Source organism: Stegodyphus dumicola, chromosome 8, assembly GCF_044657685.1.
Source record: "Stegodyphus dumicola isolate Sdum_Otavi_A_Nest chromosome 8, ASM4465768v1".
Classification (NCBI taxonomy): Eukaryota; Metazoa; Arthropoda; class Arachnida; order Araneae; family Eresidae; genus Stegodyphus; species Stegodyphus dumicola.
The window spans coordinates 155,515,780-155,794,791 of record NC_140775.1 but is presented as its reverse complement, the minus strand read 5'-3'; the positions used below and the strand labels follow the sequence as shown (position 1 = coordinate 155,794,791).

The following is a 279,012-nucleotide window of genomic DNA, read 5'->3' as shown; positions in this document are numbered from 1 at the left end:
TTGAATTTTTGAAAAGGGGGGGATGGAATGACCATCATCTGACAATGATGAATGGGCAAAAAAGATGAGAACCTTCATTCTACTATTTGAATAGTGATATATGTTGCATTCTGTTTACTAAAAATAAAAGATAACTTCTTTTATGTATAATAAAAATAAAAAGACTGTCTATTTGTTTTTAGAATCGACATAAATTTTAAAAAATAATGTTTTTGTTCCATTTTTGTTGAGAAAGAAATGTTTGGTGTATTTGGTAAGCAACTTCATTGTTACTATGCCTTAAATGATATTTTTAAAAATTTCAGTGACATGATTAATGCTAAAACGTAATCAAATATTTTATTGAAAAAAATTCCTTCTTAAAGAATGATTTGAAAAATTAACAGGCGAAATGTAGGATACTATTTAGCTTTAAAAGCAGACATATCAAATTTACGAAAATCAGTAATTGAAAGGAAAATATAAGTAATAATTCCTGCTACTAGATGGCACCACGTGACATTTCTAATGACGTCACAGATCTAACGCGTTTGCGTTCCTTTGATGATTTTTTAATATTTCCATATGATAATAAATATTACATTATTTCCAGATTTTGCTCTATGCTTTAGGGGGTTCTTATAGATGAAATTATTGTGAAAAATGACGGTGTTTGCATAGTTTGAGTGTTGTCTTTCTGTCACATGTTATTTCGTCTAATATGCTAGCTGCTCTCATTTTTCGATAGTGGAGCATGGACGCCATTTTGTTGTGACGCAGCTCAATCCTAATATGGGTGGGTGGGTAGTCGAGCATGGACGCCATTTTGATGCAATGCAGCTCATGTGGGTTGGCTCCAGCTACACAAATGAAAATTCCCCTCCCCCGTCCTGCTGTAGTCCATCTGCGCGAATCCAAATTTCTTTCCAACGTTGCCTACAGGGTTACAATTTAACTTTTCGAAGCCCATTGTAGCCAAGAGGAAAATAAAAAGAAAGGAAGAAATATAATTAAATATAATTGCATATCGATAATCAAAACAAGTAAATATCTAACAAGCGGGCTAATTACTTGAATAACAGTAATAAATGCGAGAGCTAATTAGCATTATAAACATCTTTCATTAATTAAAATATTAGAGCAAAGAGTATTGTAATAATATTATAAATTAAATAATTATAAGACATACCAATTATATTTTTTAAAAATTGCATCAATAATAGTCAAGATGTCTGAACTAGATTTGAAAATTTAATACAGTTTACTGGCGTGTAAAAGATTTAATTCCGAATCAAAGTGTGCTAGAAATATTTTTCGTTAATTAAAGTAATCATGTAAATGTTTGCAGAAATTAATAGTTAAATTAAAAAAAAGCTTAGCATGAAATCTATTATAACATTACTATGCGTTTGGAACACTGACATATAAATTTAAATTCTAAGGCGTTTTTTCTAAAATTTATCAAGAAGAAGAGAGTTAGATAAACAGTATTGCAAATTAATGTAATCAATCAGGCCTCCCAATAAATTAAAGCTTATTTTTTTAACCATAAACTAAAAATTGGGATGCAAAAGTTTGTGTAATAAACTTGGAAATATCTGAACATATAATTAATTAGAAACGTACAATTAAATTAATAACAAGCTAATTAACAGTAACATTGAGCTTAATTTCATTCAATCTAAAAGAAGCAATCGATCAGGAGCTCCGCATAACTGAAGTTTTATTTCTATTTTACGTAGATTTGCGTACAAAATAAATATTTGCTCTTGTGAAACACGTGAATAATTGTATACTGATAGTCAACAGGAATTAAAATACAGTGGTTAAAAATATAACCACTTGTCAGATGGTATGCAAAGTTACAGAAAACTCATAAAGTTAAGCACAATAGTGTGAAAAGAAAATTCTCGAGTAAACATGTTAAGAAAATTAGAGAGAAATAAACCTTAATTTATTAATATTCATATAAACTATATTCTTTTGGAAAAGGTTACGAATAATTTGAACCGAAATATCAATCATCGAATCCGAGTTAATTTCTTTCCTTATTTTTTCTTATTAAAGGGATTTGTAAAAAGATATACTAAGGTGAAAATTTTTGCAATATTTTTAAAGAATAAATTTAAAAAATATTTTTGCTTCATGAACTGAAATTTTTACGATACATTTTTACACAGTAAATAAATAAGTACAAAAAAGAAAGAGCTGAGGGATCTCTCGGATTAGAAACTCAGGTCGAACTACGAATGTTTAGTGATTTTTCCGCTTGATCAGAAGACCTTTTGAAATTAGGCTGAACAATATATTAAAGAAAATAGAAGATACAGCGCACGTAAAAACAAAAGTGGGCTGAATTAGAGATTTACATGTTTGTTCAATGAGTTAAACTTATCTCTACGCCATTATGAAATATTAGGAATGTACCATAAAAGCATCAGTGAAGAAGGCAATGGCAATCTAAATGTATAACATTATCAATATCTACTATTAATTTCAATACTGCAGAAAAAATTATAAATGAATTCTATTTTAAATCACATGAACTTGTTACATTATAAATTACAAACAGTTAGAAATATTATTAGCGTGATTTAGCGACCATCTTTGTTAACAAATAATTTCAAATAATTAATTTTACAAATAATTCAGCCTGAAACTAGGTTAAAAAATAAGCTGCATGATATGATACAAGAATTTGTAAAAATTATATTTAAATATAAATTGGCATAAATACAATATAAAATATATATATTCTACGTAGTACATGAAAATTGAAATGCAGTGCAACTATATGTGAAAAAGGAATGGATAAAAAGGCAACTCAAAATCCCAAGATATGAATATAAGAAAGTTCGAAATTTTTTTTTTTTTTTTTTTTGTTAATTATGAAAATTGTGTAGACGCTCATAATTATCAATTTTGAAATTAAATGTATGCCAAAGTACGTCAGGTAGAGTAACTGGAAAATAGAATAAATATTTAAACGTTTCTAGTATTAAAATATGGACTTTGTAAGGAAGTTAAATAACTTCAATGACTAAAAATGAAAAGCTTAATACGGCAATATATTGCAATAATAGTGTGAATTTAGAACCACTTAAGAAATCCAATTTTTAGATTTAATAAAGAGAATTGTTTAAATTAAATTAGAACCGTTTACCTAAAATGGTAAATTTGAAAGTTAAAACCAATCTGCTATCTAAGATCTGTTAATATTTATCTAGACAAGAAACGTATTTAAGATGTGCTACAAATCCGATATTTGATAGGTTGATTATGTATCAGTTTTGTTTGTCATTAATCTATCAATTTTATTATTCAAAACTTATATATATATATATATATATAGTCGCTGATATATATATATATCAGCGACTAAAATCTACAACTTGGCAAGTTTTTAATTCGTACAGAGAATAAAAATGATCTGGCTCATCATTCTTTGAAGCATTATAAAACTTTAAAATGAGTGTAAAAGAAATTCATTTTTACTTTAGCACACGCCATACTTTAAATTAATATTTGTTTTGTATGCGCAATTTTTTACAATATTGACAAACGAAAATAGAGGCTTGCAGTCTCAATAAAATACCCCATTAATGACGATAAATGATTTTTTGTAGCACCCAATCTTCTTGGGAATTCAAGTTCTTAGAAAAGAGGGGACAGGAAAAAGTCGGGCAGTTCGTCTATTGGATAAGAGGGGGAGGAGGATCTTCGATCAAATTTCGCGCAGTTCGTACCTTACCCCTAATATGGGTCAGAGTCACCGAAGAGCTCAGCTCATTTTGGGGGCATATATATAGAGAGAGATAGATAGATAAACGGTAAATGTCAAGAAAAGTTTAAAATCATCATAAAATGATGGGATATTGGTTTAACAGACTTCACTTCTTAAACAAAATTAAAATTCAACTCGAATTTCAATTTTTAAAAGCTACGCATTAGCTTTTAAAGCTTTTATTGTCGCATTTCATTTTTGAATGTAAAATGATATAAATTAAAAAAATACGGAATATTTTAATAAATAAAAAAAATATTTTGGCCCGAATAAAATTTAAAAAATAGACAAAGAATTGTAGTCTCTATATTATTGCAAAATTTCATTATCGCCATTCGGTTTTCTTTTAACAGTGTGCAGAAGAAGTATGATTAAAAATTTTACAGTCGATATACTATAGAATAAAAGAAATGTATTTTACTTATCGCATTTATGATATAAAATAATATTTTTTGCGAAGTGTCTAAGAAACAAAATAACTGAAATCATTACCCCTCATATGTTGATGAGTAACGCTATTTTATAACAGGGCTTAAATTAGAGTTGTGGTTAAAATTGTGGAAAACTCGCAGGAAAAAAGATCAAAAACTAAATAGTAAAATTAATAGTTAAAATAATTCATAACTAAACTAATTCAATAAGATGTAAAAAAATCAGCAAAAATGTAATAAATGATTAATTTAATAATAAATACACTGCTGGCCATTACAATTGCAACACCAGGAAGGAATGATCTAACGAATGTCAAAATCACAAGAAAGGAAGAAGAGGTTGGGATATGCAAATGATTAGTATTTCAGCCCATTTAGACGACGCAGGACGGAGAAGCGACATCTGAAGCACTGCATAAAAGAAAAGTTGTGTAACGGATTTCTGATTTGGAAAGCGCTTTGTAAGGTCGGCGTTTGCTTAGAATATTGTGTTATGCCTCAAATAATAAGAAGAAATGCTTAACAGCAATTACTGGAATTCGACAAAAGGCAGGATCATTGTCTATCCAGAGTGTGGATTATCGTTCCGTGATATCGCCCGTCGCACTGGTCAACATTTAATCTCTGTCATGCGAATATGGAATCAATGGGTGTTGAGGGTCATATTGAACGGCGTGCAGGATCTCAACGCCCTTCCATGATTCACGTTTGAGAGGACAGATATATTGTGAGGTCAGCCTTACAAAACCGTACAACCACATCACGGATCATTAGTCAGAAAATGGGCATGCTTGCAGCACGCCCAGCATCCGCGCGTACGGTGCGTCGACTTTTGCAGCAGTGTGGACTATCAGCACGGCTACCATTACTTCGGTTTTTCTTGACAATGCAGCATAGAGAGAGACGGCAACTCTGGTGCGTCAAACGACAACCCTAGATACAGGTGTGGCGCAATGTCGTCTGCATGCAGTCTTCTGATGGCCGTATACGTGCCTGGAATGTCCGAGGACACCGCACGTCGCCTCCTTGCAACCGATATCGGCATATGGGGCCCTTCACCTGGCGTGATGGTTTGGGAAGCGACATACACATCTCTAGTGCGTATCGACGGTAATTTGAACGCAGATCGGTACATTTCTGGCCTCTTACGTCCTGTGGTTGTACCCTGTCTTCGAAGCCTGCCAAACGCCACCTTCCAACAAGATAATGCAAGACAACATGTTGCATGTCGTGTTCTGACCTTCCTCGATACATAGGGTATTCGAATGCTGCCCTGGCCTGCACGGTCTCCAGATCTGTCACCCACTGAAAATATTTGGTCATGGTTTGGTGAGAGACTGACCCGCCACCCCTTTCCAGCTAATACGGTTGATAAAGTGTGGCATATACTTGAAGCAGCATGGAATGAGTTGCCCGTTTCTGTCATCCAAGCCCAGTTCGACTCCATGCCTAACAGGGTACGAGTCGTTTTAGTTGCCAGGGGTGGCAGCTGTTTCTACTAATATCGCAGCACTGTAGACCCCCAAACCACTTAAAAATTTAGTCATTTTGTCTTCATGCCATGATGATTACGTACAATAAATATCTTTTTTACATTTGCTTTACTTTTTGGTGTTGCAATTTTAGTGACCAGCTGTGTAGTTAAATAAAGAAATCCCGCATCTCTTTTTAGTCGGCGTTCTGCCCCATATTACAGTTTCACTCAAAAACTAAGAAATAATTCAATGGGTGATAGAAACAAATACCGTTCTTCTCCTGCACACCAGAGAAAAAAAGGGTAAAACGGTTTAATAAAGCGTCCTTACTGAGAATAAAATGCTATAAACAGTAATAGGAAAATTTAACGAAGAGTGTGTAGGTATGAAAATAGAGAACAGTGCAACACTTTCTGACCACAGTCCTTTGTCGTTCTGATTTCCAACTACGAGCTTTTTAACCGCAATAACTTTAATATGCGCTATTGGAGTTGGAATTACCGCGGCTGCTGGGACCAGACTTGCACTCCAATTGATCCTCGTTAAAGGATTTAGAGTATGCTCATTCCAATTACGGGGTCCCAAAAGAGTTCCGTATTGTTATTTTTCGTCACTACCTCCCCGTTCTGGGAGTGGGTAATTTACGCGCTGCTGCCTTCCTTGGATATTGTAGCCGTTTCTCAGGCTCCCTCTCCGGAATCGAATCCTGATTATCCGTAGGCGCGTAAACTACCATTGACAGTTGATAAGCCAGACACTTGAAAGATACGTCGCCAGGACGAGCCTGTGTGATCAGCCCAAAGTTATACAGAGTCACCCGTCACATTCTGTTAAGCAGAATATCACGTGGAAGGGAAATTTTCACGGAGTCCGAGGATTAATTGTGAACAAACGTATGGTTCATGCATGGGTGATATATATCGTCCGCCGTAATTGGTTACTTGTTCCAAAATCCAACTTTTCCTCGGAGTCTCTAGCGTTGGACGTTACTCGCTGTCATAAATTCACATTAATTCCTGAAGAATGAGGCTTTACTGTTCTTAAAAGTCTTGCCTCTGACCAAGTATTTTTTCTACCGAAAAATAAATAAGGCATTTATACATTTATATTGAAGTTAGAATCAATTTCTAAGAGTTACTTATTATTAAAATAAAATTTTTAAGATCAAAAGAATTTTCTGCTGAAATTATGGTTTAATTACGTAAAGAAAAATATATATATATATATATACTGGAGCCCTCTTCCCGGAGCTAGGCTATGGTGCAGTTTAAGCCTTGTTTTATAACATAGAAGACAAATAAGAGGTCTTACTTATCTTGGACTGACAATAAATGCTGTCGTCTGTTTCTGTTTTTTATTTGTACCATAAATGTTCGCTCTATCCGAAAAAAAAAAAAAAAAAAAAAAAAATTACGTTTTCAAGTTCTTTTTTAGTTACATAAAATAGTGAACTTAAAATAATTCTTCAGAAAATGCATCAAAAGCTATTTTAATACTAATTTAGAAGGTAACTAAGTGAAGTAACTTTAAGCAACAAATTTTGATTTTCCTACATACCAGTATATATAGCAATGGAAGTCAATGCTTTATATAGTAAAAGAAAAATCGACGTTTTGCTGTTATGATATAGTTTGTTTCATTAATATGCGTATAATATACTCAGTTTTCACAAAATGGAAACTTGAAAAGAATGCGCCTAATATACAACACTTATGACTGCAGTCCGTTGATTTATTCATCTAGATCAGCGCATTGTCATGAAAAATTTTAATGTTTATAGGTTATGATTGGTTGGCTGGGTATAAAAAGACGGGAAAAAATTTAGGCTTTTACTAGCAATGCTTTTAAATTCGAAACGGAATGGAAAATGCGAAGCCGACACTGGGCTTTTTGCCGGCCTGCGCAAACTCTGCGGGTCCGAAATTCTGCCGTCCGGTACCATTACCAGTTTTAAAAGTTTTCGCGCCTATAAATTCTGCTGCCTGTCGCGGTTGCAATGGTTACGCCAGCCATGGAAGAATGCATGATAAATATGGCTGTATGACAAAAATTAGCTGGGCCACCCCCCTAATTCTACTTAAACCAGATATTTTGTAGAGACATTAGTGTTTTTTTTTTTTTTTTTTTTTTTTTTTTTTTGGAGCAAGAGAGATGAAGAATTAACAAACGCCTTCGCCGGGAATTGAACCACGGCCCTCTGGAATACCGGCCCAGTGTGCAGAACCACGAAGGCACGCTAGGAAGGCGGGAGAAATATCTTATAATTTGAACTTTGTTTAGTATTTAATTATTTTTATTTTTTGTGATATCCTTTTATTTTTTATCTTAATATATTTTTAAAATATAAAGAAATCCTTAATTATTAAAAATAATAAAAGCATAAGCTGATAACTTGATTTTTTTTTGTTAAAAATTAAAATATTAAGCAAATATTTGTATTCATCATTAAAAGAGGCAAGATATTACATATCCACTAAATCAGATTGAAATTGCTCGTTTAAGCCTCCTACAATGACTCTGTTCCTGGGAAACTTGTGCCTCAAATGCTTATGCAAAGTATAAGAATCCTTGGTTTGCAACCATTTCTGGATGTCTTTTGATTTTACGTGATCTTTTAAAGCATGATGCAAAGTAGCAACACTCCCGAAACTTGTGGAGACCTGTGGATCCCGATAGGTCTGAGACATAGTTGTATTCATTACAACAGTTGTTATGATCTAAGCGTACACTGATATTCATTTATATATATTTAACTAGAACAGGGAAATAATGCCAGAGTTTCTAATAACTTGCTTATATAAAGATTCTAGAAAATAGGTCTAACACATGTACAAGAGAGAAAATGAATGCTACTTAACATCTCAAATGTTGAACAAGTAATGATATATATGTTTAAGAACAACAATATTTATACTCTATAAAAATCAATAGGTTTGTACTAAATAGGTATTTTTAAAATTTATGTAAGTGTTAATTACAGATTAATTCTTTTAAATAATGTCTGAACCTGGAGACAGTCATGAGATCGTTGTAAAATAAAATAACATTTTATCATAATTATTTTACAAATATTCATAGTATTCAATACCTAAGACACCATTCGTAGTACAAAATGTGTTTCTTTCTTCATCGAGTACATAGTTTAAACACACAGATTTTAAACAGTCCTTGGTAATGTAGTGAATACGTTTCAGTAACATTAAATAGGATTCTTCAGCCCAAATATTTCCGTAAAAATTGTCTGGCGATGTCAACAGCATTGAACCTCAGAGCAATGGCATTCACAGTTTCTGTTTTATGAATGAGTTTTTAAGAATTAGTTCTTCTTATGAACAAGTTCTGTTTTATGAAAGAGCTTGGGATATTTTAGTTCTTCTTGTTGGTTAAGAAGCTCTTCAAGCTACGTCTTTAGAATAATTTGGAAACGTGTTCTTCCCATAGAAATTTCGAAGGATTGGGGCAGATTTTCCCTCTTAACAGGTTCGTCGGATATGCTTTCGTAGGCTTCACAAAAGTTCATGTTTTTATAAACAAGGTTGGTGACAATGTCGCTGATACGGCTAAAGTTGGTCATCAGTTCTTCCCACTGCGTAGTTGTAATGCTGAGGTTACTTTTTTCATTCTCCTTGAGCTCCTTGCTTCAGAGTGAAGGTGGGAATCCTTATACGTGACTACAAAGTTCTTGGGCAACTCCAGATTGAGTACCAGCAGGTCTTGTTCGTCCACTGTCATGTTGGTTGCGAGAACATTCAAACACCATGGCTCAAAGTTCACACCTCGTCTTGTCGGATAGTAAGCTTTACCATATTTGGCATACTCTCGGATGTGCACAGTAACTTTTCCCTTGTAAATGCTGGGTCCCACAAAGACATTGTTTCCCATGTGAGTAAGCTCCTCTGGAAAAGCGTCTTCAGTGAAAAGTCCTCTGCGCTGAAAGAAAAAATTTAGTATATAATACCTTAAAAAAATGGGGTCACATACAATATAAACTTTTCGCAAATACATACTTTTTTCTTGAAATGGGTTGTTTCTTCTGCTTTTCTTTTGGCATAATGAACTAGCTGATTCTCTTGGAACATCATGGCTGCGAACAAGGTTTTCATGACTCAGCATTTTATCATTCAAAGCCATAGGTTCTTTCTCAAATAGGTTTTCCATCTGAAAAAAGTAAAGGCAGATTAAGCACACATTAAAAATTCCAGCTACTTTTTTAAAAAGATTAAAAATTAAAAACAGTATATTTTCAAAAAGTTACTTACTTCTGGTGCATTGTGGTTTCGTGACTGATTCATTCAGAGCAGTGGAGAATCATAGATGGTGGTCGAAGCAAAAGCAGGTACGTACACTCAGGGCGACAGCAAGGAAAGAAATGCGGAACGTTTTTCGGGATAGCCTTATATTGGGTAAGAACTCTTTATTTCATCTGAACGGTGATTGGTTAAGAGACGGTGAGGTCATGTTTCAAAGAATCCGATTGGTCCACAGAAAAGTATCCATACACCTGAGCGGAGACATACAAAGGTGTGATACGGCAGACGCCATTTTGTAAGATAACATAATATTTTTTTTCCACAAAAAATAAAAACTTTCAAAAATAGGATCGTAGCCGCACAATAAAAACAAAACTATTCGTGACGTCATTCCGTCAACGTCACCAATCTATCTACGTCACTTCCGGTTGTCACGTGATTCAGGATTACTACTCACGTGTCAAAGGCTTATTCTCTTGGAAGTGCCCAAAGGCTTTACCTGCTCTCATAGATTTAATAATTTATGAGAGCAGGTTAATTTTTCTTTCCCAGAATACTCTGCTCGTGCACGTCCAACACTATAATCTTTTTTTTTTCTAATAGGGTCTTCAAGGCTGTGGGCACCCTCCCATTTGCGATAGTATCGCATGCCATACTTGTTTTAACAGTTGTTTTCTCCACCTCATTTGATTTTCTTCACCTCCACGGATAATAACACTTGTTTTCTCTATCTCATTTGATTTTCTCCACCTCCACGGATAGTAACACTTGTTTTTTCTACCTCATTTGAAAATACAGTTAAAGTCAGCCTTCGTTCACTAGTTTTTCATACGCTAAACGGAAATGGAATGGAGGTAAACAGTTAGCCGATGCGAATCGTCTGCTGCAGCTATCGTTCCCATGTCGACGAGAAAAATAGGGCGGTAGAAAATGACCTTGAAGTTTCTGTTTTAAAGTAGCAGATTATATAACTTCCCACTAGAGAACCCGTGCAGGCATAACCAAATACGGAGCGAAAACTGTCATTTATACAGATATTTACTTTCTTTCTCACTTGTTATTGGATCAAATTTAGGAGAAATTTTTTCCTATCACATTCTGCTTGATAGCTAGAATTATATCGGCAAGGTATTGCGATCAGAAAGTGTTGGATTTTTCTCTTTGTTTTCGAAGTTACACTTATTCTTATCCGTTAATATTACTTCCATATTCTCATACTATTTAGTGACGTTATAATCGTTTTAACTTTTTTCAATAACTTGCTGGAAGGAAAAAAAAAATGATAGTCTTATATGGAGCTCTAGCTGGAATTATTATTATTTCCAGCTAGAGCTGGAATTTTATTTTATTTTATTATTGAACTATTTATAATTTTATTTTATTATTGAACTATTTATCATTTTATTTTATTATTAAACTATTTATCATTAATTTAATAATTTTTTAAATTTTTATTTATCTTTTTACATTTTATTGAATTTGAATTTATTTGTTTTATTATTTTAATTATTAGTTATTTTATTTATCTGTTTTTTCACTCCTTTCTGACAGCATTTGACAGGGTTCCGGCAGTTCTAATTTTAGAAAGTAAGCTTTGTCCTCCCAAATATGTGCACTCACCTCAAAATATGAAATGAAAGTATGCATTCATTTCATATTTTGGGCAAATTTAATGAGTCTTTGATGAATAAATTCAATGAAATAATAAAATAAATACAATGATTTATTCATTGAATTTAATGATTTAATCTTTCAAATTTGATCTCTGTCTTCTGCTTAAGCTGTTTCAGTCAGTTCGGTAACTGATATTCAAACTATACCTACCTGTGTTTGCATAAGTGCACTTAAAAGCTACCGTATTTCGCCTAGTATAAGACGCACCTTGATTTTGGGACCCGAAAATTGAAAAAACATGAAGAATTATTTATTTGACGGATTGGTTTTTATTACCCTGCTAGATTACTATTTAATAGGAGAAAAATATTGCATAAAGTTTTTGTGTGTATGTGTATTTAATTATGGCAAAGCACACTAGAGCTATCTGCCTAAGAGGGGATGCCTTCGTGGAGGACTTTCTAAGGGAAACTGGCTCGTATACACGTTACACATGGGGAAAACCACGAAAACACCCATGCAGCCAGCCCGTTCGCGGGATTCGAACCTCAGACCGAACTACCAGTCATAAAGTTTTTGAAATCAAAGATTATTCAGTATACAATTCGTCATCACTGCCAGATTTCGTATCATTAGTCGGACCTCATCTGTGTTCCCCCTAAATTATGGGGGAAAAAAAGTAAGTAATAAAAAAAATCTTAAAAGTTTCAGATTTTAAATTAGTCCAAAGCGGCGTGTTTTTAACGTCTTGTGTTCTGCTTTTCTTTTGGCATAACCTTTATTTATTAAATATCACGTTCCTTGCACTTAAACCATAAAATTCAGTTCAATATCAAAGTCGAAAAATAATTTTAAAATGAGCATATCTTTGGAATTTCGGATACATAGTTCCTCGGAATAAAGATAAAAAGTTTTTTTTTTTTTTTTTTTTTTTTTTCCCACCCCCGCTAGAGTGTTTCCAGCGCTCGCTTTTAAATCGTTGAGTTTGTTTCTCAAAAATTCGTTAAAGGTTTGAAAAATATGAAATCGATAATAAAACAAATTCCAAATTTCAAATTTGGTTTTCCACATGCCCATATTCGTAGGAGGATTACGTCATTCAAAATTCGATGGCTGTATGTACCGTTGTTTTATCACAATGCGAGAAATAGACATACATTTATGCAGATTTTTCATTATTTAATTTCTTCAAATATAATGCAGGACTTTAACATTTGGTGGCAACACTTTGAAAAGTGATTCGCCGTTTATAGAGATTCCACGCAAAATCGCAAAACGAAAAGAATAGTCCTTCAGGAACAAAGCCCCTTTGGACTAAAAAGAAAGAAAAAGGGGGAAAAAAAATCTGAAAAGTTTCAGATTTTAAGTTATGTCCAAAGGAGCATTTTTTTTTAACATTTTGTGTGTTACCTTTATTTATTAAATATCATGTTCTTCGCACTTAAACCATAAAATTCTGTTCAAGAGCAAAATCGCAAAATAATTTTAAATTTGAGCCTATCTTTAGAATTTCCGATACACAGTCTCGCGCCCTAGAGATAAAAGTGTATATATATATATATATATATATATATTTTCTACAACGTTGCCATTGTTTGCTTTGGAGTCCTTGAGTTTGTTAGCGAAAAATTCGTTAAGTTTTACAAAATATGAAATTGGTAATGAAACAAATTCAAATTTGGGCTTCCAGATACCCATATTCGCAGCAGGATTACTTCATTCAAAATTGGATTTCTCTAGGTACCGTTCTTTTATCACGATGCGAGAAACAGCCATACATTTATGAAGATTCTTCATTATTTAATTTCTTCAAATATTTTGTAGCAACAGGGCGATAATATTTTGTAGCAACAGTCTGAAAAGTGAAACGGACAATCAGAGTAATTCGAAGCAAAATTGGAAAACGAAAACAGTAGTACCTCAGGGACAAAGCCCCTTTGGACTAATAATCCAAGGTTCAGTTTCCCCAAATACATTGTATTATATCAATTCATCTTTGCTGCAAACAGGTTTACCCTAAAGGGATTCTTTTGTAGTTCCTTATCTGTAGATTAAAGGTGATTTAGTATGAAGTCGGGGAGGGAGAACTTGTTTGCTAGAAATGATATCTTTTGAAACCTTCGCACCACTTTGATCCTTAATGAAAGAGAGGGGATTGTTTTGAATCTCAAATGAGATAGACGTTTCGGCTTTTTAAAAAATAGGTTAGCGAAGGCCTTGACATTCTAAGAACTTGAGATTCTAAGGGTTAAGACGCACTTCTCATACGCGTCGTCGACAATCTTTCGGGTTAAGACGCACCTCCCGTATGCGTCATCGACAATCTTTCACCCTTGTCTTCATTCGCCGCAACGCCGCCGCTGGCATTTCCATTGCGCCGCTGCCATAGTTGTATAGACACGCCCAGTTTTTAGACACGAAAAGTTTAAAGAAAATTGTGTCTTATACACGGAGAAATACCGTATGTTTTGAATGGACGAGCTCGAGACCTCTACTGCAGCCCAGGTTCATGATGTGTCGGTTTCCGATATTCTTCAACGGATGATCATCAAGATCCGAATGTTGTACATAACCCTAGGGTGTACACCGACGACCATAGAAAAAATGGTTACTGAGCGATTGCTAAGACCTAATCATTAAAATTATTCATGAGCGACAGATGCTAAATTCGACATGAGTGAGTTTGTTCGAGAAGTGAAATATCCTGAATTACCCCTACCGTGCTGAAGTATTCATGAAGTTCATGCTACCTCACAGGTTCTGAAGGTTATGAAACATAAGTGCAACCTTTTCAATGCCTGAAACTCAATACCAATGATTTAATTACCTTGTAGAGTCATTAGGGCGGGAGAAGTACATTATATACTCTCCCTTTTGAGGGGCTGTCATATCAAGCGACGCACGCGGACATTTCCGAGAAAAGAGATTCTAGTAGCACTGGTTGAAACGGGAGGTTTCTGAGAAATGTACCGTTTAGCCGAGGAAGTTATGTCTCGGCTATGAGGAACATTTGAAATCTTTCCGAAAATGTTTCCTTAGCAGCTGTGTTCCACGTAGAGATCAACTAATCAGACGAAAGTCCTGCTTCTGAAGGATCACGGGTAATTTTGAATATGGCGATAGCTGCAACTGTGAGATCCTGAACGGTAGAAATAGATCCCGATTTAATTGAAGAAATACGGGAAAATCCGTATGTGTATTGCTGTTTTGTTGTAGTATAAGTGTCTAAGTCATTTTTAAATGTTTATTGACCCGGCCAATTCAATGTGTTTTGTAACTCTTAATTAAACTGCTAGTTAACAAACTATAATATCTCATTATCTTTATTTTACACATTTGTTGAAGACACTCAGGCAACCAGATTCACTCTGCTTCGCCATTTAAGCAATTCAAAATTTAATTAATTAAAAATTAATTTAAGCATTCTTTTGTAAATAGTAACGATGACAGCGCCATTTGGCTTCAAAGGGATTTAACACTTCACCGGATTGAAATTGCAAAATTTCAAGAAATTATACAAAACCAGTTCAGTTTTCTATAAGAAGCACGGCGTTCTTTGTGATCGCTCTTTTTAATTCTCCTGATTTTGTTTTGATTTTAACAGTTCTTACATTATTGTCAGATCCATAATAGACTTTAATAACCCAACCTAAAATCTATTTGCAAATTGGCAAATAATCCTCCTTGACGAGTACCATAGTACTAACAGTAATATTCTGTTAGTACTATGGTACTCGTTAGTACTTTATCCTTTTCTACCATCCACTTGTTTCTCTGCTGCAGAGTTCCTAACTAGTCATTCGACCATTTTTTCCAAATAATCTGAACTACTTTCGTTGTTCTCTGCCACCGGTTTTATTGATTTTCATGTACGTTTATTATCACTGCGTATCGATCTCCCTATCAAGAAATGAACTGGGGTCAGAACTTCATAGCAATCAGAATCATTGGAAATGGGTGTAAGACGTCTCGAATTTAGTATTCCCTCTACCTGCACAATTCTTGTTTCAAACTCATCATACGAAAACCGCAAATTTCCTATCGTTCTCTTTAAGTGATGTTTTACGGACTTTACACCGGCTTCCCATAGCCCTCCAAAATGAAGGGACTTGATGGGGGGGGGGGGATAAAGTTCTATTCTTTCGGACGTGAAGTATGAGGCCAAAGTTTTGTCAGGAAAATTAATTACATTGTAAAATTTCTTCAGTAGAGAATTAGCTCCTACAAAATTAGGGGCATTTTTGGTGAATATTTTCACACACCTGCCCCGTCTTGTCATGAAACGCTTAACCCCTTAAGGACCAGCGCCAGAAGAACGAAGAGCAGTCATGGGACCGAACCTGCTGAAATTGATCGTCGCCACCGGTCCGCGCATTTTCAGCAGTTAAGCCTAATTTTACCAAAAAATCGTATAAAATCAACATTTTGATATTATGACTTCAATTTTTGAAGCTGCGTATTTAATGTACTTGTTTTTAATGTGTATTAATACAAAGAATATCACATTAATAGAAATAAATTAAACAGGCAAAATACTAAAATCATAACTATACACGCAGAAACAAATAATATAAACATGAAAAAAAAGTTACAAATACGAAAAATATATATATATATATATAAATAAATAAATAAATAAATAAATATATATATATATATATATGTATATAATATATATATATATATATATAAACCAAGAATTACCTGTACATAACTAAATTCCAATTTAAAAATTCTGCTCTGTGTGAAATAAAACAAGGATCGACACACAGTCCTACATTGCATATTTCGCACTCAAAATACGTTGTTTGCTTTTCCTTGGTTTTAGCGCACACAACGCATCTTCTCCTACATTTATTATCTTCTCCGTCAACGTAAATTTTCAGAAACTGTCTTCCAATTAGACGGAAAGTTGGAGTGTCCGGTGGTTTTGGACAAATTTTTAAGTTTTTAAGTAAGGTCTCTTAGCCATGGCTAATGGAAGGTAATTGAATATAACCCCCAACACATATCACAAAACTGCTTCAAAAGGCACTCAGAAATATTTCATGCTCAAACCCTGTGTGACATCAGGTTCATATTAGAAAACTTCTTGTTTTTCTAAATCGAAAACAGCGTCCACGATGACCTGAAAGTGATCAAGGAAAGACCCCCACTGGCGGGGTATCCGTTACTGATTACGTCAGTGTATACATTATATGTAATTACATTATATGTAAAGTAAGTACATTATATACCAAAATATAACGCCTGTTCATTATATATAATGACCATTAAAGGCATTATGTATAATGACCTATTAAATTGAGTAAGAAAAACAAAAACGCTGGCTCTTTCCTGAGAAATACGAGCAGGACGCATTACGCGTCGAGAAAGCTGATAGTCTTTCCCCTTCTGTAATAATGTTTTAATGTTACTTTTTAATTAACCATCAAAGCTTATGTTAAGTTTCAAAATAAATAGAAAAAAAAAAAAAAATCCTAACGAAATAAACAAAAACGCGTGTGCCCCTTTAATTCGCAGGCGCAGTAATAAAGAGCCGTGATTTCCAGTTTGTTTATTTCAATAAATCTCTCAAAACCAGAAGCACAAAAGAAACTAATGCCAGTACATGAAGGTCAAATGCCGTATGAATCAACCCATGTGAAAACAATCACCACTTAGCTCCATTTACTGGCTTTTAAAAATTCAAATAAATCGTTCCCTTTTAATGTCACGTATATGCGACGCTGGGCTCGTAGGAGCAGAATCGTTGCGTCGCGTATGCGGGATGCTGGTCCTGAACGAGTTAAGAATGGAAATAAAAGCACTAAGCGTCAAATCTGACAAAGGCTCAAGATGGATAGCTCGTGTCACAAAGCATATATATATACACACAAATGTAAATTTTATTTAGCACGCCCTTTCTCTGATGCTTGTAAGTTACATAAAAGGGACCACATAGATACAAACCTGAAACACTAATTATTATTTTATTAACTCTCTTATATGGTAAATTATTCATAATTTGTGACGACAAAATTGGTTTGCATTAAAGCATATTACACAAAGATGTACTGTATTTCGCGCGAAATCTCTATCGTTAGGTGGTAATTTAAACGTACTGCATTCAGTAATCCCTGAGGGCCAACATGCAATAATCCTCTGTGCACACTAGAAAAATAAATCTTACTTAACTTAGAGTTTCTTGGGAGGATCGCAGGATACTTCTGAAAAAATGGTAAAGACGCTTTTTGAAGACGGCCACCAACACGAATTATTCCTTTACGATCAACAAAGGGATGTAAATTTTTGAACTTCCTGTTATGCCCTTTTTACAAAATAGAGCCCTCTGCTAATGCTTAATAAGCGTTTCCTCAGCTATTCTTACCTCTTCTAGTTGAAAAGGGCCTACCTTTCTTGATATATTCCTGCCATTATAAATAAACCTAAAAATATAAGACATTAATAATTTTATAATAATTGTTATGTTGTTAGAGTTCATCTCAATTAACATAGTTCTCTTAGAAATGTCATTAATGCCAATAGAACTTTTGCTTTCTCGACCAAAGGATTCCTTTTCACTTGGTGTTAGGTGCTCAAGCTCTGGAACTATTGGCCGTAAGCACTTGTAGGGAAGGCATGGCCTTGTCAAAAATTTTGCCTAAGTCCACACTTAGAATTGTTCACTAAAGAAGAGGCACTAACTCCACGCGTTAGAAGATCGGCTGGATTGTTCTTGTTTGAACAATAAAACCATGAATCTGGAATAGTCAACTTCTGAATCTCGTCAACGCGATTTTGATCCAAAGATTTCCATCTTCTGCTGGATTCTTTGGTCCAGTACAATGCGACCTTAGAATCACCCCAAAAAAGATATTAGATGAACCTTTAAGATCCATAACCTTTTTTATTTCTGTTCCCAGTCTTGCAGCAATCAATGCACCCAACAATTCCAATCGAAGCAAAGAAACCTTTTTGACAGATAAAACTCTGCTCTTGGAGGTCAGCAAATTTACAGAAATTTGTTCTCGATTCTGTACCTTTGCGTAAACGGCTGCACAATACGACTTTTGGCTTGCGTCAGAAAAAGCATGGATCTCCATACCTTCATTACGTGAGCCCAAAACAAAACTTGGAATACTAATGTTACTAAGTTCTGAAAGCTCGCTGCACCATTGAGACCACTCGTCATTCAAATCAGAAGGAAGCCTCAGCATCCCATGGCAGTTTACGTAGCGGTAGCTTTTGTAGTAAAAGTTTTATTCTAACAGCGAATGATGATCCGAGGGGATCATATATTTTTCCAGATGTTTGCAGGATGAAGCGTTTGGTACTTTTCTTTCTTCTCGAAATTTCAATCAAACAAGAAGTCTCCATACTCAAACTATCTTCCTGAATGCCCCATTGAATTCCTAATACTTTGAGTATCTTTTCATTTGAGCTCAGTGGATGAATGTTAAAATTGTCTTCTTCCCATTTCTTAACTAATTGATTATCATTTGTCACTCATTTGCTTAGCTTCATCCCAGCTCCACGCATAATTTCCTTTGCTTCCCTTGAAATTTTTAAGGCTTCTGTTATGTCGCGAATTTTAATTGTATTAATATTTGTTTTAAGTATCTTTTTTTTTCCTAGTTGTTCAAGAAAGTGGGGTTTGTACTCATGTATATTTTAGTCTGGTAAAAAAAGGATTTTTAAGTTATTAGGACTTTACTTGGCTCGTTATTCTTGAAACTGAATGTTATGTCGCGAATTTTAATTATATTAATATTTGTTTTAAGTATCTTTTTTCTAGTATTTTTACTTGTACTCCTATATATTTTTATCTTGTAAAAAGAGTATTCTTAAGTTGTTAGGGCTTTATTTGGCTCGTTATTCTTGAAACTGATGGGTATGGGAGAATTTGTCCCAAACTGGTTGGCATTAAGTTTATGGAATCTTTTCATCTATACGTACACTTTCTTTGCAGAAGATTTGTTCTTGGATATACTTGGACAACAAATTTTTGCTAATTGTGATCATTGTATTCTTTATATTCTCATCCTTTTTCTGTGGAATGCGAAAGGCTAAAAATACATTTGCATCAATTGTTAATCATCTTATTTTATAATATCGAATAAGATTTTATTGTCAGTAAAAAATTACTTTTATTATTAAACGAAAAACTTTAAATTTGCTGTGCATGAATTAGAAGAATTAGAAACTAACCAGATATTATACATAATTTATGGGAGGGAAAAAAGCTCCCATTTGCAAAAGATTGTGATGGCAAGATATAGGAATTTTAAATTGACAGAATCCGAGAAATGAGATTTTTAGTCCAAAGGGGCTTTGTCTCTGAAGGACTATTGTTTTCGTTTTGCGATTTTGCGTTGAATCACTATAAATCTCCGTTTCACTTTTCAAACTGTTGCCACCAAATGTTAGAGTCCTGCATTATATTTGAAGAAATTAAATAATGAAAAATCTGCATAAATGTATGTATACTTATCGCATTGTGATAAAATAGCGGTACACAGAGCCATCGAATTTTGAATGGCGTAATCCTCCTACGAATATGGACATGTGGAAGACCAAATTTGAAATTTGGAATCTGTGTATCGGAAATTCTAAAGATATGCTCATTTTAAAATTATTTTGCGACATTGCTATTGAACTGAATTTTATCGTTTAATAAATAAAGGTAACACACAAAACGTTAAAAAATCGCCCCTTTGGACATACTGAAACCTTTCAGATTTTTTTTATTTACTTATTTTTAAAATTTTGTTCTGCATTAAACCATTATCATGAAATCTACGTAAATCAATTATCTAAGAAAGCTTTGTAGTCAACAATGTCTAGGCGCACTGGAAAGGTAACTTAATCTTTTCCTTATTTCCGAGAAAATTTTATATGAGGCAATAATACAACTCATTTCTTAAAAATAGTTCTATCAGGTTTTAGTAAAAAATCAAGTTTTTTAAATACAGGGACTTCTTCCCCCATACCTTCTTTCCATGGGAATAAATTTCCTTCCTCCTTGCTTCATTCCTATCGCTCTTTCACCACGCCAACCGGAAGAATTGGACTGGAACTCTTATTCACGAAGGTCCACGCTTTCACACGCTTGCCTCGAGAATTTGTTCTCTAAAGCCTGAGTGCCAGTTTGTCACCATTTATTACTAATAAGGCTCATAATAAATGGCTTGAAAGCGTTCGTCCGGCAAAAGGTCAAAACAAAAGTATTCAACTTCTTTCGCTTTTTCTGCGAACTTACAAGTTTTGATGTACATAATATGATGGTAGAACATTTTTTTTTTTTTTTTTTCAATTTCTTTTACATTACACATGCATATGTAATGAAAAAGACTTGGATATGCATGTGGATGGCGTAGAATGTTGAATCCGTAAAGAACAAGAGGGTTGGCAGCCGAGGCAGTTTATATATTCATCTTTACTTCAATTCACATTTGAGGCCACAATTCACTTGGCACTCTAATCACTTCTATTCAAGAACTTATACATTTTTGATATTGTTGCAATAAGAAGAAAGCAGCTAGCAGCATCTTAGCGAGAACAGAGATTGAAGCAAAAGTGCGCAGTTATCCAAAATGGAAGCTCACCCAGAGAAAGTTTCCGTTTAGGTTCCGAATTAGTTACGTCATCAGCGTTATTAAGTCATATGTATGGATTGATCTAGAAATGACGCAGTCGAGAGAAATTTTGATGCATTCCAGATGCTAGGAGAAGGGACATATAAAAATCTAAAGAAGAACCAGCACAACTGAGATATCCAAATTCACAGTATTCCACCTTAAATTATCATCAGATTCAATGTTCATGTTAGGAGCAATAACTCTCCTGCTATTATTGATACTGATAAGCAGGTTAATGTAATTTCTGAAAATATTTTAAGTTGAATTGATAATTTTGAAATTATTGAAAATGAAAACTTCACAAAAGTTCTTGTCTCTATCTGGAGGTCTTTCTGTCACTAAATTAGTTAAGTTGCATGCAAAGTTAGAAGAATAAGCAGAAATGTGATATTTTATGTTGTTAATTCTCATTTGGGTTATTTATTGTTGTCTTCATCTTGAGTTCCCTTGTTTAAATTACAATTGAACTTTAGTGACTATGATGTGTAGCAGTTTAAAAGAAATATAAGCAAAGATTTATTTATATTTTTAAGTATAGCTATATCTTAAGTAATCTAGACCTATTATTTAAAAAATGTAAAAAAAAATCATAGATAAATCCTACAGTGATTATTCGCCGCCGTAATGTAGTGATGTAGAAAAAATATCTTTTAAGAATGTTCAGAAATAAATTATGCGTTTACTCATCATTCATCCTTCTCCTACGCAACTATGCCATCACCACTGGTCATCGGTCAAAGGTTCCTTCCATCGTCACTAATTATACTTATTTTCATTATGCACACACACATATATGCTTTTAATTACTTTTATTTAGAATATTTATATATATGTGTATGTGTGTAAAGCAGAACAAAATACGATAGCTGCTTTAAAAATAATTGGTGACCTTAAAATTAACATTCTAGATTTGGTGCTCTACCCCTAAATACATCTGTTCTCCCAAATTCGAGATTTTTCTCTGTTATGTAACGCTACTGGAAAAAGGGCAACTAAAACTAATCTTAACCAATCATGGCTTGTCTCTAGTTGTTATTATTCTGCTTGCTTCTACATTGCTAATATCTTCCCGCTTCGCTTCTTTAAAGTGCCTGCGTCTTAATTTTAAGAAACCAATGTACATAGCAATTTATCATATTTCATTATGATTGAATTAAAGAAATGTATCTGATTTTATTACGATTGGATAAATATCTACTGAAATGATTTTATATGCGTGGATATAAAGACTGGAAATTCTTCAAGCAATCAAGTTCATGTTTTGTTATCTTCATCTGTAAGCTACAATGACTGCAAGCTAATTCCCCTTCTATGCTTCAAAAATATTACACACACATATATATAAAGAAGCTATTTTTTAAAAATTTAAACGTATGTAGTTCAGGGGCCCCTATGCATAAGCAAATCTTGCATACCCCTATTTACGCCATTGAATTCTGTTAAGGATTTTAAGATTAAGAAATCTTTCTGGAATATATCAGGCATTTTTATTTATTTATTTATTTATTTATTTGTACATTATGAAGTCTGAGCTTCGAAGAACCTACTTACAATCAATGCACGTATTCACATAACTGCCAGGCTCTGCCCCCATTTTTACCTAGAAATTCCTCATGGGTATTTCATCCGATGTCCTAGTCTCCCGCTAGATAACCTAATTTCCCGGTTTTTAGTTTAATTTCTACTAAGGAAAATATTGTTCAGCTGTCAATGAAATTTGTTGAATTAATGAAACTTAAATTGTGCAAATTCCATTCCCTCATACCTAATAATTTTCAGGCCTGATGACTATTTCGTAAAAACCATTGACTAAGTGGAAGATTAAATGCAAATTTTACTGTTTTACTTCAATATATAACGAATTTCCGAATATCGTTGTTAATGAATGCAAGGATAATAGGGGAAAGAAGTAATCCTGCTTTCGCAATGATGTTGTTTCTTTCTACTCATTTAATATTCTTCCAATTTTGTAATATCAGTATAAATTCTTTTCCACGCATAAATTAGCACTTAACTGTTAACGTATTCTAGTCTTTAGCAATGAAATTCACTGTATCAAAAATCACAAGTTTTTAAAAGGAAAGGGTGGGAACTGCAAGTTTTTTCCATTTTTGTAATCAGTTTCATGACATTTTAAGGGTAGGGTGTTAGGACAGTCTATAAAACACACAAAATTAGCAAATATTTGCACACAAATGATCAGGAATTTAGTATACTAGAACATAATTTTTATATTTGAACTACTTGAACTAGAAGGAATATCTTAAACCTAGGAAGGAATATCTTAAATAGAATACCTTATCTAGAAGGAATATCTTAAATAGAATAAAAGGAAAAATATCTTAAACCAGAACATATCTAAGAGATTTTAAAGTCTGTATAATATTATGTTGCTCCAGTTCCTAAATGCAATTTTTGATAACAAAGATGCAATCGAATTTTCGTGTAAAATACTAATAATCTTCTTTTTATCTATAACAGGATTATATGTACGGAATTAAAAAGAAACCATTATAAAAATGCATTAAAAGTCAAATTTCTATAACAGGAATTTTTTACTTGAAGTCTATTAGCATTTATGTTTATCTCAATTTAAATTAGAATAGAATAAGATAAATTTTTAAGCTAAGATAAATACACAGTTGGCTAATAATTTGCGTTACAGGAATTAATTGAAAGATCTTTCGTTGGGAAGCCGCCATCTTTCACTGTATCCAAGGGCAGAAGAAATATTTTAGCAAAAGTGGAAGGACAGATCAATATTTCCTCAGAAGCTTGTGTTTATCAAACTAGTTCTTTTTTCCTTTCCCCCTCTTTTTTTTTTTTTTTTTTTTTTTTTTTTTTTGTTTTTTGTTTTGTTTTGTTTTGTTTTGTTTTGTTGTTGTTATTGATTCTGATATCACTCTGCAATTTACTGCTAGAAGTTATCTGATAAGAATTCCAGATTGTGTCACATTGGTTAGATTGCATTAGTCGGTATCATCGAGTTCCAAGGCTAACTGTACCATTATTGTTATATTAGTATTTTTTTTTATAGTTTAACTAAGAATAACAGGTGCGTACGTGTACAAAATTTGAACTTGAAAAACATCTATTAGAAATGCCACGTTCTGAAAATGAAACAGAGAGATTTTTGCTTACGATCTACAGAAGTGGCTGCTTTTCATTGTTTAAAAAAAAATGCATGCATATAGTGTGTTTATGCAGCTTTAAACGGAGCTTTAAGAGTAAGTCGTACAAAACTGAAAGTTGAAGAAAACAACATTTTTATTTCTTAACCTATATACAACGTTTGGCATATTCCTATTTCTGCTTGATTCCTTCCTAGAATTCATCTTTGGGAACAGTGTTTAAGGATCTGGTGTTACGGTTTTCTGTATTTCTTCAGTGCTGTTGAAATAGCAATTTCTTGTCATAAAATTAGGCCATCTTGGAGGGCCGTCACTTAAGTACGAGGGCAAGGCCGTATTTCAGCGCCTCCTGAAAATATAGTAATTTTTGAATTAAAATTAAATTAATTCCAAGAAACTTCTATTTATTTAGCTTATTAAATACAAAGTGTATTGTGTATTGAAAAAAATTATCTAAAAAAGTAATTTAAAAAACGAATTTTATTTACGAAATATTTTGGACTAGTTTATTATAATGTACTATTAACTGCATTTTTATTCTCCTAGCTCTAACTGTTACAAAATTCTTAATCAGATCTTTTGCAAAGTCCTTGCATGTCTGAAATGCTCATTTTCATTTTCTGTTGATATCATTGAGAAATTGCAGGGGCTTTTCGAGCATTTTTTAGACGATTTTACTTAAAAAATCCTCTTTATATCGATTTAAAAAAATCGTCTGCTTGGAAATTTTTGTTTTAACCACAACTGTATTTTTGAAAGTATAAATTATCGTCTGCTATTTCACAATTTTGTTTTCATGCAAAATGGCGCTTTTAAAGAAACAATGTAGGGAAAGCTATGTTTCTGTTCTTTCCGAAGAAAATTATTCGCATCTGATTATTCAGAAACTCTGTGAAAGCCATGGTTTTTCCTTATCTAAAGCTACGATAGGTAGTAGTGTCAACAAGAAAGAGGGGGGGGATCAAAGTTTGGCTTCAAGTGGAAAAATTATTCCAAATACATACTATCAAAGGAAAAATGGAATATTTCGAATGTTGCAAAGTGAAGATCTTTATCGTTAAAAGAAAATCAGTAAAGTCAAAGGCCACCTGCAAAATCATTAAAATGCTCCGTGTCAACTATAAACAAGGTGAAATGCTGATGTGAATCTTAAATTCGGGGGAGGGGGGACATAATATGCATCATCGTCTTTCACTGTGACTTATCGCGAACGCAGAACGCGCTGCAGAATTCTTTATGAGAAGCATTTATCTGGAGGGGGGAGAAATATTGTCGCAATAGATGAATCTTGGGTGCATTTAAATGACTGCGATAAAAGAGATCCATTCTTTATCATCAAAGAGAACAAAATGATCTCAGAGCATGGTTCAAAGTATCTAGAGAAGTTTTTAAAAGGGATTCATGATTGCTACTGTTTTTTAATATAATAGCAAATTAAAAATAAAGACAGTGGAGAAAAATGTTAAGATCAACTCCATGTATTATTATAAAAAAATGTTTTTACCCAATTTTCAAATATAAAATAATTTCTCTTTACCCATAGTATCATCAATCAGTGGAACTGCATCAAGACAAAGCAAGCAGCCGCGCGTCAAAATCCACTGTTAATTTCGTAGGGAAAAATGGAATAAGAAACGGGTATCTAGGCTATACCCTTCACTCATGTCCCTGCGAAATTTCCTGATGTACCAACCATCGATTTTTGCGCTTTTGGACTTTTAAAAAGTGGATTGTCCAAATGTCAACCTACAATCTTCCTTGGGCTTGAGAAAGCTGTTCAAGAGGAAAGAATAAAGAATATCTTCCAATACTACAAAAGGCTTTATTGTTTTGGAAATTACGGTAGAATAAGATAGTGAAGAATAAGGATTATGAAATAGAACATTTGAAACACAAAAATTTAGGTAAAATATTTGTTTAAATATTACGAAAATCGTTTAAAGTATGTGTGAACAGCCCATAAAATATGTGTCAGATTAACAATGTAAGAAGGACGTGTAAGACGTCCTTCTTACATTGTTAATCTCAAACTATTTTTTACTGATTTTAGCTTTGGAAAACTCCTTTTCGGGTTAGCAACCAATACAGCTAAGGTAAAGCTAGTACTATAACAACATTTGGAAACGTACTGATTTATTTATTTTCATATATAGAATTTAAAAAAAAAATGTGAGGAAATCTCCTTTTACAAAAATTAGCAGGGTCTCTAATTCCTAATTAATTTAGTCATAAAATTAATATTCCGAAAGTTAGGATTATATCGCCGTTCTGCTTTAGCTGTGAACCTTCTTTTAAATTTGTTTATGCCGCAGATAAGTTTAAAATCTTTGTGTTGTGTTAACTGTGTGCAAATTTTTCTGTAAATATTGATATGGTAATGTTTGAAGAGTATAAAATAGATTTGGAAATTTAGGATAGTATCTTTTACAGATTTATTTTATATTTCATAGGGAAACATTTCCTTTTTCTCTTGCGAAATGCTGGAAAAACAGGATCGATATTGAAGTCATTTAATCTTTTCTTAGCAGAATCAATAATGTTTCCAAAATGTTGATCGATATACAGATATTTTGCAACAGTTTTCATATTGATTATCGGGTTTCACATAATTTGCTGACAACTTTTATAACGCTTAAGATGTCGTACCAAATGTTAATTGAGAAAAAGAATTTCACTAAAATTTTTTTTTGGAAATGGGTCGGCTTGAGAATCTTCAGTCGATAACTTTAGAATCATCTACCGCAATATCTAAAAGAACACGGTATATTTTCTCGATATTAAATGGTGATATCAATTCTGCTTTCTCAACTAGAGCAAAATTCCATTTTAAATTTAAATTCTAGATTTTTTTTTATGTTGCTCTGTGTTTCAGATAATGCCATATTTCTCCAAAATATTAAGTGTTCCAAATGAATTTTTAGAATTTTCATTAATTACCAAACTCGGTAGATAAAGCGCGAAAAAAGTTCTTGATTTTATCTCAATGATAATTTTGCTGAAACATATTATTTATATTAGCCACATTAATTTCAAGTATGACTACATAAAACGTAAAATTTTATTTTGAGATTGTAAAACAAGTCATATAGATGTATCTGAATTTCATGAAGATTTTGCTATCTGACTTTGAATTAGGAAACTGTTTTGGAGAGAAATTCATGTTTTGAATGACCTTTAGAAGATCGATTGATTTTCTGTATATATGCAGAAAATTATTGAATTTATTTTTTCCAAAAATTTATTATAAGATCTGTATTGCACATACAAGTACTACAAAAATTTAACGCATTTTGAACTGTTAGAATTAAATTTTATTCATAAATTTATATTTCAAACATACTTAGCTTTATGGCACATTTACGTCATCTAGTACCAGTAAATGTATTGTTTTTACGTGCGTATGGGTTCGTAATGGACTCAATGCCCACAGAGCGGATAATAACTTGATAAAATTTATTTGATCAAAACACTTTACAGTTATAGAACTTTCCACAAAAATACTCGTACAGCTCTTATCCGTGTAATAGAGCACAATCAGTAGTTATAGGTTCAAGCTACTAAGCGTTACACACAATGCAATGCAAAGCAGTTTCATAGAGCGAAGCTCACACGGAGATCTCTCAATATTCGTAAGTCAGCTGTGAACTAAAACTGAGAAATCATGATCTCTCTGGGCTTATATACTTTCCTTAAGCCGCCGAGAAATCTCTAGTACTTTCCATTTCTTGAAATTACTGGAAGGCATACACAGTTAAAGTTACATACAAAGGCCGGATACGGTTTTAGTTACATATAGGAATCAATTACAGTACCAACGATTGTTGTACAGGGACCGGGCCAGATGGTTTTGGCGACTAACCAAAAGTTTGGCACCTTTCGGCGACAGAAATTAGTCACCAAATCCATCACCAGCTTGGCGATATCTCGCCAATTTAGCGAGACAGCCATTTAACATAATGTTAAATAGACTTGCCCCTATAATCTTATTTTTCCTGCAGAGCTTCGCTATTTTTAGATTTTTCATGTTTCATTATACAAAAGATATTACAGTTTTAAACGCAACTTCACTAAAATTATTTACATATATGTATAATTCATAACAGTATGCATGTATTTCTTCTATCATATTCCCATGAAAAACAACCTCAGTTCTGTGTTTTTTACCTCTACGTACATTTATACGTCTACGTAATAAAAGTCTACGTACATTTTTTATATAAAATTTCTTATACACATGAAGCTTCCCATTTCTTTTGCGATTAGATAAGATTATTTGAATTGCATAGATTCGTCAACTGCTCTGTCAATAAGAAATTTTATTTGCAAATTTTAAGCAATTCGTATACAATATTGTATGAATATTTACTGTCTTAAATTTTTTCCTTACAATTGCAGAAGCTACATATAATTTTGATCGATTTAATGCCATAAGTATGACCATCTGATATGGATGATTACAATCAGTGTGCCAAATTTTAGTTGCAGTTTGACCAAGAATGCCTACATATAAATAACCTTTATAATTCTTTGCGGTGAAGCAAAACTGCTCCCCTTATTTGACCTCCAATCCATCCTTCTCGAAAAGGTCATTCGCATCATAAATATTGCATTTCCAATATGTCAAAGGATTCTTTCATTTCTCAAATGCTGAACGCTTTCCGAGCCCTTGCTGTCGAAAATGAGATATGCATTCAGAGCTAATATCGATATCCAAGTCCTACTAAGGTATGAAGAGTTAAATGAAATATCACAAGAATAATTAAACTTTCCTTTCATTACTTTGATTCAAAATAAAGCAAAGTTACGGTGCAGCTTGTCTCATTCCGGCTTCTGAGCATCTTAGTTGTTATGGCATTTTCTGTTAAGAGTTAAAAAGCACGAAGCCGGGTCACTCCGGAATTTAAATATTGATGTAATGTGAGAAATATTGAAGTAATGTAATATTATTACTACGGATATACGCATGCCACGGCACTGAATCATTGCTATTATTATTTTAAAATATTGAAGGATAGTAGAGAATTCTGACAATCATCTTTCTACAAATAATGAAATAAAAAAAAAATCTGGTGTGGACACCACACGACTCACTTGTGCGGCCCACTAAATTACATACATTTTTGCTGCACTTCATTTAAACTTATTTTCTAGAATTATTCTAATTTAATAAACCGATTCTTCACGGCAAGTTGAAAATGACATGAAAAATTGCGAATTCTGAAATTAAATATACCGGTCAAATTTTGTCGTACGGAAGTCAAACTTCTTGTAATTTTATTTTTTCATAACACGTACAAAACTTTCCCAAATATAAGTATAGGACCCTCATTAAAAGTTTGTAGAGACATTTATGTTAAGTGGAAAAGCCGGAGAGATGAAAAATGATCAACCGCCTTCGCCGGGAACCGAACCATGGACCTCTGAAATACCGGCCCAGTATGCAGACCACCACACCACGAAGGCACGCTCGGAAGGCAAGAGAAATACATTATATACTCCCCCTTTTAAAGATCGACTGAGGTTTTTAGGGGACCCAATCACCAAATCCTGGGTGCGGAGAATCTTCATCCAACACCCTTTTAGTTCGCGCGGCCACTGTAAAGGCATTAGATATTTTTTGGAAGCAGGAAAGATGAAAAATATGCAATGCATTCGCCGGGACTCGTAACACGGACCTCTGGAATACCGACCAAGTGTGCAGACCACCACACCACGAAGGTACGCTAGGAAGGCGGGAGAAATACCTTATAAGTTAGATAGCTATTTGTCCAGTATTAGCTTTTTTTTTTACTCCAAAGGGGCAATATGCACAGAAGGACTATTAATTTCGTTTTGGCATTTTGCGTCAATTCACGATAAGCCTTGTTTTACTTTTCCGATTGTTGCCACCAAATGTTATGGCTCTGCATTATATTTAACCCTTTGCGGCACAGTGTGTCTGCTTTGAACACACCTAAAATTTTCTTCTGTACGCACAGAAAAATTGAATGAAAAATGATTTATAGGTTACTGTAGGTTACTCTGAACCTTCTTTATTTATAAGAGATGGCAGCTCGACACAAACCAGTTCATATATTTTAGCCATGTTTAGTTTTTTAAGACCCTAATTTTTTAAAGAAATATTCCAGATTTTTTTAAGGGTATAAAAGGACTTGTTTGAAAAGAAATTTCTATGTTATTTTTTTGGCTGTATGCTAATCTCCTTATTCTATATTAGTTTTAAATTTTTACCTTGAAATCTTGCTAAAATCAAACGGCGAACCCTAGGTGGGCCCAGACCGGGCTCACCGACAATCTAGGACAACTGAGAGTCTGTATTCTTTGTTTCTAAGCATTCCATCGGTCAGTTCGTTGACAACAATGCTCGTTTCAGCAATCTTTTCGAAGCTCTATTCAATCAGTGTGCACACTTTGGGCACACCCACAGAGTTAAACGATAAGTGCTATCTTCAAAAAATTTTACTTGTGTAGTCCTCTAGGCCTAATTAGACTGCCTACCTTTTTTTTTAAAATCAAAACTCCAACTTTAAAAGGTAGCGTGCCGGAAAGGGTTAAAGAAATTAAATCAGGAAGAATCTGCGCATGAATGTATGTATGTTTCTCGCATTGTGATAAAACAACGGTATCTAGAGATATCAACATTTGAATAACGTAATCTTCCATAGAATATGGGCATGTGGAAATCCTAATTTGAATTCGAAATTTGTTTTATTATCGATTTCATAATTTGTAACTCTTCAATGAATTTTTGATTAACAAACGCAACGATTTCGAAGCTAGCAGTAGCAACACTGTACGGAAGAAAAAACATTTTTATTCCAGCGCGCCAGACTGTGTATCGGAAATTCTAAAGATATGCTCATTTTAAATTTATTTTCCGATATGTATAATAATAATATTAGATATTTCATTATTTAAATGAATTTTTATTTAAATCAATCAGATTAAAAAGTCGAAAAAAATATTTTTAATAACCGCATTTATTGCTTTTTAGTCACTTAGTTTGTTATTTAGTAACAAAATGATTAACTTGAACGTTAAATATCTTGCGATTTACTGAATGGCAACAGGATGGTGTATGGAAATAAGCATTTTATTTGAAAATGTGGCAACACATTGTTTTCAAATAGCCGAATATGTGAATTAAAACTGAAAGCTATTTATTTTACATTTTGCCGAAGAGCAACAATTTGGCAGGTTGGAGATAAAAATATTTTATTTCGAACAGTGTTTTTGCTCCTCTCTTTCAAATTGCTGAATTTATTGAAAAAAATTCGTTAAATCTGTAAATTTTCAATAAATCAAAAACGAATTCAAAATTCAAAGTTCAAGCTTCCAGGTGCGTATGTTCGGATGGTTGAGTATGTGTTGGCTATAAGTGCCATCGTTTTTCCATAGTGCGAGAAACATACATACATACATTCAGATTCTTCAATATTTCATTAAAAAAAATAATGCATATCAGCGACATTTGGTGGCAACAATTTTAGAAGCAATTTGAACAAAAATGTGATATGAACAAAAAATGAGTTTCGAGACTAATACTATCTCTTGTGCTAAAAAGAAGAAACAAAAGAAAGCTTCTGGCGCCCTTCAACATGGTATTGACATTAGGAAAACAAATAGCTAATTTTAATTAATTTTTCACATGTTTGGCGTCTTATGGAGACAAACGAAATTCGCTCTTTAATCGAGCAATGATCGTACAGATTCAGTAGTTAAATTATTCTTCTTACTTAATAACGTGGAAAACAATTTTATTCCTCATACATTTTTTGTAATGTTGACCATTCTGATCAGGTGCGCATGGGCGGAGCTCAACCTGAACACCCGCAGGAGACGGCCCTGCACCTCGGAGCCAAAATGAAGATATAAGACATGATAACACATTTATTCATGGAAGTTATACACACTACTACAAAAGTAATCATTCTGTTACTACATCTTTCGCATAATCTATCAAGCTGAATTTCAAATCCGAGCATGTGACCCACAGCAAGTGTCAAAATTCTGTTGGTGTATCACAATTAGTTATAACATATTTCATGACTCACAGCAGGTGAAAACAGTCTGTTATACACTTCAAGCTGTATAAAACTGCCTCGACAAAAACTTTGCTCGTTTGGTAACTGTTTTCTAGTAGCCACATCACGTACACCAGCTTTCGAGGTTTTTGATTGTTTTCTTGGAGACTTTGACCATCGTGGCTAGCCAGGAGTTTTGGTTGGTCATGGCTGGTCAGGAGCTGATCTCTTCTTCGGGTCTGTAGTATAATCTATAGTAACAATCATCCATGACGTATGATTGTTTCCGAATAAGATGGCCTAATGAGGCTTAAGGTCTTTGTTCATCCTTTCCAGGAAACAAACTTGCATTCTAGCTCAAACAAATCGTGTTCCATTGTCATTAATAAGACATCTAGGTAGATTATCCCAGAAAGACTTCTGTCAGTTTAACTGCACGTTCTTTAGCTCTTGCAGTGGTTAATGCAATTAGTTCTTGCCACTTGGTGACAGTCTTCTACAATGAAGACCCAACTATTTTCATTACTCTTCATTAAATAGTTATATTGAAAGATATTCAGATCGCTAGTTATATAATAGATTGGTGCTTGCAGTAGTCCAGATGGCTTCTAGTTACTAGGTTGGTAAAAAATACAATCATGGCAGTTCGATATATCTGTGCATAACAGTCCGGTAGCACCATATTGTAATTCTATACGTTCCTTCGATTTCGTAATATAGAGTTGATGGAGCATTATGGTGCTGTTTTAATATTTTTCCTCATTCATGAGACGGTACCACTAACTAGCTTACTCTACATCTATCCCGGATGAATACATGAATAAAACACATTAGTTCAGAGGTAATCTTGATCATTCCAACTGGTGTCATCTTTAGTCGAACTTTCCAAAGATTCGATAAACTTTTTAACATTTTCATCTTTTAATTGCATTTGTCGAATTTCCCTTGCTCTCCGTGTAGTTATATCGATAATAACAGTGCATATCTTGCATAGTTCTTCGTAATATTGACAGAACAGTCAGGACAACATATCTGCAACAACGTAACTTCTGCTCAGTCACGGAAAATATGGCCTATTTGACCAAATTTATGATCATGTTATTTATAGTCTCCTAAATATGTACCCATTTTCCGCATATGTATCTTTTCTCTTGTTTTCTGCAGTCTCGAGCAATGTAACCAATTCTTCCACAGTTATAACATTCATTGGAATTTATGATATTTCTTAATACTTTTTTCCTTTGGTGGAAATATATGATACAGCGTCACTGTGACAGGGTTTACTACCTGTGTTAACGCAGCGTTAGATTTTGGAGCAAGTTCTTTCCTTGGTTGAAAATTATCTAGATAATGAGCATCAATTTATTTAATTCTGATTTTTATTCATTGGACTGATGTTTCCCTTCACTTTCTCTTAACAGAAAAGCATTCAGTTTCACATTACATTCTGAACGCTCCGATGTCTGATAACTTCATCACTAAAGTTAGATTTCTGTTTAGGTTTGTTGTGGTAGTACCACCTATGATATGGAATGTGTAACACAACTCCAGCGCTAAGTAAAAATTCAATTCTTAACAGCCTGCTGTTATCTTTTGCTGTAGGTAACTCAAATAACGTTATTCGAACCAATCGTCCTTTAACTGCAGTTTCTACTGGGATCAGGTAAACTCCTTTTTTCTCTCTGGAGATCGACTGGGAGAGTAGCATTTATACTTGTTTTCACTGATTCTATTCCCCGTTCTGTCAAAAGGCGATATAACATTCCCCGGCTACAGTGTCTGGTTATTCCGTTCATTTTTAGTCTCAAAGGAGTCGTCTGGGGTTCCTTGACAAAGAATGTGTAAAGCCAAATAATACGTATTAGATCAGGGAGATTAGAATTCTTAACTTCTTTTCCTTAGTTCCGATTTTATTTAGATAAAAATCACTAAAAGATAAAAATTACTTTCCTTAACTTACGTATCCATGGGTTGGTTTCTTTACACCTGGATTCAAGTATCCATACCTGTTTCGAATATTCTTTCACCAAGTTCAGGTATTCGAATTCTATGTTGGACGCTAAATAATACTTTTTATCATAAAATTACGAGAAAGGACATCTCAATGCCATAATAAGATATAAGGCATGCATTACATTTGATAAATTCCGTTTGTTTTGAATTGTAAACTTATATAAAGTACTTTCCTGAGCAATCACATGGGATTCGGAAACGAATTAACTTATTTTACATTACTTCCTATAAGAAAATTGTTCGGTTTACGATATTTCCAGTGACGAGCTATTTTCACGAACAAATTAAGTTCATGAACCAAGGTTTCAATGTCATCATTTCGCTGCTTTCGCGTAATCTATCAAACTGAATTTTACATCCGATCACGTTACCAACAAGAGGTACTAAAATTCTGTTGGCAAGTCACCATTATTTATTACATATTACATAACGCAGAGCATTTGAAAACAGTCTATTATAAAATGAGGTGAAATTTCGCTTTAGGGAAAAAAATCTAAAGATGTCAAATTTGATGAATAAGGAGAATAACTACGAGTCTCAAAGGATACGTAGCATTCTGTATAAATTGCATGGGTTTTATTTTTAGAATAAATATAAATTTTTTCGTCATCGTATAAAAAGAGGCATCGTATAAAAGTTAGATTTCATAAGATCTATGAAATTATTATTTTTATTTTAAAATCACAAAACTTGGATATTTGCTTCATTTAAAGCTTACGACTGGAAGTATTATCAGGTTCAATGTTCCGTCTTACTTTCTTTGGGAACATGCAAGGACCTGACTCGGAACAGGGAGCTTACTAAAGCTATGTTCAATAACTGTGGGAAGTAGGATACACAAGAAGGGTATACAAAACCCTTTTCTCTATTTACAATAATTTCCGTACTTCGGAATACAAAGACCCACTACTTGTGGTCTAAACGTAAGAATATAAAAATATAACTAAACGCTAACTTAACTTTGAAATAATAAACGTGGAAGATTGGCCTTATATTAACAGGAAGCCGTATGTGGTACAGAGAACTGTTAACACTACAATACGTTTAAAATTATCAAGAGGATTAAACCTCTGGCCTGGAAGGCAACCAGCAACTGAGTAAAACTTCTAAGGTAAGCGGCCTGCTTCGACTAATTCCTTCCTCTCTCTTGCTTGGCAAAAAGCCACAACTTAAGTACTTAGCGTTCGCCAGACAAATTTTGCATAAATAAGTTAACGCTTTTAATTCTGGCCGGAAGTAGAAAATAAGAAGTGATAGTAAAGATTTAAAATAAAATAAACGTTAGTAAAACTTAAGATCCTTACAGTATCTGTTACGAAAAATAGTAAAAGAAAAAAATCGCAGATGACAAGATGTATATTTATTTATCTCTTGAGCGAAAATCTTTGTTGGCACTCTTTAAAAATTCGTGTCGCTTGCCGTTTACACTTTGAAGCAGCCATGAGAAATGTAACCAATATGTTTATTAGACATTTATATCCTTACAGTTGCAGAGGGTTAATTACATTTCAGCAATACCTGCCTTGCAAAGTCGATGCATAGTTCAACGAACTTGTTTAATAGGTCATGTCTCACAACAATTCTGACAGTGAGGTCAGTATCATGGACTAATTAACTTCTAAATTTAGAATTTCCAGAAGTCCGTCAGACTCTACGAAATTCTGAAAGAAATAAAAATAATAATAAAATATAAAAAGCTGAAAGGTTTCAGATTTTAAATTACGTCGAAAGGGGCGTTTTTTTAACATTTTGTCTGTTATTTATTAAATAATCACGTTTTTCGCACTTAAACCATAAAATTCAGTTCAAGAGCAATATCGCAAAATAGTTTTACATTGAGCATATCTTTAGAATTTCCGATACAGTGTCTCGCGCGCTGGAGATAAAAATGTTTTCTTGGGGAGTAGGTTTCCCCGTACAGTTTTGTTATTGCTTTGAAATCGTTGAGTTTGTTAATAAAAAATTCGTTGAAGTGTTACAAAATATGAAATCAATAGTAAAACAAATTTCAAATTCCAAATTATGGCTTCCAGATGCCCACATTCGTTTGAAGATTACGACATTCAAAATTAGATGGCTCTAGGTACCGTTGTTTTATCACAATGCGAAAAACATATATACATTTATGTAGATTCTTCATTATTTAATTTGTTTCAATATAACACAGGTCGATAATATTTGGTCACAACAATTTGAAAAGTGAACCGACATTTTAAAGTTTTCAACGCAAAATGCCAAAACGAAATTTAATAGTCCTATTGGGTGAACGCCGTTTAGACTAATAATAATGAATTAATTACTAAATTAATAATTAAAATGTAAAGAAGTAAATAAAAAATTTAATTAATAATAAGTAGTTAAATAATAAATTAAGTTTTCTGAAGATGATTACAAATTCCCTTTTATTTGCTAATGTCCGAAAGATATGAATTGAATCACTTTATTATTTTTATAATACTGCATTTTTAATATTGCATTTTATTATTTTATTATTCATTACTCTACATTTTATTAGTTTATTTTTCAGTTTAAATTGAATTTGAATTTAATTTAAATCGTAATAATGGTCTAAAGTCTAAAGGATCTGTTTTCAGATTATAGAAGATGATAGAATAGTAGGACTGTAGAATGACTTTAGTAGCTCCGCATCTTCAGCAATGATTTATTTTCTCAACTTCCATCACTATTCTAAAACCGCGAATGTTCAACATGTTTGCTTGCTATTGTTTATTGAGCTGTCATATACCTGTACACTTTACATCATGTCTACATTATTGTGTTTGCACAGTATTTAACACAGTGTAAAAGCAAAACAGTTTAGTATTTGTTATAGCGTATTATTTACAAAATGATAAATAAAATTTTCAATAAAAAATATGCCAGAAAAACATCATGAGAGAAAAGCTCTATATCAGGGATGGCCAACCTGCAGCTCGCGAGCCACATGCGGATCTTTTAAGGATTATTTGTAGCTCTCGATAAATGTACCCGAGTTCCCTTTTCATTTTGTGTTATTATATTTTAAAAAATTAGTATCGTTCCGTTTTTGTTTCAGAATGTCTTTTAAATTACTGACAACAAATATGAAAGACTGAGTGCAACGTTGTAACAAATTTCATTTCTGTCCAAGTTAAGAATGATATGACTCATCGAAAACTGCGCGAACGAACATCAACAGTGGGGTAACAGTTTTCGTTCGTCGGATTTTCTTTCCCTTCGACTGCTTCGTGAATTATGAGAAACATATGGAAGTTAAGGCCAAAAAACGTGTATGTACAATACACGTTCTGTCCGCCCGATTGCTTCTCGATGAATGACGATCTATGTAATCGACCGATTTTGAATTTGTAAACTTTCATTGCAACGGGCAGTTGACATTGTGTTCTGGAGGAAACAATTTGCATCACTCTTGCTACGGATATGATTTGTAATCTGGAATTTTTGGTAACTTAACTATAATTTGTTTCGTAGTATGCAACACGTGCTGTTATTGTTTTAATAACACAAAACTTGTATTTTCTAAATTTCTTTATTTATTTCCAGTTCTTTTAAAAATATGACGACAGAGAAAGGAAATAAGAAAAGAAAATACGAGCAAGAAAATAGAAGATTTAATAATGAGTGGGAGGAGAATTCCTTTTTCATTGACAATAACGGAAAATCATTATGTGTTATTTACAATTCTACAGTCAAAAATTATAAAGCTAGCAATTTACGCCGACATTATGAAACCAATCATCCTCAGTTTTCTAATCAGTATCCACCTAATTCCAAATTAAGATCAGATAAACTTGCTTCTTTAAAGTCAAATTTAAATACACAACAGTCAATTTTGATGACCTTTTGCAATCAAGCTAATAATGTGGCTGAAGCCAGTTTTGTTATTGCCTGGAATATTGCTCGTACAAAACGCCCGTATAGAGAGGGAGAGTTTATTAAAAAAAAACTTGGAAGACGTACTTAAATGTTTAATTCCAAATAATGCATCATTGCACAAAGTTGTTTCGCAAATTCCCATCTCAAGATACACAACCGAACGACGCATAACTACAATTAATACATCTCCTGAGTATTATTTAAAAATGATTTGTAAAACTGTATTGCATTCAGCTTAATCCTTGGCGAATTGACATAATCGCAGATCTTCCGGCAATTGCCAGTTTTCATACGTTTTTGTTTCACCTGATTTCGTTGTTAAAGAAGAATTATTACATTTAGTAGCACTTCAGGAGTCAACCCGCAGTGTCGATATTAAAAAATGCATTAGATTCCATAATGAAAACTTTTGATGTGCCTCTTAATAAACTTGCAAACATTCTGCTGCAATGCTGGGTGAAAAAAATCGGTCTTCATTAAGCTTTTAAGAGATGATTCTTAAATTCCACAATTCATACTGATTCACTGCATAATTCACCGAGAACATCTCGTTAGAAAATATTTAAAATATCCTGATGTTATGAAAACAGTGTTATACATTGTAAATTACATTGTAAGATGGTTATCTAGCTACAACGTATTAAATCAATTTGTAGATTTTGTTTGATCCGATAACAGCATTTCTAAAAGAAAAGGAAATAGCTTATTCAGAATTACACGATGACGAGTGGTTACAAGACTTAATAATTTTGACTGATGTCATGGAACATTTGCAAACACTGAATTTACAATTGCAGGAAAAAGATAAAATAATATCTGATCTCTCACAGTGTATATTTAGTTTTCAAACTAAATTACAGCTTTTTCAAAAGAACATTAAAAATAAAACATTTTGTCATTTTCCTCGAACTAAAAAAAGTTGTTCCAATAGTATACAAGAAAAACTCAACGAGTATACGAAAAAGCTAGAAGGAATTTTGACGGAATTCCAAAATAGATTTCAAGACTTGAAATATTTTAAATCGTCTCTTGATTTTTTTCAGAATCCATTTGAAGTTAACATAATTCAATGTGAGTTTTCCATTTCCAATATAATTATGACGCAGAAAGCATCTGGAGAATTAGAATTAATAGAGATGCTAGAAGATCAAGCTCTACAATTAAAATATAAGTCGACGCCGATTACTGAATTTCGGAAATTTGTACTAGAATAAAAGTATCCTGAATTAAAAAAGGCTCCTTGTCGAATTACTTCAACATTCGGAACAACGTACTTACGTGAATCATTTTGTTTCACTTTAAAATTCGTTAAATCCAAACACCAATCAGTATTATCTAACCAACATCTAAAAGGATTGCTCAGAAGTGCTGTCACCAATTATTCACCAAATTTTAAAGAATTATCAAGAGAAGTAAAATAAATGAGTTTAATTTTTTATATTTAATTTCAATACACAAATTTTGTACTTTTATTTATATGTTTTCAACAAATATAATTTCTGTAAAAAAATTTTTTTAATACCTTTTTCATACCTTTTAAATACGTATTTAATTGCGTCTCGTGAAAAATTTTAAATTTTGAAAAGTAGCTGGGACTATCAAGGAGCTTGGCCACTCCTGCAGTGAGTCTACAAAGCAAGATTCTTTCTTCTTATTATTTGCGTTCGTTCAAGCAGAACATTAGTTTCCTTGAAAAAATTTTTTCCTTTGTTACCCCAGCTTTTTCTATAAGTGTTTGAAACTAAAAACAAAGACCTGTTTTTCGACCTGTTTCAGAATTCCATTTCTCTCTTATTCTTTATGATGAACCATTTGCAGCTTTTAATTTAATTTGGGAAAAAAGCAAGTTCTATAATTTTGAATAAAAAGCTAGAAATGATCTTCCTTTCACTTGAAGCGACTTTGTGATAACCAAGATTCTTAATTTCAATACGATATTAGAGGAAATTTAGATAAATTGCGAGATTAAAAACCTATTGATTAGATGTGAAATTTATAGAAATACTACTTTAAGGTGGATAATTTTAACAACAGATAAGAATAAATAATTGTCATAGTAGTAGTGAAAGAACACTTTAAGGCCATTTTTACAGCTGCTGTTTGGCTTAAATTAAATTTTTGGACACGTATTTTTGCCCCAAAATTGCATTTATACTTTAACATCAAGTTATTTAATATAATCGATTAAATTTTCTGCCCATTCAGTTTTAATCGATTTGAAGCAATATATGGAGCTGAACTCAGCTCTGAACTGAGAAAATGTATTTTAAATGCAATCAGAAATTTGAAAATGAACCTCCCTATTTGATATAGATTTTAGGCAGATTGGACAGCGTGGGATTTGACTCTGCTTTCGACTTGACTTGACTTGACTGTTCTCCTATTTGACGATATAATCATGCCATTAAATTCGCAAAGAAATTCGTAACCTCAAGCTGTGAATAAGATTTTCCCTTTAGATGATTTAGAAGTAACATTAACGAAATAATTTGAAGCGTCGCTTTCGAATGCATATGGAGATCACTGGAGTATATTTCTATCATTTTCAATGAAAGAAACTACAGCACAGTACAGTACGATACGATGTTATAAATCAATATATCCTGTTTCGTATCACAGCGTGCTGAAAATTGTGATTGGTTCTTTGGAGCTATTATTTAGTGATCTAGTAAATTTACTGTGTCTATTATTAGATATTTTGTAAGACTTATTGTACACAAGAATGTTGAGTTAATTTTCGTTTTTTAAAAAACCTTTATAGGGTTATTATCATTTTAATTAATCAATTATTTTGATTTAAACCTTTACGATAACTTCTCCTTTTCCGTTTCCTCACCAAAAACGTAAATCAATTAGAGAATATTTAAGCTGAGGTTTTTATATTGTAAAATAGAGCGTGTTTTCGCCTCTGGAGGCCACGTTACTAGGTTTCGCCAGCTCTGATACGATTGTAATTATTCAGCTTAGCGTTATGGCTGCCATCATTTAATTGCTACTCCTGTGAGACGTTATGAGCCAAATTAGAAACTAAATTAAATTTGTTTTAAATTTAAATTTAAATTAAGTTTTAATTTTGAATTCGATAAAGTTTCATCGTCACAAGTGGTAGCTGATCTTGTCAAGCACGAGAAGTGTGTCTATGTTCAAGTTCTGTTTTTAATGAAAAGGTAATTTTAATCTTTCCAAGGCTATGAAGTTCATTTCAAATAGAGCGATAGTTCGTTTAAAGTCTGTTAAGAGTTTGTTACTAATTTATACTACCAAAGTCAGTACAAACGTTTAATCAGCTAAGAAACTTATAAGGTATTTTCTCACTCCTCTCCACATGATTTCGTGGTGTAATCGGAAGCATACTCGTCGCGTCCAGGGTTTGAATCCCGGCGAGAGCATCGCACATTTTTTACGTCTCTGCTTCAAAGTAAACTTAACAACTGGCGCAACTAAAAGGTGGTGGACTATAATTCGTCACCACTACATCACCAGGATTTGGCTATTGGGCCCCCTAATCCACAGTCACCCTTTACAAGGAGGTGTGTATTAGGTATTTTCTCTCTCCATCCAACATGCCTTCGTGGTGTAAAGGTAGCACACTCGGCATGTATTCGAGAGATCCAGGTTCGAATCCCGGCGAGGGCATTGCACATTTTTCACCTCTCATGCTTTAAAAAAAACTTAATGACCCTACAAACTGAAAATATTTTAGGATAACAAACTTATGGGTTGTCTGCTTACATTAACTATGTTTGGTGGTGTTTCGCTATAAAATGCTAGATTTCAGAAGTTTCAAGCGGAAGCAGAAATCACAGCGCTCTTTTGAAGTATGTGTAATTAATTGCACCACTTGAATTATAGATCTATGCATTGTATATTATGCATTGAAAATAATCACTTGTATTATAGATTGCACCTCTTTTAATTTTCATTGAGGATATTAAGTAGTTTGAATACATTATTCGAATTTAGACCAAAAATCAGTTTTCTGGTTTTTCAAATAGTTGACTTTATGTTTCGCATAATAGCTGGTAACTAAGACCGATTTGCACAAAATACCTTCATTTTGATGGTGTTTGATGAAAAGAATAAAACATTTTTAAAAAACTTTTACTTCCTTGTACGAAGTAAAGGATGTATTGTAATCACGAAAAATTCCGGGTATCATATTTCAACGAAAATATCCATTTTGACCGCTATCGTATGCCATTTAACGATGTTTTTGGGTGACATCTGTACGTAAGGACAGATTAAAGGACTCTTTTTCTCCAAACGAATTATAAAACTGATTTAAAAGGGATTCAGAAGAGAATTTTTCGTGGCCTCTGTACGTAAGTCTGTATGTATGTATCTCGCATAACTCAAAAACGAGTAGCCTCAGAACGTTGAAATTTTGTATATAGGACTGCTACTATATGTAGTTTATGTAGTTCTGCACCTCCTCTTTTTTGGTTGCAATCGGCCTATTTTTCTTTATTCTTATATGTTGGTAAATTGCTCATTTTTTGCTTTAAAAATGTTTGAATGGTGTTGTTCTTATCTTTCGGTTAAGGTTTTATGCCTTTATTTAATCTGCATGCAATATTTGTAGTATTATAAAATTTAAAAGTTGTTTAAGTGCGGCTAAGCCTTATTTTTGTTTACTATAGCAGCCATATATGTTTACATTTGAGACTTAGCAGAATAGTGAATTCAGTTTCTGTACCTTCAGTGTCTACTTCACGAGTGGGACCAAAATTAAACTTTCATTTTTCTGCACCGAAAAATTTTCGTTGTAGCCTGCTGGCCGAATTGCTTGTTTTTGCGCAGAAATTCTAATTTTAACTGTAAAAATTGTTTTTTTTTTATTTGCTTTAACTGCATTTATTGTTTTTTTTTTTTTTTTTCTACATTTTTCAATTTTTAATGAATATATTTTGAGGTTCGATGTATTTTTGCCTTGCCGCGACCTGAGAACAGAATTAATTGAATGATAAATATAACTCTAATGAAATTCGAGAAAATAAGTTTCAATGAAATGCAGAAAAAAGTGCGTATAGTTTAATATTCCGTATAAGGAAGTCATGTGGTGTCACATCGATATTTTTTTTATTTTACATTGTTTAAGTAAATGGAGTAATTTACAATTGCCTAGAAAACGCCTGATTTCGAAACATGTCCTCTTCATCTATGGCAGTGATGGGCAAACTCTTTCGGGAGTGGGTCAAAAACAAAATAAAAAAAAAAGAACGAAACCATATAATTTATTCTAAAATTTTACAAAAATATATAGATATTAAATGGAAGCATTAATGTGATGAATGAGACTACAACTGCATTATTAAAAGCTTTTTAAATTTTAAATAGTTCAAATTTCGACCACCAGGTGAGAAAGAAGCGCACGAGGAAGATAAAACACAAACTGGAAGCACAAAACTTTTTTTAATCTCAGTATTCGTTTTTTATGCATTACGTTTGCGTCAATCACACGCCCAAAGCATGTTCAACAGTGGGGCAGAGGGTTTCTCAATCAACTCCAGCAACATGATGTGTTATTCTTACTTTCAATTCAGGCATAGTCCGTATGCTTGCTCAACCAACACCGATCTTTCAGAAATTCCTTCCTCCACCGATCTTTCAAAAATAACCACCACCAGAAATCCCAGGAATGCAAGCCTGGAGAACGGGGAAGTCAGGCAGTCAAAAGACTTCTTGAAAATATCCGATTAGCTCTAAAGTGGACTCGAAGCAGCACCTTCACTTGCCTGGCAATGCGAGGCGGTTCACCATCTTGCATAAAGATAGTAGTCTGTAAATATTTTCTTTCTTGTATGGAGGGAATGACTTGCTACTAAAGAAGTTCTCAGTAACGGGCACCTGTGGTAGAATACCTTTGAAGGCTTTGAGGACTGTTCTTCTCAAAGAAAAAGGGACCGAGAATGAAAACAGCTGTAAAATGAAATTCGAAAAAGAAAAATTTACTTAAAATAATAACAATTATAATTAAAAATATAATGCAAAGAACATTATTTGAAAGAAGTAATAACGAATGTGACTTTTTTCCCTTTCACGCACGATGTAAAAAGGGAAATGAAAATAGGTTGCCACAATTAAGAAGTTCGCCAAGTGAAATATTCTTGGCGCAAACTGAAAAAAAGCGCCAACATAAATTGTTGAATTTCTCCGTAAATTTCGCACCACATTTTACAAAATTTAATATTTAGGCATAATTTGAGTCATAGAATCAAAATATGTAAAAAACTGGTATGTTATTTCAGAAAAAAACCGATTTTGTGTCAAAATACGTATGTTAGAAAAGTGCTATATATAAATCTAATATATATCCTAAGTCGCGCTTTCGAGATATGAAGAACGCAATTTGAATTTCGTCAATTGCCCCTGTAGAAGAGGAGATATATAACTGTCCCAATTTTTTTTTTTTTTTTTTTCCTTTTTTTTTTCATCCCCACCTCCAAAGTGTACATTGGATTTATATACAGCACTATTCTAACACAAAATCGCGCCTTTTCCGATTGACATGCCTATTTTTTCCCATATTTCAGTTCTATGACTCAGATTATAACAAAGTGTTAAGTTTTTTAGTCCACGAGTAGTTTTTAAAAAATTAGCTCTCAAAATATTAGCTCCTCAGTGTTAATTGAATTTGGTATACGGTTATTAATAAATCTTTTTTTATTACACTTACTTGATTCCTTCTTTCACAATTCAAAATTTAGATTCAATCCAAATCAAATTTGCAGATATTTTCCGCTTTATTTTTAATATTTTTTTAGTAGTTTTTCGGAAATATTAAATTGTAACCTATCAAATTTTTACTTTCATCTTAAAGTAGATGTATTTCTACGTTAATATGATGGCATATGAATTTTGGATTACCTGGGGGAAAGAATTCTCAAATTTCCAAATTAAAAAGATACACGTGAATTTATATATTGGCATGTTTTAAAATTTGGCATCATTGTTGTAAGCGATAATAGCGCCAAATGTGCTTTACCCATATTGTTGAGTTTATTTGAAAGCATGAACGACGCCCGTTTTTCTTTCCGCTCGTGTACAAGGAAAAACGAGAAAGAAAAATATGTTACTATAAGTTAAGAATTTCGCTAAGTGAATTATTGTTGCCGCAAACTGAAAAAAGTGCGCCGAGATAATTTTTTTATTTTCTCACCAAATTTTACAAAATTTAATATTTGGGTATAATTTGGTTGTAGAATCGAAATATGGAAAAACATCGGTATGCCATTTCAGAAAAAGTCCAATTTTGTGTCAAAATACCTATGTTTTTATAAATGCTGCATATAAATCTGATATATATCCTAAGTCGGGCTTTTGAGACATGAAAATCACAAATTTCGTCAATCGCCCCAATAGAACATGAGATGTTGAATTGTCTGATTTTTTTTTATGCATAATTTACTTTGAATGTCTTCTTTTTTTAGCAAAAACTTTAAACTCGGGTTTTTTTTAATCAATTAATAACTGACATTAATATCTTCGGTTGTCGAGTTTGAATGATAGAAATCTCCGGTTTCGGGAAAGAAGCTTCCATTTAACCAATTACACGACCTGTTTACATTTTTGGGGGCCCTTTTCCCAAACTTTCAATACTGCCAATATGTCTGAGCCCTTTATAAGCTTTGAAATTTAATAATATTGATATTTGACTATTTTTAGAGCTTTTAAACATTTAACGTTTATCCTAAGTTTTTAACAGTTAATGTTTAGTTTAAGGCACTTTCCTCTCGCTTCTTAATTTCAGCTTACAATTTCCGGCTAGAACGTGTTTTCAGAATCGCGGTTAAATGCAAATGAAGAAAGTGCAAGCATTTAAAGTTGAAGTTCTACTGACTTCGTTAGATTGCTTCTTCGAGATAGTGGAGGACGTGGGACATATGCCTGTTTACCTATGTTATACGTCAGGCGTCCCCGTCCTCCGTCACCTGTCACCTGACTTCGTTAGAGAGACAAAGATTCTGAACAGCGCGCGTTCGCCTTTTCGGCTGCTCTTTCTCTAACCTATTTTTACTTTATAGCTTCGCCGTTAGTTCAAGTCTCAAGTGCGTTTATTCGCGACTGAATTACGGAGAAGAAAATGTAATATTGCTATATGTTCAACATTCACCATTAGTACATGGTGAATGTCGACATTGACCGGTGTAAGTCAGAAATTTATTTGGAAAATATTTCGGACATACACCAAGAGACTATGTGAATGTTGACATTCACCGGTGAAAGTCGACATTCTCCAGATTTCGGTCTTTCACCGTAACATATATATATATATATATATATATATATATATATATATTTCCTAAAATCGCAAAAAATAATAATAAGTAAATAAAATAAATGCCGCAACCGTATTTCCTAAATCATGCTATTTTAAAAAATTCAGTGTACTACGCGTTTGCTTCGAGCAGATGTACAGAACGAGATTTAAATCTTAAGCAGTAATTAAACCTTTATCTTTTCCTGGAATTCGGGGGCACTTAAATGCAAGAAAGGTCAAAGAAGTGGCGTCGGAAAGTCAAAGCACCATCCCGCATATAAATTTGAGAACTTTGTAGGAAACGTGTCAGTACTAAATAAGCTTCAATTTCATTCTTTCCTTTAAACTTTGTCTTTTTGTTTTGTTTTGTGTCCTTGCAAATGCGGGCTACATATCTTGAATGCAATAAATGTCGTCTTATCTCACAGCCAAAAGCACAAGAAATGCTCATTATTGTCATTAGGTACTTTTCCTTTATTCTCATATTTTTCCTTAAGATGTGTGATGTACTATAATTAGTTGTAACCGATTAAAAAGCTACTCAGGGGGTACTTTCTAAGCTATCCATTTCTCACTTTTTTCAACATTTATTGCTGCATCGTAAGGAAAATATTTCCAAAAAGGCGAAGTGTTAGAAGACTGGAAGACCTTGAAGGCTGAATAGAATTTTCTTTCAAATACATATCACACGAATTTTCAAATTTCTGTAAATTTACTTGCGTTTTTTGCAACTGTCATATATATTCCGTAATCAATATACCAGGATTTTTTTAACAAATTGGGATCAATATATTGATTATCAGTTTCAATGAGAAAACGATTTTACAAGAGTTACTTTCCAAAACTGGTGTAAATAAATGGCTGTTACAATAAAGGTAAAACTTATAGCGCTCAAGAACATAACATATATGAAAAAGTATAATAGAGCTTTGTTTGATATCCGAGTGGTTTTAAAACCGTTATTTCAAAGAAAATCATTCTGCATAGCACGCTTTTCTTACAAGTGCGTTAGTATCATTATTAGTTTTATTCTAGATTAACTGTTCCGAGATTTTAATTTAATTTAAGCATTCAATATTTATTAGAAAGCTCGGGTTTTTCTAATCGAGTCTTCTACAAGAAATGCATCTGTAGTGGTGCAGATTTTAGAAAAGCGTCCATGTTTTCCCAGGGAATTCAAAGGATCGTGGTTTCGATATGGAATTTTTTTTCTTTGTGCGGAATTATATATTTATTTTTAACTAATAGTTAATTTTTAGTGTTCTCCTGTCTCCCTCTTTTCACTGATACTTTTCATGCCAGAATGTAAATGAGATAGCGAGCGTTTATTCAGATTGAAGGAGGAAAGAAGTGTTATTTAAACGAAGGTTACGCAAGTTAAATTTAGAGCGTGTTCTGCTTACTTCAGGCCATGGTGTACCGAGACTATTAGCGATCTGATTCTGGGGCGTTGAGTGCTTGTAGCCATTTAGCTTGTCTCGCCGGTTTTCTATAAACCAGAGCATTTCCTGTTCTTTTAAATTATCCTGTGAGCCATTACGCTAATCTATTACCTTTGAATTAGTTCAACATTACATATTTAAGCCACAAGTGTTTGGCTTGTGTAAACCCAAACTGGGTCATTGTTATTTCTTTTGTTCAATTAAAAGGGCTATTTACACCCTTCTTCTGATTTTGTCCAGTTTAAGAGAAGCTGATTATTCCTCTTGCCTTAAACCGGATATCCTAGTCCTCTTGTCCTAAAACTTGTCTAAACTCTTCTCTTGTCTAAACCCTTGCCTCTTGTCCTCTTGTTCTAACCTAGATTCCTCTTGTCCTAAACTAGTCTTAAACTAGACAAACTAAACAGACAAGCGTATTGCCTCAAATTCCTATCTAAGGCAATACGGCTGTAGTCTTTCTACAGCTCACTAATTTATGCTACTAAAGAAAACGAGACTCTACATCTTCAGCGTGGAGCTTACGGGCATAATCTACTAAAGAAAATGTTTCGATGAACTCTGTTACGCAAGAATCTTACAGCTCAATAGATGCAGACTAATTAAAAAATAATGGCATTTATTAACACGCAAACAATAATCATAAGAAATTATTTTGGCACCAAAGCTTTAGACATCGACTGTTGAACAATGAAAATCCAAAAGGAGCTAAATTTTATTCCGAATCTATAAAAGAAACTGCTAAAGAAAAAAATGCACAGTTGACATACAAATTGTAGATGGCCAACCGGATGAGGTAGTAAAACCACCAAGTTATCTAAGATGGACGTAAAGCAAACTGGCTAGTAAACAGAACTTCACAATCATTGAAGCAAATACTCAACAACTCATATGATGTGAAGATGTTATATGTACGGATGTATATGCTACGTTAAATAAACCAAAGATGATATGCAGGAAAATAAAGAAGATGCGCATCTGCCTCAAAAATATCTTCATAAATAGTTGCATCCGAAGCGGATATCAGATGGGAATATTAACAGAAATTATATCCATTTCCAACTTAATCTCAGAGCATCTTTTTGTAAAATTTGCACTTTATGGTGCTCAGCAATTTTTCACGGCGCTAATATAAATTATGAAATGGAGTAATTCATAGAGCAGTTAGTCAGTATTAATGCAAACGTTGCTTTTGCAAGTAATCAAAAATCTGAATTTGCTGTTGATAAGTTTGAAAGGAAAGACTCAAACTGCAGTAAAATTTTCTACATAACCTATGCTTAGAAATAAAAAAAATTAATTCTTGCTTTCACTGTAAAAATTCAAAGACAGATTCTTAAATATGGTAGACAGTTCTGATCCAAGGATTAAAAAAGAAATTTATTTCATTAAAGAAATTTTAAGACGAAGATTTTGAAAGAGTTATTATCCACAAAACTTGTAGAACAGGAAGCGATGAAGTCATTTCTATTTTGGGACAAAGCTATACATAAAATATTTTCTAACTTTTACATATAATTTCATATATTCAGACGGCAGTGTCAAAATAATTAAAGGCAGTGTCAAAATGTCACGTAATGTCAAAACTGCAGTGTCATATTATCGGATCTATTAAGAAAATCGTCTCTTCGTAGATTTGAAACTGTTAATCATTATTTTTTTTTGGGGGGGGGGTGGAGGAGGAGTTTAAAAAAAATTTCAATTAAATTTTATAAGTTTGCAAGCTGATCCATTTTTTTTATCCGATAGAACATAATGGACCCCTGGAAATAGCAAATCACATATTTTGATCTCTTGAAGTTCCATTATAGCGGGATTTGAAAGTAGTAAAATAACCAAAGAAATACATTAAAATATAGAAAGAATTTAACAATTACAGGAAGAAACCATAAAAAATATTTTAAAAATATTCGAGAAAGTCAAAATACACAAAAAATTCTAAATTACATATAGTTGAAAGATTATATTAAGGAAAAAAACAAAAATTAGAAAATGAAGTAAAACAGTAGCAAAAGAATTCTGAAAGGACCGAGTTTTTAAATGATCTACCAAAAGGGTTCTTTTAAAGTTTAAAATGGTTTATCAGTAGATATTACCGATAGAGATAGCTCAGGTGAACAGCGAAACATTTTATAATGTATCATATGAATATGCATCTTGCTTCTTGAACGAAATGTTTGGCTTCAGGGCATTTCAATTTAAGATGTTAGCGATCAAATTTTCGCATCGAAATGATCGATGAGATAGAGAACAGGACGAAAGTTGTCCCAGTATTAGTATTAGTATGGATTTGAAAAGGATAGTTTGAGATGCAAGATCGAAGAAACATTTAACTTAAGGGAACCTATTACCAAAAGCAAAGTTTTATCAACTACTCAGAAAATTTTTGATCCTATTGGATCCTAACTGTAATTAGTCTGTGTCTGTAACCCTATGCACAGATAACGGTAATTCCTGAGCTGATTTTACAAGAAACCCGGAACCAGAAGATTAAGTGGGATGAAGATCTTCCTCTTGAGTGAGCAGTTTGGGACTTGGTTGAACCAATTACCTCTGCTACCTCAGATCGAAATTCCTCGATGGTTAAATATTGATTACAAAAATGAAGATACCGTAGTTCTCCACGTTTTTCGAATGCTAGTAAAAGAGCCTATGCCACACATACATTTTTAAGAGCTGAAACGATCTAAGGTGTAAAGGTTTAGTTAGTAAGCGCGAGAAGCCGAATAGCCCCAATTAAAGAACTTACGATTCCCCGTCTTGAACTTCTCTCTTGTCTGATAGGTGCCAGGCTCGCCAAAACAATTCTATCAGATTTGAAACTTAAGAATTGTAGAAGAGTGTTCTGGAGTGATTTTTCTACAGCTTTGGAGTGGATAAGAAGAGATCAAACATAGGATACGTTTGTTCACAATCAAGTACAAGAAATAAGATCGCTTACCGGAATATCTGACTTGGAAGTTTAAATTCAGCGGATATCCCATCGAGAGGAAGTACTATTGAGCAATTACAGAAATCGACATGGTGAGAGGGTCCATCGTGGCTTTACCTACCAGAAGACAAGTGGCCCCATGTAGAAGAAAAGCCTGATGAAGAACTTATGAACAAAGAAAAAAGGAAAACTATTTCGACTCTTCTAGACCATGGAGACAATTTGGACTGGTACTATAAATATTTATCTTCATACAGAAAAACAGTGAGAATGATCGTTTGGATTTTCAGGTTAAAGAACGAAGAGAAAAACCTAACCCCTGATGTCATAGTTGATGAATTTGAGAATAATGAAAAGACACTTTGTAGATTGGTACAGAAAGAATCATTTAAAGGCATAAAAGATCCCACTGTTCGTACGTTGAGACAAATCGTAGACCGAAATAGAATTTTCAGAGCCAAAACTAACGTGCTATAGCGTCAAGATGATGAAAATTTCCGATATCCTATTATTTTACCTTCAAAACACCTTCTTGTTCAGAGACTAATTTACGAGAAACATATAGAACTCCAGCATGCTGGTGTCATCACTTTAATGAGAAAGAAAAAAATTTTGGGTATTAAAATACAGGAATATTATCAGAAAATGTGTAAGATGTAAAAGATTTGTTACACAAAGAGTAGAAGTCAAGCCAGGATTTCTACCCGAAGACCGAGTTAGAGAAGGGGCTATTTTTGAAGTCGTCGGAGTAGATCTAGCGGATCCTCTCTATCTCCGTGAGGGTCTAAAGCTTGGACAGTCTTGTATACGTGTGCCATTTATACAGCCATTCACCTCGAGCTAGTTACTTCCCTATCTACAGAAACTTTCATCCAATCTTTACGTAGACCCAAAATTTCACTAATTGCAAGTGGGCGATATCCTTCTGTTGGAAGACAGCCAGAGACGACGCATTCATTGGCATTTAACCAAGATAGTGGAGCTTTTTCCCAGTAAAGACGGGATAGTTAGACTACAGATGGTCAAGACAAGAAATGGAACTCTGCTTCGTGCAGTGCCTCGGCTTTTCCAGTTGGAGATCTCTACTTCCGAATCTGCTGGTGCTTCTATCTCCAGGTGCTCGAAGAGCACCTGGAGATAGAAACAACCCTGTAACTGGTCAGGTTGATCAGGCTGCTAGTGTTCCAGACCTGCTTCAAGTCCTCGAGTGACGACCAGAGCTGGACGAGTTGTTCGGCTTTATTATTATTTTTATTTATTTATTTATTTATTTTTTTTACCTTTTAGAATTCTAACCACAAAAAATTTTGTATCTCTCAAATAGAATTCTAAAAGGTAAAAAGAAATTTCTTACTTTTTCTGCCGCCCGGGAGCCGAGCTCGTTCCATTCGGGTCGATGACATATCTAAACTACAAAGATTCCGCAGAAAAACTGACACTTCTGTATAATATAAACAGATTGTATTTAGATACATTTTGTTTACAATTATTAGGTTACATAAAGATTACGCGCTCTCCTTCTAACAGTCATTTGAGTTCAGGTTCAAAGTTCTAACTACGGTTATCAGTTAGGATTATTCTAGAGTTTAGATCTAATGGCGCTGATAGTCCAGAGTTTAGATGTAACATGCATTTAGACTAACATGGGAACGTTATGCATCTTCTGTATATTTAAAAGGTGAAAATTATTCGACGTAACTCTATAAAAATATTTAATGTTCTTTAATTAGATATATCAGGGCTTCTTAAACTTTTTTCAGTCGCGACCCCTTTTTATCACTGAGCTTTGTTTTGCGATCCCAGGGCCCCATAATATTTACGAAAATTTTGTGGGACCCCATAAGCATTGTGCAAATCTGAAACACGACTGAGTGAAACTGTCAATTTTTTCACTTGTACTGTAATGTACCATTTCAGTTTTAGGTCATTAACTTTAATTTCTAATTTTAAGACATAGAACAACGTGAAAATTTTAAATAACAGACGAAATGACAGCGTCACGTGCAAAGCAAGTAAAATGAACGTTTATATTATAAAAAGAATGCGCCAAAACTTCATTTTATTTTTTTCTTTGTCTGTATTTCTGATCTATTTATCTTATCTTTAACTATTTTCAGATACATTGTGTAAAAATAGTTGGTAATTTTAAAATTAATATAATGAGTTAAAGAAATATCGAAACTGCTGAAAGTTTTGGCGATCCCCATGGGGTTCGGGATCCACAGTTTTAAGAAAATCTGAAATATATCATGAATTAAGTGCATTTTTATTTAAATCAGTCAGAAAAATTAAAATAATGATTTTATTAAGAACTGCGTCTATTGCTTTTAAATGGTTTAGTTTGTTAATTAACAACAGATAGATTAAATATAAAAGAATATATAACGTTGTACCGAATGGTAACAGATTCGAAGGAAAAATGAAACAACACACTATCTTGCTTCGAAACTAATAACCCTTTTACGTTAGTAAGTCAGAAAATAGAATAAAATGTTATATGAAATGGATAATTATAGGATGAAAATATAAGAGCTTAATTGAAAATTATAAATTAAAACGGGGCAAAACCTGTAAGGCTGATTCAGATAAAGATTAAGGATATTAATGGGAATTAAAAGTTAATGAATAATAATTGCATGGAACAATGCAAAATCAATTTTATTTACGAATTAAATTATAAGAAAATACGTCCAAAATTATGACATCAAGGATTTTGCATGAAATTAAAATCCGCCAACAAAATTAAGCAAGATACCAGAAGAAAATGAAATGAAAAACTGTAGTTAAAAATGTATGGTAGAATTAAAGACAAAGACATCAGCTCGAATTGTCTAAAGCCATGACCTAATTTCTTATCTCTGCAGTGTTGCCTGTCTTCTCCTGATCAATTATCAGCCCCTGGTTGCTCTTGTTATCAATTTGTAATTGGCAAACCGTTCTCCAGAGCCACATTCGGCATTCTGCTGGAATCTTTTAAGGTCACTGCTATAGCCCGTTTTCTAATGCTACATTTTTTTGCTATAATATCCTAGATCTTTATCACGTGTACTTTCAAATATTGCTGAAAGCTCAAAAAACAACATTTCAACGCCAAGCTTGAAATAGTATAAGTATAAATAATATTTTATCTTACCACCAGACGAAACTATGACCGCATTAGAGCAAAGACTTGCATCAAAATAAAGTCACAGTCGTAAAATAGAAAATTTGGGCTATCGCATTTAGAACAAAGAGTAGAACCAAAATAAAGTTGCAATCATATACTAGAAATCTTTTGGCGGAAACATCTGTAATAAGTCTCTGATACCGATTTCTGCATCATAAGCATATATTAAAAAATATGATCTGACTCGTAATCAAGTTTCAACCTAACATGCAAAATTAGGCGCAGGCTTATAAAATTAGGTGTGATAAGTAGATTGAACATTTTCATTTTTAATAAAGGAGAATATTAATTCATACACCTCTACGTAAATATATGTAACATAAAAATCCAAAATCGATTTTTTTTATAATGAGAAATATTTATTTGTGAATGCTTGTGATATTAAGCTAAAATTAAAACGTAAAGTTTGTCGATTCATTAGGCTGAACTTTGCTGAAATGCAGACCAAAAATAATACAAGTATTTAATTTTTTCACTATATTAAACTATTTACTTATTACTGTCATTTGATTTAAAAAGAAAAACATTAAATAAAATTAAGACTTAAGAAATTCTGTTTTAAAACCTGGAGCTTTTGCTTCTAGATTTCTAGAATATTTAAGAAATTAAAAAGTTATGCAATAAATATGGAATTTTTATTGTTAAAACAAAATAATAATATATGCAAATATAAAAGTGCCAAAATATTAGTAAAAGGTATTCCACCGTTTGAAAAATATTAAAAAATGAAAGCGATAGTATAATAGATAATTATCTCTGCAAAATTTTATTACTATAGTTAGGTTTTATTTTGCAAGCAACGTATAGTGTACAAAGGACAATTTTATAAAAAAAATCGAGATACATATTACGTAACAACAAAACCGTCTTTTATTGTAGTCTGTTATTTTAAATTAGGTACTTAAAGGCTTTTCACCTTCAATTACGACACCACAACGCGTATTGTTATGACCGCACATTACCTATTTTCTCAACATCATTTGAGACTATAGTTCCAATAAGCTTTCATTCTTGTGTATGAAGCGAATTACACTAAACGGAAATAAAGTTAAAACACACACACACACACAATTAGAGAACTCGATCGTCTGCCGCAATTGTCAGTACCTTGGTTACCAGGAAGAAAAGACAGAAAAAAAAATTACCCTGAAGTACTTATTCTAAAGTAACAGACTATAGTTATAATATTAATTCTTAACAGTATTTATTTGCAAAACGTTATTAAAACCGCATAATTGTTTTAAATGATTTACTTCATTACGCTGAGGCGCAACACGTTTCTTTTTTACGGGAGATAATGAAAATTTTATGTTGTTGACTGGCAACAACTTTTTACTTTGTTGGATAGAATTTTTTTCATTTCGGTAGTTTGATTTCACGAGTTAAAATCAATAACACCTAATTCCAAAATTACAAAGTAAAACAAAAACTCAAACATTATTTGAAAACATAAAGGCTATAACTTAACATTTCCTCATCAATAACAGATAGTTTCCTTTATAATATCTTCAAGGAAGATATATCTTACACGAAAAGGATTTACGAATGCTTGGTCTATAATAAATTACTGACCTTTCTGCTCTTGGAATAAATTTTCACTACCAGATTTCCAGAGTAAACATCCATATTTTAAGCTTACAAGTAAGTTTATAAAAGATATAACGTGATTAACAGGCATAACAGTTTGGTTAGTTGAATTCCTTAATACATTGCTATTCTGTGAAATTGCTACACCAACAGGTATTTATGGAAGTGGTGGAGTATGATGTAAGATAAAAAAAAAGACTGAAATGACAAATCTGCATGTCAAAAGAACATTCTAAATTCAATATTTTTGTGCTTATCTCTAGCAGTTATGGCGAATTATACATGATATGCGTCTGACTGTTAAAAATTCTGGATAGCTATTTATGGAATATCATTCCAAGCAGATCCAAAATGCTTCTGGCATAATGGCTGGTGTTGACATACTAGCCACCCTTCGAGCAATCATATCCCACCCTTTTATTCGATAAGGAACAAATAAGGCAAGTCAAGAAAGAGTTGGCTTCTGAGGACTACAGAGAAAATGTTTCATATAACACATTTTCCTATACAGAAGTAGCTCCTAGAAATTTTCATAGAAACAGTAGGACTTCTGGCTCCGAGACCTCACTGGTATACTTCTCACTGTTCACAGCGTTTACAATACCAAGAAACTGAGAGCGTAAATGAAATGTGATAACGCTAGGGCACGATCAAAACTTTTAGAGAACCTACGCATTTAAAAGTTTTTCATGCTCTCCAACATAAGTTTAGAGAATAACAACAGCTTTTAGTCTTGTTTCAGCTACTCCACACATCCATCCACGGTAAAGTCGTCAATCAGAAACTTTTATGTGAACACTTTTTGAGTTCCAAACATCGTTTTGTAGTGTCTTTGATGCTTTAAGAACGTGTTATTTTGCTAACTGCAAACCATGAAGCTCATACTTAAACTATATTGTAACAACAACAACAACAACATTATGATGCTCTACATTTTCCACATGCCCTTGCTTACTGAAGAGGCCCGATGGCGCAATGGCTAGCGCGTCCCGCAGCAGCATAACAGGTCCGGTATTCGATCCCCGGGCTGAGCAAGGTGGACTCGACTTTCATTCCTTGAATGGGTCGATAAAATGAGTACCAAGTTCGCTTGGGGAGTAAACACCGCAGGGTTCTGCAACAAACTGACTACTTGTCCAAGCTAAAATGCACATGCACCCAGGAGTCCACGGTCTAGAAAGCATATATCAGGGCACTGGCTGGCCATGGCTTTTCTACGGGCTGTTTGTACGCCCGAGTTTAGTTTAATTTCTTACTGAAGAGGTAAATAAAAGTCCGGCCATCAAGGGTCTAGAGCTAGTACGAAACTCACAAGGAAAGAACATTTGCGCCCATTTATTATTCCACTTTACGCTGTTTGAATCATTTAAATCTATGACACTTATGGCAGGATGTCAATGCAAATTGCAGCAACGCTATGAACTACGAGCTGTTGCTACAGCAATCGTAAGTAAACAAATTTGGCAGACGTCGCCTAATGCAGTGATCTCAAACTGGCAACTCGGAGTCTCAAAGTAACTTTATGCAGACCACGAATACATTTTAATTACGTATTTGTTGTAAATACGATGCCAAAAATTTGCAGATGTATAAGATTGTTAAAACTGTAATTAAAACAGTAAACTTCTGCGGACGATGTGTGACTCGTCGAGTTGGTTGCACTGCTCGAAGAAATTTAAAGTGAGCACTTAGAAATGATTTATTATGAGGTGAAGTACTCATGTCGAGGAGATATATTAAAACATTTTTCCATTCAGTGTATAAAATTAAAATTTTTATAGTACAAAAATACATAAATAAATAAACAAAACCATTGATGAAATATCTAATGATACACGGATAACAGATTTAGCATTTCTTGATGACTTAACCAGACATTTAAACATTCTCAATAAAAAAAAAACTGCAAGGGAACATTACATTTACCATTGACATTGTATGCTTGTATTAAACTCTTTAAATTGCAGTTTCGGGAAGCACAGCTTCAATGAAAATATTTCGTAAATTTCCTACAACTTAAATTTTTCCTATTATTTCAAATGAAAAATCTCAGAAATATGCAAGAAAAATAGCGTTATTACGGCATATATCATTATAGGTCACACTATTTTTTTTTATTTCACACTTAATATTTATTTTATATTTTTATTTATTAAACTCACTTTCCTTTTTCTTGCTACAAAGAAGTATTAGCAAAGAAGCCAGGCTTACTTTGAAAGTATTCTAGCATTTTATATGTGATTCCTCTTTTTCAGGATACATTTTGCATTTAGTCTTCATTTCATTTTATTAATCTCATTTTTTCCTTATAAGGTTTGAGGGAAACTTTCTAACTCACTCAATTACCTGTACCAAAAGCTCATCCTCAACTGTTATTTTAGCTGCGATGCGAGTTGTCGCCCTTAGCCTCACTGAGTGTGAAAGCAACAAACACCCAAGAATTGTAAAATATTATTTCTTTATTTTCCTCACTGCTAATGAGTTTAAATTAAAACTACACAAACATAAATATCTGAATCTCTTCAGTTTTCAGGTACTGGCTCGAAAGCATTAAAATTCAAATGACTTCAATACCAGTATTCCTGCTCAAAGGTACAAATAACTCTTGGATCGGAAAAGCCACTTTTAAATTAAAATTATGCTTAATAAGCCGTGCCTAATGCCTGGCGATTGTTCTTAATATAACAACAGTTTATGCAAAGCAAGATCGACAGTCATAACAACAGCTAAAAGTCTCTACGCCACTTGCCAATAAAATAAAAGCCAATAAAAACCTTTTAGACTGAATGAGTAAGTGACGAAAAATGAGGCATAAAAGAAAGGTCGAAACTAAAATCTTAGTTAATTAAGCTTAAATGAAAAATCATAACCTTGCTGAATATTTTATTTGCAATCTAGAGGATAAATTAATACAGCTTTAAGAATCGACTAAAAAATGGCATCCTGTTTATAATTTTTCAACCTTCATTTTTTCTAGATTATTTTTTCAGAATTCATTTGAAATGTTGGTTTTCTTAATTTTATCGGTATACGGAATATTTTTAGCGCCAAAAGGCGTTGGCCCGAATGGGCTGTTAGTCTCTAAACGGGATTTGGCAGCGTATCACTTTAAATGTCTGAATCACTTTTCAAATTGTTGCCGCGAAACACTATCACCCTGTATTATCTTTAAAGAAATTAAATAATGAAGAATCTACATGTATGTATGTATGTTCCTCGCATTTTGAAAAATGACTGTACCTAGAACCATTTAACTTTTGAATAATATTTTCCTCCTCCCCAACATGTGCACCTGAAATCCCGAATTGTGCATTTCGAATTTCCTATTTCGTAAAACTTTAATGAATTTTTCATTAACAAACTTAACGATTTGAAGCAGTAGTAACACTGTACGAATAAAATGCTGTTATTGTTGTTGCTAATCCTCGAGTCCAGCTTCTCCTAGACGAGATACACGAGTTTATTCACCTTCAAAAAATCATAGACCAGCACAGAAAACTTTAATAGGTCATCGTAGGACAAACCCAGACACCTAAGAATATGTGCCGGAGAAGCCTGCTCATTATTGCATTTTAGACAAATCAAGTGGTTCTTTTTTTTACAACCCTGGAAGGCAAGGCTTCTTAGATGGCCACTAAGAAAGTGGGAGAGTGCTGTCTGGGTGCATTTGTCACAGTTCATACCCACCAGGAGATTCAACACGGTGCCAAGAATGTGCCGGAGGAACAAGCCAAATCATTTTATCAGTATGTTTCCTGGCAGAATACAGCTCAAGGGACAATTAGATGTAGCCAGAGCCTCTTCGGCACCCTTCTTCGCCAGGACATCCGCTTCTTCATTTCCCCAACTGTCCACATGTGAGGGGATCCACTGAATGTGCACATCACAACGAGGACGAGGTTTGTTTTAATTTAGTAAAATTTGAAGTACCAATTTTGTCACCAATGTTACACCAGTTTGACAAATGTTGGATGGCAATACGACTATCATTTATAATTCAGATGGCATTAGGGTCTAAAAACGACATTATATAGCTCATTCCCTCATCGATAGCAACGATTTCATTTTTAAAAACTGAGCTAAAGTCAGGAATTCTTTTCTTTATGTTGATGATTTCATTGGAATCTCTGATAAGTACCCCACTACCAGCGTAAGAATCCTCATTTTTGTTACCATCAATACACATAAGTGTAGTGCCATTTGGGATGTTATTTATAATTTCAAAGGCAAATTGTCAAAGGCAAAGCGGCGCGTCATTTCTCCTTGTGATTCTTGACAGTAGCTCAGCATGGAAACTGACCCTTGAAAGCCCTTCTAGTCCTGTAGGTTGCCTCATCTTGGCGAGGGGGTGTCCCTGGGTAGAACGGGTGAAGTACGTCTGAAGAGTATTCTCTTGGGTGGGTCACCCAAGGCGTGAAGGCCATTCCACTATACCCAGCTAAACACCTTCAGGCAAACGAACTGAGTCAGTCCTCTACCTCTGGTCTTTGGACTAACAAAGGCTGCCTTTTGTCCTCCGTCTATGAGTTATGTCTTTACTGTAACCGACATGTGGAGCTTTTCCAAAGATCATAAGCTGACTTTTAATCCATCTAAATCTATTGTCAGCTTTTTTACTACTAATAAGGGGCTGTATAATTATCAACCAAAAATTTTTATGGCTGATATGCCTCTCAAATTTGAGAAGCATCCTAAATATCTTGGTTTTACTCTAGACCTTGAAGTTACTAGCAACAAGCATGTGGAGGCATTAGTGCTGAAGAGTATGAAACGGCCTAATATACCGAAATACATCTCGGGACGAGATTGGGGTGCTGACGCAGGAACTTTAAAAGCTACCTATTGGGCTATCATCCGTCCCATCTTGGAATGCGGCCTTCCTATGCTGTGCGTCTCCAACTGTGCGTCTACAACTAACCTAGAGAAACTAGAGAGAGTGCAGCTTAGTGCCTGTCGTGTTATAACTGACTTACGTAACAGCTGCCCAAATGAAACTGTGTTGTTTGAGGCGCACCTTCAGTCTCAGTCTGAGAAGGAACTCGAGCCTAGTGAAATATTACAACAAACTTTACAGCTACGGTTCCCAGAATCGTACCTCGGATTTGTTGCGGCATTGGCATAATAACGAAAAACTTAAGAAACATAAAATACTTTTATCTCCAGCGCGCAAGACTCTCTACCAAAAATTCTAAAGATATGCTGTTTTTGAATATTTTCTGATTTTACTGTTGAATTGAAGTTTCTGTAAGTGCGAAGAACGTGATATCTAATAAAAAAAACTAACACACAAAACGTTAATAATAAGAAGGCACAAAAAAGTTTTGTAAGCCACCTTACTAAGAAAACTTAACATTAATATGATAAACTGAGAAAAGATTGAAAAATATAGAAAAACATATGCCGACACTTATTCAACTGCATCCGGAATTCTAAACGTATACTGCTATGCTACTTTTAAAATTTTCGTAATTTTGCTTTTGAACCGTGTATGGTATAAGTGCGAAGAAAATGGTGCTTAATAATAAAGCTAGCAGGAGTGCAACAGCAGTGGTAGACTGCGAGTTCAGCGAGAGCGTAAGAAACCTTAACAAATCCTTTTGGGCTATCGTTAAAATCTGAACTCTTTCAGATTTTCTTTTTATTATTAACGTTTTGTGCGTTAACTTTATTATTTGCTTAATTTGTGTTTTCAAGAGATTGATTTAGAGTTTATTTCCTCTAGTGAATATCCTTTTTCTTGACAGATTTTTTTACTTCTCGTTTAGCACAAATAGCAATAGAATATTATATCGAAAGCAGGGTAAATTTGCATTAAGAATTGTTAGTTATGAAATTTTCCATGATTACATTTTGACATTATTGCGCACACATTTTATTAAATAGCGATGACAATCGTGTTCGAAAAAGTTACTACAGAAGTTGTGATTAGGTTTCAAAATAGCATTAAAATTTTATGTCATTTTTAATTAATTAATAGTACTGTCAAAGATAGGAATTTTCATAATTACTTTCAGGTTTAATTTTTTTAGTGATACACTCTTAGACAAAAAAAAAAAAAAAAACTACTCACCGAGAAGATATAAAGCCAATTGGACACAAATTGATATGCATGCAGATTTCGACAGAAAATGCAAAATTTCACATTTTGCCTGCCAATGAATGAACGGTTGTCGCTACAGCGCATTTGATCTGCGCAACTGGCAGGATATTTAAGAGGAGAAATTACTTTTCCAGGTAAATTCTTCACGAATTTCATTCCGTGTACTCTGGTAGACAGTAACTATGCCTCGCCTACAGGTGCGCGAACGATATGCGCAGATGTCAGAATTTGAGAGAGATCGTGTAGTTGGGCTCAAAGAAGCCGGTTAGTCTTATCGGCGAATAGCTCGACATTTGAGCAGGAGCGATGCCACTATTAGACGATGTTGGCAGGAATGGGTGAACCATGGCAAAACACAGCGTCAAGAAGGAAGCGGTAAGCCTAGAGAAACGACAGAACGTGAAGACCAAGCAATTGTCAGAGCGGCACTCACAGCCCCACATGCATCATTATTATCGATTGTACCTGCAACTAAGGCTTCAATGTCTGTGAGGACCATTCATAGACGGCTTACAGAAAGGGGGCTGAGGTCACGGTGCCCCTTGCGCCGACTACCATTGATCTAGGTTTGACGTTGTACAGAGCTCTGTACAACGTCAAGCCCGTTTGTAGTGGTATCGGGCTCATTCGCACTGGAATGTCACTGACTGGAGTAGAATAGTATTCAGTGATGAGTCCCGCTTTGACCTGAGCCCCGATGACCAGCGAAGGCGAGTCTGGAGACGCTCCGGTCAGCGGTGGGATACCAACCTGACTGTCTTCCGGCAGACAGACCGACAACCAGGAGTGATGGTCTGGAGTGCCATTTCATTTCATTGTAGGACTCCTATGGTTGTTATCTATCGCAACCTTACAGCACAGCGGTACGTCGACGAAGTTCTAAGGCCCTTCATGTCATCCCCCTGGGCTTACATTTCAGCAAGATAATGCCCGCACCCACTCTCTACATGTTTCTACTGCTTGCCTTAGTGCTTGCCGAACAATACCTTGGCAGCAAGGTCGCCGGATCTGTCTCCTATTGAGCACGTTTGGAGCATTATGGGAAGAACCCTCCAACCGGCTCGGGATGTTGACGATCTAGCGCGCCAGTTGGACAGAATTTGACACGATATCTCTCAGGAGGACATCCGCAACCTCTATTAATAGATGCCAAGCCGAATAACTGTTTGCATAAGGGCCAGAGGTGGACAAATGCGTTACTGACTTTTTCACTTTGTGAAGCTCTATCACTTCAATAAATCATCCAGTTTTTCTCAAACTGTAATAATTTGTTTTTCTGTACATGTACATCACATCTACCGATTTTCGTGTCATTCGGATAATTCCTTCTTGGTACGTCGTTTTTTTGTCTAAGAGTGTATTTTAATGATAATTAACAATCTATGATGCATTCAGAAAGCATTTGTTTTGCATACGGCATAATGCCAGTTTTTTTTCTTGTTAAGCAAAGTGTTTTTAAACGATTATTAGATTAATTTTATTGTTTATTTGTTTGTTAGAGTGAAATCTTGAATTCTCCCCTTCCCCCCTCGATCTTTTACAGTGTGAATTTTCTGGAAATTTTGCATTTAAAAATACTTAAGATTTTAGTTTGAAACTTCAGAATTTGTTTCCAAAATTAGATGTAAACTTCGGGGGGGGGAGGGAATAACATTTCTCCTTGTATCTTGTCTTAACAATCATACTAATTATAGCCAAATTTTTATCTTTGTGCCATCTGATGGATAGAAAATTAATCGGTACACTTCTGTTATCAGGATCGGATTCAAAAATGCATAAATGTGTTCATGTATGCAATGCATATATGTTCGTACGTATGTATGTGTGTGTGTGTACACCCGTATATATATATGCACACATATACATACACATTTCTAAATCCGGTTCCGATACAGAAGAGTACCAAATAATCTCCTAATTGACGCTTTTTTCGGAATCTAAAGTGATTTACCGAATTTCAGCAATTTTCAAAAGCGTTCTTTTTTTTATAGCCAAAAAACTAACACGCTAACAATTTAATCATAATAACTGCATATTTGGTATAGTGATGTTCGGTGTCGGTGTAAAGGCATCTAATCAGAAGAAACATTTTATTACAAAATTCACAAACCTTTATCTGAAGATGATCACGAACGGGAATCATTTACATGTCTTCAGACAAATATTTCTCAAAACTTTTATCAAATTATATTATTCTCTAGTATTTTTCTAGTATACTTTCTCTACGGTGCATCTAAAAAATTATTATAAAAAAAACTCTTTTGTTCTTCATAAAATAATCACACAACACTTAACCAAACAACAAAAGTTATCATCCTAATTCTACTTTTTATGAGCGAACGGGAAAAGAATTCGACCTGTTGCCACTAAAACGCAAGTGAAATATAGTTAAAACTACAAGATAATGTTTATACTTCCGCTGACATATTAGATGGGAAATGTAAAGACGTACTTTTCAACAAGTAACGTGCAATACTGTAGCTTATACATTTGTAGCATATTTACACACGACTGAGTCATCCAGAAGACCTAATTTGCATTCTGGTGAGGAATACCGAAGAAAGACATTATAATCATGATCAAAATCATAATAACTGGTTAATTAACGTGAGATACGTTACAAATTAATCAGAAAGGTGCGTTCTCTCGGTGGCCAGCTACAGGAAACTGCAACATGAGATACAAGTAAAATTACAAGGAGAAAAAGTGCTTGATCTGTCAATTCCTCTCAAGGAAAAAACACTTGTTGCAAATCTTCAGTATAATATTCCAGAGAAGCAAATACAAAAGGTCATAAATATTTCTTATTTTTATTAAAGAAATACCTGCTCTGCAGTAAACCGCCTAAAATAGTATTACAACAACAACAAAAAAAAATAGTGATTTTAATTAGTCCAACTAATGTAATTTCATAAAAATATTTGACGTTTTTAATCAGATGTATCATGAGTTAATTGCATGTTTATTTTAGGCAATCAAATCCAAATAAATGGGAAAAGTATTAAGAATTTTTTGCTTTTAAAAATTCTTTAGTTTGTTAATCAGTAACACACAGATTAAATTTAAAAGAAAATTATATGTCTTACGCTTTGCGAAATGGCAACGTGATAGTGCGTAGAATATAGTATATATTTTAATTTAGATAGTGAGTGAGTGAATGCATCGCTATGATGGCTTTCGACCACAGACATGAACCAAACGGAATTATATATCATCACAGCGGGGAAAACTTCAAAGTAACAAGGTTGAATATTACATACTGTGAAAAGGTGGCATAAAGGTTCTTTGTCTAGATAAGTGATTTCGGAGTGCAACAGTTTTCATATCACTGGTGCAATTCTGGGCCTTTGTTAATGATTCCGGTTGCAGCCTCTAGGGTCACTCCAGTGGGCAAAGAGGTAAAAGAAGTTTTTTTCATCAGAGCCAGGAGATAGACACTTTGTTATGTTTGAGTGAAAGAATCATTTCCCACCTGGGAGTTGAGAGCAAGTAAACACAAGGAGATATATAAGGTAGTTTCCTGAGAAGAAAAACTTTCCTGTTTTAGAGCTATGGGCATGTTGGCCAGCTAAGAACGATCATTCCTCGTGTATATGCGTTAGAGCATTTTTCCTGTAACAAAATTCTGAAATTACGGGACTAAATATATCCAAGTCTCATACTGTCAAGATATGCAACTGTTATGGTTTTCATCTTATTAAAATTCATGTTATTGTTAAAACTTGAGTTTGAAGTTTCAACCCTGTGTCACAACCCAGGGTTTGCGTAGCGGTTTCGGCCACTACATCACAATACTAATACAAGTCTCTATACTTTGATAACTTCAGGCAAAAAGCGTTATTCTGGTTATCTGCTTTAAATTCTGAACATTTGAAACATAATATTAACGTGTAATGTTATTCACTGTTGTTTCTGCTTACGCATTGTCTTGAGATTTTCTCTATTTTACCAAGGGCTACTCTGTTTCTGAGTGTGTCAAACGTCTATATTGCCCAGGCACAAGGTCGCTGGTTTCTTCAAGTGCCAGGTTCTTGTATGTACTACATAGTGAAAATAAAATAATGGTCCGTGTCGCCTTCCTCTCCGCATTCGCAAAAAGGAGTATACCTAAGTCAGAATCTCTAGAGGTATACTGGGAATGGTCCATAACCTGTCAAGAACTGTGTTAGGCTAGCACAGTGGGTCTTCATTTCCATCTTAACTTTTGGCAGTAAGCGATATGTCCTTAGTCCTACCCTCTGCCTCTGTCCATCTATTTTGCCAATTTTGTAACAGATTTGTTAAAGTTTTTCGCTTAATCTGAGACCAAGGAAGTTGAGTTGGTCGTTCTATTATACTCGTGTTTAAAATCGCTGAGTCTGTTGAACAAAAATTCATTTAATTCCCACACACACAAAGAAAAGGAAATAAATTTTTTAAAAATCTGAAAGCTTTCAGATTTTATATTACGCCCAAAGGAGAGTTTTTTCAACATTTTTGTGTGTTACCTTTATTTATTAAATATCATGTTCTTCGCACTTTAACCATAAAATTGAATTCAACAGCAATATCACAAAATAATTTAAAAAGAGCGTATCTTTAGAACTTCCGATACGCAGTCTCGCGCGTCGGGGATAACTTTTTTTTTCCATACAGTGTTGCCATTGCTCGCTTTGAAATCGTGGAGTTTGTTAATCAAAAATTGATTAAACACATTCAAATTCATTAAAGTTTTCCAAAATATGAAATATACAATAAAACAAATTCGAAATTCAAACTTCGCGCTTCCAAGTGCCCATGTTCGGGTGGAGCACTACGTTATTCAAAATATGATGATTCTAAGTACCGTTGTTTTTTCACAATGCGAGTAGCTCCAGGCAGGGAAGCTTAAAAAATTTTTTTGCATAATTGTTTAATTTTTTACACGATTACTTCCCTTGTTTACCCTCTTATTCCAATCAATGTTTTAGCATCTTAGTTTTAATTTCTTCTTTCACATCAGTGTGGTTGGGGAGTTGAAGATGATATCCTAAAGTAAATAACACGTCAACACGTCTTCCACACCACAGACATTTAATGAAAATCACAGAAAAGGTACAGATGGAATCGAATTACAGTGCCGTTATGTCTCCTTGCGCTTGTTGGATACAAACAAAATTCTGCACCACTCTTATATAGTTTAAATAGCTGCCTTGGTGCCTACTCAGGCTCGCTATCAATTACAGTTCTTGAGTTACCACCTTCGCTTGGAAATCAACATCTTACCACCTTTGCGCGGAATCTACATCTTACCACCTTCACGTGGAAGCGACATCTTTTTATATTGAGTGACATCCTCCTCTTTCCTCTCGCTGCAGGCACATAGGTGATGCTCTCTGGTTGCTGTGCAGAACTGTTACCACATCAATGTCTTAATTTCTTAGATTTTTGCTTTTATGTAGTTCATGTATTAATTTACTTGGTAAAATTTGGGTCTTATTACTGATAGTTGGATCTAACAATTTTTAAACTTAATTTATAATTTAGCAGCATTTTGCGCTAATTTATTCTTTTAGTACTAGCATGCTTTATTCTTTAATCGTTGACTACTTCTTTTCTATTTCTTTAAATATAATACACAGTCATAATATTTGGTGGCAACAGTTTAAAAAGTGATAAGCAGTTTATCCAACGCAAAATGAGAAAACGAAATTAATAACCCTTTCGGGTTAATAAAATAAAAATTCGGGTTACGAGATGCACATGTTCGGGTGAAGGACTGTATGTGTTTAAAATCTGGTGGCTTCAGGAACCGTTGTTTTCTCACAATGCTATATATATATATCTTACAGATCTTCATTTTTACTATCTTGCGTGAAGTAAAGGAAGTATTGTAACTGCGAAAATATTCGGGTGTCATATTTCAACAAAAATGTCCATTTTGATCGCTATTGAATGCAATTTAATTATGTTTTTGCGTGACATCTGTACGTAAGGACAGAATAAAGGACTCTTTTTCCCCCAAACGAAATATAAAACGATTTAAAAGGGATTCAGAAGAGATATTTTTCGTGACGTCTGTACGTACATACGTACGTACGTATGTATCTTGCATAACTAAAAAACGAACGAGTAGCCTCAGAACGTTGAAATTTTGTATGTAGGACTGCTATAATAAGCAGTTGTGCACCTCCCTTTTTGGTTGAAATCCGCCGCATGTTCCCTGAATATTATATATATAGATATATATATACCCACTTTGTTACACGGCTCCGTAAGCTCAGTTTTTTTATTATTATTATTCTTATATGTTGGTAAAATGTGCATTTTTTTGCTTTAAAAAAGATTGAATTGTGTTGTACTTTTTTTTCCTGTTAAGGTTTTTATACCTTTAGTTAATCTGCATGTAAAAGCTTTAGAACTATCAGCAATTTAAAAGTTGTTCAAGTGCGGCTAAGCCTAATTTTTTATCATAGCAGCCATATTTGTTTACATTTGAAACTTAGCAGAATACTGAATTCAGTTTCTGCACCTGCAGTGCCTTTTTGCCGAGTGGGACCAAAAGAAAACTCAGTTTTGTGCACCGAAAAATCTACCTTCTTGCCCGCTGGCTGAAGTGATTGTTTTTGAGTAGACAGTCTAATCTGAATTGCAAAAATTGTTTTTTAATTACATCTTTCAATTTTTAATGAAAATATTTTGAGTTTTTATATATTTTTGCCTTATTGTGAAGTGAAAACTGAAGTAATTGAATGATAAATATATCTCTAATGAAATTCGAAAAATAGGTTTAAATGAAATGCAAGGAAAACTGCGTATAATTTAATATTCCGTACTAGGAAGTCATGTGGTGTACACATCATATTTTTTAATAATAAAATTCCGCAAGATTTCCCCGTAGTATTAATTTATGGCGAAATAATATAGCAAAATTTGTTTTCTACCGTTTGGCAATACCATTCTGAACAGCTCATTTTAAATACAAAATCTTATGTTCTCTTTTTACTGAACTATTGCTTAAAAATTCACTTTAAAGTAAAATAAAAATCTATCTCAAAAATAGATTTTAAAATTAACTTATACAACACCATCAGTACACCAGGTTAAGGTACATGAGGTCATATCTTAAGATATCTCACAGTTTATAAGACACGTATAATTAAAGTAAGTGTTTTGGTAACTTCATTATTTATTAGAGCAACTAAGTGCATTAAAGTAATTTTACCTAAGCGTATTTCGATATTTAATTTAATCATTCCCAAGGCACTTTTAAAAGACAAAAAACATTTATTAGAAGATAACGTGTTCGTAACTTATTAGTCCAACACGTAATTTATTGTTAAATGTATATCTCATAACCGACTTTTCGTACTGCACGGAATATCTTGAAATATCATGAATCTATCTTGAAAAATGTAAATAGGGCGACAATTAGAACTAGCTTTTGCCATTTCTCAGGAGACATTCTGTCTAATGACAATAAATAATTTACATTCCTCTTTACATAAGGAATAAGACCCAATAATCAAGAGAGGACTTATTAATAATATTAATGGCGTCTTTAAAAAGGTATGGTTGTCTTATAATCGTTCCAATATGGTACTTCCAAAAAGAATTCATTACTTCATACATTAATCTAGGCGATGGGAATCGCAAAATCTCGAGCGTTTCATTGCACAGATATTTTTCAGTTTGAAAGACTAATAAATTGTGTCTGAAATAACGAAAATTTCAATCTGTTCTTCAGTAATCTTCTTCGAAGCAGAATGTTTGATTTAGCAAGAGCCATTTCTTAGTTTTGCAAGAGCCTCTATTGACAGTATCTGGGCTCTGAGAACAAAACCCGGTCCCCGCCACGCTACACCAGGCTAAAAGTATCGATCGAAGCTCTAGAATTGCAAAATACCTCTCGGCAAACAGCGTAGGCGTTCCCGGGACCTTTCTGTCGTAGCTATATGACGTCAATCTCAGTTCAAAGTAATTTTGCAAGTTCTGAGCATAACATCCCGGGAAAGCGCCCGGGCTAAGAAAGGTGCATTATCATCTCAGTTGCTTGATAACCAATAGGAGCTAATTTTATTTTTGGTATCATTGCGTGGGTGGAAGTTATTGACCTAAGGAACTGTAGCTTCAGCTAAGGTGGCCCGGTTCATCAACAAGATGTGCAAACAGTGAGGAATCTTCTTATGTGTAAATCAAAATGGTGGAATGATAAAATCTGAAAGAGAGAATTCAGCCTCACTGACAGCACACTGTACATAATCACATACTGGTTAGACATTAAAAGCATTCTGCACGGTAGTTCATACATTTTTCACACTTCATTACATTACACTACCTGGACATTTAAATTTCATGTAGAATGACAAATTTAGACGTTCCAAAAAGCATGAAATCTTTTACTTTAGTATCCATGCAGTTTGGCAGTTTGCCAATTCTAAAAGGTGTTGCCATCTGAGGTGGTAAAAATTTCAGTTTATATCAGGAATTAAAAATATACTTACATTTATAAATTACATTTTAATGTTACAATAAATCACTTAACTAACTGTGTGATTTACAAGCAATACAGCATACAATTTTTCACTTCTTAATAATGAATTTCGTTTAATATCCCAAATTAATGTAATTAATTTTAGATCTCATTCTTGTGATTTATGTTAGAGCTAGCATAATGACTTTTATAAAAACTTAGCCATTACTGTACTAATTTATTAAATTCAATGTTTCTATATCACATATTCAATGGCGGATAATTTATAGGATAGAAAATTTCCCAATCGCGAGGGCTCCCGTGTTCCAACGGAAACCTCAAATAGGTAATTAACTTCTTTTAGCGGCAAACATATGAGTCTTAAGGTGAGGGGTTGTAAAAGTTCTGGCAAGATGGGCTCTTTTCTTCACTAATCTACGACTGCATGTATTACGTACTTCTGTACAGAATAATATCTTCCCATCTCTTAATAACGAGTTTATCTGAATGCTGTTTGTTTCCGAAATATGTTGAGTGTAATTAATATGTAATTATTCATATAATGTGCTTCCAAAAAATATTGGATAATTGATGAAATATTAAGAAAACTACGTTTAAAAATGGGCTTTTAATAATACAGTATGCTCCCAAAAATGCTAAGTTATATGTATAATGCTTATAATATTGAATAACTATTGTAATTTGTATATTCTGTTTCAAAAATAATGTTGAAATACTCATACGTTGAGATGAAATTTCTCCAAAAAATTACTTTAAATGAACAGGAGGAAATTGGAAATTTATTGCAATAATTAAATTACACAGCAAAACTAACTAATATACATGAAGGAGAATATACATTAATAGACAAATTCTCCTAAACACACAAGAAATATTGCAGATTACCGTTATCACCCAGAGAGTAAACTTTAAAACGCCATTCACTTATTAACTCATTGAACGGCAGTTTCTATGAAATCACTCAGAACTAAAATTGGCTCAAATATTTACAGAAATTTACAACATGTTAAAAAAAAAATAATAAATAAATAAATAAAAGCCTATAATATGCTTTAGCATAACATTGAATAATTTATATCAACAATAGATAAATAGTTTGGAAAGCAGTGAGTGTTTTTGAAATTAGTAAACATAATTCATATAAAGCTAGGTTTTGTAATTATTTTCTTCTTTATGCATAATATTTTTATTATTAAATTCCTACTATTAGCTCACACTCTCCCTATATCTTGTTCAAATTTTAAATCGTTAATAAGATACTTTTTATTCATCAACTCAAGCTCAAATACATTTTTTTAAACTAGTAGTGGATAACACTTAATGTTAATACAGTCTTTTCACATATTAAATTCAATTCCTACTTATTTATTCCTGTTTATCGGAATTAAAGGTATGTTTTTTTATATATATTTTCAAATAATGACCGTTTATTAGGAATTCTTACGTGCTGTAAAAATTAATTTTATAACAACTTTTAAATAATAGAACATGACTATGATAAATGGGATTGTAATATTTAACAAAAATAAATGGCAACAAAAGATATTCTGTTTTTTTTTTTTTTTTTTTTTTTTATATATATTTGCAAATAATGACCGTTAATTAGGAATTCTCACGTGCTGTAAAAATTAATTTTATAACAACTTTTAAATAATAGAACATGACTGTGATGAATAGGATTGTAATATTTAACAAAAATAAGTGGCAACAGTAAGACAGAGTTCTAAAGATTTCTAAAGTGTATGGAATTAAAGAAGTATAGTTTTATAGAGCTGGATGAAGAGGATGTCATGTCCCATTATGTAGCGGAAATTCTCCCTATATTTCTGAGTTGACGTGATAATAATATATGTTTAAAATATAACCCTTTAAAATGTCCCTTGCTTATTAAAATAAATAAATAGCACCTTAGATTATGCAGTAGTATATCTAGGACGAAAGCCTTGGCAGTAGGTCAAGTATTTATCGCCTTGAGTCGTGTGAAATCATTAGATGGAATATTAATTGAAGAATTGGACTCCTCGAAACTCACTGGAAAGGTTCCTTGCAATAATGCAGCATTACAAGACATGGATAGAATGAGAAATTATAGACCACCATCAGCTTCATAAATTAGAAACAAAAAAATGCTAATAATGTTGATAAAAAGTAACTAAAATAAATTTTTTCTTTGTTGACCTAAATAGGATTTTTTTTTTTTTTTTTTTTATGTATATTATTTGTTTTCCATACAGTAAAGTCTTACCGAATACGAATAAACGGAACGTTTCCATTTAATTTATCCAGCGCTAGAATTTCATCTATGTGAGGTTCAACGTTTATTCACCAACACTGAATGTTTGCTGACAGAAGATATCAATATTTTTTAAAGGATTCCATTTATTGAAAATAAAGCAAAGAAATCGTTTAAATTGCAAAAACAGTCTCCCAGTGGAATGGTGCTTCTGAACACCTGGGTACCTGTGCCAAGGCACTACCCCATGTAGAATAATTAAGACTTTGCGAATTACATTGAGGTTAACCAAAAAAACTCAAGTATTGAGTATATATATATTTATGTGTAAGGTTTTTTTTTTATTTTTTTAATAAGAAATTTAAAGTGAATGGAAAGACTGTATAAGATCAAAGATTAATCTTTGAATTTTGTTTATCAGCAGGTCAGAAAGCAGTCGAGCTGGTGAGTGTGCCCTGAAAGTAAAACATGTCAATACATAGAAAGAAAAGTGTGAGTATCTTGGTGCCAAGTAATGCAATATAGGGAGCAAAATTAAAAAGAATGGGAACACAGATGGTAAGTATAAAAAATATGTGTTAAATAGCATATGAAGATGAATATATACAGTAATACAATATATAAAGACACATGGGTAACATATTACAATTACATAATCCAGATGTTTAAAATGGCCAATGGCCTGTCTTTGTTATCAAGTTTATTGTAATCATATGTAGCTATTTTAATAGCTGGTTAATAGCTAAGGTACTTTGTTTTACATGAAACTTTTTCGCTATTTTATAATAGAAGGATCTTAGCATATATACTCGAAGTTCCTCATGAATGCACTTATTCCTAATATACCAAGGAGCATTTGCAATTTGTTTGAGCATAATATTCTGGCCAATTTGAAGTTTTCCTCTATATTTATTGCAAGCATAAGCCCAAACAGGGCATGCATAACAGAGTAATGGAAGCAGAATGGATTTATAAATGAGCAATTCGTTATCTATGGATAAAACACTGTTTCGAGCAATTAAGGGGATGCAAACACAGTTGGCGGCGATATAGCAGATCGCCGCTATATCGCATGGCCATATCACATGGCGGTGCTACTTTGGTAGACGGTTGCACGGATTTTTGGCGATTTACATTGGGGCAATTGTTGGCGCGGTTTTTACAGTCGTCAGCCATCTTGAAAAATGCTGTTTTTACGTATTTTACGCATATAGTAAAGTATTCGAAACTTAAAAAAAAATAAATATCGTTAAAAATAATGGATTAATTTTTGGTTGAAAACGTTGTTTTTTAAGATGGCTGGCAAATGTAAATAAATACATTTACTAAGACTATAAAATGCTAAAGTAAGGTTAAATTATTACTTTCATATAATAGAATAAAAACACCGCTATAAAAACATTGCGCAACATTTAATTGGATTAAAATATTACTTAAATTGAATATCGAATTGAAAACATTATACCAACGTTTAAAAGAATTAAAATACTACTTAAATACTTTAAAATAAGTTTTATAGGATTTGATTATTTAACATTAAAACATATGCGGCAATAAATATCTCAGGAATTTTTTTAAATTAAATATCTCAGGAATTTAAAATTTTAAAATTGTATTAATTTTTTAATAAAAATTGAAGCATACAATTAAAGTAAAAGAAAATTATGTACTTATATTTTTTAACCTGTCTTATATTGTTAAGTACCACAAAAAAAAAAAAAAAAAAAAAAAAAAAAACCGTTCCGCTAACGATCTTCATCTGTATGATCCACGTCTCTTACACTTCATTGAAGAAGCAATTAGCCATGTTTTCTCCAAAAATTTAAAATAAATTTTCTCTGACGCTATTAACAATTTATAAATAAATCTTTGATTAGGAAAGCCATGTTGACTAAAATAAGGCCTCAAACGGCAATTTTTTATTCCGATACCAATAATTCTTGGTAATTACCAATAACAACATTTATATTCGAAACGGACACATGCATTCGCTTTGAAATCTGAGGAATTCGAAGAGATGAATAATAAAATTTTAAAATGGAGCGGTAATGCACAAATATTCAGTAATCAATCAGGGAGCTGATTACATCACGCATAGAATTAAAATTATTTAAATAATCATTCATAATAAAATCACATTTTAAAAAAATGCAAAATTAAATTGTATTTTAATATTTAACAGCCATAAATAATGTTTAAAACATTAGATTAAATTTATAGATATTAATAAAACCAATTACTTTTAAAATAATGTGACGTCATTCTTTACATCATTCACAACATAAAATTCCATAAAATATCATAAACAATAAAATTTTTATTTCAAATAAAAATGCAAAATTAAATTCATTTTTATTACTTTGAAATCATAAATAATATTTAAAACACGGAATTTATGCATAATAAAACGCATTATTTTATAAATAAAATGACAACAAAGTATCGGTTACCATAAACAACTTGTCTAGCAACGGGTTTACCATAAGTCGTATCGCTTGCCAAAAAAAATCGCCAAAATCCGTGCAACCGTCTACCAAAGTAGCACCCACATGGCTGATGGAGAAATCAAAGAATTACTGGAGAAATGACGAATGAAGAATTGGATGATCTTAATCACACCGGCGGATAGTGAAAGTAGTAGTAGCGACAGTGGCATGCACTCCATGCAAGCTGTGGAACTTGACTTGTATTTTCTAAAATATAAATAATAAATACATATTCCGTGATTATCTTTTTCAGAATATTTATATTGTTTTTGTGGACAAAACGTAATGCATTACACATGCAAATAGTTTATTTGAAGAGAAAAAAAACAAAGAAAAGGTATAAATTAGATGCAAAGAATGTAGGTAGGACGTTCACCCTATGATAACATGCAGATTTTCGCAGTGATTGGCTAATTCATATATGCATATCCCCTATGGAAGCACTGATAATTTCCACGGTAAGAATATTTTCGTGGTGTAAAGTAGCCAGATTATACGCATTTGGGCATGCGTACCGACTCCTCCATGGTTTATCTCGTGGATGCTGCACACCTTAATATCGTATAATGCAGTGGTTCTCAAACGTTTTTACCTCATGCACCCTTTTCACCATTGCTAAATGATCATTCCCCTCCCTCTCCTTTCAAAATTTGAAATATACATATACATTTACTTAAATTACATTACTGTTTTTATGTATTTTATGAATTAAACTAGAAACAAATCTAGGAGATGTTGATAAATACCAGAATGAGAATATTTTATATTCATTAACTGAAATTAAATTTTTAACAGGTAAATAAAAGCCTGACCGCATTCCCCCCGGTATAACGCTTCCCCTGATTATATTCGCTAACTCTCGCAGTAAGTTGTTTGAGTAACTGAATTGTTTTAAGATTTAAATCAGATTATAATTAATGACAATCTAAATAAAGATGTACTAAAAGAATTATATAATTTAATATTTTTAATTTTTACCGTTTCGTCTATCAGTGTATCTGCTGAGCACATTTTTTCAACACTGTAGCGAATTCGTACATTCGCAAGGAGCGCTCAGTCAGAGGAAAGACTGTCATCACTAGCATTGCTTTCAATTCAAATAATTTGATGGAATAAACGAAAAGCGATTTTTTTTTTTGGTAAAGTAATTAACGATTTGCGGAGAAAAAATCCCCGTATCGAGTTAGTTTATAAAAAATAATAAAAGCAAGTTTTTATATCTTTGTTTCATGTCAATATATATGTTTTAGAATGAAAATAAATAAACTGTTTATTTTTGTCATTTTTAGAATTTGTTTATAAATTTTATGGAAACACAGACATATTTCTTAATCCGAATTATACCTAACCCATTCAGTTAGCTTTGCGGAATGCGATTTTTCCGCAAACGGAATATGCTAACAACATAAGGGTACTGTGTTTAAAATATTATATTTACAGCATTCCATAAAATCAAGTACAGGATTCATTTCTGTTAAATTTCCCTTCCCTACATTATTCGATATGTAATTTTGTTGATATGGCTGTATTAATAAACGAATATACCGTACTTTTACTTAGCATTTATCCTTAATAAACTTCAAAATCCCTGATCCATTATGCAAATCAACATACCTACAGGCCTACAGGCATATTCTTAAAGACGACCATTTCCACAGATGACAAAAATCGTCCGGAATTAGGTAATTTAAAACGACAGAGAGAAAGAGAGAGCTCACTGTTATTTTTTAGGTTATGTCCTATTTAACGTTTTGTTTTGATGAGAATTTTTTTTTAAATCCTTACATTTCAGCTTCTTACTATGTGGTAGGTGAGAAAAGTTCCCATTTCGTCATTCAGGATCAACACTAATTCCGAGTATATGATAGGAGTTCACGTAAATGCGAATAAATACGAAATGATGTTACAATGACTCTCCGTTCCTTAAACGTCGTATTCAGACAAAGTTCAGATACAGCATTTATGTAACATACTGGTGATGTACAATATATTAAAAAAAAAAAAAAAAAAAAATCTGAAATGTTTCAGATTTTAAATTACGTCCAAAGGGGCGTTTTTTAACATTTTGTGTGTTACCTTTCTTTATTAAATATCATGTTCCTCGCACTTAAACCATAAGATCCAGGGCAACAGCAATATCGCAAAATAGTTTTAAAACGAGCATATCTTTAGAATTTCCGATACAGAGACTCACGCGCTGGAGATAAAAATGTTTTTTCTGCACAACGTTGCCATTGCTCGCTTTGAAATCCTTGAGTTTGTTAATCAAAAATTCGTCAAAGTTTTAAAAAATAGGAAATCGATCATAAAACAAATTTCAAATTTCAAATTTGGTCTTCCACATGCTCATATTCGTTGGAGGATTACGTTATTCAAAATTCGATGACTCTATGTACCGTTGTTTTATCACAATACGAGAAATATACATACATTTATGCAGATTTTTCATTATTTAATTTCTTCAAATATAATGCAGGACTCTAACATTTTGTGGCAACAGTTTGAAAAGTGAACCGACATTTATGAGTCCGACGCCCTCACGGACTGGAGGAAACGGCGTTCGTCAAAGTCCTCACCTCCTTTCTTCTTGCTCAAAAGCAAGATTGCTACAGATTGCTACAGAGTCCGACGCAAAATGCCAAAACGAAACTAATAGTCCTTCGGGATTCAAATCCCTTTGGACTAAAAATATTTTTATTTGATTGTAATTCGGTGTTGTTATCTTGAAATAGGACTACTTCGATTCTTAAAGAATAATCGCGACTAAATTATTTTTAAATTTTGCATCTTAAATGAAAGCAAAAAGCGAGAACTTTTCAGAGTTGAACTAGCATTAAATCTATTTAAAAAATATAATACTCCAGAACCTCATGCAATTCGCTAAGTGATTCTGCTTCCACAGTTTGTAATAAAATACATTCATTATTATGTTGATTAATTCTTAAAAGTTTGTGTTTCATCGTGAGCGTACTTCGTTGAGCTATTAAGGGCAAACTAATTTTTCATGACCATTTGATCCAAATAGAATTATTGAAAGGTATCCGAATAGAAAATTTCCAGTTGAAATAAGGATTATTTATCCACCTAAAAAAGCCTTCTTTTTCGTTTTCCATTGTTTCGCACACAATTAATGTCAAATTACTTAAAATATATGATTTAAAGCAAATAATGAGAGGGTTTTCTTGCTAGTAAATAATCATAATATAGTAAATAAAATAATAAGTCCATTTTAACTTTGCATTATATACAGTTGCAATAAAACGTAAAGCAATCACAATAAAGAATTTATTGAAAACACAACACGTAAAACTTTAGAGGAAACTCATGTTATCTAAAAACCATTAACTTGCGTTACATAAAAGGCTTACACGTATTATGAGGTTCATTCAGATTCATATCATCATTAAATGGAATATAATACAAGAGAAATGCCTTGGTGAAATAAACAGCAAGAAAAAGAATATGTTGAAAATTGGAACACGCACATCATATTAATGATATAGACATCCTCGAAACGTTTTTATGATTAATAACTACACGATGAAAACAAATATTTTCAGAAAAACAACTCAGAATTCTATAGCTGACTGCAAATGAACCTTGACGTTTCCCACATTGGGCTTACATGGGCGGAATTTCTCGCTAACTCTGTTACGTTACGTCTACATCAGAAATCGAGCTTGACTATAAATCACGTAATAATATGTTTTCGAACTTCTGTTATCAAGAACCGAAACTCCAGCTATCAGAATCTTTTTTTTTTAAACCTAGACCAAGAAAAACTAAACTTTCAATTCATGTGTTTCTACATTTTTTCGACGATTTAATCCATGTTTTCGTAAAAATTATATACAGTGGTTCACACTTGTTTCCGCACACTGTATTTTTCAGTTTTATTTGCGACCATCAGTTACTAAATATTAGAAAAATGACTATTTCTCTTTTACATACACTATGAATCATTTTTAAAACCTGCTTGTTTTGGGAAAAAAAAAAATTCTAAATGTTTTTTTTAAATAAAATAATTTATTTGGAAAGTTCTGAAATTGAACCCCCATAAATATTCGGACACTTCAATTTATATTGAATTAAAACATGAAAATAAAGAGACATTGAATATTTCATTGGATATCTTTTAGCTAAAACTGCACTTTTCATACGCTTTGGGCTTGGGTTAATTTGAGTTTCTCGTTAATATTCCATTCCACTGTAAGAATTGCTTTTAAGAGAGCTTTCGAAGAAATATCCTGTTCATTATTCTTTTCTTTAACTAACTCCTTGCATACTCGAAGGATTTAAGTCCTCAAAATATGGAAAAGGTTTGGTAATTTCAGGACAAATGTATAATAATAATAAGCGAACATTAAAGGCGGTATGTTTAGGATCGCTATCCTGAGGAAGCTTGAATCTACATTGAATTCCGACTGTCCTTGCGGATGCGTTCAGGTTTTCATTAAAAATATTTATATGAGTGATTCATAATACTTTCTATAAAAACCAAATTTCTCATCCCAGAAGCAGCGAAATATCCCCATATTATTACGCCTTTATCCCCGCGTTTAGCAGCAGGCGATAGGGTTTTGGGATTCAATACTTCACTAGACTTTCGCTAAACAATAATTTGTACACTGGATCCAAATATATTAAATTTCGACTTGTCTGAAAACATAAAATTATTCTGTTTGATAAATCTCTGCTAGCCATGGGTTCTGTGAAAGCCAGGCGTATTTTCTTCGTTTTCTTGTGAACGAAAAATTATCTTCTAGCTAATCGCCCAGTATCAATATGCCGTAATGCATTTTTTGGTAGTTTCAGGATTTCTACGTGTTACCTGAATATGATCTTCACTTTAATATATTTTCAACACTTCCAAGCAATTTCTGTAATTTCATATCATTAAAGATAGTTGAACGCTTTATATCAAATACTTTTGGGGATATTTCGAATACTTTTACAATTTTTTCCACGATAAATAATCAAATTTCTTACAGAACTTGTTCATTTGCGATGTTCAGTTCAGATATGGAAACGATTTTGCTAAACAAGGAATAATTTCCGAATGCTGATGGTAATTCTTGTGATTTATTTTCATTTAAAACAAAAGTCTCATGTGATGACTGTCTTGAACGAAATATTAAATTATACGCATTTTTTCCTGCCTTTCCTTTCAACTTATTTCCTCGAATTTTTCATTAGAGATATATTTCTCATTCAATTAATTAAGTTCTCACTTCGAGACAAGGCAAAAATACATAAAAACTCAAAATATCTATATTAAAAATTGAAAGATATAGAAAAACATAAAACACGAAATACAGTTAAAACAATTTTAAATTTTTTTTTTTTACAATTAAAATTAGAGTTTCTGCGCAAAAACAAGCAATTCGGTCAGGGGCAAGAGGGCAGATTTTTCGGAGCACAAAACTGAAAGTTTACTTTTGATCTCACTCGGCAAAAAGATACGTAGAAACTGATTTAATTTGTTGTGGACGCTATACTGAGTCAATATATGAGATAATTTAATAATTTAAATATTAACTTCAGAATGGATTAAGCATAACTTAATTCGCAATAATAAAAGAAGACGTTATTTTGTTGTTGCGAAGCTTAATTTCTCTAGAATGGTAACAAATCCACTATTCTGCTAAGTTTCAAATGTAAACAAATATGACAAATATGTAAAAAAAAGATAGGCTTAGTCTGCACTTAAACAATTTTTAAATTGTTGATAATTCTACAACTATAACATGCAGGTTAACTAAAGGCATAAAAACCTTAACCGGAAGATTAGAAAAATATAATTCAATCAATTTAAAAGCAAAAAATGAAGAATTTACAGACACATAAAAATAAAGAAACTGAGCTCACTGAGAGTAACAGAGTGTATATATATCTAATATATACATATCAAATGTTGTATGGTCTTAAATTCACTTAGTGCGAAATTGAGTTCTTTTGGTGCAGCCTATTGCAACCAAAATAGGAGATGCACATCTATTTGTTATAGCAGTTCTACATACAAAATTTTAACCTTCTGAAGCAACTCGTTTTTGAGTTATGCGAGATACATTCACACGTACATACATACGGACGGACGTACAAACGCCACGAAAAAAGTCTCTTCTGAATCCATTTTAAATCAATTTTGTAATTCGTTTAGGGAAAACGAGTCCTTTATGCTGTCCGTACTTACAGATGTCACACAAAAACATCGCTAAATTGCATTCGATAGCTGCCAAAATGGATATTTCGTTTATTTCCCGTCAAAATGGCCCGAAATTTTTCGCGATTACAATACTTCCTCTTTACTTCCTACAACAGTCCGAATTACTATGTGAGTTACTGTTTAACACTTTTTGAACAAATAATTTTATATCAAGGAATATTTTGATGATATTTGTTTTGCAACAAGCAAGACTTTAAATAGACCAAAAAATAAGGTATCAGAAAATCTCTGACATCTATACTTCGATCTCTAGAACAAGATAATGTGAAAATAAAATTCAGCAATGCAAGCGTCCAAAAACAAATGTAATCAATCCACTGTAAACATTACAACCTGTATTTAATTTTTTAAATTACTTTCATAAAAACGAAACTTCTTTGCAGAATTTTACTTGAATAAGAATACTTTATCATTTTTGTTTCACGCTAAAAACATATGATTTTTTGCTTAGTTTTAGAACAATAAATATAAAAGTAAGAATTTCGTATTTAATTTTAGTAAATAAAAATTAATCTCGTTGTTTTATTTTACTTGCAAAAGAAATGGTTTTGTGAAAAATTATGTCAGTATTTACCTTTAGCAGAAGGATGTTTTGAGCTTTGTTTTACAGAAAATAAAAATATTTATTCCTTTAAAGTGTAATTTTAGATAAATTATGCTAAACGGGGAGGGAGAAAGAAAAGACAAGGCAAAGAAAAATCGGATAAGGTTCATCTTTTAATGGTTGCCAAATGAGGTCTTTTAAAGTTTAATATGGTTTATCAATCGAGCTTATTAATAGAGGTAGATGGCCTAGGTAAAATAGCGGAACATTTTAAAGGATGTTAGATGAATATACTGTAATGAAGTTTTAAAGAAATCTCGCCATTTTTGAACGAACAACCAACTTTATTAGTCAAAACTTAAAGGAAAACTGAAAATCATTTTTTAAGCGCTTTCATCGTCTGCGGATGTTCTTTGCGGATAATCGACTGCGGTAATTTATATTTCTTAGCGGAATTATGTTGGTAGTGTAGCAACGCAAATACGTTACAGTCTTAAATTCCTTCCCTCACGGGGAACTTTTCGAAGAAAAGTTTTTTTCTTTTAAATTGATGGAACTTTCAAGAAAAATTTTCAGTTTAAATACATTATTATTATTTTTTCACAAGAGAATGATGTTCAATTTAAATAAACACATAAAATGTAATATTCTAATATTACAAAAATTAAACAGTGAAGTTTTAAACTTCCTAGAATGTATATTTTTAGTTGTAAGATGTTTGGATACAACGACTTAAACTGTCAGCATTTTGATGATGCTTTCCCTTTCTATACGCAACTTCATAGTTAAAAGGTTGTAAGATCAAAGCCCATCGTAATAATCTAGGATTAGTCCCAGTGTTTTTATCCAACCATACTAGAGGATTATGATCAGTCTGAATAATGAGCTTATGTGGTATATACATCTAGGTAGAATTTTAACTTTTATACTGCAAAGACAATGGCAGCACATTCCCTTTCGATTGTACTGTACTTCAGTAGGTGAAAATTTTTGCTAAGAATTATTATTGGATGTTCTTCGTCTTTAGCATTTATCTGTGATAATACAATGCCAATATTAATATTCGAAGCGTCGCACTGAATGATAAAAGGTTGAGAAAAGTTCGGACTGTGTAAGACTGGATTTTGTGTTTCCTGAGTTCATCAAAAGCGCTTTGGCAGTCATCAGTCCAATTGATGTTTGATTTGCAACATTTTCCTTTTAACAAATCTGTCAGTTGTACAGAAATCACAGAAAATTCAGAAATATACCTTCGATAATACCCCGCAAGTCCTAAAAATGACTAGACTTGTCTTTTCGTCGTAGGTTTAGGGAAGTCCTTTATGGCTTGGATTTTTATTTCTGCTGGTCTTCTTTGACCTTGTCCTACTACATAACATATATAGTATTTGACGGTCATATGAGAAAACTGACATTTCGAAGGCTTAATATGCAGTTTAGCAATTTTCATTTTCCCCAAAATAATTTCGAAGTGCTTCAAATGTTCTTCCCAAGTTTGCGAGAATACTGCAACATCGTCAATATAAGATACAGCAAATTCTTCACAGTTTCTTAATAATTTCTGCGATCCAGCAGCTAAAATCATATGGTGTATTTTTTAGCCCGAAAGGTAACCTTAAGGGATTTAAATGTTCCAAAATTTGTCACAAAAGCAGCGTAACGCTGGGCTCGTTTAGTTAGTGGGATCTCCCAGTAACCTCGAGTAAGATCTAGAACAATTGTATATGTGGCAGATGACACTTTTTCCACTAAATGTTTAATGATTGGCAAGGGGAAATATTGTGTCGTAGTTAGTTGCCTTGTTCAACCGACGGTAATCAATGCATAGTCTTGCCTCTTTTCCAGGAACTTCAACCAGTATGAGTGGAGAGGTAAAATCCGATTCACCTGGTTCTATTACTTTCAGTTTTATCATATTTTATACTTTAGTTTTTAAAACCTCGGTTTGTCTGGCAGACATCTGATAAGGTTTTGCGCATATAGGTCTTTCTGCTTCTAATTCTATATCATATTCGGTAAGGTCAATACATCCTGGTTCATTAGAGATACTAATACAGGAATATTTGCATATCAACTTCTTTAAATCTCTTCGTTGGTCTTCAGATAATACTGAATTCAACTGAATGCCTTGCAAAACTTCAGACATTTCAGTATCTGCGTTATAATTTAGACTCGGTATTTCATCTTCATAGCCGTTTATCCTGTCTTCTAAATATAGCAAGTTTATATTTTCTGCTCGTTGAAAATACGGTTTTAGCATATTAATGTGGTACACCTGAGTTTTATTTTTCTTGGGAAACTCAACTACATAATTTGTCTCTGATAATTGAACTATTTTCCAGGACCTACCAGTTTAATTGATAGTTTGTTTGGCTTCGATGGAGCTACAACTAGAACTAAGTCTCCTTCTTGAAATTTACGTTCTACGGTCTTGCGATCATACAAGAGTTTTTGCCTTTCTTTGGCTTCTTCCATATGCTGGACAGCGAGTTCTTGACATTTCCTCATTCGATTCATTAATTCAAATATATATATATATAGTCCACTACTGTATTTTCTTCCTCTTCATTACCAGATAATTTTTCGTACAATTGCATAATTGGAGTTCTTAAGTTTCTGCGATGAACTAATTCTGCGGGCGAAAAACCGGTACTGTCGTTCGAAGAGCAAATAAAGCCTGGGGTAAGATTTTATCCCAGTCCGAACCAGATTCTAGACATAGGACTGGAAGAATTCTTTTTAAAGTTCTATGCATCCTCTCTACAGGATTGCTTTGTGAGTGATAAACAGAACTTCTTACAACTTTAATTCCGAATTTTTCTAGGAAATTCGATTTCAGCACACTCGTAAAAGATATAGCTTGGTCGGTTTGGATCTCCTTTGGAAATTCCATTCGACTAAATATTTGAAGGATAACATCAACAACCATGGTTGAACAAAGATTTGCGACAGGAACTGCATCCGGCTATTTTGGAGACATGCAGATTGCAGTTATAAGATACCTATTTCCTGAAGGTGTCACGGGCAGAGACCCACAAGCGTCAACATTTATTTTTGAAAATATTTCTGTGATAACAGGGACAATTTTCAAAGGTGCTTTCTTTTTATCTTGCGGCTTTCCAATTCTTTGACATTTGTCACAAGTTTTAACAAAATGCTGGACATATTTGTAACAATTCGGCCAATAAAATTTTTTAAATAATGCATCTTTGGTCTTTATTGCACCGAGATGAGCTGAATTTTCTTCATGACAAACATTCATCAACTGCTTCCGATATTTTTCAGGAACAACAATCAATAGTCCTTTGTGTTCCATAGCGATCTTCTTTTTTGAAAAAGAGCATTTGTCCTTTCAACATATACCTCATACTTTGAGAAGATTTTGTTTTAGCTTCTTCATAAATCGGCTTCAATTCGAGGCTCTTCTTCTGTTCTTGTATAAATATTTCTGGAGAGGCCTTTATCAGATCTAATTCTGAGCGTTCATATTTCACAGGAGGCAAACTTTCATTTTCAGTCAATGTGTCTTTGTCGTTAAGTTCAATTTCAGAATTTAATTCATATGTTGAGACCAGATTTTCCGTTTCTTTTAATCGTCGCTGTTGAGCACGAGTTCATATGGCGTTCACCATATGAATTTGAACTTCTTCATCTAGTTTTGCTTCTTCAAATAATGCAGCAGATTTGTTACCTAGAAGATACCTTCCTTGATCTAATGAATCTCTTAAGACTGCAGCCTTTGTTATTATATGACCCAGATCGCATCCAAGCCCTACCTCAGCCAAAGGTGAACACATTAGATGTTCAGTCACAGGTGATCGTATCCACAAGGTCTCACCCGTATACATGGAAGGCTGTACATACTTTTGGCAAATTAAATGCAAAGTTGCACTGGTTTCTCTAAGTATGGGCATTTTAGAGCCATTTACTTTATCTAGGCTGGTATATGGAGCCATAATAATTTGAGGGTACAGTTTTATTGGATGCTGCAGTTTCTAGATTTTTCTTGAGTTTATTACACTGAGATCGAAGTTGCGAGTAGGATCCGCATTCCTAACAACGAAGTTGTCTCCGTTTCTCAAATTCCCTTTCATGAATTTTATTAGTACGTTCTGTCCTAATTATAGGTTTAGGATTAAAATCTTTCCAGATTTCTTTAGGATTATGTCTATTATGAGAACCACTTTGCCTTTTGTTCACATTTTGTCGACTTTCTTGAAGTTTTAAATCTTGTTTTCTAGAATTTTCCTTCTTAAAAGCTCTGTTTAATACCCTCATACTCGTCTAATTTTTCTGCTAGCTCATATGGAATTTTTAATTTCATCCACTGGTCGAGAAAATGATCCTTTACTTCCATGAGAACCCTATATTTAATTTGCTCAAGAACTATTAAATCTGTCAGATTTTCAAGTGTCTTAATTTCTAAATCCGCAATTCACTCCAAAAAATAACTATAAAGTTCATGAGCATAATTTCTCCAAGATTTTTCAGGAGTTTCTTGATGTCGATAAAAGCACTGTTTCAGCTTTTCACTGTTAAGTTTATATCTTCTTAAGATTAGATTTTTCACATATTTGTACTTAGCCGCATCTTCAGATGGTTCTCTGGCTAAAATATTGGAGATTTCCGGGGGGGAGGGGATGAAACACCCAAAAGATAGGCCACCCAATCTTTCTTAGGAACCTGAGCCATTTCAGCTTTTCTCTCAAAATTTATCAAACATAGTCCCATTTCATCCCTTTTTTCGTCAAACTTTGGAATAATTTGTGATAACTGGATTTTTTTGCTTGATTCTACTATATTCCCTGTTGATTGTCTAGCTCGTATTACTTGATTTTCAATTTCAAGCCGCTTTATTTCCAATTCATATGCCCTTGCTTCTCGAGCAAGACGTTCTGCAATTATTCGGTCTAGAATTAAATTTAACTTCTTGCTCATCGTAAAACTGACTTTCAGTGATTATATTTTTTAATTTCTGGAGCCTTACTAGTTAGCGGCACTTCCTCACCTAATTCTTCGGCTACTTCTATTAAATCTCGTTTTCTACCCTTGGCAAGAAATGACATGTTTAGAAATAGAAAAACTCTTCGACAGCAATTTCAAAACTAATTTTAAAAGGCTTTTAGTCAATACTGAAAAATTCAAATCAACGTGCTCAATCAAGCCTTTTTTTATTAGAAATTCAAGTATGACACAACACTTTTTTTTTCCTCCCTAAAACACCTAATGCAATAAAACTTATGTGCTTTCCGATAAACAAAAATCTGCAAAGTTTGCTCTTAATAAATTATACTAAAGTAAATAAAAAAGAATTCAAGCCTCTAACTTGATTCACCCAACAAATTTCTTGATTTGCGACTCTAATACAAGAGCTCAAATTTCATAATGGAAATATTCTAATATCAACATAATAAATTTGCCACTCTAATACAAGAGCTCAAATTTTAAAAGAACATTAAATATTTTGACGCTTTAACCCAAAAGCTTAAACATAGAATATCGTTTTATTAGTTAAATTCAATAATAAGATGCAACATTTTCATACAAAATGGCACAATATTCATTAAAACTTACACTCACAAGTACTGTATTTTCTTTTCTCTTAAAGAAACACTGGTTTCTCCTTTCGATCCCAGCGACTACCACAGATATTTATTCTTGTATACGTTTGTAATGAAGTTTTAAAGAAATCTCGCCATTTTTCTACGAACAACAAACTTTATTAGTCAGAAACTTACAGAAAAACTGAAAAAACATTTTTTTAAGCGCGCGCATCGTCTGCGGATATTCTTTGCGGTTAATCGTCTGCGGTAATTTATATTTCTTAGTGGAATTACGTTAGTAGCGTAGCAACGCAAATACGTTATAATACATTTACCTTTACCTTTACCTTCCCTCAGGGGAAGTTATTGGCTATATTTAGTGCTCGATTGCGAAAATTGAAAAAGTATTGTATTTTTGATAAAAGTTTATTTTGGAAAGCCAATAAGAAAAACTTCCCAGGAGTTTGGTACCTTGTCGTGATCTGAGGGCTCCTCCTCCTAAGGGGGGAGGTCGAAATCCAAACTCCAAAAAAATTCAATTGGGGAAACCCCAGGGTACCAATTGATATAGATCAAAAATGGATAAATATGTACAGACAGTGACTGTTCCTCAAAATGAACTGATAGAGGAAGCTAGATCACTAATTAGTGACATTGAAACTTGTTTGGAAGAGGCAACTAGAGTAACAGTTCCTCTAAGAAAGAAAGTTTTTAAAGCGCAAGAAGCGCTATTTAATTTTATAGTTTCCCAAGCGTTGGAAATTGAAAATTTAAAGGGAAGATTGGATGCAGTTCAAAAACCACAGATAGAGAAAAAGTCATTTGCAGATATTATCAAAGAACAGAAGATGGAGAAAAAAGTTGTATCAAAGAAAGATAAAATTAAGAGGAACGATGAACATGTGGCTCTTATTTATCCTAAAGTGAGAGGAGTGTCTTCAGAGGAAGTGAAGATGAAAGTTGTTGAAGCTATTGATCCTGTAAAGTTAAAAATAGGGATTAGAAATGTCAGAAAAATAAATAATGGTGGAATTGTTATTGAGTGTTTAAATCATGAAGAAATTGATAAATTAGAAGAGGAAATTAAAACAAATGAATTGTTAAAAGAAGATCTTGAAGTTAGAGCTCCGATTAAGAAAAATCCGAAAATTATGTTATATAATATTGATTTGGAAGTTGGAAAAGAGGAATTACAGGAAGCTGTTATTAAACAAAATCCTATATTTGAAGATGGTGGTTTTATAACACTTTTTCGGATAAAAGGAAAGAATAATAAGGCTCATTGGGTGGTAGAAATCCAACCTAATAAATTTAGAAATATTATTAATCAAGGAAAGATTAATTTTAATTGGTTTCGTATAAATGTTAAAGAATATTTGAATGTAGTGAGATGCTACAAATGTCAGGAATTTGGGAATTTTCACAAAAGATGTACTAAAGATTCAATATGTGCTAATTGTGCACAGAAAGGACATAATCACTGGGACTGTAAAAACAGTCCAGTATGTATAAATTGTACTAATGCGAATAACAAGTATAAAATGGGGTTAGACGTGCGGCATTCTAGTTTGGATAAAGATTGTTCATGTTTAAAGAGACAATATGATTTATTAATCAGAAGGACAAATTATGGCTTTTAGTTCTTCTTTAAAAATCAGAGGAGTTCAAATTAATCTTCACCATGCTCGTGCCGCTGTGTCTCAACTCCAACAAAGAACATCTGAACAAAATTATTCATTTGCTATGGTACAAGAGCCTTATCATATTAATAAGGTTAAAGGATTTTCATCTCAATATAGACAGTATTTTGCTGACAATGATACTCCGTTAGCAGGAATAGTCATATTTGATAAGACAATTTCTGTGATTGAAATCTTAATTTCCAATGTTCTAGTTGTTCTGAAAATTAATTTTGGAGATCAGGATTTGTTGTTGATTTCTGCTTATTGTCCTCCTAAAGCTGATTTGATTTCCTGCTTGAATGAAATATCAAGAGTTTTGAATAAAGATCTATGTAATGATTTTGTTATTGGTGCAGATTTCAATGCTAAAAGTGATGTCTGGGGTGATCAAGAGGAAGATATTAGAGGAAAACAAGTACTAGAATTTATTAATACACATGGGATTTGTATTTTGAATAATCCAGATTCTCCTCCTACATTCGAAGGAGCAAGAGGTTCCTCTTGGATTGATCTCACTCTTGTGCATACTTCTATAAATATTGATTGGAAAGTTATTACAGATATTTCTTGCAGTGATCATAATTATATAGAAATTGATCTTGGTGATAAGGATTTTTCTCCTGTGAAGAGAAAGAGATTTTCATTAAAAAATTTAAATTGGATTGATTTTAAAAGAGATGTTTCTGCTCTTTTGTTACAATATAACAAAATAAAAATTGATGGAAATAATTTGGAAGTAATAGTTGAAGGGTTCACTGATGAAATTCTAAATATTTGTGAAAAGAATAGAATTAAAAAGAAGTTTAAAACAAAAGGGTCCTCTGTTTGGTGGACTAAGAAATTGGATCTTTTGAGGTCTAAAGTCAGGATAGCAAGAAGAAAATTTCTTAATGCTTTAAATTTGGAAGATAAAATGATCTTAGAGGATAAATATAAGAAAATAAGAAGAATCTACAAGAAAGAAATTAACATTGCTAAAAATCAATCGTGGGATGACTTATGTATGAAAACTAACTTAGATCAACCATATGGTATTCCTTATAAAATTACTATGGGTAAGTGTAAATCTGCACTTAGTTTAAGTCGGTTAAAAAGAGATGATGGTTTTGAAACAAATTCAATAAAAGATACATTGGAATATTTGGTTAAGTTCCATTTTCCGGATGATTTGTTTGAAGATGACCTGGAATGGCATAAAGAAATAAGACAAAATTTTCAGACTTATGAAAATGAATTTAATGATTTAGAATTTACAGAAGATGAAATTTTGAATGTGGTAGGGTCTATGAATAAAGGAAAAGCTCCAGGTTATGATGGACTATGTTTAGACATAATAGAAGAAATAATAAAAATTGATTCTCGTTTTATTTGTAAAATTTATAATATCTGTTTGAAATTTGGTATTTTTCCTAAGATTTGGAAAAATGCTTCCTTGGTTTTATTTAATAAAGAGGGAAAAGATAAAATGGATCCCTCTTCATATAGACCTATATGTTTATTACCAGTATTTGGCAAAATCTTAGATAAACTAATGACGAATAGACTTTGGTTCTATTTGAATAGAAATAAATTATTGAACCAATCTCAATATGGATTTATAGAAGGAAAAAGTACTACTTTGGCTATTTGTGACTTATTGGATAAAATAAAAGAAAACAGAAGATTGAAATTGCATACTGCACTTGTTACATTGGATGTCAAGAGTGCATTCAATAGTGTTTGGTGGCCTTTCGTTTTGTTCCAGTTAAAGAAGTTTAAATGTCCTTTTAATCTTTTTAAGTTATTTGAAAATTATCTTTGTGATCGTTCTGTTTCTTTTCAAGATGGTAATTTATGTTCTAAAAGATATTATGGTAGAGGTTGTCCTCAAGGTTCTAATTCAGGACCTCTTCTGTGGAATATTTTATGTGATTCAATGCTTGTTTTACCTTTTAAGGACAATGTAAAGGTGCAAGCTTATGCGGATGATATAATTATTATTGTTTCTGCAAGCGGAAGGCATACTATTGGTGCTGATATTGATCATACATTGGATCTGATTAGTAATTGGTCAAAACAAGTTAAATTGAAATTCGATTATAAAAAATGTGCTATTATGGGAATAGCTAAAAGAGGAAAAATGATTACTCTCCCGAGAGGACATATTGATGGGTTTTCTTTAAAGAGTGTTCGAGAATTAAATTATCTCGGCATTTTAATAGATGATCAACTAACTTTCATTCCTCATTTGAAAAAGATTAAGTTACAGTGCTCTATTATTTTGAATAAATTATATGCAATAAAAGGTCTTAATAGTGACATAAAGAAAATTTATTATAAGAGAGGGATTGAAAGAAAAATTTTATATTCGTGTGCTGCATGGTACAAAAATAATGTTAGAGTTAACAATTTGTTAACTCAAATTCAAAGACTTGCCTTGTTAAGTATCACTAAGTGTTTCAGGACAGTTTCTAATGCTAGTCTGTTTATTTTAAGTGGATGTGAGCCAATCTATTTGATTGCTCAAAGAGATTGTATTTTATTTCATTTAAAGCATGGCAGAAGTTCTGATCAAAGTTTTGATTTACAAGTGGATTTTTCAAATATTGAGATTTGTAAAATAGTTAATGATGTTCATCCTGCCTTACTTACTGATTATTATTGGGACAAGAAGTTCCCTACTCGTGAAGGACACGAAATTTTTACTGACGGTTCAAAGATAGGTGAAAAAGTTGGCTGCTCTTTTGTAGCGTATTCAAATGGTGAAATTGGATGTATTAAAAAGTTTAGATTAAGTGATAATTCTACAGTGTTTCAGGCAGAAGTCTTTGCCATTTTTAAATCTCTGGAATGGATATTGGGGACAGATATTAAAAACGATGTTAATTTATATTCGGATAGTCAAAGTGCATTACTTGCCATAGTTTCTGGTAAATCTTCTATTAAATTGGTTTACGATACTCATGTTCTTTTGATTGAAAATTTAAAGGAAAGAAAAGTCAATCTTCATTGGATTAAAGGTCATATTGGGCATGAAGGAAATGAATTTGCTGATACTTGTGCTAAACAGGCTACGTTGAAGAACTCAATTGACATTTTTCTTCCTACTTCTTTAGAATTTTTATGTTTATCTTATAAATATTAATTTAAGTAAGTTCAAGATGAATTGTTTTGTTTGAAATTTCTTTGTATTTGTTTTATTTTGTAAAGAGAAAGATTGTAAATGAAATAATTTATTTTGTCTTGTAAAATGTGTTTGTTTAAATAAAGGTATTTGCTGGTGAGGTCAGCAAATCTTGCCTTAGAGTACGAGTACGGTATGGTGGTTTTATAAAGTTTGAAAGGTTCCAATAATCCCTGCTTTTGCCGCAAGGTAGCAGGTTTAAACATCGGTCTTACCTTTACCTTCACTTTAGCTGGTGACAAATTTAGGATCTTTTCCCGGTTTTGCGATGGTGATAATTATACTATGTTTCCATTGTTGCAGAAAATATCTCAGTTTTATGCAAGCATTAAAAATTTTTGTGAGCAGAACTATGCATTTTCTAGGAAGAGCTTTGAGAGCATCGTTACTAATTTCATCAAAGCCTTTTGCTTTTCGGACTTTAAGTTGTTTAATAATTTGCTTTAATTCTCTGGGAGAGGTGAGTCCAACAAAATTAGAAAGGGTGCTGCCTTTCAGAGATTGAACCGAGTACTGAATTTCTTCTTCAGGGTGTGACTTGAAAACTTTTCCTAACTCTTCAGCAATTAGGTTTGCAATCTCAGCTTCTGAGTGGTGTCTGACACCCATGTGATTAATAGGAGAGACGGATTGGTCCTGCTTGTTCTTAGAGACCGGGCAATCCTCCAGACTGAGTTCGGTTGTAAGTCCATATTTTCAAGTAAGAAATCCCATTTATCAGAGCGGAATTCTTGGATATCGTTTTTAATTTTCCTATTTAGGTAATTTAAGTGTCTTCTATCTTGAGGATTTCGGGATAATTGCCATTGTTTTCTGGCTCGACTTCTTTTAATTAACTCTTTTATTCTAGTCGGGAGTGCAAGATGATTCACAGAATTTCTAGGAGAAGAGGCATTCTTAATAGCAATTTGCATTTTATGCGTTAAGTAAGTAAACTTGATTTTCAATATCACCACAGTGATTAAAACTACAATTACAGTAATAGTCTTTAAGCTGGTCAGTGAATTACAATACATTTGACTTATGACTTACTTTTTCTGGTCATTAACTACTAAAGAGTTTTCGCCAGTAGATCGCATTAAAGTGCACTAGGCAAAGATATTTTCAAATAAATGGTACTAGAGAAGTACCAACACCCGTGGGCTAAGAAAATTCAGCTGCGTGAGCAGGCATATCTCAATACTTACGAAAGTAGGCATTCATCATAAAAATTGTGCAGTGATAAGCAATGGCATTAAATTGAAGCATGCAGGCAGGTGCAGCAGATGGTGAGTGCAATATAGCTAGTAAGAGTGCAGGATAAGCAGTAGTGAGACATCATGAAAATGGCGCGAAGACAGTTTGAAGCTGTGAATGGCATAAGAGTTCAAAGTCCTTTAGAAGTATGCAGTAGCTAGATAGGCCGTAAAAAGTTCAAAAGTTCATAGAATCATACGATAAAGTAAAAATTCATACAAAATAATTAAAAAATGAAATAGTAACATAAAAATCTTGAATAAAAAAAATTTCTTTCTTAACATAAGTATAAGATGCAACACAAATAATAGGATAGAGTACAATACATTTAAACTAACACACGAATGTTATGTGTCTTCTATATATTTGAAAAGTTGTAAAAAAAATAAAATGTAATTCTGTAAAAATATTTAATGTTTTTAGTTAAATACATCATGAATTAAATGCAATTTTAATTTCTTGCATTGAAAAATGGATTAAAAATGGATTCAGAAAGGAACTTTTTGTGACGTCTGTACGTACGTACGTATACACACTGAAGTGACAAAAGTCATGGGATACCTCCTAATATTTTGTCGGTCTTCCTTTTGGCCGGCGAAGTGCAGCAACTCGACGTGGCATGGACTCAACAATTCGTTGGAAGTCCCCTGCAGGAATATTGAGCCATGCTAATTGTGAAAGTGTTGACGGTGCAGGGTTTTGGGCACGAACTGACCTCTCGATGATGTCCCATAAATGTTCGATGGGATTCATGTCGGGCGATCTAGGTGGCTAGATCATTCGCTGGAATTGTCCAGAATGTTCTTCTAACTAATCGCGAACAATTGTGGCCCGGTGACATGGCGCATTGTCATCCATAAAAATCCCATCGTTGTGTGAGTACGTGAAGTCCATGAATGGCTGTAAGTGATCTCCAAGTAGCTGAAGGTATCCATTTCCAATCAATGACCGGTTTAGTTGCACCAGAGGACCGAGTCCATGCCATGTAAAACAGCCCAGACCATTATGGAACCACCACCAGCTTGAACAGTGCCTTGTTTACAACTTGGGTCCATGGCTTCGTGGGGTCTGCGCCACACTCGAACCCTACCATCAGCTCTTACCAGCTGAAATCGTGACTCATCTGACCAAGCCACGGCTTTTTCCATTCGTTTAGGGACCAACCGATATGCTCACGAGCCCACGAGAGTCGCTGCAGGCGATGTGGTGCTGTCAGTAAAGGCACTCGAGTCGGTCTTCTGCTGGCATAGCCCAAGGAAGACAAATTTTGCCACACTGTCCTATCGAACACGTCCCTCGTACGTCCCACATTGATTTCTGCGGTTATTTGACGCAGTGTTGCTTGTCTGTGAACATTGACAACTCTACGCAGACGTCGCTGGTCTCGGTCATTAAGTGCAGGTGGTTGGCCACTGCGCTGTCCATGGTGGGATGTTATGCCTGAAATTAGATACTCTCGGCACACTCTTGACACTGTGGATCTCGGAATGTTGAATTCCCTAACGATATTCGAAATGGAATGACCCATGCTACCATTCCGCGTTCAAAGTCTGTTAATTCTCGTTGTCGTGAGGCCATAATCACGTCAAAGCCTCTTCACATGAATAACTTGAACACAAATGAAAGACCTGCCAAAGCACTTCGCATTTATACATTTTCTACGCGATACTACTGCCATCTGTATATTTGCATGTTACTATCCCATGACTTTTGTCACTTCAGTGTATATATATCTCATGTAACTCAAAAAACGAGTAGTCTCAAAAACGTTGGAAATATTGCATATGGGACTGCTATAATATGTAGCTGTGCACCTCTCTTTTTGGTTGCAATCGGCCGCACCAGAAGTATATATTACAATTGAAATTTTGTTATTCATGATTTAATTCAAGTCCCCGTTAAACATTTTTAACAATTTACATTCAAGTTACTTTAAAACAATTTTCGAATTTGAACTTACTAACTATGGATTCACTCTTTTAAGCTGACTCATACACCTTAAAATTCATAAGTTCTTTGAATATGTGACTATTGCAAGAATCGGGATAACTTATTTATTTTAAAAGATATTACTTCTAACTTTTTACAGCTGACTACATAATATAGCTGCTTTCTGAAATAGTAATCAGAAAGTTTGTGTTGCCACAAATATTTTTATAATTTAATCCGCTTTGTGACAACATTTTTCGTCAAGTTTCCACCTTGCGCGCTCAGTTTAAAACATTCTGTTGCATAATTTAATTCCATATTTAATATATAGCTTTTATAACGTTTGGAAACTACTGTGAACCTAAAATTCTAAGAATGTCGTGTTAAATTTTTATTTTATTTGGAGTTGAGTTTATAAAATGTATTTTGTTAAAAAAATCTGTAATGTTTTCGCGCATAAATTTTTTTAATACTAAAATATTCATCAAATTTTTGGTTCACTTAGAAAATAGTGCCTATCTAAAGAATTTCATGAAATTTCAAGTACGTACCATTAGCCATTTTTAAAATATCATGCGCGCAAGGTGGAAACATGACGAAATATTTTGTCACAAAGCGGATTAAATTACAAAAATATTTGTGGCAACACAAACTATCTAGTTACTAGTTTCTAAAGCAGCTATATTATGTAGTCAGCTGTAAAAATGTAGAAGTGATTGCTTTTAAAATAAATAAAATATCCCAATTCTTGCAACAGTCACATATTCGAAGATCATAAGGGGTTTAAGGTGTATGAGCCCCCTTAAGATAATTCTACTAAAATTAATCTTAGGAGATAATATAATCAATATTTCTTTAGTACATATATAACTAATTAAAGTAAAAAGAACAAACGATAATAGACCTATGTGGTCAAAGACTTTGCGCATTGAGCTGCAAAATTTAGAAAAAAGTTAAAAGAAAATTCCTAGTTCGTATGCTAAAAAGTTGCTTAGATACTGTGGTTCCGTGAAAATATTAACATAAGTAAAATAAGGTGGAATGAAATGTGTAATAAAGATAAAATAAACAATACAAACACTTGAATATTTACAAATAAAATTCAGTACTAATTGTAAGCAATATGCTAATCAAAGTAAGGCAAATTTTAAACATTAGAATTAAAGTGCAACAAATGATTTAAGCAAAAATATAGAAACAAAGAAGCGGTAAATGGTAGATTAGCCTAATTCGAATCTCATTATGGCTCTTCAGGGGAAATTATTTTTAATGATTTTCGAATCAAGCTAACTCCATATCGCGTTTCGCCGAAACAGACAATTGAAACTGTATACGAAACACTTTTTAAAAATTAATTGAAAAAGCTTTGCCAAAAACTTTAGTCTCAATTCTCTGTTCCAATTTCCCGACGCGTTCGCTTGAAGAAACACATTAAGGTGTAATAAAAACTATTGATAATGGATTGGTAATGCCCATGTACAAAATAGAATAAATAGCGATTTGCTATTAGTCAAAATATATAAGATTTTATGGGAGGACCTACTAGTTATAGAGTTTAAACTTTGTGAAAGTACCAAAAATTAAATTTAAAATAATAATAATAAAACAAATGAATTTTAAGTAAGGGTCTTACTAAGACCAAAAATCAACACAAAAGAAAGAAATATTATTTTAAAAAACCAGACATGGATTGCTGATGTCTTCATAGCTGTAATGATCAAACTCAAAAGGGGGTGTAAGCCTCGAGCAAGTAAGCTGCTAACCAACAAGGCATTATGATGTAAAAAGGGGGAGAAACGTCATGAGGAAAGAGCCAATGAAAAGTGACTGACCGTTGGCAAAAACTTGACTCAGTGTAAGGAAGGGGCAATGTGTTGAAGTATGCAAAAACTGTTCAAGCAACTGTTCTTGCTCTACGAGTTTGAAGAAATTTGGGCACGGGTGAAAGAAAAAATGGCTAATTCAACAAAATGTTATAACATGGCCATAAAAGTAAGAAGAAATAATGAAAAATAGCAAATTGTTAATTAAAGTCAAAATTCTTCAAGCTAGAGGGCGATCAAGCTTCCAGAAACGAAATGGCCCGTAAGTAAATAACAGGAAAGGAATGGCCAGCTAATGCTTAAAATCTATTTATGAATAGAATTAAAAGTATACTGTGTCAAATTTTAAGGGTAAAAACTGAAGCTGTGAGAGGAACTAATTACACATTTATACATTAGATCTGAATCAGCCATCCACTTTACATCGTCCCATAGGGCTTTAAGCATAAAATTTCATTATCTAATTAAAAAAAATCTAAAAGATAAAGTTAATGGCAGCTTTTTTGACGCATTTTTAATTACTTTTTTAGGAATTAGGTTATTCTTCAAAATTGTTACAAAGTATAGTATTTCTTCTCATATATATAAGTAAACAAGATAATTATTTGTAATAAATTGCCTAATACTTGCGCTAAAGCTGCAGTGTAATAAAATAATAATTTATTTTCTAGTAGATTATTTTATATATTACCTCCTTTATATGTACCCACTCTGTTACCCGCCTCTGTAAGCTCAGTTCTTTGATTATTATATGTTCGTAAATTGTGCATTATTTGCTTTTAAATGATTTAGTTATGTTATTCTTATGTGCCGGTTTAGGTTTTTATGCCTTTAGTTAATCTGTATGCAATAGTTGTAGAATTATCAGCAATTTAAAAGTAGTTTAAGTGCCACTAAGCCTAAAGAAACCGCCATTTGTTTACATTTGAAAACTTCTAGTAGAATAGTGAATTAAGTCAGTTTATGCACCTTCAGTAAAAAAAATTTTTTTTTAACTGTACCTTGTGTTTTATGTTTTAATTTTTAATGAACAGCAATTTACAATTTTTAATAAAGATGTTTTGAGTTTTACGTATTTTTGCCTTGCCGTAAAGTGAGAACTGTATTAATTGAAAGAGAAATACATCTATAATGAACTGGAGGAAATAAGTTTTAATGAAATGCACCAAAAATGTGCATAATTTAATAGGCCGTAGAAGAAAGTCACGGGTGTCCAAATCAGATTTTTATTTAAATCAATTAGATTAAAAATTAAAAGACGTAATATTCTTAAGTACTGCATCTGTTGCTTTTAAATAGCTTAGTTTGTTAATCAGTCACAGAGAGATTAAATTTGAAAGATAAATATCTTGCATTTTGCCGAATGGCAACAGACTGGAATGAGTGGTCAAGAACGCAGAATGGCGTTTCGAGACTGAAGTTCTTTTGGGCTAATAAAAAAATTCTTATACTTGTATATATGCGTTTAATATAGAGAGAGTTAGAAGACATTCGGGACTAGCCCGGATATTGGAATTTTCATGTGAGACTGATTGTGCGTCTAGTTAATCAATTTCGCCACTAAATGCGTCAGCTCTAGCACAAAAGATTTTTTTTTTTTTTTTTTTAAAGCTAAGAACAACATTCAACCTTTAAAAAAAAAAAAAATCGATTGCAAGTTCAACACTAAAATGAATATTTAAACTTGAAAGTAAATTTCCAATATTCCTGTAAGGACTTTTATGTACATATGAAATCTAACAAAGGGTTTCTAAGAAAAATATTAGGTAATGAAAAGTAAGCAAGAATGAAACAGGAACAAAATTTTCAGCCATCCTCATCATTTTCAGAGTAGAAATGCTGCAAAAAGAATGCCGTTTGTTTTTCAGTAACTTGAATATTTTATTTGTTCGGTGCTGTAAATTTCCTTTTTACTAAAATTTATCTGTAATAAAGGCATGTATAATGTAAATATGTTATTCTTTCTAATCACTGAAATTAAATTTTTATAAAGTGTCCTGGACATAGGTATTCGCAGAAAATTTTCAGGGGTGAAATAGAGACAAATAATTTCCTCAATAAATTTTCATTTAATTTTTTAACTGGAGTTCAGAAGCAAATTCTAAAGTTAAGTATTAGGTCAATAAACCACATGTATTATACATGTAATTTACGTGCATTAAGATGAAACGCATTTTCGACGAAAATGTATGTTCCTTCGCCCCCCTGCCGTGAATGCGCATCGTCCAGGGCTCTCATTCTTAAAATATGGTAACCCTAGAAATACCAAGACAGCGAATTCCACCTATCCAGAATTTACGAATATCCGGATGAGCTCTGATTCCAGTAAGCGGAATATTTAAAGTTCCATATTTAGATGTTAATAATAAGTTTCTTCCTCTCTGAAGATTTTGTTTAAACTGTAAATGTTTCATAAATGATAACATTATGACATTTTATTTAAAAAACGTGCGAATGGTTTGTATAATCTTTTATTACCTTATATTATAACAAAGTTCTGCATATAAAAATTAGTATCTTCTCAATTCCTATTTAATGAATCCATTATAGTAGATACGTACGAGTAAATATTTACCACTGTAAAAAAAAAAAAAAAAAAAAAAAAAAAAAAATTCTTTGCAATAGTATCGTTTCATAGCACGTTAAAGAATGTGAAGAATCAGATTAGAAGTTTTTTTATTATTATTTATTTAATTGTTGTCTTTTGCCGTTAGGTATAACGCGAACCACTGCAATGCGGATACAGATGCTTTGCGATATGTGCATTGCGCGGTCGCCTATAGTTTCTCTTGGAAGGACTAGGATTCTACGGAGGAATGTCGTTTTCCCACTTTTTGTCTCCTTTAGCGTTTTCGCGCTAAAACCAGAAGATGCGCCTTCTTTTTTGTTTAATCTCTCTACTGAAGGAACATCTTGGGACGTTAGCCTAATTTTTTTTTTTTTTTTTCATTTATTTCGTATTAAACGTTGTTTAACTTATGATCGACATATATGTATATATATATATATATATATATATTTATATTTGGAGCAAACTAAAAAAAAAAAAAAAAAAAAAAAGACAATGTAACTTTGATAAGCTGTTAAAAGGCAGGAGAAAATATTTCAAAAATTGAAAATTCAGTTTATCGAGAAAAGTTAATACTAATTTCGAATAATGCCTGTCGAGGTTCACTAAAGCGATCCTCAGAATCATCTTATTTTCATCTTCTGTCTATGATAGAAGAGAATTTAGAAGAAATGAAACAATATTTTAAACAATTAAAAATGTATTTTAATTAAAAACATATAGTTTAAAAATTAATTAAACATTTATGCATAAAAAATTATTTCATTAATTAATTAATTTTTTTAACATCAGAATTTTTATTTTTCTACATGTTAAATGAATGAAAGTAGAAAGAACTTTATATCTAATTAGGCACAAAAAAATTATCTACTTAAATTTAAGGAATCATTCTTGTGACATACTCGTACGTACATAAGCCTTAATTAATTTTAATGTTGAAAATTATCTTTCACCGTTAGTAAAAGCATCAGGCAAAGTGAATAATATTTTAAATGAAATGAACAAGTTAGAAAAGATAAATCGCTAGATGTAATTAACTGCAGAATGTCAAAAGGATTTTGAGTTTTAATTTACCTTTGTAAATATCTTTAGAAGCACATAGCTTTAGATTTTTTTTTCCCTGTATTTGTTATAGTTTTCCCGCAGATCTTTATCATTTTTTGATAATTTTTTAGGAAACTAAAATTACCATTCTATAATTTTCTGTAGTAAAAACGTTCTTTTAAGGATGTCTATGAAATGTCAAAAACTTATAAAATACATATTTATAAATCTAACTTAAGGCGTTTGTAGTGATTCTTCTTGGTTGGACGAGTCGTCGGATTTTAACTGCAGATTTAAATTAAAATTCCGCATTTACATGTTTGTTAAATTTTTTGGGGCAGTTCTAAGCATATTGCTATTATTAGAATTCTATCTAATAAAAATGTTTATTTCCCTTCAATGGATTGTAAGCAGGCTTAATATTTATAGTTTTATTTTGAAGCTGTGTGCTGATAAGATGATTTCTGATATATTGTGACAAATTATCATACCTGAAATAAATTTGAAACTTTTAAAATTTTAACACATAAATTTTGTGCTTCATGCTATATTGCTATACAAAAAATGTTGTTCGTTCATTATTTCGTAAAATGCGTCATGAATTTCTCACAACTGTTCTCTTCGAATTTGCTTTTCCATCAGATGTTTGATAGCTACACATTAAAATTAGATCAAAAGACCTTCTCAGTATAGAACAGCACATACCTAAATTCCTCTTTATTAATATAAATCAGGTCTGTAACCTAGTATTAGATTGTTAAAATGCTTTTAATTTCCTGAAAGAAATTTAATCTAGCTCAAACTGAGTTGTCAAACTGAGTTGTTAATAGAGAACCTTAATAAAACGGAAAATGTCCATGATGAGTCATAATAAGACGGAAAATGTCCATGATGAATCAAAGCCCGATTCAGATACTTGACACTTATACATCTTGTTTCGCTTATTGTTGAGAGTAAATTATATGTGAAGCTTCCTTTAGAATCAAGATCATTCCACCTTGCCTGCGAAGAAGTAACGCTTTTTTCTTTTTTTTTTTTTTCAGCGGGGATTTCGAACGATCAAATGAAGTTTTTTAATCAAAATCTATTACTTGACGTTAACAGGTTTTGCTACTGAACGTCAAGCTTTATCGTCTAACACGTTACCGATAGTTTCAGTGTGGTACTTCGTCCAGAATAAGAAAAATAAGTGTATCTTTTATCTGCTTCATTAGACTATTACTAGCGCAAAAATCCGTGACGGAATAACAGCGCTCTGAGAATCACAATAAATTAAAATAAATAACTAAATCACAATAAATATTATTAAATTAAAATGCATAAAATAAAATAAAATACTGCTGTCGTAAGCTCCCTTATGCCCAAATACTCTTTTCTTTCCTTACTTTTAATCTTTTTTAAGTGTTACACGTAATAAAAGATATATAACATGCAATATCAAAAGTATAAATTTGAAGGTTCATATTGAATAAAATATTTAACTATTATATTTATAATTTTTGCATTGTTAACTCTTCCTCCTATACTTTTACCTATTAAATGCCTCGCACACACACGCACATATATATCTTAAAAGCTCGCCTCTAAAGCCAAAAGTTTTCGGCAATTAAGTTAGTTTGAAATATGCTTGTTTTTATCTCTCGTAAAATTAACAAAATAAAAATCACTTTAAGGCGAAAATAAAATAGCTAGAGTCTCTAATAAATTCTGATTTACGAGTAAAGTGCCAACATACGGCTCATTAACCGAAGCATTCGAAGTCACATAAGTCTGTCATAGTGGTTCTTTGAAATATTTTAGCTTAACAAAATTTACGCCTTTGAGTTATGCATCTCTTTTATTTTTTAAAAAGTCTTTAGAGCAGTGGTTCTCAGTGGGAGGTAAGGCTTCTGCCTCACGGACGGCTGCTGGTGCATTCTAAAGGGGTGACTGAAGCTCACTGTGACACTGAGGTGCGCCATATACAAACAATAATATATAGTGGCAGCAATCTAGAAAGTGATTTATTTTAAGCCATTTATAGTGAACCGATGTAAAATGCCGTTTCGAGACTAATAGCCCTTCTGGGCTGACGCTCCTTTGGGCTAAAAAATTGTAACAAAAATATTTGTTTTCTGAGTTAAATATATTTAATTTTAAACAATACAATCGCGCTTAGGAAATAATACATATTGTTACGAACTGTACGGGCGCGGTAAGATGGCTTCCCCGCAAAGCAGTTCTAGGGTTACCATAAAATGGCAAATGAAGCCAGGGTTGCCACATTTGGCGACAAAATTGGCGATATACCATGTACGGTTGGAGAACCTTCTGGAACGAATTCTTACCGGTTTAGCCCAGAATGTTTCCTAACACAAGCCGAAAGCTATATAAACCTTGCTGGTTCGCAGTCAGTTAGTGAGTGTGTCTCAGAGAGTGTGCCTCGTTTAGCGAGCCGTGCAGAGTCGATCGAGTTGACAGCCGAGCAGCGAGTGCCGAGTGGGTCGTCGAGTGCACCGAAGGAGTCTGTTAATGTAGCGCGATTAGTGCATCGTCGAGAGAGCGTGTTGAGCTCCGGGAACGACTGAACCGAAGAGTCGGGAGCTGTGCTCGTGTGTCGTCGAGTGCATCGCGAGTTGTAGCGTGGAGAGTCTCGAGAGTACGTGGAGTTCCGAGAACGACCAAGCAGAGTCGGGTGCTTTGCAGGAAGCTGTCTCCACCGTGATAGCCTGATAACCTGAAGTCTGTGTCGCTGATCGTGTCAGAGTGTTTTTAGTAGTTCATCGACGACTGTAAAACGTGTTTTGGAGCTGTCTTGACAATACTGGCAAATAAAGTGTGTTTCGATACTTCATAAAGTGTCGTCGTTATTCACTCCAAATCCACAGAAACCCCGTACAAACGTGAAGGAAGAAAATAACGTAACAACTGGTGTCAGAAGCAGAGAAAAACGCAACAATATAATGTTATTCGGTAAGTTCTGATGGAGCTGTCCTATCTGGGGTTTAATGATGTGCAAACCACTATTATTATTTGCATGCATTCTCTCTGTTTGAAATAAATCATCCTAATTCTTTATCCTAATAATATTTCAGTCAGAGCTCACAGATAGCCTTCGTGTGCTTTGCCGTAATCTAGTAACCAAACTTAACGCATTTCTGTTAGTGATCTTTTACTTTAAGACTTCAAAAAGCGTCTGACAAAGGACTATTATTGATTTTGCTAGCTTTCGGAATTAATCACACAAAGAATGAGTTATCCTCTGGTAGATAGCAAGGTAATCGTATCTCCTGTTAAAAGAAATACATTAATTTTGCGCAATGTTCATAAAATTAATGCAATATTTTCATAATATACTACATTTAATACGTATAAAGTCAACAGGTCTGCACTGTATTTATATCTACAGATACCTTATGATGAAGATATACTGATCTCGTATCTTTATGCTTCCATGAAAATTCCAATTGCAAAAGCGGAAGTTTGAATAATTGCTTAATATTATAACACATTTTGCGTATTATTGAGCTTATAATCTGTGTTATGTTAAATGCTAAAAAATACGTACATGAAATTTATGTGAATCATTTCCACTGTAAAGTATCACATTTCAGTTAGCACCTTTTCGGAAAATCATCATAATATGCTGATTATTATCCAACACAACTTATTGTCTAAGAAACCAAACTTATTTGTTAGTTGTCTTTTTAATAAATATAGTCACTAGTTGATACATGGCAAAGGCTACGGCGTCAGCGGAACAATTTCTGATACCATTTGCATCAAGTTGCATCTAACCTCGCTTAATGCAGTAAGTGATTTATATTTTTCAGTGTAATTTTATTTTTCAGACTCAAAGTAATTTTATTTTTCAGAGTAGTTTTATTTTAAGAGTAATTTATATTTTTCATACTTTTAGAAATAAAACACAGAAAATTATCTTAGTAGTTTCTTATAGTGTACTTGAAAGTTCATTTGATTTTTAATGCTTCTCATTCGAAAACTTAAATAATCTATAATAAATGTTGAATATCATAACTTGACATTAAGAAAAAAAAAAGGTTCTAATTTCAAGCGATTAAAGCATAATAGAAGCCAATTACTACAAACAAGAGCCGGCTTAAGTAATTTGGGGATTTGGGCTTAAGTAATTTGGAACTCGCAAATTGGATTTGTAGGGCACCAACGGGACCCTTCAAAATTTTATTTTCTTGAGAAGGTTTCTCTAGTCTATTATATAATTTATTACCACGCAATATTATAGTATAAATTAATATAGTATTATAAAAGGAAATAATTCTTTTATTTCGACAACAAATATGTTAAGCACTCAACTCTAATTTGACTTGCTACCACTCACATTGTAGATTCATTAGGTTTTTTTCATTAGGTTTTAGAATTATTTCCTTTTATAATACTATATTAATTTATACTATAATATTGCGTGGTAATAAATTATATAATAGACTAGAGAAACCTTCTCAAGAAAATAAAATTTTGAAGGGTCCCGTTGGTGCCCTACAAATCCAATTTGCGAGTTCCAAATTACTTAAGCCCAAATCCCCAAATTACTTAAGCCGGCTCTTGTTTGTAGTAATTGGCTTCTATTATGCTTTAATCGCTTGAAATTAGAACCTTTTTTTTTTCTTAATGTCAAGTTATGATATTCAACATTTATTATAGATTATTTAAGTTTTCGAATGAGAAGCATTAAAAATCAAATGAACTTTCAAGTACACTATAAGAAACTACTAAGATAATTTTCTGTGTTTTATTTCTAAAAGTATGAAAAATATAAATGGAGACGTCAAAATTATGCAGTGCCTTCACCGGGACTTGAACCCCGGACCTCTCGAATACACGTCGAGTGTGCTTTGAGTTACACCATGAAAGCATGCGAAAAAGGCGGAGGAAAATGCCTTGTATACTTCCCTTTCTAAGGGGCGGCTTGAAATGAGGGGCCTCAATCGCCAAATCCTAGTGGTGACGAATTATCGTCCACCAAATTTTTAGTTCAGGCGCCACTGTAGTCGTTAGTTTTTTTTTTTTTTTTTTCAAAGCAGAAGACGTAAAATGTAGTGCGCAATGACGCTATATGCAGTGCCCTCGCCGGGACGCGAACCCTGGACTTCTCCAATACGCATTGAGTATGCTTCCAATTACATCGCGAAGGCCTAAGGAAAGTAGGAGAAGATAACTTACAGTGGAACCTCGAGATAAGAGAAAATCGAGATACGAGGAAAGTATTAGCAAAAAATTTGTCTCTAAATAACGAGCGTTGACTCGAGTAACGAGCCAGACTGTTGGTATGCGTGGCGCCATTTGCTTATCCGGCTGGACTCGGGGAATACCCTCATCAGATCATTTAGTGTCGTTTGATCTATGTGTTTGTGCATTAGTAAGTCAATTGCTTACTGCATTTAACGTGAAAATAATTATTTCACTATGCCTCCCAAGAAGACTGTTGCCTCAGATAGTGCTGCGAAGAAAAATAAGGAAGCCATTGCCGTTGAAATTAAGATAGAAATCATAGATAAAGATAAGCATGGTATAAGATTGACGGAATTGTCAAAGACTTAACGGACTTTTCGACATCGACGGTCTGCACAATTCTGAAGAAGCAGGAAAAGAAATTAAGAAACTGGATGTAGCCAAAGGAGCTACCGTTACTTCCAAGCAGTGTTATTTATTAGAAACATTGATTTTTATGTTGATATTTTTGGATGTGCGGAACGGATTAACTGGATTTTCCATTATTTTCAACGGGGAAGTTTGTTTCTAGATACGAGATATTCGCTATACGAGCTCAATTCTGGAACTAATGAAACTTGTATATCGAGGTTCCACTGTATAGTGTAAAATATAGGATTAAGAGGAAATGTGTAAAATATAAAACAAAGAAAAGTAGCTCTAGATTGGTGGAGAATATATAAAAAATGTGTTTTAGTACTGGCTAACAATCAGACGAAAAAAAAATTAATAAAATTTTATTTAATTTTAATAAAATTTTTAATAATTTTAATAATTTGATAAACATACAAAAAAACTTTACTAATGCACTATGATTTACTGAAATAAAAAATATGAATTATTCAACATTTGTAAGAAATAATTACAAATCCTTTTTATGATATGCATTTATAATCTTAAAACGTACATCAAAGTGGGAACCTTAAAACATAACTTTAAAATGATACATTTAAAGTTATGTTTTAATGTAACTTCATAAGCAAAAGTCTTTAAATATACAATTGTTATAAAAGATTATCACATGCTAAAATTTTTCCTCTTCTTCTTTTTATTTCTTTCGATTTCTACTTCTCTATTATTTCCCCCCTATGTTCTTAAATTTTTTGGTAATTAAGGTAGTAATATAGGCCAGTGGTCTCAAACTGTATGGCGGTCGTACACACAAAAAGAAAACGGCTGATAGCCAGAATTTTTTTAAAGCAAAATGAAAATTTTAAATATTTTTAAAAGAATAAAACATATTTTAATTTATTAAAAGAATAATAAAATATTTTAAATACATTTAAAATTTCTCTATAAAATATTTATCAACACATACATAAACAATAATATCGCAAACGAAAAAAAATTCTTATTTATATTTAATTTCTATCTAAAGCTTGTAATTGCAAAACATTTTTGTTGGTTACGCTTTGTAATTCAAATATATTAACAGCTAAATATTAAATTTTCAAACTGACATTTACTTCAAATAATTCTAGTATTTTGAATCAATCATTAAATAACGTACTTAAAATTAAAAATAAACAAATTCTGAAAAATTCATAAGATTTCAGAGAAAATTTTCCAAATGTCAGAAAACATGAAAATAAATAATTACAGCCTATTCTCTTTCTCTTGTTTATTATTTTTTTTCAACGCGTAAATAAAAATATATGTGTTATTATGTAAATAACTGTAAGCTTCTCTATTTCTTACTACAGCGTGACATTCGATAGCGTTTCGGTTCTGTTAAAGTTTGTAACATTATTGCAATTAAATTTCTAGAAAATTACTATTAAAATTACTAGTTACTTTATCACAGATTGTAGATGCTCATCGATCAATCAAGTTATTTCTATATTAGTTTTCACCTTTGATGGGGAAAAAAAAACGCTTTTTATATATTAATGTATTCCCAAACAAAACGATTATTATTAGTGAAACAAATCGTAACTGACATTATTTATTTTTTTAACGTACAAATAAAAGTAAATAAAATCTATATCTTCAAATCTTTGAATGAGATTTATATCATTGTGTAAATAAATTTACTCCGTTTATAGATTTTTTTGCTCTGTTATTCATGTTCATTTTTAATGGTAAAGAAAATAATGTAAACTCACACTTCAAATAACTAAAATATTGAAATTTTTTCAATCCCGTATTTACAACAAATGTTTAATGGATTAGTAAATTTGTGATTCGCATAAAATTGCTTCGGGGTTTCCAGTTTGAAATCACTACTGTAGATTACTAATGTGGTTAACATTAATAGCTAAAAGCAACGATAAATAATTATAGAAAATCCTCATTTATTGAAATTTGAGTTTTCTTATTTTCTCCAGAATTATTTGTAACGCCTAGACATCCATTTTTTTTTTTTCGGCCATATGAACTTCAATGCTTAATAGTGATAAGATAGAATAAAATTAAATGCAGAAAATTAAAGTAATAATAATAATAATAATAATAAAGAAAATAAGAAATTAGTAGATACAAAACCCTGGTTCGGGGCCACAGGGATCAGGGATTCCAGGGGGCGGAGCTTACTGAGGAGTACGTGGGGGTTGCTACGTCATCAACCACGTGGCTCAAGCAGGGAAGCGCTGTTTCTTGTTCGTGGCATCAGCACGCATTATCCATGGACCTTATAAGACATAGACTAACCACGTGGGCGGGGCGCACGTCACCGACATGTTCGCAAGAAAGAGTAGGGACGATCTGGTTTACTTTAACACTGAAACCTATGGTGTTTGTACCACATAAATGCTTTTAATTACTCAATGTGATACGTTGTATAGTGATGAGATTATGAAAGTCACAGTTTTTTTTTTTTTTTTTTTTTTTCAAATAGGATTTAATATATCTCATTAAAGCACTTTTTACTGCATTTCGCGCACTTTTTTTTCACGCGTAATTTATGTACGAACATCTTGACTTTGGTAAAATGGTAAAAGCTCTAAGCACAAAATTTATGAACTTAATTTTGCGTACAAATAAAGTAAAATTAAATAAGATTGATAGTACGTGTTGCTTTGAAATAAATAAGGTAAAATTAAACAAGATCTGATAATTTTTTTTTTTTTTAATTTAATGAACATTTTCAGGCAGTGGTTTTCCAAACTATAATAACATTACAAAACGATCATTTATTTGATTATATAATCATTAAATTGTTAACATTAAAGTGGATTATTTATTTTAATAATTCATAAAATTTTTTGAGTGTAATGAAGGGGGAAAAAATAAATAAAATCTAGAAGCACTCATTTTATATTATGCCCAAAAGGGACCTTTTTTAACGTTTTGTGTGTTACCTATATTTATTGAATATCATGTTCTTTCCCCGTAAACCACATAAAATTCAATTCAACAGCAATATCACAAAATATTTGAAAACAGCATATCTTTAGAATTTCCGCTCTGGAGATAAAAATGTTTTTTTCCGTACAGCGTTACCATTGCTTGCTTTGAACTCGTTGAGTTTGTTAATCAAAAATTCGTTAAAGTTTTACAAAATATGAAATGGATTAAAACAAATTCGAAATTCGGCCGTTCAGATGCCCATGTTCGGGTGGAGGATTACGTTATTCACAATTTGATGGCTCTAGATACCGTCGCTTTTGTAACAGTGCGAGAAACATACATGTATTCATGCAGATTCTTCATTATTTAATTACTTTAAATATAATACAGGGCGATAATATTTGGTAGTAACAATTTGCAAAGAGACACAGACATTTATAGTGAAACAGCGCAAAATGCCGCTTCGAAACTAATAGCCTTTCTAGGCTACCGCCCCTTTGGGCTAATAAATTAAATTAACGGGAAAAAAAAAAAAAAAAATCTTATGCAGAACTAAAATCTAAAAAATAATCACTATAAAATACAAGCAAAATTACTTATTACGGTTAAATACAATTTTAATATTAGAATTAAATATATAAAAATTATTAAGGAGATAAAAGTGTTGTTGTATCATAAATTATAATACGACGTTTAGCTTAAGAGAGCTTCTCCTGACGCATGCGCCGTTCGCGTTTATCCGCGCGGTGATGACGTAACTGTTTATTACGTATGTATGTATATGTATACCATTCTTACTTCTTCGCCCTTTTTCTCTGCTGTACGCAACTATGTTTAAGTTAATCTCTGTCTTAAAAATGTTCATTGATATTACAATCTATTTAGGCCCATTTATTTCTTCAATGGTTATGGGGCAGGGACGTCTCAACTGTGCCTAATTAGCAAAATACTTATTTTAAAATGAACATTTTGAAGTTTTCGAGCATTGAACTCTTAAGCCTAATTCAGTGCAAGAACTGTTACGTCTAATCAACGGTAAGTACTGATCAGCGTTCACTTAAGCCTATTTTTATAGCGCTCAATCTTGTTTTTTTGGCTGTGAGAGACTGTTTTACATTATGTCGCATTTGACTACTATAGAAAAGCTCGGAAAAGATAATTTTGACAGTTGGAAATTACAAATAGAAGCAGTATTGATTAAAAACGACCATTGGGATTATGTAATCGGTAAAGAGCTAAAAACTGCTGAAGGAACCGAGGACGAAAAGAAATGGCCCCAAGCTGATCAAAAAGCTCGCGCAGATATAATTCTTGCTATTAATCCTAGTGAACTGTGTCATATAAAGCATTGTGTGACATCAAATGCTGTGTGGAATAAAGTCAAATCCGTATATGAATCGAAAGGACCTGCGAAGAAGGCTACATTATTAAAACAGCTTTTATTTAGAAAAATGGTGGAAAGCGAAACGATGTCTGAACATTTGAATAATTTCTTCGAAATAGTTGATAAGCTTAAACAAATGGAAATTCACAAAGCTGATGATTTATTATCGATTCTTCTGCTCTATAGTATAGTATTCCAGAAAATTTTGAAAATTTTAGATGCGCCATCGAATCAAGAGATCAGTTACCTAGTCCCGAATCTTTGAAAATCAAAATGTTAGAAGAATGGGAAGCAAGAAAAGGGAAATCATCTCAAGATTCACAGAATGCATACTATACTGATTATAAAAGACGAAACCAAGAATAGAAGAAAAATGAAAAATGGAAGGTAAATTCAAACAAAAATTTTCTTGCAAGAAATTTTCGAAATTTGAAGTGTAATTACTGTTCGAAAATTGGGCACAAGGCATCTGAATGCAGAAAGAAAATAGCTGATAGAAAATATGCGCAATCAAATAAGGGAAATCAAGGTTCTATGATGGCTTCTAATTATGAAGAGCAGATTAGTTTAGCAGTAAACAATGCTTATCAGAAGACCTCCTCATGGTGCTTAGATAGTGGCTGTACATCTCACATGTGCAATGACAGAAGGTTATTTTTAGAATTTTTCCCTCGATCGAATTCAACCATAAAGTTAGCAGCTGACAAAACAGCAAAAATTATAGGAATTGGAACTGTACTTATAACAGTACCTAACGGAAATAAGACAATTAAACTTACGCTCAAAAATGTGTTATGTGTTCCGGAATTAAAATGTAATTTGCTGTGAACATCTAAAGCTACTGCAAATAATCGTTCAGTGATTTTTACAGAACGACATGCTAGAATAATAGAACCAAATGGATCTATACTAGGGCAGGCTATTCGTCATGGTGATCTTTATTATATACATCCAAGCACTGAAACAGCTGCAATAGCACAGTTCAAGGCTTCAGCCCAAAAGGATTGGGGAAGATTATTTGTAGTAACAAACATCTGGCCATTTCAGTTAAAGTGCGGTTCATGCGTTCAGCTCTCGAATTCTGTTGAGGAGTCATTGGTGCAGAGAATTCTCGTTTAATCCTGCATTCTTGAATATATTTATTAAATTCTTCTCCGCGATATTCGAGACCGTTATCAGTCCGAAGGATTTTTATTTTCTTTCCTAGACGATTTTCGACCGCAGCTTTGTATTTAATGAATGCATTTTTCACTTCATCTTTAGTTTTAAGAAAACTGACTTCGACATAACGCGATTTACGTCTGATAACATGGTTAGAAATTTAAATTTTAATAACACTGAATCTCTAAAAGACTGCAAAGTCTGTATCCGAGGTAAACAAACTGTGCAACCTTTTCAAAAAGAATCAAAATTTCAAAGTGATGAATTACTGAACTTGATTCACTCAGATTTGTGTGGACCTATGAGAGTCTCATCCCATGCTGGTTCGCGTTATTTTGTTACTTTCATATACGACAAATCGCGTTATGTCGAAGTCAGTTTTCTTAAAACTAAAGATGAAGTGAAAAATGCATTCATTAAATACAAAGCTGCGGTCGAAAATCGTCTAGGAAAGAAAATAAAAATCCTTCGGACTGATAACGATCTCGAATATCGCGGAGAAGAATTTAATAAATATATTCAAGAATGCAGGATTAAACGAGAATTCTCTGCACCAATGACTCCTCAACAGAATTCGAGAGCTGAACGCATGAACCGCACTTTAACTGAAATGGCCAGATGTTTGTTACTACAAAGTAATCTTCCCCCACTTCAAAGTATTCGGACAGAAATGTTTTGTACTTAATAAAAGGTCTAAAGGGAAATTCGATCCTCCATCAGAAGAACATATATTTGTAGGATACTCAAATGAATCGAAAGCATACAGGCTGTGGAATAAAAATTCCAGAAAAATCGTTATAAGCCGAGATGTTAGATTCATTGATGAATTTGAAAATTAATTATGATAAAGATTTAGAAGTTTTATTTCTCGAAAATATTCCTGATAAAAAGAAGGAAGAACCTCTGAATGTAAAGCAAATATCGGCTGATGAAATAACAGAAGACCCCTCAAATATGGCAGAAGCATCTGCTGAATCATCTGATAATGAAGATTCTGATTCCGAAGCACTACCTGAAATGCAGATTAAAAGGGGGCCAGGTCGTCCAAAGAAAGTCAAGACTGGGAAGCCAGGAAGACCAAAAAAGGAGTACCACAATATAAACATAGAAAAGGAAGAAGCACAAATTGCTGAAGAAGATACAAATCCGACATTAGAAGAAGCATTAAATGGAAGTTATGCTGAAGAATGGCATAAGGCTATGCAAAGTGAGTATGAAGCACTTGTTAAAAATGGTGCATGGAAATTAGTAAAGCGACCACAGAACAAAAAGGTAATAGGATGTCGCTGGGTTCTTAGAACGAAATATAATGCAGATGGAACAGTTCAAAAGAGAAAAGCTCGATTGGTTGCTATAGGATTTGCACAGGAACCTGGAATTGATTTTAATGAAACCTTTGCTCCACTAGCCAGAGCAAGTTCTATAAGAACTGTGATTGCATATAGTGCTGAACAAGATCTTATGTTATATCAACTAGATTTTGTTATGGCTTATGTTAACGGAGATTTAAAAGAAGAAATTTTCATGGAACAAGCTAAAGGTTTTGAAGACCAAAATAATCCTGATTATGTTTATGCTTTGCAAAAGTCTCTTTATGGTTTGAAACAAAGTGGACGACAGTGGTATGAAAAATTAGATAAAAAACTCAAAAACTTTGGATTACAACCATTACAATCAGATAAGTGTGTATACAGGATGAAAACATCTCAAGGTGAGTTAATTCTAATTTTATATGTGGATGACTTAATAATAGCAACAAATAGCTGTGATTTATATGCTGAACTTAAAGGTTATCTTTCTAAAGAATTTCATGTTAAAGATTTAGGCAAACTTCATTATTGTCTTGGAATAGAATTTAATCAAGATGTAAATAATAATTCTATTAGTTTATCTCAGCAGAAATATGTTGATAATATTCTAGGAAGGTTTAATATGCAAGATGCAAAACCAGTAGCAACTCCTTTAGATCCCAGTGTAAAATTAAGTAAAGAAATGTGTCCTTCTGAAACTGAAAAGGAAGAAATGAACAATGCACCTTATCGCCGTCTAATTGGTCCGCTTATGTATCTTTCTGTGTTTACTAGGCCGGATTAGTGATGGGCAACTTCGGTACATTCTTTTACCCGGTACGAGAGTAACGGGTACAGACAAGTACCCGGTACAAAATACCTGTTACTCAAGTAACCGTTACTTTGAAAAGTACCGAAAACCGATTTCAAGTACCGAATACCCAAGTAACGATTTGGAGTACCGGAGTAACGAAATACCGGAGTAACGGTTTGCTGTACCGGAGTACCCTAGTAACGGTTTACTGTACCGGAGTACCCGAGTAATGATTTGGAGTACCGAAGTACCCTAGTAACGATTTGGAGTACTGAAGTGCCCTAGTAACGATTTGGAGTACCAAAATACGCAGCTAACGATTTTGCGCACAGAAGGAACTCTGCCACGTCACTGTGTGTGTGTTTTTATCTGTACGGAGTAAGATTTTGAATATCAGAAAACATGTCAACTACGGAAGTGTCTGAGGAGCAGACCATTCATGGACACAAGGAGTGCATATCACCATTTCGCAAATACAACCAGACACTACTGTCCTCGTAAAAAACCGAAGTGAGCTGAACCCTCATCGATCCTCCAGTAACGAATACCGAAATACCGAGAAGAGACGCATATTTTCGTTACAAAGTAACGAATACGGAAAAGCACCCGTTTCGGTACAGAAGTAACGAATACCGAAAAGTACCCGTTTCGGTACAGAAGTAACCAATACCGAAAAAGTACCCGTTTCGGTACAGAAGTACCGAAAAGTACCCGTTTCGGTACAGAACGAATACCGAAAAGTATCCGTTTCGGTACAGAAGTAAGGAATACCGAAAAGTGCCCGTTTCGGTACAGAAGTAACGAATGCCGAAAAGTACCGATTTCGGTACTGAAGTAACGGGTACTTGGATGTACCTAACGGACATTTTCAGTACCCATTACAAAATACCCGGTTCGGTAGTACCGACTCATCACTAGGCCGGATATTACATATGCCGTCAGTCACCTGAGCCAATTTAATAACAATCCTGGAAAATTACACTGGTTGGCTGCAAAGCGCGTTCTTCGATACTTATAAGGAACTAAAAATTATTGTTTAAAATTTCGAAAGACTGGAAAAGCACTTATTGGATATACCGATGCCGACTGGGCGTCTGATGTTAATAATAGAAAATCGTATACAGGTTACCTATTCAAGCTAGCTGGAAATCCGATAACATGGGAATCACGAAAGCAACAAACTGTTGCATTATCAAGTACTGAAGCAGAGTACGTCAGTCTTTCAGAAAGTGCCAAAGAAGCAGTTTATTTACGTCGCTTCCTTAAAGAATTAAATTTTACTGCTGATTATCCAACCATTATATTTTGTGATAATCAAGGTGCACAAAAGCTTATGAAAAATGCTGTTTATCACTTACGCACTAAACACATAGATATTAGACATCATTTCATTCGTGAAATTTATGAAAGAAATGAAATAGACGTTAAATATGTGCCAAGAGAGAAAATGCCTGCTGATGTACTGACAAAAGCATTGACTGCTTCGAAACATTCTAAGTGCTGTAACTGAACATGATTAATGTTTATTTTTTTTTCAGCCGCCAAACGTCGAAAGGGGGATTGTTGTATCATAAATTATAAGACGACGTTTAGCTTAAGAAAGCTTCTCCTGACGCACGCGCCGTTCGCGTTTATCCGCGCGGTAATGACGTAACTGTTTATTACGTATGTATGTATATGTATACCATTCTTACTTCTTCGCCCTTTTTCTCTGCTGTACGCAACTATAAGTTAATCTCTGTCATTAAAACTGTTCATTGATATTACAATCTATTTAGGCCCATTTATTTCTTCAAGTGTTTATCACTATGATGTATTATGACATATAATTGACATAAAATTCCTTTATAGAAATTATGCTACAATACTCATCTATAATTTAAAAAAGCAGCACAATTTAGAATTTTAAACAAAAAACTGTCAAAAATTCGTTTTTAAATATTTTAAATTTTTTACATATTTATACCAATAAAAAGCATAAAAACTGCTTGTTTGAAATTTTCTATTAGTTCAGATTTAAAATATTATATTCTAAAAGAAGTAGTTATAAATTTCCTTACAGCATAGGAAAAGCTAAAAAAAATATCTGGCCTTGAAAGCATGCAATAGCTTTATAATTATTTGGAACATTAATTATGCTTGATAAATATGCTAAATTTTTTAAATCAATCTCAGTTTCAAAAATAAAAATATGTAGAAATTCTAATTTGTGAAATGAGGCGCTACAACCAACTTTTTCTTGACAATTATACACACTGGAATAGCCAATCATTGTAAGTTTCTGCAAGTCGTCCCTACTCCTCCAGATGTGATCAAAGTGACAGCCGGGAATGCGTCAGAAGAGGGAGAAAGCCATTTGGGTTAGTCTATTTCTTATAAAGTCCATGGCATTATCACCTCCGATTAGCTTACTATTGCTACATCAGCCACATGTTTCATCCTGTTTCTGTTGTAATCTTCTTTCGTGTCCGCGCTTATCTACTGACACAAATCCGCCACGTGTTTGCAACATGCTAGAAATTTCTAGTTCATTCTTTTTAGTTCAGCAACGACCGCTAGAGGGCAGTAGTCTCACCCAAAGCACTTTCTGATTGGTTCTGGTGGATCCTGGTCAAATTATTAACCATTATTTTTAATTGATTATACTATTTGACTTAATATAGTAGTATTTAATGAAAACGGTTCATGTATTTATATGTAAATTTCATGTATTTGTCCATCTATGGCATGGGAAACGTGGACAGTAACACAAACCCATGCTTTTATCTCTTGAATCCTATTATTTCACCCTGTCTATCCTCTTTGTGCATCTGACTTTGTACAGCGGAAACGAGCATGAGGCTGATGGATTGAGCATACCCCAATTCTGTTCCAAATTCTCCTCAAACCTTCGTACATCTCCGATGATGAACGAACTCATAACTTTAAATTTATTTTGTTTCTGTGTTAGGTTAAGATTATTATTATTATTATTATTTTTTTTAATTTCTCTTTTCTTTATGTTACAAACATAATTTACGCAATTACCTTTTCTTCTCGACGTTAAATTAAATGTACTAATTCTCACTCGATATTTTTTATATACAAACATAAGATTTTTTATTTCCACATTTTTAAGTTTTACATTCTTTTCTCCTACGTTTAAATTCCAAAAGTAATACATTTCATAAAATTTATACCTTTTCACAATTTAAATTTTTCCCTTTTAAATAATTTATTTTAAAAAAAGTTATATTTATTTTTATACAAATAAATTTTTTTGGCTTTTTTCTTTTTTTTTCTTTTTTTTTTCTTCCTCCCAAACTTGGTCTTTTTCCTATATTTTACTTCAAAAAATAATTTTCAATTTTTCTTTTATATAACAGTATTTCTTTTTAAAATTCTTTGAAGAATTTTTCTTCTCTTATTTATTTTATTTATTTTTTCTCTTAACGTTTTCCTTGTTTTAAATACTTATGGATGTTACACCTCCATTTCTGTAAGCGCAAAGCTAAATATATATTTCTCTGTGTATGAAATTGAAGCTGGAATTTACACGGATATAATTTCCCTCTAGGGGCTTTCACGAATAATATTTTCTATAAATTTAAACCAATAAGTATGATGGTCATTCTATGTAGTTTTAATTGGTATATTACATTTCTTACTTTTTTTTTTTTTTACACTACTAATACTTAATATATTAAAATTTCTCTTCTAGTCTGTTACATTATGCTACTAACACTTGACAGGTGATACTCCGAACTTTCTCTTCTAATGTAATATACTAACTTTTTGAAACACTATACAAAACATCGCGGATTTTCTTTTACACATTCTTACTTTTATTTAAAGGATTCACGAAACGTGTCAAAAAACGTATTTTGCCTTACATTTAACTTTTATCATGTTTTAAAACGTATCCCTGTTAATATTTCTGATTCCTTTTCCCCTAGAAAAAATACAGATAGGATTTTTTAAAGATCTATTGACTGTGAATTAAATCTTAGAATTCAGAAATAATAAACTTTCATGACATAAAATCTACTTGAACTAATTATATGGACATCTCTAACCAGTTTCCTTCAAATACATACGAGAAAAATTCGAAATTTCATGTTACCCCAGTCTAATACGTACCAACAGCATTTCATTTCTTATTATTTTACACTACAGACATTTACGTGAATATATTCAGAACACTCCTTTTTATTGAGCAGGAGGATTCATTTATATCTAACACAGATTTACTCTTTCAAATATTTTAAAAAAATATCTTGTATTTTCTTGTATACATCGTATTTAAATCACCAACATACGCTAAACATTGATTTACGTCATGTGGAAATGTCACTCGGATTCTAAATATGATCCCCTCATTTACCGCAGACATTCATAAACGCTGCTAGATTTTTACTTAACACAGCCTTAATTTTTTAACAAGCTACAGAATTTTTAACTGCAGAGAAGAATATCCACATTGTAATGTAATAATTTTAAATTCAAAATATAACCATATTTGTGTAAAACATCTAAAAAAGAATGGATGTCTATAATACTCATGGAAATAATATTCCTCACGGAAGTGAAACTTTGTCATCTTTTTCCCAACCTAGAATATAAAAATTTCTCAGCAAGGAATATTTTTTTTTTTTTTTTCAAGAGTATGATCAATATTTTTACAAGTCTAAAAGCCTTTTAATATATTCCTTCTAACTTAAGATATATATTTCAAATTGACAAACACTGAACTGTTACAGCTTTTTGAGAAGTATTTTTAAGTTATGAGACATAGCAAATAAAATCCTGCACAACAGGAAATATTGACATGAATTCCAAATAATAATCCAACTTTAATATATTCAATTTAACTGAAGATATGCATTTCAAACTGACATTAGTTTACTTTACTTAGAGTTCTTACAGATCTTTGAGTACATCTAATAATTAATATTTTATAGATATCAAAAACATTTTGCATAAATACCATACAAGACATACAATGGTGGCCAAAATTGTGGACACTTTTGGAAATTTTTATGGTTTTGAACTTTGTATGCTTATAGAAAACGTTATGTTTCACAAAATACAAACTTGTATATATCATTTTAAAGAGAATTTATTACTGAATTCAATACAAAACACAAAATTCAATTATTTGCGATACAAAAAAGTTAAACGATAATGGTTATCGATAAACATTAGATAGTGATGATTGCAGTGAGTTATCAGTACTTAGTAGGGTACCCTTTATTTTTGATTACATCTTCACATCGACGCTTCATTAAGCTGACAAGAGTTTTAAACTCTTCTTTCGTTATTACATGATGCCTGGAAACAATTATAGCCTCAATTAGTTCCCTTTTATTTGATGGGCGCCTCATTCGGACATTTCAAACGGTACCAGAAATTTTCGATAGGATTGAGGTCAGGACTGTTTCCTGGCCATGACAACAATTTAATGCTCTTTGTACGAAACCACTCTTTCGATATTTTGGCAGTGTGACAAGAAGCAGAATCCTGCTAAAAAATAAACGAAGCATTGTTGGGAAAGAGATCTCTGATGGAAGGTAGAAGTTTTGGTTCTAGAATAGTGTCAATGTATTTTCTGGCATTCAGTGTCCCATCGAAGACATGAAGGCGACCAATACCATCTGCTGACAAGCATGACCAAATCATAACACTAACTGGGTTTATCAGGTTCAGTGTTCCGACTTACTTGCTTTGGGAACATGCAAAGACCTGACTCGGAACAGGGAGCTTACTAAAGCTATGTTCAATAAATGTGGGAAGTAGACAAGATACACAGGAAGGGTATACGGAACCCTTTATTTTTCACTCTTTACAATAATTTCCGGACTTCGGAATACAGAGACCAACCACTTGTGGTCTGAACGTAAGAATATAAAAATATTAACTAAACTCTAACTTAACTTTAAAATAATAAACAAGGGCCTACGTGGAAGATTGGCCGTATATTAATAGGAAGCCGTATGCAGTACAGAGAACTGTTAACACTACAATACGTTTAAAATTATCAAGAGAATTAAACCTCTGGCCTGGAAGGCAACCAGCAACCGAGTAAAACTGCTAAGGCAAGCGGCCTGCTTCTACTAACTCCTTCCTCTCTCTGGCTTGGCAAAATGCCACAACTTAAGTACCTGGCGTTCGCCAGACAAATTTGCATAAATAAGTTAAAGCTTTTAGTTCTGGCTGGAAGTAGAAAATAAGAAGTAATAGTAAAGATTTAAAATAAAATAAACGTTAGTAAAACTTAAGATCCTTACAGGTTCTTCACAGTTGCTTGAATGCAGTCCGGATGTAGCTCTTCTCCTATTCTACGTCTTATATATTTTCGCCCATCACTACCGAATAACGATATCTTAGTTTCATCACTCCATATAGCTTGTGACCACTGATCATCTGTCCAATTAATGTGTTCCTTTGCCCACTGTAGTCTTTTTTTTTTTTTTTCGTTGATGAAAATTAAGATAAGGCTTTTTTCGTGTAATTCTACCTCTCAGTCCAACATCTGTTAATCTTCTCCTGATTGTTCTTGAACTGACAGGAACACCAGCATCATTCAGATCACTTTTGATGGCCGTTGATGACATTTTTCTATCTTGGAGACATAGTCCTTTTATTATTCTGTCATCAATAGATGTGGTGCACCTTTTTCAGCCTTTTCCTTCTTTGTTTTTTATTGAATTTGTCTCTTGATACTGTAAACAAAACTTTCGGACTCCAGATGTAGTCAATGAACCACCCACCTGTCTTGCAATTTCAGCATAGGAAAGACCACTTTCTCGTAACACGTTTCTAGGTGTCCAATGTACTCTTTTATTGTATGTCTTTGCTTCTTGACTAAATATTAAAATTTTATACAAAAATTCCTAATTGTAATTGCAGTGTATAAGAAACAGGTCCCCCTTCTACAGAACAAAGCAAAATAATGAATTGTTTCAAGTGTAAACATGATGTCAGCTTCTACTGGCAATTACTAACATTTGATTGGTTCTGAGAACAAGAACAGTGATTGGCCAGGAAAGCTAGACATTACAAACCACTTCATAACTGTGTTTTTTATTTATATTAAAATACATATAACTTTTTTTTGTATTGCAAATAATTGAATTTTGTGTTTTGTATTGAATTCAGTAATAAATTCTCTTTAAAATGATATATACAAGTTTGAATTTCGCGAAACGTAACATTTTCTATAAGCATACAAAGTTCAAAAACATAAAAATTTCCAAAAGTGTCCACAATTTGGGCCACCACTATATAATATTGACATAAACTCCATATCATCGTCTAACATCGGTAACTTAAAAGAACTTTTAATACATTTTAGTATGAGTTAATTTAAAAAAGAAAAATTCCAATGCAAGTATTCAAACAGAAATGCTTCACAAATTTCAGATAAAATAGGAACGGAATGAACCTAATTGATAATAACGGAAAAGCATGCAAAGGACTATGAAAAGATGCATTTGTGCAAGACATTCTAAAGCCCTATTTAGCACATGGGCTGCATTTTTCCTTTTTCAGATTAAGCAAACATTCAAGATCATACCTATATATCTATAGACATCATTTACACTAATTCGTAATGTAAATTAGAACAGTCGCAGACGTATAGGAGAGGTGTGCAATATCCATGAAAAAAAAACTTCCTCCCAAGCCAAAGAGCAATAGTGAAATATAGCATGTAAGAAGGGAAAAAAAAAATGTCAGAATTCCAACAAAATTAGTATCTGAGTATGAAAAACATGAACAAGAAATAAATATTTTTTCTGAAAATGTTCGGAATGGGATAAGTCAGGGGTAAGAACCTTAACCAGTTTAAGGAATAAGGTATGAAAAATATTGAAGTGTATTTAATCTTTATTTTTATCTATAATGCATTTACTTATACTAAAATATTATGTTTTACGACTGTAGTCTACACTTAGAAGGAATTTGATAAATCAGAGAGTGATTTCGTTTTCTGAAAATTCAAGTTCAGAAATAGTACAACTCAAAAAGGTTAGAACGATAACGAAGTATACCGTAACCAGTAAAAAATGTTTTTCTTCCTAAAAAAAATAGAAAACTTTTCGAACTAAAAAAAGCTAAATGAATCTTTTTCGGCTTTTTCAAATCAAAGTGTTTGAATTTGCACCCTTACATTTTGAATTTAACATGAGTTTTCTGATAGACAAAATAACAGAGCAGATTTTTCTCCCTAAAAAAAATTAAATGAAAATTTTTCGACCTAAAAAAACCTAAATCAATTTTTTCGACTTTTTCAAATCAAAGTGTAACTTTTTCCCCTAACATTTTGAATTTAACATGAGTTTTCTCATAGACAAAACAAAAGTGGAGATTTTTCTCCCTAAAAAAATTAACGTAAAACTTTTGCAACCTAAAACAAATCTAAACGTATTCTTTGTTTTTTGACTTTGTAAACTTTAAAGTGTAATTTTTCTAATTACATTTTAAAATTAAAATGTGTTTTCCCAGAGACTAAACAAAAGTGGCGATTTTTCGTCTTGAAAAATTAAAGTGAAATTTTTTCCAACTCAAAAATGCAGACTGTTTCATTTGAGTCCTAACGGAAACTGTAGTGAACATTTTTCACCTTAATGAAACAAACACATTCAAAAGTTATGTTGAAAATATTCCACTCAGATATAGTTTTCTACTTTTCATGCCATTACATTTCCAATGAAATTTGAGTCGTTGCCAGATAGTTAAATGTTTGTTATTTTTCTCGCACACGAATGCATTTCGTGTCTTACATATGCTCATTATATATGATTTAATAAAATTACAAACAAGTTAGCAGTTAGTGAATATTTCCTGAAATACCATTTCGGAAAGTTACATGAGTATTTTCATTTTGAATCCTTTAACGTTTCTTTTCCTACATCCAAAGTAAATTTTGACTATAAAATTTTCAGTTTTGACGGAAATTATTTGCGGATGGCTGTGATGTGTTCGTGTTTTCATAAACCGTTTTTTCTTTAACACTTTGAATGTTACCATTTTTTACATTACTCCCCCTGCAAATCATTGAATTTTCAAATATTTTACTATTTATTGTTTACAATGCCTCGTAAAGTCTTGGGAACAAATTTTTACAAAATAGTTATATTATTTTATTTAGTAATTTTATTACACGTTTGGAAGATTTAACTTCAACACTACCACGCTGAAGCAGAAATTAAGAAAAGAAATGGAATTTTTATCTTAGTATTCTATAGGGATAGATTAATTTTTTCTGACATTGACGTATTCGTATGTAGATAAGAGATACTTTTAACCCAGCTCATACAGACTAGGAATATTTTCTCTAAGTCACCACGATAACTTACTTGCATTGTCACAAATTTTCTCGTGAAGTCTATTTCTTTCTTAAAAGAAGTTTATATAGTAATTTCACTAGAAGCATGCCCAAGAAAATATCTTATCTTCATAAGAAACATCAGCGCTTTGATTTAAATTAGTATAAAAATAAGAATCATTGTTTTGTAAATATGTTTCTTTGTGACTCAAAAGTTTCTCTTTATCATATTCGAAATGGATAATTAAACGTGCATAACTAATATAGTGTATTCATTAACAAATTTATACTTTCTGACTTCATTCTCCTGAAATGAAAACATTAGAAACGTTAAAGGATTCAAATGTAGATACTCATGTAATTTTCCGAAATGAAATGTACGATATTTCAGGAAATATTCACTTAACTTCTAACTTATTTGTAATTTTATTAAATCATATAATAATGAGCGTATGTAAGATACGAAATGTATTCCTGTTCGAGAAAAATAACAAACATTTAACTATCTGGCAACGACTCAAATTTCATTGGAAATGTAATAAGCATGAAAAGTAAAAAACTATATTTGAGTGGAATATTTTGATGATAACTTCTGAATGTGTTAGTTTTATTAAGGTGAAAAATGTTCACTACAGTTTCAGTTAGGACTCAAACGAAACAGTTTGCTTTTTTGAGTTGGAAAAAATTTCACATTAATTTTTCAAGACGAAAAGTCGCCACTTTTGTTTAGTCTCTGGAAAAACACATTTTAATTTAAAAATGTAATTAGAAAAATTACACTTTAAAGTTTACAAAGTAAAAAAACAAAGAATACATTTAAATTTGTTTTAAGTTGAAAAAGTTTTACTTTAATTTTTTTAGGGAGAAAAATCTCCACTTTTATTTTGTCTATGAGAAAACTCATGTTAAATTCAAAATGTTAGGGGAAAAAGTTACACTTTGATTTGAAAAAGTCGAAAAAATTGATTTAGGTTTTTTTAGGTCGACAAATTTTCACTTTAATTTTTTTAAGGAAAAAATCTCCACTTTTATTTTGTCTATGGAAAAACTCATGTTAAATTCAAAATGTAAGGGGAAAAAGTTACACTTTGATTTGAAAAAGCGAAAAAAATTCATTTAGATTTTTTTAGGTCGAAAAATTTTCACTTTAATTTTTTTTTAGCGAGAAAAATCTCCACTTTTATTTTGTCTATGGAAAAACCCATGTTAAATTCAAAATTTAAGGGGAAAAAGTTACACTTTGATTTGAAAAAATCGAAAAAGATTCATTTAGATTTTTTTAGGTCGAAAAATTTTCACTTTAATTTTTTAGGCAGAAAAATCTGCACTTTTATTTTTTCTATGAGAAAACCAATGTTAAATTCAAAATGTAAGGGTGAAAAATACACATTGATTTTAAAAAATCAAAAAAAATTAATTTAGACTTTTTTTAGGTCGAAAATGTTTCACTTTATTTTTTTTTTAGTAGAAAAACATTTTTTATTGATTACGATATACTTCGTTATCGTACTAACCATTTTGAGTTGTAATATTTCTGAACTTGAATCTTCAGAAGACGAAATCATTTTGATTTATCAAATTCCTTCTAAGTGTAGTATGCAGTCTTCAAAGAGAATATTTTAGTATAAATAAATGCATTATAGACAAAAATAAGATTAAAAACATTTCATTATTTTTCATGAACTATTCCTGAAACTGGTTAAGATTCTTACCCTTGACTTATGCCGCTCGGAAAATTTTCAGAAAAAAATATTCATTTCTTGTTCATGTTTTCCATACTTAGATACTAATTTTGTTGGAAAACTGACATTCCCCCCCCCTTCATACATGCATCTTACATGAATCTTTTTCGATTTTTTCAAATCAAAGTGTAACTTTTTCCCCTTAAATTTTTAATTTAACATGGGTTTTCCATAGACAAAATAAAAGCGGAGATTTTTTAAAATTTTACTATTGCACTTTGGGTTGGGAGGAGGTTTTTTTCTCATGGATATTGCACACCTCTCCTATACGTCTGCGACTGTTCTAATAAATTAGTGTAAATCATGTCTATAGATATATAGGTATAATCTTGAATGTTTGCTTAATCTGAAAAAGGAAAAATGCAGCCCATGTGCTAATAGGGCCTTAGAATGTCTTGCACGAATGCATCTTTTCATAGTCCTTTGCATGCTTTTCCGGTATTATCAATTAGGTTCATTCGTTCCTATTTTATCTGAAATTTGTGAAGCATTTCTGTTTGAATACTTGCATTGGAATTTTTCTTTTTAAAATTAACTCATACTAAAATGTATTAAAAGGTCATTTAAGTTACCGATGTTAGACCATAATATGGAGTTCATGTCAATATTATATGTCTTGCATGGTATTTATGCAAAATGTTTTTGATATCTATAAAAAATTAATTATTAGATGTACTCAAAGATCTGTAAGAACTCTAAGTAAAGTAAACTAATGTCAGTTTGAAATGCATATCTTCAGTTAAATTGAATATATTAAAGTTGGATTATTATTTGGAATTCATGTCAATATTTCCTGTTGTGCAGGATTTTATTTGCTATGTCTCATAACTTAAAAATACTTCTCAAAAAGCTGTAACAGTTCAGTGTTTGTCAATTTGAAATATATATCTTAAGTTAGAAGGAATATATTAAAAGGCTTTTAGACTTGTAAAAATATTGATCATACTCTTGAAAAAAAAAAAAATATTCCTTGCTGAGAAATTTTTATATTCTAGGTTGGGAAAAAGATGACAAAGTTTCACTTCCGTGAGGAATATTATTTCCATGAGTATTATAGACATCCATTCTTTTTTAGATGTTTTACACAAATATGGTTATATTTTGAATTTAAAATTATTACATTACAATGTGGATATTCTTCTCTGCAGTTAAAAATTCTGTAGCTTGTTAAAAAATTAAGGCTGTGTTAAGTAAAAATCTAGCAGCGTTTATGAATGTCTGCGGTAAATGAGGGGATCATATTTAGAATCCGAGTGACATTTCCACATGACGTAAATCAATGTTTAGCGTATGTTGGTGATTTAAATACGATGTATACAAGAAAATACAAGATATTTTTTTAAAATATTTGAAAGAGTAAATCTGTGTTAGATATAAATGAATCCTCCTGCTCAATAAAAAGGAGTGTTCTGAATATATTCACGTAAATGTCTGTAGTGTAAAATAATAAGAAATGAAATGCTGTTGGTACGTATTAGACTGGGGTAACATGAAATTTCGAATTTTTCTCGTATGTATTTGAAGGAAACTGGTTAGAGATGTCCATATAATTAGTTCAAGTAGATTTTATGTCATGAAAGTTTATTATTTCTGAATTCTAAGATTTAATTCACAGTCAATAGATCTTTAAAAAATCCTATCTGTATTTTTTCTAGGGGAAAAGGAATCAGAAATATTAACAGGGATACGTTTTAAAACATGATAAAAGTTAAATGTAAGGCAAAATACGTTTTTTGACACGTTTCGTGAATCCTTTAAATAAAAGTAAGAATGTGTAAAAGAAAATCCGCGATGTTTTGTATAGTGTTTCAAAAAGTTAGTATATTACATTAGAAGAGAAAGTTCGGAGTATCACCTGTCAAGTGTTAGTAGCATAATGTAACAGACTAGAAGAGAAATTTTAATATATTAAGTATTAGTAGTGTAAAAAAAAAAAAAAAGTAAGAAATGTAATATACCAATTAAAACTACATAGAATGACCATCATACTTATTGGTTTAAATTTATAGAAAATATTATTCGTGAAAGCCCCTAGAGGGAAATTATATCCGTGTAAATTCCAGCTTCAGTTTCATACACAGAGAAATAGTATATATTTAGCTTTGCGCTTACAGAAATGGAGGTGTAACATCCATAAGTATTTAAAACAAGGAAAACGTTAAGAGAAAAAATAAATAAAATAAATAAGAGAAGAAAAATTCTTCAAAGAATTTTAAAAAGAAATACTGTTATATAAAAGAAAAATTGAAAATTATTTTTTCAAGTAAAATATAGGAAAAAGACCAAGTTTGGGAGGAAGAAAAAAAGGAAAAAAAGAAAAAAGCCAAAAAAATTTAAATTGTGAAAAAGTATAAATTTTATGGTGTATTTAATTATGGCAAAGCACACTAGGGCTATCTGCCTAAGGGGAGGGATGCCTTCATGGAGGACTTTCTAAGGGAAACTGGGTCGTGTACACGTTACACATGGGGAAAGCACGAAAACACCCATGCAGCCAGCCCGTTCGCGGGATTCGAATGGAACTACCAGTGTTCAGCGACTTTACCGCTCGGCCGCTGGTGGGCCTTATAAATTTTATGAAATATATTACTTTTGCAATTTAAACGTAGGAGAAAAGAATGTAAAACTTAAAAATGTGGAAATAAAAAATCTTATGTTTGTATATAAAAATTATCGAGTGAGAATTAGTACATTTAATTTAACGTCGAGAAGAAAAGGAAATTGCGTAAATTAAAAAAAAATCTTAACACAAAACAAAATAAATTTAATGTTATGATTTCATTCATCATCGGGGATGTAAATCGGGGGGTCTTGAAATTCCATTACTGTATATAACAAGCACGCCACTATAGGATTTAACATCTGCGTATATTCTTGAAGCTCTTTTAATTTTTACGTGATGATTTCTGATTCAGCAACTGCAGTGGGTACTAAAGATTCATTCAATTTAGAAGTTGCATTGTAACATGAAAAGAAAATGGAAAAAATAAACAGAAGAGAGATTTTGAAATGGAAGTTTTAACTCTGAAACAACAGAGGCGCAGCTGAGGGCACAGAGCAACAATCCTAAAATATGATCACAAAAGCAGAAGTATTTTTAAATCATGATATGTGCAAGTTATCTTAGATTCTAAAACTAAATACGTAATATATGCTTCTATAAAACAGCAAAGAATATTTGTTTGAAGATGTTTTTATGCAAAATTGAATATTTTACAATATACTACCAAAAATTAAAAAAGAAATCTCGTATCCGATCTTTTGAAAATATTTATTCAACAATTATGTGCCAAGAATGGGAAATATATATATATATATATTTGACTTATGCTCAAACCAATTCGTTTAAATAAAGATAAGGTCTTAATTGGAAATTTTTAGTTCCTTCAAAAGCACTGGAATATACAATAAGAATTACCTTTGTTAGAGCACGCCAACTTTGTACTAACGCCATGCAATTTCCTTTTATTTAGTCAAGAATACTTAGTTTAGTTTAGTCAGGAGTGTTTAAATAACTCGACACTAGAGGGCGACCATTTTTTTTGTAAAAAATCATCTACCCTGCTGTTTAAGTACATTCTTTATGTTGAAGCATTCTTTTTAAATCTCTGGTTCCAGTTCCACTATTGTCATCATTCACTTCTGGACCATATGGTAAAAAAAAAAAAAAAAAAAAAAAAAAAAAAAAAAAAAAAAGAATGTTCAGAGATGCAATTTTTAAGCTTTTATTTTAGGCATGCTTTAATTTTTATAGAGAGCTTAAGTACATAGAATATTTAGTGGTGAATTTTAATTTTTTAGTATCTTTACTTAAATATTGCATCTTTTTCTTTTAGGGTTCAAAATATTATTTCTGCGGTCTGGTGCAGTGAACATAGTAAGAGCTTTCTGATCGGTTGTTAATTCCGGTTAAATGGTATGTTGTTCTGAATGAGAGAAGACAAACCATTTTATTTGCTCTTAAAGGCTTTTTCAAACAAATGGGGTCATATTAACCATTGGATCTATTAACGGAAGCCAACTATACTAGGTAAATTCAATGAACCCTACGTTGGTATTTTAGGGAACATTTAGTCATACGTATTTTTTTTTTTTTTTTTTTTTTTTAGGCATTTAGGTTATGTAGTCCTGCTGTAAACGTGTTTTTACTTTCCAACTTAATTCCTACTTTTAATTCTTTTTAACTGAAAACTATGTTTCTGAATTTACAACCGACGAAAACTAAAAAAATTCAAGTTGAGGCGGTGGGAATTTAAATACAACGAGTGAATGCTTTTATAGAAAAGTGTAAATTAAGGAATGAAATCTTGTCACTTTCTTGCAATTTACCACAGCTAAAGAAAGCAGTATATGTTCTTTGAGTCAAAGCTTCTGTTCTGATCCTATTGATACTTAAGCTTGTGAAATGATACCGCCCTCATAGTATTGATGCGCCATCTATGTTAAAGAAATTCGAACTGTAGTTCTGGAGAAGCTTCATTCGGTCAAGTAGTGTTGGATTGCAAACAGGTTGCGTTGTCGTGTAGTGCAATTTACGTACGGTTTTAGGTTAGTAATTGTTTCTTCGCGTTTGCGTGTGTGTGAAATTGATAAAAGTTTTTGTATAAATCGTAAATCAAAATATTTTTTTAAAATAATTGTGTTGCACTTAAATATATAAGTAAATATTGCTCGTTTTATGTGAGAGAGTAGTTTAAAAAATATATATTTTTTAGGGGGTAATGTATTATGCAAGTATGTATACCTATGTATTGTTAAATCTTTGGGAAAGGAAGCTTATTATGTGTTTAAAGAATTTTAAATAGCAAATGTGAAAAAATTCTGTTGCTTAAAGTATTTTGATCGCTGAATAAGTATGTCTGAAAATGAGGGCCAAGTAGCCAAATGAAGGAACTGTTAGACTGTCTTTTAGCATATAAAAAATGTAGGTTATCATATTCAGTGCACATTGTTGCGTTTATAGTGGGATTTCAGATTCTTGTACTGTGCACTTAGCTGGTGTGTAAAGAAATGTGATTGTGTATGCAAAAATTTTATTTAGAATGTGTTTATATAATTTAAAACCCTCTATAAAATCATGGTATGAGAAATGTAGTGTAATAAGTTTTAGTCTTCCATCATCCTGCAGAATATTAGTAAGATTTTGGATGTATACATGGCTATAATTTTTCTCAATAATTGTTTTTCATGTATAATTTTGATAATAGACCCATTATCTACCAGGACTGATATTTTTCCTGTAGAAAGCATGATATGCTTTGATTTAATGAGCAATCTTGTATTTTATAACTTATTAATTTTATTTGCTATGGCTTGAATTAGATCATAATAATCATACATTTTTTAAATTATGAAAATAAGGCACTAACCTAAACTACTTATATGTGCTAATATTAAAAATTCTTCCCATGCAAACTGTGACTAAGATTTAGCTGGCAAGAGCTAGACAATGAACCTCATACTTATCTCCTGCTAACTGGGGAGACTGGTTGCTTGAAGTTTTCTCATGTGGGATCTAAATTTGAATTGACTTTTATGTAATTTTTCTACAAAATCATTGGCTAATCTTTGGAATATGGTAACAGGTAGTTTGGCGACATTTTGGTAAGGCGATAAATAAGTGAAAATAGGTCGAGGTGTACATGGATGATACCGTGTATGTGCAATTCTTAAAAATGCGGCAAGCAGTGGGCGATTCTGCACTTTCTCCCAATTTCGCACCTAATCTTCGTCATGGTTAAGCACTTTTGTTCCATAAAAGTTCTAGCATAAGTGTAATTCGGCTAGCAAATTGTTGAAAAAAAAAAGTCTTTACTTCATGAAAACAAAATGGAGTCCAAACAAAAACTAGCAGGTTGCCGTAGCAGTGTTGGTTGCCAAAAAATCGCCAAGTTACCATAATCCAAAGATTAACCAAATCATTTCCTTTAAAGTAATTTGCCTTTGAATGCTCTGGCATAATAAAGTATACTTAGTCTCAGATACCGATTTCAAAACCCAGTTATAAATTAATATTCCTGATACTAAAAACTCAAATAATGTGCAAAGTATTGACTCAACACTCTTTTTTATTCTTTGTAACATTAATAATTACAATGCTTGTGTTTTAGAACATCTAACTCGGAATATGAAGATAGTTTTCTTGTTAAATTCAAAACGTAAGAATACGCTTTCCAGTTGCCAGACTCAGAATTACAAAGTTACAAATATTAAACACGAGGAGTTATACAGACAACTTTATGCATATATAAATTTAAAACTGAGCTTTCTACACTTAAAAAGCTTATTCAGAAGGTGTCGTAAAAATATTTTAAGCTACATTAAAGTTTAAATGATTACCCGTTGCTAAAATAAAGAATTATAAGTTTCTGTTTTTATTAAGAAAATTCAAAACATTTTATTACAAATGAATGCTTTCTGTTCTATATTTATATTAAATGTACTGTGTATAATTCTAGTTGCACCTTGTAAGATTTGAAATTATTGATGTAAGCTAAAGGTGTTTCTAGGTATATAGAAAATATCTAAAATGGAGAGAGCTATTAAGAATTGGCTTGCTAATCCTATTAAATTAAACTAAATTGGTACTGTGGTTATATGAAATCTAAACTTTAGTACTAATAAGCTTGTAATATAGTTTTAAACAACTGTGCATCCTAAAGTTTGATAATATAGTGAACTGTCTTTAAGATTATTGCCCATGGTTCCAGATGAATTCTTCTGTAGAGGTAGTCGTTTTAGCGAAGACGATCATTGATGGCAATTATTAATTTGTGCAAAAATGTGTTCTATTGAAAGCTCTTGAATGAAAAATAAAGAAAATTATGAAGTGTGATATAATGTAGATTATAAATCAAGTTATAATATAATAAAATTACAAATGAATTGGAAAGAATGATGTAGCAGTACAAAATATCTTACAGAATTACTTATTCAAATACTGCTCTGAACACTTAACATTATTACAGTGAAAGTGTCTCATAACTTAAACTACCCAGTTGGTAACTTTTGAAAGTTACTTCTACTTTTTACCAAATTTTTTAAGGTTAATTTATTTTGTTGAATACTTGATTTGAAACTGTGCACAAAAAATAGGCATACTGTGTATGGAATTTTCACCTTTATGGTAAAAAGTGAAGAATCAATGCAAGAGTTTTTCAATAAGCAAAAACTAAAAGGACACACTCCTAAAAAAGTGTTGAAAATTTAACTTTGAATTAATATCAGTTTCAAATGCTGTGTTTTGATATATACTTACCTTTGAATTCGTAGTTTGGGAATACCATTCCATCGAAAATTTCAACTTAACTGAAGTTCAAGTAATCAAAGTTTTAGTGTATATGTGCAGAGCGGGAATTATGTAATCATAGTATATATTTAAGAAATAGAAAAGATGTAGTTCATACACTAATGCAACTTGTCACAGTGCATATGCGACAGGTATTTAAAGAGAAATCTTGTAAAGGTCTCTTTTTGGCAAAGCTCTAAAAGTAGGTATATTTCTTTTATCTCTTTCATGTCACAAAAATTTTTTCTTCGAGAGACAATTTTAGTTTGGGAAAAGCAAAAGTAATTCTAAGGAGAAAAATCTGGAGAATGTGACTAATTATAAAAATTTAATTTCAGACAGAAGCAGCTCCACGAAACTGTTTATGACAGGTTGGAAGCTACATTATCATACAATACAACACTTAGTAGTTTCTGATTCAGTAGGCTAAAATTAAAAATCTTCTGTGTAATTCTCAGGTATTTAAATCAGCTATTCAGCCAAGCATTTAAAACTGCAGAATTTTTTTTACACCTAATATCACCAATCGAAGAATCTAACTCCTGTTTAATCTTCCCAGTACAGAGGGAAATTATCTTGTCTTTGGCTTAGATTCCAAGAATATTAAGGGAGTACATATAATAATAGCAAATGAACTTTGGTTTGCACTACGATTTGATAGTTTACAAAGTAATGCATTAATAAAACGGGAAAAGTGAAGAATCAACCATTGCTTGGCGCATTTTCAAGAATTGCATAAACTTGGTATCCATGTACACATCGAACTATTTTCACTTAAAAAAAATAAGAGAATTGCACAAACTCGGGATTGCTCGCTCCCTTGACTTTTTCGATGTACACAGCGATCTATTTTCACTTTAAAAAGTCAAAGAAAATTTACAAAAATGCATAAGTGGGCGATTCTGCACTTCACCCAAACTTATGTGCTTGAAAATATAGTTTTCTAAATACTTACGAATGAAGTAGTAAATTACAGATTAATAACCTGCCTCCTCATTAAAGTGGGCCCCACCGCTGGCCTGCAAGTTAAAGACCACTGAATATTGATAGTTCTTCCTGGACTTGAACCTGGGCAAATAGGTGCTGGGTGCATTTTAATAGTTTACCCTTGTTTAATGTGAATGCAAAACAATACTTCGCACATTATTTGAGTCTTAGAAAGTCTTATAGAAGCATCTATCCCCTTGGGTAGATGGCTCTTGTAATTCAGATAGCACAACCTAACCTAAGGTAATGCAATGAGATTGTGAAAGAGAAGATAGAATTGTAAATTTAATTTAAAAACGTCAGATTTTTTAACAAAGAACAAACATGGATTTCTAAAATATTGCAAATTTGAATATTGTTAATGTATTTACTAAATGCATATACAAATGTAATAGTATTAGTTTTTGGAATAATCATAGTGCTATATTTGTTTGGATCTAGTAATAAAAAAATATTCAGGTTTTTGGCTTTTATTTGCACTTGCATGTGGTGCTTTAATCTGTATTCATATTTTGACACTGAATCCAGAGTATTTGTTTATTTAGGAGCTCATGCCAGTATTGAAGTTACATATTTCAAAGTATCTGCAGTTATGTGTTCTTCCATATGTAATGTTTTAAGATAGTGAAAGTAATTTACTACAGTCAAAAGTCGTTAATTCGGACACCCATAATCCGAAATGATCTATAATCCGTACCTCAAAGCTAAAAACTTTCTGCACATGAGCTGCGTTGACACATGCGCATAGGCGTTTACGCGTGCCTGTAAGACGTTTACAACTGCGCATATGCATGTGCGCAACCGCAGAATACGTTTTCGCGTGCGCGTTTTATGTAGAACAGACGGTATAAGCTAAAATTATCTAATTATCTATTTCAGTTAATGTTGATGATTGCATTGTTGCTTAATCTTCGAATTGGATCCAGCTTATTATTTTTTGCAGACTGTAAGAGCAATTTTATAAAAGTAAACTTGAACTTTCGATTATGTCAAATAGAATTTCCGGTGCTGGAGCTACCAAAGGCTACAAAACGAAAGTATGTTTCGATGTCCATCAAACAAAAAGTGGAATTGCTGCAAAAAATGGATAAAGACATGAAGAAGGTGACAGAGAGGTTACTGTGCCGAGAATACGAAAAAATTTCGTATTCTCGGCACAGCAATTACGGGACTTGAACAGCGGAACTTTGTAACTGAACAAGAAATTATGTCTGTTTATAGAATTAAAGAGAAAGTATTATCACATAAAACGAAGCAACTTAAACAACTCACATTGAAAGAAAGAAATGTTTAATAAAGTAAACAAATAAATATTAAGCTTTTTTTTTTTTTGTAAATTTTGATACCCTTTAGATCATAATTGTTCTTTATTTCATAAATTACGTTTCATATTTTTAATTTTAGAATTTCTGCATGCCATCTTACGAGATTTAAACTGATGATCTATAATCCGGAATCGCCGAAGTCCCGACGAGTCCGGATTAACGACTTTTGACTGTATTTAAAATTTTATTTTGATTATATAATATAGCTGTTAAATTAATTTCATAGTAAAGGAAGTTTAGTTCCCTTATCATTAATTTGTATAATTTTAGTTCATAAAATATTAACCTATTAACTGTCATGCCCGAAATAACCTCGGGCACAGCACTGGTATTCCAAAATGTCAAACCCGAACATTACTCAGCCTAATTTTTTTTGAGTGCATCGTATTGTTCTATCGGAATGTATATCGTGAGAAGTTTATTTCGGCTTCAGTTCAACAGATGGCAGGACTTTATTGAAGGTTTCAAAGGATAGAGGTTAAAGTTCAAAGTGTACAGTTTTTTTTTTTAATTGCGAGGCAAACTTCTATTTTTGGAATTTAAAAAAAATTGAAAATTTATACACCCACATCATCAAAATAACTTGACAGTTAAAAGGTTAAGATTTTATTTACATTCGGTATCGCAAGTTAAGGATTTTGAAAAACAATTATTTTAATTAAATAATTGCTTTTTAAAATTTTGTCATCAAACAAACTTTCTCAGTTTTAGAAAGTTCGATTTAAATGTAGTAAAAGTAGCAGATGATAATATGGCAAAAGTAAAAAATTACTTTTACAGATACAAAAAAGAAAAGAATGCCTTTAAATTTGATTAATATTCCTTATAACTTAAAATAATCACTTTTCAAGTATTGTCAATAAATATTTATTATGCATCATATCATCATGATAATCATCATTTAGTAAAAATGAGAATAAATTCCATCTGAATAATTCTTAGTAAAAATTTAATCAGAAATTTAAGGTTAAAAATAATTGTGGCAATTCACTCAATATTGTAACAATGTGCATGAACAGCATCTTCCAGTATTATCTCTTACAACAAAATTTCATAGCCCAATAATATATCAATTTAGGTGTATCTTTGGATTTTTTAAATAAATATCTCTTAATTTTTTGCATATTATGCCTAGAAATATATCTACTTGCTGAAATTGTATAGGTTATAAAGCAAAATTTTGTTCAAAAAATTTATAAAATTTTATAAATACAAATTTTTAAAGTTGATTGAAACAAAAGTGGGAATTTAATTTGGATTGAACCTAAATTTTGAATTATGAAAGGAGAAATCAAGTAAATATAATTAAAAAAATATACATTATTAAATGTGTAAAAAATCGAGTTAACGTTACGGAGCTAAAATTTTGAGTATTCATTTAAAAAAAAAAAACAGATTTTTTGCAAAATTTTGGAACTTCAGCATAATATGTAAAATCAAAATATGGAAAAAAAATTGGCATGCCATTTCAGAAAATAGGTACTTTTCCGTTTTGCCAGCGCAAACGATAAAGTCGCCAATAATGGTACAACTGATGCCAAACAGAATACCTTCGTTGGTAACCTTTTACACCTCATTTTCAAAACAAGTCGCAGCCATTTCTTACCAGATTGATTGTTTCTTTCATTACTGGCATACAATTACATAGAATATTTACAAAGATAATTAAATTTTATGCATTAAGTTTTATATGGTAATTAAGTCAATTAGGATGAAATCACACCGCTCACCCGAAGCCAAAAATCAAGGGTTTAATTCATCAGCTCTAATGAGAATGCACTAACGAAGTAAAGCACTGTGGTTTTACATAATTTCTGAATAAGCTGTTCGTACGAACTGAAGTAATTCTTGCACTTAAACATGTATTCCAAATTAAGATTTGACTTGAAATTAATGTAGATAATTACTGAGAGAATTATATTTTTGTAGCGTAGTTTACATGAGATGAGATCATTTGGGGTCACATGATATGAACAGGTGAATCAGGATGTTGAACCATGATAGCATAGTAAATTCTCAATATCTTTTTTTTACTTTATTTGTTGGCTTTTTACAAAATATTAAACCATATTAAAATATTTATGCCTTCAAAATAAACAATTCTTAGAACTAACATTTGTTAACATTTTTTATGTGTATACTGTATGCACGGTTTAATTTCTAAAAATAGAAGTGTCGGAGCCCAGTGTAAGACAGTCAGCAAAGAGGAACGAGTAAATAAATAAATAAAATGACTATTAAACTCATTAATAATTTTAAAATTAAATAGTTAATTATTATTAAATTAATTAATAGCTATTTAATTAATGTTTATAAATTGCTGTTTAATCAATAATTATCATAAATTAATTTATTATAATTTAATTAATAATTATTAAATCATTAACTATTATTTATTGAAATAATTAAAGATTGAATTAATTAAATAATTAAAATTAAGTAAAATGTAAAGAGATAAATTGAAATTTAATAAGCAATTTTTAATATAATTTTTATTGTAAAGTAAAATTTCTACTGAAATTGTTTATTCAGTTACATAAAAGAAGTATCGCAGCCTTCTTATTCAGGGTTCCGGTGCGTTCCGGCTCAAGGAGGTTAGAATAGAAGGAGGGAGGGTTTGCAATTTCCTCCACTATTAGGGAATGAAGCTCCATGGAACAAGCGGCGTCCATGTTTGTAACTTCAAAACATTTGCCATACGGTAGTGAAACGTACGTGTTTCTCAGCTGTTAAATGCAGGGATTTTCCAGTAAAAATATCTTAAATTTATAATGAAATGCTTCTCTATTGTTAGTTTTTTGTTTTTAAAGTTATAAAGATGATATCCGTTATTTACTAAGTACAGAAAATCATTAAGAAATAGTTCGAAATCTAAATGATGTTTCTGCATAACTTCAAGAATTTGTATAGGTTTTATTATCAACTTTCCAATTGTTTCTTTAAGAAGTGATATTTCTGATTTATTCGCAATATTATTACAATTTATTAAAGAATCACTTAGAATAATTTTTACCTGAAATTAATAGCAGATAATTATCTAAAAAAAATGGTAACATGTTGCTTTTTTTTTTTTAAATGAATGTTTTAAATAGATTTTTTTCACAACGAACAACCTTATATCAACAAGCAAATAAATATTAATAAAATAAACCAGATTTATGTGAATTCAATGATTTCAGTTTATGCGCATTTCATATTTATAAATCTCAAAGAAATTACCTTGAATTAAGCTGAATTACAGAAATGTACCTATATAAATTTTTGGATATATCTTTTCACATGTTCAATTGTGTAAATATTTTACTTACGTTTATCGCAATACTGCCCAGAAATTTGTAAGCTTATGCAAAAACATTTTAACAACTGAACAGTTTATCTCGATCAAATGCACAAATTATATTTGTAACAGTTCACAAAACTTAAAAGTGAATAATAATTAATGCATAAAGAAAGCATTGCTTTATTTAACACTTCTACAATTCATAAAAATAGTAACAATTGATTTCTTACTTTTCATGAAAATTATAAAACTATTTACCTAAGTGTTCAAATCATTCAGTTTAATTACTAGCACATATCATTGTATGTTAAGGAACAAAGATACCAGCTGTAAGCAAAAACATTAAAATGTATTTAACATGTTTCGATTATTATTAAGTCTTTTTTTTTTCACATCTGGAAAGAAAACAACATGACATTGTGATATTTTTTAACATATTTATGAAATTACACACACACACGCACACAAAGAAAATCAATACTTACGAGTGAACAGTAATCCCAGGAATATTTTTTGAAAATCTATTTGTGCATCCATATGCAATATAAGCTGACATGCGTCAAAAAGAAAAGGGGAAAAAATGTTACAATTACAGACTTCCTTGCACAAGTCACAGTGATAACAGTAACATGGCTGCCAAGCTTCACCGTTTGAGTTGAACCTTCCCTCCTTCTATTCTAACCTCCTTGTTCCGGCTAGAGTTATGATTTACAGTCAAAAGTCGTTAATCCGGACACCCATAATCCGGAATGATCTATAATCCGGACCTCAAAGCTACAAACTTTCTGCGCATGCGTCGCGTTCACGCATGCGCACAGGCGTTTACGAGAGCGCGTAAGACCCTTATGGCTGCGAATGTTTGTGCGCATGCGCGTTTAATGTGTAACGGAGTTATACGCTAAGCTAAAGTTATCTAATTCAGTTAATGTTGCAGATTGCGTTGTTCCTTAATCTTCGAATTGGATCCGGCTTATTATTTTTTGCAGACTGTTAGAGCAATTTTATAAAAGTAAGCTTGAACTTTCGATTATGTCAAATAGAATTTCCGATATATATTTACTACAAAGCGAAAGTATGTTTTGAAATCCGAAATCTGTTTATCAATTTCATGCTGCTCTGCGGCAGATGGGGGGGGGCAGAAACGTCATTATTAGATTATGATAGATTAGAAAGATTATGTCAAATAGAATTTCCAATATATATTTACTAATATGTAATTTGTATCTACAAAGCGAAAGTATGTTTTGAAATCCGAAATCTGTTTATCAATTTCACGCCCCGGATTGGAAGTTGATCTGTCAACACTATCCTTATCTTCAGAGCAGATGTTTTTATTTTATTTGGATTATAATTCTGTACTAAGTTTAGTATTTCATCTCGATGTACTCCGTCTTTGATGTGATTTAAATCAAGTTCCTCGTCATTATAATTCGCTTCGGACAGTCAAGAAAGTGACCCAGAGGTTATTGAAAACATTTTGATTGACAAATTAGTCGGTATTCTCAACACAGCAATTATAGGACTTGAACAGCAGAACTATGTAACTAAACAAGAAATTATGTCTGTTTAATAGAATTAAAGAGAAAGTATTATCACATGAAACGAAGCAACTTACATTGAAGGAAATGTTTAATAAAGTAAACAAATAAATATTAAGTTTTTTCTTTTTGTAAATTTTGATACACTTTAGATCATAATTGTTCTTTATTTCATAAATTACGGTTTCATATTTTTAATTTTGTAATTTTTGCATGCCATCTTACCAGATTTAAACTGATGATCTATAATCCGGAAAAATCGATAATCTGGAATCGCCGAAGTCCCTACGAGTCCGGATTAACGACTTTTGACTGTATTACAAAAACTTCCGATGAGCTCTGGCCCAATCAATACAAGCTCTGATCGTAGGGGGGAGTTCTTTTATCATCACAAAAATTAAATATACTTAAAGCATAGCTGATGAAAATTCCAGGATGAAACAGAATGAGGGTATGAGTGGGGTGTGTGTGGAAGTTATTTTGATTAATTGATAGATGGCGCTAGTGTTGCATGTTAATGCGATGCAACGTGCCTTCTGAATTTCCATAGACTCTCCACCGGCAGCTCGATAGATGGATGTCTGATGGTTCGCACACTATTTGATTAGGGACACTTTGGTTCCTATTTGATTTCGATTTTCGATTATGAAAGCATGTAGATTTGTTTGTCAACTGAACCACCATATTTTGATCAATGATCTGTAAATATTGTACATATTAAAAGTTACATTTTGAAAGTGATTGATGTCGATTTATAGATCTTAGAATATTTTGAAACAGCTGGTGCATCGGCCGGGAAGAATTGGATTTAGCACCTTGCAAGTGTGCAAAGTCAACAAAAGGTAAGACTAAATTTTCTAATTTGTAGAGTAACAATGGCAGAAAAGTCTGTTGTTAAATTAAAATCGAAACGCAAAGTTATCAGAACCGTGTCCAAGATTCTAAAGAAAATCGAATCGGAGTTGAATAAAAAAGAAATTGATACAAGTACATTAGAAGAAAATTTAGATCAGTTAATCACGAAATCGAAAGCTCTGAGTGAGTTAGATGCTCAGATAGAGCGTGTCTTGAAATCAGAGGCGGAAGAGTTTGAAACAGAAATTCTATCTTGTATCGAATACGAAGAGAAAATTCAGTTATGGCAATTCAGAGCAAATAAAAAATTGAAAGAATTAAATAAAGTAACAAATTCGGATAATGAAAACTCTCTTAACGAAACTAATTCTAAAATCGAAAGCAATAAATGTACGCGTCTGCCAAAGTTAACCATCGCTAAATTCTATGGAGATTATACCCAGTGGACAAGTTTTTGGAACTCTTTCAAGGTAGCAATCCACGATAATATATCTTTAACAAAGATCGAAAAATTTAATTATTTAAAATCGTACTTATGCGGCAACACCGCAAACGCGATAGAAGGTTTTTGCATTTCGGAACAAAATTACGATGAAGTTGTCGAAATACTTAAAAACAGGTTTTGCAGAAATGATATAATTATAATCTCACACATGCAAAAACTCCTGAATCTTACCCCAGTAACCAAATCCAGTGACACTGTAAAACTTCGCAAACTTTGTGACACTATAGAAACTCAAATACGCAGCTTGAAATCATTAGAAGTCACACCGGATAAATACAGTTATATGTTGATTCCAGCCATAATGAAAACTCTGCCGTCTGATATAACCTTAGAATTCAATCGTAAAACAGATTCGTCATCCTTTTTTAATGTTGACGACTTATTGCAGTTTGTTCGTTTAGAATTGGAAAGTCGCGAGAGAAGCCATCTTTTGCTCTCCACTCATAAATCAGAAAGCACTTCCTGTGTTTATAAAGAGAAGGGAGGGAAGGGGAGTATTGTCCATTCCACTCAGCAGCTGCTGGCGCGGTTAAAGGAAACAAAACTGCTAATTGCTGTCTGTTTTGTAATACATCCAAACATGTTACTGAAGACTGTGAATCACTGACAGTTGATGAGAAGAGAAATTTATTACGTAAACATGCCAGATGTTACCTTTGCCTGAAATCAAACCACCGCATAAAGCACTGTCCAAGGGATCTCATCTGCTCCAAGTGCAAAGGTCGACATAACAGCTCAATATGTTTTCGCGCTGAGAAAGAACGAAATGAAAAAAAATAAAAGTATAGAAGATTCGCATGTTCTTTCAGCATTCTCAGGCAGCAAAATTAAAACTATTTCGCTTCAAACGTGTTGCGTAACACTTCGAACGAATACGCAGTCGGTTTTAATTCGAGCTCTACTGGATTCAGGTAATATGCGTTCCTTCCTGAGCAAAGAAATCGCGGATAAATTGAAGCTTCCTGTTATTCGAACAGAGACTCTTTCGGTATTTACGTTTTTAAATAAAACACCCATTAGAAAAACATTTGACGTTGTTAAAATAAAATTACAGAACAAGGAAACACCGAATTTGAAAATAGAAGTTGAAGCTCTCGTGACTGAACAAATTTCAAGTTCTGATTTACCACCTCCTAATCTTGATAGACACATTTTAGGGAAACAGTTAGAAGGTTTACAACTCGCAGATTCTTGGGATTGCAAAGAAAAAATTACTCTTTTGATAGGAGCTGATCATTATTATGATGTAGTAACTGGGAAACTTAAGCATTTAAACAAACATTTAGTAGCTGCTGAAACGTTATTCGGTTGGTCTCTGCTAGGTTACACTAAAGGTACAACGCACACGTCCACAGCCTTTAATATCATAGTTGAGAAAGATATAATATCTGATCAGATAAAGAAATTTTGAGAGCTTGAAAGTTTAGGTATAAAACCTGAAACTGAAACATCCAACCCATTAGACAATACCATAATGGAAAAATTGGAATCAGAAATTTTATACAGAAATTCTCGTTATAAGGTTAGGCTGCCATGGAAGTCTGATAGAAAATATGAGTTACATGACAATAAAGCGATTGCACTGAAACGATTTGAGAAACTTGTAAAACGATTTCAGAATAACCCTGAACTCTTTTATTCGTACCAAACAGTTCTACAAGATTATTTAGAACAAAACATCATTGAACAGTTCCAGACACTGTTGATAGTGAATCTCAAATCACATTTTATTTGCCTCACAGAGAAATAGTTCGTAGTGATCAAACTACTAGTAAACTACGTATCGTGTTCGACACATCTTCACATGGACCTAATGAAATCTCGTTAAATTATTCTCGAACCAATATGCAATTGCTTGCATATTGGTTCAAATTTGTATCCTGACATTCTTGAACTTCTGTTGGCCTTCAGGCTTCATCCTGTAGCATTTACAAGTGACATAAAGCAGGCTTTCCTTCAGATAGCAGTAGATGAGAAGGACAGAGATGTAACGCGATTTCTGTTTACTAAAACCCCATTTGATGATCCACAAAATGTTATAACTTATCGGTTCACACGTGTGTTATTTGGCGCAAATAGCAGTCCGTTTTTACTGGCTGCAACCATTAAACACCATTTGAAACAATATGAGAAAACCTACCCTGCCACTTGCGAATTTCTAAATGATCACATTTATGTAGATGACATCATTGGAGGACAGCAAAACGTCAAACTTGCTTTCAATACCAGTTTAGAATGCGTTAACATTTTTAGAGATGCTAGTATGATTCTACATAAAAGGCACACCAATTCTCAAGAACTGCGCGAATTATGGATTAAAGAAGGCATTGAATCCAAGGAATCTCCTCATGTTTTGGAAGCTAGAAATCCTCCATTGAAAGTGTTAGGAGTCGCTTGGGACAACCAAATTGACATAATTTACTTGATGTAAAAAATTTGATAACATTTTTATCAAAACAAGTTAATACTAAACGTTTTGTCCTACAAGCAATAGGACGAATTTTTGATCCTATAGGTGTATTATCACCGTTCGTACTTAGAGTCAAAATTTTATTGCAGCAAATTTGGACACTTGCTTTAGATTGGGATGATGAAATACCAGAAAATTTATGTTCTGTATGGAAAACATTGTGCAAAGAAGTTTCCAATTTAGACGAAATCGGTATTCCACGATATTATTTTTCTGCAATCGGTTATAGTGATGTGGAAAGGATTGAACTGCACTGTTTTTCTGACGCTAGCAAAAAGGCATATGGTACAGTAGCGTATCTGCATATAATTTCTAGCAATGAATAAATATTTACAGCTTTTGTTGCTTCAAAGACTAGAGTAGCGCCTTTAAAACCGCTCACCTTACCTAGGTTGGAACTAATGGGAGCTTTTTTATCCGCTAAACTGGGCACTAGCATCACTAAAATTTTGAAGTTACAACTTTCTTGTTTTTTCTAGACTGATTCGAAAATCACACTTTTCTGGATAAAAGACTGCGCAAAGAAATTTAAGCTTTTCGTTAAAAATCGTATTCAGGAAATACAAAATTTAACATTCCCAGAAAATCGGCATTATTGCCGCGGTAAATGTAATCCCGCTGATTTGGCTTCGAGAGGAGCTAATCTTCATGAGTTGAAAATAATCCTATCTGGTTTCAAGGACCAGAATGGCTTAGAATGTCATCTGAATTGTGGCCTCGACAGAATGAAGAGAAACCTGTCACTGAAGAAGAATTAGAATACTGCAAGAACATTAATGATATTTATGAATTTGTGTGCACTGCAGTTGAAGAAAGGGTAATAGACAACTCAAAATATAGTAGTTTAAAAAAATTGTTGAGAATAACTCGTTGGATAAAGAGATTCATCGGTAAAATTAGGAAAACAAACCATTTGACAGGTCCATTAACGACTGAAGAAATAGTAGATGCCGAAAATTATTGGATTCGATCTGAACAAGAACGTTTTTATCCCAAAGAAATCGAGTCTCTGAAGAGAGCGAATAAAGTCGAAAAGATATCATCTTTATATCTTTTTAACCCATTTTTAGACCAGAACGGGATACTGAGAACAGGGGAAAGATTAGAACATTCTAGTTTGTCACATGATGAAAAACATCCGGCAATTCTTTCAAGAGACTCCTGGCTAACGAATTTAATAGTAGAAAGTGCACACGTTAAAATGATGCATGGAGGAGTAGCAACGACCTTGGCTGAAATTCGAAGTCTCTTTTGGATCCCAAAAGAACGTCAATTTATCAAGAAAATAATAAACAAGAGTCTTATTTGTAAAATTTATTCATTGAAATCTGCTGACCAGACCACTTGTCAACTTCCAGAGGACAGAATCAATGAGACACCACCGTTCCACGTGTCTGGCATCGATTTTGCTGTACCGATTTACGTAAAAAACATCGAAGTCAAAAAGCTTATATAACATTATTTACTTGTGCTATCACTAGAGCCATACATCTGGAACTTGTACTGAATCTCTATCCAGATTCTTTCTTGATGGCATTCAAAAGATTCACATCTAGGAGAGGCAATTGTCGAGTAATTTATTTGGACAACGCGAAAACTTTTAAAAAGGAAAAAAAGGAACTCGAACATTTCTCTAAACTATTGTCGAATGAGAAATTCCAAGATTTTCTGTCGAATGAAAGAATCAGTTGGAAGTTAATAATAGAACGAGGGGCTTGGAGGGGAGGCTTCTACGAGAGATAAGTAAAATCAGTGAAAGAGTGCTTAAGAAAAATTCTAGATAAAGCTTTACTAATGTTTGAAGAATTGTCAACAGTTTTAGCACAAGTGGAAGCTGTTTTGAATTCTCGTCCTTTGACATATGTGTACAATGACCACAAGAAACCGTCGCCACTGAAGCCAGTCAATTTTTTTATTTTTGGAAACAAGGATTCTACATTACCTATTAACTTTAATTCCATTGTGAAAGATTTCTCTACCAAGTCCTCTCTGACCAAAAGAAAGATTTATCAAGATTTATTGGTTAGGCAATTGTGGACTAAGTGGAAAAAACGATATTTGATGGATCTTCGGACAGCTCATCAATTAAAAAATCCTAACGTTTATGATGATCTTAAAGTTGATGATCTTGTTTTAATTGAAGGCAACAATAAGTGCAAACTTTTGTGGAACTGTGGCAGAGTGATAAACGTTTTTCGTGGTCGTGACAACAAAGTTCGTTCTTGTGAACTAAAAACTGCTTATGGAACAATAATTATACGACCAGTTCAATTATTATATCCTTTAGAACTTTAAAAACATTTATTGTTTAATAATATGAATAAGATTGAATATGTTTTATGCAATTGTTTATTTTGCTAATTTAGTTTCATATGATTAGATTAAGAATAGTTTAGAATCTAAACTTTAGATTTACTGAAGTAGTGTCAAATTGTATTTCATTATAACATACCTTTTTTAGAATTTAGTATAGTGATTATAATTTGAATATATTTTCTATTCATTTAATATACTTATCAATTGTTTTATAATTATATGTTAAAATACTTATTGATATAAATTTGATTGTTGTTAGATTAATGTGAACTCTTGACAGAGTTCAGGTGGGGAGTGTGTGGAAATTATTTTGATTAATTGATAGATGGCGCTAGCGTTGCATGTTAACGCGACGCGCCTTCTGAATTTCCATAAACTCTCCACCGGCAGCTCGATAGATGGATGTCTGATGGTTGGCACACTATTTCATTAGGAACACTTCGGTTCCTGTTTGATTTCGATTTTCGATTATGAAAGCATGTAGATTTGTGTTTCAACTCAACCACCATATTTTGATCGATGATCTGTAAATATTGTACTTATTAAAAGTTACATTTTAAAAGTGATTGATGTCGATTTATAGATCTTAGAATATTTTGAAACAGGGGGAAACAAAAAATAAGGGGAATCTTGGTGAGAGAGAACGTTCTCTTTGTCCGCGGCTCTCTGCTGATATAATTATAGTCATCAAGCAGATCTGTGTCGGGTAAAATGAGTCCTGAATCTGACTCCTAAGGATGAATGTAAAGTTGCGGTTTACACTTTCCCCCACATTAGTGGATACTGTTTGAAGACGATGTATAGGACGTGCTTGAGCAGTTTATTTCAGTATTTCACTCTTATTGTACTTGCTGTCACTTAATGCACATTTAAGAACACAAATTTTTCTTCCTGCAAGGATAACTAACTAAGCAATGATAACTATACACTAGATACAATGGCATGGCGAGAAATTTACGCGTTCGTAAACAAACTTCCCCAAAATATATTGCATTTCTGAAAGGAAATGATTTTTGCATATGAGTGAGGGGACTTTACTTGAACGTCTCATGTTCTCATGAGTTCGTATTTCTAGGGAAATAGTGTATTGCAAAGTCTGCTTATTGTTAAACTAAAACATTAGAAATTCTTAATTTTTTTCCCTTTTAATTGTGGTTCAGATTTATAAAAAGAAGTACCGGAGCTCATCTTATTTAGGGTTCCGGTGCGCTGCAGCTAAAATTGTATTTTATCTTAAAAAGTGATTGAGAAGTAAAGGAGCCGGGCTCTGGTGGGCTTTGGTGCAATTTAAGCACTGACTGTATGTTGTCGCCAACAAAGTCTGCTTGGCGAGATTTGCGCAGGCGAAACGGAAAAGTACCAGAAAAAGTTTGGTTTTTGGTCAGAATATGTAAATTAGAACGAAAGTTCCACCTATTCGTATACCAAAGCATGAAAAAAAGTACAGTACAAGGTCCAAAATATGGACCTCAAAACCACCAACAAAATGTTTCTTGTAGCCTTTTTTTTCCCTCATAGGCGCATTTGATTTCCTCCTCTGCGCATAATAAAACATCTGGAGAATACCGATTCTTAATTTCACTTTGACACTAAATAAAATACCTTGTTACTGAAGAAACGATCATTTTAGCATAAATTTGTACGATCAGTAATTTGGCTCCATTGCTGCACATTTGCTTGGCACACATCCTCAAACCGAAACATTCCTCATAGATACATCGTTGATCTGATGCCAACCTGGCGAATCATTATTTATTTATACTTTTCCTTTCATTGCCGCATGTTTATCAAAACATGACAACTTGAGTAATGACTCATGTAGCGATGCCTAAACATTTTTTCATGTTAGCATTTGAATAATAAAGGAGTGTGGTAACCTTTTATGTTGATAGTACACTTGGCAATGATTACAGATTTCAGTTATTAAATGCACTAAAAAATGTTGACGAGCAAAAATTTACAAAAATTTCTTTCCATATGCTAAAAATAGATTTTGTTGATGATACTCATAGACCCAAAGATTACATTTAGGGCTAATTATTAGCTTAAGAATTAAGAATAACTGATTTGTTATTTGCATAAACCCAGAACCAGTGCCAGGGCTCATATGGCCATCCCAAGTCACAGACTTTAGGACCCACAAAGACTGCATCAGGCGGTAAGATATCTAGCGCCGGCCCTCAATACAGCTTAAGTATATGTGGGAATTTATTTAGTTAGAACTCAAGCCTTAAGCATGTGCAAGGAATAGACATAAGTATAATAAATAACTAATGTAATACAATTCAGGCTTAATTGTCTCAGTGTGCGATAGAAGCAAGATAAAATTTAACGAAACAACTTGTCGTTAGTCGCCAAGCTCATGATGCATAGCCATGTACGTATAGCGAAGGATAGCTAAATTTGACGATGACAGCCGCTAATTTTAAATGTTTTCTAATATCGCATAACAAAGGTGCAATTTTCCAGTTAGCGGATTTAGTACAGAAATGTGGAGAAGCGGTAATAAATGAAGATGATATAAAAGAAGTTTTTCATTGTGATGACAATGCTTCTCAATCACCAATCAATTAAATGATTGGAGAAATCTGTAGTATGGTTCTAGATCCAGAAATTATCGCTACCGATAGCGACAAAGGTGACAGAGAAGTTACTGAAAACGAGAAAATTTTGATTGACAAGTTAGTCGGAATCCTTGAAACAGCAGTTAAAGGACTTAAACAATGTAACTGAACAAGAAATTACACTGGTTATCATAAATTAAGGAAAAATCACGATAACTGAAAAAGTTACCTGTAGAGTTTTATGAAACTTACCCACAATATACAACACATAGTAAGGTATAAAATAACATATAAAGAAATTACCAAACAATTATGGTAGTATAGAAATTAGCACGTGCATAAAATGAACAAATGGAAGATGTCAGTTTGCTATAGTAAAAGTACCCTCAATATGGAATATAATCACCTCTAGAAGCAATACAGCACATTCAGCGTTGTGTGATGCTTTCAATTATGCGGTCTATCAGTTCCATAGGAAGCAAAAGCCATTCCTCTTACAAAGCAGTTGCAAGGGTCTAAGGGGGCGGATTGAAAGCAGCTAGACGTTTCCCTGAAGCATCTCAAACGTGCTCGATAGGATTCAAGTCTGGGGATCGAGCTGGCCACTCCATGCGCATAATTGTTTCCTGTTGAAGATAATCATATATGATGCGAGCCCTGTGTGGTCTTGCATTGTTGTCCTGTAGCAGGAAAGCATCACGTATTGCCCTGGGTATATTGGCACACATAAGCATCGAGGATGTCATCTCTATAAACATGAGCATTCACGGTTCCCCTTAGAAAAACATGGAGGTCTGTGCGTCCACCCAAAGCGATGCCACCTCAAACACAGACACTGCCTCTTCCGTATTCATCTCTTTCACGGATGTTTGACGGATGATAACTGGTTCCAGGTTCTCTCCGTATCAAATAACGGCTACTACAGTCAAAAGTCGTTAATTTGGACACCCATAATCCGGAATGATCTATAATCCGGACCTCAAAGCTACAAACTTTCTGCGCATGCGTCGCGTTCACGCATGCGCACAGGCGTTTACGAGAGTGCGTAAGACCCTTACGGCTGCGAATATGTTTGCGCGCATGCGCGTTTAATGTGTAACGGAGTTATACGCTAAGCTAAAGTTATCTAATTCAGTTAATGTTGCAGATTGCGTTGTTCCTTAATCTTCGAATTGGATCCGGCTTATTATTTTTTGCAGACTGTTAGAGCAATTTTATAAAAGTAAGCTTGAACTTTCGATTATGTCAAATAGAATTTCCGATATATATTTACTACAAAGCGAAAGTATGTTTTGAAATCCGAAATCTGTTTATCAATTTCACGCTGCTCAGCGGCAGAGGGGAGGGGGGGGCAGAAACGTCATTATTAGATTATGATAGATTAGAAAGATTATGTCAAATAGAATTTCCGATATATATTTACTAATATGTAATTTGTATCTACAAAGCGAAAGTATGTTTTGAAATCCGAAATCTGTTTATCAATTTCACGCGGCGGATTGGAAGTTAATCTGTCAGCACTATCCTTATCTTCAGGGCAGATGTTTTTATTTTATTTGGTTTATAATTCCGTACTAAGTGTAGTATTTCATCTCGATGTACTCCGTCTTTGATATGATTTAAATCAAGTTCCTCGTCATTATAATTCGCTTCCGATAGTGAAGAAAGTGACCCAGAGGTTATTGAAAACGAAAACATTTCGATTGACAAATTAGTCGGTATTCTTAACACAGCAATTATAGGACTTGAACAGCGGAACTTTGTAACTAAACAAGAAATTATGTCTGTTTAATAGAATTATAGAGAAAGTATTATCACATGAAACGAAGCAACTTACATTGAAGGAAATGTTTAATAAAGTAAACAAATAAATATTAAGCTTTTTCTGTTTGTAAATTTTGATACCCTTTAGATCATAATTGTTCTTTATTTCATAAATTACGGTTTCATATTTTTAATTTTGTAATTTCTGCATGCCATCTTACCAGATTTAAACTGATGATCTATAATCCGGAAAAATCGATAATCCGGAATCGCCGAAGTCCCGAGGAGTCCGGATTAACGACTTTTGACTGTATCACTTTCTAGACTAAACCTGGACTCATCCTTAAAGAGAACCCCCCTCCATTGATCAGGCGTCCAGTGGACAGGTTGTCGTGCCCACTGAAAACGGTCCCTCCTATGGCGTGACGTGAGCGGCAGACAAATGGCTGGTCGCCTCGTATACAGACCACCTTCGTGAAGCCTTCTACGTACAGTTGATGTTGACACCAACCTTCTGGTGGCTGCAGCAAGAAAGGATCTAAGAAGAGTCGGAGTAGCGGTTTTATTCCTGCGTGCACATAATGTCAAATATCGGTCATCGGCGCTCGTCGTAGCTGTTGGCCATCCTTGGCTGAACCTCCTAGGTGCCTAATCTAATCTGTGATTTGTAATTGCCTCCAAAGTCTATGAACCCCAGAATTACTCACATTTAGCCATCTGTTTGACTTTGTCCTGCCTCTAGTCTCCCAGTGGCTTTCTATAGTAGTTCTGCAGGCAAATGATGCCTGGAGATTATTGTTACGAATTGGCTATCTCAGATTTTTGATGTCACTATCACAGTGAAATATGTGGGCTTGCTCTCAAACATGGAGTTTTATGCTCCTCGCAGATGATGTATTCCGAGTGCAGCACCACTAATCTGCATACTGGAGTTTTATTCAGCTACTCTTACTTGTCAACATATTGAAATTTTACACGGTTTGGCTTATTTTTGAGGGAGTTATCACTATTTTTGTGATTTTTCCTTAATTTATGATAACCAGTGTATCTCTGTCAACAGAATTAAAGCGAAAGTATTAGCACAAAAGAACGAAGTAACATAAAACAACTTACATTGAAAGAAATGTTTAATAAGGTAAACAAATAAGTATTAAGCTTTTATTTTATAAATTTTGATACTCTTTAGATCATAAATACGTCATTATTTCATAGATTGCAATTTCATATTTTTAATTTTATAATTTCTACATGCCATCTTACTAGATTTAAACAGATGGTCTATTATCCGGAATCGCCGAAGTCCCTTCGGACTATGTACTGTATTACTCTGATCGACAAATTGGTTAACGTAATCGAAATATTGCAGAACATAATTTTAAGCTGAAGTAAAATTGACAAAGTTAAAATAGGGTAAAGAAATGTGCAGATGGAAGACATGTTACCAGTTAAGGGTTTAAATCACTAAGTAGCATGGTTTTGGTTTAAGACTGCCATGTGTGAATGACTGAATTAATCAGAATTGCTGAATAATGAATTGGAATTCTATGCAAGTTTGCTTTTTTGTGCCAGAATATCTAAAAAATATTTTTCATGTCAAAATATTTGAAAACAAATTCAAGTTGAAGCATCAATGACAGAAGAAACCTGCTTGTCATTTTCTGAAACAAATCCGAGAACATATGTGATAAACTTTCTGAAAAAGAAACTGGTGATTTTCCTACAGATGCTGAGATAAGGGATGACCTATGAATATTAGTTATATTTGTACAGTCAAAAGTTGTTAATCCGGACTCGTCGGGACTTCGGTGATTCCGGATTATCGATTTTTCCGGATTATATATCATCAGTTTAAATCTGGTAAGATGGCATGCAGAAATTACAAAATTAAAAATATGAAACCGTAATTTATGAAATAAAGAACAATTATGATCTAAAGGGTATCAAAATTTACAAACAGAAAAAGCTTAATATTTATTTGTTTACTTTATTAAACATTTCTTTCAATGTAAGTTGCTTTGTTTCATGTGATAATACTTTCTCAATTCTATTAAACAGACATAATTTCTTGTTTAGTTACAAAGTTCCGCTGTTCAAGTCCTATAATTGCTGTGTTGAGAATACCGACTAATTTGTCAATTGAAATGTTTTCGTTTTCAATAACTTCTGGGTAACTTTCTTCACTATCGGAAGCGAATTATAATGACGAGGAACTTGATTTAAATCATATCAAAGACCGAGACATCCACATGAAATATTACACTTAGTAAGGAATTATAAGCCAAAGAAAATAAAAACATCTGTCCTGAAGATAAGGATAGTGCTGACAGATCAACTTCCAATCTGCTGTGTGAAATTGATAAACAGATTTCGGATTTCAAAACATACTTTCGCTTTGTAGATACAAATTACATATTAGTAAATATATATCGGAAATTCTATTTGACATAATCGAAAGTTCAAGCTTACTTTTATGAAATTGCTCTAACAGTCTGCAAAAAATAATAAGCCGGATCCAATTCGAAGATTAAGGAACAACGCAATCTGCAACATTAACTGAATTAGATAATTTTAGCTTAGCTTATACCTCCGTTACACATTAAACGCGCATGCGCACAAACATATTCGCAGCCGTAAAGGTCTTACGCGCACTCTTAAACGCCTGTGCAGAAAGTTTGTAGCTTTGAGGTTCGTATTATAGATCATTCTGGATTATGGGTGTCCGAATTAATGACTTTTGACTGTATTATATATAAGTTAAGTTCTGTTGATATATTATGTTTTTCTGATATTTTACAATTTATGTTTCTCATTGCTTAATGTTATTTGGTTAATATTATCAAAAAAATGTTGGACAAATGTGATCACTTTTAGCGGTACCTACAGTTTCCGTTCATATTCATTCTGATCAAGGAACAAATTTCATATTTGCTGTAAAGGATTGTGTAGAATTTTTTATAAAGAAAAGACTGAAACCACTTCTTTAAAATCCACAGTCTGAATGGCATGGTGGAAAAATGTAATTGATCAATACTGGACCAGGTCTCTATTAGTATTCTTTAGACAGGAAAACTGAGACTGCCATTATTCCTGCAAGTGTATAGGAGTGCCATTCATGATAGCACTGGATTTCGCCATCGATAATTATTTTTGGGTGTGTTTGCCGTGTGACCTGCTCTTTGGACGATGGCTGCACTTTATCTGTGCAGTACCTGAGAGATCTGCAAGTGTTTCTGAAGATGTTCATCAGTTTGCCAGAGAAAGTGTCAGTAGAGCAGCTGAGAAGATATAGACAAGATATAATGCTAAGTTGACATAAAGGGAATTCAAAAAAAGGAGATCAGGGCTGGTTGTACAACTTTAAGTGTCACTGAAGGATCTCTCTAGCTGCAGACATCCTGGGAGGAATCTTCTCACATGATCAAGAAAAATGAATAACTTAGTGGTGCATATTGAGAGAAAAATTTAGCCTAAACACAAAGAAAAGCAGGGTAAACTTGCATGTTAGTTTGGCTATAAATGTTAATTTTCCTTGGTTGGGAGACGATCATATTGCCATTGATGTGCAGTTGTTAAGGGGGTGGCAATGTTGTAAATATTTAAATCTTATTTAGGGTGACAGTTTTAGGCTTTTTATTTGTTGCCATGTTTTGAATTTAAGTCTTTATTTTTAGTGTAGAATTATAGATCTTTCAATTTTTAATAATATTTAAATTGAAATACAGATTCATAGAGAAGTATACACTTTCTCGGTGCTGTAAAACAGTAACAGTCAAAGACATGCACCCCCTGAGCAAACCATTAAGTAGATGTACTCTTAAAGTTTGTGTCTCATTCCTGACAGAAGTGATGTAGGCAATAGCATGCATGCCATGTGACTAGTCATTCAAAATTGCAGCATCTGTAGTGGAGAAGGCATTTTGTGTTCTTGAATTTAGCTGAACAGAATCCGCCACTGCTGTGCAGCAGCATTTTCAGTCATGACTCAGAAAAGAACCTCCAGCTGGAAAATCTGTCTATCAATGTCATGAAAAAATTTAAAACTGCGCTGTTTGTGCAAAAGTAAAAGTTCTGGATGACCGACTATAACATGTTTGCGTGTGGTAACGTAAGATCATCCGAGATGGATAAATAAACAGACCAGCGGTCTTTTAACTCTTTGAAATGCAGACCCTTTGCTAACTTGTACCCTCAAAATACCGAACCACCCGGAATAGTTTTCCAGTTTCGCAGCAATTTCCTCCCCTCTCTGTCCATTAACTCGGAAAATAGGTGTGAAGATTTCGATTGACATCCTTTGTACTTTCTAACAAAGACTCCATTAGCCTTTGAGTCCGTTCTTTATAAAGTTATTCTGAAGGTCAGACCAACAAGCCTTTCTGGCTTTGTTTATGATCACGACTGAGATTTTGTTTATTTCCGTTATTTTTATGGGAAGGAATAAATTGTTTAAAATAAATATAATTCTTAAATTTTTAAACTGCTCTTTTATTGCTGTTTAAAGCTTAAAAGCACACTATACCACAAAAGAATCAACAACGAAATGTCACGATCAATCAAAAGATAAGAAACATCTTAGGACAAGCTGTCTGCAGTAAACTGATACAATGCATTTGCGAAAACTGCACCTGCTACTGCATATCTTGGGGGCAGAGAAGAAAACAAGATTACAATCTCGGTCGTTTTCGGGTGGTTCTGGTTGTTTCAATGTAGGGCCGTGTGGGGCGGATTGGATGTGAAGGAGTTAAATATTTATTTTAAAATTTAACCAAAAATTTCTTGATTAATTGAAGGTAAACAGTTACAGCCATAATACAAGAACCAGCCACTGGTTGCTGCTTTTTGTCGCTGTCGCGACGACTCAGTTCCTTTCTCAGCATCAGAGAAGGGAAACTTCTAATTTGTAAACATTTTCCGGAGAGGTACTTTTGTCATCTAATGCGGCTAGGTCAAAAAAGAGTTTTTCAACTTTTTTCCTTTGCAAGTGAGATAACCGAGTCTTGTGTATTGAAGGAATTGGCTGTTCTTCTGCCGCTGCGCCAGGCTGTAGCAATTTGGCCTTCCTCAGTTCTTTTGTTCGGGAAAAATGGTTGCTTTCTTCGATACCACTTTCTTGTAGATGTCTAAAATTGTTGCATTCAGTCTGGGCTTTGTATACTGCTGCAGTTTCATGAAAAGATAATTCATCCAGTTGATTTTTCTCCAATATTTTTGGCCATCCGATTTCCTAGGAGATAATGCCCTTCGTCAACCTCGTTATGAATGACCACTGCCTTCATTATTATTTGTCCAAATTCCATTTCTATTTTGACTTGTGCTAAAGGTAAGCAAATTGGAGCGCATCAGACGGTTGTTTCACGCAGACAGTTTCGCCCGTCAACATCGAAGGAGTTATGTATTTGTTGTAAATCACATCTATAGATGCTCCCGAATCCCACAATACTAGAAGATCGAATCTGTTCACTTTAGCCATCGTTGTGTACGGAGCTAAATAATCTTCATAATCCTGCACCCTATTTACTATAATAAATGGTGATTAAGCTGGTGATTTGAAATGTTTTTGAACTTTCATGCTTTGAGGCCTTAAGCCACAGGTATAAAACCTAAGTGGTTTACATATATCCAATTGAAATAAGTGGTTTGAGTGTCTTTCTGTGATTGCACAAATTTGATGCGAAATTTTTTTCTAGACTAAGTTTAAACCTTTTAAGCAGTATGCCCTTTACGTAAGTGTAGCCATAAGCCTGCTGCTCTTGCATAATCAGTTGAACTATGTCAGTTGGCAAAACTGTCAATAAAACAGAAACCCATTCTGATTGGTGAAGATTCACGCGCTTTGCTTGGCGCTCAAACATGACTAGATACAAACTAATATCGTTTTCTTGAGGATCAAATTTTGGAATCATTTTCTGCAGATCGTAACAGCTTTTCTTAAGCCCATTTTTTTCATTCCCACCAATTGAAAAGTCATTTCTGTTACGGCTAGTAATTTTAATTTCGAAAATTCAAACTCCATTTCTTCTCTCCTAATTCTATCCTGCCTCTCTGCTTCTCTCCTAATTCTTTAATGCCTCGTTGAAGTGATATTTTCTAACAGGCCTTGTTTAAGTTCCTCCTCGTAGGATTCATTTTCCATAATCAGCTATCTTAAATTCAATATCCTAAGTTCAGGGCTGGGCTGAATTTTTCCCCTAAATCTTCAGCCAAGGTTTTAAGGTCCTCTTTCCTAACTTTTGCTAAGAATGCCATGATATAAGCCCAAATTATGATAACAACCTAACAAATTTAACTCCCTCTCGCTACATATACATAAGATAGTATTAAACAAATATCATTTTCACAAAGGAAGAAGTAAAACTGAACCCTTAATTTTTTCACAACATATTCTATAGATTTAAACACAAATGCAAAACAATTTACATTATAATATGCACATTATGAGTTCAAATATAATTTGTTTACTTGAGAGCTTATGACTACAAATACTATAAACATTTTACAAACTTTAAATTCAGTTGCGTTAACTCAAAGACTTGATAAAACCATATACTTTCATCAGAATTTGAGATATGTTAAAATACGTATTCAAAGGTAAAATAAACAACATATATCTACATGCTCAAGATTAAATGTTGATTTTTCACACACAGTTAAAGTAAGATACTGGAGGTTTCTAGCCTTCCTTTTTTACTAGTTCAACAGAAAAGAAAAATGTTTCAGTTCTTACACTTACACAAATAATGTTTTACACACCTTAACTGAAAATTCTAACCTTTAAAACATTCAAGACGTCTTAGAAAGGATTTGTCAAAATACCAGCTAACCTTAGAGTCTTCAGAATTATCATAATTCTTCTCTTTTATACATTCAATTATATAAGCTTAATTTTAGCACAACATTTAACATTTCATTTATTACACAGATTTAAAATCTAAGATTTATGCTTTCTTATTATAAACATGAAACCAAATCGACACATTTTTTAAAGTTTTACAGAAAACAATGTCGACTTATAACAGTTATAGGAACATGTATAAATTAAATTACAGAAATACTTCAACTACTTCACTGCCTCAATATAAAAATCCAAAGTATTTACCTGCCTGGATTTGTAGACACTTGATGCACTGGTTGATGCTTGGAATATGAAGACGCCGTCACAACTTAAGTTTTATGAATGCCGATGATCCAGGCAGTTATATTACTTTTATCACACACACTACAACTTCACAACACTTCACTTTTCAGAAACCGATGATCCCGACACTTATATCACTTTTATCACAACACGCTACAATTTTCACAGCACTTCACGTTTTGGAAACTGATGATCCAGCAAGAGGCTGATAATCTTCAGACTGGATTTTTTGGAACCTAACGGTCCACTACTAACACAGATGAAATTTGTTTTTCACTACTCTATACGAGAATAATTTCGGACACGAGATGGACGCACAAAATTAAAAAATTGCTCATGATATCTGGACACCAACTGCCCCACAACGTTAGCTGAAATTCAGTAGATCAAAATTCTCCTTTCAACGGACTGGTGTCCGTAACTTACCCCATAGATTTCCGTATCCCCACAGCTTAACGAAGAACTGTATTCTCTTTAATTGGACTGTCGTCTGTAACTTTCTCCGTGGATTTTAGTATCCACACAGCTTAGCGGAGAGCTGTATTCACTTTAACTGGACTGTTGTCTGTAACTTTTACCGTGGATTTCCATATCCACACCTGCTGTCACCAATTAATTACAGCTGTAGCGTAAGATCATCCAAGATGGAAAATAAACAGACCAGCAGTCTTTTAACAGACCAGCAGTCTGTCTCAGCATCACAAAAGCCCCTTTCTTTCCCTTTTAGTTAAACGTCTTTAGGAAATGCTTTAGGGGAGGTCTTTTACGACATCCTTTTTGTCCAGAACCGCACCAGGGGATTTCTGCAACTCATTTCTGCAGATAGATCTAACTGAAAATTAGTCTCTCGAGAAACAGGAAGTTCTCTAATTAACCGGATGGTTATCAGAGGTGAGATTTTTTACCGACTTGTGCCGTGTGATTAAGGGTTCATACATAGCACATTTGTGACTGTCTTTAACAAAACTTAAAATAATTCCATACAATTCTGTTATAGGTAATATATAATATCTTACATTGTTCTTGATTTATAGTGCATTGAAACTGAATACTTCTTTATGAATCGCCCTGTATTTTAATTTTAGTTTAATTATCTTGTAATATTTAAAATAAAATAAAATTATTGTTAAAATAAATCAACTTAAATACTGGGAATGGGTAAAAACAGTGCAATCAAATGGATTTAAATATTTACAAATTTTACAATATTATTAAGAAATATGCATATTTGTCTGCTCTTATGATTAAGTCGTGCATATATTATTTAAAATAGAAAGTAAAATGAATTTCCTAAACTCGGTGGTGCAACAGCCCTAGTAGGCCAAGGCCTGCAGTGCTCGAAAATCTGCTTTCTTAACTGTGGGCACCAGGGTGCATGAGCATAAGCCCTGAACAAGTCATCAGTTTGTTGCAGGACCCTTGGTGTTTAGTCTCCAAGCGAACTTGGTACTTATTTTATCGACCCACTCAAGGGATGAAAGGATGAATCAACCTTGTCCAGCCTGGGGATCAAACCTCGGACCTGTGGTGCTGCTGCGCAAAGTGCTAGTCACTGGGCTTCAAAATGAATTTAGCTGTATGTTTAATATGTGATAAAATTGCATGCAGTTTGCAAAGCAGGATATTTTTCGATCTAGGTATGTGGATGGTTTGTGGGACATTTGTTATAAGAAGCATTTGTATGTGAGCCACTAGTTTACAAAGGATACTCATCTGTTATCAGGACCAGATTCAGAAGTGTATGTATGCAAGTATGTATGGATGTAAGAGTTCATATAAACATGTATATATGTGGGTACGTATGTATGTATACAGAGACTTATTTGCACATACATACATATACACGTGCGTACATCTCAGTAAAAGAAAAGTTCCATGCAAAGAATATGCCCTTAGGAGTTACTGCAACTTATTGACAAAGATTTTAAAACAAACATGTATGAAAAATTTCCTAGAAGATTGGACAGAAAGTTAAATTTCTCTATCAGACATTATAATTTTTTTATGTATGTTGTATGTGTAAGTGGTAAAAAATGTCATATATTTTGCTAGGATTGTTTTATTTCCTTTTTTCTGATGCTCTTGTCTTAAGGACTGCCCAGCTGGTATAGTGGCTAGTGACACTGGCTGCCAAACTGATTTGCTTAGGTTCAAATCCCAGAGATGGCATAAATATGTATAAGCATACATTGTCTGTGCAGCTATAGAAGCTCTCAAAACACACGACCAGCCAAAAGCCCTCTTGAGAGATTTGGTGGTAGGGGAAGAGAGATAGCAGACTGCAAGACCACCCTCCCTGTTGTATTCTTCCTCAAAATTGGAGGGGAATTGCGCAGTTAGTGAGCCAGGTTTATGCCTGTATGACCAGTGATGAATAAGTTTTAAATTTTGTCTCGGAACTTAACAAGGACTTATTGCTAAATCTGTAGCTCTTCTTTTATACCTTTTGTAGTTATATGGTAGGAAGAATGCTTCATAGAAATTGAAGGAAAGAATCTTTTTTGGCCATTTTGTTCATCATAATTTGTCTAGAATGGGGTTTGTTAAACTTTTTTCTCTCGCAACCCCTTTTTATCACTGAGATTTTTTCGCGACCGACAGGACCCTATAATATTTGCAAAAATTTTGCATGAAAAGCTAATTCAGTGTTAAAATATAAAATTTCGGAATTCATTTTAGTTTCGGCTTGTATATTATAAATAAATTATGAGAAATGAAATGAGAAATTTTAGAGTTCTTCACTGAAATTTTGTTTTTATGATGTAAAATATAAATATGTCAATTGTGTTGTGTAAGCATGACTATGGGGATTGAATGAGTGAATGCATTCATAAAGTCGGGAAACAATGCTACTTATCTCTTAGAACTCATTGGGCTGTTTATTTTAAACAAATTTTAAATGAACATTTAATTTCATGAATTACAAAAAGTATTACATCTTTTTTTAAATCTTAAATGATATATTTCATATTAGACTGTTGTATCTTATTTACTTTCATTATACCTGTGCTGTTATCATGCACAACAATTTTTCTGTTATTTTTATCATAATTTTGGTATGTGTATATTTTTGTGTTACGAGATATTAAAATGTTTAATGTTTTTGAGAATGAGCTGAATATGCATATAAAGTATTGTGAATTAAAAAGTTTATAAATTCTTGGTTACTTGAATTTTTATAAATTTAAATTTCGGATTAATATTTTTTTATGTTGTGAATATTGCATTAATTTTATTTTGTTGTATTCAGTGTTATAAAAGTTTTTGATTTATAAAAATTAATATGCAAAATTTAAGTTTGTAACATTTTGTAATGATATGGCTTTTCTATTCACATTTTCTTATTCTTTTGCTTTGCAGAAATTATTGGCAAGAATTTCTAATGGAAGACAACAACAAGCCAGGTTCATTTTCTAAACGTGATGATGATGATGATGATGAAATATATAGAATGGTAATGACATGTGGTATGTATTATAGTAAATTCAATTTTTATAGATTAAAAAAATTTTGAATTAATTGCACAAAATTATTACTATGAATGTAAGGTCTTCCTCCCATATAAGAAAACTGATAAGTATTTTATATATATAAATAAAAAAAAAATGAGAAAGAGCTTTTATATACGATAGCATCACTAATGGCCATGTACTGGTTTCTAAAAGTTAAGGAAAAATCACAGAAATAGTGATAACGTGTTCAAAAATTAGCCAGTCTATAAAATTTGAATATATTGTTAAATAAGAATTGCTGAGTAAAAACAGCAGTATGCAAATTAGTGGCCTTCAATCAAAATACATCATCTGCAAGGAGCATAAAATTGCATGGTTCATGCAAGTTTGCAGATTTTGCTGTGATTCTGAGATAAGAAATCTGGGATAGCCAATTTGTAGCAATGACCTCCAGACATCATTTGCCCGAAGAACTGGGATAGAGAGCTATTGGGAAACTAGAGGCTGGAAAAAGTTGGACAAAAGTGATCAGATGGTTAAATGTGAGTCCGTCTGAGGTTCATTAGACTTTGGCAACAATTTTTAACCACAGAATTTGAAATCCAGAAGGTTCATCCAAGGACAATGAGCACTGATGACCGATATTTGTTATGCACACGAAGGAATAGAACCTTCCTTGCTGTAGCCACTGGAATTGATGTCAGTGTCAACCGTGGGTAGAATGCTTCATAAAGGAGGTCTGTACACGAGGCAACCAGCCATTTGCTTGGCTCTCGCATCACATCATAGAAGGGAATGTTTGAGTTTGGCATATTAATATGTCCACTGGACAGCTGATCAATGGAGGGCCGTTCTCATTATGGATGAGTCCAGGTTTTGCCTCCAAAGTGACAGTAGACATTATTTGATATGGAGAGAATCTGGAGCCCATTATCATCCATCAAACATCTGTGAAAGAGATACACATGGAACAGATAATTTCTGTGTTTGGAGGTGGTATCTCTTTGAGTGGACGCACAGATTTGCATATCTTTCCATGTGGAATCATGAATGCTCTAGCCTATAAAGATGACATTCTTGATACTTATATGCACCCTTATGCCGGAGCAAAGTAAGTGGTGATTTCCTCTACAGGACGATATGGGCTGCATCATGGATGATTATCTTCAGCAGCAAACAATTCAGTGCATGGAGTGGCCAGCTCGATCACTGGACCTGAATCCTATCGAGCATGTTTGGGATGCTTTAGGAATATGTATAGCTGCTCTCAGTCCTTCTCTTCAGACCCTTGCCATGGTTGCAACTGCTTTGCAAGAGCAATGGCTCTCAATTCCTGTGGAACTGATAGACTGCATAATTGACAGCATCACACCTTCTTGTATGTGTTGTATTGCTTTTAGGGAAGATCATACTCCATATTGAAGGTAATTATCCTTCACTGATACATTTTATACATATATTAATTTCTTTAACACCATAATTATCTGGTTTCTTTTCATGTTATTTTATACCTTATCGTGTGTTGTATACTGTGGGTCAGTTTCATTAAATGCTACATGTAACCTTTTGAGTAATTGTCATTTTTGTGATTTTTCCTTAGTGATAACCAGTGTATAAGAATATAGTAATTAAAAAAGGAAACAATTGGTTAAACCATAAAATGTACTTTTGTTCTTACAGATACCATCTGACTTCACATTCCGAGACTTTGGTGATTCAGAACGTATTTTTCATAAGTCCATCATTTGGTTTTGAAAATTTGTTAATATGTATGTTGATAATTATGTTAATATGTGATGTTGAATTTTTTAAAACTATTTTTAATGTAGTTTTTGACACGATTCTGAAAATGATGTAAAATTAATTATTAACTAACTCTTTTTTAACTAAGTGTTCTCAGAATGAAATGAAATTTTATATATATGAGGGCAACGGGAAGTGCGTGGTTTCAGCACCAAAGCAAAAGGGTCATTTCTTTACAGGAAAAACTACAAATGAATGGAGTTTCTCGTATCTTGTTGGATCATCTCTAGTGTGAATACATGATGTGATATGGGCAGGTGTTTAAGCATCCTGTATGATGTGCTTGCATCATCTGATTCAATAGTTGCTGTAAATGCACCTTTAATTTGACCAGATTTCTAGGTTGTCTAACGTGTTGTACCAAATGATCCCAGACTGCTTGATCAGTCATGGATCTGGAGATTGGGCAGGCCAGGGAAAAGCTGTAATTAGACAGAGGCATTCCTTAGACACCTCTGCTGTATGTAACTGAACATTATCCTATTGAAAAATGTTTCTTTGGTGCTGTGAGTGGCAGTACATGTAGCTGATTGATGTCATAAATGTACCACTGGGCTATCATGGTGCTGTGGATCATATTAAAGATAATTTAATAATATTTAATAATTGTATACGTGTATACATATAATATTTAATAATTGAAATACATGCTAATCATGCTAGCACCCTGGGGCCCTAGGCCGGAGTGGCAGGCTTTAAAAATAGGTCTTTATAACCATTTTCACTTGGCAGGCTTTAAAAATAGGTCTTTATAACCTGAGAACTGGGCCTGCGGGGTCACCACTCCCGGTTCTCAGGTGGGAGAAAACTATAAACTTGGAGATTTGACTGGTCGTTGAAAGTGCTACCTGCCAGTACTACTTGTAATGCCCGAAGCCCGTGCACGGGGTCTAACCACCCAGGTCAGGGGAAACCGCCAAGCTCAATGATTTTATGCCCCCGTGGCCGAGACTGCCTAGGTACAGTTCCTAGCCAGTAGCCTCACAGAGTTCTCTGTGTTGATCCCGGGGGGGATATTAAAGATAAGACAAACCATGTCACATGCAACAACATGCTGTTACACCACCTATGGGAATATAGTGTGAATTGTAGAGCTAAGGCAGGATTGAGGCATTCATCATAGGACTTCTGGACTCGTATATGGTTGTCATCACCGCCTAAATTGAATCTCAATTCGTTGCTGAAGACAACCTGGTTGCATTCAGTTGCGATCTCATTCTGTCATGTATGTATTTTTCATAAGTTCATCATTTGGTTTTTGATAATATGTTAATATGTGATGGGAAAGGAGAATTTTTTTAAAACTATTTTTGATGTAGTTTTGGACACAATTCCAAAAATGATGTCAAATTAATTATTAACTAACACTTTTTTAACCAAGTAAATGTTCTCGGAATGAAATGAAATTTTATATATGTGAGTGCAACGGGAAGTAGGTTGTTTCAGGAGCAAAGCAAAAGGGTTAACAGAGGTGGTCAAACTCCATTGATCTAACGTCTCATATCCTCTAGACCAAGAAGTGCACCACGTAAGAAGTCTCCAGAGCAGGAGAGATAATGCTAAAAATGGTGTTTATGGGAGTCACTAACTCGTAATTATTATGAAAAATGTGATATATGAAATTCTACAGTCAGGTGATGGTTAGTGGGTGTCATTGGCAACATACATAATGGGACTGCACTATTCGATGTGTTTCAGCCTTGTGTCTCGGGATGGCACAGCAAATACAGGGGCTCATATTGAAAGTGTTGCCTAATTCTGGATGGTGGACAATGATGCAGTTGGCACTGTGTGTGTGTTTAGTGATGTGATAATTCTCTTGGCCATGGAAATGCCAAGATTATTCTAAACCTGGCCACCATGTATGGATCTCTCTCTGATCCACTATGCGGCCTACAACAAATATTTTTGCAGCCCGGCCAATATATCGGCAAATAATAATATATAATAATAAAATAACATATCGACGAAGGAAAAAATGAAATGTTTACTGCTAAGTAATTAACGATAATTTATTCAGTGTTGTTAGATTACTCACAGCGAACTGACACACACACACTACTTAAATTACAAATGCATGTGAGCAGCTTGCGTTCAGCTACCTTCGGCTTTTGGGAGACACATGCACTCAGAACTTGTACGCATCCCCCGATAGCCGAATGTGGCCGAACTCATGGTCTCAGTTTTCCAATCATAGTTTTGTACGATATGCACTTCGCTTTATTTTTAATTATTACTTAATTCATATTGTTACGGATTTCATAGTTATTTGTTTAGTTAGTTTTTTTTATTTAGAATTGTAATTAGATTTGCTTCATGTTGCCTTAGCAGCGCAGACGATTTTTGAAAAGACAGCTGCGTTGGAAGGTTAAAAATAGAATAGCACAAGCATTTAATACCCAATAAATAAATATCTCGTAATTGCTGTTGCCATCCACAAAACTCCAGATATTTATAGATGTTTCCAGTATATTCGTGAAATTAATTATAAAGCTTATAAAACCGAGAACAAATAACTCATCTCAGTAGTAGCTGTAGTTCTAGCGAACTGTTTGTTTACTTAATGCTGTGATTGATTTGTAGTGATTTCGCTGTGAGATAGAATTAGTTTCTCTGTTTTGAATTGATTTTTGCTAAACATTTGACATTTTGTGATATTGTTAGAATATTTTTGAAGAAATATTTCAGCATTTTGATTTATCTCTTGTGGAAAGAATAAATGTTTGTGAACTTTTTAACGTTAACCGTGTTTATTCCAGCCCTTTGTATTCAGTATGTCTATATCAAAACCAAGTGGTAGTAAAATTAAACGAAAAATCGCTGATGAACATAGAATATTCCAAGTAAAATGGGAATTAGAATATTTTTGCTGTGAAATAAAAGATAAAATAATCTGCTTGATATGTAATAATACTATTAATGTACCAAAGTTATATAATATTAAACGCCATTACGAACAACACAATTACGAAGGATTAATGAGAGAAGAAAAGTTGAAAGACCTCAAGTTAGGAGTGAAAAAGCAACAGTCCATGTTTAGTAAAGTATTGCAAGAAAGTGAAGCGGCTTTACATGCAAGCTACGTCTTGTCCGAGTTGATAGCTAAACATTCGAAGCCTTTTACTGACGGTGATTTCATCAAGGAATGTCTAATGAAAGCTGGAGAAATTGTTTGTCCTGGAAATGTGAAGGCTTTTCAATCAATTTCATTGTCTCGAAATACAGTTGCGGAAAGAGTTACTGATTTAGCCATGACTTTAAGTGATCAGATCAAAGCAAAATCATCTAGTTTCGAAAGTTTCTCCATTGCCTATGACGAGAGCACGGACATTAGTGGCAAAGCTCAATTAGCAGTGTTTCTTCATTCTTGTGACAAGAATTTTAACATTTTTGAGGAATTACTATAACTAATACCGATGCCTAGTACTACCACAGGAGAAGATATATTTAATTGTGTTTTTGGACTTCTGCAGAAATACAATCTACTTTTGGCAAAATTAAATTCTGTAGCTACAGATGGCGCTCCATCAATGACTGGGAAAAACAAGGGCTTCATAGCATTACTAAGAAAAAAACTTAGTGAAATTCACGGTTCAAACATTCATCGAAATTCACGGTTCAAACATTCATCATATGCATTGTATTATACATCAAGAAGTTCTATGCACGAAAGTAATAAATATGGAGAATGTTTTGTCATATATTGGGTTGTTCGGAAAGTAATTTCGTTTTTTCCCGTCAGAGGACTTAATTACATTTTTTCGAAACCAACTTCACACTTAAGCCGCATAACCATTATATGTCTTGAGAGCTTGAGCTACAAGGCTTGTGTGTGAAAAAGTTCTATTAATTCTACGCAGTAGTTTTTGGTTGGTGCCCTTTTAAATATGGAGAACATTAAGCAGTATTTTCGTCATATTTTACTTTTTTACTTCAGAAAAGGTAAAAATGCTGTCCAAGCGAGGAAAAAATTGACGGATGTGTATGGAGAAGGCGTGTTAACAGTACACCAGTGTCAGAACTGGTTTGCAAAGTTTCGATCCGGCAATTTTGATGTCGAAGACGCACCACGGTCTGGAAGGCCAGTCGAAGCTGACAAAGATGCAATAAAGTCATTAGTTGATGTAAATCGGCGAATAACCACACGAGAGATCGGTGAGAGGTTAAATTTGTCGAATTCGACTGTTTATGGCCACTTGAAAGGCCTGGGCTTAACCTCGAAGCTCGATGTGTGGGTGCCCCATGTTCTTACGGAGCGAAATTTGTGTCGTCGCGTTGACGTGTGTGATTCGCTTCTGAAATGTCAGGAAAATGATCCATTTTTTAAGCAGATTATTACTGGGGACGAAAAATGGGTCGTATACAACAATGTGAAATGTAAGAGGTCATGGAGCAGAAAAGATAACCGGCTCAAAGCATTTCAAAAGCCAACATTCACCAAAAAAAGGTGATGCTGTCCGTTTGGTGGGATTTCAAAGGAATTTTTTTTTTTTAGCTTTTACCGGACAATACAACTATTAATTCGGAAGTCTATTGTCATCAGCTGGGCAAATTGAATGATGCACTTAAACAGAAGAGGCCAGAATTAACCAACAGGAAGGGTGTAGTGTTCCACCAGGATAATGGGAGACCTCATACAAGTTTGGTCACTCGCCAAAAGCTTTTACAGCTTGAGTGGGACATACTGCAACACCCACCATATTCTCCAGATCTGGCACCTTCCGATTATTATTTGTTCCGGTCCCTGCAAAATTTTTTGGATGGTAAAACCTTTACCTCAAATGAAGATGTCAAAAACCCAGTAATTCAGCAAGGACCAAAACTTTTATGAGCGGGGAATCATGTTACTGCCAGAAAGATGGCAAAAGGTGTTGGACCAGAATGGCCAATATATAATTTAATAAAATATTTATTCATTATACGAAAATTGTCTTTCATGTTCCCCCCCAAAAAAACGAAATTACTTTCCGAACAACCCAATAAAAAAAAGTTATAAATATTATTAGATCTCGAGGTTTAAATCAGCGTCAATTCACTGCTTTCTTAAGGTATCTGACCTCGTACAAAAGACGATTTTCACACAAAATTTCGATTTTTACTTTATTACATTATCTTAAAGAATACATCTTTAGCTATCGAACACAAGTTTTTGCTTGTTGATATGTTAATTAGAACTGAAGTTATAAGCATTTTTCTGTAACGGAATAAACCAGAAGTTCCAATATTCTGGACTGGAAGTGTGCGTTTAAATAGACATACTTATTTAGAAACTTTATTTATCATCAAGATTTTGTAAATTATAAACCATCGTACTAAGTTTAGATATTTTGTAATACATTTTAAGAATCTGGTAGTTTTTTCCCTTAATTTCGTATTTAGTTTGGCGCAGAAGGGTATTCGACGTTGAATGGATGTGTTACTGCTTTGTCGATTAGCGTTGACAGTCTTGATTTGAAGACTATGTCACATTTTTGCATCATTTGCAACAAACTAAACAAAATGGAATGCAATCTTCAGCACGATATATAGTTCATAATATATATATAGCGTAATATAATTATTCTGCAAATTATAAAGAAGCAACTTTGAGTATGGAAGCAGTTGGTGTTTATTCGCTTTTTGAATGATCTATTCAATTACGAAAGCTGAAGTACACGGAGTATTATGAGGATGGAGATTCTAAGGGGTTTTTAATTGTGAAAAATATATATGGTAAAGATTCGGTCAAAAAACTGGAATGTATTGAACATGTACAGAAAAGGGTTAGTAGTGTACTACGAAAAATAAAAACTCCACTCCTGGATTGAAAGAGAAAGGTAAACTGATTGGTTCTTTTATTGATAAACTACAGAATTAGGGATTGCAATTAGAAGTAAAGTTGGAAACTTAATTGAGATGCAGCAGGTTGTACTAGCTGCTTGTTCCATTGTAGCTCTTCTTCGAAGTCAATGCCCTCCTCAATCAACGAGTTGGTGCAACTATCAATGTGCGATTGCAGAAAAGAGAAAAATCAGCCAAAAACCTCTGGTATATCAACATATATTTTGAATTTAATTAAACCTACATATATGGAGTTGACTACATAAACAAGAGTTATTAAAAAGTGCATACATGGCAAAACTCAAAATATCAAAGAACGTTTTAATGGCATTTTATTGCAAATTGTTCCTCGCGAACATTAATGTTTGGAGCAATCATTAAATAACATTAAATAACAAGTTTTGTTATTTAATGTTATTTAATGATGGATTTATAGGTTTCATTGAAGCATTTTCAAGGTTAGCTGTGTGTTCTGAATTTTACACTGAGCAGGGAATTCTAAAACTTGATAAAGTGCAAAATCTTGACTCTTGGCGCCATTCCGCAAGTTTTACAAAAACCCAAAGAAAAAAAATTACGCTTTGTTCGAAAGAAAATGCGCAATGCTTGTGAAATTACAAACAAGGTATCAATTAAAAAAAAGGGGATTTTAATTATCAGGGATGCATTTTTCACTAAGAAATTGTTTTATGAAAACTTTAAACTTGTTTTCTGAAAAATGTGATTTTCAGTAAATATTGCCAATGGTAACAGCCATAACTTACAATTTTATGAATAAAACTAAATGATACTTTCTATGTATGTTTCGTATAATCTGATGCATGCTCTGAAGCAGAAAATTTTAGAAATATTAATTAGAAGTTGAATTGTTACTTTTTATTCTTAGATTTTGGATGCAATAATAGGAAATATGCAGTTAATACTATATATTTTGACATATCTCAAGAACATATGAATATTTCTTAATTATTTTGCTTCATTGCATACAAAATAAGTGTAAACTTAAATACAAATTAAAAAAAAAACTGTATATTTATGTATACATTGTTCAGTGTGGTTGTTGCCGTAATGACAAAATTTAAGCAAATATTATACTTTTTTAAATTATTTTACAAAATTAAAATTATTTAGCATTACTTTTTAAGCTGTTTTCACTCATTAGTATGCTTATCTTCAAATTAATACGTTTATAGTTAAAATAAAAGCCATTTCTTAAAAAATGGTACCCGAACGAGGTCGGATACCTTAAGTGAGTTAGATAGTGAATATTCGGGTTTGTCCTACTATACCGAGGTACGTTGGTTATTTTGCTCCAAGATTCTCAAACAATTCTGGGATTTGAAAGAAGAAATATGTCAGTTTTTAAAAATGAAAAATCAAGACGTAAGTTTGTTTTACAATCCAATATGGATACAAGATTTATCTTTCTTGGTTGATATAACCAAACACTTAACCGATTTAAATTTATCATTACAAGGAAAGGATCATATCATTACGAACATGTTTGACATAATTAAAGCATTCAAATGTCAACTAGTTCTTTGGGAAAAACAACTTAAAAATGAAGATTTGACGCACTTCCCGACGTGCAGCATGAACAAATCAAGTTTAGATAATACTTGTTCGTATCAAAAATACACAGAAAAAATTGCAAATTTAACAACTGAATCTGAAACGAGGTTTAATGATTTTAGTTCCATCGAAGACCAATTTATTTTGTTTTCTTCGATTTTCTCAATAAGTATTGACTCAGTATCTAGCCATATGCAAATGGAGGTGATCGAGATTCAATGCAACTCAAATTTGAAAGCAAAATTCATTGAAGTGGGCGTGCCTGAATTTTACAAATATTTACCAGCCAGGTTTGAAAATACTCGAAAATTCACATATGAAATTATTTCCATGTTTGGTAGCACTTATCGGTGCGAGCAGTTATTTTCAGTCATGAAATGTAATAAGTCTCCTATTAGAAACCGTATTAATGATGCTCACCTTGGGTCAGCGTTGAAAGTTATCACTGCAAACAAAATTTCTCCCGAAATAGGAAAGATAATAGCAGAGAAGAGATGTCAAGTATCAGGACGTAAACATTAAATTTTTCTTGTTCTTTTCTATATAAATATATATATATGTTTATTATTGTATTATTCGAAATAAATCTAAGTTTCTATGAATATTGATTTTTTTTTTTTGCGGCCCGCCTAAAGTTAAACTTTGTTTGTTTGGCCCAAGTGTACCTATGAGTTTGACATCCCTGGCCTAGATGGCAGGCTACTTTCTTAGCTGACCACCCAGTTTCCATCATCCCAATGATTCTACATTTTTAGTGAAAAAGCATCCTTTTTCAACAGATTAAGTATAGGTAAAATGTCTTTGCATACCTTTTTTGTGCTCCAGGGAGAATAAATATGCTATAAATTTTTGTGCAGTATGGTTTAACTCTGTGTGATCACACGGCATACAATTCCACTTCTATTCATTTGCATATCTGCTTGATCTGTAACTTCAGGTAATAAGTATTTATTTAAACTTGCTTTGGACCATAGCATATATATTCATGTGAATGGTTTTATTAGTATTTTATTCCAGGCATGGTCAAACTATGGCTTTCTAATCCCTTAACTGTCAGAAACTCTTCATTTAAAAATGCAATCTCTAGGCAACACAAATGGACACTTTTTTAAAACTTCTGCAAATAATACAGATATATGTAACATGTAGTGTCATTAAAAACTATCTGTGATTATTATAGGACTTTCTGATAGAGAATGTAGAGCATGCCAATCAAAACTTGTTAGAAGAATTGGAGCAGCACCACCAAATCTGTAATTTGACTGGTTCAACATGAAGCAGGCTTATACCAAAAGATATGGTTTAAATTATAAATGTTATAGAAAACAAAATTGGAAATTGAGGAGAATGTATGCATTATGTACAAATATCAGAATTCTTGATGCTTCATGTAATATTTGTAAACTGCCTAATATTTAATTATACTATAGATGATATCAGCTCAGGAAGATAATTTCTCAGTTATGAAGCAGAATATACTCCAGAGCTGGCATCGGCAACCTATGGCACGTGTGCCAGATTTGGCATGCGGTATAATACTCAGTGGCACTCTACAAAGTTATCAGACAAAGATAAATCGCCCTGTCTCACCTTTCTAAGTCATCAGAAAAGTTGAGTTGTCAAAATTTCATCACAGCACTTAATTTCTGTCACGAACATTTGTTAAAATAGTTAATTTCATAGAGTCTCATTCTTCAATGCTACAAGGCAATTTAAATCTCTTTTACAAGAAATGGAAAACGAATATGTGAATCTTCCCTTATACAGGCCATGTCCATTGGCTTAGGTAATATCTTGAAGAAGTTTGTGTCATGCATAGCACATTAAAGTTTTTTTTAATGAGAAAAATCAAAATTCCCTGAACTGAACAATAAAGAATGGTTATACAAATTGTTGTTTCTGACTGAAGGATTGCAAAGAAAGGGCCAAACAGTGCTTGATTTTTTTTTTCAATATATTGGAAAGGCTTTGCTACAAAGTTAAATATATTTTCCCATGATATTAATACTAGTACCTATAAGTACTTCCCAAATGTAACATTCTTGCAAATACATTGACCGTATACAAAGATAGCTTCAAACCTACGTTGAAGCACTTAAGGAGGAATTTTCCAATAATGCAAAAAATGCAAAAATTTTAAATGCAAAAATTTTAAATGCAAAAATATTGAAACTTGTATGCCTGTACTTTTTTTTCTGATCAAGCCAGATTTAATAGACAAATTAATAATCCCATCCAATTTTTCAATATTTGAGTGTATGAAAGTTGATAATTTTGATGAAATTTATTCAATTAGCATCTTAAGAATTCTGGAAAGCAAAATTTATAGAATTGTAAAAAAATTTGGAAGATACCTCTAATGATAAATCGACAGCTATTTTAAATTGCTGGATGTCAATTGTTTGAAGAAAATTGCATGTGTTTTGCTTCCACATATCTATGTGAACAAATCTTTTATTATATGAAACATTTTTGAGTTTAACAATTGACAAACAAAGAAGTTGTTTAACAATTGAATATTCAGAATCATGGGCCGAATTAAAGGTTATAAATTATATCCCTGATATTGCAGTGTTAAATAGTGTGGTACAGGGACAAGGTTCACATTAAAATTTTAATTTTTATTTAACTATATTGAAGGAATGCTTATATTGTATTATAAATAAAATCATCTTATTCAACTTTAATTTCGAAAGCCTACAATTAAAATTATATGAGTTTTTGAGGAGAGGGTTGCATTTCAGACATAAAAACTGATGTTGTGTTCTAAGCCTTATACCTGAAAGTTAAGCATCTTATTTTATTTTGAAATCTTTCCAAACATTAAAGTTGACAGGGATGTTGTTGAACTTGCATCAGTTATTCTGGCAGAAGTTTAATGGAGCAAATCGTTTTTTTTACACTGATACAAAATACAGACTCAAAATATACGTAGCGTATTCGGAAACTAAGCAACGTTTCATTCTAGTGCCGTCGCAGCACTGTGGTAGGCGTCCAGCACATGCGCACTAGCTCTATGTTGGTTGCTCTATGTTGTGTTTTCAGTTTTCTGTGCACATTCAAAATGTTTAAGACAATTAGTTCTCCCGCTGACTGAGATTCGTGCCGTGATTAAATTTTTGAACGCGAGGAATGTTAAACCGGCTGAAATTTATCGTCAAGTGACAGAAGTTTACGGTGAATATGCGATAAGTGATGGAATGGTGAGAAAGTGGGTAAGAATGTTTAATGCAGGTCAAACAAATGTCCACGCCGAGGCTCGGAGTGGTCGGCCTTCTGTTGTCACCGATGATTTGGTAAGGAAAGTTGATGAAGCAATTCATGAGAACAGACGCTTCACAATGGCAACTCTTTCAGAGGCATTTCCACAAATTTCACATACTGTTTAGTTCGAAATTGTATCTGACCGTTTAAATTATCACAAACTGTGTTCCCGATGGGTTCCAAAAATGCTCACAAAACAAAGTGACTTGGTTGTGCCCTGACATTTCTCATGCGGTACAGTGATGAGGGAGAAAACTTTTTAAACCAAATTGTGACAGGTGATGAAACTTGGGTGTGTCATTTCACACCAGAATCGAAACAACAATCGATGGAGTCAAGACACACTCATTCTCCAAAAAAAAAAAAAAAAAAAAAAAAAGTTCAAAGTGACAATGTCATCACAAAAAATCATGTGCACTGTCTTCTGGGATAGGAAAGGCGTTTGCTTACTGAATTTCTTCCCAGAGGTGAAACCATTAATGCAGCACGATATTGTGAGACTTTAACAAAACTAAGGCGTGCCATTCAAAACAAACGAAGAGGAATGCTCAGTAAAGGAATTGTGTTGCTCCATGACAATGCTCGGACCCATACTGCTGGTGTCACTCAATCGTTAATTCGACAGTTTCATTGGGAGCAGTTCGATCACCCGCCGTACAGCCCGGACTTGGCGCCATCCGACTATCACTTATTCCTGCACATGAACAGGGTTGCCACGCTACCTGGAAAACCGGGAAAACCAGAAAAAGTCAGGGAATTCGGAAATTGACCAAAAAATTCAGGGAAAAGTCAGGGAATTTAAGTGTTTTAGTCAAAATCTGGAAAAGTCAGGGAATATCATACAACGATCCCGCCAAAAAAGGCGAGTTTCACGCCGACGTCGGAAGAGATCACTTTTTTGGTGAATTGTGTATCACGCGAGTGTCATTCGGGCAGCTGGCATAGAGCCAATTTTCGAAGACCCAATTTGATTGTCTTTTAGAAAGGCAAATCAAGTTTCCCGCAAATTTTGGTTTCCAGTAACCTCGAAAATCGCATGTGCAGTGCATGAACTAAAGAAAGTACCTGTTCTCGTATAAAACAAAATGGGTTTAATCCTAGTATATGGTACCATGAAGGTTAGAATCAAAAAATATGTATTGTAAAGAAAAAAAACCTCTTTGCAACAGACGTAGCCCCGTTCCATCATAGAGGGAAACAGCTGTGCGTGCACGATATATATGTCGCCAAAGCTCGAAACCGGTGTCGAAGTTCGAAGGTCACGTTATCAAGAATTCATAAGATGAATATCGTTTAAAATTTCTTTAAACTCTTAAGGAAAAGAAAATATTTTTTGGCGAAAGTAAATTAATTCATGAATTAGTTATTTTGAGGGGGAAAGAAACGTTCTTTGATGAAACGTTTCTTCTTGGATTTTTCGCAATAATTTATAAACGGATTTTCGTAGTTTTCTTTTTTGTCAAACAACGTTTCTTCTTAACACGTGTTTCTCAATTTCCTGTACACATCGCGGAGAGGGAAATTCTGGCCGCCAGGTTCCGTCGCCAAATCCCTTCGGAAAATTTCCCTCCGCTTTCTAGCCGCGTAATAGCATTTACGTGTTCTTGGTGACAATTTTCAAAATCGTGTGAAGGCCGTACCATATACTGAGATTTTACCGCAAAATCTTTTTTTTTTTCCTTCTTTTCTTTTCTTTTTAATAAGTACCTTGTCATTTTGCAGTAAAACAAAAAAATAGTAATCAGTCATCTAGGCTAACCATGTAATATAACTATATTCGCTAAAATATCGTTGATTATTCTAATTCAATTTTTAAGTAGTTATCTTTATTTTTATAATTCATATCATTTAATGTTGCTTCTTCCCTTTAAATTTATTTATCATTAGTAAATAATATTTCCAAATTTCAGGAAATTTTCTCTGGCATAAACCTGAAATTAATTCTAGCAATATGATGACATCACGAAATTTAATCCACATAATTTTTCCTTATGTATGCTGCGAAATAAATATAAAATACCTCAATTTAGTAAAAAAATATCATTAAATAGATTTCTTTCTTTCATTTAGCTACAGAATGTCTGCAAAAAAAGCCTTATTTTATTCCAGATTGGGGAGATTCTAATCTCAATCTTCAGTGGAGAAAACAACTCCTATTATAATTATATTTGTGTTTTCAAGTGTTAAGGTGCCTTTTAAGAAGACACCTCACACAAATTAAATTTACCTAAAATCTAACCTAACTTTTAGCATTGCATTGTGATTTATAAGAACCGGATTAGCCTCATGTTGAACTGGTGATGATCATGAGTAATAATTAAATAAAACGTATAATTGTTATACAATGTATATATCTTAAATTTTAGTAAGTTTCTTAAGTGGAAAAGTAAACAAAATTATCAAACAAAGTGTATCAAGAATAATTAAGAATAAATGTCCTCTGAGATTTATTGAATAATTAAGTGAATTTGCCATAAATTAAGTGAAAATACCATAATTAATTTACCTCTTAGCACAGCCAACGTACATTGCGCGGATAGACTGGAATTTTCTCGAAACATACCTGGAAAACCTGGAAAAGTCAGGGAATTTCATTATCATGTTTGAGTGGCAACCCTGCATGAAGTGCGAGCTTGGTGGCAAGCGCTTTGGATCTAACAATGACACGAAAAATGCTGTGGAGTCGTGGTTATCGAAACTGGTGGGAAGTTTCTTTGACGATGGTATAGAAAAACTGGTCACCCGCTATGACAAGTGTTTGATCATTGGCGGAAACTATGTTGAAAAATAGTTTAAGACATGTATTTTCATCTAAAAATAAAATTGGATTTGAAAAAATTGTTTTACTATTTTTTTTTTCAAAACGGTACTTGGTTTCCGAATACGCCTCGTAGATACAGCATATGAAAATTTAAATTGCTTATCACTGTTTTTCACATTGCATTGCTATCATTTATCCATTTTCAAATAAAGTCTCACATTGTGCTTTTTTTTATGCCCAGGGTCTTCTAATTTAGAAACTACTGTACTGCAGGCTTTTTCATGAAAGGCAGGACCCAGATATTATTTTTTCAAAACGTGATGAAAAACTGAACTTGCACTCTTCTTTACAAAAATTAAACTAGCTTATTGAGAATTAATTAAGCTTAAATAAAACCAAGGTGTGATTCTTTTGATTGTGTTATGACATCATGCTTATCCATTTTTGCCAGATAGTCAGGCTTTTACTGTATCATATTATTCTTGATTTATGTTTCTTTTTTGCATATAGTTCAACTGTTTTAGTAATAGTTTGATAATTTTATGTTAAATTTTTTATATATTTGTATTAATTATAACAGTTTGAACATTATAAAGCATTGCAGATATGTTAGTACCTGCACTTATGTAGTATAGGCACATGATCTATAACATTTATTAGTCGTCATTGTCAGCATATGAGAGAATTTGTAAAATGGCTCCATGGAAAACATTAGTTAATAACTTTATTGGGAGATCAATAAAAGACAGTTACAGTCCACTTAAGTGTTAATGCATTTTGAGACTATGCTTCTATTCAGAAAAATGCAGAACTTTGTTGTTTGTGTATATGTGTGTGTATATATATATATATTTACTAGACCGTTTTTCTTCATATTAAGTAATTCAATGTTTACTGGACATTTGAATTGCTATCATAAGCTTGCTTTATGTAAATACATTTCTTGCTGAAATGAGCATCCTTCTTGATTGATGTATGTGCATGCACAAATAAATAAAAAAAGAGAAAAACAGTTTGCTTCAAGCTTTTCATTGTTTCAGACTTTTTATTTGAGTGTTCATTTTTCTCATCAGTTGAGTACATATACATGCTAGATGTTTAAGAAGATATTTGTGTTAATTTATTACAGGATTAATGTGTGCTGATGGTAACGGTTTTCATTTGACTGTTGTTGAAGGATTTGTGTGATGAAGTTTTGTTTTCGTATTTTATAACATGTTTTTAATTTTTTTATACATAGAATTATAATAATTCTAATGTACAAATAATATTCTAATACATGAAATCTAATACATATATTTCTGATGTAATAAATTTTCTAATATAGAATCGTATCCTATATCTTTTTAGACAAAGAGTATGTGTATAATCGGATGAAAAGATTACGGGATGAAAATTCATTTTTGAGAAAAAAGTTAGAAATTATAGGCCGTACAGCTACTCAACAAGAAAACCACATAAGGGATTTTGAAAAACTGATTAGAATCTTTGAGCAAGAGGTAAAATATTTTATCTTGTGGGAAAATTCATTAAATTAATTGAAAAAATTATAAATCTTTTCTTTGTCTTTTTGTAACATAAATATTGTGGTTTCTAGAAATCTCTAATTGTTCATTAAGAACCAGTTAGTAGAATTTGCTTAATTTTTCAGATATTCAAAATAGGTACTGATATCGAAAGCAAAAGAATCTTAGAAATTACAAGCCGTATAGCTACTCTACAAGGAAATCACATAAGGAAATTGGAAAAACTGATAAGAGTCTTTGAGCAAGGGGTAAAATATTTTATCTTATGGGAAAATTCATTAAATTAATTGAAAAAATTATAAATCTTTTCTCAGTCTTTTTGTAACATAAATATTGAGGTTTCTAGAAATCTCTAATGGTTTATTAAGAACCAGTTAGTAAAGTTTTCTTAATTTTTCAGATATTCAAAATAGGTGTTGATAATGAAGACAACAAAATCTTAGAAATTACAAGCCGTATAGCTAATCAACAAGGAAACCACATAAAGGATTTGGAAAAACAGATAAGAGACTTGGAGAAAGAGGTAACATATTTTATCTTGTTGGAAAATTCATTAAATTAATTGAAAAATTTATATATCTTTTCTTCGTCTTTTTGTAACGTAAATATTTTCTAGGAATCTCTAATTGTTCATTAAGAACCAGTTAGTAAAGTTTCCTTAATTCTTCAGATATTCAAAATAGGTATTGATATTGAAAACAAAAGAATCATATCTCTGATTAAGTCCACATTACTGTGGCCACATTCCATTCAATTTAAGTATCAGTTATTCAGAAGGATACTTTGCAATCTTAATTTTTCCATTACCAAAATTAAAAGCTTGTTGGTTATAGCTACTCATGTTCAAGACTACTACAAGGTATACTTTAAGCCATCTGTTCTTGATAATGCTAAGCACTTTCAGATTATTTGCACCCCCGCCCCAATAAAAAAATTGCATATTAGTTGATGATTTTGGAGAGCATTCTGAAAATTATTGAGTAATTTTTTAGCAAACTGATGCACAGAAGCAAGGGCTGTTTTCAAATTTGCAGCACACTATGAATTTTATAAAAGATCATTAAATCAGATTTAAAAAGTGAGAAGCATCGATAATAAAACACTTATCTTTTTCCAGAAATTCCTCTTTAACTTTTCTGCTGCTTTTGTTCACCACTTGCAAACATCGATCTGTTTAATAGAAACCAAATAAATAAAAAGAATAGCTGTTGTAAAGGAGGTAAGCCAATATCCTACCGTCATTCTAGCACTTTGCTTGCAATTTTTCATATTTCATTTCCATGAAATTCAGTTGTATAAGTGCAACTTCATAAAATGAGAATTTATGCATTCTGTGAATGTATATTATATTATTGGGCAGAATACAATATTTTTGCAGAAATGTAACTTTTTCTTTAGCCAGCAAACTTCATGCTTCCATCACAATTTGTTGCTAGAAAACAAATATATGCAATAATTAGAGAGCACATAAATTGCAAAAAGAAACACTAATCAGGAAAATGACAGTTGAATTTCAAAGTAGACATTCGCTGCATACACAGCTGGGTTGCCCTGTATATACTTTTTGGTAACATATTGCAATGTCTCGTGAATGCTTTTTTTTTGTGACTTTTCAGTGGGGGGTGTAAATAATCAGAAAATAACAAATGATGAGTAAGTGTTACTCCAATATTTAACAGCTTTTACTTTCTTGACAGTGTTACAAGTTCTTGTGATTTTTACTTTTTTTGCACTGTTAATAATTTTGTATGTTCTTCATAATATATGTATTATGAACACCTGCAGGTTATTTAGATCTCTGCATGACAGTGTTAATTTTAATGTCCATCAGTGTAGTTTAGAGAGCTAAAAAATAGATCTTTTCCTGACAAAGGAAATGAACAGCTAGAGAATAGGCCTTTCCCAGGGGGAAAAAATTGTGTATGTAGAGGCTCTCCATTTGACTCCCGTAAAGTCTAGGAAAACGTAGAATAATTTAATTTAATGTGTTGTTGATAATGCTGATAGATATGAGCACTTTATTCAAAGCATAACATTTAAAAGTTACTAATTTGTGATTTTTATTTTCTTCCTGAAATGTGTCAGATCTACTTCCAATTATCTTTCAGTTTTTAACACTCTTTTAACATAAAAATGTGTGAATATTTATGCATAATGTACATAACTCCTTCATTAATTTTTGCATTCTTGATATTTACTTTAGAAGTATACTACAGAATTTTATAAATAGTATAGTTGGAATTAATGATCTAATTTTACTTTGATAAATTCTATGAAGTCAGCTATGTAATATCGTCAGGGTTGCCACGCTACCTGGAAAACCGGGAGAACCGGGAAAAGTCAGGGAATTCGAAAATTGACCAAAAAATTCAGGTAAAAGTCAGGGAATTCAAGTATTTTTGTCAAAATCTGGAAAAGTCAGGGAAGTTCATACAACGATCCCGCCAAAAAAAGCGATTTTTGCGCCGACGTCGGAAGAGGTAACTTTTTTGGCGAATTGTATATCACGTGAGTGTCATTCGGGCAGCTGGCATAGAGCCAATTTTCGCAGCTCCAATTTGATTGTCTTTTAGAAAGGCAAAGCAAGTTTCCCGCAACTTTTGGTTTCCAGTATTCTCGAGAATCGCATGTGCAGTGCATGAACTAAAGAAAGTACCTGTTCTCGTATAAAACAAAATGGGTTTAATCCTAGTATACGGTACCATGGACGTTTGAATCAAAGAATATGTATTGTAAAGAAGGAAAACCTCTCTGCAACTTACGTGGCTCCGTTCCATCATAGAGGGAAATAGCTGTGCATGCGGTGATATATCTGTCGCCAAAGCTCGAAACCGGTGTCGAAGTTCGAAGGTCAGGTTATCAAGAGTTCATAAAATGAATATCGTTTAAAATTTCTTCAACCACTTGCGCTAAAAAGACGTGCCACGTACGTCGAGATGCTTTTGTTTCAGACCGCGAGCGACGTGAACACCACATCGATAAGCATTTATCGCAAAAATGAAAATAACGTGATGCACACGTCGCCTAACAACGAAATTGTTTATTTCTCGAGTTACAGCTCTGGATTGCACTCGCAGATGCGGAGCGGCGTAAATGAGACACTTTACCGCTTGTTATATTGTAGCGCACGGCACCGCAACCGTGAAGTTTAGTCTTAGCGCAAGTGGTTAAACTCTAAAGGAAAAGAAAATATTTTTTGGCGCAAGTAAATTAATTCATGGATTAGTTATTTTCAGGGGGAAAAAAAAAAAAAAAAAAAAAAAAAAAAACTACGAAAATCCGTTTTTATAATTATTGCAAAAAATCCAAGAAGAAACGTCCTTTGATAAAACGTTTCTTCTTGGATTTTTCGCAATAATTTAAAAACTGATTTTCGTAGCTTTCTTTTTGTCAAAGAACGTTTCTTCTTAAACCGTGTTTCTCAATTTCGGTACACATCGCGGAGAAGGAAATTCTGGCCGCCAGGTTCCGTTGCCAAATCCCTTGGCAAATTTTCCCTTCGCATTCTAGCGGCGTAATAGCATTTTACTTGTATGGAACCTTTTCTTCTTTACATAGACGTTCTTTGGTTAGAATAATCTCCATGTATGGTACAATGGGATTTGGTGACACGATGATGCGCAGTAAACGGGTCATTTTGGTCTTGGCGACAATTTTCAAAATCGTGCCAAAACCTTACCGTATACTAGAATTTTACCGCAAAATATTTTTAAACCTTTTTTTTTAAATAAATACCTTGCCATTTTGCAGTAAAATAAAAAAATAGTAATCAGTCATCTAGGCTAACCATGTAATATAACTAACTATATTCGCTAAAATATCGTTGATTATTCTAATTCAATTTTAAGTAATTAGCTTTATTTTTATGTTATTCGTATAATTTAATGTTGCTTCTTCCCTCTAAATTTATTTATTATTAGTAAATAATATTTTCAAATTTCAGGAAATTTTCTCTGGCATAATCCTGAAATTAATTCTAGCAGTATTATGACATACAATCACGAAATTTAATGCACATATTTTTTCCTTACGTATGCTGTGAAATAAATATAAAATACCTCAATTTATTAAAATAGATTTCTTTCTTTCGTTTAGCTGCAGAATGTCTGCAAAAAAAAGCCTTATTTTATTCCAGATTGGGAAGATTCTAATCTCAATCTTCAGTGAAGAAAACAACAACTATTATAATTATATTTGTGTTTTCAAGTGTTAAAGTGCCTTTTAAATTTACCTAAAATCTAACCTAACTATTTAGCATTGCGTTGTGATTTATAAGGACCGGATTAGCCTCATGTTGAACTGGTGATGATCATGAGTAATAATTAAATAAAACATACATTTGTTATCCAATGTATATATCTTAAATTTTATTAAGTTTCTTAAGTGGAAAAGTAAACAAAATTATCAAACAAAGTATACCAAGAATAATTAAGAATAAATGTCCTCTGGGATTTATTGAATAATTAGTGAATTTGCTACACTATACAAGTAATACCATAATTAATTTACCTATTAGCACAGCCAATGTACATTACGCGGATAGACTGGAATTTTCTTGAAACACACCTGGAAAACCTGGAAAAGTCAGGGAATTTTATTCTCCTGTTTGAGTGGCAACCCTGTATCGTGTAATGTTTCTGTTTAAAGTATTAAAAAATTTTGTTTTTAGCCAGCTTTTCTAAAATTTGATGATTTCATGTTCAATCATTTTAATCTTCGAGGCCTTCCACAGGCTGCGTATGCTGCATACCTTAATTCTGTAAGAAGTGCTTTTCATACTCGTCAGTCTATTATCTTTTCTGAAAAAGCAGTGTCTATTTTGAGTATGGTAACATCTCCTCTTACAAAGAAGCAGATTAATACAAGCTCTGAGGACTTGTACGATGATCCAAAACCTTCGACTTCAAGTGATATGTAAGTTAGTCACTTCATTCATTTTTTTAAGTTTTTATTTTGAATTTCTTATCATATTCTGAGTAATTAAAGTATATTATGTAAAATAAATTAATATTAAATTTTTAATCTGAATATTGACCTATTAATAAAGACAACTCGTAAAGATTAACTAATCATCTTAGTGGAATTTCTTTATAATTTTGTACGAGAATATTTCTTGTAGATCAGCAGACATGTTGTATTATACCAGTATAAGAATTTTATTATTAATATGATTTAACATTGTTCTATGCTGATACTATCATCCTATTAGTTAAACATTAGAAGCTTGAATGTGTTAAAATTTTGCATGTTTGATAGATAGTTTGCAAAAAAAAAATTATGTGAAAAAGTCTATCCCATCAACCACTGGGCTGGCCAGTCCTTTAATAGAGTATTTAGTTATAGATTATATGAATTTCAAATTGGTGCCATCTGTTTTTCTTTATTGTGTCCGTTTTTGTAAGCTCTTGCAAGCATGAACTGTAGTTCAAAGTCCGAGATCCGAATTTCGAAATTTTCTGGATTTGAAATCGATTTAAATCTTATGAAATTACATTTAAAAATATGGAAGGCTCTCTGTAAAATAATGAAGCATTTATGACATTAAAGAAACCAAAATTTACACACACACCCCAAAAATTATTGTTAACATATTTTTTGCTGTATATATATATTTTTTAAATTTAAATATTGTAAGTAATTTTGTTTCATGTTTTAATACTTTTTTAAAAAGTTTTATAGTAAGAAATGACAGTCTTATTCAGCAAGAAAGTTTCATTGTTCAAGTTCTGTATATGTCAAAAATTTGCTATTTAAAGCCATGATGAAGGTTTTGTCGTCCAGTGATTGATTGATGATTTGATTTGCATTGAAAATTTCAGCTATATCATCTTCATTTAGCATTTCTTCACGTATTCCACTTATTGGAAAATTTCTTCTGTCAAAACCACTAGGTACTTTTTTTTTTTTTTTTATGTATTTCCTCGACACCAGGTCTCACCAGTTTAATTTGGTTTCTTTCTTGATACAGTGATGTTTACCATCTGACCATAGTTTTTAGTCGAAAAAGGCTATTAGTCTTGAAACAGGATTTTGAACTCTTTCATTGTAAATGCATTGTTTGACATGTTAATAAACATGTTTTCTCACCCTATTCATATCCTTCCATTCTTACATTTTATATTGTCACAACCATGCTAGAAAAGCATTTCCAACCATGCATTGTTATGTGAATTTCTATTATCCAGGTGTACTGTATTTCTCCTGAAAATTTGTAACCACTGTGCTGACACACCCAGTATATAGATAGATAGACATATATATAGATAAAAGCCGAAAAGACAAGTTATTCTGTACACTTGCAATGAAACCATGTATATGAGCACAATGGGAACTAGTGATTTATTAGGTGCTGGCTGTGATCAGTGCCAGTGAGTATAAATATCAGAATTTTAATAGGCATGTCAAAGTTTGTTATCAGGAGCAAATAATAATCTAAAGGAGTTTCATCATGACAATTGTTGGCACTTGCAAGGCCAGATGTTCATCTTCAGGAACCGACTTCATGCGCTACTATGGTACTGGGTAACAATATTACGAAAGTGGAGAAACAAGTGTGAATCATGTAAAATGTTGTAGTGAGCCAGTGACTGATGTGCAGCAAAGATGTAAAAAACTCGATTGTGTCATAGTGATAGTAAGAAGTGTAATTTAATATCATATTACAGCAGATTTTGATGCAGATGCTTTCCTCGGCATCTGCACAAGAGCTGGTCATCAGCAGTTGCACAGTTTGGTTGTAACAGCTCTCTCAGATTCCATTACTGGTGAAATGATGTTTGCTACAACTGTAGTTGGCCAAATCGCTTCACCATTAGATAGTAGAAGAATGATTTGATAATGGGCTATCTGGTCTGATTAATTGTTTTCACTTGCTATAAGGTGGTAGTGTTCATGTGCGACACATAAACTGCACAAAACACTGCATCCCTCAGGTAGGTATTGCACAAGCCAGTGGCAGCAGTTTAACTTAGGGTCCTCTTATCATGTTGGATGAAACCCTGACAATCTTGGACTGCATTGAACTGTTGGTTTATTATCTCCATACTATCAGCATTCGTTGCAGAACGATGCTGTAATTCAGACAGATAATGTGCTACCCTGTTGTCACACGTTGCACAAGAGTGGTTTGAGTGCAGCAGTGAGATTGGAAATTACTCACTTGACCTCCAAGTGTCTTGACATGAATTCTCTCGAGTCTATGTGGGACGAACTGTAATGGTCTCTTCACTCTCCAGACTTACCCCCAATACTCTGTGTTGGATTTAAGGTAGAAGTTGCAGGATTGTTGAACAACAATCTCTCCGCCTCAATTTCAGTATATCATCCAATCTTTTCCCAGTTATATTGCTACTGTTATCTTCACAGAAAGGAAGAACAACATCGTATTGAGCAGTATATATAGTAATTTATTTTTCCAATATGTGTAATAAACACACACATATATTAATGATATTAATCATATTAATCTTTAAAAGACAGCAAAGTTTGGAAAGGTTTTTCTTAAAAGGATGGGAAATTGGAATTCATTTCCACCCTTATTTTAGCTGCCGTTGTAAAGGGAAACTACAACTGTTTGGAAACCTTTCCTTTAGGGATTGCCTTTGTTAATTTTCAGATAAGAGATTGGGAAATGCAAAGAATTTTTTTTTCTCTTTTCTGCTTTACGGAAAAGAGGCAGCATATGGGTATAAATGCGAATAAAGGCTGAAATTGTCATAAACAGATAAATATCAAAATGTAGGTACTGTTATGCAGGTCACTTCTACAGGAATTTAATTCGTATTATCATTATGCACGAGAATGTGAGGAATACTGAGCTTATAAATGTTAACCACAAGTGATGACTCTCTTATTCTTAATTTTTTAGAAAAAAGAGACATGCTGAAAAGTAATTTAGTCTCTCGGTAAAATATGAAATAAGATAAATTATATAATATAGATAGTTTAGATGAATTTTGTATGATTATCAAAAATTGAACTAGCCTTGTTTGCCTATTACATGCAAAAATAACATCGTTAAGGATAATATTTATTATTATTTAATTATTACGTGTTGTGCCATTAGGCACTACAGGGAAAGGGAAGGATGTTTTAACTGAACTGGCTTGTATTCACATTACACATGAAGAAAATCATGAAAACATCTATGCAGCCACCTCGTTCACTGGGACTTGAATCTCAGAATGAACTACCAGTGTTCAGAGTCTTTTACCATTTAGCCACTGATGGGCTTTCGTTAACAACTTTCTGTGTGAAATTGGTCCATATGTTCATTGAACATGGAGCGAAAAACCAAAAGCTTCATTTAGCTACAGTGGAGAATGTAACTTTTGAGAACCACCAGTGTATAATCAACCTTACTGATATGTCAAATAGGTAATATTCAGTTGACCAAAGATATGACCTGATTGTTATGAATATTGGTAGAGTTTCTTATAAGAAAGAAGTTGAAGCAAAATGATACATATGTATCTATATTGTCATTATTAATAATCATTTTGATTATCTCCAAAGAAACAAAACTAAATAGTAATTTAATGAAAGATTTTTTTTAAAAAAAACTTAAATCTTGGTAAATGCTATAAAACTGTTGAAAGCAAAATGTGGAAAATGTATTAAATGTGATTAATAAAACTGAAATATTAAAAATGAACGAAAAATAGAAAGCAAAAGCATAAAATGAACTATTGCTGATCTCACAGGAAGATCCTGACTTTTCAAGGGGAATTAGCCTCTTTTCACGAAATCATCAATAATCGGAATATTATCATGTTTCATCTCTTTCATATTTTTGAAAAACTATGCAGAATGAAAAAAATAATATTTGAATTTAAATCTGGGATTTTGCAACTATATATATATATATATATATAGAGTTTATACATACACACACGCACGCACACACACACAATGGTTGGTCTATGGTGGAAAACGAGAATTTTGGAAATCTTTTTGCACCAAAATTCTTCGATTAGCTTCAAAATGATCATACAACTTGTAAAATTTTTTAATTTCTTTTATTTAAGAAGGTCATAATTTGCAAGGAAGGTGAGGATGCTATATACACACATCCTCTTTTGGTTGCATAAATAAATATAGCTGTGTGATTGTCCTCTGTTGATTGTATGAATAAAAACGAATGTGTGTATTCTTATGTCCTCTTTTTACTGTATATATAAACACAACTAACATTAACTGTTCTTTTTTTTATTGCAAGAAAAATCACAAAATATAACATGTTTAAAATCTTTATAAAGCATTCCTTTAATTGTAATTAATGTAATGAAAGGAGTAATTTATAATAGTTATTTTGAGAATCATCAGGCATTTAATTCTTCGAAATTCATCAGTTAATAAATAAAGACTAGGTGTTAGTGATAAATATGATAATACTAAAATATATTAAGAGGCTTAATCATTAGTTCCAATTATAGTTTCATATGAAGTTAAAAAATCATGTTAAACCGTAAAGAAGTAATAAGATTTTAGAGAAGATTTCACAATAAAAAGGACATATTTTGCACTTTTAGAAAATAAGCTGAGGATTTTAACTTTTTACCATATTAATCTCTCCTATCTTTTGGAGTTACAAAGAGAAAAGGATAACACGAACGGAGTAATGCTATTTTTGTGAGATTTCAAAATATCTACTAAAAATCAAGTAATCGTGGTTTCTAGACATAATGTGTTCAGAACTTAAATAATTTGATTGAATTCTATGTCATAGTCTACTTTATTTTTTGTTGTAACAAGTAATAATTTTTGTTGTAATAAGAATAATTGTAACAAGTAATAATGTCTATTCTAAAAGAATCAATTTGGATAGAAAAATTAACAGATGAAAATTATTCAGTATGGAAATTTAAAATAAAACAACTTCTAATAAAAGAAGGTTTAGATGATGTTGTATTCGAAGAAAAACCGGAAACTGATACTGATATTTGGTTAAAGAATGATCGTAAAGCTAAAGCTTTAATATGTCTAAACATTTCGGATTCGCAAATTATTCATGTTTTACATAGTAAATCTGCAAAAGAAGTTTGGCAGAAGTTAAAATGTGTCCATGAACGTGTAAATTTAACAAATAAGTTATTTCTTCTTAGAAAATTATATTCCATTAGATATAATGAAAGTTCTAAAATGCAGGAACATATCAAAGGAGTACTAGAATTGGCTGAAAAGCTGCGTAGTATAGGTGAAGAAATTAAAGAAAATAACTTAACAGCAATACTACTATGTTCTTTACCAAATTCATACAACTCCTTAATAACTGCAATAGAAAGTAAATCGGAAGCTGAATTGTCGCTAGAATATGTTAAAAACAAACTAATAGATGAGTATTGTAGACGTGTGGAAACTAAGAAAGTTCAAAAGTACGATTCAGTTGCTTTAAAAAGTAAAAGCAAAAATAAACCAAAGTATGTTACACAATTTTGTACTTATTGTAAGAGAAATAACCATACAATAAATGACTGTTTTCATTTAAAACGCAACGCTAGAACTTCCCCGAAAACAGATGTAAATAATAGTAAAGTAAGAAATTATTCTCAAAATTATAAAAGTAATGCATGCCAAATAGCAAATACGCAAAGTGTAGAAAACATAACAAAACTTAAAGAAAATAAGTATCTTAAAAGTATTGAAACTGAAAATTCGCAGATTCAGTTTAATCAAGTTCTAAAAGTGGAAAATAAACATGAAAATACGCAAACGCAAGAATGGGTTATCGACTCAGGAGCCTCCACTCATATGACGAGTAATAAAAATTTTTTCTCTCAGTTAAATGACTCTAATAAACAAATAGTAACTGTAGCCAATGGTGCTAAATTAAATTCTTATGGTATTGGTGAAGGTTATTTTAAAGTTCAAAACTTAAAGGGTCAGGTTACACAAATAAAATTGGAAAATGTATTGTATGTACCAGGTTTAGATAGTAATTTACTTTCTGTTCAATCTGTTACTAATAAAGGTTGTATTGTTACATTTGATAGTAATAAGTGTTACATAAAGCGTAACAATATACTCGTAGCCGACGGCAACGCTCAGCAAGGTTTATATAAATTGACCGTAAACCCAATTGATGAGAAAGCATACTTAGCTAATAATGTTTCATGTTCAAATACGAACTGTATACTAAAATGGCATCAAAGATTAGGCCACAGAAATATAGATGCCATAAAAACACTTGAGAAAAATGATTTGGCAGACGGCATTAAACTTGGCAAATGCACTCATAGTGTGGAATGTTCTACTTGTGTAAAAGCGAAACTAACTGAAACACCTTATCCCAAAACTAGTTTTAGATCTAAAAATCCACTGGATTTAGTGCACAGTGATGTGTGTGGGCCAATTGAAGTCAACAGCTTAGGAGGAAAAAGATATTTCGTAACTTTCATTGATGACTATTCGCGTTATGCTCAAATTTATTTTATTACTTCAAAAGATGAAGTATTCGAGAAACTTAAACAGTATGTTGCATCGACAACAAATAAATTTAGAAAGAAAATAAAGGTTCTCAGATTCGACAACGGTACAGAATACTGTAACGAAAGTACTGAAAATTATTTAAAGAAACTCGGCATTTTTCACCAAACTTCGGTTCCTTATTGTCCGGCACAGAACGGCGTCGCAGAAAGGAAAAATCGCTCTTTAATAGAAATGACAAAAGCTTTGCTAATAAACTCTAAATTACCGAAAGGATTCTGGGCTGAAGCAGCAGCTACTGCTGCATATCTTCAAAATAGGTTACCAACTAAAGCCACAGATTGAACACCATATGAATTGTGGAATGGTAGAAAACCAAACTTAAGTCACTTACGAGTATTTGGCTGTACAGCATTTTACTATGTGAACAAACAAAAACGGCGTAAATTCGACAACAGAGCTGAAGAAGGAATATTCGTAGGATACGATTTACGAAGTAAGGGATACAGGATTTATGTAGGTGGAAGAAAAATAATGGTAAGTAGAACTGTTAAATTTTCAGAAAACCCGTCTTTACCTGACAAACTTGCAGAAAATAATGCTGAAGATTTAGAATTAATTCACTTCAATAACTCGCAAGATGATGAAGAAAATAATGAAGAAACATCTCTTGGCGATGATCTTACAGAAGATTCAAAAAGTTCCGAAGAGTTAATTAAATGTGAAGAAAATGTAGAAAGAAGGGTTTCTAGCAGATCAACCAAAGGGGTCTCACCGGAAAGGTTCTCTTATAAAGCAGAAGATGAAGAATCAATCTTACTTAAAATTAAAGATCCAGAAAGCTTTGAAGAAATTCTAAACTTACCAAAACGTGAACAAGAAGCTTGGATCAAGGCTATGCAAGAAGAAATACATTCTCTTAAAGAAAATGAAACCTATAAACTTACAGAATTACCACCAGGAAAACATGCAGTAGGCAGCAAATGGGTGTTTAAGACAAAATATGATGAAACTGGTAAAAATATAAAATACAAAGCACGCTTAGTAGCCAAAGGATTTACTCAAAAATACGGCAGTGATTATGATGAAACTTTTTCACCAGTAGTGAAACACACTACGATAAGAGTTTTCTTAGCATGGGCAGCGTATAATAATGCCAAGGTACATCAACTAGATGTTAAAACAGCTTTCTTGTACAGCAACTTAAATGAAGAAATATATATGGAACAACCAGAAGGATTCGTGGTTCCGGAAGAAAGACATAAAGTTGGTCGATTTATGGTCTCAAACAAGCAGCTAGGTGCTGGAATGCAGAAATTGAAAATACACTGAAGAATCTGGGGTTCAGTCAAAGCAAAGCAGATCCATGTCTTTTCACAAAAGTGGTTCGTGATAAAAGAATTAATTTAATAGTGTATGTTGATGACATCCTAATAAGTTCTACAGAAGAAGGACTAATTCCTCAAACAATTAATGATTTAAAGAAACGTTACCAAATAACGCATCTTGGTGAAGTTAAATATTTCTTAGGCATGGAAATAAATCGCAAGGAAGATGGAAGTTATCTCTTATCACAGAAAAATAAAATAAATCAACTTGTCAAGCAATTTCAACTTGAAGAAGCGAAACCCGCCAGCACACCAATGGAAACAAACTATTATAACCTAAACAAGGAAGAAAATCTCCTAACTTCAAATGATAAATTTCGCCAAGCTATTGGAAGTCTTTTGTATATATCGTCTATCACAAGACCAGATATCACAGCTTCAACTCACATACTCAGCAGAAGGTGCAATAATCCACGTCAAAAGGACTGGAGTGCTGTCAAATGAATCATTAGATACTTAAACACGACAAAGAACCTATCCTTACAAATTTCGTCGAGTGAAGAACCTAATATTACACTTTATTCAGATGCTGATTGGGGACAAGATATTGAAGATAGAAAATCTACATCAGGAAGTGTTATTTTATTAGGAAGGAACTATATTTCATGCTTTTCAAGAAAACAAACTTGTGTTTCTTTATCCTCAGCAGAAGCTGAATATGTTGCACTATCGCAAGCTACGCAAGAACTATTATGGCTATTAAAATTAACAGAAGATTTCAATCTACCCCAAACTCTACCGATAAAGGTACTTGAAGATAATCAGTCTACTATAAGACTTGTAGAATCTGAAAAATTCAGTTCACGCACTAAACATATTGATACAAAAGTTCATCATATACACGACTTGAATAACAAAGGAATAGTAAAACTTGCTTATCTTTCAACAGAGGAAATGGTTGCTGATATTATGACTAAACCAATTCCTAAAGCTAAATTTCAGTTTTGCAGGAATGAATTACAATTGGTATGAGTTTCATTAGCAAAACAGGGGCAATGTTAGCATAAATTTAGGTATTTTGCATAATGAAACTTGAAAGGCATACGAAACGAACGTGTGCCAAGGTATATATTGGCGAGAGAAAGTAAAGCTCGTGTGCAATGCAGAATATTTGATTTTCACCCTAGCTACTTGTACCTGGCCAAAGGTCTAATCCAGTAGTACTTTCTTCTCTTTCAGGTACGATGGCAAAGTATATTCCTGTTTATTTTTCTTATTGCATAATATAGGTGAACCTAATGACATTTAGTACTGATGATGATACTATATAAGTTATTCTTTTCAATACTTCAGTGTTTTAATGTCTGTGAAGATTATTACTTTATTGTTATGCTTAAGTTAAGCAGAATTATCCTATCCTATTAAATAAAGATTTCTTAGTTAATCTTTTTGACTTATGATTCTTTAATTTTGTGCTTAAGGAAACGTACTCATTACGCCTTCAGTGCTAATGCACAACCAACAGAAAGAGATAGAATTATGTTGTTCTAATATTCCAGTTAAGATTTTTATGCCTTTAGTTTATAAGATATTTCTTCCACCTTCCTAGCGTGCCTTCGTGATGTAGTGGTTCTGCACACTGGGTCGGTATTCCAGAGTTTCGTGGTTCGATTCCCGGCGAAGGCAGTTGCATATTTTTCATCTCTCCTGGTTCCAAAAAATACTTAATGGCTCTACAGTGGCACCCGAACTAAAAGAATGGTGGATGATGATTTCTTCCCACCCAGGATTTGGCGATTGAGTCCCCTAAAACCCCAGTTGCCCTTCAAAAGGGGGATTATATAAGGTATTTCTTCCACCTTCCTAGCATGCCTTCGTGGTGTAGTGGTTCTGCACACTGGGCCGGTATTGTAGAAGTCCAAGGTTCGATTCCCGGCGAAGGCGGTTGCATATTTTTCATCTCTCCTGCTTCTAAAAATACCTAATTAATCCGCATGCACTAGTTCTAGAATTATCAACAAATTAAAAGAGTAAGTGGCGGGTAGGCCTAATGTGTTGGCTATTTGTTTAAATTTGAAACTTTTATTAGTATAGTGAATTCAGTCAGCTGGTGCTCCAGCTTCAATGTCTTTTGGGACGAATATGTTGTCCTTCTGCATGCTGGATGAATTGATTAATTTTGCGTAGAAACTTTAATTTTAATTGCAAAAATTATTTTTAAAACTGTTTTTAACTGTATTTTGTATTTTAGGTTTTTCTGTATTTTACTATTTTTAATGACGATGTTTTGAATTTATCTATTTTTGCTTTGTCGCGAAGTGAGAACTGAATCGATTGAATGAGAAATATGATCTCTAATGAAATTAGAGGAAATAATAAATTTAAATGAAGAGCAGTAAAAAATGTTTATAATTTAATAGGCCGTACGGGAAGTTATGTGGTGTCCACGTGAGATTTTTATTTTTAAAGTTAATTTTCCACTAGATAATAAAAATATCAATCTGCTTAAAAATGATACATATAGTAATAATCAAGTATCAAAGAAATCTGAGAAGTTATAGTTATGATGGCCAGAAACACTCCAATTTTCTACTACTTGACGATTTGGAACAGAACACGAAATCATCCATTATCCAAAGTCTCCCACACTTGTAGAATGAATAATCAACTACATGTACTTCGTTTCCAGACTGTTATGTCTAATACTCGTAAAGAGCATAAATGTAACACATCCCACTGCCTACGCCATTAAACTGCTTTGATGCTTTCCTAAACAAATTCTCAATTAAAATAACTCGCTTTTTTTATCTGGAATAAAACTTGCTTCAGTGATTCATGTAGTTAAAGTCGCGATAGCAAAAGTTTTACGCTGGGAGTGTTGCTGCATTAGTATGTTCGCTATCCGAATCTCAAGAAAAAGAACATTTAACACTAATGTAATGAAATTTACATCTTTTACGTTAAAATGAAATTACGTTATTATTGGTTATGAAGCGTATGTTGTTTATTAATATTCATTATAATGTGTGTTAGTCTAAATTAAATTAAATACAATATAATAATAATACGTTAATATTTGCAGATCTTACTATTTGTAATGATGTTTTAAACATTTAGATGTTAATGTTACTTTGACTAAGTTCACAATTCGTTCAAATTTGCTTTGTCTCTACAAAATTCTGAAAAACATTGATCTCGTAATCGTATATCAATGCTTTGGAAAGAATATTGTCAGTTTATTTCTTTCTTCGTTTATTTCATAATTCAGATATTTCTCAATTGTTTCAGGAAAGATACTTCTAATTATATAAAAGCGCTAAAAAGCCTAAAAACTACTTTCATCGTTGAAAATGCTTTAGCAAACAGTATAAGGGTTTCGGTTTTACTTGATTATGGCAAAGCAGACTAGGACTATCTGCCTGAGGAAATGACGCCTTCGTGGAGAGTATCTAAGGAAAACACTCTCGTATGCATGTTACATGCTGGCAAAATCGCGAAAATGGCCGTGCAGCTAGCCCGTTCGCTGGAATTCGAAGCTGGGACCGAACTATCAGTGTTCAGCGATTTTACCACTCGATTTCAAGAATATTTCAAAGATGCTTTGTAAAATGTGTTACGGAAGGAAAGTAAAATCGTCTGCTTTTCGTAATTTGGTTCCGTAAAAACGCTAAATGAATCGCTTTTGTTCTAATTTCAGTAGAGAATTTAATTAATAATCAAATGAGATTTTTTAAAAAGAAACTGATATTATATTATGAAGCAGATTTACTAGAAAATTGCATACATATTAGATGAGAACAAAAGTTTTACCCTTTTTAAATATAAAAGTTAGAATACCATGCATTAATGTAATTGTCGTAGTGTAGTAGCTCTAGGCATTTCCTGCAGTAAATCAATCCCTCGCTGATGAAACTCTTCTGATTTATAGTTAAACAAATTTGCAATGAAGTTTTCACATCTTAGACATAATGACCAACCAAAGAACTCTGTAATAATCGAAAAAACGACAGTCCGTATGAGCAAGATCCGATGAGCACGCCGCAAGTATGGTAAAATGTCCAAATCAGCGTCAGCAGGTACATTTCAGTATGGTAAAGCAGCATGAGGTCTGGTGTGATGGTGAAAAATGAAGGCTTTGTGATTGGAAAGTGCTGGCCACTTACGTAACACGAGTACCGTATTCTATCCAGCTATTGGCATCAGATGTCAACCAGCATTAATCTACCCAGTTTAAAAAAAATCTTTTTGATATGCAATCTTTTTGGGGAGGAAGACTGAGCAAATTCTGCGACATGACATGCAGTCCTAACCAGCTTGATAGCAACTTTAGATAAATAGCGTTTCAGCTGATTCCTTAACAGCTGGACGTTAGACATTTGATCTGCAATTTTCTTGAATCTAGTGAGAAACTATCAACAGACATTCATCCGAAATGTGGCTGGATTTTGTAGCTTCTGTCTCCGTCCCTATATTTTCAAAATTAGCGATGGCATCTGTTATTATCGTAAACGCCCGGCATACTTGACAAAATTTTGGTTTGCTAGGACTGTAGAATTGCTTCTATCAAACTAGCACAGTCTAATATTTATCATTTAATTCCTAAATATCAGAGAGACTTGTCTTATTTTTATTTTTTGGTTACACACATGTTTGTTAGCCAGACATTCCACTCATCATAATGTCATGTATGTCTTTAAATCCACTTGTAATTTACATTTTCAAAATTGTGTAGAATTGTTTAGGTCACGTAATGTACCTGTCTGGAATCCAATATTCTAGAACAGAGACTTAAAATGTAATTGTACAGTAAAGTGATGTTCATGATAATTACAGAAAATTATGTGTGCCACAGCAATTCATAGTATCGAAGCATTGCAGATTTCTAAACTGGGCATCTTAGTACCTTTTTAAATAATTTCAAAATTCCAGATACATTTCAAATTAGAATACGACTTCTAGAGATTAAAATGCGGTCTATATAATATTGAATACGGTCCAATAGATTGAAATCAGTACATTTATTCATTTGGATATTAAACTTGGATTACAAGGGCTTAGGTCAACCAAAGCTTGCTTCTTTTCTTCGGATATGCTTTATTTTGTTTGCATCAAAAGCATTTTACAGAATATCGTGCCACCAGATCATATTCCAATCTGACTAGACATAAGAGTTTCTTTTGAGATTTAATTATAAATCGTTTTACTTAGTCAAGTTAAAGGTTTCATTTGTTTTTCTCACTCATATAAACAGTATCTCCGGTTTCACTGCATACGTTTGCAATAATCTGCCGCCTACAATTAATCTCAGAATCTTTTACTTTTATGTGACTGTCTGTTGACTTTTATGGCGGTCTTTGACTTTTCTTTAATTTGCACCGTGCATTACACTATGTAACTCATAAACCTGATGCAAAGTGAACATAATTTAAGGCTGAAACTCTTTGACTCTATATAATTATCCAAGTATATTTCCGTCATTACGTCGAATTATATAAATGAATAAATGGATTCACAATATCACATTGCTCTCCTTTAAGTCAACAAATGATTCTTTTCTCCTAGGATAATTAAGCAATTATTTATCCTGCCTGCCAGCAGCCAAATGAATGAGATTGCCAAATACTGTTACTTCAACACAAACCCTATTGTTTAAAAATACTTATTTGCGAACGGGCTCGTGCATGTGTGTTTTCGTAGATTTCCTTATGGAAAAGGCAATTTTGTTTAGGAAGTCCTATATAAAAGTTTCCTTAGACAGTTCTTCACGAAATCATTCTTCTCAAATAGATAGTACTTATATACTTTTAAACATTAAAATAAACGTTCTGGAGATATTTCAATTTTGAACACTTTTACTAACAACTAAACAAAGCCTTTCTCTATTACTGTATTTATATTCTTCTGTAGCCAAGTGTGTAACATCGCCGAATATTGGTAGCTTGCCCTACATTCGGTTCCCTCTGAACAGGCTAATTTCAGGTGATTTTAGTTATGGATAAAAAGATCAGACATCTCTGATTGCGTAAGACTGCCGAGCATTTCAATGCAATATCGCACTCCGAGATATGTCTTAGTAAATATCCATAGTGTGTAACCATTACCAGATTTTGTAAATAGAGTTGACATGATTTTGCTGTTCTTGCTATATATACTCAATGCTTTTGTAGGATAAGAAAGTCAATGATTAAATAATTGAACTTTCTCGATGTTAGAAAATTCATAATGTGCGCAAAAAGCAAATGAACTTTTTATGAAAACAAATTGTGACTTTATATTTTAACTGGATTTTATACTTCTAAAATTAACAATGAAATTAAATAATTGAAGTAATTTCAGTTGAATACTCACTGTAAATACTGGAAAATATAAAAACTTGGAAGATTATGGAGTTGCAATTAACTTTCGGAAGTTAATATTTCGACGAAACATATTCATCTATTGACACTGTAGAGACCTAGGATTTTTTTGGAAGCAGAGAGATGAAAAATGAGCAAACGCCTTCGCCGGGAATCGTAGCATGGATCTCTCAATTACGCGCTGAGCATGCAGACCACCACATCACGAAGGCATGCCAAGAAGGTGGGAGAAACACCTTATAACACATTTTTTTTTTTTTTTTTTCAAAACATACAAAATGTTAAAGAATTCCTCAGAAATAAAACAGGAGAAAGTTTTCTTATAATCAGAAATCTTGAAATCTGTAACCAAACTCCGCTGATAGAAAACAATTGCAAAAGCATAGCGTGTATGCCAGTAATGAGTATTGAAGTGAAGCACAGCAACATCTCTAATGACAAAAAAAAAAAAAAAAAAAAAAAAAATTCTCGTCTTTTAACATCTTCAATAGACATATTGTCTAAGGTGATGACCTACACAGAAGGCAGAAATAATTTGGAGCTATGAAGTCTCTGTTGTTCCACTATCATGTTTGACCAACTGAAGAAAACCAAACTCCGGAAGTTAATAGCCAGCCTCCACAAGAGATTTCTCAAACTAATATTATGTATTTAAATTTTTTACGAGGAATGCTCTAAAATATGTCGTAAATTAATTATTTATGATCAAGCTCAATGAAATGTACAATGAATGAATGTTACATGAAATGTGTCCTCAAATTCAAAATTTGGGAGAACTGCTATTTTAATGCATCTCATAGAAAACTAATTTCGAAAACGGTCATTACACGTTTACGTTTGGCTATATTTTCCTAGCTTTCAGTTGAATGAAAATTTGCATTTAATGTGTTATATGCAATTTTTTTAATATTCGTACTAAAACTAAAATTAAACTCGGTGGCACAAACAGCTCTTAGAGAGGCATGGCCGGCAGTTCCCTGTTATCTGCTTTCTGGACCGTGGAACTCGAGCTGCTTGAGCATTTTGCCTGGACAAGTGGTCAGTTTGTCGCAGACCCCCGGTGCTTAGTCCCTAAGCGAACTTGGTACTCATTTTATCGATCGTCTCAAAATCTGAGTCAACCTTGCTCAGCCCGGGGATCTAACCCCGGAGCTGTGCTGCTGTTGTGCAACACCCTAATATTCATATTAGGAATATCAAATTGCTTTGCGTGAGCAGGAGAGAAAATTATTTAGTAGGATAAGGACTATAATATGTAAATACATGGAATATTGCTACTGCGTTTGTAATATGTGTCCTTTCATATGCATTTTAAACGGATATTCATCTTAATTTTGCTGCTTCTAATAACCATTATTAACATTATGATCTTTGCAACTAAATCTCATATTTGTAAAAAAAAAAAAAAAGAAATCATTATGTAGTTTTAAAAAATAACGTTTAAGTTGAAATGTTTTCTTAATTGAAGATTCTCTTGATATTGAATTAAAACAACTAGAGTACAAATTCAAAATTAGATCAGATAATGACAGCTAATATAGGCATTAAATGCATTGTGATAGACGCAAAAAGTATTTAGAAAGCGTTTGTATACATTCAACAATGCCGTTGACACTTTTATTTCAATAATACATAATAAATGATTATTTTGAAGACTATATAAGGCATTTCTCCCGCCTTCTTACATGCGTTCGTGGCCTAGTGGTCTGCACGCTCGGCACGTATTCGATAGGTTTTCTGGTTCGATTCCCGGCGAAGGCGTTGCTCAGTTTTTACAGTCTAATACTCCCCCTCAAAAAATTCCAAATGTCTCTAACGCCCAAACTAAAGGGATGATGATTTTCCACACTCAGGATTTGGCGATTGGGTCCCTTAAAACTCCAGTCGTCCTTTAAAAGAGGGAGTATGCAAGGTATTTCTCCCGCTTTCTTAGCATGCCTTTGTAGCACGCTCGACGCATATTCAGAAGATCCATCATTCGATTCCTGGCGAGGGCATTACTCATTTTTCATCTATTGTGCTTCCAAAAAAACCTAATGTCTCTACAACTAACCTAGTTAAATGAAGGCTGAAGTAAAAGATTTTTGAAGAAAGTTTGCTATTTCTATGACTATTCAATTATATCTGTAGAGAATATGATACTTGCAAGAAGTTAAGGAGCCTGACGAATTTGCTTCCACAAACGCAAAAGAAAAAATTGTTAACTTACGCATTTTTTGTATCCTTTTTTTGCCTTTAAAATCAAATGATTCGTGTTTTCTTGCGTTATGTCTAGTTTGTGAAAAAATAATTGATTTTCGTATTTTTGTTTAAATATTGATTATAGACTGGTTTGTAGATGTTTGGTTAGTAGTAGTCTTATACTATATATAGTGTACATTAGTTGAGTTCGGAGAAACTGTTAGTTTAACTGCATTTGGTAAACTTGAACGTGTGAGATGGAAGAAAATATGAAAAATTCGGAAAATGCTAACACTGTAAATGTTATACTGCAGTCATCAAGAATTTGTGTAATTATTAGCATTTACAAAATACTGTTTGAATTTATAGAATCTGCAGTGGGTTCTGATATCATATGGACTATTCTTTTTACCATCGTATACATTATTTTTGCTGCGCAACGAAATTAAAAAAATTAGTATGTTTAGAATGTCTTTGAATGTTTTACTAAGTAATATTAATTATTTTTATGAAACACATTACTTTTTAATACTTAAGGACTCTAATTATGGAGAGTGATAATATGTCCATAATATATTTAATGTTTAAATATTCAGATCGCATTTTTGGTTTTTGGATGAAAGTATACAAAGTACTTTCAAGCATTTTTCCAAATTAATAATTCATTTTAGATAAAACTTGATTAACCAATTATTTAACACAAATGATAATCAACATAATTCGTGAAATATATATACAAAGATTATTTCTATGTGACTTATATTTGTTCTAAAAATAAAAAATGCTGAAAATATTAGTCAATCAAAATTTAAAAAAAATATCCAAGTGACAAATATAAAAATAATAAAATAAAAATTTCGAATGTCTGTTTGATTCCAGAAAAAATTACTGTTCTTAATATGATACGTATATATATTCAAAGTTCGCAGCTCCAAATACAAATGTAACAGTATGTTTTTATTTTTATTCTTAAAATTTTAGTTCCTTTTAAACAAAAATAGTAATGAATGCTCCAAATTACACTGCCCTTCAAAAGTTAAGGAACAACATGTTTTTATGTCTAATTTGAGAATGAGCAACAAAATCAAGAAACTTACAGGACAGTTCACTAAACAGTTCTTTAATGAATGCGACATAAAATGTTTCTAAAGTTCAACACAAACATGCATTACAACAATAAAATTGCGGAGAAATCCAGTCTTGCATAAAGAGTGTATCACAGATTTTTGAGGAAAAATGGGGTGGTAACATTACAAAAAGGGGTTCTTATAAGGAATGTGTCCACCCCTAACTTCAATACATTGGCGTCAGCGACGTTCTATGCGGTCAATTAAGCTGTCGGACAGTGAAATGGGAAGGAACGACCAAACGCGGAGTAATCCTTGTTCAAGCTCATCTAACGACCTTGGAGGAGGATTTAAAGCAGCAACTTGTCTCCCAAGGTAGTCCCAAAGATGTTCTATCGGATACAGGTCTAGGGATTGAGCTAGCCATTCCATCCGCTGCATACTACCCTCAAGATATTCTTCAGCAACCCAAGCTTGGTGCGGTCGCACGTTGTCGTTCATCAGAAGAAATCCAGGACCAATAGCAGCGGCATATGGGAGGCCATATTGATCAAGGATTTCAGCTCGATATCTCACACCGGTCAAAGTTTCTCCATGGAACACATGCAAGTCAGTGTGACCACCTAGAGAGATCCCAGCCCAAAGCATTATTCCACCACCTCTGTAACTGTGTCTTTCCACAATGTAGGATTGGTTGTGTCTGGTGCATGGTTTCCTCCATATCAGCTGACGACCTGAATCGCTGTTCAATGTGAACCTGGACTCGTCTGTGAAGAGACGCCCATTGTTGTCTCGTCCAGGAGACGTGTTCTCGTGACTAACATAAAAGCGCACCTCTGTGTCCTTTTGTCAAGGAGGGAACACACACAACTGGCCGTCTTGCATACAGAACCTGTATTGTGCAAGCGTCGGTGCACTGTGGTAGCCGAGATTCTTGTTTCTGTTGCCACCAAATGATCTGCCCAGCCTGAGGCATAATAACGTTACATCTCCTTTGGGACAAAAGAGCTAAAAAGCGGTCTCCCGCAGGAGTTATAACGCTAAGTCTGCCTGGAACATGTCTTCTAGAGACAGAATCCTCGGATTCAAGCTGATTCAATAGTTGGTGGACCATACTACGAGAGACATTGAGACGTCTAGCAGCATTAGCTCGTGACATCCCCATTTCCATCCGTCCGATCGACCCCACCTCAACAAATTGGGCAAACGACTTCTCCTGATCATTGATATACTCTCCTGGATATTGTCCACGAAACAGTAATAACAATTGAAAATCAACAGCAAAACATAAAGTATTAAACACTATGTAACGTATTCAGTGTATTCCAATAATGTAATTCAGTGCTGAATTCTAGTAATGCATATGTAAAGCACTATGTAACTAGCAATATGTATGTAGAGTACCATGTACTAAATACCAATAATGTACTGTGTAATCAGATAATATAGTCCAAGTCTTCCACGTATAATGTTTTGAATAAATTACCATCTGATATAGTGCACTCTATCTAAAAAAACATATGTATTGAAAGGAAAATTACGACACAACTATGAAAAGCGAACACAGTAAAGTATAACGCATTTCTTATTATGTAATGTATACTATTTAACCCAATATTGTAATACAGTAATGTATTCCAGTAGTGTATTATATAAAGTAACTAGTACCATGTATGTAGTGTACAGTAAACTATGTGCTAGTAATGTGCTATGCATTCCAGTAAGGCACTCTATGTCAAAGGCATGTATGTGAAAAGCGAACGTAGTAAAGTATAATGTAATATATATTATGTAATGTATTCAACGTAATTCCAAGCATAGTGTAGTGAATAATATAACGTATGATTTAGTTGTTTTGTATTCTGATATAATGTATGTAATATAATAATCCTATGTATAATATATTGTACAATACAATGTAGGGTGTAATTAACTGCACTCTAACATGACGCATGTATTGAAAAAAAAAGTAGTGTGTAATGTAAGATACTACTATGAAACGCGAAATGTAACATAAAGTACAACTATTCAAGAATAACTGTAAATATATCCAATGTAACATCACGAAACAAGATAACATCGTAATTTAGCTAATTAAAATATCTTATGTATCCAACATCCTATGTAACTCAGATGACCTGTACCACTAAAAATTGCAACTCTGTAAGCTTCACTTTGGAAATCGAAATAAATGATCGGACAGTCAATCGCCCCACTAACCAGGCCCAAAAATCCTCTTGGTGAAACCTTAGATCGGTAGCCTGGCCAGTGGCTCTCACTTGTGAACAAAAATTACATTCTTTGCATTTTTTCTCTAACTCCTATATAAGTAGTCATATTTATAAAATAAAAGTTTTAGCTATATTGTTTTTGCGTATATTTTCTTAAACTTTGTTACTGTCATGCATATGAACTGTGAATTTTAACATTACTGACATTTCTGTAGTGGTTAGCTTTGAAACACATGCTGTTCCTTAACGCTTGGAGGGCAGTGTATTGATTTTCAGACTAATGGGGCAGTACTAGTTTCATAGAGTGTAAATAGAGATCTAACTTCATACGCAAGATTGCATCTTACTGTAACAAGTAACTTAAGCAAGTAGTAATTTTATGTATTTAAAAGGATTTTTTGCTGACGAGAGATTACAGATATAATGTACTTTCTAATGACCTTGAACATGCTAATCGTGAACTAAATGCAGTTGCTTTCGGTGTGCTTCAGTTTAGGTTTTCAATGCAGATGACTGTCTTATGAAATAAAGTTCGAAATGACTGACATGATTAAGTATTTCCTTTTTTGTAAGTGATGTACATATTTTCCAAACGGCATTTTTCAGAAAAGAATTCGAGTGGTATCATGAATAAAATTATTTTTCATAATTATTAAATTAGTCCTTGCCATTTCAAAATGCATGGTTATTCTAAGGACCAAAACAAAGTTTTATCTGTTAACTGAATATTTCATTTAAACCCCACTTAATTTAAAAAAAGTATGGCACTAAATTTAGGGAACAAGTGCTGCTTTTAAACATGTTACTGAATTTTGTGCTACATTTTAAAGTTGTACCAACTTAAAAAAAGGCAAATCAGTTTAGACTAATGTTTTTTTGGGCACCATTGTTTCCGAAGCTTTATTTGAGGAATTTTAATTTATTTAAAAATAATACAGGGCCATAACATTTCGTGGCAACTATCTGTAAAGTGATACAATCGCTTCTAGTGGACGATGCAAAATCCCGTTTCGAGAATAATATCCCATTTGGCTAACGCCCTTTGGATTAAAAAGAATTATCTGATAACAGATTGTACAGTTAAATTACTGCATTTGGGAAACAATGTAATTCAAACAGCGATCAAACTATCCTGAAGCTGAAAACTGAGACAAAATAAATCGGAATGTTTTCTTTGTTTGTTCTTTTTAATAATCACAGCGTAGAGACATTAGGCTATTTCGAAGCAGGAGAGATGAAAAGTGAGAAATGCCTTCGCCGGGATTCGAACAAAGGACCTCTCGAATACGCGCCAAGCGTGCTGAGCATTACACCACGAAAACATGCTAAGAAGGTGGGATAAATACAGTATATACTTCCCCTTTTAAAGGGCAACTGGGAATTAGGTGACCGAATCGCCAAATCTTGGTGGTGGGGAATCATCATCCACCACCTATTTTTTAAGTCCGGGCACCACTGTTGAGTCATTAGGTTATTTCGAAGCAGGAAAAATGAAAAATGAGCAAACCCTCACCGGGACTCGAACCACGCACCTCTCGGAACACGCGCTGAGCATGCTGAGCATTACACCACGAAGACTTGCTAAAAAAGCAGGAGAAATACCTTATAACGTTTCTTTGAAATATGTATCATTAATAAAGGAACTATACTTAAATACAGAAAGGAAATGCATATTTCGATAACAAAGGATACGCAGGAAACTGCAAGACTCAACTAAAGTTCGACTTTAGTTGAGTTGACTAAATTTTGCATGACAATCACGAAATTTAATACTGTTGAACTGTGTAAAGTGTTCAGACTATAGATAGCAAAAGAAAGAAAAATTTTGCAAAGATGTCTCGCAGTGGATAAATTTTAAATGAAACCTTTTAAAGTACAATGATGTTTTTAATACCATGCTATTTTCTTATTTCTTCATAATGGAACTTAAGAATTTTTAGTCATTGTTGAAAATTATAGTATTATGCTTCAAACATCTTTGTTTAGCCTTTAAAGTCATCAAAATTGTTTGTTTCCGAATCGCTTCGAAAACGTCTAATCACTTTGCCATAAAATAAAGTTCAATGAAATGGACAAGTATCGACTCAACGTTTTTAGAACTTTATTTTTGCAACAAATATTAAAGTCAGCAAAAACCAAATTGAGCAAATTCCCATTCAGAATCATAGAATACCCAAGATGCATCCCTGACTACGTAAACATTATATGATATGATTATAAAACGCCTCTTAACATTGTACAGTTTCCTATATCAGAGCTAGCTAAAGCTGGTTCGTCTTTAAATTTAAAAAAAAAAAAAAAAAAAAAACCGCCTGGGCAGCTGTTATTATGTCAACAAAATGTGGCGTCAGGTACTTAACTCTGCACTTTGATCTTAATAGTTCTGCATACTGATTTTGCTATACTAGATCTTGCCAACTAAGAATCATAAAACGAACCTGAGGTTGAAATCCCGAGCCACTCAGTAACAGTGAGGCTATAATGTTTGTTTATAATCCTTTTTATAATAAAGTTTGCATCTTCATAAATCGTTATCGGTAGACGCTAGGCCAGTAGCTAGGCTCTGTAGTACCACAGGTGATTGCGGTATTGATGAATCTAGCTAACCACCCTGCTTCCGCCCCAGTTTTGAGAGAGAACAACACGGGGGAGGTCTGAGGACCTCTCACACATCTTTCACCACTAGCTTCTCGCGAAGACTTTCAGCTCGCCGTGTATTTTCAGTGTCCCTTACCGCACAGACACCATACGCTTACAAACATTCATGTCTTTTACGGGATTTGAACATAGGCCCATCGGTACGGCAGTCAGCGTCAGTAACCACCATTATAAAGCCTGGACAGGTGTTATTCTATACATTATTACATCGGGTGCAGTACCACAAAACTGTAATGGAATTCCTGAGAAATAATGTGACTTAACAAACAGGGTTTGTTTGCAGCTGACTAAGTAAGAACATGAAACTTTGTGCGATTTTGCCACCTCTGTTTATCATGTAATAATATCGGGTCAGTCCATAAGTTCATGCGCATTGAGTATGTGTAGAATTCACTATGACGCATTTACGAAAACAATTCAGTTTAGAACCTGTTGAAAGTTGTCATCGCTTGCCTAACATATTATTCAGTTCATCACCAACGTTCGTAAATATCGAACGCATTTCAGTAGCCATAGAAGATGAATATAGATATTCAGTACAAATGCGCTGTGCTACATTTTGTATTTCCGTGTGATGAATCTGCCAGGTTTGCAGCGATTAGTAGTGTACATGGTGAACACACTATTCGTGTAAGGACTGCCCAGAAATGGTTTGAAAAATTTGGAAAAAGCAGCATGGATGATGAACCCCCTTCAGGACGTTTTGAACTATTAGAAACAAATCAAAGGATTCATTCAGAAGTTTATAGTGAACAACTTTGCAGTCTAAAGTCAGAATTGATCAAAAAAACGCCCACGATTGGTGAATATCAAGAAAGTGTTGCTTCATAATGATAACGCTAGACCGCATACGGCTCGAACAACGCTGCAAAAAATGAGTAAATTTAACTGGGAGCTTTTGCCACCTTCTGCTTACTCCTCAGATATTGCCCCAAGTGATTTTCACTTATTTCGTGCCTTAAAAATTTTTTACTGGGAAAACAATTAAATTCTAAACAAGATGTACACAATGAACTTTCAAGTTGTTTTGTATCAGTACCAGAGTCTTTCTACAGCAATAGCATAAAAAAGCTGCCTGTAAGACGGCGAGACATTGTAGATAATGGAGGAAAATATATAATTGATTAAAATGTGTTTCTTTATATTATTTAAAAATTTACCAACGCACGAATTTATGGACTGACCCAATTTGATCCGTAATGCATAAGGCTAATATTTTTTTCCTTGATATGTCTGGGTACTTTTGGATAGAATATATAGCAGTATTAGGTTTCTGTAAATTCTTAATTAATTATTTAATATAATGAAGTTTAAATATATATTTTATATTATGAATGAGCACTGCAACGGTATGTACACATACAAGAAATCCTGAAACCATATTTTTTAGAACATAAATTCGGATAAAATGGATACAGGTTTTTAAAATGAAACTGTTGAACATAAAGTTCAAATAATGTTTTTTTAAAGTAAGGCATACAATTTTCTGATAATAATTACAGCTTTAGTCGGAAAATAATAATATATTATATATACAAAATATTTTGTTTAAAATTCAACTTTGTGTCCTCATAAACAAAATTTCTAGTTGGTGGAATGTTCATTTCCCTGAGTTAAACTCCATTTCTTTTCTATCTTCTTCAAGAAGAAATTCGGGAAAAGTTGTTTCAGAGTCTATTACTGAGTAATTCTGAATGCATTTCATTTCAGATTTAGTGTTAAATTAGAGATTTTTCTCGTACTGAAGATTTTTGGTTCAATATTGGGTAAACAGCACTTGTTATGGTCAGTAAATAATGCTTAAAATTAATATTAGGATGTAGAAATGAAACGCGCACGTATCTCCATATCTTTGACCTTGCGGAACATCGACTACAACTACATGCATTTGCCTTTTCAAGCTGTTTTTATTAAGCAGTGGAATATCAATTACAACTACAGTTGTATTCAAGTAAAGCTTATTTTAAACAAACTGTCTATTAAAATAGATCGCTTATTTTCAATGATCCATTTAGTGGGAAATGAGACGAAAAGGTTTTGCCATGGCATGGATGTAAACTCAGCATACTCAGATTCACAGAGAGCCGTATCTGTCAAAGATATCTTTAACATTTGCATATTAATAATATGCGTACTGTATATCTTTATTATGTAAAAAACATATTAATATTTATTATTATCAATAAGTATGTGTACTGCGCATTTTCATTTCTATACATTTTTAATATCTATCAAGTGTGTACTTAATATCAATAGTAACTGTATAATAATGTATACCATATGCATTATTTGCTATGTTATACGTAATATTTAGATATTAATGCTAAGCTATGGAACTCTGAATAATCATTCACGTTTCATGCGTATTTGTTCAAACTCTAGTGAAAGAATTCAAGTATTGAAACTATTTATCGTATAATCTTCTTAAGATACTTTGTCAAAAGTGTTTTCTCAACTATAGAACGAATCTCATTTACTGACAGTTCGGAATATTTTTAGTTGTTTCAGAAAGGCTATTTCTTAATGTTAAAAAACACAATAAAATCTATTGTAACCAGAGCCAATTATCAGCAGTATTAAAATAATGGCCGTTTTAAAGGTTTAAATGTAAATCTTCAATTTAGGCATAGGAGATAATATATATATATATATAGCGGTATAACATAAAAAAAAAAAAAAAAAAAAAAAAAAAAAATGTAGTAGGCGGCTAAAAATAAAAATATGTAATGGGCCTAATAATCTAAAGACATAAATGTATACACATTTACGTTATTTATTTACTGCCCAATGTAACAAGTCCTATCTAACCAGTTAATTACCCAGAATATAAAGATGAATAACTGCTCTCTTTTTATGCATCGATGTGTGAACTTTAAAGGAAGTGCCCATAACTTTTAGAAATAATTCAACTGAAAAACACCATATTCTCTTTAGCTCTTGCTTTAAAAAATGTAAAAAAAGTTACTTTATATAGCTATTATAGATATCGTTAAATAACTATAAACGCTTTATAGATAATTTTTTTTGCATGTATTGGCAAAATTTCTAATTGATATAAGTTGTCGTTATTGGATGTAATTGGGAATTTAAATTTAAATTCGGTGGCACAAACATCCTTTTAAATTTGTATTAGTATTAGTCGGTATTAAAACAGTATTAGTCGATGTTTATGCTGTTTTTAGATTATATGATAAACTTATTCCTCAAGTATGACGTATATCTGAAGAAAGTATACTGCTAATACCTTGTGGGGAAACAATGAAACGGAGATAAATACGGGAGATTTAAATGTATAGGATGAGACCATGCCATAAGATTTTGCAGTTTTGAACTCGACATCAATGACTTGAAAATTGTATCACATTTCCATACAAATATGCTTCTAACAAACATAGTTTTTAGTCGAATTACAGTTACACATAATTTAAAAATGTATTTTAATCATTGAATAAGTCGTATACAATGCTGCGAATGTTTTAAGTGGTACAAAAATGGCCGAGAATCAAAAATGATCATTTCCGTTCCAAGCATCCGATGATCTCATCTGATGAAATGCATTTGGCTCCCGAAATCACTCCTCAAAGTCGGTGACTGATTATAGACTGGAAGGCCTTGATATAACTGAAACATTTTAGCAGGATCGTATCATGACATTGTGACTGTGAAATTAAAAATGAGTTGAAATAGTGCAAAAGTTATCTCACATATACTGAATGATTAGAAGAAATTTGCTTTGTAGTTTGCCAGAAATGATTCACGTCTAAATGGGAATGAAATGTTCATAAAAAGATGGTTATGATACGCAAGTTTACGGCTTTGTTAATGGAACAAGAATGCAATCTTCTCAACGAAACTTATGAAAAGCTTTCCCAGCGTGGAAAAGTATCGTTCAAATAAGAATTAAAGCGGAAACGCATTGCTGAATACTGAATAATGGCCAATCAATGTAATTATAGATGTAAAGTACATCTAATTCTTATTAACATAACAAGACATTATTAAAAATGACTATATTTTAGATTTGCTTCAGAATGAAATGTTCGCTTTAGTACTGAGAATATGAACGTTTATGCATGTCTTTAAAATGCACATTGTTCGGAACATTTTAAACAAAACATATTTTTAAATTCAATATAAGAACTGATTATTGCTATATCGATTAACACTTATTCGATGCAACGAGTTTGTTTAAGCTCTAAAAAGACCAAATTTGGGATGAATCATTCTATTTTGTTACATCATCAAATAATATCCCGCTGGCCGTAAAGCGTACTACGCCATGAAGGTAGGCAGCTAGTAAAATTATGTTTATTTTATAAATTCAATGTTAAAAAAGTTGGAACGATCACGATTTACGGTAATTTTGAGGTACAAAACATTCAAAAGTCTCAATGATCTCTGGCAATAATAGCAATTGTTATATATTGCTGGGCATGGAGATGAATCATAATAATGTGGCTTCAATTAGATCAGAATTCATCTGTGTATCAACTGGTTACTATAACAGTATTAGTCTTTCTTCTACCAGAGAGCAAACGTTTTAAGTTGAGGAAAGATTAGAAAATGCTTCGGAAAAGGCACGTCAGTACTGCATACAGAAGAAACAAAACAGCATGGCCAGCATGTGATCTCGCATTATCTTTCCGAAAGGCGAGGCAACAGAAGCCTCGAAACTAGGGGTAGTAAAATCTCAGAAAGGAAATGGTAGTTGGTCAAAATACAGGATAGGCCAATTACAGTTACCAAAATGTGCGCCTAGAAGCATCCATGCTATCAGTTCAGTGCTGGTCACTATGACGATGAAGAATGTAAGCTCCCAATATTTGTTCACCTGATTGCTTTTATACAGGAATACGGATGTAATAGTAATGGATCGCGATAACTGATGAAATGTCTAAAAGCCCTGTATAAACCCAATTAGTGAATCTGGTACTATAATTCTGTTATAATATATTTAATACAGTTGTACGAAATACCAAGATATTATTGCCTGGGATGCTAATGATGGGCTGCCGAAGTTTGCAGAGTTGGTACTGGGGTATGGAACATACGCAGTTTTGAAATCAGAAGGGTACCGATGCAGTCACTCACAACTTTTACAGAAGCTCATAAAGAAGGATAGTAAGTTGGAACTATACCTGGTAATTTATTTAATTTATTATGATGGTCTGGTGCTACTCTTACTTTTACTTGCACCTGTAAGCATAAGCAAGTTTCATCAGGCTATTGATGTGTCTATGCCCGTTATTGATCAAAGTGTCACTTAAGTGTTGATTTTTGAGCTGCAAAATTTAGGAAAGCTGAAGTAATGACACTTTTGCTGATAATCCGCAGTGTTACAGATGCTGATGCAGTAAAAACAGGTTTCTGAGCCACGGTACGCACTTTGTGCAATATTTAACAGCTATGTGGACAACACATCTATCGTCTCCGGCCTAGGAGAGTAGGAGGCATTTTGATTCCACGCAGGCTGTCTGCGTGTCCCTTATAAATCCATCAATTGCTAATTATCATAACAGCCAATTAATCTCAGCTTATGCGAGCAGCAGTTGTGCAGTATGATAATCAGCAGTGCCAAATGGTCACAAATTTATTGTCAGCTTTTCTCATAGTCTAGCAATTTTATTGGCTAACAGAATATTAACTACAATAGGTGGCTTCTTGGTATGCTATATTTGTCGATGGACTAGGCATTTAGCACATATTTTTAGCGGATCGGGCAGCTTAATGTGTAAAAGCTCCTAAAGGTTCCATGCTCTTGTTTTAAACTGTATCCACAGGACAGAGATTGTCAAAATTCTTGGTTTTTAAATCATTTTCAGTGTGATGAGAGATTGCCTTCTTTTATACATTCAGCTTATAATACCATTTTTGCTTATGTATTCCATGCAAACAATTAGCATATTTCTTTGCGTAAATCCCTTCCCACCTCACGTATATTTCCTCTTTGCTCTTAAGCGTCAGGTTCTGAAATTTTTAAAAATATTCGCGTAATTTTCTCCTTCTTCAATGCGTTCAGAAAACAAACTCCCCTAAATTTTAAAATGAATTTGCTTATGTAGTGATTGTTTTCATCTTGCGAACAAAGACAAACTTTCGCAAAATATTTGCGAAGGTTACGCCGAAACTTTCCCTTCCAATTGTTGCATTTTATGTTAGTCTAATTCAATAAATGACCATTCGCTGAGCCAGCTGGATATTTAACTTCACTAAATCTTTATGGATATTAAGGCATAATGAGTACCAGAGACAGCAGTAAGAACGGGCGATATCCATGTTACAGGGAAGTAGACATGAAGATATCATATTAGATAATCTAATGATAATATTACTACGTATTCTTGTTGAAGATTACTTAAAAAGATTAATTTTGTGATAGTTATGTACATGTAGCTAATTCAAAGAATACTTTTCATTTCTTATGTTCTTGCTGTAACCGCGTCGTTCGGAAATTAAAATATTCGCATAATTTTTCCCTCTCGATTTACTTACGAAATCTCTCTCATCATCTCTCAAAATCATCTCTCAATTTCAAATATTCTTCTAAACTTTTGCCAGTTTTTGAGTTTAATTTGCCATCAGAAAACGTTTTGACTCGATAAACACTGATATCAAGCTCTGAAACTTTAATCCTGGCTTAGAGCATTTGCCATTCCATTTGAATATGTTATAATTTTATTCAGACTCTTAGAAAGGATTGATCACATTGTACGGTAATAGCTTTCTTCTAATCGTATGAAAAATTACTCAAATTGATTATGTATATAAAATCATAAATGTTATTAGTTTCATATATGAGATATAATTTTAAGCAAAAGTATATTTTATTTGCCTATCACATTTTAATCATTATTGTGGTATAGTGCCCTCTAGAACATCGATACATTTTTAGCTCAGACATAAAACTTGAGTTAGCACAAAATTATATATTTCTTTGCAACAAAAATGGTCAACATCCATATATATAATCCTGAAGACAAAATAACTTACCTATCTATAAAACTGTGGTCACAATTATATGCCTTTTATAATACAGTATTAATAAATTGTGGAATGATTTGGTTTGCTTGGTTACTGCAAAGTATACAAGGGCTGTATGCATGAGGGTGGCCTTAGTAGAGGTCTTTCTAAGGAAAATTTGCTCATATACAAGTTACACATGTGGAAAACCACAAAAATGCTCATACAGCCAGCCCGTTAACCAGGATTCGTACTCCGGACTGAACTACCAGTATTCAGTGATTTTGCAACTCGGTCGCTGGTGCTCCCCCCCAAAAAAAGTATGTCGAATGAAAAAGGTACTACTTGTGGTAAATTTGAAATGAGAGAATAATAAACATTGCCAAAAGTAAAAAAAATATAAAATAAATAAATAAATAAATAAATAAATAAATAAATAAATAAAAACATCTGAAAGTTTTCAGATTTTATATATTTCGTTTACAGACGCATACATGTTGGGCTAACGGCCTATTTTAGAATTTTCGATAGACAGTCTCCCGCGCTGGAGATAAATGTTTTATTCTTTATAGTGTTGCCATTGCTCACTTTAAAATCTTTGAGTTTGTTAATCAAATATTTGTTAAGGTTTTACAAAATAAAAAATAGACAATAAAACGAATTCCAGATTTCCAATTTAGCTTCCAGGTGCCCATTGTTCCGTTTGAGAATTACGTTATTCAAAATTTGATGGCTCTAGGTACTGTCGTTTTTCCACAATGCGAGAAGCATACATACGTTCATGTAGATTCTTTAATTTCTTTAAATATAATATAGAGCGATAATATTCGATGGAAACAATTTCAATAGTAATTCAGACTTTTGCAGTTATACAATGCAAAATCCTGTCTTGAGACTAATAGCCCTTCTTAGCTAACATCAATAATTAATATTTGTTTAAAGAAAACTGTAAAATATAAGAGAAAAGACAATTTTAAAGTCCTTTCTCTTATATTTTATGATTTCAGAGAAATCGGCATAGGACAGAGCAGTTATAAGCAAGTGAACTTTAAAATGTATTTTGAAGATTATTTCAGCCTCGAAGTATCTTCATCATTTTGTCTCTTCCGCTACGATTATCGAGATTCTTATCTAGTAAGCTATAAGGTATTTTCTCCCTCCTTTCTGCATGCCTTCGTGGTGTAAAGGTAGCATACGTGGCGTGTATTCGAAAGGTCTAGGTTTGAGTCCTGGCGAGGGCACTGCTTATTTTTCATGTCTTCTCGCTTCTAAATAACATAATGTCTTTACAGTGGCGCCGCATGAACTAGAAGGTGGTGGATGACGATTCTTCACCACCAGAATGTGGCGATTGGGTTCTCTAATCACCAGTCACTCTTTAAAAGGGGATTATATAAGGTATTTTCTTCCTTGTTTCTAATTGCGGAGTAAAGACCTTCGGGTCGGAGACTCGTCACGACCGAAATTCAATTCTGTATGGCTTTGTTGTGTAACTGAGCACTCTCTGCGCTTATTGGAGAGAGAGTCCAGGTTCCAGTCCCAACGAGAGCATTGCTCATTGTTTACATCCGCTGTTTAAAAAAATCCTAATGTTTCTACAAAACACATATCAGTTGCGTTTATAGGAATCATTCATCCAATATCACACAAGTCATCCTAGGCTGTAATTTAGGCCCCTAGCATAATTCAAATGTGTGTTTTCCTCATGTGTAACGTCAAGACGAGCCACGTTATCTCAAAAAAGACCTCCACGAGGCATCCCTTCCTTTCCGTGTAGTGCCTAATGGCGGCGCACGTAATAAGTTTTAGAAAAAGCATAATTCCAAACTTTATTGTTTCTGTTCGTTAGCTAGGTAAATACGTATTCAGTGAAATTTTATTTTTGAATTCATGCATTTTTTTAAGGATATATATTATTTTGCATCAAATGTTTCAGTTCTTTGGAAATAATGGCATATATGTAGTTGCAAAACCGTTTTCTTTTCTCGTTAAACACGATGTGTATCTGCGTTTCATGCCATACTAAATGAGATAAATACTGGAAAACGAATCTGTTTGTGACTGGTTAAAAATTGATTTGTATTTAGACATATATATATTTCTTCGATTGATTTAAAATATAATAAACCTGAAATAAGAAATATGACTGGCATAAAATTCAGTAATACGACTTAGAGAACATCTAAAAATTAAAAAAGATCCTGTGACATTTAACAATTTAAAGTAAGTACTAAATTTCGGCCAGTAAAAATAAAATGCTTTGCAGAGAATGCCCATGAAATAGAAAATATGCTACTTCATTCCATGTTATATACGCATTAGACATAATACTTGCTTACCTGTACATTTTACCATTTTATATCACATTTACCATTTATCATTTTTATATCTTATAACATTAACTGCATCGATCACTTACAAATTCTTTTTAGATAAATATCTTAAAAATAAAACTGATTATGGCAATTATTAAAAGAATTAGATTCAAATTCAATTGGTTGAAAATTAAAAATTGTATGTCTAAGACTGAATCCATAAAAATTTTTATAGAGGCGGGAAAAAAATTCCTTAAAAAGGCGTAACACAAATATTCAAAACACATGCTTACATTAAAATGTTCAGCAATTCATATTTTTTTAAAAATTAAATCTGATTTGTCCAGAAGCGGTACAGAAGAGATTATATTACGATTATTAATAAACATATTAACTTCTGTATAAAATGCTTAGCATACTTTTGTCGAATAATAAGGCTCCAGCAAAAGCATGCGGAGCCTTATTACTCAATTATTCTTCGCGTATTTTTTTAAATCGTGCAGCCCGAAAGCTCCTAAATTTGAGCTTATATATGTTCTTGCATTCAACTTTGCCTTTATCATTCAAGTGAACATTTTCACTTTGTCAATATGTGGAAAAAAGCAAACTTGTATGGAGTGATAGTGTTAAAAAATGAACACAGCTTTTAATATTAAGCGAATGCTGGTCAGAGAAGTCACAGGCTATCTGCAAAACAATATCCACTAAGACGTATAGTTTTCGCACCTTTTTATGCATATTACAAACTCTTTTTCTCAAAAGTTGAGAAAGCTCAGAAATTTTGACTGTCAGAAAATGAGATTCTCTCAAAAGTTAAGTAACCTCTCTTTGCATAACTGGTTAAATGATCTTTAGTTTGAATTATATTAAGGATTAATTTATTGAAGATAAAGCAAATATAATTAGGACACAAAATATACTTTCAGCAATAAGAAGTTCCGATATTATTTCTTGGAAATATATTCAAACGCTAAAAATTTTAAACTAATAGATATACGCAATGCAGTGCAGGTTTATCCAATGGGCGCTTGATGTGGGCTCCCAGGGGTCCGGATAAGCTGGACCCAACCATAATTTCTGGTTATAGATTGTAACAGTTGAAGATAAAAATTCTTTAGAAAAATAGTAAATGATTTTGCGAAAATAATCCACGACTCTCATTTCAGCATCCATGTCATATTGCCCGTCGATTTATAAAAAAATTTGAGGTTGTCCAGACGGCGAAAGCAGCTTTTCCGTATATTCTAACTCTATTGCAGATTTATTTAAATGCTAAATAAAATATCGTAAAATCTAACACAATGATATTTTGAATTTTTCTATTGAACCTAGAATAGAAATAAAGCCACTCATCGCTAGTGGGTTTATTTCTATTCCAGGTTAAAAAAAAAGTCCTAAAATTTGATTAAAAACCGAATTTTCAGCTGTTTCTCATGCCACTATTTAGTAGGAGAATTATTTTGAATCGTGATTATTCACGCAATATTAACTCACTAAGACTTATTGTGTCTTAATTAACTCAGTTGCTATATAGAGACTGCAAATAGTTACCATTTTTTAAATCAATAATTCCTTATAAGATAAAAAGATATGTTAAATGCAGAAATGTACACTTATAATCCTTTAAAAAATCTTAACTTATGAAACTTTAATAACTTATAAAATCTTAACTTTAATAACTTATGAAAAACATAAACATTAAGCTTGAGCTTTTTAGATGATAAACTTCTATTAATATAATGTTTAAGATTAATTAATGGAATTATAATAATTAATAATATTTCAGAGATTCGTATATTACAGAATTCTTCAGATAATTCCTTCATGGGTGTGACATTCGAGAAACATGTTCTCATTTTGAATAAAGTAAATCCATTCATATTTTCGATGAATAAAAAAATAGACTGTAAGCGCTGAAAAGGCAGTCAGATACTTGAAATGGGAGTTTGCGTGACCGTAGACGTACAATCATTTCTGCTGACTCTTCGCATATTTATGGCGTCATAATAAACAGGGGGAAATTGAAACAAATTTGAACGATGTTCTCCTAGGCCGTTAGTGAAACTTGCGACCTTTGCTCCTTATGCTCTACAGTACTTTTGAGTAGTATGCTTACTGCGTGAATAAACGCTTCTTGCCGGGCTTGGGAAAAATTTAGATCTGGACTCTATTTATACAAAATTCTTCTGATAAAAATCTTTAATAACGCCGCCTAAAGGTTTTATTAGTTATAAAGAATGCAAATACTAATCCAGTGGTTTTTCTCAATCCTTTTTGCCCCCCCCCCCATGCACTTCTTTCACCATTATTTGGCGATCACCCTCCTCCTCTCATAAACTCGAAAAATACATATTCATTTATTTACATTCAGGTATTTTTTAACTTGTTTTATAAATTAAACAAGAAAAGTATAGGAAATGCTGATAAATAACAAAACTTGAATAAAAGTATTTTTTTATATTCATGAACAAAACATTTTTATATTCATAAGCTAAATATTACGTAAATAAAAGGCTCATCGTGTTTCCACCCTGAAACTATGAAATTCTGGTTGAGAACCCCTGCACTAATAGAATACTAACTAAAACAAAGGCGTTTCTGGTATAAAAAATCTATTACACAGCCTTTAACGTTCTTCAATTTTTCATTTTCGTATCTTCATTTTAGAAACGTTAAAAATTCAAAATTTGATCAGTAATATCTTCGTAATCTAGCCATTGAAGTGTACCTATGGCAAGTATTGCTAAAGTGAATAAAACAAGTATTAAATAATATTCAGATAATTTTTAATGCAATTTAAAACAGAGAAAGGTGAACGAAAATGATGATTAGATATTAAAAATGAACTTATAACATACTTTCACCTTCCGTATTATGTCTTCTGCTGTGTAATTGGTAGCATGTCTAGCTGTTTGGATAATTCATGTTTCTAATCGCGACAAGGGCATAGCTGATTTTCCACGTTTTGCTCCGAAAAAAGCAATCTCTGTAGTGACACCGGACAAAAATTTTTGTGGGTAATAATTCTTCGTACATGTGGTAATTGTGTCCGTGTGGTCCATGCATTTATCATATCATTATTTCTTTTATTATTGTTTTAGAATAATGTGTTAATTGGCAAGATTTCATGGACATTTTGAAAAGTTGGGAATCCTGAAGTCATTTTTCATGTGAATTAAGGTAGCTTCTTTATCTTACACTATTTTGGCAGAAATCCTTTCGCAAGGTAGAAGCAGGTATAATACTTAAAACATTATACCATTATAAAAAGCATAACTCATATTGCAATATTAAATTATGCACTAAAATTTATTATAAAATCATGTAATTCCAGACACAATTTACTTTCATTAAATCTGTGTATTATTCGCAAGCTCTAAATATGAGACAACAAAGCTAGCTTTTCTAGTTCTAGAATTAAATGTGCAGTCCAATAACCGGTATAGTAGTTAGTATCGCTAACTGCCGTGCTGAAGAGCCCAGTTCCGAATCCCGGAGAAGGCATGGATGTTTGTAAATGTATAGTGTCGGTGCGGCATTCTAAATTTGCGGTGGTCCGAAAGTCCTGTTGTGTGGTTTGGTGGAAGGGGAAGAGGGGTGGGAGACCCTCAGACTCGTCCCCCCCCCCCGGGGTGCTCTCAATCAAAGTTGGGGACGTAACTAAGCTAAATCTCACTTTCACCTGAATGGTTCTTTAAGACTCAAATAAAGAATATTTTGAATTCAATTTTGATGAAGTGCATTTAAAGAATATTTTGAATTCAATTTTGATGATCTGCAACTATATTTTTACCATTAGAAGGTATTGTGTGAAAAACCAGAACTTTTGCTTTCGAAATCGAAACTCAATTTTCATTTTATTGTATTACACTTGTGTTCTCCGAAATAGTTAAGTTGTGACAATGTCAACTTTAAATGATATATCATGTATTGCTAAATCCTTAAAATCAGCTTCCATGAAAGCAATTAAGCTACTACATAAATTTGTGTTTGGTCAAGAAGGTGACCGTGCAAATCGCAAACGACTTCATGAATTCACAGGACTAGATAACTCTTTTCACACTGCCGAAGTTAAGGAACGTTTATTAAATATTTTCACTCTGGCTGATCTAATTTCTATTCTTAATGTTTTAAATTTAGACTGTGCCATTTCTGCTGATGAATGTTACACTACAATTGTGAATGCTTTAACTAATTTCGATTTGCTATTGGAAACTGCTATTTCCGATTCTGATTCTGACAACGAATTAGAAAACAACAGAACAAAAATTAATTGCCGAAAATCAAACAGATTTTGAAGCCACTACGCAGTCAATTACTTATTCGACCTTGGCAGCTAGCCAAAATGTGCAGACTTCCAGCTTCGGTATTTGTTTACATAAACATCGAACCCATCATATGCCTGTCATGTCATCGATGGTAAATGAACGACAATTCAGCATAACGTTTCGTGATTTATACGAATGTATTAAACCTTTTGATGGTTCTTCTGATAATTTAATTGAATCGTTTTTAAATGACATAGAAGAATTATTTGAACTGAATAGAATTACAAATGATGTTCACAAGATTATATTCACCAAAAAATGCTTATCAGGCTCTGCTAAAACTTTTGTAAATTCTTTACATGGTGTCAAATCTTTTACTACCGTAAAAGAATATTTGTTAGAAGAATTTTCCTCTAAACTTAACAGTGCAGATTTGCATAAACTGATGTTTAAAAGACGTTTAAAGCCAAACGAGTCATTATTCGATTATTTTATTGCTATAAAAGAAATTGGTTCTAGAGGTCAAATTGATATGTCTTCTATTTTTGATTATGTGATAAATGGTATTCCAGAAAACCCTAACAAAATTTTATTATATGGTTGTAAAACTGTAAGTGAATTCAAAGATAAGTTAACAATTTATGAAAAGCGTGTGTCTGCTTCCAAACATGCTAAATTTTCTAGTGATCTGAAATTTAAACAAAACAATTCTCATCACTTAGAGAGTAAAATCTCTCAGAAGCCTCCCCAACCTATAGTTTGCTATAATTGTGTGTCTAAAGGCCATAAAAGTTCTAATTGTTCTCATAAAGAACCTAAATGTTTTTCCTGCGATTCATTTGGCCATAAATCGTCTACTTGTACTCGGAAACCAAGTCATGCATCACCTCCATCGTCACAAAAATCAGAGACAATTCTCAATCAAGTTGTCGTACAGTCGCACCCTCTACATTCTATGATGATTCACATCAATATTTCTGACGTTATCATTCCAGCATTGATTGACACTGGCAGTCAAGCTACTATAATTAACACATCAACATATCAAAAAGTTGGTTCTCCAGCACTTCAAAAATCTTCTATAACATTATCAGGACTTGGTGATCGCATTGTACACCCAGTAGGATATTTCACAGGTTGTTTCAAAATTCAAAATACAAATTTTCAAACTGACTTTCATGTTATTGAAGGTAATTTACTATCTGTTGACGCAATAACTGGAAGTGATTGTATTCAGCAAGCTGAATTTTCTATTGGAAAGCATGGTATTAAACTAATAGAAGCAGAAACTTCTGATCATAATTTTCTAATTAATATTGTAAATATTTTCGATGAACCTGATTCTCCTGATTTAACGCATCTTACCAATCCAGATCATCGCACACAAATCAAACACCTAGTTTCGGCTTACAAACCTAAGATTTGCAAATGTCTTTAATTTTAACGGATGAAATCCCTATTAGTCAATGTTCTCGCCGCTTATCTATCGGCGAACAACGTTTTGTAGAAGCTCAAATCCAGCAGTGGCTGAACGAAGGAATTGTAAAACCTAGTTGCTCCGATTTTGCTGCCCCTATTGTCCTCTGCAAAAAGCGAAATGGATCTTACTGAATATGTATAGATTACAGACGTCTTAACAAGAAAATAGTGAAAGACAAATTTCCTCTACTCCTTATAGAGCAAATTCTTGATAATTTACAGAATTCTAAGGTCTTTACATCTCTTGACTTGAAAAACGGCTTTTTTCATGTTCCCATGAATCCCCAAAGCAGCAAATACACTGCATTTGTTACTCATGAAGGCCAGTATGAATTCCTTAAACTTCCCTTTGGACTGTGCAACTCTCCTAGCGTTTTTCAAAGATTTATCAATGCCATATTCAGACCTCTCATTAGTGATCAGACTGTTATAATTTATATGGATGATATAATTATTCCATCTAAGGACGAAGACGACGGAATTAAAAAATTACAACGAGTCCTTCAACTTGCCTCAGACTATGGTCTAGAAATAAACTTTCAGAAATGCAACTTTCTAAAGAAAACAATTGAATTCCTAGGTTATGTTATTCAAGATAGCACCATTCGACCTTCACCATCCAAAACACGCGCTGTACAGTCATTTCCTGAACCCAAAACAGCTAAACTGATGCAAAGTTTTCTTGGCCTAACTAATTACTTTCGAAAATTCATTCAACATTATGACAAAATTGCAAAACCCCTCAGTGACTTACTACGTGAGTCCACTCCTTTTGAGTTTGGTCTTGCGCAGCAGCACGCTTTCTTAAAACTGAAAGAAGCACTTTCCAGTGATCCTGTTTTGCACCTTTACCGACAAGGTTTACTGCTTCAACTTCATTGTGACGCAAGTAAACACGGTTACTGATCCGTTCTCTTGCAACAAAGCACTGATGGTTCCTTCCACCCAATTTACTATATGAGCAAGAAAACTACCTCCCAAGAAGAGAAATAATCCAGTTATGAACTAGAAATCCTAGCCATCATTGAAGCCCTTAAAAAATTTAGACATTATTTAGCCGGAACAAAATTTGATATTGTTACAGATTGCGCTGCTTTTGAAAAAACTATGTCTAAAAAAGACATAACACCCAGAATTGCTCAATGGGCTCTTTACTTTGAAGACTTTGATTACACAATAAAACACCACTCTGGACAGCTTATGAAACATGTTAGATGCTCTAAGTCGTTTCCCTGTCATGTTAATTGCCATCGACAGTGTCACTCAAAAGATTATTGACGCACAATCAAGTGATGACTCAAAAGATTATTGACTACGGGGATCAAACCTACTTTAGAAAAAACCCCTTTAGATGACTACTCCTTAAAGAACGGTGTTCTGTATAAAATAGTTGAAGACCAAGAACTATTAGTTGTACCTCAGGCAATGCAAACCGAAATAGTGCAAAATGTTCACTCTAAAGGTCATTTTTCTGCTCTCAAAACAGAATCCATTATTAAACGTGAATATTACATCCCTAATTTATCTGTGATTGTTAAAAAAATCATTTTGAACTTTGTACTCTGCATTCTTTCTTCCAGAAAGGCTGGTAAAGCGGAAGGTTTTCTTCATCTGATTCCAAAAGGCGATACACCACTTGATACTTATCATATAGATTTTCTGGGACCACTGCCGTCAACAAACAAGAATTACAAATATCTTTTTACAGTTGTTGATGCATTCTCAAAGTTTCTTTGGCTTTATCCTGTTAAATCAACAACCACTCAAGCTGCTGTCGACAAACTGAAATTACAGCAAACAACTTTTGGTAATCCCCGACGCATTATCTCAGACAGGGGTACAGCTTTTACTTCAACTGACTTTCAAACCTATTGTCTTGATGAGAATATTGAACACATCACAATAACTACGAGCGTTCCACGTGCAAATGGACAGATTAAACGCATGCATGGTATTTTAATTCCCGTTTTAACTAAGCTATCTTCAGACGATCCTGAAAAGTGGTTTAAACATGTTGCTTCTGTGCAGAGAATCATAAATAGTACTACATCTGAAGCCATGCCTTTTGAATTATTTTTTGGACTAAAGATGAAAAACAAAGACGATAAGCAAATACTTGAAGAGGAACACTTCCAATCCACTTTACAAGAAAAAGAAAGATTACGCGACGAAGCAAAAAACAATATTCTCAGACTTCAAGAAGAAAATAGACGTCAATATAACAAACGTCGCAAACAGCCAAACTTATACAAAGTTGGTGATAAAGTCGCACTTCGCATATAGGTCCGAATACAACTTCCACAGCTGCTGATTTGATGAAACCATGGCCTTGTCAACAATGAACTCTCAATTTAGAATTGATATACTCTTTAATTGGACATTCTATTTAGTATTTACTACCTTTCATTTTTTTCCTCTTCATTATTTTTTTAATCAGTTGAAAAGTTTTTTTTTTTTTCCTCTCTACAAAAAATTTTTATATATACAAGATTTATTTGTACTCAATTTGGAACTGGAATCAAACTCTGTCCCCAATTTTTTGGACCTTACAAAGTCACAGTTGTTAAGCCAAATGACCGCTATGAGGTAGAGAAAGTTGAAATACATGAAGGTCCGAATACAACTTCCACAGCTGCTGATTTGATGAAACCATGGCCTTGTCAACAATGAACTCTCAATTTAGAATTGATATACTCTTCAATTGGACATTCTATTTAGTATTTACTACCTTTCATTTTTTTCCTCTTCATTATTTTTTTAATCAGTTGAAAAGTTTTTTTTTTTTTCCTCTCTACAAAGAATTTTTATATATACAAGATTTATTAAGATGTTCATTTTTTTTGCCTCGCCAAGATGTCCCTCCCAGATATGCTCCTAAAGACACTTGAGCATTTAAGACGGTCTGGAGAAATAGCATTTATTTTTCCTTCAAGATGTTCCAGGATGATCTATGGACACTCCAAGCAAATGACGCTTCTTTTTTTTTCCCCCTCAGAATGTTCCAAGGTGGTGTATCCAAACGAACTTTTTTTTTTTCGTTTTTCTTTTTTTTTAATTACTCTTTTCAGATTTTGCTGTAACACCATCATCGCCAGGAGGCCCTGTCGTGTCAGGATACCCGAGTGTGAGTAGTAGGAGTGCAACAACTCAACGCAACGAACGGCTTTGCAGTGAGACGAAAAATGGACGCGAAAGAGAACAGTCATGTTTTCGACTAAGACATATTAATAGATGGCGAAGCGGTTAACTTCTCAAATATAACTTTTTTCATTTGTAAATACTCATCACTGTATCTCCATCAATAACTAAATAAATACTTAGTCACCTAAATGTGTGTCGTCAGCGTAGAAATCCCCTAGACGCCGAGTTTACATACATTTTCATAACACTAGCGAATATATTTTTATTCTATTGTTACAATTTTTTTGGCATTTTGGAAGTGAAATTTGTTTTTGAATATGCACTGCATTTCAAAAATGGCATCGATTTTTTTCGTATCAGCTTTATTTTTCAAGATATGACATAACCATCTCAGATATTAATACAGAATTTGATATTTATGAAAACTTGATTCCTTACTAAGGTATAGCATGGATAAGTAATAAAAAAATACAGTGATATCTAGAATTATATTTCATGTATTAGGGCATACAATTGAACTAAAAATATAACTATTGTTTGTATGGAATTCTTACACTAGCAATTCACATATCTAGATATTATGCAAAATAGTTGGAACAATCATCTGCTTATGTCCCTGGATGTAAATATTGCAAAGTGTTTCAAGAGAAACACATTTTATCCTTAATACATGATATTAGAATATGAGGAAGAAAAAAAGTAGTAAGAAGTGAAATAAATGATTCACATAGATGTGGACATTGCATTATTCGCAGTTTTTTCTGAATTCAAGGTTCTTGAACTTAAAACTTCTCACTTATTTTTCTTCATTTGACACTTCTGAATCTCAGCCTTAAAACCATAGAAAAATTAGTTTTATTGAATTCCAATACAATATCGAAATCGAATATTTTCTATTGGAACTAACTATTTCGCTATATTGGATGGAGGAAGATAAACTTGAAGCTCTTATTTTAAAGCAACAGATTATAATAGTGCTGTTTAACACATGACACATTTACTACATCTCACATCAAGGGTAGTCTGAATTTCATTGGGAATATTAGCAAATAAAATTATTGTTCCTGATTTAGAAACAAAATAATTTTTTGAAAATTTTTTCAAGGTTTATTATATATTGTTTATTGGTTATTGTGATTTTAATAATCTATTTGTTAACAGTTTTCTGCTGAAATAATTGCTACAAACCACTACTTTATGCTCTTAAATGGTCAATTTGGACAATTTTCTTTAAGCAAGATCGCATAGAGTGATGAAAATTATTATTTATTAAAAAAAAAGTTCTCGAGATTATTTCACTAGAACATTGCTTTCAGGTATACCGCTGAAAGATAATTTTGACCGCAATCTTAGTACAAAATCTGAGTATAAATCTGAGCACAGTTTAAAAAAAAGATAATTATTGAATTAATTAATATCTCAGATTTAATTCAAACTTTTTTGATTAGACATCATATTTTTTCAAATGGCTGCATGGATGTTTTCATGGTTTTCCCTATGTGTAACTTGTACACGAACCAATTTTCGTTAGAAAGGTGCTCCACGAAAACAACATTTTCCTTAGCAGATAGCCCTAATTTGTTTTGCTAGTCCTAGTGGACTATCTAGATATAGTAACTAATTATAATATGAATTCTGTTTCCTTTATCTTGCAAAAACCTTCAATATGTATCTCTTTTCTGCCTTGATAGAACTGCAAATAGATAAATGAAGCTGCTTTATACGGCCTGTTGAGAAAAGAGCGAACAAATAGTTCTACAACATACCCCGCTCACTTTTTTATCAAATAAAAAACATAAGTCTGAGATGAATATCAGTAACATGAGTTAGTTGTTTATAATACAAGGTATCTTCGGAAAGTAAGCAGACTAATTAAAAGACGAAATAATAAAATAAAAAACTAAGAGATTAAATGGATAGAATGACATCCCAGCTCTTTTTTGCGAGTTTAAACTGGTTGTTTTATCATTTGCGTATCAAAACAGAGGATTTATTTTCATTTAGTGAGACGTCACTGAACCAAAAATTTTGCTTCGAGATGGAACAAAATTGTAGCATTAAATTTTGTTACACATTAGGTAAATCTGCTATGGAAACGTTAGATGATTCGAACAGTATATATTGATGTATCATTATCAAGGTCATAAGTATATGAGTGCTAAACCGCATTAAATGTGCGCGCGAAAGCGTTGAAGATGAATCAAGACTTCTTCTTTTTAGCCCTTAAACTTCAAAGAATGAGGAAAATATGGAGAAAATTTCTTCTTCGTAAAAGCTGATAGACGTGTCAGCAAATTTCAGACAGCAAATTTTCACAGCAAATTTCAGACATGCTTGGGATAAGCAATGGAATCTGTAGGCTAATTTTAACTGAAAATCTGAAAATGAGGAACGTGTTTGGTCTATGTGTGACTCGGATTTTGGCAGAGCAACAAATAGAAGACAGAAAATCTGGCTGTGAAGATTTGCTGACATAGTGCGAGACAGGAGTTAAATTTTTTACAGTCTATCGCACTGCTCCCAGAAACTGTGCTCTGGTTTCCAAATATGAATTGAATTTTAAAATTAATGTTAAAGATGCTTCATTTTTCTTCCGAAAAAACTGTATTTCCTCTTAATTTATTAAGTGTCAGAGTTTTTTTGACTTTACCAGATTTTACCCTGAATATCGCCTTTTTGTTTACAATTACACAGCTCCATTTGAAGATATTAGGCTTCAGACAATAATAGTTACACTTTTCGTATGCGACGTGAGTACATGATGGTACGCCACGTAAATTTTATTATGTGTCTAGGAAGTAGAAAAATTTGTAAATTATCATTTAATCTCATTTTCCTTCCAAATCACAATCTTTCAATTAAATCTCACAGATTTTTAATTAACTTATCTTTTTAAACCATAACAAAGGCACTATTATTCCACATAACCACTATTATTCATCACTTAAGCGACAAATAATAATAATAATAATAATAATAATAATAAAATTTTAAAAAATAAAAAAGAAGAGTAGTGGTTTTCCCCTTCCAAGATGTCATTTTCCCACGATGCTTCAACTGATAGATTCGAATTTGGACGATACCAACAATCTTTCTGACGGAAAAAATCCTTGTTATAATATTCGAGCCCACGGGGCTTATAAATGTGTTCACCAGTATATTTATTTAGCCTTATTTACTAGCAAGGCTAAAACTACTATAAAATTTTATACTTTAAATCAAAAGTAAAAATTAAAATTAAAAAAAATTATGACAATCATTTTTAAACTTTTCTCACAGTTATGCTAAATTTAAATATTTTATTAGTTCCTTTTTGATTCGCTAGGTAAGTTAATAGTTTCTATCCTACTGAAAGATAGCTTACTATGCTGCCTGTTCTATAGAAGGTCACAGCAACTCCCAATCCACTTGCTTTTTAATGATGATAAGGGACTTTATCATGACTATTTGAAGAACACAACAAAGTGTTTTGTGTGAGAGAAATGTTTTGGTAATAGTATAAGACAAGGCGCTTAGTTGCTAAAATTATTATCGAGACAAAATCGACTTTTTATTAGTTGTACATTATAGCTTTAATTGTAACCAAGCAGAAGTAAACTTTAATTTATGACTTTTGCTCACATACTTATTGTAACCACGGCGATAATTCGGAAACAGCAGAAATGCCGTTAGAGAAGCATAGCTTGAAAAATACTTCAGGAGCAGATTTAACAAATAGCTAATAATATAAAAATGTCAAACGTGCGTATATACTTAAAAATTCATGATATATTCTTTTGTTGGGAACAGTACAAATGAAAATACTTCCTCGATCAAACTTTTAATATTGATTAAAGCAAATATTAGTGCTATGTTATCATACTTACACATATAACAGAAATTTTCACCTATTAAAAGATTTTATTGAAATATAGTCCACAAATAAAAGAAATGAAGTAAATGCGCTGAATAGAACGTTATAAACAAAATGCCGTACTAATAACGTTAAATAAGCTAATTATTTAATAACGTTAAATAATTAGCTTATTTAACGTTATTCCAGGGAAACAAAGCATGGCATGAAAAATGACTTTGATTATATAATAATAGTATACACATTATGAAAAAGTAACAAAGGGAGTAAAAATTGCTTTGCGTTTTTATATAGAATTAAAAAATTTACATTGAGAAAATTTAACAAACGTTAAAATGTGATGAAAGTAAGTTGTCTCAATAGGGATTAGAAACAAGAAGGCTAAGTAAAGAAAATAGCCTGTTTCTCTTATAATGTATTTCTCCCGCTTTCTAGCATTTATTTGTAGTATAAAGGTCAGCACACTCGGCGTGTATTCGAGAGGTCCCGGGTTCGAATCCCAGCGAAGGCACTGCTAATTTCTTCGGTTTCCTTGCTTCGAAATAACTTAATGCCCCCCAGTGGCGCTCGAACTAAAAAAGATGGCGGACAAGGACCACAAGGATTTGGCAACTGCGTCTCCTACCTGCCTTATTAGCATGCCTTCGTGGTGTAATGGTCAGCACACTCGGTGTGTATTCGAGAGGTCCGAGGTTCGAGTCCCAGCGAGCGCATTGTTCACCTTTCACTCCAAATATCCTAATGTCTCTACACTGAGAGAGAAACATATTGTTATGTATTTTGTATTTAGTTGACTATTTTTAGTAGAATTGTAATTAAATTTGTTTTATATCCCTGTGCAATGCAGCACAGACTTATTTTAAGATAAAGCAACACCGGAGAAACAAAAATACAGGAGCACGTGCATTTAACATTAATAACTAGATATCTCGTTATTAATATTTAAATTGAATAAATGCAATTATGTGTTAGCTGTAACTGCAATTCAACTCTTTTCCTTTCCAGAAACCTAGAGAAAATAAAAATTACCAGAATGTTCTCGTGCATGATTAAAAAGGTTTAAAAAGGTGGAGAAAAACATCTCAGTTCAGTTCTTTACTAAGTTTTTGTTGTTGAGTGTATCGAATGAGCAGTGAAATCCGATTAGTGGATTAACTTTCTCTGCGTTTTGGATTGCGTTCTACAGTATGTAACGTTTTAGTACTTTAAAATATAACTACTGTGGGATTTGTGACATTGTACGAATATCTGTGAAAAAACATTTCAGCATTTTGTTTTATTTCTTGTGATAAGAATAAATTTTATTAACTTTTTATCGGGCTTGTGCATTTAATCTATTACAAACCCATACGCAAGTAATAATATTCATCTTAATGAGTTAAAAAATAGAAATTAAATCACACCTGTAAAGTAGATTACAATAGCAATTAGTGGTACAGTAGAAGTTACTTTATAACTATAACATGCAGCATGGCTAGAATTTTCCCTGTTGGGGAAATCAAAATTTTAGACTACTTTTTATACAGAATTTCATAACATAACTGCCATACAGTAAAGTGGTGGTCAAGAGCATAATTTTAAGTCTCGCTGCTAGAAAACTGAGATACATAGAATAATTTGATGATAAAACAATCTTTCACATTTAGCATAAAGTAATTATTAAAGAAGAAGGGGGGATTTACTGAGAAAAATACTGTAGTTCTTTATAAAATAACCTAAACGGCGATCTGCATCCCGCTTGATTGACCGTTTTATTGCTAGAGGCTTGGACTTTCACAGCTGGTACCAGATTCATCTTACAATTGTACCATATTAATTTTCCATTCTTGAAGTTATATAAACAACATCGTTTTTGTATCACTTCTACTCGAAATTCGAAATATGTTAGTGTTACGACAGCATGTTCAGATAGCAATTGAAATTTTACTCGATTTAAAATTAGGCAAAGCAACAACCATAGTTTGGAGTAGATTTCCAATAGAACTCTATCGGTCTCAGGTTCCTCTTTGTCAGGAAAAAAAAATGGGTCTCCTGAAGAAGACAGTCCTGTTTCTGACCGTCCTCAAAATCAATAGGGTTTTATTGAAAACCTACGCCAGATTAATGATACTGTTTTACTGAATTTTAAATTTTACATTGGTATTTTATCTTCCACACTTATCTTTCTTAAATTGGTATTTTTATCTTTCAATTTGTCTAGATCTATATTTTAGAGAGGGAAAACCCTCCAGTTTAGAGAATGCGATTAACCTTAAGTTTTATTAGATTATTAATATTGATTCATTATTATCAATTAATCATCCAACAATTATAATGTGCTTTCAAAAATATTGGTGACTCTCAAATGGAATTACTGCCTCTAAAATTTATTTACTGCTATTTCTTCAATACTTCCAAAACTTTTTACTGTATTCTTATCTTTGATGTAAATTCACATTATTTGATAAATATCTGGAAGAAAAGGAATCATTATTAGTACTTTAACATTTTTTTTTATTCTCATAGTGAGTAAAAATAGAAGTTTAAAGGTAAGTTATCACAATTTCCATTCCTGCATACTGAAAATCAAATTCACGAAAACGATTCTTCGCACGTTTTGGATACACTGTGTTGTAAATTTCCTAAGAAATGAAGACCCACCAGATAAGCCTTTATTCCTTTTCTGTAACAATAAAAGTTATAATAATTATCATTAAAATTTCTTTTAGCAGTCCTCGGTGTTACCATAAATAAAATTCACAGAAAGCGCGTGTGTAATACATTGTATTATGACCATATATGGAGGAAATGGAAACATACAAACCTTGGCCCGATACCGCAGAAACGAGGCCTATAGTAACAAGACCAAATAAGATTAATCAAAAACACACTCGTTCTTAATCCGACACCGCATTAACGAGGACTAGATAGTATTCTGACCATATTTGGAATGCATATGTTCACTTCGAACAGCAGTAAGGAGAATGTGCTTTTTCTGGCATGGAAGCGTGGCCCCGATTTTTGCACAAAGATGCACAGCCCATACACAGTTTTACACAGAAATAAACTACTTATATTCATACTGAGGACATTGCTCAGATTTGGCTCATAATTGGTTTCTACATGGATCTGAGGTCCCTGATTGTGATTCTGGCATTATTTCCAACCGAGGATGTCCTCGGTTCTTTGAAAGTCCTCGGTCAGAAGGTGTGTATACATATTTCTGTCCTCGATTTACACCCTAGGCGAACACATATATATTGTAATATCTGGTTATTTAATAAATAAGTATAATTATTGTTGAATTGGCAATGCCATATTTGTATCAAACCGTTACTCAGCAACGAGAGATATTGTTAAAAAAAGATGAGTATTCCGAAGATTTTACAGCTAGGAGTAGGATGAAAATTTTGCCACTTAAGAATTGTATAAAATTTGCCTATCACCGTGAACTAGAAATAAAATTTATGTTCTACTAAGAAGATTGTCTGTTTTGTAAATTACTGCAAAATACATTACAGTCTTAATAAATTGGAGGTTCCAACGAGATGCTGGAAATTAGGAGTGCAATTATCAATTTCGATGGTGCTGGTCTCCTAATCCCAGAAATTTACTGAATTTTTTAGAACAAGTTTGCTAATACTAATTGCCAAGTTTGTTTATTTCAAGGAGAAATGGATGTAAGAAGTCTGCCGTTTTAAAGCCAGATTTGAAGCAGATCATTCAAAGGTTATCTTCTGTGGTTCTATAACTTTCGTCCGAGCAAAAATCTGTCAAAACAGGATACTGCTGATCTCTGAAGATAAGATTAACTTTTGGTTTTCTTAAAAAAGCTTTTATTGAATTTTAATACTTTGTTTCAGAATTATAGTTTATCGTGTAAGATTTTGTTTAAAATAACTGACGCTAAAAATATTCAGCTTAAATTTATAATTGGTATTTGTGGTAAAGAAGTATTTTAAAATTATTATTTATGCTTTACTTTTATTTGTATTGAAATTTTATGTTGATAATTAATATGTGTAAACCATCCCGGCATTTATTAAAAAAAATAAAAAAAAAAAAAAAAAAAGAACTGCTAGCTGAGTTTTTGAATTTGTTGCCAAGCAGGCACGTGAAAATAAGTAATAACGTCAAACTGATGTAGAGTGAATTGATTATACTGCAGAATTGGCAAAGTCTTTAAGTTCTCGCCATCCAGGCGTGTGGTAGATAGTAAGGTCATCCCGACGTATTACAGATTGTATATTCTAAAAGTTGTATTGCCAAACTGGCAAAAATTGTTTTTGTTATCGCCAACCAGGCGTGGAGATAGATAGTAAAATCGTCAAACTGACGTTGGTAAAATTCCATTGTATTGCCTAACTGGCAAAGGTGTTTATATAGTTATAGCTAACGAGGCTTGTGAATAGTGAGTTAAAACGTCAACCCAACGTAGTATTAAATTATTTTGTGCCAACCTGGCAAAGTTGTTTAAATAATTCTCTCCAATTGGTTAGTGTGAATTTCGTATTCGAAAAATTAATCTCGCCAGAAATTATATATTTTTAATACAAGTACGAGCTTTTAGATTGAATTTCAAAAGGAAGCCTATTAAAAGTAACTTGTGTCAACATGTCATTCTTAACTAGGAGTAAAAAACAGGATTTAAAAGTGCTAGCAGAAGAGTTAGGTTTAACCGTGAAACCTGAATTTAAGATTGCTCAGTTGCATAAACTGATTACTGAAAGTCCCGATTATGATGAGGAGTTTACTCGAGAACTACTGGCTGCAATTAGAGAAGAAAGGGAACGAAAAGAAGAATGCGAAAGAGAAGAAAGAGAAAAGGAACGCAAAAGAGAAGAAAGAGAAAGAAGAGAAGAACGCAAAAGAGAAAAGGAACGCGAAAGGGAAGAAAGAGAAAAAGAAAGTGAAAGAGAAGAAAGAGAAAAGGAACGTGAAAGAGAAGAAAGAGAAAGGGAACGCGAAAGAGAAGAAAGAAAAGAAGGGCTTGAAAGAGAAGAGCGAATTAGAGCCTTTGAGCTACAGAAACTTCAGCTGGAAGCAATGGCTGCCACAGCACAGCCGGCAGAAACTACGCAGTTACCTGAGCAGCCTTTAAAAATCAGAATTCATGATGTCATGCCACGTTTCAACCCTAAAGAAGATGAAATAAGTATATTTCTGGTGTTATTTGAGCGTCAAGCTAAAATAATGAATATACCTGCTGACAATCAAGTGACTCAAATTTCATTACTGCCTATTTATTTCATTACTGCCTCCTGACATTGTTCAGCTTATTGCTAGAGAACCAGAAGAGGAAGCGAAAAAGTATGAATATCTAAAATCTTTACTGTTACAACGATTTAAATTGACTACGGAAAAATTTCGACAACTATTTAATAAACACCAAAAATCTACTGAAAGTACTTGGTATGATTTCTACTATGAATTAAAAAATTATTTAGAAGGATGGCTTAACGAATTAAACATTAAAACTTTTGAACAGCTAAAAGATCTCATGCTGGTTGATCAAATAAAAAAGCGTACTTCTCCTGATTTCAAAGAACATTTTATGGATCGATGGACAACCATCATTTCACCTACTGAAATGGTTAAGAAAATTGAAGATTTTGAAGATGTGAGAAAACAATAAAACCGGAATTTTCTACCAATCAGACTGAGAAATTTAGCAAAGGATCATTTAAACCGCGTTATGATAATTTTGTGAAAAAAATAGAGCATCCGCCTCATTTTAAGCATTCTGATAGATGGGATGATTCAAAATACAAGAAAGATCATCAGCAAAGGAATCAGTTCCAAAACAAAAACCAAGAAAATTTATATGACAAAAGATATCGACCATGTTGTTTCGAGTGTGGATCATATGAACATTTTAAGCCTCAGTGTCCTCGCTTAAAACCAAATGAAAAGGTAAATTGCGTATCTTCAAATGATGATTTGTTAGAGACATATACAATTAACGGTTTAGTGAATGGGTATGAAATGCCTATTCTTTGAGACACAGGAGCCACTGTTGATGTTATTTCTTGGAAATACATAGATAACGCAAAAATGACTGGAGAACATGTCTGGGTGCAATATCTTTTAAATGACCATTTAGTGTGTCTACCGTTAGCGGAAGTTGAAATTAATTGCGAACTTGGTAATATAAAGACAAAGGCAGCTGTTGTTACAAATGATCCCGGAAGATATGTATTGGGTAACAAAACTGCACAATTGTTCAAAAATAAATCATTCTTAAATTTAGAAAAAATAAATGCGGTTTTGACACGATCTCAAGTAAAAGGATCTTCTGAAGATGATCGAAGCAGAGAAATTGAAATGGAGAAACTAGAAGAATTGACGTTTATTGACACTGACGAAGGTATTTTACCGCAAGCTGATGAGGAAGACAAGGAATTTAAGAAAGTGATTACTGTTAATTCAAAGGAATTAATTGAATCTCAGCATCAAAGCAGAGATCTAGCGTCATTGCTTAACGAAGCTAAAAATGAAAATTCCAGCAAGACAAATGATTTCAAAGTAAAAGAAAACAGATTGTTGGTGAAAAGGAAAATAGATAAAAACGGAAATGAAAGGGAATTGTTATTCCTGAAAAATATAGAGATCAAATAAAGTCATTATGTCATGATAGCACATCTGGACATTTAGGCGTCGTGAAAACTAAAGATAGATTAACAAGATACTTTTACTGGCCTAATTGCTAAAAAGAAATAGAAGAGTATGTTAAAACTTGCGATCCGTGTCAAAGAGTGGGAAAATCTAATGATAAAGCCAAAGCACCTTTGACTTTAGTACCAATTATTGCAGAAGTATTTTCAAAAATTAACTTTGACGCATGTGGTCCTTTACCAATAACACCGAATGGCAATAGATATTTAATTACAGCTATTTGTTTAGCTTCAAAATATCCGGATGCTGTACCTGTTCCTAATATTGGCACAACGTCAGTAATTGAAGCCATGTTACAAATATTTAGTAGAATGGGTTTCCCGAAAGAAATACAAACTGATCAAGGTACCTCCTTTATGAGCAATCTAGCCATAGAATTTGTAGAAAAATTTGGAATAAAAGTAACTAGAAGCTCAGTACACCATCCGCAGAGCAACCCTGTTGAAAGATTTCACCGAACAATCAAACGAATTTTAAAAGTTTTATGTATCGAAGCAGCCCCTAAGTGGGAGAAGCAAGTTCCTGCAGCTCTATTTGCTTTAAGAATAATAGCGCACGAGAGTACGGGATTTACACCTGCAGAATTAGTATATGGTCGAAATCTTAGAACACCTGTAACAATATTATATTAACAATGAATGAATCCTAAAGACGAAGGAAATAATGTTGTTGAATACATTTTTCAATTGATAAATCGATTAAAAAGATGCAAAGAGCTGGCTACAGATAAAATGCTGGAAATGCAAACCAAAAGAAAGATGTGGTACGATCGTAAAGCTATAAAAAGAGAATTCTCTGAAGGGGATTTAGTATTAGTTAAATCAACGAATAAACCAAACAGACTAGCAGTTGAATGGAAAGGTCCTGGGACAGTTGAGAAGAAATTATCCGAAACTAATTATGTTGCGAGTTTCAAAGAAAAAAATGACTCTAACCAAGTCTACCATGTTAACATGCTAAAACCCTATCATAGATGAGCAGAATCGGTTAACCTTATGATTACAGAAGATCAATCTGAAATTGATGATATGGAGGAAAATTTCCCAACAATTGACTCTGAACCAACATTGTTCGATTTTGAGGACATCAAAGAAAACAGCTCCTTAAGTGATAAGCTAAATGAACAACAGATTCAAGAATTGCATGATATGCTGCTGAAGTTTTCAAAAATCTTTTCTAATAAACCTGGAAAAACTCATTTAATAACGCATGATATTCAATTGACAGAAAACACCCCAATCCACTGTAAACCATACAGAATGTCTCCTAGACAAACGGATATATTAAAAGCAGAAATTGATAAAATGCTTCAGCATAAAATAATTGAAATAGGAGATTCAGATTACACTTCTCCTATGATTTTAGTAGAAGTAGCAGGGAGGGATCCAAGACCTTGTATCGACTATAGTAAATTGAATAAATTGACTAAAACACAATTCTTCCCCTTGCCTAACATCGAACAACGAGTAGAAACGGTAGCAGGAGCAAAATATATAACTCTTTTGGATTTAACAGAGGAATGCTGGCAAATACCTTTAACACCTAATGCTCAAAGATTAGCCACTTTTGTGACAAGTTTTGGCACATTTAGACCTCTACGGATGCCTTTCGGACTTAAAAATGCACCATTTTCATTTAGTAAAATGATGGCCGAAATCCTTCACGGTTGTGAAAACTTAGCTGTTCCATATTTAGATGACGTGGCAATCTTTTCAAACACCTGGGAAGAACATCTAAGTCACCTGAAAGCCATTTTATCCAAAATAAAGGACGCTGGTTTAACTATTAAACCAATAAAATGTAAATTTGCTCAAGATAGAGTAAAATATCTAGGACATATTGTAGGTCGTGGTATAAGAATGCCAAGTGAAGTGAAAGTAAAAGCTATTCTTGATTTTCCAGTGCCATCCACAAAAAGTCAAGTCAGAGCATTTTTAGGATTAGCGGGATATTATAATCGTTACATTCCCATGTTCTCATCTATAGCAGCACCTTTAACAGAAACTTTGAAAGGAAACTTAAAGAAAGGGAAAATAAATTGGACAGAAGAGTGCAGAAAAGCATTGAAGAGTTAAAGGAGAAACTGTCTCAAAGGCCTATACTACATGCACCTGATTTCAATAAGGAGTTTATTTTGCAAACTGATGCTTCAAACTCTGGTATGGGTGTCATTTTAGCTCAAAAAGATGAACGAGACAATGAACATCCAGTATTATACCTCAGTAAGAAGTTTACAGAAACTGAAAAATAGTACTGTACCACAGAAAAGGAATGCGCCGCCATAATATTTGCTGTAAAGAAACTTCAATGTTATTTAGACGGGCATACTAAATTCCTCATCATGACCGATCATAATCCCTTAGTTTGGCTCAAAAACAATGTGAGTCTAAATCCATGACTTATGAGATGGGCACTGGTACTACAACCCTACAATTACACGATCGTTCATCGAAGTGGTAAAACCCATAAAAATGTAGACGCATTAAGTCGTACTCCCTGGCCTGATTAAATAATTTGTTTCTCTATGTAGATAAAAAAAAATATTTTGTTCCTTCCTCTCTTTCTCAGTGTATCTTATTATGTTATATCTTGTATTTCAATTCTGTATTGTGCTGATATTGTTGTTTTTGAAAAAAAAAAAAAAAAAAAAGTAAACTTTAATTTATAAAAATATAAATTAAAGTTTATCTGGAGGGGGGAGAGGTTGTAATATCTTGCTATTTAATAAATAAGTATAATTATTGTTGAAGTGGCAACGCCATATTTGTATCAAACCGTTACTCAGCAACAAAAGATATTGTTAAAAAAAGATGAGTATTCTGAAGATTTTACAGCTAGGAGTAGGATGAAAATTTTGCCACTTAAGAATTGTATAAAATTTGTCTATCACCGTGAACTAGAAATAAAATTTATGTTCTACTAAGAAGATTGTCTGATATACATTCACACACACATACATATATAGATACATCTATTATCATATATATATGGTATTTACAGATACGTACATATATATGCATTTATCTGTGTGTGTGTGTATATTATCAATATATCTGTTAGCATACATACATGTTATATATCCGTGTTTGTATTGAATATGCATGCATACATGCATGCACACCTCATTTGCTTATGTATCTAACATATGCATATCAGTATGGTTAGGTTACTTGTGTAGAATTCTAGAGAGCATGTGAATCGTGTGACACACAACTGAAAGTTTTTGCTCTGAGCCAACATTCCACTGTTGAAGGAAAATAAAAAGGAATATATGAAACCCCCATAGTTGTGAGGCACGAAAGTCATCAAATAAGTGGCAGAGAAAGGTTATCGGACTGTGACTATCTCGGCACTCTGGGAAGGAGGGATAATTTCTCTAGCTGAAATTTCGACCATTCATCTTCTAAGTGTTAAAATCTGTAATATATTTGACATATGCAGTTAATAATAATTGCGCTGATGGATATATTCAGGTAAAATGATAAATAAATAAAAAGTAAAAGTTTTAAAACTAATTACCAAAACATTATAGCTAACCATTTAATCATAAAGCAGAACAGCCGACATTTGCACACATTTAAGCTGTTGCAAATACACTTTTAAATTTTCAAATTATCTTAGATGAAAAAATTGGTTTAATATTGGTTAACCAAAATACTCCATCTCTTATAGTTACGATTATAAATATCTGGCTGTAACAAAAGTTTCCTGCCCAAGAAACATTCTTAATAAAGGTAGGAAAAAAGCAATAAAACAGTACCTTTAAATGCGGGTAGTAATCACCACCCAAATCTATGATTTTCTGAAACGTTTTGGTAGTTTTTCAAAGCTTTCGGCCCAGAAACTTGGTGGCTGCGAGTTCAAAAACAGATGAACCTCATTTTGGATGTCCTGGGCCAAATAGAAGGTAGAACCAGCAAGATGTAGCTGCTGGTGTGGAAGAAGGTAGAAGTCCGAAGGAGCAATATCGAGGCTGTATGGTGGATGTGGCAAAAATTCCGACTCGGTTTTGGACATGTGTTCTTGCATTATCTTAATAGAACATTACCTTTTTCCGCTGGAATTCAGTTTGACATTTTTTCTTGATAGCAGCATCAACACGAATTTCTAGCATCTCGCTGTACTCTTTACTGTTTAGGATTTTACCTTTTTTAAGATACTTTTTGTGGATAATGCGACAGCAGTCCCACCGGATACAATGCATGATCTTCTTGTTAGTGAAATTGTGCATTGTGATGCTGTTGACGGGCTCACCAGGAACAGACCATTCTCCTTGTCGGCTTATTTTGTTGAAATAAATCCACTTTTTATAAGTGATTTTTATAGTGATGATAAGGTCCAGAATTCGGTCGTTGAGTTGATATTCGAGTAGTTTAGTTTATGTGATGCATAGTGCGGCTAGTGAACATGATTTACAGATACGTACATATATATGCATTTATCCGTGTGTGTGTAACTCCTTAGCAAGCTCTCGAGTGGTTCCGTGCTGATCTTCTTCCACAAGTTCTCGCATACTTGCCTTACCAACATCACTAGGCCGGCCAGAATGCTCTGCTTCTTGAATATCATAGTCGTTGTTTTTGAACTTTCATTACCAAACCTACACAGTGCCATTTTGATACAACATTAGTACCTAAAGCTGTATACATAATTTGGTGACATTCTGTAGCTGACTTTTTGCAACAGAACTGGAAGTAAATGAAGGTAGCTAATCTGGTAGTGTGCAAGCTAATTCTGTAGCTAATCTGGTAGTGTGATAGTTCCATTTCAGACACCTTGTACTTAATAATATTGATATGTTTTTACAAATTTCACAAACCAAACATTAAATTTAAAAACTGTACAGAACACTTACTTTACTCTGCAGAACAACTTTATCCAAAAAAAAAAAAAAAAAAAAAGAAAAAACAGAAATTTCAATAAAAATGTATTGTATATATAAAAAAATTACGATGGAATAAACAATATCCCTTAACACAAATATTAATTATCCTAATAAATAAATTAACCAACTTCCTGTTGCAAAGTCTTAAGAATTCAAATGGTATAAAGGAAGTTAACTATGTTTCCTAAAAAGAATCATGCAAAACTTTTTATATAATTAAAATTATGTATAATTAACACATAATATGAAATATTACAGTGAAATAAGCAATAAATCCCATATTTTCAAGAGAAAACAGTTCAGCAATCCAGTATCCAAAGCATTAAATGAAACATTCTTGCCAAAACCACATTTCTAAAAGAATAAAACTTCAAAATGATGTGATTTCATCAAAAAAGATGAAAATAAAAAAAAATCTTGATACGAATTTTGAAATAATCGCTTCAAGGTGCACTAGCTCTTGTCTAGATGCACCTATGCGCCCAGCACGAATGAAAGACACACACACAGAGAGACTCTCTCTTTTATTATGTGTAGAGATTGTGAAATTCAATCATTTTAGTGCTTCATGTCTTCTGTTTGAAAAATGCTAAACAAGTTGCGAATTACTTTTTTTTTTTTTTTTCCAGAGACTCTTCTTTTTGTTTTCAATCTGATGATAGTTTAAATGATGATAAACAAAAGGAATCAACACCTGGAGGCATTGACAATGGGCCAGATGATAACAGAAGACAAGGAAAATTACAGTCTTGTAGTAATGGGACTAGCTTTGCTGATAATGAAAGCCAGAAACCATCTTCCAGTACTGACACTGGCTTTAATGATAATAAAAGACAGAGTGATTCGTTATCTAACAGTACATTTGATGATATTAGAAGACAAGAAGAATTATCCCATAGCACTGAGACTAGCTTTGCTGATAAGGAAAGCCAGAAACCATCTTCCAGTACTGACACTAGCTTTAATGATAATAGAAGACAGAGTGATTTGTTATCTAACAGTACATTTGATGATATTAGAAGACAAGAAGAATTATCCCATAGCACTGATACCAGCGTTGATAATAATAGAACCAAAAGTTCGTTAGATGATAAAAGAAGGCTGCGAGAATTAGCTTGCAGCACTAAGAATATATGTAATGATAATGCCAGACAAAGGCCTATGCGCAAGTCAACTTGCAGCTCTAACTGCACATCTGATGATAATAGAAGACAGAAAGAGCCACAATCTGGTAGCATCCATTGTAGGTTTAATGATGCTAAAAAGAAAAGAAAATCATCATTTCGCTGTGGAAGAAGACCAGATGAGAGCAAAGAGAAAGAAAAAAAAAAATTGTCATCGCAAACAGCTTACAAAGGTATGTGTGTAATTTATCTTTTTGTCCTCAGGTTATTATCCTCTGCTATTCTATATTACTGTTTGTATGGAAACTGAAACCTTAGATTAATAAGACAGCAGTGAAAAGCTGTCAAAACATTTAATTTAATAAATTAAAATTAGTAAGTTATTTATGATGTAGGTATGTAATCCATGAAATATTTGTAGATTTTCCCCTTGACTTCCATGTTGATAGATTCGCCATGCTTTTCTAGTTATCTGAGATTAGCATATATAAAGTTATACTAATTAAGTTTGTTGTGGCTTCCTTTATTAGAATTAGATAAATAATACATTGGGAACGTATATTTCGTATAATGAAGGAAATTTTTACTATTTGTTTGCATTCATTTACAAATGAGACCATTAAAGAGAGAAAAAAAGGCTAGTACAGTCAAAAGTTGTTAATCTGGACACCCATAATCCGGACCTCAAAGCTACAAACTTTCTGCACATGCGTCAACGCATAGTGCGTTCACGCATGCGCATAGGAGTTTACGCATGCACGTAATACTTTCACACATGCGCATATGCATGTGCGCATGCACATAATATGTTTACACATGCGCGTTTAATGTATAACGAACGGTATAAGCTAAGCTAAAATTATCTAATTATCTATTTAACTTGCAAATCCTGCAAGTTAATCAGTGGCGCATCCAGCGGAACTTGGAAAAATAATTATCTATTTTAGTTAATGTTGCAGATTGCGTTGTTCCTTAATCTTCGAATTGAATCCAGCTTATTATTTTTTGCAGACTGTTAGAGCAATTTTATAAAAGTAAGCTTGAACTTTCGATTATGTCAAATAGAATTTCCAATGCTGGAGCTCCCAAAGGATCTAGAAAGCGGAAGTATGTTTCAATGTCCATCAAACAAAAAGTGGAATTGCTGCAAAAAATGGATAAAGGCATATCCTTTGTTTCTCTAACCATTCCAAAATCTGTTTATCAATTTCACGCTGCCCTGCGGGGGGGGGGACGTCGCGGCGCGCAATGAATTGGAAGTTGATCTGTCAGCACTATCCTTATCTTCAGGGCAGATGTTTTTATTTTATTTGGTTTGTAATTCCTTACTAAGTGTAGTATTTCATCTCGATGTACTCCGTCTTTTATATGATTTAAATCAAGTTCCTCATCATTATAATTCGCTTCCGATAGTGAAGAAAGTGACACAGAGGTTATTGAAACGAAAAAATTTCGATTAACAAATTAATCGATATTCTCGACTCAGCAATTATAGAATTGAACAGCGGAACTTTGTAACCGAACAAGAAATTATGTCTGTTTATAGAATTAAAGAGAAAGTATTATCACATAAAACGAAGCAACTTAAATAACTTACATTAAAAGAAATGTTTAATAAAGTAAACAAATAAATATTAAGCCTTTTTTTTTTTGTAAATTTTGATACCCTTTAGATCATAATAATTGTTCTTTATTTCATAAATTACGGTTTCGTATTTTTAATTTTATAATTTCTGCATACCATCTTACCAGATTTAAACTGATGATCTATAATACGGAAAAACCCCTAATCAAGAGTCGCTGAAGTCCCAACGAGTCCGGATTAAAGACTTTTGACTGTATTAAAGAAATTGTTTGTTGTTGATTCAGAATCTTATCTTTTGTATATCTTGCAAAATTTGATCCAAAATTATAATTTCCTTTTTTTTTTTTTTTTTTTTTTGTTAGATGTCTTTATTAATTCTGTAATAAACCATTTTCTATCTTTTATGGCTTTTTTGGTAATTCTATTTTCAAGTTTTAAAATGAATTTGTCATTACGAAATATTTTCAAGCCTAATGAGAGGGTATTTTTTTTTAATAACGCTGATCCAATTATGTAATACAATAAAAAACATTGCCTTTTTCAGTTTCTAACACACAAATCAAAATTTCGGAAGGATGTCCATATTGCAGTTCATCCGCAAAGCAAAATATATACAAAAACATTCTTAATTTGGATGTGTTTGGGTAATAAATTTTACTTTTAAATTAACGTTAAAAATTGGAGTAGAACACAATGGCTGAAGAGCATAGAAGTGCTATCTTAAACTGAATTTTGCTTTCAGTATAAGAATTATCTCGGTGTTGCTGAATTTCCTTCACTTTCAACGTTGGAATATAATTTTTCACCTTTTGACAAAACTTCAGTACCAGCAACCTTAACAAACAATACTGAATGAAACAATTGGCCAGTAAAATATTGAGTAGGAAAAGTATATTACTCTTTTTTTACAGTACAAAGACCGAAATCCAGATGTCCAGTACCTAGAGTAATCTATTATCCAGATTTTTAGACCACCAAAACATTTTTTGGAGGGCAGAAACTTTCTTTTTTTCTCACACAGCAATGGAGAATCTAATACTTAAGAAAATGCAGGTGTGCTGTAATCACCTGCAAATAAATTTTTCTCCGGTTTAGCTGATTTCTGCATGTTGCATTCAAAAACTTGATGAGTAGTGAATCAGACACTTGCAAACATTAATTGGTATTGGCCTGATGACAATACACTGATTGAAGTTGCCATGACCACACTTTTGTCTTTTGAGTGATTGACCTAGCATTTTTTAATCTGATCTGCTCCTATTCACAGTAATTATACTGTCTATTTCGTATAAAAATCAAATAAAATAAGGAACCATTCTCAAAGGGCCATCTTTATTCATTTCAACTTTATCCTGAGAGTGATTATATCCAAACACATTGGCTAGATGATAGTATATTGATTGAAGTTTGCCAGAACCACACTTATAGCCTTTGAGTGATTGTGTGTGAGGGGTAGCATTTTTCAGTCTGATCTTCTCTTATACAGAGTAAGTGATTGTACTGGCCATTTCATGTAAAAATTGTTTTAAATAAGGTATGACGAACTATTTCACAAAAGAACCACCTTTATCCATGACTACAGTTTCCTGAGCATAATTGTACTGAAATACTACATACAAAAATGCTTATCAAGTAGAATATAAAAATATGTGTAAATATCCACAGGGTGAATAAAAAATTTGATTTTTACTGACTGTAAATCATGATTATTTATACTTGTTGTTATACTGTGTTAGATATAAAATTATGACTCAGTTATAGCGGATTATGAAACTAAATTAAAAGGCATTGTTAGTGAATCTTCTTCATTTAATTGATGCAGGCACACAACTGAGTATTATTGTTAAGGGCACTAGTATTTATTCTATCTGTTTAAGAACTTAACTGAACTGAAAATAGGTTTTGTGACATTTTGGCAGACATTAGAGTATATAATGTTTGAACTAATGATATTAGATTGACAGTTGCTGTATTTATAATTAAAACCTGTCTTGGAGATAAACAATTGATGTATTGTTCGCGTACTTACTAGTAAACTGCACAAATTTAAAATTTGTTCTTGCTATTTATAATTTTTTCATAAATATTGAAAATTTTATGAAAATTTGTTCTTGCTATTTATAATTTTTTCATAAATATTGAAAATGCTCTTATTGAAATATTGCATCATCAAGAAAGTTCTGTTGGTTTTCAAATTGAGGTATGTTTTCTTATTATTTTATCTGATAAGGAATCACCTGGATTGAAGCAGATGGATAAATACTGTCTTTTCAGCTCTTTAGCATGTGTTGTGGCATATTTTTTTTTTCCATTGCTAAAAAAAGAAAAACCCCAAATTTCATCACATTAAGCTTTGTTTATTTAAAAGAAAAAAGTGCTTGCCAGACTGCATGTAAGATTTATGCTGTATATGCTGTGCTGTTTTTTATGGCGCAGTTTGAAGGTGGTTTAAGAAGAGTAAACACAGAAATTTTAGCCTAGAAGATGATCCTGAATCTTATTAAAAAATCCACTGGTTCCATAGGATCCATGGGCCTGTCAGTGGAAAAAAAAAAAGGCTTCGAGGTGTCTTAGTACTTTACCTCTATTGTTCCTGAGCAAAATTATATAGTCTTACCTTATTTATCGAAAAGATAAAAGCCCCTGGGGGGGCCCCAAGGGCCTGAAAATCAAAACAAGGTCTTTGAGATCTATCAAATAATAAAATCTTTTAATGACATTTCTTCCGGAATAAAATGATAAATTACAACCTGTATTAACAAAAAATTAAAAAGGGGTACTTACGGGGCCTGATAATCAGAATAATCAAAAGTGTGCGAGGGTCGGGGTTTCTTGGTATCATAGTAAGAAACATGTTCTATTTACAGTCAGAAGTCTTTAATCAGGACTTCGGCGATTCCGGATTAACGGTTTTTACGGATTGTAGATCATCAATTTAAATCTGGTAAGATGGCATGCAGAAATTATAAAATTAAAAACATGAAACCGCAATTTATGAAATAAAGAGCAATTATGATCTAAAGGATATCAGAATTTACAAAAAAAAAAAAAAGCTTAATATTTATTTGTTTACTTTATTAAACATTTCTTTCATTGCACGCATGCGTAAAGCATACATTACGCATAGTCGAAATTAGAAAATTGCAACCAGAAAATTATTTGATGTATATTCGGGATATTTATAATGACGAGGAATTTGATTTAAATTATATCAAAGACGGAGTACATCAAGATGAAATACTACATTTAGTAAGGAATTATAAGCCAAATAAAATAAAAACATCTGCCGTGAAGATAAGGATAGTGCTGACAGATCAACTTCCATTTCATTGCGTGCCGCGACGTCCTCCTCGCAGGGCAGCTTGAAATTGATAAACAGATTTCGGAATGGTTAGAGAAACAAAGGATATGCCTTTATCCATTTTTTGCAGCAATTCCACTTTTTGTTTGATGGACATTGAAACATACTTTCGCTTTGTAGATCCTTTGGCAGCTCCAGAATCGGAAATTCTATTTGACATAATCGAAAGTTCAAGCTTACTTTTATAAAATTGCTCTAACAGTCTGCAAAAAATAATAAGCCGGATCCAGTTCGAAGATTAAGGAACAATGCAATCTGCAACATTAACTGAAATAGATAATTAGATAATTTTAGCTTAGCTTATACCATCCGTTATACATTAAGCGTGCATGCGTAAACGTATTATGCGCATGCGTAAACGTATATGCACAGAAAGTTTGTAGCTTTTTAAAGACTTTTGACTGTATATAATATCTAAAGCATAAAATATTTATTTCAAAAATGTAACTTTAATTTTTCAGCTGAATCATAGTGTTTCATTTTTAAACTTATTTTTCAGCTTTAGTTACATTTCCTTTTAACATTATGTTAGTTCAGTTATAGCATAATACGATTTACGCATGCAGTGTTATCTTTGCTAAATGTTTTGATAAAATAACAATAATGAATTTAAATCACCTTCAAAAAGCTTTTTACATTTATTTTACATAATTATATTCAACTGGGTGGCATCTTCAAATTGTCAAAAAAACATATATTTTATTTTTAAAATTTTAAACTTCTAGATAAATTTTAGAGCTTTTTTACTTCAGACAAGTACCCATTCCTATAGACACACATTCTTTTTTTTTCTTTTCAAACGAAGAATTTAGAAAGTACTGCATTAAAATTAACTTAATGTTTTTTTTTGGGGGGGGGAGGTTTGAATTCTGTTGTTTTGCTGTGTTAAAACTCATCAACATTTTGACAATTTTAAGACCAAATTTTTGTACACATAATTATTAATTCAGAATTTTTTCAGCATTTTTTAACAAACATAACACTGATAAATATTGTTAAAATAAAGATAGTATTTTAAATTTATATTTAAAAATAATATTTAAAAAAAATTTCCTCCTGACATATGTTAAAGTGATATTGCTTTCCATTTTAGCAACTTAAATATTTTGATTCTGGAAAATGAGCAAGGTAATAAATGATGTAAAACACAGTTTATGAAACATTTCTTAGGATGCACAAAAATGCTACTGTAATTATTTAATTAATTTCATTATCTAAAATTTTTCATGAGAAGAGTTTTTGCCTGTAATTATTTTAGAATGTTCATTATGTGTGCGAGTTTTCTCTGTAAAACTCACTTTACATTTTGCTTTTTTGAATTTTTTTCAAAATCTTTTGGTTTTTTACCGTTATAGGGTTGGTAGGAATAATTGTTATTTTGGATTTTAGACCTTGCACTCTGAAAAGTTTGGAAGGATTTGAAGGCAAGATATGTTGATCTACAGTTCTAAAAGGTTACAGATAAATGTGACAAAATGAGAAATGTTTTCATAGTATTTATGTGTAATGGGTGTATTTTGCAGGAAGCTTATCATGATTTTCTTCTTTTAAAAAAAATTTTTCAAGAACATTGAAAACAAAATTATTTGAATTTTGCCCTTCTGATCCTAGAACTTCTTTCTCTAAAAATGTTTTTTTTCCCTTTATTTTCTGTTCTTTTCAGTAGATGAAAGCATGGGAAATTGCAAAACCATTCTAATCTTGACACATGGACAGATATCCATAGTAAGGAATTTTCTGTTAATAAAGAAATTGAAAACTGATTGTTTAAAAGGTTTATCCTGTTAGTATACTGACATTTGGTCTTGGTATACTGACACTTGGTCCAATCTTTGTGAATCCTAAATTCTGAGGTCGCTGGACACTGGTAGTTCGGTCCGAGGTTTGAATCCCGCGAACGGGCTGGCTACATGGGTGTTTTCGTGGTTTTCTCTATGTGTAATGTGTATACGAGCCAGTTTCCCTTAGAAAGTCCTCCACGAAGGCATCCCTCCCTTAAGGCAGATAGCCCTCGAATGCTTTGCCATAACCTAATAAACCAAACCAAAAAAACCCAAATTCTGAGATTTTTGTTGCTGAGTGCTTCTCTAAATTCTAAAAATTTTGCCACGCCAGCCCTGGCCATATATTTGAATAGTTATTATTAATACTCTTATTATTAAAGTAATAAAATTAGCAGTTTCTTGTATACATTCTTAAATGCATGCAGCTTTTTAGAACAACAGTAATCTTTAATTAAATCTTAAAAGTTCTGAAATGAAGAGGGAACTTGTTGAGGAAAAAATTGATTTTATAAAGAGAATGAAAATTGTTCTTCAAAGGTATATTGTTGAAACATTACCAAATTAGGAGATGAAACCGAGATCAGTGTGAACATTGTTTATGTACATAAACATTTTTTTTTGTGTACGTAATGTTTATGTTGTTTATTTATTAAAGCAAATATATTTAGAAAGTATGCTAAAAAGAAGGAAATGGATATAAATGAACTAAAATATCTGGAAAACTTTCAAATTGAAAAGATGCATAAATATTTTGTGTTATTGCTACAAAGCATACATGTTTTGTAACTTTTAATAAATACTATCCTAATATCATTTTTGTATCAATATATATTATGTGTGTTTTCTGTTATTTTAAAATGGGAAATGTTCTTAGATTGTGATTTTAAAAATGCTTTTTTATGAAATACTTTTAAAAAATAAAAATAAAATTGATTGTGTAAGAGTCATAAGAGATAATCTTAGTCTTTATAAGTAATCTTAGTAAGAGAGATAATCTTAGTCATTATAAGATAATTTAAATCTTATAATGACTAGATTATAAGATTATCTAACTATCTAATTTGATTATTTATAGATAATTATCTGTTTATAATTAGAAGTTATATTTACATTCTAAAATGTAAAAATTTAAAAATTAACTTAAAACTTTATTCCATGTTCTTAATGAGACTTACAATAAATACAGAACAACCTCTAGTGCTTCAACTTGTTATTGGAACTGCACAGTATATTAACCGGATTACAACTCCCGCTGCTCTGAATGAAGCTGCAACACTGTCTTGGACAGACAAAGCACAACTAACTTGTTGCCTGTGATATCACTTAACTATTGAAACATCCTCAAACTATTTGCCCATAAAAAATAGATCTGCAGTTGGCACTTTATTGGGAAAACTCATTTCATGTTTTAAGGAAGAAAGGAATGTTACTAAGATATCTTATTTTAGTTCTTCAGTGTCTTACTCAAGACTTCAAGGTGTATAGCAAGCAAGATATCATGCTTGTTATAAACACTAAAGCAGATGAATTATAAGAATGTTTTGTGAATGGAATAACCATTTTTGCCTATATGCCGAAAGCATTTTTTCCATGTACTAAAATCTACTAGAGCATGCAGTATGTATTTGTGAACTAGACATTTATTATAATGCTTTTGTTATTTAAATATAAGTCTACCTATAGAGGGATCTTTCGTTGGAACTATACCAAACAGATTGTGTTCGGGGGTGGAGAGAATGTTACGAAGACTTCTCCCATTGCAACATTGTTTGGTAACATAGGAACCAATGTTTGTTCATGAAACAGTTTGTCCTATTTTGTAAATGGACTAATCATTTTCACCCATGTGTTGAAACATATAAAAAATGTCCTATCTGTAGTTGAATTATTAACAGTATAGCTCTGTTTTAAATTGCTGAATAGTTACTGATAGTAGTGTAATTATAGTGTGAAATTATAGTAATTATTTATAGTGAGTACTGTAATTATAGTGTGAAACAGTTTTCATTTGACATGGCTATAGTGGGTAGAGACAGGTGAAATAAAATAGCATGAAGTTATAAACTGTATTTTTAACATAATATAGATAAAAATAAAACTTCTGTTCATCTTAATATCTGAAACAATAACATGAAATTATTATTGGTAGTTTTAAAAATAAAAACACTTCTGCTTGTCTTAGTATTTGCCATAACAATATCTCTAAATCATAATCCCTCAGAATGTAGAAGTCGCAGTAAAATAAAAGCTCACAATACCAAATAGTTGACATTTCTAAAAACCATGTGATAGGAAATACTGTATATAATGTATTATTCATTGTTACTGCAACAGATTGTATGTAACAAAAAGCAATTTTTTAAGAAAGGGTTAAATAATTATTAGTTACATAGTGGATATTTATGCATGCTTACAGTCTTTGCTCATTTTCTTGTATTATATGAAATTTTGTAGAAATCCATGCTTTAAAAAAGGAAATTTAAGGAAAATTAAAAAAAGGGGGTAGGAAGTAATTATGTGGAAGATACTTGTACCTCCGTATTTTCCTTGTATTTGTGCCTCAGAAAAGTTCTGTGAAAAGCTGAATTCTGTTATTTTCTATAAGATTCGGCTTTATTATTATTACCATTTTTATTCTATGATTTATTTCAGTAACACTAATAAAATGTTATTTCCTTGTTGTTTTTATCAGTTTTGGGTTAAGATGAAAATGCATTAAATTATGACTTTTATCATAATTGAATTAAAATGAATTGTCTTTTCATGTCTTCAATAAGTTTACAAGACGCTTTGTCTTTTCAGCATCAGTTATTACAGTATCTTCATCTCGTAATAACGCCTGTCACAGTAATGGTAATGAGAGTTGCAAGGTTCTGGAAAAAATTCATTTTAATATTCACTTGCCAGACAATCCATTTCAGTGTGGAACTCCTACTATAGTAACACCATCTGCAAACTTTCCTTTTTTTAAAAGAAGAGATTACTTTAAAAATCTTCAAAAGAAATGGTTTAAATCTAGTATAAGAGGTAAAACTGAAAATAGTAAATTAAATTTCGACAATTGTAAATCGTCACGTAACACTTTTCGAACTAATAGAAAGGTAAATAATAGTTTGAAGAAAAAAAGTAAACTTAATGCAATGCGAAATAAAGTAAAAATAAATGAAGAAGCTTTAAAGAATTCTGCTAAAGAACTTAGCATGAGAACCAAGAAAAAGAAAAGTATTCGTAATGCAGGTAGGAAGGATAGCATGAGAACCAAGAAAAAGAAAAGTATTCGTAATGCAGGTAGGAAGGATGTTCATGATGCTGTAATGGTAAAAAAAAATTTTGGTGATGAGGAAGAAAACCATGTCCAGAGTTTTAAAGTAACAGATATTGAAAATGATGAAAACATGCAGCCAAAAGTAATGTTGATAGATATTTTTAGTGATCCTAATGCAGCGAATGATCCTTATGTGAGTAAAATTAAGCAAGACTTGGGTTGGATCCTGGATGAATCAGAATGCCCAGTTGTTAATGATGATATGGAAAAGGAAGAACTCACTTTTTCTAATTTAGGAAGTTTTGATGGAACAAATGAATCACCAGACATTGATAATGAGAAGGTGACAGCTGAGTCAGTATATTCATTTTCTGAGGAAAATATGGATTATCAAGATCCGTCTGAGAGTGAAATGTTATCCCCAGAAAGTGTACATAATAGTGACCAATGTTTAGAGAAAGATGATGAAAAGTTTGAAGACAAGTCTCCTAATGAAGTTTTATCTCCTAATGAAGTAGCTAATGAATTTTTATCTGAAGACTCTGCTACCATATTTATGGATGAACCTTGCTGTTCTAAGGATTCACAAAGCTTTTCGTGTAGTCCTGCACCTGAGAACCCTCCAAGGAAGGGTCCTCGTACTCCCCCTCACCCTCCACCAGATTATTCAGATGAAGGTATGCCTTCAAAATGCTAAGTTTTTACTTTATAAGATATTCTAAATTCGAACTCAAATAGATTTCTCTTCCATATGCAATATGTCTGGGGAGGATCAGAATTTTGGAAATGAAGGTATGTTGTTTTTTTATTTTATGTATATATTTGAATGTTTAGTTCATTCTGATTTCTATTTGGACTTCTCCCTGCTAATTGGCCTTAGAATAAATTGCACATGCATTTAAATATTAAACAGGTAGGTTATATGTTTTACTAATGTGTGTAGTTGATGTTTATTGTACAAAAATATCGTTTTTAATTAATTTTTAGGATACGAGGTATATCAGTTTTTTTTGGGGGGGGAATGTGCAGTAAGAGAAATTTAAAATGTTGCTGATAATTTTTTTTTGGCATAAATGCAGTCAAAAGTCGTTAATTCAGACACCCATAATCCGGACCTCAAAGCTCCAAACTTTCTGTGCATGTGTCGCGTTGACGCAAGCGCATAAGACCTTCACGGCTGCAAATATGCGTGTGCGCATGCGCAAAATACATTTACGCATGCGCGTTTAATGTATAACGGACGGTGTAAGCTAAGCTAAAATTATCTACACTCATGTCCATAAATTAAGGATAATTCGTAGTCACGCGGAAATCGCACTCTAAAATAAATATATCACCTATAAAATCACTACACACATCTTCAAGAATCATATGCAAATTTCAGGAAGTAACCAGATGACACCGATGGTACGTCACAATGACGAGAGTGTAAGAGAGTGATATATAAGGAATACAGGCAAAGAAGTAAAATTGTTTGCAGGCGATTTATAAGCATTTCAGTGCATTAACCGAATAGTTATGACACAAAGGACGCATTTGGATGATTTTTTACGTGGTAGAATTATCGGCCGTCTGGAATGTGGGCGTACCCAACTGGAAGTATCAGACGAACTTGGAATTGTCCAGAGTGTCATCTCCAGGCTTTGGCAACGATACCTAGATGATGGTAATGTGAGTAGACGTTACAGCACAGGTCGCCCCAGAGTTACAACGCCGAATGAGGACCGGTATATGGCAGTTATTGCCAAAAGAAACAGGCAGAGCACAGCCTCAGACATGTCTCGTCAGCTCTCTTCAGCCACTGGTACGACAATTTCAAGGCAGACCGTGTACAGACGCTTAGGGCAGATTGGTCTATATGCTCGTAGACCTGTCAGATGCGTTCCACTTACTGCAACTCACTGTCGCCTGCAGTTAGCCTGGACTAGAGAGCATGCATTGTGGACACCGCAACAGTGGGCTTGTGTGATGTTTTCCGACGAGTCCAGGTTTAGCTTGCAGTCTGATTCTCGCCGGACTTTCATATGGAGAGCTCCAGGTACCAGTTACCACCAAGAAAATGTCATTGAACGACACCGTTACATTGGTGCAGAAGTGCTCATTTGGGGTGGAATTATTCTGGGTTCCAGAACTGATCTGCATGTTCAAGTCGTCGGGACGTCATTCTGGAACAACATGAACGTTTGTTTTGGGGCGCCATGGGTGCACAATTTGTGTTTATGGATGACAACGCCCGTCCTCACCATGCAAGCATCGTAAGCAAATGCCTTCAATCGGAGGATATCACCCGTATGGACTGGCTAGTATTCTCACCGGACTTGAATCCAGTAGAGCACGTGTGGGACATGCTTGGCCAATGAGTTCAGCCCGTCAACCTTCTCCTACCTGTCTACCGGAACTTCGGAGAGCATTGCTTTTTGAGTGGTGTAATATCCCCCAAGATCAGATCGATAATTTGATACTCAGCATGCCTACGCGTTGTACGGACTGTATTACATCGTCTGGGATACGTACAATGTATTAACAATCATACCAACCATGTAATATTGGTTTTTTTTGTAAATAGGTTTTTTTTTTTTTTTTTTTTTTTTTTTTTTTGTAATTTGCTTTGGGGAGAAAAAATTGCTAATTTTTTAAATAATATCAAACATATAGCATCTGTTTTTGCTCTTTACCTTTTGTTTAATAAATAAGCTTTACAAATAAGTCAAATTTGTTTTGCTTCTAACTCTTCCTTTGCCTGATTTCGCATTATCCTTAATTTATGGACATGAGTGTAATTCAGTTAATGTTGCAGATTGCGTTGTTCCTTAATCTTCGAATTGGATCCGGCTCATTATTTTTTGCAGACTGTTAGAGCAATTTTATAAAAGTAAGCTTGAACTTTTGATTATGTCAAATAGAATTTCTGATATATATTTACTAATATGTAAAGGATCTACAAAGCGAAAGTATGTTTCGAAGTCTATTAAACAAAAAGTGGAATTGCTGCCAAAAATGGATAAAGGCATATCCTTTGTTTATCTAACCATTCCGAAATCTGTTTATTAATTTCACGCTGCTCTGCGGCGGGGAGGGGGGAACGCCGCGACGCGCAATGAATTGGAAGTGGATCTGTCAGCACTATCCTTATGTTTTTATTTTATTTGGCTTATAATTCCGTACTAAATGTGGATATTTCATCTTGATGTACTCTGATATGATTTAAATCAAATTCCTCGTCATTATAATTCGCTTCCGATAGCGATGAAAGTGACACAGAGGTTATTGAAAACGAAAAAATTTCGATTGACAAATTACTCGGTATTCTCGACACAGCAATTATAGGACTTGAACAGCGGAACTTTGTAACTGAACAAGAAATTATGTCTGTTTATAGAATTAAAAAGAAAGTATTATCACATAAAAAACGAAGCAACTTAAACAACTTACATTGAAAGAAATGTTTAATAAAGTAAACAAATAAATATTAAGCTTTTTTTTTTTTTTTTTTTTGTAAATTTTGATACCCTTTAGATCATAATTGTTCTTTAATTCATAAATTACGGTTTCATATTTTTAATTTTATAATTTCTGCATTTTGTCTGACCAGATTTAAACTGATGATCTATAATCCGGAATTGCCGAAGGCCCGACGAGTCCGGATTAACGACTTTTGACTGTATTATATAAAAGCTGAATGATTATTTCATTATTGTATGAGTGCTGTGTAAACATTTAGGATAAATAAAATAGATAGTAAACTTGCAGAATGTTTGGATTCATTGTCTGCAATAGACAGTTTTCGTAAATGCTTAGTTAGATAAATGATTTCTAGAGCTCTGGCTCTTTGTGGTATTGGAGAACAGTGTTTTGAATGCTTACTTTATAATTTTTCATGAATTTTCACTTGTTCGTAGAAATTGTTCTCTCCCTACCCCAACAAAGTGTTTAAAAAATTACATTTATTTTTTTGTAAAGTGCAAAAACTGTTCTAGCTGATCCTGAAGAGAATATGAGTTTGGTAATAAGGTAGGTGCATATTTAGTAAGGAAGCTTTGTAATTATTCCTAAAAATTTCCATGAAATGTAAATTTTAAGCATCAAATAATAATAATTGGCATTTTTGTAGGTAGAAAATTTGTTACCTTTTCAATTTCGCAAGTGATTTTTTTTATAAGCTCTGTATAAAGTCTGTGTTAGACTGAATTGCATATTTCACAAACAAATGTAATATTAATTCTGGAGTTTTATTTTTGATCTTCTGAATGATGAACTGGGTGGTATGGAAAACTTGATTTTTTAGTCTAAAGGGGCTTTATCCCTAAAGGACTATTGTTTTCATTTTGAGATTTTGCGTTGATTCACTACAAACAGCGAATCACTTTTCAAACTGTTGCCACAAAGTATTATCACCCTGTGTTATATTTAGAGAAATTAAATAAAGAAAAATCTGCATAAATGTATGTTTATTACTCGCACTGTGATAAAACAACGGTACATAGAGCCATCGAATTTTGAATGACGTCATCCTCCTACGAATATGGGCATGTGGAAGACCAAACTTGAAATTTTGTTTGTTGTCGATTTCATGTTTTGTAAAATTTGAACGAATTTTTTAGTAACAAACTCAAGGATTTCAAAGCAAGCAATGACAACGTTATACAGAAAAAAACATTTTTATCTCCATCGCGTGAGTCTCTGTATCGGAAATTCTAAAAAAATGATCATTTTGAAACTTTTTGCAATATTGCTATTGAACTGAATTTTATGGTTTAAGTGCGAGGAACGTGATATTTAATAAATAAATGTAACACACAAAATGTTAAAAAAAAGGGTGTTCGGCAAAAACGTGACATAGAAACAACGCAAGGCAAAAACGTCTTGGTACAAAACATCGTGGGAGAACATAAAGCAAAGAGAAAAAACATTGCAGTTCTAAAGCATCATGGTACAAAATATTGTCATTGAAAATAATGTGATTAAAAAACCTCCCAGTTTAAAAACGTCGTCGAAAATATCATGGTAAAATATAAAGTACGTACAAATCATCGCATGGCGATAACATTGTAAACATGCATTTTTAAGACATGCTTTAATAATTGTAAAAGGATACTCGCATAATGATTTGTGAGAGCAAGATGGGAAGAAGGATAATTTTTGCTTTCGTATTTTTTATTAACTAATAAATATTTGCTGAAAATGTAATATGGAAACTTAAGCATAGAAAATTAATGCAACTTTTAGCACTCAATAGAATTCTAAACTGACATAGTTATCTAACAAAGGTCATTAATAAATTATTTTTTAATAAAGTTTTACTGGTAATATTTCATGAAAAGTATAATCTAAAAAAAATTAGAAAAAGAAAGATAAGTACCATAATTTCCGGAAGAAAGGCTGCATCAGCGTAAATGGCGCACTCAAGAAAAATGGCGGGAAAAAAATTTAAATTACACAGAAACGCCGCATCAACGCAAACGTCGCAATAGATTAAATTGCGCGTGACATCGTCGTGGGCTGTATAGATGCAAAATCTCAACCTGAGTCCTGATATATGACATATCAAATAAGAAAAATGCATGAAATGAAATCATAACTCAAAAATAAATTAAAGGTAAGAAATGTTGAAAATATATTTACATTCATGAATATACTTATATTTACCCACTAAAGAAGTCCATATTTGTAATACTCGGAGTATATTATAAAAAATGTTGCAATAATGAAATATTAAATTAGGATGACAAAAGGAAATTTTAAATTTTACTTACAAAAGGAATTACAGCAAACTATACATCATATGAAGCCATCAAAATCTGATTCTTCGCTATCTGAATTAAAAAGATTTAGTAAATCCTGATCTAAGTCCAAGTCTTCCAGATCGTCACATTCATCCTCTTGGTTTACAGTCTCTTTATCTAAGGATATAATTTCAGCTTCTTTGAACTCTACTATTATTGACGATGTTTTTACTGATTTTCATGCACTTTGCAACTTCTTTATAAGATGCTTTAGGCATTTTACCACTTTTGGTATACGTATGCAATCCTTCACTCATCCAACACTCTCACCGCTTTCGGACTTCAGCTTTGAAGGATTTATTACCTGACAAATCTAATGGTTGTAAGATTTTTGTCAAACCACCAGGAATTATTGCTACGGACGTAGACAATTTTTGACATCTGGTTTTCACAGACTCTGTAATTCACAGACATGTAAATGAGCACACATGGAATCCATTATCAATAACCCTTTTGGTTGGAAAAAAGATCCCTTACGACACTGCCAAACTTTTTGTAGTCACTCATGCATGATTGTTTCGCACACCCAGTCGTTCTCGTTTAGTTATGTCATTAGGAAAATCTCCCTTCGGAATAGTCTTTCGTTTAAAAATGATCATCGGCTTTAGCTTGTCATCGTTTGTGGCACAAGCTAACACACATGTAAATGATGTTCTTTCATGACCCATCGTAAGCACAGATACAGTTTTTGCACCAGTTTCATCAACAGTTCTGTTTGCAGGAGAGTCGAAAGCTAACTGCATTTCATCCATATTTATTATCTGTGACCAAAGAAGTTTTTTTTTTTTTTTGTCAATAATATCTGTCACATATTTTAGAAAAGATGCCAGTCCATTGGTAATTGTTGCCCAACTTGTTCTAGTACACACAGAAATATTTTTTCTTTTCATAAATCTGCTACACCAGCAAGGCCCTCCTTTAAAATCATTTTTGTTCATTTGTTTTGCTATAAATTTTGCTTGTAAGCGAATTTTTAAAGTTGAAATTGCCATTCCCTTTCCTCATTGCTCCTTTATCCAGTTTGCAAGGTCGTCCTCTAGATTCTGTTACTTTACAATACCACTTCTTTTGGCTCGTTTCTGTTGTGTCATATTTTTAAGAAGTTCTTTTTCAGTTCTCCAATGTCGAATACATCTCTCGTTCACTTCAAACTCTCGAGCTGCTGCTCTATTTCCAATTTGTTCAGCACGTGAAATTACATTAAGTTTAAAACCAGCAGTATAGCTTCTCTGCTGTTTAGGTGCCATTTTCAAAAATTTTCCGCTCCCTTCTTACTTAAAAACTATCCAACAAGTACTTGTATCCGAACTGATGGGATCTGTATCTGGAAGAATGCCAAGAAAAATCGATTCATGCTGAAGAAGAAATACGTCAAGAGTTCGTTATTGCGAGACAGGTGGAGTTGTGTCTGCCTTTGAAAAAAATTGCAGAAAAGGCAGGGGTGTGGAGAGGATGGGTCCTGGAAGATTCATCGAATGGCAGAGGAGAGAGACTATTCAAACTTATGAGAATGTTGATTTGAAAGGGGGAGAATGTTCTGAGATCCCGTTTAGGGTGATTAAGGCATGTAGGTCCGTTCAAGGGAAAGAATATAAACAAAATAACGTTCGCAAAAAGCACTTGAGTGGTCTTTTGTGTGGGAACAGCACCAGTCTATGTACAATGACAAGGCCATCCAAACTATGCACAATGACCATCATAGGAAATATTTTATTTTGGTATGGTAGAAAGACCGCACCCGCTGAAAATTTAAGTTTTAAACACGAAAATGGTGCGGCGTTTCTTCCGGAAATAACGTTAACTGCATGATCTTATCTATAAAAAATTGCTAAGTTAATTATGAGATTATTTTCTTAAGTTTTGGTAACCTGATATGCTTATAGTGAAAATTATTTCTTGTTCTTTTTTTTAATTGATTAGTTAATAAAAAATATGAAAGTAAAAGTTACCCTTCTTTTCATCTTTTGCTCACAAATCATTATGCAGTTATCCATTTACCTTAAAAATGCATGTCTGTGATTTTATGGTCATGCGATGATTTGTAGATACTTTATTTTTTACCACGGTATTTCCGACGATGATGTTTTTAAACTGCAAAGTTTTTTAATCGCTTTATTTTCAACAATGATATTTTGTACCACGATATATTAGAACTGCGATGTTTTCTGTTTGCTTTATTTTCTCCCACGATGTTTTGTACCACAACATTTTCGCATTGCGTTATTTTCTTCGCAATGTTTTTGGCTGTAACCAAAAAAATGCCCCTATGGATGTAATTTAAAATCTGAAACTTTTTTTTTTTATTTTGAGGGGAAAAAAAAGCTTAGAGATAATTGCATTCAGTGTTCAATCAATGGGGAAGAGCAGATGATAACTTTGGTATTATTGAAGATAATCCTAGAAAATGCTTCTTAAACAGGAACACAAATCATAGCTGTCTATCACATAGTAATTCCTTGACTTATATAAATTTGCAGTTATATAAGTATTGAAAAGCTACAACATGCAAACTGAATCTTAAAGAAATAAGGTCTCTAAACAATTTTTCATTCTACGATTCATATTTCAGGCATTCAAATAATATTCATGTGATTGATTTAATTACCATTAATGTGTATTATTTATTTACCCATAAAATGTATTCAAAATGCAAACTGAATGCACTTAAAAATTGTTTTTGTTTACAGTCCAACCCCATTATAATGAACTTAAAATGAAAATTGTGTAAAAATTGTGACTAGTGTAAAAATGTATTAATGAAAAAGTGATAAGCATTATCGTATCTCTCAAAAAAAGTGAATAATAGCTCTTAATTTAAAAAAAAATCATGTGAAAGGTTAACTGTAATTATTATGTGCTATTGTTAAATTTCTTTTTATTCTTTTTTCAGTTTCATAATAAGTTAAAAATTTTATGTGATAAATTACTTGGCATAAAAATCATGTTTAGACACATCCCAATTACACAACTCTATCTAAAATACATATGATTAGCATTTGTTTAGACAATGGCAAACTGTAGCTTCTTTGAATGGTGAACCATTTCAACAATGCTCTTTCAACATCTTTATGCTTACCCTTTTTTAACTTTATCCTTTTATTTAAATTTTTTACTAGAAGTATAAATTATTAAGTTTTTCCATATAGTACGAACTATACATTTGGATGAACTATATTCTAAGCAGATATTGATTTGGCTAGATCTATTCTATGTCGCCCAAGTGATATAGTGGTTAATGGAGCCTACTACGGTACCGAAGGGCCCAGGTTCGAATCCTGGAGAAGACTTGAATATTTGTAAATGTATAATGTCGTTGCGGCATGGAGGCACTCTAAATATGTGTCGAGTTGAAAATCCTCTTGTGTGGATTGGTGGGAGAGGAGAGGGCTGCCCCCCCACCCGGTGCAAATTGGTGGTGGAAAATAGAAGTCCAGCCTTCTTCAGAGTAGGCTCTTGCAACCATTGTTCTATGTAATAGGGACACGACAACAAAAAAATATATTCTGTATTTTTCCGAATGATGCCTATTTACATCCAGTCCTTCAGAAAGAATAAATAAATAATAATATCCTTATAAAATTATCCTAAATCCTGCAAAAGGTGTAAAGAATGCAACGTCCTCCCATTCAGAAGGCAGAACTTTGACAGCAGTTTAAATACTGAAACAAAACAAAGTGATAAGGACAAAAAAATTCCATTCTTTAAAGTTGAATCACTGTATAGCTTCAAGTTCAAAAGAATATTCAATACTTCCTGTTCCTAAAATAGCAAAAATTCAGAATTTCCATCAACCTTGAACACAGTTTTGTTAGCTCTGTCAAAGAACGTGAATTTAATCAGAGGAACCACTTAAGTTTTCCGACTCAGTTGTCATAGTTAGCATATGCTGTCCTAAGATACTTTTATTGTGTGTCTTTATCCAAGAATTAGGTGTTACATGTGCTTCATAGCATTTGAGAACACAGAGAAAATGAGGCTGCAAATAAAAGAACAATAACATATAGATTTTCTACTGTCCTTATATTGTAGTAATGTGGAACCTAACGTCTTAAACATGGGTGATTTTAAGAATTAAGCCCTGTTTCCATTCGTGCATTGCTAACTCGTAGCGTCATTTTGAGAAACACATGCACAGACAGATGATCGTTTACATTATTGCGTTGGACTTACGTGTATGGAAGTTCGGTGGTTGATTGCATTTATTGCCACCTGATGGGTCTGTATTTAATTTACGGGATTCGGACACTTACGATTAATTCAATGTTATTGGAAAATTTTATTTATCCTTATTATCTGTGAAAGTAAAGCACTCTAGCAATTTTTAGATAAGTAAGGTAATAATGTATATTATGAGCCATTTCTAATTGCTGAGGGAACTTTTACAAATTTCTTTGTGTTTCTAAAAGCCTTAAATATTAACGAAATAATATATAATTAAAACTAAAATGTACTGTTATTGCAATACAAAGGGAAAAAGTTAAATAAATTTAAAAATAGCCAGTACTTTAAAAATACAGAGCAACTGTAAAGACAGGTTCACAATGTTTACACAAAATCTGCCATGCTTGTGTACGGTTTACTGCCCCGTGAGACTGTATATTTTAAAAATATGCCTACATTTCTGGAGAAAACAGATAGTATATAAAATTTTAGAATCAGTTTCTTCAATGTCATAGCTGGATAATTTATTAGAAATCTCATTTGTTTTAAAATGCACTATGCACAGTTATATTATATGCATAATCTATAAAATATTAATTTTAATTTATAAATTTTAAATTCATCTCTTTTTATAGAAGTTATAAAGATAAACTTTTTTCTCTTTATATATATATATATATAAATACATAAGGTTAAGATAATTCAAATATTTAATTAATTAATTCCTCTACTTCAGCTGGAGAGAACTGAATTTTAAAGCAATTATTATAAATTTAAAAAATGTTTTTTATTAAAAAATATTTAGGGCATTAATACTGTCTCACGTTAATTGGTGGTGAAAGTTTAGAGCTGGATACATCCTAAAGTCTCAGCACATGTATGTACATTCACATAAAAGTGAAATGAAAAAAATATATATGTGTGTGTGTGTGTGTACAAGGAGTATACTTTAAATTTGTATTATATCATAACTTTCAAAATAAATTCTTGAGGGGGAAATTTAAATAAATGAAAGCATAAGTAAAACATATTCAATGCACAAAAATAATAGAAATAAATTATAAAACACTAATATAGATCAGATTAGAATAGAGCTAAGAAAGCTGCAAACAGGGTGGAAAAAGAATATAGGATTCAAACTTGCACGACACCAAAAGGCATTTTTCGCTTCCGTCAGTTGTACCACTGTGTTATCAGCACACTGACATGATTAGCAATTTTGGCTTGTATACATCATCAAGTAAAGGAATTCTTAAAACTAAATTTTTTGGTCCTATTTCAGTGTGCTATTGTCTAAAAAATTCACCAGAGTTTGTTCTTCAGCTTCTAGGGCATTTCTTACAAAAACATAATTTTTTAAAGTGGCATTCCGATTGAAGTTAGACGGACTGATAAAAATATATCCAAGTGAAAGATGTGCTGACAAATATATATTAGCCAATAAGGTATATTTATAAATAGAGAAATACAAATTTAACATACTTTTTAATGCAGTAGAATATTTAAAATGATATCAAATTTAATTTATAAATATTGTTGTTAGTTTTTACCTGTTTCAGAAGAAAAAAAAAATCTTTTAATGCTTTATCTGATTTGCTATAGTAGTTTGATATAGTCAGACGTTCGTTTTCATTAAAAGTAAATGTGCATGTAGAACTAGGAAATAATTGTAAGGACAAATTTTGCTATTTCATTGTCTTGGAATTAATTTTTTTGCACTTGATTTTCTTGACAGTAATCACTGCTCTCTGCGAACTAATATTGTAGTTGCAGTTATCTTATTTTTCTTTTCTTTTTTTTTTAAACTAAATTCAGTTGATTGCTGTCTTTTTCAGTATGCAGATTTCTCACTATAATTTTAATTCAGAAATAAGTATTTTTTAGAAAAACATTCTTTTCCTGATCCAGCATTCACCGCTGCTCCTGCCGCCATTGGTTTTTGGTGACGACACCTAATTGCTCCTTTTTTACCACATGATCCCAACGCTTCCGCAGACATACGGATAGAAGTTGGACTCCATCCATACATCACCCGTCACTGCATATCGACCGGATTGCAGCTGTCAATCAAAGTGAATTCGCTTGCTGATTGGAGAAAGGCATGTGCAGAAGTGGAAATGGGCTTTTAGTAATTTTTCAGCTAAAACATTTGGACAATAATGATAATACAAAAAGGTTGAGTAAAAGATATCCATAAAGTTTACTTATTTTTCATACATTTGAAAGTTTGCTACAGGCATATGAAATAACAATAAGTGTTTAGGAAATTGGATTGGACCAAAAAGTTCTTTATATGTGGAAGTTTGTTATATACCAGGTTCACTATAGTGGGGTTTGACTGCATATCAGTTTTAAGAATTACCCTGATAAAGCTTTTAAGAATTACCCTGATTAAGATCTCTTTTGCAGTTACTCACTGTAAACTTTGCCATTGAGAGATGTAGAAGGATTTGGGTAAACTGGATTGACTGTTGATGTGAAATATCAGGTATATTTTAGAGGAAATATAATAGTATGTTTTATTGTTAGTTACAAACAACAAACAATTTAAGAGTGCTGTGTAAACATTTGGGATAAATAAAATAGTTAGTAAACTTACAGAATGTCTGGATTCATTGTCTGCAATAGACAGTTTTCATAAATGCTTAAATTAGCTAAGAAATTATTTCTAGAGCTCTGGCTGTTTGTGGTATTGGAGAACAGTGTTTTGAATGCTTACTTTAATAATTTTTCATGAATTTTCACTTGTTCATAGAAATTGTTCTCTCCCTACCCCAATAGTGTTAAAAAAAATATACTGAGTTAAAAGTTACATTTATTTTTTTGTGAAGTGCAAAAACTGTTCTAGCTGATCCTGAAGAGAATATGAGTTTGGTAATAAGGTAGGTGCATATTTAGTAAGGAAGCTTTGTAATTATTCCTAAGTATGTATGACTACACTTTTATTAAATATAAATTTTGCTGCAGTTAGCTGTTCAAAGCAGATGGTTTAATGACTTGGTCTGTCAGGTATGTTGTTTGTATTGACTTACTTGGTGATTAATTATACTGCAACAAAATTACTTAAAAGTCTACTTAACCTAAAATCAGTATTTCTTATTTACAACAGAAAAATAAAGATTATTATTATTATTATTATTATTATTATTATTATAAACCTTGTAAATGTAAAACTTAATTTTCTTTTCTTTTTCTATCTGCTTTTTCCCTTTGTCCTTTTCTACCTCTTTCTAGGTGCTTAAGGGAATAACTGTCATATTTCAGTTAGCTTTTATTACTTGGTAATTTGTTATTAATTAATTGGAAAATGCAGATGATAGCTGTCTTTGACATTCTGATTATTTTCAAAAAATTATTTTATGAACTTATTTTTAAAATAGATTTTCCACATTTTTCTACATAAATAATCCTCTTGATTCTAATTTCGTTTTTGTTCTTCAATGTACTCAATTGATTACATTACTTTGGCAGAAGATGTGTATGACTATGGAACCGATTATTATTATGAATCTGAAGACTGAAATTGGATAGCTTTGGCATTTTCTTCTGTAAGTGTATATTATTTTTAAATTTATACTATTTATTTTTAATAAATTTTGAATACGGTTCACATTATTGCTTAAAATGTGTTTTATTTGGAAGGATGAATTTTGTGATTAAAACTTAACTTTACTGATTATAATAATTTTTTCAGTTTTATATATAAATTAGATGGAGTTACTATGCTAAAGTAAAAATATGAATTTACTATGTTAAAGTAAAAGTATATTTCTAAAAGAAGTTTAAATGACAACTTTTCCTCAATCTGCATTCTTTGCAATTGTTGCATCCACAAACTATGACCCCATACAAGACTGGTGCTAGGTATTTTGCTGGCCAGTGTGTTAGCTCTGGTTTGTAAATTATATTGCCCAGTGTATGTCTAAATTCTAAAACTTTTGTCTCTCCTAAATCCATCTGCATGGTGCAGCTGCACAGGTTGCACTGGTGCTAGCACTGGCCCTGACATTACTACACTTCAAAATCTGAAATCTGGTGTCCAATATCCGGAATCATCTAAGATCCGGACCACCAGCTAAAAATAAATAAATAAAAATCCTCTACAAAATCTAAGAATGATGAATGTAATACTAAGCAAACGTAAGCAGGTGTGTCATGAATGCAATTTTTCTTGGAACTGTTTATAAGTAGAAATTGTTTACAATTAAAAAAAAATCATTGCTTGGTTTCTTACAGCATGGTAGGTGCATAACAGAAAAGCCTACAGTGATTCTGGATTAGAAATTTTGCAATTTTAGATTATAAGTTTAAATCTTATAAGATGACATGTATAAATTATGAAATTAAATTTACGAAGTAATAAAGCATTTGTAATTATAAAAAAATCAAAATTTGCAAACTAAAAGGGACTCAATATTTAAATTTTTTTTTAAAATTAAATCCTTTTAAATGTAAGTTATTTAATTTTTCTTTTGTTCCAATGCCTTCTCTTTAATTTTATAGACAAAATTTCTTCTTCAGTTTCAAAGTTGCATTGTACAAGTCCTGTAGTTGCCGTGTCAAGAATTTCCACTAAATTGTCAGTCCGAATCTTTTTATTCTCAGTAGTCTTTCTTCACTTTCAACAATGATATTTTCCAAAGTTAAAAACCATGATTTTGCTGTTCATTAATTAGTTGATTGATGATATGTATTTCTTCACAAAATCAGTAAGTTGGCCAGATTAGCTGTAAATTATGCCAAGCACTTTTTTACATATCTGAAAATTTTTCCTTTTGTGATCTTGCAATGCACGTTATGTCTACACCGCAGATTTTATGGTAAAATATTCCAAAAATTCTTGAATAATCATGCTGCTGTTCAAGGCACGTAGCACAGATTTTAAAAAAGCTTGTTTTATATCTGCATTTCAACAAACCACGTGGATAACCAATGGCTGAATGTTGGATATGCTGTAAAGAAAAGACTTTAAGTGAAATGTGAACCAAACAGTTGTTTATAATCAGGAAAATTTTTGCATCATCCAGTAAACCAACTCAGCCTCGAATACGAAATAATCTTCAAATCAGTGATTTATGAATGTTTTTATCATCCATGCTCTTTTATTTGACATAGAAAATCTTTATTCTTTTTAATGGCCAAAGTTGTGCATTTGGTGTTCTCAACATCAGTTGAGATCTGTTCTGCAAAAGTCATTAAGGTATTTCAGTGCATAAATAGTAAATAACGACCAGTTTCATAAGCGTAATAAATTTGTTTTAGAGCTAATTTAATCAGTTTAATGAATTCATTTGCAAATTTTTCAGCTGCTTAAGTATTAGCTGAAGCTTTTTCACATGAAAATTTTAACTGTTTTAATACCATGGCAATTTTTTAATTTGGTTAACCAACCTGTCAAATATGTGCACTCAGTTTTTTTAGGTCTCATTTTCTTATGAAATATTTTGGCTTGAACCATTAACATTGGACCTGTCAGTGGCAGGCCCTGGCTGCAATGCTGTCTCTTTCATTTAATCATTGCTTAATCATGATTTTATTTTTAGCATAATGAATGATTTTTCTGTTATTCATTGAAATCCTTCTGAAGGTCTACTTTGGCACAATGGAGGGGCAGCAACATCTTCAAGAAGGGAAACAGTGGTGATAGTACTGGTGATAGTCTGTATAATGACTTGGGACCAGATAATTCCAAATTTTATTATTTATTATGCATAAGGTATCAGAATTGACAAAAAATTCAAAAAGTTTCTTTCTCTGTTTTCCCCCCTCCAAATTTATGCTCCTGTCATAAATTCGAGATGGGTGCCTTTATCCATTTTTTGTACCAATTTCGCTTTTTGCTTAATTGACATAGAAACATGCTTTTATTTTGTAGATCCCTTTGCAACTCCTGAATTAAAAACTGCTGTCAACATAATAAAAAAATTTTATTTTGATAAGATAGCTATAATAATACTAATTAGCTGGAAAAAAATAACCTAAATCAAATTATAAAGGAGCAGTGCACTTTGCTAAGTTAGCTGAATTTAAATCTCTTGGAATCTAATTCTCTGTCCCTTCCATGCTGCTCTGCCAACAGAAAAAAAAAACCAGTGTGAACAACATCCCACTCCATAGAAGTAGGCTACACTTATTGTTTAGGCCAGATCCCCTCGCACACAACAACCACTCAAAGGCCAAAAGTATTGTGGCTAACTTCAATACAATTTCAATCTGTATATTGTTATTGGCAGCAGTGCGATTCCCTAGCCAGCTGGTGCTTGAAGGTGACTTTAGGAAGTCAGAGCTATTCAGAAGAAAAATTTCTTTTACAGCATACTTTCTTTTTCTTGAGTGTTATATTTCCCATTCCCTGATTTTGTAAAGTGAAAAAATTTCTAAAAAAAATGCTGGAGGTCCGGAGGTCTGGATTTTGGCACAGTATATATCATTTGGTATTATGAGTAATTTCTTTCAGTTTCAATCAATCTTGCTTGTATTACCTATGCATGTGAGGTATATGCTAGTTAGATTTTAATATAAAGCCATAATTCAAATGTCTGCTCTGCCATATAAATTATACTTTCTTAGCCAAACTCAGCTGTAATGACGTTTGAAATAACAAACATTAGTAGGCATCATAATCTTTGTTCGAGGAATCAATCAAATGAAGGTAGCTGTTAATTAGGAAAATCAATTTTGCTGTTGATCAAAACTAACTGTCATAATTTCATTGTAGACCATGAAAAGTATCATCAGAAATATGGGACTGAATATTGCTGCTGGTGGAATAAGTGCATTTTTCACCATGTTCATTGTTTATTGCATAACTTTACTTTTCTGTAGAGATTGATGTGAACATATGCATGTATCATTAAGGGTTGGTTACATTTTAGGCATTATATTTTATGCTTAAAAATGCTTTGTTTGTGCTGCATAGATTTCATGGAATAATTTACACAAGCAGCCATTTGAACTCACCAAACTGACTAAATAGAGTGTAGCTTATGACTGGCTGTTATTGCATTCTTGAAAGCCATTTCAGTTTCTTTGGATTTAGGCATATGCAGTTGAGATGTCGGATATCAATTTTTTTTTTTTTTAAGTGATTCTTCTATTTTAAATTTCAGGTCGTTTGAGATTAACAGTCTCCTCCAGGATGCTCAGTGGTATCATGGTTGTCTTTTAAGTTGACAGAAAAAAATCTTATAATAAATTAAAGGTTCTTGAACCTATTCAGTTGTTCGGAAAGTAATTCCTTTTTCTTTTTATGAAAATGAAAGAAGATTTTTCGTATATTGAATAAATATTTTATTGAATTATATATTGTTCATTCTGGTCCAGTACCTTTTGCCATCTTTCTGGCAGTAACATGATTCTATACTCATAAATTTTTTCCTTTGCTGGCTAAAAACGGATCAACTGATTTTTGATCTCATTTGAAGTAAAAGGTTTTACTGCCTAAAAAAAAAACATTGTAGAGACCGGGACAAATAATAATCAGAAGGTGCCAGATCTGGAAAATATGGTGGTAGTATATCCCTTTCAATCTGCAAAAGCTTTAGGGGAGGTACCAAACTTGGATGAGGCTTAGTATTATCTTGGTGGAATACTATACTTTTTCTGTTGATCAGTTCTGACCGCTTTTGTTTAAGTATTTCATTCAATTTGTCCAGCTGATGACAGTATGCTTCAGAATTGATCATTGTGGTATCTGATAGAAGTTAAAAGAAAAAGGATTCCTTTGTGAAATCCCACAAAACGGGTATCATCATCATTTTGATGAATATCAGTTTTCAAAGTGCTTCAAAAGCCGGTTCATCTCTTTTACTCCATGATCTCTTGTGTTTAAGATTGTTGTAGACAACACATTTCTTGATCCCGGTGACTTTGCATTTCAAAAATGGGTCATTTTCTTGACATTTGAGAAGCAAATCACAAATGTCAATGCAATGGCACAAATTTCTTTCCATAAAAATATGAGGAATTCATTTGTTGAGCTTTGAGATTAAACATAGGCATTTGAAATGATCATGAATAGTCGAATTCGATAAATTGAATCTCTCAGCAATCTCGCAAATCGTTATTCGCCAGTTTGCATAAATTAATGCCTTTATTGTGTCTTCATGAGCTTCAACTGGCCTTCCAGAACATGTTGCATTTTCGAGATCAAAATTTCCATATCGAAATTTAGCAAACATGTTTTGGCACTGGCATTCTGTCAGTATATCTTCTCCATACACATCAGGTAATTTTTTTTCTTGCTTGAACAGTATTTTTAACTTCTATAGTAAAAAAGTAAAATATGCCGAAAATGCATCTTTTCACTTTCCATATTTGAAAAGGCACCAACTAAAAACTTATGTAGAATCAACTGAACTTTTTCACAAGCAAGCCTTGCTATGTTAGATGTCAAAATATGTAATGATTATGCAGCTTAAGTGTGAAGTTTCAGTGAAAAGTACACTTAAGCCCTCTTTTGGAAATAAACGAAATTATTTTCCAAACAACTCAATATTTCCCTGACCTATGATCACCTTATTCATTGGGTTTGTTAAAAACTCCTGAAGGAAAAAAAAAAAAAAAAAAAAAAAAAAAACTGATTATATCATGATCGTTAGTGGCGAGAAATTAACCTTTCTTTTCATTTTACTAATCAGACCAGATGGAGAAAAAGCATAATCAAGCAGCTTACTGTGTAGAAAGTATTTGCTTAACATGTGCAAACACCATTATACAAGTTCATAAATTTGAACAATTTTGATTGAGAAGTCAAAATAAGCAAAACTGTAACTAAATTATAGAGAGCTTTGTTTACATTACAAGTTTCAAGGAAAGAATACAGGAAAAAGCTGAAAAAAGATAAAATATCTATCATTGACAGAAAAAGTTCTGTACAGTCAAAAGTCGTTAATTCGGACACCCATAATCCAGAATGATCTATAATCCGGACCTCAGAGCTAAAATCTTTCTGCGCATGTGCCACGTTGACGCATGCGCATAGGCGTTTTACGCGTGCGCGCAAGACATTTACGACTGCGCATATGTGTCTGCGCAAGCGCAAAATACGTTTTCGCGTGCGCGTTTAATGTAAAACGGAAGGTATAAGCTAAAATTATCTAATTATCTATTTCAGTTAATGTTGATGATTGCGTTGTTCCTTAATCTTCGAATTGGATCCGGCTTATTATTTTTTGCAGACTGTAAGAGCAATTTTATAAAAGTAAGCTTGAACTTTCGATTATGTCAAATAGAATTTCCGATGCTGAAGCTCCCAAAGGATCTAGAAAACGAAAGTATGCTTCGATGTCCATCAAACAAAAAACGAATTGCTATAAAAAATGGATAAAGGCATATCTTATCAATTTCACTCTGCTATGCGCGCGCGGGGGGGGGGGGGGCGTCGCGGCGCCGGCAATGAACTGGAAGTTGATCTGTCAGCACTATCGTTATCTTTAGGGCAGATGTTTTTATTTTATTCGGCTTATAATTCCTTACTAAATGTAGTATTTAATCTCGATGTACTCCGTCTTTGATATGATTTAAATCAAATTCCTCGTCATTATAAATATCACGAATACAAATAAAATAGTTTTCTGGTTGCAATTTTCTAATTTCGGCTATGCGTAAGGTATGCTTTACGCATGCACGCGTTGAAAGAAATGTTTAATAAAATAAACATTAAGCTTCTTTTTTTGTAAATTTCGATACCCTTTAGATCATAATTCTCATTATTTTATAAATTACGGTTTGATATTTTTAATTTTATAATTTCTGCATGCCATCTTACCAGATTTAAACTGATGATCTATAATCCGGAATCGCCGAAGTTCCGACGAGTCCGGATTAAAGACTTTTGACTGTACTCACTTTATTTAAAATCTATCTAGAAGAAAAATGTTCTTCTAGTAGCCTAGTCAATGCAATCCTGATCCACTTGTGTTGAAGCCAGCTGCAGGGGTGAAAGCCCCCGCACACTCTTACGAGACTTAAAATGCTGCAACTCAAATCTCTCCATTCTGACTCTGCTCCAAAATCTGAATCAACAGCCAGCGCTCGCCTCTCAAAGGGGGAGCCCCGCCACTGCTTTTTGCTTCTCCTTTTCCTTTTTCTCAAAATCAGAATAAAGACTCCAGACTAACTTCTTACAATGTGCAGCCTCCGAGGTAAACTCTTCTCTCTGCCCCCAAAAATTTCATAAGCTTACAAAAAAAAAAAAAAAAAAAAAAAAAAAAAAAAAAAAAAAATCACAAATTTAAATCTCACCGGTTCTAAAATTTTACTTTATCTTTAACTGAAAAAAATACACGCCTTTTTTTTTTTTTTTTTACATTACATTTTTCAAGAAACTACCAGCTAAATAAATCTTTAACAATTTAAGAATACTCTTTTTACCAGATTAAAAATATACATGAGTACAAATAAAAATACTAGAATAATAACTTAAAACAAACATTAATATAATTAAAATTCACGGCATAACACTATGAGTATATTAGATACTGAACCGAAAGACAGGTTAAGAAACAAAAAAGGCCATATCTGAATCTGTAACACCACAATAAATGCCTATAAACAAGAATATGTAGTATTTTGAAGTTTTAAGTGCTGTGCAATCTCATTGGAATGTCCGTTAAGAACATGTGAATTTTTATTGCTATATTGGACAAAACATACATTGAATGAACTGGTGATCAGTGAAAGCAGATTATTTAGAAGTGTTATTTGAGGTTTAGCTGATTTCTGGGGAACTCTAACAAAATTCTTCTGTGCTTAAGATGTATCACTTTTTTCTTTAATTCTATAATCAGTTGGTCTCTTTTTACCATCTTTTTCTGCTTTGTTTTCAGACTTTTTGTTAAAATTCTTATCAAACTTCCCTATTTATAATTTAATTATCATTCCATGTGCGTACTCTTTGGCATAGGAAAGGTGAAGCTATGTATTACAGCTCTTTGTTTCTTGGCGTTTAGTCATACCTTTTGGGTGGGGGTGGTGATGTTCAACTGCTTTAAGGCTCACCAGCGGCGGAGCGGTAATGTCGCTGAACACTGGTAGTTTGGTCCGAGGTTCGAATCCTGCGAACGGGCTGGCTGCATGGGTGTTTTCCCCATGTGTAACGTGTATACGAGCCAGTTTCCCTTAGAAAGTCCTCCACGAAGGCATCCCTCCCTTAAGGCAGATAGCCCTTGAGTGCTTTGCCATAATTTCATAAAACCAAACCAAACCAAACCAAACCAATCAACTGCTTTAATGCTTCTTTTCTGCTTTTTAAACATGATGTAACAGTACCAACTCTGTATATCTTGCAACCTCCTTCCCACAATACAAGTGAAAATTGATTTTTCTCAATTTGAAGCATGATTTATTTCATCAAGTGCTATTTGATTAGTTCTCAAAATAAAAATGTGATGACGAATATAATTTATAATTTTAAAATATAACAGCTGAATCAAGTTAAGTAATTCTCTTTCAGACTGCAGATATTTTTGCTATTCATGCTGAATTTTACCAAACTTGCAAAGTGTATGAAAACTACAAAAAATGTCAGTAGTTTGAAAACTACTGTACAGGATCATTTTTGAGATATTTGGTTTAATATATTATAGTCTGCTTTACTTATTGTAATTTAAAAGTAAAATTAAATTACATTCAAATATTCTTCTAATTTCAGATCATCTGGTAAGAAGAAAAAAAGAAAAATGAAAGAAACTGTGCATTTGAGTTTACTTTTTTACATTTATTATAATCTTTATCAGTTATTTTCTGTTAATGGGATGATGCCACTTAATGCTAAACATAAATATTGGCATGTAATCTAACTGGATGCATTCAGCCCTTACAATATATAAAGCTCCATGAAGAGAATAACTATTTTGCATATGATGCTTAATGTGCACAATGCCAAATTGTACAATTCTCTAAATTTTTTTAAAGCAAAAACAAACCACTGTGCACATGGGGCAAAGAAACTGTTGTTCCACATACACAATGATCTGTTTTCACTGTAAGAAATATCAGATAATTGTATTTTGCATTGGGCACAAAATCAAAGAAAATTGATTATCTGCTCTTCATCATAAAAACAACTGAAAATTTAGGACCGTAGATTACTGTATTGATGTGCATTGCCTGACTGATATTCATTGATATCTCTTGTTCGCAACAATGCTATTGCTCACGTGATGCAAACAGGCTAGCATATTTGGCAATTTGTTTCCCATTAAAGAAAAACACCCCTTTTTTTAAATTTATAAGTTAGCTCAATATTTTTCTTCAAAGGATTTTCCCTATCCTTCCCATTATTTTCCTTTTGAGTCTTGTTAATTTATTTCCATCTTTTGCTGATCATGATAACCTAATTTTTCTTGATATATGAATATGCACTTATTCTGTATTCAATAATATTATACACTGTTATTTTGTATAATCCTTTTCAAATATCTGGCATCAGAGTGTTGAAAAATTAAACATTAAATTTTTGTTAAAATTAGTTTTTATTGCTTTTTTGTCTTTAAATATTAGTTGAGAGGGGATGCTAGAATCCACTTTGTTCTTGTATCTTGAAAGTCATTAGATGCACCCATCTAATTTTGCATGGTATGAAAGTATGTTTTAAAATTATATTTTCTGATTAGATAGATTTAAGTACTTTGTTTCTTATGAGTCTGCGTTCATTCGATGCTGACATCTTTATTATTGTAAACAGTGTCTTCTTTTATGCAACATTTTTTGTTTTAGAATATTTTTAGTTAAAAATGTTTTAGATTTGATAAATTTTTGGTATGCTTTTAAGGTTTTTTTCAGTTGTGGGGTGTGGTGTGTTTTTGTGAATAATATCTTTAATGGATAATTAAAGTGAATATTGACTACTTACTGTTTTGTGTACTAAATGTATAACTCATTCACTTTGGTGTGTTTTATTAAACTACTTTTCAAAATATGTCAAATGATTTTCAATGGCGTTTTGATAAAGATATCCAGTTTTTGAGGATATGGTTGAAATTTTTATAGTGTTGTATTAGTTTACTTAAAATAATGTACTTATTTTATTCACAACCAAGATACATTCAAATATAAAATTGTGAAACTGATGCTATGAATCTAATGCAGATGTTATTGTCAAATGTTGTTTTTATGGATAATTTTGATGAATATTGACTACTTACAGTTTTGTATGCTTAAATTTATTACAACTTGGTGAGTGGCGAGTTTTTCTAAACCATTTTTCAAAACGCTGAAGTGAATTTCAGTAGCTTTATAAAGCCACTGAAATTCATTCATACTTGTTCAGTTTTTGAGGATATGGTTGTATTTTTTATAGTGCTGTATTAATTAAGTTAAAATAATGTACTTATTTTATTTACAACCAAGATGTGTTCAGATGTAAAATCATGAAACTGATTCTATGAATCTCATGCAGATATTATTTTCAAGTATGTAGAAACATCAAATATGTGTTCTGTAAGCTTTAAATAACTTCATCAATAGCACAATTTTTATAAAAATAGTTTATTGTAGTTATTTTCATTTTAAAAAGATTAATTTACAGCTAATTTCACTTGTAAGTTTGTGGATTTCCCATTATTCCACGCATTGGCTTTTTTAATCTCTAGTATGTTGATCAAAAAGAAACAAGGTGATGTCAACCATGTAGGCAATTGATTGACTAAGACATTATTTAACTTTAATAAACATTATTTTAATCCCATCTTCATTTTTTCAAAGTACCACCCTTCTGCATTCAGAAAACATTTCAAACATTATACAAACACTGAATATTTTGAGTGTTTGCATAATAATTGGAATGTTGCCTGAATGTCTACTGATAGAAATACATCTTTTTATTTACTGCATTTTAGCAACAGTGTCATTTATGGAATCAAAACAGTTACTCTTCAGTATCGATTTCAAGTGAGGAAGTAGAATGTCATGAGAGGGCCAAATCTGGTAATTAAAAAGAACAAAGGACTATTGTGAACTTCATTTTGCCTAAACCTTAATGCATTTTCAGTGTGCTGTGACGTACATAACCTTGTTACCTTTACGGGGGGGGGGGGGTGAAGTGTTTACCTTTTTTCTGTTGAAGTTATCTGCAATAATTATTCTCTCTTACCAACCTCAACGCATTACTATATAATTACATACTCTATGAGAAGAAGAAAGGAAATTTAGTATTCTGCCTTTTCAAATAAAAACATTATTGACATTGTTGCATTCCCAGTTGTTCTTGGATTCAGTGGTGTAGGAGCATTTGGAATCCTTTGCTGGGAGCGTGCTGCTTCAGTTCAGAGTATTAACCATTTGTGAAGTGTTTACCTTTTTTCTGTTGAAGTTATCTGCAATAATTATTCTCTCTTACCAACCTCAACGCATTACTATATAATTACATACTCTATGAGAAGAAGAAAGGAAATTTAGTATTCTGCCTTTTCAAATAAAAACATTATTGACATTGTTGCATTCCCAGTTGTTCTTGGATTCAGTGGTGTAGGAGCATTTGGAATCCTTTGCTGGGAGCGTGCTGCTTCAGTTCAGAGTATTAACCATTTGTTGATTATAAGATACCATTTATTATAGTGTTTTATTAATATATTAATTTATGCATAACCAACCGGAAAGATACTGATCAGTCTAAGAAAATTAGTAAAGGAAGTAATGCACATGCATCTAAAAAGTGATTTTATTATAAAATTGTATTAACTGATAAGAAAAGGCCTGTTTATGAGTAGAAATAATGTTTACCATATCAATAACAATCTGGTTCTTTAGACTTTGTAATATCTTCATCCTAATGAATTTTAGTATTTATTTTAATTCAAAGTATAATTCTTTGTAGCCAGTGAAAGAGCATATTATGGAGCATTTTTACTTCCTTGTATGAAGTAAAGGAAATACTGTAAATGCAAAAAATTTTGGGTATCGTATCTCGGTGGAAATATCCAATTTCAGTGTTCCCAAATGTATTTGGATTTTTTTTTTTTTTTTTTTTTTTTTTTAAATACTTGATAGCTGATAGCTATATGTGTGCATAGAGTAAAGGACTCTTTCCCCCCCCCCAAAAAAAACTGATGAATTAAAAAGTTTTTTTTTTTTTTTTTTTTTTTTTTTTCCTTGAGGTCAGTACATACATATGCATGTATCTTGCATAACTCAAAAACGATTAGCCATAGAATGTTGAAATTTTTTGTATGGGGCTGTTATAACATGAAGTTATATCTATTTCCTTTTTTTATTGCAACTGATATCATCAAGCATGTGTGTATATATATATATATATATATGAATTTAATAAATACAATATTATAATCTCATTCATACAAACTAAAGTAAATATATATATATTTACTTATACATACACCTAACGTCTTACCCAGCTTAAAAGTCCTTACCTAGCCTTTTATTTTTGCACTTGTTGGTCATTGTTGCATACTTTCAATGACAGAAGTGTTTAATGACTTTTAAATGACAAATGTATTCACGTTTTGGTAGTGTGAAATTTAAAATATATATATATATATATATATATATATTTGACTAATAATGAAATCTATCTATACGTATGATAACAGTTTAAATATGTAGCTAGTCAGATAAATATCGGTATTTAATATGAGTATATTGTTGTTCTAAAAAGAATATTTAATAGGCCATACTAGGAATCGTGGTGGCCACATCAGATGTTTTTAATCAATAAAAGGCATACAAACAAATCATTGTGTACCATATTGCAGAGTGAAGAAAAGAGGGTTGAAAGAAAATTATTGATTTTAAAGCACGTCTGTTTTAGAGGCATTTCTGTGAGGGGCTATGTCTGATTAATAAAGAAATCTCTTCTTCAGGTAACAGAAGTTTGGACAGATCTTATTAAAAGATATCTAGGGAACATTTCAGTCATGCTGCAAATACTGAGGTGAAGGCACAAATGAGAATACAGTATGGAAAAAAATTTGATGAGGGCTTGTAGACTTGGTTTCAAGACTTGTTGACCTGGTTTAGCTAAGTTTCCAAAATTTAATTGGTCTTATCTAGTTTCTTTTTGATCAGCCTAGTATCTGTTATTTGGAGCTATTGTCTTCTTTATTGCAAAATTGTGTTGAGTAATAATTAGAAATGTGTCCATGAAATGCAGTGTAGTTTGTATTTTATGTAGTTAGTATTTAAGTATAAAAATATGTGGATGTATTGGTGTTTGGAAGTTTTTGTGTGATCACATGGCAGAATTTTTTCAATTCAAGTAGCATAACTGTTTTACAATCTTTTATCATTAAGGGAAGCAGATGCACACACAGCTATAAAACTCATAAATGTATTTAGAAAGGGATATCATAATCATTCTGAAATATCTGCCTAATACATTTGTAAGGAATATGTTAAGTTTTTAATTATACTTATAAATGTGTTATTTTGGGTATTCTGTAGACCTCACGTGACAATGTATAAATGTGAGGTATTGGTCTCTATTTGGTATTATAAGGGTTGATGTTACATTTTTTAAAGAAAAGCATAATACATTTTTTCAGCAGAATATTAGAAATATAGTCAAAAGTCGTTAATCCGTACTCGTCGGGACTTCGGTGATTCCGGATTATCGATTTTTCCGGGTTATAGATCATCAGTTTAAATATGGTAAGATGGCATGCAGAAATTACAAAATTAAAAATATGAAACTGTAATTTATGAAATAAAGAACAATTATGATCTAAAGGATATCAAAATTTACAAAAAGAAAAAGCTTAGTATTTATTTGTTTACTTTATTAAACATTTCTTTCAATTAAGTTGTTTAAGTTGCTTCATTTCATGTGATAATACTTTCTCTTTAATTCTATTAAACAGACATAATTTCTTGTTTAGTTACAAAGTTCCGCTGTTCAAGTCCGTTGTGTCGAGAATACCGACTAATTTGTCAATCAAAATTTTTTTGTTTTCAATAACCTCTCTGTCACTTTCTTCACTATCGGAAGCGAATTATAATGATGAGGAACTTGATTTAAATCATATCAAAGATGGAGTACATCGAGATGAAATATTACATTTAGTAAGGAATTATAAGCCAAATAAAATAAAAACATCTGCCCTGAAGATAAGGATAGTGCTGACAGATCAACTTCCAATTCATTGTGCGCCTCTAACAGTCTGCAAAAAATAATAAGGCGGATTCAATTCGAAGATTAAGGAACAATGCAATCTGCAACATTAACTGAATTAGATAATTTTAGCTTAGCTTATACTGTCCGTTATACATTAAACGCACATGCGTAAACATATTATGTGCATGCGCACACGCATATGCACAGCCGTAAAGGTCTTACGCGCACGCTTAAACGCCTATGTGCATGTGCAGAAAGTTTGTAGCTTTGAGGTCCGGATTATAGATCATTCTGGATTATGGGTGTCCGAATTAACGACTTTTGACTGTATTATTCTTTGATCCCCCCCCCCAAGTTTTGGATTTGTGAAATCTGTAAGTATTTAATTCGTTCTTTTTTTAATTTTGGCAGATTTGATGTAAACATATCTGGTATGTGGTTTTTTTTAACATTGATGGATTTCACTTTACATTTTTGCATGTCCAAGCAACTTTGTTATCACTTGAAAAATAAAGAATAAAATTTGCATAAGAGTGTGCTTGATCACAACATATTTTTTGCCTATCATAGTTGCCAAATATTTCCAGTGAAACTGGAAGACTCCATGTTTTTGTCACATATCCTAGTCTTCTGGTGGATCACTGAATCTCCCAGTGTTTAAGTTTTATTTAACCTTTACTAAAGAAAGTGTTTCCTAATAGAAAACTGATTTTGTTGAATTAATGAAACATGCAAATTCCATTCCCCCACTTCTGATATTCAGCATAATTTATTAAATTTTATTTGATTTGAATTGACTTATTCTATTGCAGACATTTGCAGAACATTTTATGATGATTTAACCAGTGTTCAATAAATTAATGTTTGCATTTAATTTTGTTTCACATCAATAAATGGAACAGTACTAAATTCATATATACAGTAGTACATTTATTATTAATTTTACTTTCCTCATATTTAAAAGTACTTTGAAAAATAAAAGGTTCTCTTCTTTCCTCAGGATTTTCTCGGTATAAAAGCGGAAGAAAATTACAAGATAAGCTAAGTCAAAGATCATAAAATTTAGAATTTCCAATTAAAATACCGTAATTTCCGGAAGAAAGGCCGCATCAGCGTAAACGCCGCACTCGAGAAAAATGGCGGGAAAAAAATTAAAATTACACAGAAACGCCGCATCAGCGTAAACGCCGCAATAGATTAAATTGCGCGTGACATCGTCGTGGGCCGTATAGATGCAAAAACTCAACCTAAGCCCTGATATATGACATACCAGTTAAGAAAAATGCATGAAATGAAACCATAACTCAAAAATAAATTAAAGGTAAGAAATGTATAGCTTCTGTGCCGTTTAGAGACATTTTCAAAAATTTTCCGCTCCCTAATTAAAAACTATCCAAAGTACTTGTACTCAAACTGATGGGATCTGTATTTGGCAGAATGCCAAGAAAAATCCATTCATGCTGAAGGGGAAATACGTCAGAGCTCGTTATTTCGAGGCAGGTGGAGTCGTGTCCGCCTTTGAAAAAAATTGCAGAAAAGGCAGGGGTGGGGAGAGGATGGGTCCTGGAAGATTCATCGAATGGCACAGGAGAGAGACTATTCAAACTGATGAGAATGTTGATTTGAAAGGGGGAAGAATGTTATTGTTCTGAGATCTCGTTTAGGGTGAATGAGGCATGTAGGTCCGTTCAAGGGAAAGAATGTAAACAAAATAACGTTCGCAAAAAGCAACTGAGTGGTCTTTTGTGTGGGAACAGCACCAGTCTATGCACAATGACAAGGCCATCCAAACTATGTACAATGACCATCATAGGAAATATTTTATTTTTAGTGCACCTAAACGCCGCATTGGTAGAAACGCCGCACCCGCTGAAAATTTAAGTTTTAAACACGTAAACGCCGCGGCGTTTCTTCCGGAAATTACGGTAGTTATTCATTTTACATCAAAATTGCATTATAAATAGTTAAGTAACCTAAATCATGCACTGTAAAGCGTATTTTAAATCAGTTTGGAATTCTTTCGAAATGGCGTGGCCATTCAGTTTGAGAACCTGGTTTTTCAGATTTCCAGCTTGGCAGCTATGCCTCACCACCTTTTTTTTAATTCTCTTTTTGGTGGTGGGAGAGTAGGCTAATATTTGCTTATAATGTGTTTGTTTGCATTTGTTTCTTCTCATATATGTTTAAGAAAAGTGTTAATGGCTTAATGTTTCAGTATTTGCTTGTAAGGTAACTATGTAAATGTGGGAAATAAAAGTTTTTATGTCTGTTTGTTTTGTTTTCTGAGTGATAAAAGTTGGGAAAGTTCTAATGTTTTAGACAGAATTTTAGAATGTTTTAATTAGTTCACTCGTGTTTGTTTTGATGGTCAAAAGTTTTAAATTAATTTTACAAATATCTCCTGACAAATTATTGAGCTTAAATTTTGTGCATTTGCTGTTTGTGGACGGACAATGTGGTGAAGCAATTTCTTTGCATCCATTTGAGAATTTTTAAAATGTAGTGTTGAAATGATTTTTATCACACTATTTGCTTCGGTTTCGAAGTTACACAATGGCTGACATTTGTTTTCAGATATTGGAGTTTCACTTTTATTTGCAAATCTTGGTTACTAAATATTAGTGAGATAACTTTTATTTTTCTTTTATATATATTATTAATTTATTAATAATCTTTTTTATTTTAAAAAAGTCATTCAAAACATTTTAGATTTAAAAAAATGATTTGCTCTAAACGTTCTGGGGCAGGAAACCTCTCATAAATATTTAAACACTTTAAACAAATGGTTTATATTTAATAAAAGCATGAAAATAATGGGGCATTTAATATTTCATTGTATATTCTTTGATTAAAATTACACTTTTTGTGTGCTTTGTCAAGGATTTAACTAATTTCTTTGTGTAAAAATCAGGGTTGCCACGCTACCTGGAAAATCGGAAAAAGTCAGGGAATTTAAGTGTTTTAGTCAAAATCTGGAAAAGTCGGGGAATTTCGTACAACGATCCCGCCAAAAAAGGCGAGTTTTGCG

The 279,012-nt window shown here is 32.8% G+C and overlaps 1 protein-coding gene and 1 long non-coding RNA gene across 2 annotated transcripts; one reads left to right on the top strand and one right to left on the bottom strand.

The window, feature by feature from the left end:
- Positions 1–8,706: 8,706 nt before the first annotated feature.
- Positions 8,707–10,155, bottom strand: LOC118203675 (uncharacterized). The gene is made up of 3 exons (XR_015042904.1): positions 9,929–10,155; positions 9,677–9,827; positions 8,707–9,599 (listed from the first exon to the last, which is right to left on the bottom strand). It is a non-coding gene; the product is annotated as an uncharacterized LOC118203675 (long non-coding RNA).
- A 118,678-nt stretch (positions 10,156–128,833) lies between these two features.
- LOC118199705 (uncharacterized) lies at positions 128,834–278,255 on the top strand. Its single transcript, XM_085822621.1, has 10 exons — positions 128,834–128,855; positions 160,213–160,319; positions 176,875–177,023; positions 177,176–177,298; positions 177,451–177,573; positions 181,783–181,964; positions 238,480–239,207; positions 248,507–249,646; positions 262,385–262,461; positions 270,567–278,255. Exons 2-9 carry the CDS (start codon positions 160,235–160,237, stop codon positions 262,432–262,434), a joined length of 2,580 nt encoding a protein of 859 aa, XP_085678747.1. The 5' UTR covers positions 128,834–128,855; positions 160,213–160,234; the 3' UTR covers positions 262,435–262,461; positions 270,567–278,255.
- The last annotated feature ends 757 nt before the right edge of the window (positions 278,256–279,012 follow it).

Bases quoted from the DNA above. Each gene is read 5' to 3' on its own strand.
- LOC118199705 (XM_085822621.1), top strand. From the start codon at position 160,235: ATGGAAGACAACAACAAGCCAGGTTCATTTTCTAAACGTGATGATGAT. The intron at 177,574-181,782 runs GTAACATATTTT...GGCCTTCCACAG, and splicing joins TAAGAGACTTGGAGAAAGAG to GCTGCGTATGCTGCATACCT. The intron at 239,208-248,506 runs GTATGTGTGTAA...TTGTCTTTTCAG, and splicing joins ATCGCAAACAGCTTACAAAG to CATCAGTTATTACAGTATCT.